The following is a 224,310-nucleotide window of genomic DNA, read 5'->3' on the forward strand; positions in this document are numbered from 1 at the left end:
CCCAGCCATTGTCCTCCCTAGGTTTAACAGCGTTAGCAGGGCTCACCTCAGCTTGCTTTATTGCTCTGCTTCAGGCCTCACCTGGCACTGCTGTGAGCAGCCAGTGCAGACTGGGGCTGGACTCCTTCTGCTTGTTCCTCATTTGGAAAGGCACTGCATTCAGATCAGGAGAGCTGGCACTGATTATTATTAAATTACCATTTTCAGAGGTTGGCAGGAAGAAGGCAGGAGCTGGGGCTGCCTGGGGCTGAGTCAGAGCCCTGCCAGCCAGCAGTGATGTTGCACAGCAGCAACGCCAAAGGGACCCAGGTCTTTTCTTCACCTCCAGGCATCTCAGGCTGTTTCGCTTCCTTTGTTTGAAGAGGTGTGAGCTTTCTTTGACCACCCCACGGAGAGAGGCTGTTCCCAGTTTGAGAAAAGCTTGCAAAAGCTCTTAGAGTGGCTCCCAGCAGCTCCTGAGCTGCATTTCTGCTTACTGCCCAGACCCCCCATCCCAGCTGCCAGCTTCAGTGCTCTCTGCAGCAGAAGGAAGAAAAAAACACCGTTTTCCTTCTGCAGCCAACCAGCATCAAAGAGGCAACCAGTGGTGTGACTGCTGTGCCTGGCATCCTGCATGCTCCAGGAGAGCATCTCTTTAGCCTACCCTGCTCTTGAAAAGCCTGTGGAAATACGGTAGGGTCAGCTGGTGGGTTTTTTTCCTGATAAACTTTAATCTTAGTTCAATTCATTCCCATCTTTTTGCCTTCTCCACACAAAGCTGAGTGAGAGCAGTCCAGACCCTTTTATCATCCTCAAGAGCTTTCCTAGAGGGAAATGTTTACCCTTTTGATTCAGCTCTGTGATTAAGTCTTGGGTTGATGGAAGGACTCCAGGCTTGAGAGAGATGATGTTCCAGTGTCACTGCTGCTTTCCAGCTTGCAGCGATGTGTTCAGAGACCTGTGCTGGCTGCTGGGGCAGCAAAATAATGACTTCCCATCAGATGTCATTTGTGGAGTGCAAGACTGTGGTTTGCACAGGCTTTGAGTTTTTAAATGCTGAGGTGTTCCAGGGATGTCACTTTTCTTGGAGGGAGAGAAAAAAGCAGTTCCTACCCCACCACACATCCCATCTCCCCAGCCAAGGGAGCCCCAGACTAGGACATTTGAGAGGGCACTAGAGGCTTAGAAAAAGAGAAAACAGAAGGGTTGGGAATTGCTTAATTAGAAGCAGTTTTCTCTGTTAATGTTCTGCAATTACTTTGAGGTCAGTAGAATTATTAGTATTATTAATCACTGAATTTCCAGAGAACTAAACTTAATAGTACCATAATTGGGACATTCCACACAGCAGTAATTGCTGAGTGCCAGAAGGCAGCTAATTAAGTCTTCCAGCCCTTCTCTCAAGGCAGATTTGTGTTCATGGCAGTCTGCATCATGGAAGACTTGTCAATGAGGGTTAAAATTTGGGGTAAGGTCAGCAGCAACTGCAGACTGGCAAGGCTGAGGCGTTCAGCCCTCCCGGTGACATCTCAGGCAGGAAGGAGAGGTGCTGCTTGCGTGAGGTCCTCCGCAGGCCGAGGTGCTGATGTTTTGGATCTGGACAGTCTTGGAAGAAGATTTTCTGTCCAGACTTGCTGCTGAAGGAGGTGGTTATCGCTCTACCAATGCAGGATGAAAGGATTTAGATAGTGAAGTATCACCACGATCTAGCAAAGAAGGAAGAAAGGCACTCTTTGCCCTTCCAGGTGGGATCCTGTTGAGCCCCATGCCCATGTTGTTCCAACATCTTTTACCCTGTCCTGGGCTCCCTCTTGGTGCCACAGGCTCTTGCCAGCCATAGCAAACCAAGACCCATTAGGCCCAAACAGGCCTTCTAGAATCCCTCAGCAGGCCTGAGAGTAGGCCAAAGCTAAGCTGCCCTCCCCAGCTCAGGCCCAGAAGGCCTCAGCAGGCTGCATGCCTCAGGTCACAGTTCCCTGCCAGGCAGGAGCCAGCTTCTGCACACAGCCCGTGCAGGGAGGGACGTGCTCTGCCCAAAGAAAAGAAGGGAAGGGAGAAGAGGCAGGCAGGAGAAGGGAGTGATGCCAGCCAGACACTGCCTTGTGAGCTATGGCACTGGAAAGTGAGGTAAAATAACGATATCACAATGCCCTGGGGTGCCCCAGTCTGCCCCCCTGGGAGGGGCCTCTGTCCCTATAGGTTTTCTTAAGGGGACCTGAGACCCCCCTCAAACCACCACAGTGGGGCATCTGCCACCTCTCTGGGCAACCTGGCACAGGGTCTCACCACTCTCAGCATAAAAAATGTCTCCCTTAGATCTAGTCTGAATCTCCTTCTTTTGGTTTAAACCTGTTGCCCCTCGTTCTGTCACAAGCCCTGCTAAAATGTCCCACTTCATCTTTCTTAGCAGCCCCTTTAAGTAGTGAAGGACCACAAGAAGGTCTCCCTGGAGACCTTTTGGAACGTAGCATTTATTCCAAAGAGCTTCAAGCACAGCACCAGCCAAAGTTTAGCAGCAGCATTTGGGCTTGCAGAGGTATTTCCACCCTCAGCCCAGCCCAGCCCAGCTGTGAGATGCCTACAGCAGGAAACAGAAGCTGCCTGCTGATTTCCATGGAAGTCAGTGCTTTTAAAAATTGGTGCTTCATGCTCCACAAACGCCCTCATTTATCATCTGTACCCCCATCAGCATCCTTCCCATGCTGCAGGCTAGATTCTGGTGCTGGTGACCAGCAGCCCTCTCAGCGCAGGCAATAAACACATGGGTTAAGAAAACGCAGCCCAGAGGGTGGAGGTGTATCAAGGCAACTGTGGTCTCAAAAACTTGCTGAGACCCTTATAAAATTAATTTGTGTTTCTGGGAACAACTGGTGCCTGGTTGGGTTCCACCCAGCTGCAAAACGGGGGTGTGGTGAAGGCACGTAAGGCGGTGCTGCCCCAGGAGAGCAGCCCCGGGCTCTGCTGGAAGAGCAAGCAGCGGAGCGGCTGCTGGCAGGGTCTCTCGGAGGCCTCTAGATGGCGATCGCTCGCAGCGCTGGGAGAGCCGCCGCTTGCGGAGCCGCAGCCCGCTTGGCAGCGACCCTGTCCGGGGAGCAGTCGCCGAGTTCGCTGTTGGTTTTCATGGAGGCATAAAATGCGAATTCCCGCTTCAGCGATGGGAGATGGGGAGAAGCAGGAGTCACCTCCCAGCTCTGTTTCTGCATGCTCACACTCATTCACAGGCAATTCTACTCTCCACTTCCCGTCTCTGCGGGTTACTGAGCTGCTGCAGGAGCTGGCAGAAAGGCAGATGGCTACCACGTGAAGACCCCCAAATTGCTGCTGTCGCTGCATCCTGCCTCCAGCTAAGGAGAAGGCTTGGCTCATCCCGCAGCACTGGTTCATCCGGCTGCCCTGGCTCATCCCACATTCCTAACTCATCCTGCATCATCGACTGATTTTGCAGTCCTAGCCCAACCTTCTGTCCACCCTCCAGCTTCAGTTCCCAGGTAACAGCTTTTCTCAAATACAGGTTCAGGTTTTCCAGTGAAGGTGCTTGGGCTCTTTCTGCTCCATCCCTTTTCATCCCCACGAGAACCATTTGCAGGTGAAGGTGTGGCAGCTGTGGTCAGGGTAGGAAGCAGCAAGAGCCCCAGAAGGGCAGTCCAATGTGATCACCTAGTATGAATGAGCACAATCACTAATTTTCCTCTCACCCCTAAAAAAGAGGCTGTTCATTCACTCTGGGTCAGAAACAGGATCCCAGCACTCCAGCATGGTGGGGTTGGAAAGGACTTCTGGAAGACCATCTAGTCCATCCTCCCTGCTGACCTAAGGCAGGTTGCCCAGGATTGTGTCCAGGTAGATATGGAATCTCTCCAGAGAAGGATGACCTACCGGGCACCATAGGGCTTTCCCAGTATCTGTGGAGGACTTGTTTTACCTGGTGAGGTATTTCACTGCGACTGGAAGTTCACTTGGCACTAAGAATGAAGAGCCACAGAGGGCAGCAAATAGAAAATTATGAACCATTATAGAAAATGAGAAATCATTAGAATAATAAATAATGCAGGAAGGGTAATTAATTCTCTCTGTTTATGCTGTGCTGCCTAGTTATGGATTTAGATGTGCTTCCAGACTATGAAGCCCTGAATCCTTCAGAACTTCATCTGCTTTTTTTCCATCCTCCCTTTGTCAAACCTCACTGTGTGGTGGGGTTATGCAGGACTTGTGCTCTCCTGGACCAGGAACTACTCCCAGGTTTTCCTGGCACAGCCCATCCTACACCAGCACTGGGCAGTTTGGTGTCTGTCCACACAGACATGTCCATGAGTATAAGATCAGACTATGTAAACAGAAAAATAACCTATGTCTGAGCCTTGGGAAGAGCAGCATGGATGTGGTTGCATCCTGTCCCTTGGTGTAGTGATGTCAGAGACAGCAGATGTCTCCGTTACTGCCCAATTTAACGGTGCCTAATGAGGTCACTTCCATAAAAGAGGCGATTATTTCCTGGGAGCCATTTGCTAATGTAATTAAATCTGCTTTTATGCCTTGATTTAGTGACTGGCTGAGAACAGGGCTCTCGTGGAGAGCAGCACAAGGAGGGACCGATTCAGCCATCACCACTGTGATATGTCCATCCAAGACAGGAGTTTTTTGATTTCTCTTTCCCAGAAATGGGTCAGATTGGCTCCAGCTGGATCCAACCATCGAGCCTCTTTATTAGGAGTTGTGTTTCCCAAGCAGCTGGAGCAGTGAAGTCAGGAGTCCCCACTAGCCGTGTCCAGGAGTGCAGCATGTGGAGCAGCCTCACCTGAGGTACTTGCTCAGCTCAGTCATAAGCAGGAACATGAGATGTGGAGCAGACTCTCATGTAGTACCCTTGATCATATCCAGATGCATGGGATGTGGAGCATCCAGTCCAACTACAAGCATTTTCTGGGACAGAGCAACCTGGGAGGCAACAGCTCCAGCCCTTCCTGCTCAAGTACAGCTTTAATTAAGAAATAAACTGTCCGACGCTATCAAAAATTCCAATGCCTCGAACATCCATCTGCAAGCCTTCTGTAGAAACTGGGTGAGTCAGAGTGGCTGCTGCTCCCTGCCTGCCCTCACAAGGCTTTATGTCCCCACACAGATCCCATTGCTGTCACCTGATGTTGTCCCTCAGTGGGGTGACGTGTGGGAAGCATCCCCACCTTCTGAGGTGGCTGTCAGCAAGAAAGAGGGGGACCTGAGCCCTTGCTGTAATCTCTCCGAGGTGCTTATAGTGCTTTCATTTAACTTTACATGGATTTTTCAGCTCCGCATGAAGCAGTGAGAAGGCGTTTTGTGACTGTACAGCAGGGCCAGTGCAGGAGGAGCTGCCACCACACCAGGGAGCAAATGGGACAACAGGTAATGGGTGACAAGATTGGTCCCACTCTGTTGGGACTCTGTTGTGGCAGTCACAGTGATGGGGACAGCCACAGAGGACCTGTTCATCTTGCTCTTAGAGCATTGCTTCTTTTCCCACACCAGTAACTGGGGCAGTTTATGGCTGGTCTGCAAAGGGAAGGGTTTAGGAAAGGACAGTGCTGCTTTCCTGCCAGGCCAAAACTGAATTATTCATCCTCTTCTGAAAAATCAGGCTGGTGTCTGCTCTGGAAGGATGTTCCCCAAGCTCTGCCTGAAGCCTTGGTCTCTACTTTTGCAGAGCGTTTTTACATCCATCTGCTGTTCGGTCTTGCTGGTGCTGCTGAAGGCAGACATCTCCTTGGCCAGCACACCGGACTTGATAAAACGAGCTCAGCTCCCACACGTGCTGCTGCTCTGCTGTGAATATTCCTGTTAATTGCTTCCTTTGCAGCAGAATCCAGATGTGAAGCTGCCAGCTCTGAACGTTTCTTGGCTTTTGCCCTTGCATCTGCAGCTGCTGGCTTTGCAGGCTCCTCTCGGAGCACCAGCTCCCTGTGCCTTTGCCCAGGAGGACAAATGGCAATGCCACAAGGCTTCTCACTGCCAGCACTCTGAGACATGGCCATGTTCCTGCTGTGATAACTTAGAGATGCCCTGAAGTCTCCCCTGCAGCAGCTTCCAAAATGTTGTTTCAAAGAATTTCCCCTCCTAGCAGCTTGTTGGATATTTGGGTATTGGACATGCAAGATGCAGGGCTGGAAGCTGTGGCTGAGTACCAAACCTCATCGCATCTGCCCTGAGGTGATGGGGTGCTCTGTCCCTGGGCAGCTCCCAGTGCCATTGTCCAGGAGGAAAAATGGCAATGCTACAAAGCACTTCACTGATAGTGCTCTGAGATGTGGCCATCTTCTGCTGATCTTAAAGGTCTCTTCTGATCAAAACATGTCCAAATGGCCCCTGCCCAGGGCAGGGAGGCAGGAGGTGCTTTTCTCTTTTTTTTTTTTTTTTTTTTTTTTCCTCTCCTCTCTATCAGTTCAAGATGAACCTGAATAGGCACAATGAGGGCTTTTTGCTTTCCATCCATAGCCAGCTTCTGTAACCCTTCCCAGTGATTTACAGGGGAATACTGGTGATTGTGAAGTGAAAAATGTGAATTCCTGAAAAGTTGTCATCTCCACACACAGCTCTGCCAAAACACTAACTTGTGTGTTAGTGCAGATCCACCTCCCAGCACAACAACAAGGTGCTTGGCACCAGCAGGGAGGGTGGCACCAAGGCAGCTCACCCCAGTGGGATGAGGAGCGAGGTTTGGGCAGAGAGCTGGGATGCTCTCAGTGCCCAAGTCCTCCCCTCATGCATTTATCCAGGGCTGGGTACTCAGATCCTCACTGGCACCAGTGATGTTCCATCAGCCTTTATCAGCACATGAAAGCCTTCATCCAGCCACCTCCCAGCTCCAGCTGTGGTGAGACACACCAAGTGTTTCTTGGCTGGCTTCTGCCTATAACAGGGTTGAGCATCACACAGCAACAGCTCCTTGGGGTTCCCTCTTCTCCAGCTGAGGCACTGGCACAGAGCTCCAGCAGCACAAATTAGGTCTTTACCCCAGGGAGATGGCCTATGTGGCTTGCAGAGCAGGCATTTGCTGGCAGAGATGCATTTGGAGAGCTCTCTCTACTATTCCCCCCCTCTCAATTTCATGCCCTTGCATTACATTTTATAACACAATTTCTGGAAGCAGCAGTGAAGAGCATCTGCTGACAAACACTTTCCATGGCCACCAGAACTGTCAAGCAGCACTTGAACCCAGGGCAGCAGCTGATCTGCTGCATGGAGCTGGACAACTTTCCATGGCTCATGCTTCCTGACTATGCTCTGTGCAAAGGAAGGGAAGAGGGAGAGGCAGTGGCTGTGTCTGCATCATGGTCTGTCATGGAGCAACATTTATCACCACCATCTGGGGTCCCTGCTGCTGACGTGCCACTCTTTACAGACCCAGAAAAGACTAAAAGATGGATTTGGGTGCTGCTGTTTGGCATATTCCTCTTGTAGTGCTTAACGCTCATCTTGCCCTGCAAAATGAGACTTATGCCTTATTTCATGAGGCCTTCTCAAGTTTTCATGTCACCTGATTGATTACAGTGACCTTTGGGAGGAGCAGGAGCAGAAGCACCCCAGATGCACCCATGAGATGCCATGGAGAAAGGCAAAAGCTGAGTACCCACCGTGGTAGGATCATCTAGTTCCAGTTCAATCCCTGCCATGAGCAGGGGCACCCTGCCTTAGATCAGGCTGCCCAGAGCCTCATCCAGACTGGCCTTAAACACTTCCAGGGATGGGGCCTCAAACACTTCCCTGGGCAACCCATTCCAGCCTCTCACCACTCTCATGGTGCATGGTGAAGAACTTCCTCCTCATGTCCAGTCTGAATCTCCCCACCTCCAGCTTTGCTTCGTTCCCCCTAGTCCTGTCATTACCTGATAGCCTAAAAAAACTGCCTCCCCAGCTTTTTGTAGGCCCCCTTCAGATACTGGAAGGCCACAAAAAGGTCATCTCAAAGCCTCCTCTTCTTTAGACTGAACAGTCCCAACTCTTTTTGTCTGTCCTCATAGCAGAGCTGCTCCAGCCCTCTGATCATCCTCATGGCCATTCTCTGGACATGTAATAGGGGCTCCAGAGCTGGATGCACTACTCCAGGTGGGGTCTCACCAGAGCAGAGTAGAGGGGGAGAATCATCCCCCTCGACCTGGTGACCACACTAAGATCACTTGCCTGAGCCTCTCAGAGAGGTTCTGCACAAGGCCACACCTCCAGGGAAACTTTGTGTTCCCTTCTCAGTGTGTTGTGGCTGCTCTGGACAGACCTAGCTCTCTCAGGATCTAGGTTTTGCCTTTTGTGTTGGGTTGAATCACAGAGTAACATAATGCTTTGGGTTGGAAAGGACCATTAAAGCTCATCTAGTCCACCCCCCTGTAGTCAGCAGGGACATCTCAACTAGAGCAGGTTGGTCGGAGTCCCAGACAATCTGACCTGCAATGGTTCTGGAAATGGAGCATCTACCACCTCTCTAGAGGGGCAGCCTGGGCCAAAGTCTCACTACCCTTAGTGCAAAAATGCCTTATATCTAGTCTGAATCCCCCTCTTTTAGTTCAAAACATCACCCCTTGTCCCATCACAACAGGCACTGCTCAAAAACCTGTCCCCAGCTTTTTCACTGTCCTCTTTAGGTGCTGAAGGACCACAAGAAAGTCTCCCTAGAACCTTCCCTTCTTCAGGCTGAATAACTCCAACTCTGTCAGCCTGTCTTCACAGCAGGGGGGTTCCAGCCCTCCCATCATTGCTGGGGCCTCCTCTGGCTCCTCTTCCTCTTCTGTGCTGAGGACTCCAGAGATGGACCTGGCCCTGCAGACAGGGTCTCACAGATAGTTGCAGTGGTCAGGTGAGCCCTTAAAGCTGTTTTGGTGCCCAAGTTACTGTGTTCATGATCCTTTCCAGCTGGGCTGTCCTTGCTAGAGGCTGACAACAGCATCTGGTCCTTTGGTTTGGGACCTACTGGTTAAAACAGTTCCCAACAGGAGCTGAAGGTGAATGTGGAGCTGTGCAGCAGTTTGTAAACTGAATTATGAGGTCAAAGTCTGTGCTATTTTCCTGCAATTTAAAGGGCACATCCAGCAACCCACCCCAGTGCCAGCCCACAAGAGCAACCTGAGTCAGGCATAGCAGCAGCACCACCTCACCCTGCATCTGTCCCTTATGCCCCTGCTTTTTCCAGGTACATCCCGTGTGGATGCTCCCTCTGCAGTGGTGCTCCCAAGCAAATTGCCATGGAAACAGAGAGCCAAGGCAAACAAAATCTGCCTCCGAACAGCCACAGAGGGGGTCTTGGCAGGAGATGGACTATGTTCATCACTGCTGCCTTCAGACTCCATCCCAGGGCATACAACTACAGAAATAACAGGGGCAAGGCAAGGAAACCTCATCCTAGAGCATCCTGGACATGTTGTGCCCTTCCCTGGTCTGCTGAGGGTTAATAATTCCCTATTTCCATGACCTGGAAGGAGTCTGCAGCAATTTTGGCGTGTGCATCAGACTGATGCTATGTTTGGCTGCTGTGCTGGTGGGGACCAGCTGCTGGACAGAGCTGATGAATGAAAGATCATTAAACCATGGGGTCTAACTGCTTGGGCACCCTCTGAAGAACAAATTACTACCTGCTAATTTGCTCATAAACTGTTGCACAGGCATAGGCATGAGTGTAGTTAGAACTGAGATCTGGTCTCAGTTTCCTTTCCAAGTGACACTGATGAGTGGCTGAAGTCTCCTATCACAGATGCCTCATGTTCTGCTCTACACCACTTTGGCTGTTGGAAGCCTGCTGAAGCCTTTGCTTTGCTTACTCTAGGTTTGTGGCCAGGAGACAAGAAAGAGCTGCTACCAGGTGAGAAACAAGGTATCTATATTAGCATTTAATAAATCTAATGTCCTGTTGCCCAAAGCCTTAGCAGATTCAAGTTGCATCTCTCTTCTCTGAGGACATAGAGAGACCTGAGGCTGGAGAAGAGCAGACTGAGAGGGGATCTTCTCAATGTTCATCAATAGCTAAAGGTCATGAGGATGGGGCCAGTCTCTTGTCAGTATTGCCTGGTGATAGGTCAAGGAACAACTGGCACAAACTAGAACACAGGAGGTTTTGTTTGAACTTATGGAGACAGTTCTTTGTTGTGGGGGTGTCAGAGCCCTGGAGCAGGCTGCCTAGAGATGTAGTGGAGTATTGTGTTGGTTTAGGAATTACCTGCCCCCCTGCCCCCGGCAAGGAATTTACTCAGACTAGACTCAGTCAGCTTTCTATTTACAGATAAGCAAAATTTACAAGCATATATATATACACACACATATATGCACAGATCTTTTCAGAGATATACAAATTAAAAGTAATACAGAAATAAAAGATCCCTCCTGAAACAGACTGCCCAGAAGGCTCCTGCTCAACCTCGAGCCCCCTCCCCTTCTTTCCCCCCCAGAAATAACCAGATAAATTTCCATGTAGCTCACAATGGAGCTCAGATCTCACTGGAGAGATCTGAGACGAGATGCCAAACAGACAACAAGGAGGTTAGAGGAAAAGGTTAGATCAGATTACACAGATTTCATGCAAAAGAAACAGACCACCAGGTCGGAAGAACTGAGAACTAAGAAGTGTGTGACAAGGGAGTGCCTTATCTATGTTTTGGCTACTTGCATCTCTCGGCAGAAGAATGAGCAATATAGGTCAGTGTTACTTTCTTTCAAAACCAAGGATTTAATTTCTTTGGTTAAAATATTCTGATTAGCCTCAAACTAACACAAGTATCCTTCTCTAAAGAGATTCCAAACCTGCCTGGACATTGTGATCTTGGGCAACCTGCTGGTGGGTGACCCTGCTTTAGCAGGGGGTGTTGGACTGGTTGATATCCAGAGATCCCTTCCAGCCTGTACCATTCAGTTGCTCTAAGGGACCCATCCCACAGAGCATAGGCAGCCCCAAAGAGGAGATGTGCTATGAGCGGAGGGCTGAGCGGGGACCAACAAGGTGCCTCCCACTGCTTTTCAGCAGAACTTTTCCTCCACCTAAAGGTGCCCCGAAGATTTCCAAACCATCAGTGTCTGTTGAAGAAGGAATTCCACTGGAATACTCTCCTGGAGTCCTAGATAGCCGCGGTTGCAGGGCAGAAGGAAGGCGCGAAAGGGCTGCGCTGCCCTGCCCCGCCCTGCCCCGCGGGCGTGAGGGGGCAGAGCGCGCTGCGGCGCGAGGGGTGCCCGCGCCGGGCTGGGCTGGCTGCGCCCTTCCCGCCCAGGCGGTGTGGCTCGGCCCTTCGCGGGGACTGCTCGCCCCGGGCTTGCCGCCTCACAGTGCCCCCCCGCCCGCTGCTTCCTGCAGAGAGTGCCCTGGCGCTGGGAAGGGAAGCTCCTGAGGGACCGGCCCGGCCCTGCCTTGGCCGGCTCCCCGCCTTCAGCACCCTTTGCGCCAGTTGAATAGGCCTAGCGACCCTCTGATGCCTTTTGAAAGGGAGAAAGCTGAGAAGCGTCTGGGCCGCCCTTTCTCTCCGCCAGCCTCGCTCCCCTGTAAGTACCGAGCTTTCGGCTCGGGCTGATCCATACTGGGAAAGCTGTGTTTGCAGCTTAGGCTTTTCCATTTCCTGACTTACAAAACAGCCAAACGTATCTGTAGTGTTCTTTGTAAGATATTCTCAATGGAACCGAGTCTGTATGTAGTTTTGGGGCAGGGCTTCAGGACAATAAAATAACTCTGTTTTTATATCTATCCCTGACTCCCTGCCTCCACAACAGATAGGCCTCTCCTTGCCTGCACTGGGTTTCCAGCCCAGTTAGGGTGCAGTCAGGCAGCTGGCTTTCCTCTCTGCTGCAGAGCTAACTTTGCCTTCCAGGCACTTAGGTATAAATAATCTTTTACTATATTAATTACTTTGCACAGAATGGTGAGACATAAATTATAACCCAACGGGTGTTAATTGCATGTTCTTAACACGTGTGCTTCCTTACTAATTATCCCCCTTCTCCCAAGCAGCTTCAGAAGCAGAAGCATCAAATTTTGTCTTTCAGAGAATAAATCTCCTGAGGAGGTAGAGTGAGTCCTGTATGGCAACCAGAATGGGGTGAAATACTGATGAAAATACAAAAATTGTCCCTTCTCCCTCAAATTAATTCTTCTGGGTTGGAAATGTTTCCTCCCCTGACACAGCTTAAGGCTGTCCTCTTTTCCTACTGCTTGTTCCTTGGGAGAGGAGACCAATCCCCTGTCTTGCTCCAACCTCTTTTCAGGGAGATATAGACAGGGAGAAAGTCTCCCCTCAGCCTCCTCTCCTGCAGGCTAAACAACCCCAGTTCCCTCACACACCCAGACCCTTCACCAGCTTTGTTCCCATTCTCTTGACTGGCTCCAGCATCAAAATGTCCTTGGAGTGAGGGCCCCAAAACTGAACCCTGCATTTGAAGTGTGGTCTCACCAGTGCCTAGTACAGGGAGGCAACCTCTGCCTACTCCTGCTGGCCACATTATTGCTGGGTCAGGGTGCTGTTTGCATTCTTGGCTACCTGTGCACACGCTGGCACATCTTCAGCCATCTGACCAACACCCCTAGGATCCTTTTCTGCTGGGCAGCTTTGCAGCTACTCTGCCCCAAGCCTGGAGCTGTTGTTGAATTAGGGAATGGAAGGCAGGAGAATCCTGCAGGCTCAGGACAATGCACTTCCCAAAGCTGCAGTGCACGTCTGAGCCTCCACCCAAGGACTTTCACACTCTCAGCCAAGATCCCACTATAAAAATAGTCACAAGTGTTGACTGCAGGCAGCAACAGTTCAGCAGGCTCCTACACAAACCTCAGCTAAACTTGGGAGTTAGCAGTTAAAGTATGATCCCAGCACAGCTTGAGAGAAGCCTTGGATTACATTGAGAGGGACAGATAGGTGGGAGAGCAGGGAGCACTTTGTTTCTGCTCTTTTCACAGCAGGAGTCATAGAATCACAGAATCGTTAAGGTTGGAAAAGACCTCCAATATTGTCATGTCCAACCATCAACAGTGCATTTGCAGGGCTGTCTTTCTCTGAGTGCCAAATTTCCACTTCACTTATCACCTGTGTGCTGCTAACAGTGTTGTATGTTTTTTTCTCAACAGAGTTTATTTTTTAGGACATGTTCCATTGTATATTTGACATATCACTTCACAAACGTGATGTGAGAGGCACTGCCAGCCTCAACAAGAAGCTGCCCCATCCTAGGCTCATCCCACTCTCACTGTAATCTGCTTTTGTTACCAGCACAACTCTAGCGAGCCTGGAGAAATCATATTTAGTCAGTTGGAGAAAGCATTTACACAGCCCGTAAAAATCACCACCTGACATTAATGACACACATCCAGCCTGATTGTAGGAAATCAGAGTATATTTTTTTCCCCCTGAATTTCTGCAGGGGTGAGTAGCACAGGGAGCAGCCCCAGCCCTGGCTCACTGCTCTGCATGTGGACAATGCTGCTGCAAAGTAGGCTTAAAAATGATGATATTCTACATTACAGGTTTTAAGACATGAGTAACCATGTCTAAGCTTGTAGAGATATTTTTATGATACCATGGTTATCTCTTGAACAGAATGCTACAGGTGGAGCTGAGGAGCAGAAGGAGGATTTTCCATCCCTGGGGCAGCTTCCCTACCTTGGGCAAAGGTAAGCAGAGCCAGGCTCATAGAGACTTTCATCCTTCTCCTTCAGTCACAAAGGGGCAGAATTCCCATGGGCATTGGGGTGGTTGTGGGGTAGCAGAGATGATTACCCAAAGCCTTCCCATCAGGTGGGTTTTGGAGAAGGTGTCTGTGTCTGAGTCTTACAAGTACATAATGATTTCAGATAATTACTCTTTGGATTAAAATAGATAATTTGCTGTCATGTCTCCAGACCTCAGCAGGGATAAATCCCTCTAGAACAGAGCTGGCACAGGGACAGGAGGTTAATACCCACCTGAGATAGGGCAGGGGGGCTTATGTCTCCCAGCCCCATGAACTTTTGATGTCATTCCTATATCAGATATAAACCATGGGACTGGGGCCAGTTTGAGGAATTTCTGAGTTTTCTGGGGATTTCTGCATTTTCTGGAGATTTTTGAGATCTTTGTCATATTTTGGCTCTGGTGACCCTGTCCATGCTCAGTGTGTACCTTCCCTTCTTCCTGTGCTGCTCCTGGCCCCTGCTTGCCACTCAAAGCTGTATCCAGCATCCCATTGCCTTTGCATGGTAAATGGAAGAGAGCATCAGCAGGTGCCTAATCTCCTACTTTGAATGTGAATCCAAAAAAATGGCATCATTTGCCATGGCTAATAAAAATCCCTTTCCATTCTGTGATTTTAATTTTTCTTTTTTAATATTTGAAGAGAAAACAAGGTGAAGAGATTGCAATGTCCTGCACCAGTGGCAGTAAAGCCACCGTGCTGCTTTAGCCCTGCAAAAAAACAGAAGGCATTAGCATACCCAAATTCATCACAAGTTCAGTAAAATCCTTCAGGATGAGGGAAAGCTTTGTCATTTAACTTGTAGAACTGCCTGAGAGGAAAGGTTAACTAACCTATGAGTGATTTACACTGGCTGAAGGTATCTTGTCAAAATGAACCCAAATTTTATGTGGCTCTCGTCTCTTGAGAAGAACATGTTATACATTTTTCACAGCCTGGTAATTTAATAAAGCAACTTTTTCTTTTGGAAAGTGCAGACGAGGTAATTTTGCTGGCCTCCGGGCTGGCAGAATTGCTGCTGAGATCAGCCGCGGCTCGATCCATCATCCCAATGGACATCCCAAGCAGGCACTGGGCCTGTTAAATGCCTCTCCGCTGGCCTTGGGCTATCCATGTGCCAGGGACCAGCAATGGGTCAGGGGCTCTGTGCACACCAGTTAGGAATCTTTTGGCTTCTTTCCCTTCCTCTGCCCTCCCTCTGCCTCCAGCTACGTCCTCACCTTGTTGCAAGATGAACATTGAGGTGCTGGAGCATGTCCAAGGAAGAGTTATGAAGCTGGTGAAGGATCTAGAGAACAGGTTTTGTAAGGAGCGTCTGAGGGAACTGGGATTGTTTAGTCTGGAGGAAGGAAGGCTGAGAGAAGGCCTCTAGCTCTACAACTACCTGAAAGGAGGTTGGATTCAAGTGGGGGTTGCTCTATTCTCCCAAGGAACAGGCAATAAGGATAGAGTAAATGTCCTCAAGTTGCACCAGGGGAGGTTTAGGTTGCATATTAGGAACAATTTTTTCTGGAACAATTTTTTTGCTGAAAGGACTGTGAAGCCCTGGACCAGGCTGCCCAGGGCAGTGGTGGAGTCCCCATGCCTAGAGGGATTTAAAAGTTGCATAGGTGTGGTGCTGAGTGAGATGGTTTAGTGGTCGTCTGGCACTGATGGGTGAACAGTTGAACTTAAAGGTCTTAAATGATTTTATGATGCTATGAGAGAAGTGGCTGTCTCCTTGCTCCAAGAGGAGGCTAGGAGCATTCTCAAGCTGAGGGTGCCCAGCTCCATACATTCCCAGGAATTTCTTGCCCTGTCACAGGAATGATTTTCCTCTTCATAGACCCTGAAAACAACAGAAAGCAGAGCAATGTGCCATCAACGAGGTCACCTGCTAAATGTGAGTGTTTTAAAAGCACCATTTCTGCATGAGGACATGAAAACAGCACAGAAACCATTTGAGGAGGTGGCGTGTGCATAGCTGACTCCTAAAGAGGGGAAAATGAAACATAAAAGCCACCAAAGAAAATATTCTCTCAGGGTCTTTCACTTGTACAAAGCTTTGCAAGGGCCAGGGCAACAGCTCCAGTCTCTCCTCCTCAGAAACACTCCACATCTCATTTTTCCATGCACATACTTGAGACAAGCCACTCAATTATTCTCAGCTTAACCTTCTGCCCTTTCACTGATCCCATTTCCACAAAGCACTGCAGTAATTTTTTCTGACCTCAGCTCCCAGAATCACTCCACTGACTTGATTTGATTCCACTCGATATTTTCCTGGTGCCCAGTGGGACATGAGGCAGCAAATCTACATCTGCCTGTGTGGGGTTCCCCACTGGCTGGGGTCCCACAAAAGTCTTCCTTCAGGTCTATAGATTATGGAAACACAGAATACTGGAATCATGGCATGTCCTGGTTGGAAAAGACTTAGATCACTAAGTCCAACCATAATCTAACACATCCCTGTACACAACTGTTAGATCATGCCCCTAAGCTCCTCATTCAAATGTCTTTAGAACCCCTCCAGGATGGTGACTCCATCACTTCTCTGGGTATCCAGTTCCAGTGTCCAGAGATCCTTTCTGTAAAGAATTTTTTTCCTAATATCTAATATTAACCTCCCCTGGTGCAGCATGAGATGTCCCCAAGGAAACAAAGTCTCCCTCTTCTCTGCCCTGGTGAGACCTCATCTTGAATACTGTGTTCAGTTTTGCACTCCCCAGTTTAAGAGGGACAGGGATCTGCTGGAGAGGGTCCAGTGGAGGGCTATGAGGACGATTAGGGGACTGGAGGGCATGGCTTATGAGGAGAGGCTGAGGGACCTGGGGCTGTTTAATCTGGAGAAAGAAAGACTTAGAGGGGATTTGATAAATGTTTATAAGTATCTAAAGGCTGGCCAGGAGTCGGGGGACAGGCTCTGCTCACTTGCTCCTTGTGATAGGACAAGGAGCAATGGGTGTAAATTGCAGCACAAGAGGTTCCTCCTCAACACAAGGCAGAACTTCTTTACTGTAAGGGTCACAGAGCACTGAAATAGGCTTCCCAGAGAGGTTGTGGAGTCTCCTTCCCTGGAGACTTTCAAGGCCTGTCTGGATGTGTTCTTGTGTGACCTGAGGTAGATTGTATGGTCCTGCTATGGCAGGGGGGTTGGACTTGATGATCTCCTTGGATCCCTTCCAACCACTAACATCCTGTGATCCTATGATGGTGGCACTTCTATATCCCAGGCCATGGAATCTGCCAGGACTTGGCAGTGTCTGTGATGCTGCCAGTACCCTACTTCCCAAGGAACAGCCACCTGAAGTGACGCATTACCTTTTGAGCAGCTGAGGTAGGCAAAAGGCACATTTTCTGCAGTGAAAAAGGTTTCTGTTCACTGACTGTGGCCATTTGCCTGATCCTCTAATACTGTGAATCCCCACATTTCCCACCTCTTGCCTATACTGCTGATGCTGATCAGCAGCTCCATCCCTTCACCTGCCTAAGTGGGGATTTATCTTTTATTCATCCCTGCACAGCCAGTGTCTGCCAAGCTGCTAAAGCTGTCCCTGGCTTCTGCACAGCTTTGGCTTTGTCCAGGGTCTGGCTGTTTGAAGGATGTGGCAGGAGCCTCGTCTGAGCTGACACCACATCTGGGGACAGTGTCCAGCTGAAACCTAGGCTCCAAATTCCCTAACTATCAAAGAATTGTCTAGAGAGTGAATCTGTGTGAGACCAGCATAACAGCCCTTGATGTGTTGCTGCTGCCAACTAAAGCAGGGTTTTATTGCAATTTCTTCATTTCAATTCTCTTGTTTTTAGGAGAAGTCTTTGCAATTGTGGATTTGGGGAAGTGAAACTGGGATTTGCTTGCTTGTAGTAAAGCAGAAGCTCCTGCAAAGACCCACGTGTGTGTGGAGCCCCTGGGAAGGCTGAACAGGGTCTTTGCCTTCAGCTGCTGTCTGTGGACCTGCTCGCATGTGACAGGAGGTCCCGGTCATCTCCTCTCTGACTGTTCCCCTTCTACTCCTGGGATATAGGGTCAGGAGGGGACCAGGGGGGTGCTGGGGGCAACCTGATTGAGCCAGAGACTCTTGTGCCTGGGGTGCTCAGTACGGTGCTTTCAGTAGGAAAACTTCCTTTCTTTGTTCTTCCAAGGCAAACGATGTATTGGGATTTACTAAGGTTGCTGTGGTTAGATAATAGCTATTGATTCCTACAAACACCTGTGCAGGGCACAGTAACTCCTCACATGTGCTCTCAGCTGGCATGGTGCTGCTTTCATGTGCAAACTGGTAATTTCAGCACAGCTATTGATTTCTCACCAGCCTCATCTCATTCCCCAGCACCCCAGGTAACACCTCCAGGGTGGCATGGAGCTGGCCACAGCATTCTCCTGGGATTTCCCACTACTCTGCCTGGCTTCCAAAAGCTTTGGTGGGCTCACAATTCCTCCCACACATGGTGAGACCTTGCCATGCCTGGAAGTGGGTGAATTTTTCCTGGGGCTTTTCCCTGAGTCAAGAACTCAGCTTAGGAGCAAATGACTCCAGGTGTGGTGCTTGCAATGGAGAGGGAGTGAACACATGGCAGAGCTCAACAGCACCACCTGACAAAGTTCTGCCTCTTCACCCATCTATATATTTTACTGGTGAGGTGTAAAATACTTGCTTTTGTGTTTAAGAACTCAAAGGATGATCCTTGGGTGAGAGGAGATGGTAGGTCTTGCTTAGCTGCCTCTCCATCAAAGGGAGATGGGAGGTGGTTGATTCCATGATGGCACAGGGATGACAGCTGCAATGATCCCAAAGTTATGCTCCAAACTGCAAGCTGTCATTAAGACTTCCAGTGAGGTTTCCCAGAAAGGAGACAGAAGAAAAGCCAGATCCTCCTAAACAACAGTGTCCAGGGTGATGCAGTATTGGGGTTGTTCAGCCTGGAGAAGGCTGCAGGAACACCTTCTTGGAGCCACTTAAAGGGGCCAATAAGAAACCTAAGGACAGACTTATTAGCAGGACTGGTGACAGGACAAGTGGTGATGGATTTAAAGAAGAAGAGTTAGAGTAGATCTAAGGAAGTGCTGAGACAGGTGGCTGCCAGAGCTGCCCAGAGCTTTCCTCATTGCCTTGGCATTGCTAGGTTTGGGCTTGGACCTGGTGAACTTGGGGGTCTCATTCAAACAAGAGGAGACCCTCGAAGGCTTCACCCTCACTGGACTTCCAAACTCCCAAGTACTGGATGGGTTGCTTTGATTCAGCCCTCAGGTGCCTTTCTGGCATGACCCATGTGTTCACTGAAGATACAGGGAACATCAGGCCATGCTTTTCTGGAGTGGTGTGGTAAGGCTGCAACCATGAAGCAGCCCTCCTTCTCCTACAGCCTCCCTCTTTCTTGTCAGTCTCTGGTCCTTTCTCCCCCACCTTCCTTGGCACTGGCAGACTTCTGCCCCAAGCCCTGCTCAGGATAATCCCGCTTTTTAGCACTGTCAGCATCTTTCAAAGCCCTTTTAGAAGTCCCTCTGTTAGATCTGGTAGCACTGAGCAGCACCATTTTCATTCCAGTAGTTGCTGCAGCAGCATCTTGGGGCATAAAGCTTATGGCTTTCCAAGGGTGCACTTTCTCATGGCTCTCACAGACACCCTTATAATTCATCACTTGTGCAGGCATGATTTCTCAGGAGCAAGTTCCATTAAGCTGCATGTGAGGTTTAATTAATTTTTAATGTTAACAACCTTTTCTTTCTATCACATGGTGGTTCATCAAGCTCTGGAGGGGTGAAAAAGCCCACCTTCTGCTGGCAGCCACTCGGCTCTGTGCTGAGCATGTCTTCTAGCAATTACATAGCTGAACCTCATTTTCTCTGCCTTAGAGCCCTGCCCTGTAATCTAGGGAAAGTGGCATTTTCCAGCGCACAATACACGTCAGGCTCTCCTTCTGATGGCATTGCCTTTGCCAAGAGACTTTGTCCCAGTGGCATGTGGCACGCAGTGTTACATCTGCTCCCATTTCCAAGAGATCTTCCACCCTTTGTTGAATTTTTACAAATGCTATCAGTCTAAATAATCCAGAAGGCTGCTATGGCAACAAAACAAGACCACGGTTTCTCTCTCTTCTCTTTTTATTTTCCTTTTTTTTAACCCTGGAGTACAAGGGAGAAGGACACAGGCTGTGTCTTCCAGCAGCCGGCAGTGATGCTGGTGATACCTTGGTTTGGATTCCAGTCAATCTCCACTGCCCTCCCACAGTTGAGATTGGATATTAAGAAAACTTTCTTCACCAAAAGGGTTGTCAAGCCCTGGACCAGACTGCCAAGGGCAGTGGTGGAGTCCCCATCCCTGGAGGGATTTAAGAGCTGTGTAGATGTGGTGCTGAGAGACATGGTTTAGTGGTGACCTGGCAGTGCTGGGTTAAGGGTTGGACTTAAAGATCTTAAAAACCTCTTCCAACATAAATGATTTTCTGACTGCATAGGGAAGAGCAAATTACCAAATTACCTCTTTATATGGTTCACATCACAGGTTTGGGAACTAGATGTGCACTTCCCAGTACTGAGCATTCCTGAGTAGGTAAATGAACGTTGCTTCTGACTGGCTGCCAGATAATTGCTTTATCTCACCCAAGCATCCCAGAGTGTCCCACTCCAGGGGGGCACAGGAAGCATCTGTTCTAGAGAAGAAGAAACTTCCACCTATTGAGGGAAAATCAGAATCTCTGCAGACACGATAACTTCTGTGAAAGAGTCCACAAGGAATCTCTGAGACTGAAACCCTTTGAATAACTTTTTCTCTCCTTCTTCCCTAGATCTCTAATTGCACTGTTAACTGCATCATGCTCTGGTCATAGCATTACCTTCCTTGCTATCTGTTTTGAGCATTTTAATCCCTATTTCTGAGCTGCTTCCATGACTAGGTGGCTTTTTCCATCCACAGCAATGGCAGTGCAGGCTTTCATCTAATCCTCCAGGGCTGAAGGCAAAAAATTGTGCCAGCAGTTTGGATGTGGAGCTGTCAGCTGGAGATAAAAATTACAGAATGAATCAAATTAGCCAGCAGCTTGTGGAGGAGTTAAAAATCATAGAATCACAGCATTGTTTCAATTGGAAAAGGCTTCTAGGATTATGGAGTCCAACCATCAGTCTGACACCCCCCTGGCCATTAAAGCATGTCTCCAATCAATGAGGGACAGAGCAGATAAGGTCTGCAAGAGACTTTTCAAGACTCTCTCCATTCACAAGAAGCTGTTTCCAGCTTGTGGCCTCTTAAAACAGACACAGAATATCACTTTAATTTCTGCTAGGAAAAGCAGCCAGAGGTACAACCTCCCATTAGCCAGGACCTGGTTTGGATGGTTGGCATGGGAGTGGGATTTTAAGGAGACTCCTGATGCTCCCAAGCACAGCCTTTGAGAGTCTGACCTTGCCTGTGGAGTGATGAACCTTTGTAATGTCACTGTGGATGAGAAACTGAACAAGTCACTGAGCAAGTGCCAGATCAGGCAGTTAAAGAGCTTGAAGCAGAGCACGAACAAATCAGATAAAACAGACTTTGACAGAGCCACCAAAATGATCCATCAAGATGTGTGTTAATCTGTGATTCTCCTGCTAGCTCAGCTCCACTGTGCACTCAGCCAGGGAAGCAGAGGAAGGAGAAGGTATGAGGTTTCTGGGTTAAATATTTATACCCGTGCTGTTAATGACTACTTTTAAATCCATGCCTGCGTTTCTCATGAACACAGGGATGATGAGTTAGAGGTAAGACTGGCTTTGCTGCTTTTCTCCATTTTTGTTAGTGGAACTCCAGAAGATCACAGAATCACAGAATGGTAGGGGTTGGAAGGGACCTCTGGAGATCATTTAGTCCAACCCCGCTACAGTCAGCAGGGACATCTGCAACTAGAGCAGGTTGCTCAGTGCCCCAGACAACCTGGTCTGCAACTGTTTCAGGGATGGTGCATCTACCACTGCTCTGGGCAGCCTGGGACAGGGTCTTACCACTCACATTGTCAAAAATTTCTCCCTTCTCTCCAGTCTGAATTTCCTTCTTGTAGTTCAAAACCATCGTCCCTTGTCCTGTCACAACAGGCACTGCTCAAAACTCTCTCCCCAGTTTTCTGATCAACCCCCTGAAGTCCTGAGAGGCCACCAGAAGGGCTCCCTGGAGCATTCTCTTCTCCAGGCTGAACAACTTCACCTTCCTCATCCTGGCCTCACAGCAGTTTCCAGCCCTCCCATTATGGTTGTGGTCTCCAACAGCTTCGTGTCTCTGCATGCTAAGGACTCCAGAGGAGGCCTGAGCACTGCAGGTGGGATCTGAGCAGAGCAAAGCAGAGGGGCAGAATCCTATCTTTCAGCCAGCTTGCCTAGGAGATGGTTGGCTTTCTGGGCTGTGAACACACATTACCTTCACGGCGAAACAAGTGGCAATCTATTCAAAGATGTGTGCCTTTTTTAAAGACAAACGTAGCTTGCATTGTCATTTCCAAGGTGGCTCTTTTATTCTGAATCACAAGTTCAGAAGCATTTGGAGGCAGGCTGGCTGGCATGTAGGAGAGCTCATTCCTCCTCCACCTTGGCTTGGTGTAGCTGCTCTCCAGCAGAGAGGTTTGGCCTGTGAAGTGTAGGTGCACTAACATCTGCTGAGATCTGAGCAGGTTTTAGTGCTGCTCCTCCTTTATGGTAGCATTTGGCTGGCTGCTACAGGAGCAGCTCTGGCCACTTTGTCTATTTGCTGCGTAGGTAGTTGGCATGTGGGAAGGGGTCAGGATATGCAACATTTCCTCCAGCAGCACTGCAGGAGGTTGTAAAATATTTATAGCAGCAGCAAACCATGCAGGACCTGAGCTGTCATGACACAGGCATTTGTCTTTTCCAAACAGAGGATTTACACACTGCAGAGCCTGCTAAGGACAGCTGTCAGGGTGAGGTGCTATCAGGCAAATGCTGCCAAACTTCAGGCCTTATCCACATCTTTATAATCGCCCTAAATATTGTTTGGAGGTGGTGGCTTGTTTTCAAGCCATGTCATTGATCTCTCAGAAGCCATCAGGAATGATCACATTGGTCCTGAATATCCATCTTATGTCCCATATCCATCAGTGTGGTAGTCTGGGGGGAACTTAGGTTCCCTTAAGAAAACTACAAAGTCCTGTCCCAGGGGACAGACCAGGTCATCCCAGGATATTGTAACACTGTTACTCTATTCTACTTCCGATATCACAGCTTATAAGGCAGTGCCTGAGTGATGGCTCTCTTCTCCCTTCACTTCTCTGTGGGCAGAGCATGTCCCTCCTTATCTCCTGGGCTGTGTGTGGGAGATGGCTCCTGGCTGGCAGGGGATTTTGAGCTGTGTCATGTGGCCTGGTGAGGGCTTGTAGGCCTAAGCTGGGGAGGGCAGTTTTGGCCTACTCTCAGGTCTGCTGAGGGTGGAAGGATTCTAGAAGGTTTTAGTCCAATAGATTTGGGCTGGCCTGTGGATGTATTCATTCTACCTGATTGCCTTTTGCATATATGCACCTCCAAATAGAATCTCCCTTTAAACTTCCGATCAGTGTGCAGTATCTTCATTCTTACTCTTCAAAAGGAGTAAGTGGCATTTCTGTCCTTCAGTCCCAGGTAGCTCATGGCCCCAAACTAGGACAATCAGCTTTTCTCCTACATGAGACCAAAGACTCGTTTCCTCCCCTCTCTAGAACACACTGGGATTGTAACAAAGAAATCATCACTGTCTAGAAGGAGCTGCTGCAGGGACACAGGACCTTGGCAACTCCGTTGCCACCATGTCACCAGCAAGGTTGTGGCCTATGGGTGTTCCTCATGGACTGCCTGATGCTAACCCAAAAGTACTGTCCCTGTGGTTCTCTCTGTAAGATAATGCATTTTTCTCTTTGCAGATGAGCAGCGTTGGGAGCTGTGCAGGACCTGTGCTGGACACCCCAAATGGCTGTTTTGTGCCATGATTCCTGAGACAGCTTCTGGACCATGTCATTGCTTCCCTGAGAGGTACTCAGTTTGGGAAAAGTTTTGAGTTTCCTATGGTCATAAAAGAGACCTTTAAGATTAAAAAGTCAAACCATTATCCTAGGACAGTTGGGTCATCACTAAATCATGTCCCTCAGCACCACATCTAAATGACATTTGAAACCCTCCAGGGAGGGGGCTTCACCACCACCCTAGGCAGTCTGTTTCTCGCCTTAATAACCCTTTGGTAAAGAATTTTTTTCCCAATATTGAACCTAAACCTCTTCTGGTGCCACCTGAGGCTCTTACCTCTTGTTCCTTGGGAGAAGAGACCAAACCCCACCTGGCTCCAATGTCCTTTCAAGGAGTTGTAGAGAGTGAGAAGATCTCCCTTCAACCTTCCTTTTACCTAGACTAAATAAAGCTGGAGCCATCCCCTCCAGCAGACCAGGTAATTCACTGTCTTTGAAATACAATAAATTTAGATATGGACTGTCTTGTAGTTATAGATCTAACAAAGAGGTTTGGGAGGATAATTTATAAAGGGTGGTAATAAACCTGACTGCAGAGCTTAGATCTTAATAAAACCAGAACGTCTGGTGTCTGACTTTATAGACAATCTTTATTAACTGAATACCTTGCTATCAGAAAGATCTGACAGGTTTTTATGGCTCAGGGATCTCCTGAGCAGGTGTGTGTGTTTCAAAGAGGATCAGAAGCATTTAGTGCCCAGCAGTGGGAGATCATAAGCCCCTTGCAAATCTGTCCTCCTCCCACGGGTCAGGGCTAGGATGAAGCTGTGGGAAGAGGAGCTGTGCCAGAAGTGTTGCTCTCCATCCCTGGCTGCCAGCCAGCCACCAGCAAAGCCTGGCATCCTGTGTGTGGGACAGCTGGGGCCTGGAAGCACTTGTAATTAGAAACAGTTCGCTAACAAATTTCATTCCAGCAGGTGGAGTGAGGGGATTCTACCCCTTTTCTCTGCTGTGCTGAGCCCCCACCTGCAGTGCTGAGGCCAACTTTGGAATCCTCAGCACAAGAGAGGCACGGACCTGTTAGAGCAGGGCCAGAGGAGGCTACAGAAATGATGGGAGGGCTGGAAACTGTCTGCTGTGAGGCCAGGCTGAGGGAGTTGAAGGTGTTCAGCTTGGAGAAGAGAAAGCTTCAGGGAGGCCTTCTGGTGGACTTCCAGAACTTAAAGGGGCTGATCAGAAAGCTGGGGACAGAATTTTGAGCAGTGGCTGTTGTGACAGGACAAGGGGTAATGGTTTGAACTAAAAGCAGGAGATTTGGACTAGAGAGACAGATGCAAATGTTGAGACCCTGTTCCAGGTTGCTCAGAGAGGTGATAGATGCCCCATCCCTGGAACCATCCTGTGTCACATTGTCTGGGGCTTCAAGAAACCTGCTCTGGTTGCAGATGTCCCTGCTGACTGCAGTGGGGTTGGACTAAATGATCTCCAGAGGTCCCTTCCAATGGAAATCATTCTATAATTCTAAGTTCTTGATCACAGCACTGGCCAGGTAGTGGGGTCTGTGTGTTATATCTGCTTTCACTCAGCCACAATCCATGGAAGATCTGTCACCAAGCTGCCACAGGTGAACTCTGAATTAATGAAACTTCATTGTTTGAGATGTCATTAACTTCCTGCATCATTCACGCAATGTCCTGTCCTGCATGCACCACTTGCAAACCAAGGCATGAGCAGGGGCACGTGCGAGCTCAGGGGATTTCACAAAGGGGCACTGAGTACAAAATAGTGTTCTTTGGACAGCAAAAGAAGAGTTTCAAGCCCAAGATACCTATGTGTTTATGTATATATACATAAAAAGGAGATTTTTTGGACCACCTGGCTCCACTCTACTGATTAATCCACCCCACCTGCAGAGTACCAGATAGCTCTGACTGCTGGTCACTGTCTCAGATGGATGTAATCTGCCCAGAGGAGACAGCAATTAATCATTTTTTCCATTAAACCCCAGTTTTTCTTGAAGGTTACAGCACAATCTAATCACAGACCTTTACTCCTTCAACAAGGAGCATCTGATGGGGTGAGACATGGCAGCAGATCTCCCGCTTGGACTAAGATTTTGAAATCATCTCCTTGCAGAGGTACATTTTTGGGTGGGATTTGGGATGACCTCACACTCGGTGTGAGCTTGAAGCAACTAAGTTGAGGTCCTCCATCCCCAGTGACACCCAAAAAGGTGTTAGAGGTGTTTAAGGAAGAAACGTGGCTCTCCCAAAGCCTCCTAAGCATTGTTTATCTATGCTTTCTTTGGGACTTCAGTCACAAGGGTCCACTGTGTACAACAATAAATGGCATCAGTACTCAAATCCAGAAGTCCCACAAATTGGAGAGACATGAGGTGTAGCCCTGTATGATTTCTCCATACAAATTTTGCCTCCCTTTGCCAGATTTTCACTCATTGCAAGATCCAAAAATATAACTGTCCTACTGTGAACTTTTGCATAAATGTTTGAAAACCTGCTTGTCGTGCACAGAAGCCAGGCTGATAACACTAGTTCTCTACAAGGACAAAATCAATTGAGTTCTCACAGCCTGGTGCAAACACTGAGTCATCCTCCAGCCTCTGGAGCTGCTCAGGATCCCAGTTAACCACTTGCTCATTCCACAGCAGCAGCAAAGGGGCAAATTCATGAGTAACACCTCCAGCACTCCTCTAAATGGGGATTTGAGCTGCCACATCATCTCAGTGGCATGGGCTGTCCTCCTGTGTCATTGCTAATAATAAATGTGGACCATGAGAAAGGACCACGCTGAGCACATGGGAACATTCTACTTGTTAAACACCAGCCTCATCTTGCACCACTGCACCCAAATCATCATGTTTCAACAGACCGATTTCCCCCCATCCCACCTCTGCCCATGTCTCCATGCTGCTTGATCTTCCCTGAAGAAATCTGTGTTTTTTTCTTCAAAGGACCTGTTGCATCTGCCAATGGGCAAAGCTCATCCTTGACTATCCCATAGGGAACAAAAATTGGATTTGTTCAACCTCCTTGTGAGGTGTTGTCTTTGGGGCTCTGGTTGATACTTGAGTTAACAGCAGGCTCTTCTGTTGATGGACTCCCCATTTCTAAGCAGCAATAGTAAAAAAAATGAAAGAAGAGATGCTGAGAGCTCGAGGAGAGGTGCACCAGCTGTGTGCAGGCACCAGCACCACAAGTGAGGTTTTGCAGCTGCAGAAACAGCTGGTTAGATAGAGCCATAGAACCTTTATGTTTGAAAAGCCTTTAAGACCACGAGGTCCAACCATTAACCCAGCATCGCCATTTCACCACAAAACCATTTCTCCCAGGACCGCATCTATACAGCTCTGAAATCCGTCCAGGGATGGGGACTCCACCACTGCCCTGGGCAGCTTTGTTCAGTGTTTGTCAACTCTTTTGGGAAAGAATTTTCCTCATGTCCAACTTAAATCTCCTCTGGTGCAATTTGAAGCCATATCCTCTTGTCTCATCACTCATTCCTTAGGAGAGATAGTTGATCTTCACCTTGCTCCAACATACTTTCAGGGAGTCATAGAGAGAAATAAAATTTCTTCTGAGCCTCTTTTTGTCCAGGTTAAACAGCTCTATTTCCTTCAGCTGCTCCTCATATGACTTGTTCTCTAGACCCTAGATGCTCTTTGCTCATGGTAATATGAAAAGATCATTCATCCAGTGCCTGTCTGGTATCTGAGTGTAAGAACAAGCATCCCACTTGCTCATGGCATGATCACATTGCTGCAGTCAGGGGTTTCTGGATCCATCCCAGCACTGGAGCTGACTCCCTGCACCCATGGTCCCAACTACAACAGCCAACATCTCACTGACACTGTGCGTTGTATGAAAACAATTCAGCATGTCACAGGAAACAAGGATGTGTCAGGTCTCCATCTGCTGAGCATGCCCACCTCACACCAGGACATAATTTACAGTTCAAAATACAATTCATAATTGCATGCTGGGGTTGGGTTGATGGTTGGACTTGATGAACCTAGAGGTCTTTTCCTACCACAATGATTCTATGGTTTGTCTGAGTTGTAACTGAATATCCAGTGCTCCCGGCTTGGTTTTGCTTTTTCACACTACTTCTGAAATGCCAGAGGCACTTTTCATTCCATACTCTCTAAAAAGGCAGGATTTCTGCCCAACTCTGATCTTTATAGCTTCATCATGAGAAATACACCCCATGTCAGCTGGAGCACCTCCAGCCCCACAGGTCCCAGCCAGGGGTGGTTGACAGCTGTCACCAGTAAAGAGGCAATTTCTGCAATATTAGGCAACAAAAAATAAAGAAAAGGGGGAAAAGGAAGAAGAAGAAAGCAACAGCATCCTTAATTGTGTTTGCTCAGAAGGACTTCTTTGATGTTTGGTTTTGGTCTGGAAGGCAGCTGCCATGTGATAACTCATCTGATCACACTTCTTTTGCTCATTTTAGCTTTTTTCCCTTACATACTAGTTTCTGTAGTTTTTTTGCTTTGGGTTTTACATCTGGTTTCTGATACCACAGTCATGCAGGTATCATCATAGATAACACCCTTGGGGCTGAGCTTGCTCACGAATCTGAGGAGACAGAGTTGGGCTCTGTTAAGCTGAGAACACTCAGCCAGGGGAACCACCTGGATCATTTGGATTGTTTTGCTAAAATCAGAGACAACTTCAAATGAAAAAGCACTGGCAAAGGAGCTGGTGAGCATTCAGTCTCCTCCAGCACCACCATATCCAGGAACCACTACTCACATAACTGCTTCAACAGCTGCAAGGTGTAAATCCTACCAGCACCTTCCCCTCCATATGTAGGACTGGAAGGTGCAGTTGTTGTTCCTGGGTGTAGCAGCATCTGTATGAGCTGAAGCTGTAAATACCATCCCAGAGATATAAGACAGGCTCAGGAGCCATGGCTGAGAAAGGGAAGTGAGATGGGAAAATAATGATAACGATAAATAATCATTTTTCCTGAATTATTCTATTTCTCTCAGTGTGACTTGGAGTTTTTTTTCATTTCTTCTCTTCTGATTTTCCCATTTCTTAAAATGCAGAAAGGTCAGGGCAGTGATGTCTGTCACAGCAGTTCAGAGGAAGAAATTCGTTGCAGGAATTTTTCAAAGACACAAAAGGATGGCTCTTCTCAAAAAAAGAAACCAAAAGACCCAGAAAAAAATATGCTTGGCAATAAAAAAAAGTCACCTTAAAGCAAGTGACCTCCCCAGAAGATTCTATCGACAACATTTGACAACAGTAGCAGTGAGTGTCTGTGAAGAAGCGCGACTGTTGGTGGCAGGGGACGAGGAGCGAACAATGGGGCAGATAGGGAGCACTTGTTTGGCTTGGATATTTTGGGAAACAGGGAAAATGTGTCTTGCTCAGACAGCAAGGATGAAAAGAGATCTGTTTCTTGGTCAAAATCCTGATAAGAACAAAAAGCTTTATCAGCATTATGGAGGACATGCCCCTGTGCAAAACCCAACTGAGGGAGGAGAGCAGATGTAAAGTTTCTGTGGATTTATGTTGCTAAGCTGGGAAAAAGATGGTGATAAGCTTCAAACCTGGTGGCATGGGCCAGGGGATTTGTTGGGCTTTGTCCTGGCTAATCTCTGATGTGAGAAATGTGAGCCACAGCCAACTTAAGATCAAATTTTCAACTTGTCTGATTGTTTACTTATGTTGAAAGACTGCACAAGGGTCAAAAAGGAAGGAACTTTGTCCTGCCCCTGGAGATAACAGCTGGGGTGGAATGGAGCTCTCTTGACCTGGGCTGGCAGGGTCATAGAATCACAGAACTGCTTTAGTTGGAAAAGACCTCTAAGATCATTGAGTCCAACCATCGAGCAAAAATCATCATGGCTATTAAGTGCCTTGTCTACATGTTTTTCGGTCATCTCCAGGGATAGTGACTGTACCACCTCCCTTGGCAACCTGTCCAACACCTGACCACTCTTACAGTAAAGACATTTTTGCAAATATCCAATCTAAACCCCCTATGCTGAAACCTGAGACGATTTCTTCTCACTGAGCAGAGGAGCTTCCCCATCTGAGACAGATAGAATCATAGAATTGTTTTGGTTGGAAAAGATCTTTAAGATCACTAGATCCAACCATTATCTAACTACCAGGTCTGGTGCTAAAACATGACTGAGTTGGTGGTCCCTCCCTACAGACACCCCATCTTCTGGGCATTTTACAAGTGCCATTTGTTTCAATTCTGCTGTTTCATGCCCCTGTGGCAGGGATGATGTGGGGCAATGAAAATACAGAGCTCTGAAAATGCAGTTCTGGATTAAAAATAACTGTTAACCCAGCACAGCCAGGTCATTGCTACATTATGTCCTTCTGCACCATGTCCACATGGCTTTTAAACACCTCCATGAATGTGGACTCCACCACTGCCCTGGGCAGCCTGGTCCAGGCCTTGGCTGTCCTTTTGGGAAACGATCTGTTCCTTGTGTTCAGTCTAAACCTCCCCTGGTGCAACTTCAGGCCATTTCCTCTTGCCCTGTTGCTTGTTCCTTGGGAGAAGAGATTAGTCTCTATCTGGCTCCAATCCTCCTTTCAGCAAGCTGTAGAAAGTGAGAAGGTCACCCCTCAGCCTCCTTTTCTCCAGACCAAACACCCGCAGCTGAGAGTTTCAAGCATCTGCTTTTAGAGCCTGATGCGGGGAGTCAGGCTTATCCTCTCCATTAGCACTTTATTCCTTGCATATTTACAGTCGTGTGGGGCTGGGCTTAAAATCTCCTCCTCATTTTCCCTGGCTCCTGCTGGGGCTGGTGAGATCGTTTCCAGGACTATAATTTGGAAATAATGTTTGTCAAGAGACTAAAGAACAGCGGGATCAGATTGGTGTCACTCTTCCCCCAGGCTATGAGAGAGTGGAAAGCAGCACCGGTGGGGGCTGTGTGAAAGGACGGATGAGGGGTGAGGTGTGCCAGCCACTCCTGCCAGAGCTGACACCAAAATATTGCAGATAGCCATTGTTTTCCATTGGGTGGTTTGTGATATTTCTGTCACTCTGCACCCTGCACCGTTCTGAGTGGGAGGGAGAGGCTGGCAGGTCTGTCTGCAGTGCTCAAGTTCTTCATCGCACCTTTTCCTGACCCAAAATCACACCCTGGGAAGGTTTTCACAACCCAAAAGAGAGCTGAGCCTCCTCTGTCAGGCTGATTTCTAGGCAGCTTAGCCTCAGCTCATCTTAAACCACCTGATACCTCAATTAGAAAATCCCTGCAGGAGTAAGTGTTTGTGCTGCATTTCTGTTGCACTGACAGAAAAAACAAATAAAAGAGCTTTCCTCCCCAACAAATCAAGCTTTGACACCAGGAAAGATATTTTCCAGCAGAGCTAGCAGAGGGCATGGTCCCCAGCCAAAAAAGGCCAGTGCCCAGTGAGAGCTGAGAGCATGGCGAGAGCTGTAGGTGCTGTTGTGGGTTACATCCATGTGCACAGTTTCCACTGCAGGAGCAGTTGCCAGGTCTGTGCAAAGCAGCCTCTTTACAAAGAAGCATTTTATTTTAGCTGCAGGTATGAGTAAGAGCATGGATGCGACTGCCTGCAACGCAGGACATCAAACAAGGAGGAGGCAGAGAGTTTAATGAGACCTCAGGCGAGGAACAAAATGTGATTTTTGAAGGATGCGGCTCTGGGGGTTGCTGGATTTCCTCATTCAAAACACTTGCCTATGCCTGGAAGTAAAATCTGAATCTGCACGGCCCTCCCTGCCTGCTGGGAAAGAGAGGAGGGAAGGAAAGGAAAAGCTTCTTGTGCTGATCTCGTTGGAGAGAGAGAAAGGAGAGGAGAGAAAAGAGAGATGGAGAGGAGATTTTAAAAAAAAAGAGAAAAGAGAGGAGTGAAGAAAGAGACTAGAGGAAGGCTCCACACCCTGACCCACTTGCAAAGAAAGAGCAAGTGAGAAGTAGTGGTCTGATCTTAAATACAGGGGAGGGGCAGAAGAAACCATCCAGGAGGAGGTGACACTTCAGACACTTGTCAGTCAGCAGTTATTGACTAGGCTGATTTGTTCCTAAAAGCTGCAATAAAATGATTCCCAGAATAGTGCAGCTGCATGATTAGAGGGAAAGTAATAATTCAATCTTATTTATTGTGTTTCATATGTATGCACATAGATGTGTGTGCAATGTTAGATATTGTTGAGGTAGGAATGTGAAGCACCCAGAAATCTTGAAAACCATCTTCAGGCCTTGGCTTTGTTGCTGTCATTGCTGGGAGCAGGGTCTGGGAGCAGTATTTGGCTTTAAATAATTTACCCTGCAGCACTGCTTTTCTTCAGATCTCCAAGTGCTTTGCAAACACTAACACACAGAATAATAGAACTACAGAGTCATTTGGGGTGGAAGAGACCTTTACAGATTGTCTAGTCCAACCCCCGTGCAGTAAGCAGGGACATCTTTAACTAGATCAGGTGACACATTGAACCACCAAGCCTGACCTTGAATGTCAGCAGGAATGGAGCCATAAAAACTAATTGGTAATAGATACCTTGTGGACCTCTTTTCTCCTGCCCCACTGATTAAAATAGTACTCAGGATGGGGGAGGGAAAGACAGGAAAAAGCTTTTGCTGTTCTTCTCCAAACAATTTAATCTTACCAGCTGTCACCTAATGCAAACTGTGCCCCAGGCTGCTTTGGGGTACCCAGGCTCTTCTGCTTCCCTTCTGACCTCTGGCGTTTGATAGCATCTCTGTAGAGATCCCTCTTGTTTGTGTAGTGCTGCTTTAGAGGGGAGTAATGTGCCAGCTACTAATATCAAATTACTCCTCATTCCAGAAAAAGTACATCTCCTCCATGACAGTGATGGATCCACTGCAGAACTGGGTGGTTGGGAGTGTTGGAAACCTGAACCAAAGCCTGACCTGGTTTATTGATTTGATAGGTCAGTTTGAGCTCTTGGCCTCATCAAAGCAGGGGGCAGGCTGGGCTGCCAAACACCCAAACCAGACAAGCAACTTTGCTGTGGAAGTTGACAGTGTTATCAAAGGCATTGGGGATCCAGGTCCCTGGTTATACATCAGGCTTCATTTGAGCATTATGCCTCATAAACTATTTTAATTCAACAATATTTGAGTCAGAATCACAGAAGGGAGGGGACCATTAAAGTTCACCTAGTCCAACCACCTTGCAGACAGCAGGGGCTACAGCAGATTGCTCTGAGCCCCACACAGCCTGACCTAGAATGGCTCCAGCGATGGGGCTTCTCCCATCTCTCTGGGCAATATGGGCCAAAATCTCACCAGCCTCAGTGCAAAACATATGTTACATCTAGCCTGAAATTCCAAGAGATATGTTGCCAACAAAAAACACTCTTAATTATAATAGTCTCATAGCGAGAGAATCAAAGAATCAGTCACAGAATTGTTTAGGCTAGAAAATAACTTTAAGATCATCAAGTCCAACTATTATCTGATTCTACCATGTCTTTCAGCACCACATCTCTGCCTCTTTTCAAGATCTCCAGGGATGGGGATTCAGCCATCTCCTTAGGGAGCCTGTTTCAATGTTTGAGAACCCTCTCAGTGAAGAAGTTTCTTCTAATGTTCAACCTAAACCTCCCTTGATGCAATTTGAGGACGTTTCCTCTTGGCTTATCACTTGTTACTAATCACTTGACCGACGTTTTCAGACATGCTATGGCATTACACTGCTTAAAGAAGAGAAAAGAAAAGAAACTAAATGAAATAAGAGGCTTTAACTTTCTTTTTTCCCCTTGACTCAGAATAAATGATACCACAAAACAAATGACACCACTTCATGACTTGGTGTTCTTTAAGAAATCATTAAGTCCACAACTGTTAGTGCTGCCTCCTGGGAGCAAACCTGGGAATGCCATTAATATTAAAGTCCAAGTCACCTGTCAGGGTAAATGCCATCTCTTTCCACCTCTTTATTTGTGAGTTGAAAATATTTTCTGCAGTCAGTATGTATTTGAGTCACATTTGTAGGAGAGTGAAAAATATCTCCTGGTTTATGGGTGTCAAGATGCTCTGCTGGAGATCAGTGCTGAAATAAAGGATATTTAGCTGTGAAGGAAAATTAAATTGTATTCACTGTGCCCCATAGGCAGTTACTTTTAAAGAAATTAGAGTACCAATAGTTGTAATTTGGAGTCTCTTACATGCATAACACAAAGCAATGAAAAATCAGACGTGCTCAAGTCTGCTCAATGCCCAGAGAAAATGTACTTTAAATTATTCGGAGGCAGTTTGTCTCACATGCTATGCATGAACCCCCTTTCTTAATCCCCAGCTCTCAGGAGCTGAAGGTGGAAGAAGACAGCTGTAGGAAGGAGGAGGGCTGTGAGCACACCTTGGTGCTTTTTGGCTCTGCCTTGCTGTGACATGGGGTGAAACCTTGTCCAGCTCTGGAGTCCCTGGTGTGTGAAAGACATAGACCTATTGAAGTGGGTGGTCTAGAGGAGACAATTATGGGAGGGCTGAAACTGCTCTGCTATGGGGGTGAGAGAGTTGGGATTGTTCAACTTGGAGAAGAGAAGGCTCCAGGGAGACCTCCTGGTGGTCTTTCAGTACTCAGAAGGGGCTACAGGAATGATAGGGACAGACCTTTTATCAAAGAGTCCAATGATGGAATAAGGGGTGATGGTTTCAATCTGAAAGAAGAGGATTTAAACTTTCTTAACACTGAGGGCAGTGTTAAGAAACCTGAGCCCAGGTTTCCCAGAGAGGTGATGAATATCTTACCTCTGGAAGTGTTCAAAGCCAAGTTGGATAGGGATTTGAGCAACCTGGTCTGGTGGAAGGTGTCCCTGACCATGACTAAAGTTTGGAACTAGATGATCATCAATGTCCCTTCCAACCCAAACCAGTCTGTGATCCTACAAAACTCCTCTGCCCTCCATGGGGTGCTGTGCTGCAATGTTGTGCTGAGATACCCCTCTCCATCTCCTGGAGCTCTTTTTCAGAAGAGTGGCGCCTTCAGTAGCAGCCGAGTATGTGTGACTTGGAGCTTTGAGCACACACAGTGGTAAAAAACCCTCCCTTCTTCCTTTTCCCTGGAAGTTTACAGACTGCAGCCTGGAGGGCAGCACCACACAGCTATCTGTAGGGCTCCAACTTGAGACCTCTGTCCTCTCTACCAGCATCTTCCATCTCTCAGCTGCAGCTGTGCTTACCTTCCTTTCCCATTGACTTCCACAGATGGCACTGGGCACGGAGAAAGCTCTGGAACTGTTAGCAAAGAGCCCTGGGGCACAAAGCCTGGGAGTTTTGATGGAGGAATGCAAGCAAAGGTGAGTAAAAACCATTTGAAAAGTAAGTTGTGGACACAGGATTGCTTGGGTTTCTGGTCTATACCTACCAACAGCAACAAGAATTTTACTTCTAATATGTTCAGACCTGAGGCCATTGTGAACCCTTTTTGTTACAATATTTGGTTCTGAATTCACCCTGGCAGCCCTTCAAGGAGATGCTTCCAGCACAAAGAAACAAGAGGTCTCACAGTGATTGATGGAAATATAGTAATACTTGGAAACATTAACAGCAGGGTCAGACCACAGTGGAAACTCAGTGAAGGAGAGATCCAGATCAGTAGTTTAAGTGGAACCAGCTTATTAAGATTTCCTAAAATAGAGCTGGGTTGGTAACCCTGCCCCAAGCCTCCACTGTCCAATGTAACAGTAAAGTTTTTCACTAGGATTTCTGGCAAAATTTGTCTGCGAGTCAAACCTTTACAGAAATCTCCCTGGGACTGGCAGTGCCTGGGCTTGGTCTGCAATGTGACACCAGAAACAGGGTTTTGATCGAGCCTCAGGACTCAAGTGTGGCCCTGGCCACCCTCTTGGTGTGACCCCGAAAGGGTCCTTGAGGAATGAAAGCAATCTGGTAACCTTTCTGCTTCTCACCCCTTGCCACTTGAGCAAAGAAACTCATCCTTCAGAGTAGCAATAGGAACTTATTATGCAGCTAGTACAACTAGGCAGGTAAAGCTGCCATCCTGTGAAACAGCTTATGACATATTGTAGACAGGGCAAAATCTCTCACATGGCAGAGTAAGACACTCCCTTACTAATGCCATTCAATAGCCAGCTTATCATATGGCATGAAATAAAAGCCAATCTAGATGTGATTGAGAGGGTCCAGAGAAGGGCCGTATCGGATCAGAGGGGTAGACACCTCTCCTAAGACAATTGGGGTTGTACAGCCTGGAGAAGAGGAGGATCCAGGGAGACCTTATAGTGGTTTTCCAGTACTTGAAGAGGGCTGTATAAGAGTACAAGAAAGCTGGGGAGGAACTTTTTACAAGGACATATAGCACAAGGACAAATGACAATGGTTTTAACCTAGGGCAGAGTAGAACTAAATTGGATGTTAGGGAAAAATTATTTACTATGAGGGTGGTGGAACACTGGAAGAGGCTGCCCACAGGAGGTAGTGGAGGCCCCATTCCTGGAGACATTTAAAGTCAGGCTGATGGGACTCCACATTTCCTAAAAGATCCTATGATTCTACTGTTTGAAGATGCAGATGGGACAAAGGTTCATTTTATAAGCCTGGTGACCTCTAGAAGAGGCTGAGTGTGAAGATGGGGCAGGATGTATTTTGACTTTTCATGGTACAAGAAATATGTAGACATGGTACTTTGGGACACGGTTTAATGGCCATGGTTGACAGCTGGACTCAATGATCTTATATGTCTTTTCCAAATGAAACAATTCTATGATTCTATGAAAATGTGCTAATCTCACCCTTTCAAAGGAATACTGAGACATCCTTGGCATCACCAAGCCTTTCCCAGGTTGGGCAGGGTGCTGCTGAGGACATGTGGGCTTCTACTACTGTGCCCCCCTGTATTGCAAGCACAGATCCTAGATAACTCTGTTTAGAAACTGAGAAGATACTAATAAATATTCTCCTCCCAGTGAAATCTACTTAGTTGGTTAGGACGAGTGATGTGTTCCATCTCCTCTCTGGGCATTTTTCAGACCATGTAGAGTAGCTGTAAAACCAGTTTTTATGATCTTTGATGAAATAATGAAATGAAATCCCCGACGTTCAATGTACCAGGCACTATAATTCATGGGTGAAACAAGAACATGCATTTTGGGGCACAGCCCAGGACAGAAGGCAGGTTCTTTTTATTAGATTTAAGGGATTTTTTTTCTACTGTGCTTTATTTCCTTGCCTAACCTCTCACACCATATCCATCATTAATTCATGGGGCATTATTTGGAGTTTACAATGTAAAACCAGTGAGGTGTGAGCTGGATGAGCGTTTTATGTCTGCGCACAATTACTGTGCTGAATCAGTTTTATCAGCTTTCAAGTGCCTCTTTGTCATATATCCCAATGTTTTAAACAACAGCTTTATTAGGGTGTTTAGGATTTAAGTGGGTAAACTCTTCTGAGTGATGCTTTCTGGGGATCTCTGGCACTTAAAAAATTAAAGCAGTGTAGCTGAGGCTGTCTTTAACTCTCTGAGCTCTTTAGTATGTGTTACGTGACTCAAATGCCAAATTTGAGGCTCTCTGTGTTCTCTTTGGTCACACAACCAAAGCAGTTAGAAGAATTTGGATGGATTGCAGGAGTGATAGATCAGAGACCTTGGAATCTCTCAGAGTGGCTGAGGTCAGTGTCACCCCACAGCAGAGCAGCACGGTAGGGGAGAAACACGGCATAAGGATGACTTCTTTCTCTCTCAAGGCACAACAGAGATGGTACAAAAGCAATTGGCACCAAAACAGCATTTCAAGCAATAAAAATGAAGTTGTGTCTGTGCTCAAGGCAGCAAATTACCTGGCTGAGTCGTTGTGTGTGACAGCCAGCATCCATAACACCATCACACAGTGGGATTTGTGGCTACTGCCTCTACTTTTCCAAAGCACTCATTATTTGTTCAACCATTTGTACATTCTTCTCACTCTTTTAAGGGAGACTTTTCCATGATCTACTCATCAAAGAGTGCTCATCTCTGTATGGACTTGTATAAACCTGCTCTGATCAGAAAGGAGACAAGCCTTGCAAGAACCACAATCCCCCTGATTCCTCCTGTTTGGATTTTCAGGGTAGCAAAAATGGGCTGAAGAGGAGTGAGACACAGCAGTGAGAGGGGAAGGATGGTCTTGGGAGTCTGGTTTGGGCACTGACTCACCAGCCTCACCCTCAGTACTCTTCCAGTCTTTCTTTCCTATCTGGTACTTATTCCTGCTCCCTGGGGAATGGAACACATCACCTGGGGCTACCATCAATTCAGGGATCTCCATGTCCCACCAGGAGCTGCCATTGTGCCAGGGCTCTGTGTGTCTGCCCTGGAGCTGCCATAACTCCTACGTTCTGCTTGTCCCACCTGGAGCTACCATTGCTCCAGGGCTCTTTATATCACTTCTGGAGCTGCAATCACTCTGGGGCTCTATGTGTTCCTCCTGGGGCTCCATCTCTCAACAAATTATGCTTTTAGCCACTTCAGTCCATACTGATTGGTGGGACATGAGCAGCTTTGCCCCACTCCTGCAGAGCCCGTTGCAGGTGGGGGACAAAAGCCAACTAAGAGCCCTACTTGCTCTATTAAACACTAAACTGCTGCAGTGACATGTGAGAGCAGTGACAAATCTTGCCATTAGTTCCTGCCTCTGGGACATGAGTGAAGAGCTGGGATCCCTTGCAGCCCCACTGCCAGAGACAGGGATATGCAGAGAAAAGCTCCCTGGAGCCTCCATCCCCAGGAATTAATTTGCAGTCTTGCAGTGGGAGTGATGCACTCAGCATCTCTGTACCTGTCTCTGTGCTTCTGCTCCCCTCATCACCAGATGCTTCTGCCTGTTGTGTTTTACATCATCCTTCAGCTCGTGAAAAGCTGTCTGAAACAGAGTTTATTCTTGCCTAGTGTGTTATCAGGTTTTTCAACTGTATTACAGCATCTGCCATAGGGTGTGTCTGCTCTTAATGCTTTGGAAATTATTGTATATCTTTGTGTTCTTAATTACCTGCATCTTCATCTATACGGACCAAAGATGCTGCAGTTAGGATCATAGAGACGCAGAATCATTTTAATGAAGATCATCAAGTCCAACCATTCATTCAGCACTGCCAGGTCACCACTAAGCCGTGTCCCTCAGCACCATGTCTATTCAGCTTTTCAATGCCTCCAATGATGAGGACTCCACCACTGCCCTGGGCAGCCTATTTCAGGGCTTGACAAACCTTTCAGGGGAGAAATTTCGCTTCATGTCCAAGTTAAACCTTTTTTGGCACAACTTGAGGCCATTTCCTCTTGTTGTAGCACTTGTTGCTTGAGAGAACAGACCAACCCCTACAGACTAACCCCTACTCCGCTCCAACATCCTTTCAATTATGCAGAATAAGAAGATCTCCCCTCAGGCTACTTTTCTTTGTACTAAACAATCCCAGTTCCCTCAGATGCTCCTCACTAGACCTGTTCTCCAGACCCTTCACCAGCTTTGGTGCCCTTCTCTGGACCTGCTCCAATACCTCAATGTCCTTCTTGGAGAGTGGGGTTCAAAACATGAACACAGTTCAGCAGTGATAGTGTCGTTTTAAAGGAGAAAAAGGACATTTTATAAAAACAGGAACTTAAAACTGAAATTACTTCTATGGTTTATATAATTTTATCTCCATGAAGTAGATAAACATGGAAAACTGCAGCTTTCTAATTGAGGGTAGTCAAGCATACCATGTACTTGGACAGAGTCACAGCTGAAACCTGGGAAAGATAGATGTGTTTTAGGCACCTGCCTAATGACCACAGTGGGGGGGGATTTGAGTGGCAGTCATGGTACAAGGCAGATATCAGTCAGTTTGAGGACAAATGTGACTTCTGGAAATAATGGTGGGCTCAGGAACTCAGTCTCCCCCACACCCTACAGGATTGGAGCTTTGTCTGCCCTGGGTGGGACACAAGCAAATGTCTTGAAAGCCTCAAAATCCATTTAAAGATCCAATTTGGCAAAGACTGTATACTGGTGGGATGCTTCATCCCTGTTCATTGAGTACTTAAGCCACTTTGCAGATGTATTTATCTGTAAGCACAGCCACAAATCCATGGGATTCATCTCATGTTCATCCAGCTAAGCACATGCTTAAGTGCTTTGCTGAACAAGATCCTCAGAAGCTTGAATAGGTGGTGTATCTGTGATGCTACAAGAAGGATGAGCCCTTTTGTTCGGATTGACTAATCTGACTTCAAACTGTGGCAAACCCACTACTTGTCTGATACCTAAGAGTCCTGTTTCCAACACATCTGTCAGCTGTGACAACAAATCCAAAAAGATGTCTGGAGTTTGTAGGCTGAATGCCTATAAAAAATACATGTGTACAAGAAAAAGCACAATTGTGGGTTGTGCAGCTCAGGACAGGATGAACAAGCTCCCCTTCCCAGTATTTGGAGTGGTGGAATCCAGCACTGAACCAGAGAGTCACAGAATTGCAGAAGTGCCTAGACTGGAAAAGACCTTTAAAATCATTGAGTCAAATCTTTAACCTAACACTGAAAAGTCCTCAGCTAAACCATATCCCTAATCACTACAGCTACACTCTCCTAAACACCTCCATGGATGGGGACTTCACCACTGCACTGGGCGACCTCTTCCAATGCTTGAGAATCCTTTCAGTGAAAACAAATCTTTCCGCTATCCAGCCCAAACGTTGCTTGGCACAGCTTGAGTCTATTTCCTCTTGTCCTGGCATAATCAAGACTTCCTGCCCTGGGGACATGGGCTGTGGCACTGACTCCACATGATGGTACTTGAGGCCAGACTCCTCCAAAGACATATTCCAATGGATGCTACATGGGGTGCATTAAATTCAAGGCAGAATCTGGTCTGTCGTACAAGCCAGAGGTTTTCTTCCTTTCCCTGTAAATCATCTGAATTTCCATGCTTCCTGCCCATCCATGATACGATGCTTTGAAGACAGGAGGAAAAAAAGTGATGGATGAATGTGGTTGCAGAGGGCAGATGTCAGACTGGAAAGTTTTGATAGATACTGAAAACCCATCTAGGTTTTCAGCCAACTATAAATTCATTTTGCGGCAGACAGATTGTTAAGGGGATGAGAAAGAAACAAAAAAGACCAAACCACTCTTCTGGTACAGATAAGGGAATTTGTCACATCACTTGGAAACTTCTAGGCATGGTAGAGGATGATTCACATGGCCACTGAGATTGCCAACATCTGCTTTGTGGGGAATAACTGTTTCCCATAGCAAGCACATAGAGCACGGCAGCTAAACCCTATTAATCCTTGTTTAACCTTCTAACCAGATTGTCAGATCTTCTTCCTATACTAATAACTGTTACTGTTTTACTTTACGTTGTGCCTTGCCTGCACCTTGGAGTTGGTGAATCCACATTTATCTCTGTGCCAGCTGAGCTCAAGGTGAAGCCATGTTCAGGCAGTGCCAGTGAGTTGCTTGAGGTTTCTCCTTGCTTGGGAGCTCACAACTAAACACCAGCAGGATCATCTAGATGCCTGAGGAAGGCAGAGATAGGAGTGAGGCAGGAACAATCCTTCAGATCCACAGATTCCGTTGCCCTCTTCCCCCAAGCCATGAGCAGCTGCCACACCCCAGTGCACTGACCAAAGAGCTCAGCCATATTCTTCCAGATCATGCCTTGATCTTGTGTTTAGAGACCAGTGACGACTTTCAATAATGCACTGTCAGCAGATTAACAAATGTACAAACCCAAGACAGACACAGTGATAAATCTACTCAGAGAATCATAGAATTACAAAATCCTAGAAGCAATAAGGTTGGAAAAGACCTCTAAGATCATCAAGTCCAACCATCAACCCAGCACTACTATGCCTACTAAACCTTGCCCTGAAGTACCATGTCTACACATTTTTTGGAGCACCTCCAGGGATGGTGACTCCACCAACTCCCTGGGCAGTTTCCACTCCTGACCACTCTCCATAAAGACAGTTTTCCTAATACCCAACCTAAACCTCCCCTAGCCCAGCTTGAGGCCACTCCTCAAATCCATGTCTCAATCAAACCGTGATGATACACCATTTTTCCTCCCCTTATTTATCATTTCTGAGTTGTCTTTAACTATATATCTCATTTCGGGCAAACCAAGTCACAGTTAGATTAGATTACAGCAATGAAATAGGATTATTTTAAGTAGATAATATAAAACATGGCTATGGAAACTCCATGCTAATTGCATTATCTTTGGTACATTGTGAGAGAATTATCTGTATTGTATTAGGTGGTGGAAAGATGCCAAAGTGCCATTTAAAATGTGAGTGGGTTATAACGAGGAGCCAGTCATTGGTGGCAAATAAATTAAAAGGCAGGAGATGTTTGCATTTGTCATTTCTGACTTTCATTTTGCCCCCCGGCTCTTAAGGCTGTGGCTGTGGAGAGCAACCACAGGCTGATGGCTTAAACACCAAGGTGAAGCTCCTGTGATCATATCTGCCATCAGACAGCCCTTCCAACTCCAGTCCTTGCTGCTGGGAAGATATCAGAGATGGCTCTAACGATCGCTGAGAGCAAGTGCCAGCAAGCGTCACTTGTAGTCAATGGTTCTATTTTCATGAAACATTAATGTTTCCATCATAATTTGTCCAATCTGGAGTGAATGCCAGTGACAAAATTTGTAATGATTTTTTATTTCTCCTGCTGACAACTGGCTGGGAATAACACAGGCGGCTGTCAGCAGTGTTGTGGTGTGCATGGAGCTGGAACCCAACCAAGTGTCATCAGCAGGATCGGAGATAATTTATTTGACAGGCTTCTAATGAACCTAAATATGACGACAAAAATTACTTTCTCAACTACCTGAGAATTTGGAAACTGAAAAACCTGATCAGACCTTTGTTCCAGGGGTCACACTGCCCTTAGCTCCACAGCTTCACAATTGCTGAAGATTCAGAAGAAAATGGAAAAAATTACTGATTCACCAACAGTTTGGCTGAGAGAGCCAAGAGTCAGGCTGTGCACCTGGCAGCCCAGGTCCCTCATCTGTTGCCGTCTCAGCCAAGCCTCACCTTGCAGCCCTGGACAACTGACCTCCATTTTCTCCGGGGGTGTATAGCAGCTATTTCTGCCTTGGCAAAGTTCTGTTGGAACACACAATCTTCTTGTTGCAGCAGGAGATTGCACATTGCAGTAAGAGTGGGGGAGTGAGGGTCCCATCTCTTACTCCAAAAGTGCATTTTTATCCCTGCCTCATCATTCCCTTCACTCTCATAATTTTCCAGTTCTTTGGAAAATCACAGCATCACAGAACAGTTTGGTTTGGAAGGGACAGCTGCACCTGGAGCAGGTTGCTTGGAGCCCCAGACAACCTGACCTGGAATGGTTCCAGGAATGGGGCATCCAGCATCTCTCTGGGGAAACTGGAACACTGTCTCACTACCCACAGCATAAAAAAATTCTCATCCTCCTATCTAGTCTAGATCTCCTTGGTTTTGTTTAAGCCCATCTCCTCTTGTCCTGTCACGACACATTCTGCTAAAGTCTGTCCCCTTTAAGTCGTGAAAGGCCATTGTAAGGCCTCCTGGGAGTCTTCTCCAGGACGAACAACTCCAACTCTCTTTCCCCACGGCAGAGGGCTTCCAGTCCTCACATCATTGTGGCCTCTGCCTCCACTCCAACAGGTCCATGCCTCTTCTGTGCTGAGGACTTCAGAGTTGGACCCAGCTCTTTAGGTGAGAGCTCATAGACAGTGACAGTGGTAGCCCTTACAGCTTGTGTTGGTGTCCCATACACACTGGAGCAGAGGAACACAATGTTCTCACTGTGACTCCCACCAGCAGCTCGCACAGCCATGGAGCTCTTGCTGAACTTCTTATCACAGAATCATAGAAATACAGAATCACACAACCATTTTGGTTGGAAAATACCCTTAACGTCATTGAGTCCAACCATCAGCAAATGCACCTAGCCAATGCTTCATGCCCAAGCAAAAGCTAAAGCCCAGCTCCCTGCCAGGAACATATTTGGGACCGTTTACTCGTAAGATGCCCTTTGGGAGTTGATTTCTGTTCCAGTGTAGCTGCAGAGATTCTGAAACATAAGGACTGAAGGCTGAACCTTCCCTGCATCTGAAGAAACCTGTGCAAGGAAACACAATATTCTCTGCATATCACAATACACTCCAGCCTTCTGCTTCCCTTTGATATTTTGAATGCTCCAGAGACTTACAGAGCAAACACAGTGTAGGCAGGGCAATGAGAGATCTCTTCCCAAGGGCTCCAACAATGTGCTTCAGGAGGTTCAAGACAACCTTGTCTCCATGTCTCTGAGCCTTTAGTTTTCATAAGCAGCTACTGTACTATAGTATCATGTCTGTACTGGTGTAACTATCTGAAGGCATTGACTTCAGCTCATTTAATTTCTTCCAATGGTCTCACTGAGAGCCAGGAGAGTTCTGAAGGTGAGTTTAGAATCATAGAATCATTAAGGTTGGAAAAGACTTCTAATATCATCAAGTCCAACTGTCAACCCAACACCACTGTAACCACTAAACCATAAGATTATAGAATGGTTTGGGTTGGAAGGGATATTAAAGATCATCTAGTTGCAACCCCCCCCGGGTGGACAGGGACACCAGCAATGTCTCAAAATGCCACATCTGCATGTTTTTTGAACACTTTCAGGTGTTCTGACACACAGATCAGAAGACTCACGTTGGTGAATTTCATTCAAACACATCTAATAAATGGGCTTGGAGGAAGGGAGATGGGGAATTACATTTTTAAAACCCTCAGGATTTTCATTAAGAAAATCACATTGTTCTACAGAAAATAGTGTGGTTTGCAAAAGGCTGAAGAAAGCAACATCAGCTTTTCTCTTTAAGACTGTGGAAGTACCTCGGGTCATTATTTTCTTCATGCTTTAAAGCCTCACACCATACAGACACTTTCACCATCTCACCTCAGTTTTCAGCTTGGCTGCCAAAGCAGAGAAGTTGGAACCCTTTGGGGATCCTCATGAGAGAGAAATCTACCAAATGTTCTCCAAAGCAACATGAAAAAGCCCAGAACATCAAAGCAACTCAGCAAACCATCCCCTTTTTCCTCCAAAGCAGTCACTGTGGCGGTGATTCCCTGGGAGAGAGCTGGTGGGCACAATTAAACCTGGCGGGCAATGGAATTTTTACAATTGCTACCCATGCTGCTCTCAGGCCTCATATATTAATTATTCCTCTTTCCAGGCTCTTCAGCCTGGTATGAGAAGAAAAAAGGCAAAATTAAAAGCACATTCCCCTGATTAAACTCCCTCTCAGGCTGGCCTCTATCACTTCCTGAGGCTGAAAACCCTCATTTTGCTGAATTCTGCTGCTGAGCTGCCAATGTCTGTCTCAGAGAGAGGAGGAAAGGATGGATATTCAGTGCTTGGGCTCTTCTGGACTCCTGTCAACCCTGTGGAGAAGCCCCAGCATTCAGCAAGACAGGATGGTCCACCAAAAGAAGATGGGAGAGATCAGTACTGCCTGTTGAGGCTTAGCCTAGGAAGGTATTTTAAGCAAGGAAAGAGGACTTCTCTGCCGTTTGCTACTTCTTTCCCATTTTGCTCACATGGCAGTTCACCTGCCTCTGCTTCACTCAATGGAACACAAGCTGTTGTGGCTTGCTGTGTTGTCATTCAGTGAGATCTGGCGAAGCTAGAGATCTGGGTGCAGAGGAGTTCAGCAAGGCCAAGTGCAGAGTCCTGCACCTGGGAGGAACGAGCCCTTGCACCAATACAGGCGAGGGAGTGACCTGCTGGAAAGTGGATTCATAGAGAAGGATCTGAAAGTGCTGGAGGCCAAGAAGTTCACCATAAGTCATCAATATGCTTTCGTGGACAAGAAGGCAAATTATTTCCTGGGGTACATTCAGAAAAGTGTGACCAGCAGGTGGAGGGAGGTTCTCCTCCCCATCTAGTCTGCCCTGGTGAGGCTGAATCTGGAGCACTGTGCCCAGTTCTGGGTTCCCCAGTTGAAGAGAGACAGGAAACTACTGGAGAGAGTGTCTAGCAGAGGCTACAAAGATGCTGAGGGGCCTGGAGCATCTCTGTGAGGAGGAAAGGCTGAGAGACCTGGGGCTGCTGATCTTGGAGAAGAGCAGTGCGAGAGGGAATCTATTCAGTGTTCAGCAAGAACTAAAGGGCAGGGGCAAGAGGCAGGGGTCAGAGGATGTGGCCAGGTTCTTTTCAATGATGCCCAGTGACAGGACAAGGGCCAAGAGGCACAAACTAGAATCCAGCAAGTTCCACCTGAATATGAGGGAAAACCTCTTGACTTCAAGGGTCCTGGAGCCCTGGAGCAGGCTGCCCATGAGGCTGTGGAGCCTCTTTCTCTGGAGAGATTCCATACACACCTGGATCACACATTGTGATCCTGGGCAAACTCTTGTTTCAGCAGTGGGGTTGGATTAGATGATTCCCAGAGCTTCCTACCAGCCCACACCATGTGGGCTTCTGGGATTCTGGAACTGAGAGCTTACATGTTTTTTTCTTTCCTCAGTTTCCAAGCACATTGCTCCAGGGCACAGTAGCCAGCAGGGATGTATGGGAGTCACATGTAGGTTGCTCCAACATATGCCAATATAGCGTTCACAGCACATGAGGCACTTGCTGGGAGGATACAGGAAATCTGTTGCAGAGAAAGGATTTGAGAGTTGTTTGTGCCAGCTTACAAACTTTTCTTGGCAAGCAGGCATTTTGTACTCTGCCACCTGTGAAACAGGCATCTCAGGGAGCAGCAAATTGCTAGTGCTGGGCTCTGTGGGGAATATAAACCACAGCTCAGCTGGTTTTATTCGCAGATCCTATGTTGCTATTTAAGCAGTCAATTAGAGAGTCATGTGCTAAACTGTATGTGTCAAGCACCTCTGCCAACCATACTACTATGTAGCTTAGTAGGTCAATGCTCCCAGCTTCTTCTCCAGGTTCCTCACCTCTGCTGCTTTTGAAAGACACCTTTCAGAGAAATGTGTCCTTCCCATCCAGAGTAAAATGGACATGTCATTTAAATTCAGCTTGGGTGATGTTCTGCCCAAAGCCATTGGTAGATTTCAGATCTTATTTTGTAGCTCATTAGATTTAGGAGCAGGAACATCCACAGTTTGATACAGAAATGTTGTCATTGAGGTCCATCTAGTCTTAGATGACAACAAAATACAAGATTTGATGATAATGACATTCCATGACAGCTACTTGTAGAAGTTTTCTGGGGCTTAATATCAATCTGCATCTCTGGTAGATGCTCTGCTCAGCAGAATTTACTGCAATGCCCTTGCCTTGCAGGAGAAATAATGAAAGAAATAGCCCTTAACTCAGCAAAACATTTCTGAGTAAGAGATTTTGGTAGGGTAACTGGCTGCAAATTAACTACCTTTTTTTTTCCCCATGAAAAGCTTGTTGTTTTGAAGATAAGCTTTCAAAGACAGTTTTCTATTAGACAACTTACATGAAACAACATCTCCATTTTCTGTGTCATTATTAATAATACCAGTCTATGAGCAGTGGAATTAAGATACTCATCAAGCACCTTCCTATCTACATATGAACTATCCAGTAATGTAGACATGATTCTTTTAAAATCTTGGGTTTCAATGAGAAGATGTCATCCCTGGTAAATGAAGATAAAGTCCATTATTTTCCTTTAGCTGTACATGTGGCTTAAAACATTAAAAGCATTTTCAAAATGTTATTGATTTTCCCATAAATGTGACAACTCCAACAAATGATACCTTCAGCTTATATATCACTACAGGCATTCCGGGTAGTGACCCTATTAAAAATATATAATGCCAGCATGCATAGAAAGCATTATCAAGCCCATATTCCACCCACCCCTGATAAATTATGGGCAAGTCACATGCATTTGCTGAGCCAGAAATCCTCTGGCTTCCTTCCACTGAATTCAATGGAGCTGAATGATGAAGATTTTGGCTTGACAAACTGCAGGATTGGATAAATGGCATATTTTGAAGGTGCACCAGTGGTGTTCTGGGCTCTGCCCACAGCTCCATCCAGCCCAGTGACAGGACAAGAGGTAATGGGCACAAACGTGAGCACAGGACACCACAGAAAAGAATCTGGCCCTGTCCTCTTGACTCCCATCATTTAGCTGTTGATCAGCATTGAGAAAATCCCTTGGCAGTCTGATCTTCTTCAGGCTAAACATCCCAGGTCTCTCAGCCTTTCCCCCTCACAGAGATGCTCTAGGCCCATCATCATCTTCATGCCTGCAGCACCCAGAGGTGCTGGGCACCTTCTAACACCCTTATCCCAGTGCCACCCACTGCTCCCTGAGGTAGCTGTGGTACATCTTAAACCACAAGCAAATTAGAAATTGCAGCCCATCTGCAGCAATCCAGGCTGTAGAAATCTCCAGTTGTTCACACCAGCTCTTTGCCTTTGCCTGTCTCACAAGCCCACAGCTCTTCCTGTCATCCTCAGGATTTCTGTTGATTAATGCACAGCAGGAGCATCCTGAAAACCTTAGATGAAAGAAACTGCAGTAAATGGGTGGTTTTTGTAAATGATAGTGAAAATGCCATTTTGTCCATCATGAATATGTCAGGTGGCTCTGGACCCACCCTGGCACAGGCAGAATGGGGACACTTTTATTGGGGGGGCACTTTTCTGAGAGATATTTGAGGCTTTCAGAGGACAGAGATGATCCCAAGGTATCCCATTATTAATTCCTTATGTTTTGCTAGGAGATATCTGAAGGTGGAACAGTTAAGTCATCCTTTCTTCTCCACCTTATTCCACCTGTAGTGCTTTATTGCAATTGCTTGAACTGCAGCTGGACTCAGCTACAGAGAGCAGGTGGATTGGGACAGCCAAGACAAAAAATGTACTTTACATTCAGCTTTTAAGCAAGTGCAGTAACTCTGTGCATTTCAAATGATGTCTACCAAGAAATTGGGCTGTTAAGTGTGTTTAATTAATTTGAAAAATAGGCTTTTGCTTTTCTGTGTTATTATCCTTTTAATATCACTCTGCCTTCCCCCAGTTAAATATATGTCAAGAGCTGCAGCTATTTTGCTGGGAGAAAAAAAACAAACCAACACCCTGTTTCCTTCCCAGTTTCTGTTGTTGTTCTGTATACAACACTGAGAACACGAGACACCACAGAGGTACAGTTCTGTAACAGCATTCAGATGCTGACAGACCCAAGTATATATAAATGTATATATACACATATGTGTGTGTATATGCACATATATATAATCACAGAATCATAGAATCATTAAGGCTGGAAAACATCTCTATGATCTTTGAAGCCAACTGTTAGCCCAACACCACCATGCTCACTAAACCATATCCCAAAGGGCCATGTCTAAACTTTTTTTGAACACCTCCAGGGACAGTGGCTCCACCATCTCCCTGGGCAGCCTATTTCAATGCAGCAAAGACATCTTTTTTCTAATAGCCAATCTAAATCCCCCCTGGCACAACTTGAGGCCACTCCTCTAAGTTCAGTGTCTCAATCAAAACACAATGATACATATATATATATAACTATGGTGTTGGTGTTGGGTGGGTTTTGCCACAGACACCCTCTGGGCTCCTAAGATCTTTAGAGGCATACTTCCCAAGTCCTGTCCATGGAAGATAGCTGTCTCCAGGCAGATGGAGCTAATTACTCAGAAAAAATGAATAATTTAATTTATCTCCTCCAGAGCCTACTTTTTGCTACTTCTAGCTATGCACAGGAGGTAGGACCCGTCCTAGGCAGAGAAATGAACAACTCCTAGTCCTGAGATGGGTTTCTAGCTGTTGTAGGCCTCACTCACCCTCTTCTGACAACCTTTTGGCTCAAGAGCACACATCCTCTCCTGGTCTCTCAAAACACCCCAGTTACACCAATATCCCTTGCTATCACTTACGCTTTCTTGGTCGACTTATGAAATGATAACGATTTCTGTCTTCGGTTCAGGAGCAGCTCTCACTGAATGGGTGCAAAGCTCTGATTCAGGGGAAGCTTCTGCTGCCATTTACATTTAGCCTTATGTTACCCACAATTTAATATGAGATGAAATTGGAAATAAATCCTCCTGCCTTTACCAGTAAGCCAACTTTTGCCTTTCTCCACTTGACAGCTCCAAAGCTTTGATGGGTTCAGTTCCCTTGAGAATTCTCAGCTGTTGTTTGCATTCCCTGTGCCATACAAACGAGCTGTAGCAGGAAGGCAGCTTTGGTGGATATATCGGGGATGACAAAGACTGTAAGAATGCAAACCAGGGTAGTTTGCTCTTTGTGTAAATATGGGCTAGAGACACATCGTGCTCTAGTTTCGTAGCAGGGTTGAGCAACAATTACAGGACGAATGAATATACATTTGTGTATACATAGAGACATACAGAACCAGGGAGAACTTTTTATCACACGCTGTATCTGCAATGTGATAGCAGATATGAGCTCCTACACTTAGGAAGCATGTGTAATATCAGCATCCTCTGTTCTACCCAGCCCACAGCCTTAGGGACTGTCAAGGGTCAGGGCTGGGCTGGCCACTAGACAAGGGACTGAGGCTTTCTTTCTATCTCTCTGCCTTCCCAAAGGGAAAAGGGGAAAGAGACTTGTAGATTGGAAAAAAAAAACCACTAAAACAGCTTTATTGCAACAGTGACAATAAAATGAAATAGACACAAAACCAATATCAAACCCAACACTTGATGACAATGATGTCACCATTACCACTGATGCTGGGGCCAGACACTGGGAAAATCTCAGAATGTGCTCTGCAACAGACAGGAACCTGATTCAGGAGCTTGATTCTGGAACTGGATTCAGGAACATATGGATCAGCATCAAAGTCAGAACAGACATTCTCCTACTCAGATGTCAGCCACTGAAGAAAAGGCTTGACCCTGGTGATCCCTGAGCTTATAGTGAAGATGACATCCATGGAATGAAATCCCTTGCTGGTCAGTTTAGGGTCACCTGTCCTGTCTGCTTCTTCTACAGCTGCCACTTCTGACTTTCTGCACCCCAATGTGGCACATGAGATTTTGCAGTGACCTTGATCTGCACAGGAACAAGTATAGGAAGAGCCTTTCTGCACCCCAACCCTTGGTAGTAGCTATAAACATCGAGTGCTGTCACTTCTGGAAGCAGACACTGAATGCAGAAATGTGCTGTTAACTTCAGAAAGTGCTGTTGCTTAGAAGAGATTTGGCTGAAAAGTAAAATCACTGAACAGAAGTAGTTCTGTTCAAACTCAAACCAGGACAGAGATGTATGGGATCTGGTGAAATTCAGAGATCACCATGCAGAGATGAGATCCAAATTTGGAATTTTTTCCTGGTTCTTTCTGTTACTACATGGGAAATAATTTTCCAAATGGCAGCAAAAATCACTGGTCTGACTTCATCACTGTGTCTATCACCATCTTATCGCTGGAGCCCAGGAAACGCACTAATATGATAATGACTCCTTCAGTCCCTGGCTGATTAGGTGTGAACAATGAGTGACTACTTTTGTATCATTAGGGATTTTCTTTCCCTCCCCTCTCTTCTCCCCAGTTGAGAACATCAGGGGAAATGTTTGCTAAGCAAGAAGCAGCACCCTGCCTTTTCCTTGATTAAAAGCCTCAGCCCCACCAAAAAAAAAAACAACCAAAAACCCAAAAACAAAAGAGAGAGAATCTAAATTTGGCATTTATATATAAAGACATAAAGAGCTGGTGCCACATGCGTTGTACGATAACTCGCCACCCCACAAGGCAAAGAGCTTGCCAGTGGGGAACGTGCCAGTGCCAAACACCCACCACTTGTCACTCTCCTGCTGCGCACAAAGCTCAGCAATCAAGATGCTTCTCTGCTGTTACCTCCGGGGGTTACGTTGACATACTTTATGTCCTTTAATAGCACCTGCTGTTAAATACAAAATGACAGTGATATCTTGTAGAGCTTACCAAAAAAAAATCATGGAGGGCTTTCATGCCAGGAGGCAGCTCTAAAGCTGGCTGTGGCTTTTACACACACGTGGGAAATGCATATGAAGACAAACTTCTCTTTTCTTAACTGAACTTGGTTATTAAGAGACACTCAAAACAAAACGAGAAGGGAGTGTCCTGAATTCCAATGGCTAATGCAGAATCGAAGACATGACGAGCAATTGCATGGCAAAAGTGAAGTTAATTTCAAAGAGGTGAATCTTCTCAACAAAAGCTAAAAAAATACATGGTTGACACTCATTTAAATTGCACTCATGAAAAGGACTGGGCTTTATGTATCTGCCTGACGGTTGGGCCTGATGATCTTAGAAGTCTCTTCCAACCAAAACAATTCTATGATGCTGTGCTTGTCTTCTGAATTGACACTGCTGGATCCAGAGCTGAAATTTTGCTCAGACTTATCTCAGAGAATTAAAAAAAAAATACATGTCCATTATGGATTATTTTCCAGTGTATTGTAAATTCAATGGACACAGAACTCTCTTAAAGGCTTGAGGACTTCTATGTGCCACTTTGGATGAAGAATTGCATCTCAGAAATTCACAGAGAACTTGATTTGTGGTTAAGAGACAACACTTTGCAGGGAGAATTTAGCCCTGGGGCTGAGAGGGGTCACCATCCCTGGAGGTGTTCAAGAAACATTCAGGCATGGCACTTCAGGACATGGTTTAATGGCCATGGTGTTTTTAGTTGAAGGTGGGACTTGATGATCTTAGAGGTCTTTTCCAACTAAAACAATTCTATGTCTTTTCTTCTTCTCCCTCACTGCACCTTCTGAGAGGTGCAGAAACCTTTGGATTAGTCCAAGACAGTCTATGCTGAATGAAGACATTGGTAAACTGAGAGCATGCACATCAAAAATGCTACTAAACTTAAGAGCAGGCAGGTTTAGAGAGGAAGAGTGCTTACACATGTTTTGGGATACAGAGTACTGCCTGTGAAGCAGTACTTGATGCTCCAAGAGGAGAAGCAGTCTGCCACAGCTGCTCATTGCAGCAGCTCCATGCTTCAAATTAAGGTGTCCATTGAGGACTTCTGGCCAGAGAGGGGCTTACAACACAAATAGATGAATCATTAGCATATCTCAGAAGTGAAGAGGTGACTGAGCATCACAGACATCTGTTATTCCGAGTTTTGTCCCCAGTTTGGCGGCAAACAACTTGCACTTGTGAAAGATGCTGTTTTATGGAGAGGTGAAGCTGTCACAGCACTATTTGAGTCTTAAATAGAGGCCACCAACTTTCACTGCCTTGGTATGCTGGTATGGGAGGGAGTTACACCAAACGCTGAAACTCCTTTCCCTCCCTGGTATCCTATCAGGGTCAACATCAGCCTGTGAAGGCAATTCGAGAGCTGACAGATCATTATTACTTACACAACTGAAAGCAGAGATAACCATGTTGGAAAAAGAGCTCCTTCAGCAGCACATTCCTGGATGAATTTGCAGTGGCTCTTAAGCAGGGGAGGCATTGTGAGAGCAAATGCTCCTGGCAAAGTTCATCAGGACCCTGCAGTTTGCACAGGCTTATCTCAGCACAGAGACCACTTTTGCATCAGCAAAAGGTGCACATGTTCATTGAGACACCAGGGACCAAGAGGAGAATTGAAATCAAACGTTCAGCTCGTACTTGACTGCAGGGAGCAGAACCTCACTTGCTTCTCTTCACGCTGTTTCCAAGGACTGAGTAACAAGAGCATTACAATTACTGAACAGAATTAATTCATTCTTAATTCAGTCTTTAATTTCAGTGCTTTCCAAGGGGAATGTCCCTGAGATTTCAGACTTGAAAGCAGAGTACAATGCACAAAAAATGCGAACACCTTCAATGTAACAAATGATGCAGACAACTTCCTCCCACTGAAATTATATTATATACGGGTGCTTATTCCATCTTCTGTCAGCGGGAGCAGATTATAAATTCTGTTTACTAGAGCAGCCCAAGACAAAACGTTTGCATTTCCTAACATGGAGGAGTCTGGCAGACTCCCTCACGCTGTTCACAGCTCGCTTTTATGCTCTACTGTGTGCTTCTAGTCGTATGCAGTGATGGCTTCAAAAGGGTAAGAAGCACTGGACTCTAAGAAATCCCTGTATAAACCTGCCCTAGCTGGCAGAAAAATATCATCTTCCCTCATTTTCTTTCATATATAGGAACTAAATGAATGAGATAATAGAAATTACAGGCCAAAGAAGACAGTGATTTGGAGGAAGACTTTTTGCCACTGTTTTTGAGCAGCGTAAGCATGAAAAAATGGATCAGATCAGAGACACCAGTCCAGAAAGGATCGAGATTAATTTTCCTTTTTTTTCCCCCAACATGATGCTAACCTTCAGGCACAGATTCCTGGTTGTACTGGAAAGCATCACCAAATGCATGCTGAGGAAATTAGGCTGAGTAGAAGCAGCAATAAAAAGGAGATAGCAGAGGAGTGGGAGTGCACGTGTGTGTGTCTCTGCTCCCTGCTCCAACTTCTGCTCCAATTGCAGCCCCAGCTTAGCTGCTTTTGTGTAAAGGATGAGGTAGAAAAATTGTCCCCGTGTGTTAACCTTGATTTGAGCTAGGGGAAGGCTTGAAAAGAGAGGGGTTATGCTCTCACTCTTCCAGGTATGATGGATAGACAGCACTGGAGCAAGTTTTGTGTTAAAGTCCAAGCTACAAGTTCAGTCTTTCTCAAGGAGTAAGGTCAGAGCACCACACTTGAAACTCTCCCCTACAACCCTGACCATTACTGAAAATACTTCTCAAGCAGCAGCTATGGTCCTGGTTAGCAGCAGGAGGTCTAGAGGTCAGCAAGTCCTTCTGGTATTCTGAGAGAGAGAAGATTTGATCTGCCCAAGATACAGATGGTTAAAAACTTCCTTCTTCACCAGTAATTGCCTCCAGAAAACAACAAACCAAACCAAACCAAAACAGTAAGAACATCCCAATCAGACTAATTACTTTGTTTGCTGCAGGCAGACTGGCTGAAGCTGCAGGTGTTTGGGATGTGGTGGGAGCCCTGTGCATATTCCCTGCCCTGGGCAGGAATAACTATCCAAAATTTCCCAAAGAGGGTCCCAGAGAGCCTGTTCCTACTCACACTTTGGAGACCACCCACATGGATGCCAGATGAGTATCTTCCTGAGCATAGAGGTGTCTGGAAGGTATTTAAAGCACTGGCACTACACACTGACTGTAATTTCAACTTAAAGTGGTTTTATACTGCGTGAGATATGAGAGTCTGTGCTGGTAAGGAAAATGTGCAGGAAGAGTCTCATCTCTCTGTATTCCTTGTGCTCATCTTTCAGTCAAGTGACGACAGAGTAAGACTGCACAGAGAATATATCTACAGAGAAAATGATAACAGCAACATCCTTAGGAAAGCTCCACATGGACTGAGGCGAACGGAGGGAAATAAAACAGGGGAGATGGGAGATGGAGACCAGGAGGTGCTCTCTCCCCAAGGGTCATGAGCAGCAGGGCTTCCACCACTGTCCATGTGGCTTGCTTTTGTTACATTATTTTCACTTGAGCTGACAGAACTGGTTGTGCTGTACACACCAGATGTGTTTGCTGTGACCGATGCCACTGCTGGTCCTACAGACGTGTGATTTGTCCTTGCCAGCACTGTGGGATGTTGTCCAACCTGAGCCCAGGACCACAGCTTTCTTGGGCTGCAGAAAACAGGGCTGAGCTACCATGTGTGTGTAAATATAACAGAATACTACATACACACCAATGGAGGAACACACATTTGATCCCTTAGAGAGGTAAACCACGATGCCTTCACTCTGCAAAGGTGCAACTTGCTCAGGTTTCTGCTGTCGTAAAGTCTTTAGATATGGGAGGGCATTGTGAGAATAGGAGAAAATTTATGTCTGCTAGGCCACGTATATATCTACATATATTTTTGTGTCCAGTTCCAGGCTCTCCCATTCAAGAGAGATAAGGAACTATTAAGAGAGAGTCCAGCAGAGGCTAGAAAGATGCTGAGGGGACTGGAGCATCTCTGTGAGGAAGAAAGGCTGAAAGACCTGGGGCTGTGTAGTCTGGAGAAGGACAGATTGAGAGGGGATTTTCTCTATGCTGATCAACAGCTAAATGGTGAGGGCAAGGACACAGACACAGACTCTTTTCAGTGATACCCAGTTACAGGACAAGGGGCAATGGGCACAAACTAGAACACAGGAGGTTTTGTTTGAACTTCAGGAGACACTTGTTTGTTGTGAGACTGTCAGAGCTCTGGAGCAGGCTGCTCAGAGAGGTTATGGAGTATCCTTCTCTGGAGAGATTCTAAACCTGCCTGGATGTTGTGATCCTGGGAAACACGCTGAGTGTGACCCTGCAGGTGAGGCTGGACTAGATGGTCTCCAGAGGTCCTGTTCCAGCCTCTGCCATTCTGTGATTCTGTAGTGTTTAAGAGGCTTTAATGATTTTTATTTCGGGGCACAGATACTGAAGGCTTTTGAAAGCATCACTGTGCTCTTTGGTGTTACCAACCTCACTGCTCAGGCAAGTCTGCTCCTTTGAGAACTCTACTGCAGCCACAGAATCTCACCATCTTCTGGGTTATTAGAGCGGCTGGCCAAACTATACTAAACTGTCTCCTTGTTTCCATAGTGACATTTCTGACTATATGAGTAATTTTGGGCTCTTCCTTGTCACACTCAGAATCACAAGGCGATAAGGAAATATAACAAGCAACAAAACTACTGTGCAGCAAGCAGATGTGCCAGCTAGGTCCAGTGGAGTTGCACCATACAGACCTGTCCAGGGCAGGGCAACCACATAAATTTCTGTCACACATTTTCTGGAGTATGAATACTCCAAGTAGAAAACAATCTTCAGCTTTGGTTTTGAGCTTGCTAATGGTACCTGCTCAAAGGATGGACAATGTAATGTCTTCAGATATCTAAACTGATCTCAAAGTACAGTGCCTGGTAGGTTGGATGCAGACCAGCATGAGAGCAGTGGTGGTGCTCTGGAGTCCATCCAGATGTGACTCTAAACCTCACTGATTCTTAGTCCTTCAAATGGGAAAAACCATTTCAGAGAAAATGACTGCAACTCTTCTGACCTCTGCTCTTAGGGATAGGTGCTAACAAGCTTAAATTTGAGGTTACAAGATGAAGAGGTGATTCAGTCTCCAGCACTGGTTGTCTGGTGTCTCATATCTACAGTGTGGTCAGTGTTGTGCTCCTCTGCTCTTCCCAGCTGAATGGGAGCTGTAGTTGCATCATTATACTAATGATGCAAGTTAATGAAAAAAACATTGACTTGTGGTTACATGTTCTACCAAATTCACACTCTCTGATTACAAGAGACTCCATGGTCTGGAGAATAAAAGACCAGGGTCTGGTGATCAACATGATAAATTTGGCCATGTGTGCTCTGTTTATTCAGAGGAGTACAGTTGTCAAATAATACATTTCCAGCCTCTGTGAGGCAAATTAATTTTGTATCCTTTAATCAAAAAACCCTTATATTTTTCAAAACAATACCCTCTTTTCCTTCCCTGAGGGCCCTGCAGAGCATAAAGCAACACACACAAAGCAGAGAAATGGATGGAGAAAATAAACCTAATGACAACATGACAAATCTTTATAATCTGATAGAAATGTCTTTTTTCTTTTCTTTTTTCCTTTCTTTTTTCTTTTTTAATTGTTGCATGAATCTAAGCATGGAGTTCTGTTGTCTGCTGTGGTAAATAGGGATGAATTAATGTGAAGAGGAAAAAAAAAGTATTTAATGTATGAATATTCTACCAGGGCCATAGTATATTTTTCAGTGGTGCCCAGTGATAGGACAAAGGTTAACAGGCACAAACTGGAACAGAGGAAGTTCCATTGTAACATAACGAAAAAATTCCTTCCTGTGAAGGTGCCAGAACACTGCATCAGGCTGCCCAGAGAGATTTTGGAATCACAGTTCCTAGAGAGATTTAAAAACTGTGTAGGTGTGGTGCTGAGGGACATGGTTTAGTGGTGACATAGCAATGCTGGGTTAATGGTTGGACTTGATGATCATAAAGGTCTCTTCCAACTAAAATGAGTCTTTCTTCTATGCTTCTGTGATTCCATCATCCATAACCACCAAGGAATACTTAATAAAAAGCAGCTATAATAATACTTGCAGAAACCCCCATATTGATTGTGAGTGTTTGAAAATACATCTCTGGACCTTTGCCAAAGGTCCCTCCCTCAACCACCTGCAAGGTCAGACGGCTACTAACTAAGATCCCTCTGCCCCTGCAGGCATTGAATCAGGTCTGCCATCCACAAATGGTACAGAAGAACTGGGAGTGCCAGCTGGTGCCAGTCCATTTCCCTCTGGCAAAGTGAACTCAGTGTGGAGAGAGCTTCATTTTGAGAGCTGCGAGGAGGACCCTACAACTTGGGAGAAAGGAAGATGTCAGAATAGTGAGTTATTACTTATTGCAATTATGTTTATGCTTAAAAATATGGATTAAAACCTACCCATGAAGTCTACAAAGAAAAACAGATAAATTCCATCTATGCTATGCTTTAATTTTTTCAGATAAATGTTTCTTTTTATACCAAGCATATGGTGCACTAGATTTCAAGTCCCATTGATAAAGACTCTAATCTCAGTAGTCTCTTCATTATATTCTTTTCCATTTTCTGCTGAGTTGGAAAAAGATATTGTATGCCATCTGTCAGCAGCATCATGGTGCAATTTGCAGAACTTTCAGACCAGTGCAGCATTAGCAGCAACTTGCTGCTCTCCTCCAGGCCTGGGTTCTTATGGAAGCAATATAGCCCTATTAAGCAGCTAGTTCACAAACAAAAACTCATTTGTGCAGCATGCTAATGACAATAATGCAAATGAACCTGTCATGTTTGTAGCTACTATCCCTAACCACCCTCTTCATGAATATATGGTAATTAAGCTATTACTGCAAATGTAACTGTGTCAGCACTACTAAATTAAGGGCTGTACTGTAAATAAAAATGGGGTCATAAAAAGGAAAGGAGGCAGTAAAAGATAATGGATAGAAATACTAAAGGTAAGGTAATGGAGGCTTTGCACAAGCAAAGGCATTTATTTTAAAGGCTCCTACTAAAGGATCTATTTTGATGCCATAGCTTGAAATAGCCAATAGATGTTGATACATAAACAAACAGTTCTTTTTGTCCTCAAATGTGGTACTAAATCTCATGACACTGGCAAGTTTGAGACAAAACTGGTAAGTGCTAATCACCTTATTACCCCTCCCCTGTGGCTCCATCTCTGAGCACATTAATAACTGTGTAAGGCAGAGAAAGATGATTCAACAAACCCCCTTTGTAAAAGGCTGCAACAGGAAACTGAGAGGTTTCTATTCCCAAAGTGTAATTTGTAGTCTGAACTATGCAAAATCAGGAGTTTTCTTATTTGGTAAACTCAACCCCACTCTGTGCTTTCTGCTCTCTTGTATTGTCCCCAGTGCAGCCAGTTTTAAAAGCCAAACAAAATTATTGCTGCATGAAGAAGCCTATTTCCATTAAACAGAAGAGAAATTGGATATTTGTAGCAGAAACAGTTTTGTTGCACAAATGCAAATCATGAGAAACACCGCTGAAATCAATATTTTGCTTAGGCTCAACCTGCACAGAAATGAAATCAGAGTCTGGCTGTAGGGACCAGCTCCAGGGATACACCATCAGTCTTGCTGGTGAGACACAGACAACCTGTTTCAGTTGGAAAGACTTGAGGCTTGAAGAGATTAAAAGAAGTCCTGTATTAAAATATATGTTCTTACTGAGGGGGAGAGAGGAAAGATGGCAAAGATTCGGTCTGGGGAGGTGATACACAGATGCACAGAAAGAAGGGTAGACAGTTATGAGCTATATAGTGCATATTCTTCATTTTCAGATTGTCCTGAGTCCAGGACTTTCATACAACATAAAACGGAAGAGCAAAATGATCAAAACTGCAGGACACCGCCTGCAGAAGAAGACACTGTCTGCAATTAGTCTGGGAGATGCATAGCAGGCAAATAACACTGAAGCTGGCACAGAGTGAGATTTATCTGTGAAGTGGGAGTTTTCTCCACTGTATTAGACAGTGGAAGTTTATCTTTTCTAAGGAATATAATCCCTCCTGCTTCAGCACAGAAGCCGATTGCCAGCAGGATTGGAAGATGTCTTTTCCCCAGGCTGTTCATTCCACTTGCATCCACACTTTGTTTTCCTGCCTTTTTTCCTCTAACACAACTAAAACAGAGCCCTGACAAGGACAAGTGACTGGATTTGATGTCCCACTATGCAAATCCTAATTAAATATAGGCAGGGATATGCTGCATCAGTTTGCTGGTAAGCTCCCTGGAGATTGATTTATACAGGGACATGCACAGGGTACAGCCAAGTGGCTCAGCGCTATTTGGAGATACTGTCTGGGAAGCAGCAGACTGGCTGAATTCTCAGACCTGCATCAGCCTGCAGCCACCATCCGTAGCTGATCCCCTTCAAAATACCCCTGCTTGGACAGTGCAGGGGATCTGAACCGGAACCAGCTGTGGATTTTACAAAATGCCCACTTTGTTTCTAAAGCCCTGGACACAGACCAGCCAGTATAGAAGTGATCACCTTCCCAGTTGGCATTTCAAGCAGTTTGTGCCCCAAATCCTCACTCCTTTCTTGCCTCGGTGGGCCCTCCTAGGGCTGTGGATAGGGAACACGATGCTGAGGGTGCTGCAGCTGCTGAAGGTAGAACTGATAGCAACCTCTTCCCACTGCCCTCTCAAGCACCATTTGACAGTACTTGCTTCAGCCTTGCTGGCACAGGATGAAAGAAATTACTTTGCCAATAAGGTTCCAGTTCTATCCAGAGATTTGGTGGTTTTCTTGAAATGCAGGATGGCTCAGTGGTGCTGGGGAAAGGAAGCTTGTGAACCAAGGACAAAAAAATGGACCAATGATAATGTAATGAAATGTAAAATAGTTTCAGTCACTTAACACAAAATCAACCATCACTAGCTCAGGAGTAATTTTGAAAACTCTTTGTTCTGGAGCACTCCAAATTCCTTTCTTCTCCCCCCCACCCCAGGTTTGAATGGAGAGGAGAAGAAGGTGTGAAAAACTGCTTCCCCCACCTCGCCCTGCAGGCTTGGAGAGGGAACCGCAAAAGGCACCTTTCCACACGTGTATTGACCCGCGTGGAAGCTCACGCTGGGTTTTTGCGCCCAGTATAAAATGGCAAATGAACACTTTGTCTAGAAAAGCACAAACAGAGCAAGGGAGAAAGTGTGAGGTGGTTCCTGCCCTGAAAGAGTTCCCACCTTGACCGAGCGCCCAACAGGACAGGTTCCTGCTGGGACAGAATTCTCATTTTGGGCTGTCCCTGCTTTTGGACGGCTCCTACCTTTTGCACAGCTCTCGCTTTCACACCATCCCTGTTTTTTGACGGTTCTCCCTACTTTTGCACCATTCTGTGCAAACTTGCAAGCTTGGCAAGTCCTGGGACCCTTTAGAGAGAGCTGCCAGTGGCACCCACACATGGCTACTCTTGGAGCATATTCCAGCCAACTTCCTGGCTGCCATTCCGAGCTGGGGAGACCCTAGCAGTTTGGCTCTTCCCTGATGCTGCTGAGGGAGTGTCGCTTCCATGAATCCCTGTCTTGTGGCAGCTGTGTCTTGAGACATTTCTGAGTTTGGCGGCTTTGCCACTCGCCTTGGGCTTCTGCCGTGTGGATCCAGACTATTGGATATTGCTTGCAGCATCAGAAGGCAGTAGAGCAGCAGAGAAACCCAGCAAGGGATCATTGTTGAATACCTATCTTACCTCTGTGAGTAAAGCCTGCTGTTCCCTTAATTCTTTGGTCAGCCTCATTGATAGCGGGGTAAAGCTGTGTTTATAGCTTAGTCTTTTCCATCTCCTGCCTTCCTACATCTAAATTTGTCCATAACATCCTTTTGAAGAACTCCCAATTGAATTAGAATCTGTAAATAAACCTAGACCAGTCTTGTATGTAGTCTGGGGGCAGGGTTCTCAGGGAAAAAAACTTCCCTTTTTTTTTAATTCCCTGCCTCCATGACACTCTTTAAGAAAGAACTAGGAATTGCATCCTGTGGAAAAGATCATGTTTGAAGACAGATATCCAGATCAGAGCAAGAGAGCATAAAGGCAGAGTTTCAGAGGTATTCATTGTAAAGGCTAAAATTAGAGGTGAATTGTGAGAAGATAGAAATGAAACTGCTTTGGTCTTGTACAAGTGCCTGCAAATAGTATCACGTGCTCAAGTGCCCCAGCTGCCAAGCCCTCTGCAGCTCCCCAAGGCTGTGTGTGGTTACACCACACTTTCCTCATGATATTTATTGCCAGGTCAAGGCCTTTGCTTCCTTTCTGACAATTCAAGTATGCACTAAACCCCACATCTGTGTCTACAGGAGGAATTGCCAGGGTATTTCTGTGAACAAAGTATCAGAAGCATGAACTCTGCCAGCAGGTGCTGGGAAGCCTTGCTGGGGCCAGCCTGCCCTGCAGAGCTGCACACACTGCTACATGCATGGGGAGTGCCAGGGGGGCTCAGCAAATACATCACAACCAGTGTTTGCAGGGAGCAAGAGGCTCATGCACAAGAGGAACAAATGGCATTAAGTTAATGAGCAGCAATCTATTACACAGAGGAGTGACTGCTGCTTGCAGTCATCTATCTTTTCCTGGCTATCTTGGTTAGCACTTGGGAAACAATGTGCTCATGTAACAGAGTCAAAGCTGGTATGTCTTATGCTGAAAGACTGAAGAAGGGAATAACTCATTTTAAGGCTATCTTTAGAGGGATAATTCTGGTCATTTCACCTGCCATAGAGCTCAGTGTGATCCTTGCCAGAAAATAACTGTCCTGTTGTGAACCACCAGCCAGATGCCATGGGCAGCCTGTTCTAATGCCTCACCACTCTTTCGGTAAAGAAATCTACATCTCTTGTTTGCTTTCGCCCTCTTACTAGTTACTTGGTAGAAGAGCTCAACACCAGCCTCACCACAATGTCCTTTCAGATAATTATAGAGAGCAATAAGATCTCTCCTTAGCCTTCTGTTCTCAAGACCATACAACTCTGGTTTCCTCAGCCACTCAAGGTATGACATGTCCTCCAAACCCCTCAACAGCCTCATTGCTCTTCTCTGGACACTCTCCAGGACCTCAATGTCTTTCTTATACTGTATAGCCCAGAACTGAACACAGTACTTAAGCTGTGTTCTCACCAGGGCTGCATACAGGGACACGATCACATCCCTACACTGTTTTAGGTATGCAAGTTGATGCTGTGCCATCAACATGAACCACACTGTCCTGAGTATGCACCAGCAAAGCAGCTGGCCTGGAATGTTCACTCAGTATGCATTCGCTGGAGAAAAAAAGACAGGATAAAAAATAACGATGAGAAAGTTAAACCAAAGAAAAATTACATCTCCTGATGAGGAGGCAAAGAAGCCTCTTGCTTTGCTCATGTCTGCATCATGAGCTACAGCCTTGAACATTTTGTCGAGCGATGTTTCATCGAGCTGCACCACTTCTTCTGAAGAGAAGGCAAATGGCAGCCCTGCAGGGATTACCTGTTGCCCATTTAACAGAGAGGAGATTTGGAAGCGTGGAAAGTTAAAAAGAAAAAAAGATTTCCAGTTTCCTAGTTTAATTTCCATGTTCCAATGACCTGAAGTCAGTGATTAAAAAAAAAATCTATGGCATTTTCTTAGGGGATGAATTATTTTTAGGCATGGAGATTTAAAGCTGTCTCTAAGTTACTGAACTTTTGGAACTTTTCTTCACAGAGGAACTTGATGGCAAAGCAAATTCTCTTTTTCACAACTTTTCAACTGATCTAATTAAAATATGCAAAATCTCCTTTTCTGCACAATGAAGGAATATACTTTCTTTTTTTCCACAGCAAGATAAAAGACCTTTTCCAAAGGCTTTATTTCTAAGAATAATTACTCCCCTTTCTGTTTTAGGGCTCTGCTACTCTCTTGCTTCATTCTGTAGTGGCGAAATGGGAAATAAACAATCTTGTCCATTTCACTTGCTTTTGTTCTCAAGGTTACAGGCATTAGACAGCTTTTGTGAGACAAAATTGGCTGTCAGTGAATCACCGGACTTGATTCTGACTGACAGTGGTACCACCACACACTGGACATATTGGTGTAAATGGCATTTTGGTCTTTTATGTGTTAATTCAGTTCAGATAGCTCCAGAGAAATTACTTTCCAAATGACATTTAAATATATCAACTTTTAAAATAGAGTTTAGGTTAGTATCATGTTTCACAAATTACAGAATCACAGAATGGTGGGGGTTGTAAGAGATCTCTGGAGATCATCCAGTTCAATCCCCTGCTAAAGCAGGGTCATGCACAGCAGGTTTCCCAGGACCACAAAGTCAGGAGAGTTTGGAATCTTCTCCAGATAAGGAGTCTCCAAATGTCTCAGGGCAGTCTGGTCCAGGGCTCTGGCACACTCATAGTAAAGAAGTTTCTCTTTCTATTCAGACGGAACCTCACATTTTCCAGTCTGTGCCCATTTCTCCGTGTCCTGTTGCTGTGCATCACAGAAAAGAGTCTGGCCCCATCTTTTTGTCCTCCACTATCTAGCTGTTGATCAGATAAAGAGATTCCCTCCCAGTCTGCTCTTCTCCACGGTAAACAATCCCAGGTGTCTCAGCCTTTCCTTCCTACAGAGATGCTTCAGGCCCCCCAGCATCTGCTTGACTCTCTCCAGTAGTTGTCTGTCCCTCCTGAACTGTGGCCTGGCTAGCACAGAGCAGAAGGAGAGGGGAGCCCCCCTCAGCCTGCTGGATGTGACACTGCTTTGTAATCACTTGTTTTATGAGATTCTTTAGAGGTATTTTCCATTGCTTTTTGAGCAAAGCTCCCCTCTGCCAAGGTCCCATTACAGACAGGGGATGGAGGCAGTGTTGGCTGCTGCCTTGCTCCACTTCCCTGCTTGCAGTGCAGTGGTCTACTGGCACTGACTGTCCACATCTCCAACATATGGAGCTTCAACAGCTACAAAGCTTTTCCTATCATCCCTTGAGGTGGCATTGCACCCTTGTTCTATGTGCAGAAATCAACCCTCTGCTCTTCCAGACTGCAGTCACTTTACAGGATGTGCTGGCTGGGCAGAACCCAGGGCCAGGATCTGATGTAAAATGCAGGAGAAAAAACCCTATAGAGAATATAGAGAAGAAAATTAATTGAACTACTCAAGAGAGATTGATAAAGAATCCTGGACCTGCATTGTCACTGTGAAACCACTTGAGATTTTGCTTCATACTTGCATTTTTTTTTCCCTTTCTCAATCAAACTATTTTCTCTCCATAATCTGAACCCAATCTTGGCTGCTAACGGGACTCTTTCCTTGGGCTCAAGGCCATTCCCTGGCAATAAATTCAGTTCATCCCGCTGGAACAGGGACAAATGGATGTCATTTACAAAGCCAACTGTACCCACTCAGCACATACACGTATATACAGCACAGCAAAACCCCTGCAGCAAGGCATCACGTGTCCCAGTCCTTGGCTTTCAAACCCAGACAAACTCTTAAGCATGGGTTGACTGAATCTGAGCAGGAGGAAAATAATTTTGTGTTCTTAGACTGACACAAAATGCAGGCAGAAGTTTTGAATAAAAGATTTGCTCTGAATCATTTACTCAGTGCTTCTCAGTACTCCGAGGACAAGGAGGGCTTCGGAACATTTGCAGTGATAAAATATTGAGTCAACTCCAGAACTGTTTTGCAGGGAAGAAGTTTTCATCCTGATACTCTGACCAGCTTAGCTTGCAGCTGCCTGCAGAATGCAGCACTTGGAGCTACAGAATCCTTTGTTGTCTGCACAGTGTTGTTGTGCCCCATTAAAGCTGTTGTGTTTCACCTTAGAGGTGGATGCTTCTCGGTGACAGATAAAGTGGTCTTTATGCACAGACTGTAGCTTGCAAATTGCTTTCTTATGAGAAGTGCCAGCAACATAAAGTAAATTCAGACTCTTAGAGTGCATTATTCACCTTTTAATAATATTGCAGCAAAACGTAGGGGAGTATGGCAACAATTTTGATCATTAAAGAGGACAGGATATGGATTCGACATGTCTATAAGGCAAATTACAAACTTCTCTTGAGCATCAAGTCTTGGTTTCAAGTGTAAAGTTCTGAGAAGGGCTCATTGTAGCAATTATGGTACTTGCAAAGGAAAAGCAATTTAATGCCAGGATTTTGTGCCCGTGACAGAACCACAGGAGATTAGTGTAGGGAGCAGAGTAAGAAACTCATTATGCTCTCACATGGGTTCTTTTGGAATGGGACGATCTTCCCTATGACAGCTCTGGGCGTGGACAACATCACAGCATGATAGTGAAAGCAGGGTTGGCATGAATGGGGTATAAAGATGCTGAGGGAACTGGAACATCTCTGTGAGGAAGAAAGGCTGAGAAACTTAGGGCTGTTGAGCCTGCAGAAGAGCAGACTGGGAAGGGATCTAATCAATGCTCAGCAAGAGCTAAAGTGTGAGGAAGTCAAGAGGGTCAGACCAGACTCTATTCAGTAGTACCCAGTGACAGAACAAGGGGCAATGTGCATAAGCTAGAACACAGGATGTTCTATCTGAGCATGAAGGAAAACTTATTTCCTGTGAGAATGCCAGAGCATCAGAACCAACTGCTCAGAGAGATTGTGGAATCTCCTTCTCTGGAGTGATTCCAAACCCACCTGGATACTCTGATCCTAGGCAGCCTGCTGAGTGTAACCCTGCTTTAACAGGGGAGTTGGACTAGTTGATGTCCAGAGTTCCCTTCTGACCCCCAGCATGCTGGGATTCTGTGGTCCTGTGAATGCACCTCTTGGAGCTTCTCTCTTCTGGTGGAAATGCTGCACTTAGATTAAAAATGTGGAAAGATGGAAAAAGTTACCCCCAGTGTAACCAGTGATGCTTGAGAGGGTTAGTGAGAAAGGAAGGAAAGACAGGAGAAAGAAAAGACCTCTTGATGACCAGTGGGAAGCTTTCCTGGCCAGGGAAGAGATAAGAACTGGATTTCACTGGATTCAATCTATTAGTAAATGAGTTCTCAGATTTTTCTCAGCTATCAAATAGATTTAGAGACCCAGATGTCTAAGTGTCTGGAAAACAAAGAGATCTGAACTCAGAGCCCCAAAATGGATGGGAAATTCAAGTGATCTTATCACTGAGCTGGGTGTCACTCAGTCATGTGCTGATAGGTACTGACAGCGTGGTTGGGACTTCAGCTGGATGTGGTCAAGGCAGATAGGAGGTGTGTCCCAGGGTGCCCAAGGTGCTAGACATCCACACTTGCTTGCCTCTCCTATGGCACTCACAATCCCAGGAGTGGTCATATGGAGAGTATCCCTCAATCTCACTAAAGAACCAGTCAAGAGAGGGGCCAGCATGGTGCCTCGGTGCTGAGGGTGTGAAGGAGCAGGGGGGGGTGAGTTGGTGGAGTGGTGTAGGTGAGCGGGTGGATGTGCGTGTAGATGTGGGAATGTATAGGAGTGTGGGGTGAATGAGAGTGTGTGGCGGACGCATGTGCAGATGTGCATGTGTGGGTGGGTGAGGGAAAGTGGGTGTAGGGTGTGTGGGTTGACGTGTGGGGCAGGGTGGTCGGAGGTATGTGAATTTTTGGGCCTGGGGGTGTGAGGGTGTGTCTGTGGAAGTGTGCATGGAAGTGTGTGAGAGGAGTCTGTATCCGTTCGTGCGTGTCAGAGAGAAGGCAGCAGTGTGTGTGTGAAGGGAGGGATGTGGATGGTGAGGGGAGGTGTGCACGTGTATCCCTCTGCGCGCGGGTCCTGCGCCTGAGGGCAGCTGTGCGAGTGAGCCCGCGGGCCAGCAGAGGTGTGTGAGTGTGCCCCTGTGTGCGAGCAGAGCCGTGTGAGTGTGCTCCTGTGTGCGAGCAGAGGTGTTTGTGCTCCTGTGTGCGAGCAGAGGTGTTTGTGCCCCTGTGTGCGAGCAGAGGTGTGTGAGTGTGCCCCTGTGTGCGAGCAGAGGTGTGTGTTTGTGCCCCTGTGTGCGAGCAGAGGTGTGTGAGTGTGCCCCTGTGTGCGAGCAGAGGTGTGTGTTTGTGCCCCTGTGTGTGAGCAGAGGTGTGTTTGTGCCCCTGTGTGTGAGCAGAGGTGTGCGAGTGAGCCCGCGGGTGAGCAGAGGTGTGTGAGTGTGCCCCTGCGTGCGAGCAGAGGTGTGTGAGTGTGCTCCTGTGTGCGAGCAGCGGTGTGTGAGTGTGCCCCTGTGTGTGAGCAGAGGTGTGTGAGTGTGCCCCTGTGCGCGAGCAGAGGTGTGTGAGTGTGCCCGTGTGCGAGCAGAGGTGTGTGTTTGTGCCCCTGTGTGTGAGCAGAGGTGTGTGATTGTGCTGCTCTGTGAGGGGAGCCGTGTGTGTCCCTGTGTGTGAGCAGAGGTGTGTGTTTGTGCCCCTGTATGCGAGAGGAGCCGTGTGAGTGTGCCCCTGTGTGTGAGGGGAGGCGTGTGAGTGTGCCCGTGCGTGAGGGGAGGCGTGTGAGTGTAGGCGTGCGTTTGTGCCCCTCTCTGTGAGGGGAGGCGTGTGAGTGTGCCCCTCTGTGTGAGGGGAGGTATGTGTATAGCCCTGTGTATGCAGCCTTGGAGGAGAAGGTGTATCCGTGCAAGCGAGGGGCGGCGTGTGCCCGTGCGGGAGTGCGAGGGGCGCTGCGTGTGCCTAGGCGCGACGCTCCGCTCCTGATCGGGCTCAGCTGCCGCTAAGGGGAGCGTTCAGAGGCGGCGGGGGCGGCGAGAAGCACCGCTGAGACTCGGCTTCATTTTTCTGAAGACAGCTTGAAGCCCTGCCCGGCGCCTGCCCGCTGTTGGGGCGAGGAGCGCGATGTCGCGCCCGCCCTGCCCTGCCTGCCGCCGGTCCCGCGGCTCCGCGCCGCCGGCAGCGGCGTAGGGCTCTTGCTTGGGGCTGGGCAGCGACTGGGCGGCGCGGCAATGGGGGCTGCCGCCCCCCGCGGCAATCGGCGCGGAGCGGATTACAGATGAGCGTCGCGGCCCGGCGCCCCGGGCCCGCGGGCACCCCGGCATGTAGAGCCTGACGGAGCGGCGCGGAGGTGAGCGGCCCCCCAGGAGGGAAGCGGGCGGCGGGTGGACGCGCGCCGTACGCGGGAAGCGACCTCTCAGCGGCGGGGCTAGGTAGGAGGACGAGGCTCGAACCGTCCTCGGTCCCCGCTTGGCGCTGCCCCGAACTTGGAGCCGCGGCTATTAATTAATCCCTTCACCCAGTGTCCTCGGCCGCTTGTGGCGGGGATGCATCTATATCTCACCCCCAGCAGGTACATGCATCCCCCAACCCTAGATCGGAGGGCTTCTCCCACGGTGTTGCAGAGCTGGGCCCCCAGGGCAGGCGGTGGGACCAAAGCTACTGGGCAGGAGCTGTCGGCACTGCCGGGACCCGCAGCCTGGGTGGACAGTACTGCCCTTGCACTGAATGACAGCGCGTACCGTATCAGCCATCTGCACCCTCACGTGTGCGGGTTAAACACCTGCCTTAATTGGTATTAATTAGGGCGTTCTTTGACCCGCTTGTGAGTCGTTTGGCTGATCCACGAGCCCCCAGAATGGGAAAGGTGCCGGTGATATGGGAGGGGATGTTCTCTGCTGTGGTGCTCGTAGAAGAAATGCCTCATGTATCATCCCCTCGGTCCCCAGACCACTGGACATCTTGCAGTTTGTAGCTGATCAAATTCCGCAGCCGGAAAAAAGGAAAAAAAAAGTCAGGGCCCGATTTTCAAGACTCTTTCTAAGTTCATTTGTTTACTATGGAACTGTGACTTCAGTGATCTCTTTGGTATAGAAACATTCTGTTTGTGTGATATTTTTGGTGACTGACAACAGATTGGTTAGTCATGGTTGTGAATATGATAATGTGCAAGTCTTCCATTAAATTTTACATGCTGTAGGTAACATGGTTGAACAGTCATGTGTGAAGTCTTATGTTCTGGCTGCTGCTGCTGCTGCTGCAAAGAGAGCAGCATCACTCTGAACTTCCATTCTGGCTGATCACTTCCTCTTAACTTTTCCACTCTATTAATTATTTACAATATTCTACTTCCCAGCTGATCAGATATAAACCCCAAGTTTTGTGGTACACCTCCTTCTAAGTAAGCTTATGTAATGCTGCGCCCTATGCAGGATGCAAGGGGAGGTGGAAGAAAAGGTTTTTTGGGAGGAGAATGGTGTTGTGGTTACAGTGCCTCTGTCTGTGTGTCCCCGTGGGAGAAGAGCGAAGGAGGATTATTTACTTCTGTGGACGTTCTGCCTGATCCTGAGCAAGTCTCAATCTTTGGTAGTGCTTGCTTCTCCAAAAAACATAGCTTGTCCTGCGTTAGTGTATCTTTGGGCTGCCTGAAGCTCCTCAGAAGCCCTTGGAAACACTTTCCGGACAGGGAGGTACTGTGTGAATGCAAATTACTATATTGCTGTTTTAAAATGATTTTTGGAAGTTAAAAAGGTATCTTTAGACAATGTATTAAAACTGTGGCCAAATGTCTTTCAGACAGCTCCAAAGCAGACTAAAGGAACTATTTTGAGTAATACTCCCTTGTAAAGAAATGTAGTGTCATTTCTGAAGAAAAAAAGATATCACATTTGAGTGTTATCAGACATGTCACTCTCTGTTCTGCCCATGAATATTTACCCCCAGTTTCTTAGCATGTAACTTGGCAGTACTTATTAGCTGGAGGAGCACTTCAGTCCTAGGCCGTTTGAGCTGTTAAGTTGTGGATCAAGACACCAAAGACCTTACCCCTGACCATGACACAAACTGTTCCACTGTGTGACCATAGGTCTCTGTTTGCTGTTACGTCTTGTACTTTTGTTTTGATCAAAACTCTGTACTAGCTACAAGCAAGACTTCCCAGGCAGGGACTATACTACTACAGGGCACATTCTAGCATTAAAAGATCCAGGTTCTGGCTTTCTTGGTTGGGTTTTTTTTTAGATTGTGAAAAGAAACTAGATGGAGAAGGGCTTGAGTTTGACACTGACTGCTGATCGTCTTTAATGTGTCTTACAAGTATATAGAACATTAACAGAATTTCTTATTTTCACTGCTGGATTCTGATGGAATTATTTATATTTTTGTGTGTATTGCTGCTTTCTAGCATTTTGAACTCTTACTGCCTTTGTAACATGTTTTTTAAAGTGGATTGTTAATTTTCTTCTCCAACTTCTGCTTTGGTAGAATCTCTGAATAGTTTCTACTCAGAATTGCATTTGCAAGACACAGAATTCTTTGATTAGCTTGATATTTTTTTCTGCAAGGATTTATTTTCAGACAACCTCAAAGAAATATTTAGAATGTCAGTTCTGAGGTCTTTTCATGTTGTGGATTTAGCAGACAAGGTACTGTCAGCTGAGTCTTGAGTCTGGCTAATAATATGATTATGTTGCTTTGTTGAGGAATACTGTTCTTGAAAACATACCTCAGTGGAGAAAATTTACAAAAGCTATGTGCAAATAATATTTTTTTCTACAACAGATGGAAGAGCTCGATAATCACAACTCAAGGGTGGCTAAAATTAGTTTCAAACAGAAAAGATTATTCCTACAAGTACAGTAGCATAATTTGTACAAAATGAGCTAAATCCTACTAACTGTTACACTGGTGTAAATATAGAGTAATCCCTTTGCCTGGAGTTTCTTCTTCTTTATGAGGTATAGTAGCACAGGGGGTTATGATGCTGCTGAATTTTGACATGTTCATAGCAAAGGTTAGATCTTCTTGCAACCCAGTGGCAGAATATGGCCCAGAATTTAGCTTCTGTTCACAGTATTTGCTCACCAAGACTACAATTCAGAATTTGCTGTAATATGATTGTGGGTACAGGGTTACTGAATGACTCAGATGAATGTAGCTCAGAGTAAACAAACATGTAAATCATTTCTGGGGAGAGACAAAGAGGAAAACATGAGAGAGCAGAAAAAAGACAAACTCAAAGATGAGACATGTATTATGACATGATGAGCTAGGGTCACCCAGTTCAGGAGAATTCAACCATCAAAAACTCAGAACTGGATTTGCCACCGTGTTTTAACTTCAGTGATGAGAGGAACCCGTATGAAGTGAGTGCCTAACTGCAAGTACTAGAAGCAATCAGAGTTTTCCAGTTGATTGGGCTGATGGTCTGGTACAATGATGAGCAGGATCACATGAAAACCTGTATTTAGGCTCATTTTAATCACCCACTGTGAGAGTTGGGAACCAGATATACCTATCTGATGCCTCAGAGAGGCAGGATGCTGCCCATGACTGATTGTTAGTCTCTATAGTGCTCAGTTCAGGAAAAATACAAACTAGCAATGGATTCATGGAAGTTTCTGAATACTAAATCCTGGATAACAATGTGTTGTTGATATGTGTAACTGCAGAAAGATTTTGACCCAGCTCTTGGTTTATATGAAGACGTACCAGACCATACTAGTGGTTTTGAAACAACTGAAGGTTTCTTCTTAGCTAGGAGAGTCTCTAGAGCAGTTAGAGCAAAGCTAGTTGCATTTGTTTTTCCAGCTGAAGAAGATGACCATTAAGCACAAATCACTGCAACAGAGCATCTTCTTAGGCTGTCTTTTGAATGTCCAGGTCCAGTGTAGTTAAAAGACATGATGGCGTGATGGAGCTGTTTGGATGTGGGAGACTGCAATCACTGGAGCACAATTTTTATCTCTTTCAGCTGCTCGAGCTCTTACGCTTCAGTGTGTTTTCAGAGTAAGTTAGGTTAAGTTCTCTCTTGGGGAAGCAAGAAATGTGCTGGTATGCAGGGTTGAAACAAGGAGAGCTGGGGCTGGTCCCATTCTGCTGTGCAAGGATGAGTTCCCCAGAGCTCTGCTGGCTATCCTGCCTCCTGTTTTGGCCACTTTAATCAAAATGGTAAGGGGAAGATACTGCGGTGTTGTGTGGAGTTGTTCAGCATAAAACCTGAGCTCTTCCTGAGATTTCCTGTCTTGGAAAGCAAAGAGGAGTCTTTAGAGTGAAGTGTGGCCATAGTTGTGGCATCCTTGCGGTGTGTTTTGTGAGATGATGGCTGTCAAGAGTAGGAACTGGACAGACAAGGTGTATTTCTCTGAGTAGTGGGCAGACCTCAGTCCTCAATTCTGCATTTTTTGTTTTAATTACATCAAGGTTTATATAGTGCGGGTCACAGTGTCTGTGATATGTGACTTGACATAAGGCACTGGGATAATTTTTGCTGATAGGAACTACAGGTGTTTCTGTTAGATTATCAGACACATATTAGTATTTATTCTCAGCTCAGTCTCTGGATTGAAGCCAAGAAGCTACTCTGTCTTTATTCCCTTCTCCCTTCTATCAACCTGTCCCCCTCTTCATATGCAGTGAACATGTTCCAGTGAGACTGAAGCAATTTCCTGGACTCTCATGAGTCCTGCATCCCTTTTGCATCCTTAGAGACAAATCTGATTCACTGTTTGGGAAGGCCTGACTTAAGCATCTGAATAGAGTCAGATATGTTTCCTATCATGTCTGCTAATTAAATTGTAATGCTCATTACCACAGGATGTGGTAGAGGACAAAAGCATAAACAGGTTGAAAAGATGAGTTCACAGCAAACAGTGGATATGAAACATGATGGTCTGTATGTAACCTCTGTCCCTCTGTACTGTGCAGGGAACAGTTACTGTAGAAGCAATGGACACAGGCTGTTGCCCATCACCAGAGATAACGTGCTGGGATAGAAGAACCATGGGTCTAAATCTGTTCTTGTGCTCTCTCCCACCACCGACACGCACAGCTTACTAAAGCAGCAGTTCACTTTCTTCCCAGTAAAATAGAGAGGAAAACAGAGGTTATGGAATAGTGTTTATTGAGTATTTTGGTTCCAGAATAATAACCAGAGTAGAGATTTCAGACTGCTCTCATAGGTATTAATGGATTAACATAGGAAGCTGCAAGAATTTCATTGTGTGAAGCCTTATTGGCAAAGGAGCGTGAGAGGATGAAGCCATTTGGGGCTTAGGGCTCTGACTGGGACAAGAAGATGAAATAATTCTACTCACTCATTCAGTTTTGTGCCCTGTTTTTTCTGGGTTTTGCTGCATTGTGAAATGGAGGTGCTGATCTCTCACTTAGCCTGGAGCTGCAGTTAATGGAAATATCTGTGTTATGTGTATTGGGGTATTTGAAAGTTTCCATGTGGTAAGACCTCCACGTTTATAGAATTGATCCAGTAGCCTAAAATTATTCCTACCAGGAACAAGAGGAATAAAGATTCCTAGAATGCCCATGCCTCTTCACTCACTCTTCAGTTATTTATCTTGAGAGGTTGAGTTAGATCAAGGGATGTGGTCACTAAATAAATGGGCAAGGGGATGTAAAAGACACATCTAGGAAGGTTATTTTGAAGAGAAACACCTGCTACGAAAGAGGGTTTCTTAACAGTGGAGAATAGGTTACATTGGCAAAAGGAGTAAAGCCTGACCTGGGGAAGAGGGCAGGAGAGCTTGTTCGAACAAAAGATGTTTAGTCCCTGCAATGTATTGGAGGCTACAGTGAAAGTCCTTTACTTTTTCTTCCCTGTGTAACACCATCAGGGGATCCTTGTTTGGAAAGAGCAGACTGAGTCTCTGAAGAAGCATAAAAGCCTTCCAAAGTTTGCTTCTCCCGCAATATCATGTTTCTTTAGCAAGAAAACAAAGACTAACCTCCCTCCTGGGAGAGTCTGTGATGGCAGTATCTGGAGCTGACTGTGCCCAGTGGCTCCACAGGGGTAGATGGAGAGAACAGAGCTGCCCAGCCAGTAGCCTTGTTCTCAACCAGCCTTCTGCTTCCTCATCAGAGAGAGCAGCTCCCACGACATCTTGGCTGACACCTCATCACCAGCTCCCGCTGTCAGGGGCGTGCACAGCAGGAGGTAGATGCAGCATGGCCACATCACTGTTCCTTTCTGACACTGCATTCCCTCACTGTGCTGTAGATATATGAGGAACAAGCTGAACCCAGACCAGGCATGTGCTCTATAGGTGGGAAAAGGGCTTCAGGCTTCTCAAGCTTACGGTCTAAAACAAGTGTAGACCTTAAAATGCACATCTTTGTTTAATTCTGGAGCTCTCTGTTTACAGAATATTAGGGCAAATGGTCTGACATTTGTCTGTGGGTTTCTATTGATCCTGAAATCATGCCAAGTTTGAAATGGCATCATTCAGCTCTCCTTCTTCCATCACCATATACAGGGATTGGTGCTGGTGTGTACACTGCACACCACCAAGATTACACAAAAAGTTGGTGATGAGGAGTGATACATTATGGTCCTGCAAGCACACACACACACACACAAAATGGCTTCACTTCCACATTATCTCCTGCAGTTTTCCCTGCACTCTGTCAGTAACCTAATCTAACAGGCAGAGCAGCTGGTGAGTGGGCGCCTTGCCTGTCAAAGACATGGGCATGAATATCAGCAGTCAACAAGCCATCACATTAGCTATTGGCACAAAATGTAATTAGTGAGAGTAGACACTCCCCTGAGAAATAAACCCATTGCTCTCCACAGAAGCCACGTGACCCTCTGATTGATTGAAAGAGTTCGGGAAAGAAAAAGTTGAAGAGTGGCTTGTTTGAAAGGAATATATGGAGGATGCCACAATGGATGAAAAGAAGAGGTGTTTAAGATGTCTTTTAGTTCCTCATGAAAAGTCCTCTTACCAATCTCCAGTCAAAAATAATTCTTCTATGTTGGCTGTATATCATATGGAATGAGTCGGGTGGCACAAATACTAGCAGAACGTTCTGGACTCTTTTTGCTAAAGATTTGAATGTACCAATGAATGGAGCAAGACAGAAAATGTTTGGTTTTTTTTTCTACAAAAATCTTACAGAATCCCAAATCGTTGCTCCAGCCTACAAACATACCAGTCAGTAAGCCCCAAAAGTTTGTAATTATTTATGCAAAATGCAGCATCTAGAGAAGCCAAGAGCCTGGCACTTACATCACAGCAGAGGGCCAGGGAAAGAAAAGAAAAGGCTGGGATTCAGGCCACCAGCACAAGGGTGGGCCTGGCCCAAAGTCTGTTTCAAGTCTCTTGTATGGAAGAAAGATTATATTTGCCAGAGCTACTAATTTTATTTGCTCCCTGCTCAGATACATTTCCAGTCCAAGGTTAAGCTCAGTTCTCAGAATTTCAAACTCTTGCCTGGCTGAAAGCAAATGTGGCTCTAATCAGCGAGTCCTAGGACTGGTCATGAGTTGAACTTTTGGTGAAATCTGAAAGGACCCTATGGACCTATGAGGTCAACACAGAAGCAAGAGTGGGAAATGGAAAATTTCCTACTGACTTTACTGAGCTTTGGAAGAACTGTGTTTTATTTCACATGTTCTCACTGTCCTCTGAATGGCTTCATTTAATTATTTTCTATGACCCAGTAACTAGTGGCACCAAAATTCAGGGTGAAATTTAAAACATAGCTCCCTCTGCTGTGGCACTGACCTGTGCAGAGGGAGCTGGGTCAGGACTGTTTTGTGTGATTGCTCTTTTGGGGTCAGAGCCTTTCTTTCGTCCTGCATTCAGACCTTCCCCTGAGTGACCATAAGCATGTATGTGGAGCAGGGACACCTGCCTTCACCAGCATGGCAGGTAACTTGTGAAGGTGACCTTTTCAGAAGCATCTTTTTGTCCCTCCCAGAATGGGGGCTGACTCAGGCTGGGATCTGGGGCTTGTGTCAGGCTCAGCCTTGGTTAGCAGTCAGAAGTGGCTGGGTAAAAGCTCAGTCTGTAGCTTCAGATGGTGACAGTCTGAGGTGACAGGAACCAAGGAGATGCTCCAGACAGAATCGCAAAGATGTGATTCCTGCAGTCCTGCCATATAACCCTTGTCATGGCAGTGCTCTTTTAGAGTCTTTTAATCTGGTTATTCTGCTTGGCTGAAGGCCTTTAGCCACCAAACTTGCATCTCTGAGGCTGTGGTTCTGTGAGAGAAGTTCTGTGCCTGATTGTTCCTACATTTGAACTGAGATAAGACCACAGACACCTATCAAATCTCTGCTACTGTCAGATTTTTTTCAGCAACTATATTGCTGGGTGGATTTTGTTGGTGTTTATAGACATTTCAGAACCCGATCCAGGTTCTGTAAATGGCTTTGCTATTCCTGGATGTTTGGTCAAACATGTTTTTGCCGGCAGTGGCTTATAGACTTTCTGTGATACCTGTTGGACAATTTGGGCAGCCACAAAATGTGACTTTTCTTGATCCAGATGCTGATGCTTGAGCCTGAGAGCCTGCTCTGTTCAAATGCCCTCCAGTGGTCCTGGCAAGCTGGGCGCTGTTGCACAACACTTACAGCATGGGGCTTCCTCCTTTTTTGAGTGATAACTGTGCGTGAGTGGGTACATGCTGGGGCATATGGCAGCGTGCAGTCACAGAGCAGTGTGGCCTGGTTTGTGGTGTGTTTCATTGCCTAAATGTTGAAGTGTTATAGAGAGAATGCAGAGTTCAAAAGAGATTGAATTAAGCCTTTAGTTCTTGTTCATTTCTGGAAAATCTGAAGTACGTTAAATGGTATTAGCTCTGTGCACATATTGCAGTTGCTGTTTAAATCGGCTTTATGGATGCAGCTTCTTAACATGGAGCTGGGAAAGATTAGCAGCATTCTCACCCATTTTACAGATGAGGCAAGAGACACACAGCAGCATACCCATGAACAGGCAAGATCGAGATGTCAAAGCTAGGTTTTTTGCTTCCTTGATGCCATGCCACACTAAACTGTCACCGTGTTCAGTGTATTAATTCAAAAGCAGAGGAACAGTGTGCTACTAATAATGTGCTTACGTGAGGAATACCAGCATTTTGTCTAGATTTTCTGATGGATAGATTCTCGTTTTAATAATTCTTTATAGGCACAACATATACAATACTCCCTTGTGAGTATTTCATAAAGAATTGAGACTTCAGACAGGGGCACAAAGCCCAGCCCGTATGCCACAAAGAGACTGTTAGCAGTGATGCAGTTGTATGTACACACACCGTGTCGTTATGACCAATTTAAATTCAACATTGAACATGCCCAGTGCTAAAATGGGACTGGCAGTTGGGAAGAAAGGAATGTAAAGTAGGATATTTGTGAAATAATTATGAAGTACTCCTAGATGGAGGATCTAGGCAAGAGACTTTGTAGAAGGAACTCCCGTAGATATTTCTAGAAGTTTCTGTAGAATTTTCTAGAAGAAGCTCCTGTAGATGTTTGTAGAAGAAAGTTGCCTGTTGATTCTTTGTCCGTGTCTTGCTGCATGATAGGGACATGGGGCATTCTTTTCTTTTTCATTACATAGATGTCCATCTTCTTGTTGCTAAGGCCAGCCAAAAGGAGGAGTAAATGGCTGAAGATATAAAAAGTGAAGAACATGAGCAGTAGAAATGAAGTATTTTATAGGAAAGATCATTTATAAATATCATGGATAAGTGGTGCTATTCAAAAGTACTGGTTTGTTTCCAAATTAACCAATACAGAAGTAGACCTACTCTTACTTAAACACATTCTTTTTTTATCTTGGTTTCAATCCAGAGACCTGATCTACTGTTTTTTTTATCCAGCTCTTATGTTGAATCCATATGGATCAATTATTGGTTAGTCCTCAAGAGAACCTCACGCACCTGAAAAATGAACCCTGGAAGCAGTCTCGTCAGACTGCAGAATTTTTCTAGCCTAGATGAACTATCTCTGTGCAGTGGGGATGCTGGAGACACAAAGGGGTGCTGGGATACCAAAAGGATTTTTGTTTGACCATCTCTGTTTTCACGGATGTTTGTAGAATGACTGTACTTTGCGCAAATGTCCCGAGTCCACGGGGACTGATGAACACTCTGAATTAATGAATTGCTCCTAGTGGAAACCTAGTTATCTGTTTCCATTAGACCAGCCTAGGGCATGTTTCTAGCACTGCTGAGAGCACCTTTTGTGTTTGGGCAAATGGGGATCCTTTAAGGGGCAGAGAGACTTAGATTTACTCCATAGGAAATATTAAAACCCATCCACATATGATCATTTCAATAAAGAGTCCTGTTTGTATTTGTTACAGCCCGGAACACACCAAGACCTGAACACATTCTTTGCTCTCCTTGATGAATGCATGACTATTGGTAGTCTTTGCAGAGCAGCTTTCAATGTTTCCTCTTACCAAGACACTCTCTTTCTGCATACAGATACAGAAGGTACCAGGAGACGCATATTTGTGCCTTATTTGGACCTAAATCTCCCCTTCCGCTCACATCAAATCTTAGCAAAGCATTGTTGGACAGGTAGAGACATATTCCTGAAGTGGCTCTTGTTCTCTTCTCTTACTTTTTTTCTGGGAGTGCTGAGTAGGAAAGATAGAGCCCAAAAGTGAGAGTAAAAACAGACTAACTCAAAGTGTAGCAGGCTTTGGGGCTGGGGAAGTTCAGTAGCAGCATGTGGCAGACTACAGCAGTGGTACATGAAACAAGAAGCAAAGCATGGAGGTACTTTGATGTGCTACCAAAGCTTTGCAATACCTTCCCTGCTGAGTCAGAGAAGAGTTTTAATTTGGTGAGTCTAGTCAACAGATCAGCCCAGTGCAACAAAGCAAGGAGAAGTCTGGAAGAGTGGCTTCTCTTTTTAATTTTACCTGTGCAATCAGAAGTTATATCACTGAAGTCAGTAAGACAAGTGGATCTTCATAAGCAGAATGAAATTGAGAGTCTGTAAGATGCATTTAAAACCATTTGTTTCTGCTTTGGTTGAAGTACTGTGAAGGAAGACTGTAGTAAATTAGTAACTAACACTAGAGAGGAAAATAGGAAAGTAAGTTAAAGGAGAGCTCTAAGTGTTTTCTTGCTCTGAGATGACATATAAATATATACAGACTTAATTAGGAGAAGGTTACTTGGAACCTTAGAGCTAGCTATCAGCTTCTCACTTTCTCGCAATGTTTTGTTACAGCCTACTATAAAAAATGCACTTAATTAGAACAGATTTATTCATCCAATCACACAGGCATTGCAGTGAGACACTTTCCATAACTCTGTCTTTTTGTTTAATTTCATGGAAAGTAATGTTATCACAGAAAAGGTATCTCCCATGTTAACAGGCACTGTTCATCCCACTCACCTTAGCCTTGCTTTATTTTCTTTGCCCTGAGCCTAGCTGACTGCAAACACATGATGAGATTTTGTCCCACTTATTATGTGTCTAAAGGGAGAATTTTCCCCAAGATGTTTTTGATTGCAGTGCTGTAGTTGCTTCTTAGGCTTCTCCGTGTGCCCTAAGGATTTGCAGCCCTATGCTAATGTAATACATAAAGTAGAGTCACCTTGACTTCACATTTATCAGCTTATGCAAGTGCTAACCTTTTACTGCACTGCAACAGAAATGCCATTCCCATTCAGCCTTCAGGTGACAAACAAACAGCTTCATTGTCAATAACAGATTTAGGAGGCTGGCTGGCTCTGTGGCTGGTGCAGTGGCTTTGGGACTGTGGTTGTTGTTGAACACCACACAAACCAGAGTGGGCAATTTGTTTTTTTTTTCTCCTCAGGGAGGGATGGTGCATGTTTATTTGTTTGAGTGGTTTCACCTTTTTCAGGCTGTGAGGGGGACATACTTGAGGTATACCGAACATTTGATGCCAGCTTTCCACTCAACTCTCTGTGGCATTTTCTGCTGCAGTGTTTGCATTTGTTTTGAGGCAGCTGGAACTGCAGAATCTTTGACAGGAATGCTGTATCCCTAGATCTATTCTTGCCCCTCATTTTCTTTTGTAGGAAGTTGAAGTCAGAAGGAACTTTGGGAAACATATGGGTAGTATTTGACTTTTCAACCTGAAATGTCAGCCAGATATCATTTGTGGAACCAGTATAGGTAGACATCAGCCAATAGTGACTGTGTGACAGTCTGGACTGCCTTGCTGAGGATTTACCAGTAGTTCATCTGAAATATAGAGGAATTCTTAGAATTACGGAATTGTTTTGGTTGGAAAAGACCTTCAAGATAATAGAGATCAACTACTCATCTAATGCTGCCAAATCATCACTAAACCATGTCCTACCACATTTACACATCTTTTAAGTCACTTCAGGGAAGGTGACGTTTCCACTTCCCTGGACAGCCTATTTTAGTGCTTGACAGCCCCTTAAATGAAGAAATGTTTCCTGGTATTCAGCTGAAACCTCTGCTGGAGTCCAGCTTCTTTTACCCAAGCCCATCACTCCTGTGTCCCCCTTGAAGGCAATCCATGGTATCTTGGCTGAGTCAGCAGAGGTTTAGAACTGGTATTAGCATGAAGTGTTGAGCAGATTTGTTAGCTTCAGAGGGTTTCTTACTAACCAAGTGGAACACTGCTTGCTTTATCTGTCCTAGCAAATTCAGAGTGGGCTTGAGCATTGCTGTCATTAAAAGTACCACAGAAAACTCAGAGCACAAATAAAGGGATGCTGGGCATAATCCTCATGGAAAAAAAACAAACCCAAACAAACCACAAACAAACAAGAAAAAAACAAAACAAAGTCCAAACCAACCAAAGAAAACCAACAACCCACAAACAAAGAAACCAAACCCTATTTCTAGACCCAGAATATACTCTTAGCAAAACATTTAGATTTTGCCAAGGAAAATAACTCATCCATGGCTGAGTGAGAGTGGACTGTTCTGTGACACCTCAGGGATTAAATAAATCCAGAGTGCTAGGAAGAAAAAGAAACACTTGAGGTAGAAAAGCAACTGCAACTTGGAATCCCTCCAAACTGCATATTCTCAATAAATGGTACTTGGAGCCTCAAAATCTGCCTCTGGGATGAGGTCCAAGGACTGTGGTACCTTTTTTCCCCATTGCAGAAACTTGTGAGCAGGAGGCAAGCAGGCATCATGGAGGTGAAGGGAACATTAGTGACATGGCATGTTCAACATATGATGCACAACGGTAGGCCAGGCTCAGTCAGGTCAGTAGCAAGCAAAAGCAAGGAAGAGGGACGAGCTGTAGTCACCCTGGTAACATGGACAGAGTCCAGGGCTTACAGCTCTCCTCCTCTTCGTTGTTCATTCTCTCCATGCAAATAGAGGCAACTACTGGGGAGAAAACCCACAATCTTTGTGTTGAAGTGAGTGATTTCTAACAAACACAGAAGTGCTTGGATTCATCCAGAGGGGACAGTTACTAAGCTGATGTGGAATGAATTAATTGCAGAAGACTTTGAGTGTGTCTTTTAGGAGACAGGAGAAAATCATGAGTGCTGGTAGTGAGGTCTAAACTATTGTATTTTGATCAGAAATCAGTGAAGATGGACCTGAACTGCTTTAGTTCTCACAGGTCTTGAAGGAAGGAGTCAGACCTGTTGAGACAAAGGTATGCAAACAAAGTGAATGGCAAGCAACTGGCTTCATGCATTTTAGACAAAATTGAGGTCTTCCCTGACAGCAAAATCCACATAAAGGAGAATGCAGGGTTTCCTCAGATGCTGGAGGGGACAGGAAAGTTGGTGCTGAATGGAGCTTTCTACTTGAGAGCTGTTTTCTGCAAAGGTATTTGATGGACAGGGGATAAAAAGCTCAAGAGAAACAGAGACTTAAGAACCTGAGGAGAAACAGATAGGCTACAAGTGCTGTGCCATTTAACAGATAGTTCTGGTCCATTGTGATATTTCAGAGCACGGGGTCTAGGAAATGTAACCTCAGTACATTGAGAAGAATTTGGCTTTAGTTCATTTGTGCAAAAAGTTTATTGTTTTACTTACTTTTTTCATGCATGTGCTAGCTGAAACTAGCTACTAAATACCAGGAAAAAAAATCTTTTATAGTTACAGAAAGAGAGCTGAAAAATGAGAAGGTCTTGAGAAAATCTGGGACCTGAATACTTTCAGTGAAGCCACATTAAGTTCTGCATGTAATTAAAGCAGTAGGGAGGCAGGGTTAGTCTAAAAAGTCAAAGAATTAATTTTAGATTTGTGACAGCATACCCCCAAGGAAAATCAGGCTCAGGAAAGCCCTAGTTTGCCCTCTCGGTGATGCGTGTAACATATCATGTCTTCTGTGGATACTCTTTTTGCAGTCATTTTTGCTATTATGTTATGAGAACTTGATTGTGGGTAATAAAATTTAATGGGCAGTGTTCAAGAATGCTAACAGCTAATTAGGTGGATTAAAAAATGTGTAAAACTAACCATAGAGCTTGAAATTATAGAACTGGGCATGGTCATTATGTCCATGCCCATTGAAAGTGTAAAAAAATCCCCAGGTCTTAATTTAATATCTTTGCCGGTTGTTTGTTACACAAGCTGGGTTTAGCCTTTTGGATCAGTTTTTTAATCAGAAACTTTATCTGCTTTACATGTCTGGGAAGAGCTATGCTGACACTATCTCGAAAATGAGAGCTGTACAGTAAGAGGAAGGTACTGAAACTGGGAGGAAGGCAAAAAATAAATTCTGGAAACAGAATACTTTCCTGTCACCAGGGCTTCTTGGTGTCCCTACTTGTGGCTACCAGTGATGCCATACACTCCAAAACCAAACACGAGGCAAAGAGAAGTGCAAATCTCTAAAACTATGTGCCCAGTGGTGCACCAGAAGGGCAGTGGAAGAATCCCCAGTTTGCCCTGTCACTGGGATGTGGCTGTCAGGCAGATCAAACACCACTATTAAGAGTTCCGGCTAGACTCCTGATTCCTTGATTGCAGGCACCTTAAGGATTTTATCCACCCTTCATTTTGCATCGTTTGATGGAGTATATAAGAGGCAGACCTGGTTTTGTTGGGAACCACAAGACCCTTTGCATAACTGACAGGAGAAACCAAAATGAGAGAGGAGCTGGGGACTGATCCCATTTCCCACACGTTAATTCTGCTTGTTTTGCTATAGACTTGATGGTCTGCTGACATGGTTACACCATTTTCACAGATATCCCTGAGGTCATCCCCAGCCCTCCTGACAGCTTTGAAGGTTTGCAGAAAGCTAAACCTCAGGTAGCTAGACAGTGGAAATCTGTGCTTGATACTCATTTCTCCAGTCAATGTCAAAAGACTTGCTGCTCTGGAAATAACTCTCAGAAGGGAGGATTACATTTTCAACACTATATTCACAGCAGGAGGTAGTTCAGAGTCCAGGACTGGGGTCAAACTGAGCAAACAAAAGGTGAAAGTGCCTCTCCAATCTCTACTCATTAGGGTAACATGCCAGATGAAATGAGTGATGTCTGACATCTACAATGATCCCTCCAGCAGGTTGTGTAGTCGTTTAAATTCTATCTCTCTGCGTTTCCTGTGTTTCAATGAAAATTTGAGCAGAACTCCCTTTCTGTTCTCTTGTACAAATTTTGTGCATGCAACCCCTTTTAAGTGGGACATAATAGGTGAAGATGTCTTCAAATGTCACCCAAGCATGGCTGTAGGAAGGATAAATAGTGCAAAACAGTAACTTTCCATCTTTTTTTTTGTATAAGGACTGGAATTGCAATCAAGATTGATACCTTATTGATTGTGCCCCAAAATTAGCCCTTCACTGAGACAGATGGGACTGTTTAAACCTTTCTGAGCCTTTTGCTCTTTTCCTAGGTTTTCTGCTAACTTCTGTAGCTCCTGAAGTATCAGATACATTTTCAGATTTTCTTCACAGACATCATAGATGGAAGCTTTCAGATAAGAAATCAAAGGGACAAAAAGCAAAAGAAAATGAGGATTTGAGAGGACAGTGCCTGGCAGAAGAGACTAGCAGTGCAGCATCACCATACATCTGCTGCTCCGGTGCCTTTTCCTGGTGAAAATATTGGCCGGGAAAACAGCTGTGCTGACCTGAAGCCTTCTACTCATCTGCAGTCTTCCACAGCTCATCCATCAGTCAGTGGTTAAGGTGCAAGTCTGGGGTGGAATGAGGTTCTTTAGTGGCCCTGAGCTTGCTCTTAAAATTTGGTCATGCCTCCTGCTTTTCTTTACTTAAAAAAAGATGATGCTTTCTGTTTTGCAGGGGGCCCTACCTAGACATGCTAGTAAGCAAGGATTTAGAGGAGGAGGGCTCTTAGGGTTGAGGGATTTAAAGAAAAAGGAAAGAAGTGTGAAAATTGTGCCTGGATGGTGATAGGCACACTGATTGCAGTTCTGCCTATAGCCACAGTTCTGACTGTGCTTAAGTAAAATTGTCTAGTGTGTAACTTACTTTCTCAGTGGGTTTTAAGCTCTGCGTGCAATAATAGAAGCATCTTGGAGCAGAGAAGCTTCAGCAGGCCTTGGCTGTAAGTAGGCATGTACAGAAATGCACTTCTCTTCTGCCAAAAGTGGTGTTAAATTGGTGACTGTTTTATAAGACTGAGTCAAAGGGATCCTCTCATGCTAGATGTGAACAAGGGTGGATGATATCTAGCTGGCATGACTTAATAGACTCACAAAATTGTCTTCATGGAGAATACCCAGCAGTGCTTCTGTACTGTGAGCACTAAGTGCTACCACCATTTTAGTTTTATAAATAGCAGAGCAGGCAGTCCTCAAAGTGTGCGGGTGTGAGTCAGTGTGCAAAGTGCCCTCATGGTCCTGAGCTGCTTGGTACCAGAGCAGAGCACAGTGACATCCCTTGCTGCATGCACCATGCTGTTATTTTTCCATCTGAGAAAGAGTTTGCAGAGAAGGTGGTGCGTGCACAGGTCAGCATGCCTGAATCAAGCAGACATAGTACTGCCAGGTCCATGGGCTCCAAAGCACCATTTCTCCTCTCTTTGCCCCTCAGATCTACAAACTTTGGCTTAAAGTTGATGCGATTTTTGAACTCTTGAGTTTGGGGTACTTTCTGTCTGGTTTCTGCATCAATGAAGTTCACTCAGTGACTCACACTCTTTACTTCACACCCCAGAGGCTAGAAACTTCTTTTTTTTTTTTTTAATTCTCAGAAGAACACATTCTCATGTAATTATTGAACTCTCAAAGCTCAGGGCTGAAAATAAACCCCAGTAAATGTGGCTAGACTCCCAAGGAAGTGACAAGCATGGCATGGCATGACTGTGATCTAGTGTAGTCTAGTCATGCAGACTGCAAACGGTTATGGAGAGCACATAACCCTTGGGAAAACTGCTCTCCTGGGATGAAACAGCTCCTTGATGTGCTGCTAAGAGTGATACTGCTTACCTGGCCTTCTGGAGGCCTGTTCAGCCCTGACTGCGTAGAATGGTTTATCCTCAATCTCGGTCTTAATGCCAAAACACTTCCTTTCAGAGTCACTTTACAGATAGTATATTGCTGCTCCATTGGCAGAGATCAGTATCTTGTAAGCCATCTGTACTGTAAGAAACAATGCTGTCTTGTCAGGGAGATGGTGAGAATGATATTCTACATGTTGTCTAGCTGTGATTTAGCGACTCTGCATAGAGATACCCAGGGAAGGCAGGCACATAAAAAGCACAGCTAAAGGTGCAGCAGGAATGCACATAGAGAAAGAAACCAAGACAAAGACGTTTTGCAGGTAGATGTTGAGTAAATTAAGCAATTAGTTACCTTTCTTCTTTTCAAGTTCAGTTCTCAATTTTCCTTTCATGTTCAGTAAGTCACTTATCTTGACCTATGTCTATCATGATCTGACCTATATTTCATGTAAAAGCCAGGAAAACATAAACCAGTACTGCAAAGTGATGTTTAGGGAAAGCAGAAGGTAAGTGCATGAAAACTGTAAGTACACAGGGAGAGAGGCCACAGCTGTGTCATAGCAGGGACTGCATCTTGTCTTATGCCTCATTCCTTTGCCAGAAATATAATTGTCCAGCCTGTCAGAGTTAACTGAAAGGTGCCCAAATGATTAGAGGGGCACCCTCCTGGGTCTCTGCACCACAGTAACTCCCATCAGATTCTAGAGGTGAGTTGTGAGGGTTAGCTGAAAGAGAGCAGGAGCAAAGAGCTTTTATGGAGCCTCGGAGAGGAGATCAATATCAAGAGAGAAAGAGAAAACTAGCAGAGACAGCTGTGGTAATTACCACTTCGGGGATGATTTCCATTAACTTGCAAGATCTTCCTCAGCAGAGATCAGACAGAAAAGGGGAAAGTGAAGCTGAGTCCGAAAGAGATCTGAGAGGAAGAGAAAAGGACCACTGGGAGAGAAAAAGTAATGTCCTGGACTGGTCTGTGAATCCAACAGTAAAGAGAGACCCAGGGGCAAGTTATTTGTTCACTGTTTTGTTTTTAAAGTGTACAAAACATTAATATTTTAAATAGTTTCTTCTTCATTAACATAATTAAGAATACACAAGTCTAAACTCACTGAAAACAGAATTAACAAATTAGCAGGTGCGGGGATCTGGAAGCAAGAGGTTTGGGAAAACAGAGCTCGCAAATGTCGGCATTAAGTAGAGCACTAAAATTGTGCCAAGCCTTATTTATGGATTTGTGCATTTCCTTTGCATAGGCCCACTCTTGCAGCCAGAGGAATACAGCTCAATTTAAACATGAACCCCCTGCAGTTACGCTGTAGCTCAGCCTAAAACTGAGAGCATACAAAATAAGTCTCTTCTGAAGAAAAATTGACAAGCCTCACCTCAGATGTCTCTTGAAAGCCGCGACATCTTGAATGAACACTTAACTGAAAAGGGAAGCAAGCTGCAAAATTAAATCCAAAAGAAAATGGGAGATCAGTTTAGAATAGTTTCTCAAAGAGAGGAAAAAAAACCCAAAACCAAAAAACACAACAGTGACTTTAAGTTTTACTACAGACAAGATCTTGGAGAGGAAGGAAAAAACATTCTATGGTCATGTGAGAGGTTCCCCTTAGGAAGACCAAAGGCTGATTTCCACTATAATGTCCTGCAGACTTTTCAGTATGTGACAAGAGGAACCCTGTGGAATATTTGAAATGAAGTATTTCCCTAGTGAAGTGCCACTTCCATTTTTTATCGTTACTTCTTGTGCAGCGTTTCATGGGACAGTACTACTGCTCCCCATGAGTGCATGGCCCTCAGAAGGGGAAAGTCACTGACATAAGTTGGGAAGTACCTGCCAGAAGGCTTCCTCTGCAGGAGTGTGGGACAGGACATAGGCAGATTTCAGATGTGAGTCCAAGGCAGAGGGACTGCAGTACTTCTGTTAACCGCAGTGGTTGTAAGGTGAGGAGCAGGCATAAGCAAAGGCAATGATACTTCTTGGCCCTCTCTATACAGAAGACAGCAACAGAGCAGAGGAGGAGCATTTCACATCCCTCTGAAGGGGCTCAGGGACTCGGCTTCCTGATTCTCTGGCATTGTGCTTGTCTCAGGAGACACCAAAGGATCTGTTATAATTATTAAGCTCTATATATGTGCGTGTATTTCTGGGCAATCATCACTTGCTGTCATGAATGGATAAAGCAAGTTACTTCCCTTCTGTTTGCTGTGGATTTCCTGTCCATAGGAGAGGATGAATGCTGTCTGCTCTTTAAAAAGTACTTTGTGAGATCTGTGGCTGAAAAGCCACATAAGAGATGGATGTTACTGCTTTTGGTAGCCGATGGGCACAATGTAAAGATGATATGTATTGCATAGACAAAGAAATAACACGGTTATTCCAACCAATCTCTGACTTTGTAAGAATGATGTGGTAGTTGAATAGGCAAGTTTTATACTGGAGGTGTTACTCAGGAACCTTATTAGGGCATTAATAGAAGCAAATATCTGTCTCCTATGCATTTCTTTACTTATAAGCAATATAATAGTGTTATTCATGTGTCATTTTATGTCTGTGTAGCTTATTTTTGTATCTTTTAGATTCACATGCTTAATTCTCTTGAAAACAACATTTTTCCGTTTAAAAGGAATGCATTTTTATCTCCCCCAGCCTTTCTGTGGGTCTTCAAAAACTGTCCATTTTGCAGTTTTAGGCTCTTTCCTGAGCTACCTTTATGAACTAGGGTTTGGCTTTGCTTCTTTATCTGCAGAGTACTCTGTTCATTATCACTGTCAGGGGAAGCCCCTTCCCACTTTTTCTATGAAGACTTCTCTTGTATTTTTAGTGTGTGGCATTTACAGCTCCCCATAAAACACCCTGCTTTACAGCACTGCCAAGGCAATCATTTTTGTCAAGAGTCTGTCTCAACACAAGTGTCAGTGAAGGATGCTAGGACCAGGTCTGACTTGTGCAAAACCATGACCGAGATAAACTGTGATTGCAGTGCCATTGCAGTCTGTAATGCCTGCTCTCCATCATTTTGAAATAGTACATTCAGCAAGACCTTTTGCTTGTAAAAATGTTTCTGTTTCTCAGCTCTACAACCATTCTAGTGGCTCAGGCTACAGGATTTATTGGCTTACTTTCTTCTGTTTTAGGAAGGAGAGCTATTCCCTGCCCACAGAGTGCAGGTACACAAGCCTCTCTGCCAGGCCAAATCATCCTAAGTGGAGAAGCCACTCCTTGCCCATTGAGATCTCTCTTTTTTTGGTCCCTTTTGTGCAAATGCCCGTGAAATGCAAGTGATGTGCTCACTGCCCTTGGGACACAACTTCCTTGTGTTTCTGTCTCCACTGTTCTGTATCTGCAGGGAGTTTGGCTTTTAGTCATTCTGTGATTACTGTAGTTTGGAAATCAACTCTGGGAAGTTGTTACAAGGTGGGCATCATCTCTTCTCCCAAGGAACAAGTGAAAGGATGAGGAAATGACCTCAAGTTGCAATAGAGGTTGAGACTGGATAATAGGAAAAACTTCTTCCATGAAAGAGTTCTGAATTCCTGGAACAGGCTGCCCAGGGAAGTGATTAGTCCCCATCTCTGGAGATATTTGAAAGCTGTGAAGATGTAGCATGGAGTGACATGGTTTAGTGGTGACCTGGCATTAATGGCTTAATGATTGGACTCAATGATCTTAAAAGTCTTTTCCAATCTAAACAAGTCAGTGATTCATGAGCCTTTTTCATCTCCTGGAAGTGCTGCAGGTGAACACAGCAATATGTAAACCAGCATTTCTTTGAAATTGAGAAACACTTTGCTAAGAATTGAACAAGAACCTTCAGTCAGGTTTGAATGACAAATTTAGGAACAAAACAAAAATGGAGACAGCTGGAATTAGTCTTGCACAGTAACTCCAGAGATAATCAGCACAGAGGGATGAAGGTGATGGCTGCTGTGTATGCTGGGTTGCTACTGTATTTTTACATGAGTGCCAATGAAAACAGTTCCATCAGAGCAGAGTGGTAACTGAGAACCACTAATAAATCCACCCATTACTGAGATAGGAAACAGAGCCTGACCTGTCCTTGTTAGTTGTTTATGGCTTGCTGCAACTGCCCTTTCCCTACCACGGCAGCTGTGCCATAACCTTGTCTTTTCCTTTTGCAACTGGGCTGTTTAGTTGTGTTTTCAGCCAGGTTTGACAGCCCACACTGCCTCCAGCGCTCCTAAGGATGATGTTCACAGATTATCTTGTTGATTGAAGAAATTACTACAACACTCATTGAGCAAGAGTGGGAACAGGCAAAATAAATCTCTTCTTCCATGGCTACAACAGACAGATTACAAGCAGCAGGTGCAGAACCAGTGGACACAGAGTGGGGGGGATAATGATGCTATGCTATGTTAGTGCTGTGTTAGCAGATAAGACAAAGGGGTGGCTTGCTTGATGCTGTTTCTCAGTTCAGCTGACATCTCCTTTTTGTTAGTAAATGTGGGAAAATTCATTAGATAACCCATCTTAAAAGGGTAGGAGAAAGGGCAATGACATGAGATGGACAAAAGAAGCTTTCTGTTCTGTCTACATTTGCAGAGATACATACTATGAATATATTCCAGGGCTTCTTGAGGTTTTTTTAAGCTACTCACAACGGCATATTTTTTTTTATTCACCCCTGTGTGATGGCTGTGTGGAAAGAAGTGGGAGGCTTACAAACTGTAAATACTTTATTGTTATAATGGCTAAAAGCATGTGCTGCAGCCATTCCATCACCAGGAAGTCATTTTAGTCATTTTAATAGCCCAGACTGATTTTTGCTGAGGTAATGTTGAAATATTTCAGGGATGGGTCCATACACTCCTTCTCTCTGCATCCTAAATAGGAACCTTACGATTGTTAATGTTTTCCATTAAGATGTGCTGGACAGGTGAAAGCAACAACAAGCTACCAGCTAGCTGGCTTTGATTCCAGAGATACAGTGAGGTGGAGCCTTGCATCTACAACCCCCCCTGTAAAAACCATGCAATGTTTCTGTTCTGTAGAGTTTAGCCTGACACCAAGGCCAGTTTCATCGTATTCTTCTCTGTGAGTTCTTCTGCTGTAGTTATGACCAGAGCTTGGGAGAACCTTTCTACTCTTCACCAAGGCTACATGATTCACATCTATTACATGGTCTTTAGGCTCTCCCCTTGGGGTTAAGCATGTGTGTGTCATTTATTATTTTCTTCTGGCATACTTGAGTAGCTCTGCTCCTCTCCTTGAGAAGGTCAGATCAAGTGCTTTATGCATCGAATGGAATGTGATACATTTTGCAGTGCTCCATACTTCCTGCTCAAGTTTGTGCTAGAAAGTCATACTGGCTCTCAGTAAGGCTGTATTCAGCAGGGAGATTATTCATCTAGTAGAGGATTCACCTGTGCCAAGATTTCCATCCGTCAGCTTTGTTGGTGTCTTGGAGCAACATGATTGAGCACCTTAAAGCTAGAAGACTGAGAACTGAGTTTGATTGCTGAGTTTTAGTTAGGATCACTCACTGCTCAGAGAGGAACAGGTATTTTCCTGCTCAGTGGCACCATTGATTCCATGCATACTATATATGTGATATCTTTCATAGTGGTATTTTTACATATAGATCTAGATATATTTATGCATCCATATGCAGTTGGTCATGACTCATCAATTGATTATGCAGCGGAAGGGAATTATACCAAGGAGTTGGCCTTTCCAATTCAAACATATATATCTTTGATAATTGTCACCCTCCTCAGGAAGTTAAGAATTGCAGCTGGGACTTGAGTCAAATTCTGACATTTTGAATTACTGGCAAAGAATTTTCTTTTGGCTTCTGTAAATTTATAATCTGAAGTTTGAGGTTGTCTTTTACAAACACTTCTGGGATGAGAAGGTTACATCCAGGGCCTCAGTCAGTGTTATGTTCTTAACTACACCTGAAGTGATGATGAGTGAAAAGTGCTATAAAAAGAGTTCTTCTCTAAATCTTCTAAGGACATATCCTCCTGCATTTTTATCAGAAATTCCATTAGTGCTCTCCCTTTCACTCATTTTGGGCAGTGAAACTATAGATTACTCATCTCCAATTTTATTAGCTGTCAGTTTCTCAGTTTTTGTGTTGTACTGCAGCCCTGCAAGGTGTGGAAAGCATTTATTTTAGGTCAGTGATATATCTTCTATAACTTAAAAGTTGATTATGAACTTTCTGAGATCGTGGGGCCAGAGGAGACTATTAAAGTGATCTGAGGGCTGAAGCACCTCTCCTATAAGGAGAGGCTGAGAGAGTTGGCATTGTTCAGCGAGGAGAAGAGAAGAATCTGGAGAGACCTTCTTGTGGTATTTCTAAAGGTGGCCTATAAGCAGGATGAGGACAGGTTTTTTTAGCAGGTCCTGCTGTGAGAGGACAAGGGGTGATGGTTTTAAGCTAAAAGAGGAAAATTTAGGCTAGATAAAAGGAAGAAGATGCTTTTTCAGCTAAGAGTGGTGAGACACTGGCCTGGGTTGCCCAGAGAAGTGGTAGATGCCTCATCCCTGGAACCATTCCAGGCCAGGTTGCTTGGGGTTCTGGTTGAAGATGTCCTTGCTTACTGCTGGGGAGTTGGACTAGATGACTTTTAAAGGTCTCTTCCAACCCAAATTATTCTCTGATTCTGTGACTATATGAGTCCCCTGCTAAAGGGAATTTACACAGTCATATACACCAGAAGGTCACTACAAATTTATATTTTAAAAATGCTTTTGAGGTAAAATTTTCATTACTTGCTCTTTCTACATTTAAAGGCATCAGGAAAAAAAATCTGCTGCTGACCAAAAAGATAGTATGATTCAAAGACATCCTGAGAATCCAACTTAGGGGTGCAATCTGTTTCTCACTGAACTCCATGGTAAAAGCCATTTTCTGGAACAAGAGGATATCTTTGTGGAAGAAAGGAAATTGCAGGATGTTACAAAGTGAGTTTTATTTCCTTAAACTGGGAAGGTATAAGCTCAGTTAGCCATTGTTAGTAAATAAGATCTAGAGCACTTACAAGAGGAATCCAGTCACCAATTCAATTGGTCCATTAAGTTCATGTAATATTATTTACCTAAGTGGCCTTTCTGGAATATTTCATAAGTCAGGTTTATAACCTTCTTTAAAAAGATCCATATTACTCAGCACACAGCCTCTGAGCATGAGGAAAGAGTCAGGCTGTTTCAGCAGTTATGGTCCATGATTTCAAGACCTGAAGTCCAGATCAGAATTGCAAAATGAGGAAAATACTGTCCCTGAAATACTAAAAAGGAAAAAACCCAGTCTTGGAGAGAAGGATGGAGTGAAGCAGTGAAGCAAGATGCATTGCAAGAGATCAGTTCTTTCATTGGGCTGATAGAACTAGAAAATGCAGGCAGGCTTTCCAGCACATAAACCCCTCAGCAGATCCCAGACAGAAGAAGTAGTGACATTTAAAGCTACGCACTGAGTTTTGCCAGTGTGTCAGTGTGAAACTCTGGTAGGAGGGGACACCAACAGCTATATTTGCAACTTGGCAGATGAGTGTTTTGTTCTCTGCTCTAATGTGTACTGTGAGTTGGCTGCTTGTGCTGAGACCCATCATGTGGGAAAGGTAGCTCCTGTCTACTGATCTTGTGTTTGAGATCCAGTGTTTGATTTGTTCCTCAGGTAGCCAGATGCATACATCACTTGGGAGTGATGAGCTCTGATACCTAAATTCAATAACCCTACAAGCCTCTGCTGCTTCTCATTAAACAGGGAGTTCAGATATCAGGAATGGTAGTTTTCCACCTCTTAATCAGCATCATGAAAAGTCAAATGATGATAAAAGCAAATAAAAGCCAAGAAGGTTCTATTTTATAATGGGCCTAGTGACTCCAAGGATGTACACTGGCACTGGCTCCCACCCCTTCAGTTGTACCCATCCTGTTCTGATTCTTGCAAGACAGTGGCATGTGGGTGTGTGTTGTGCATGTAAAGTGGGACATGAGGGAGGGTCCAGCTCTAACAGATCCTAAAAACTATGGTAGTGAAAACTGATGACATTTTTAGTGGCAAAAGGCAGTGCTGCTGAATGACGTTTGCCTGTCTGTCTTCATTAACCCCATCTCTAACTAGTGGCTATGGTTCAGTGTTGCTTCAGTGCTCTTCTTTCTCCTTGCCCACTCCTCACTGCTTCTTATGCATCACTCAGGATGTCTCTCGTGCCTTTCCCTTTTCCCCATCACTCTTGACTTTGTACAGTCTTTGTGATATTTTCTCTCCAACAAGAAACATTGGAAAGGAAATCTAATATTTATGTTTCTGTTGTCTGTTCCCTCTTGGTGCTGAAGCCACCTCTTGTTCACCAGGGCGTGATACATCAGTGTGATGAACTGATGATCATTCAGTATCAAGTCATGATCCAGGTTGTTGAGGACGGTTCAATATCTGTAGAGAGTGCTGACTGTAGATTTTGTACAGATGGTGACGTGTAAAACCAGCTCTTATTTTTCAACAGAAGCCATTTTCAGCCCTCAACTGAAGTAATACCATTCCCTTGTGACTGTAATATGTCCATCCCAAGATTTCATCCTGAATGCAGGCAGCACAAGATCCTGAGGCAGCTGTGATGCCACTTCACGCTTCAGAGTGAATAAAATGACCCTGTTGATACATTTGAACTGAGTGGTAGAAGATGCAGAAAGATTTTTTTTTTCAGAGAGAGAAAACCCATTTTGTGTTACTAGACAGTGCAATGTGACTGGAAACCTTCCTTCCCCAAGCCAAACAAGCTGGTTTTGCCAGGCATGGCTACTTTTCAGGGGGCTAATACTCACATTTCTGTGACAGGCGACATAGAAAGGGTGTCAGATAAAGATTGCTTGATGATTTGAACTAATAGTTCAGGGAGAAAGGCAACCCAACTGGAGAGAGGTGATAAAGTCCAAGCCTGAGTGGTGAGTCCAATTCCCCTTATCCTGGGTAGTTTAAGTGTTTCTCTTAGTTTTTGTAGACCTGCTTGTGCCACAGGTATCACCACTGCTTTAGCCAGTCACTGGCTATCACCTGATGCATCTGCAGTCAGGCATACACTAGAAACATGTTTCCTTGCTCCAAATGTTGAGTCAAGTAGCAGAAAATGCCTCTTTCTGTAGAGAATTCACATGGAACATGTATGCTTTCAGGCTGTCTGCACAGATTCCAATTTTTTCATGTTTGTATTTTCCATACATTTCAAGTACTTCATTGTTTCATCTCTCTAGGTACCTAACACTCAAGCACCCTTTTTCTTACCTGGCTTTCAGCAGTATTTTTGTCTTCTTTTCCTTCTGGGATAGACAAGCAATCTGGGTTCTACCAGCATTGCCTCTATTTCTTTCATCAGTAGTTGCTGTCTCCAGGAGATTGGTGACATTGGGAAGTGACAGCTAGAGATGAGTGCTCTTTGGGTTCATTTGTTTCATCCTCATGTTAAACTGATGCTCTTTTAGCAAAGTTTAGAAGAGAAAGACATTGGGTTTGGAAGGACCGTGAGTGATTGTGCTGGGTCTCAGGCTGAGGAGCTGTTCAATGTCTAAAGGCTTTGCTGAAATCTTCAGTGTAATGCAGGCTGACATCTATTTGTTTTGGTAATGCCATGCTGTCACTTGTGCATGTACTCTTGGGCCAAGAAGGCCAATGGTCTCCTAGGTGAGGAGTGTGGCCAGCATGTCGAGGGAGGTTCTCTTTTCCCTCTACTTTGCCCTAGGCAGGCCACACTTAGAGTATTGAGGCCAGTTTGGGGCTCCCCAATTTAAAAGAGACAAGAAACTACTGCAGAGTCCAGTGAAGTGCTGCAAAGATGAGGGGCCCAGAGCACCAATGCAAGGAGGAAGGGCTGAGAGACCTGGGACTGTTTAGTCTGAAGAAGAGCAGCTTGGGAGGGGATCTTGTCCATGCTCAGCAAGAACTAAATGAACTTGAGGGTCAAGAGGATGAGGCCAGACTCTTCTTAGTGGTGCCAGGTGATAGGACAAGGGGTAATGGGCACAAACTGGAACCCAGGAAGTTCCATCTGAATGTGAAGGAAAACTGCTTTGGTGTGAGGGTGCTGGAGCCCCCAGACAGGCTGCCCAGAGAAGTTGTGGAGTCTCCTTCTCTGGATAGATTCCAAACCTGCCTGGGCACTGCGATCTCGGGCAATGTGCTGTGGCTGACTCTGCTGTAGCAGGGACTTGGACTAGATGATTTCCATCCCATCTAACTCCCAACATTCTGGCAAATCCAGTCAGCAGTGTGCTTGTTAGTGCAGATCATGTCATGAAAAGAATTTGAGGCAAATAACTCATTTTGTGAGCCTTTCCTCTTTGCTTTTATTGCAGCTTCTTCTTATGTGCTTGAAGTATTAGCAAAATGCTGTCTCGGACTGGGGCTGCACTGGGAGGTGAGATCTCACTGCGAAGTTAAGATATCTGAAGCATTCTTTCCTTTCTGCAGAATTGTTGGAAAGGAAAAGGATCCAATTCTGGCATAGTGTTTCATAAGGTGACATTTGTTATAAATCATTGCAAATGTTACTCACCATCTACAGAACATTCAATTAAACTGTAGAGCAGTGAAAAATAGCCAGCTCCACTTTAGTAGCTACACTTGTAACCAGAATCTTTTTTTTTTTTTGGTGACCTCCACATGGAGGCTAGCATCCTCTGCCACCAGTCCCACCAGCTGGTATTCCCTGCTCATGTGAGCTGGGTTATCACATGACAACAGAATTTCTCTTCCTCTTTGGGCTTATTCTTACTTTTCCAAAGATCTCTTTAGTCCTTACTTGTTATCAGACCTCTTCTGCATCCTTTTGTGTCAGTATTTCAGTGGGAATTGTTTGGACCCCAGAGGGATAACACTGTCAAAAGAAAAACTTGAAAATGACCTGTGACCCTTAGTCAGAGCAGTTGGTTACACTTGTAGCTTATTAAGATTTGAAGCTCCAAAGTCACTTGAGATTGTTCCTTAGTTCTAAAAACTTTAGTGGCGTAGCATGTCCATAGAAAATAAGCCAATATGTTTACAGTGGTTCCTACTCAGACTATAGGTGTTTTGCCTCTAATATGTTCATGTGTGTCTTCAGATTGAATCATACCTGGAAATGTAACCATGAACAACTTTTCTGGTGCTTATAGGAAAGCAAGATACTAAGAGAGCACATATTATAAGATGCCAAACTCGTTGCTACAGATCTCTGTCTCCCCAGGAAATTCACAGATGTAACTTGGCTATGTGCTACACCCACCCACTATTTTGCAGTGTCAGCTGGGCTGGAGCTCAGATCCACCTACGCCCACTGCACTGGGCCTTATCCCCTGGAGCCAAAGACAAAATGCATATGGGCTCTGCTGAATGCAGTTGCCTTATGGCATGCAGTGGGATGGTGAAAACAGAACCTGTGGTGTCTCACTTGCAGTTCAACACACCTGAATCACAAGATCCTCATCATTTCTTTGTCAGAACCTCCTCTTTCCCCTGGCTTGGGCACTAAAATAGGATAAAACTCTGTCTGATTTGCTGCAGGAAGTCCTTGAGCTTTGGGCAAGGAGATGGAGTAAATTGTATGAGTTATAGCTGCTAGTGTCCCCCTAATCCTGAGCTGGTGTGGTTTATTGGTGCCAAACAGGTAGATAAGCATAGGTGCTTTTCTCCTTTCATGCGAATGCCTGTCCAGCCCATGTTTCCTACATCAGTCACCTGCAGACTCTTTGAGCTGTGAAGGGAGCAGTAATTCATTCACTTTGCTACACTTGTTCCAGGGCTGAATTTACTTCTCATTTTCCTAGACTACAGACAATGTCACTACTTCTGGAGAGCAAAGGCGGTGGCTTTTTACTTCAGCCTGTCTTTAGTTCTATTTGTAAATGAAGGAGAGGGAGAAAATAAGTTTAAAAACATGCAAGCTTTAAAAATAAAATGGTGGCCTAGTCAAAGAATAAATGTTAGGGAAAAATAAAAACCTGTTTTAAGAGATGGAAGCTGAGGAGAAGCAGAAAACTAATAAAAATAAATCTTTTTACTGTAAATAGGAGGGTGTAAATCAGCAGCTCCCATCACTGACAGTTCAAAGATGCTGAGGCTCAGCAGTGGAAGAGGAAAATGAAAAAGCCGATTGAGCAGGAAATAAAGCAAAGATGAGAAATGCACCTATTTGCACATGCCATAGATTATCCATAAACCACAAGATATGCCTCTGGCCAGATAAGAGAAATCAATGGCACAGTGCTTAAACCAAATTTCAAAATGTACTGAGTGTCTGCCAGTCTGTGCCTCTTCTGAGCAATAGTGTAACCAGTTTTTCAGGGAGCCTTTGGAGGCAGTGAGGTAATAACGTGTGTCCAAAGAAGAGCAACAAAGATGGTGAAGGATCAGGAGAACAGGTCTTGCAGGAGCGGTTGAGAAAACTGGAGTTATTCAGCCTGGAGAAAAGGAGACAGAGGGGAGACTTTGTGGCTCTCTACAGCTCCCTAAAAGGAACTTGTAGAGAGGTGAGGGTTGGTCTGTTCAACCAAGTGATATAATGAGAGGAAATGGACTCATGTTGTACCATGGGAAGTTTATATTGGATATCAGGAATAATTTCTTCACTGAAAGGTTTATCAGGCATTGAAACAACTTGCCCGGGAAAGTGGTGGAGTCCTCATCCCTGGAGGTATTTCAAGAGTCACATAGATGTGGTTCTTGGAGATATGGTTTAGTTGAGTTGTTAGTGTTGGGCTAATGATTGGACTCGGTGATCTTAAAGGTCTTTTCCAATCTGGGCAATGAGTTCTGTGGTTCTTTGAATGTGGGGTTATTTAGAGTCAATGCATTGAGGATAAAACGGAGCAGAAAGGGATCAGAAGCTTTTACTGCAATTGATTTTTGGAAGTTTGTCCCCTGTGAGGAACAGACAGGAGTTGCTTAGTTGTTTTGTCACACATTCCTCTTCTTGTTCCACAGGTTGCCCAGTCACTATGAACCATGGCCCAGCTATACTACAAAAAGGTAAACTACTCACCGTACCGAGACCGGATCCCGTTACAGATCGTGCGAGCAGAGGCAGAGCTCTCAGTTGAAGAGAAGGCCTACCTCAGCGCTGTGGAGAAGGGGGACTATGCCAGTGTGAAACATGCCTTGCAAGAGGCAGAGATCTACTACAACATCAACATTAACTGTATGGATCCTCTTGGTCGCAGTGCCCTTTTAATAGCCATAGAGAATGAAAACCTGGAGATCATGGAGCTGCTTTTGAGCCACAGTGTGTATGTGGGAGATGCTCTGCTGTATGCAATACGGAAAGAGGTGGTGGGAGCCGTGGAGCTGCTGCTGAACTACAGGAAGCCGAGTGGTGAAAAACAGGTTAGTTAAGTGTTCCAGGGCACTTTTATTATCCTGCATTAAGAGTGTGGTGCTGAGCAGGAGTCATAAAACAAAGTCTTTAATGTACATCCATTGCTTTAAATGCCCAGAGCAGATGTAAGCAGCCCTGTTTGGGTGATGACTTTCCAGTCTGACTTAAATACTAAGCATTTTCAGTTTCACTCAGTGTTCTTTTCAGTCTTACAGTGTTTGTGAACATACTGATTTATAGGGTGATTTATAGACATGCACTTTGTACAGGAATTTGGGGCTGTCTGAAATTATATTACAATCTAGAAGTATGAACTATTGCCACGCTGTTGTACTGGTATTAAGTGGAATTGCTTTTCATAAGTAAATCCTGAAAACACCCAAGCTTATAAATAACTGTAAACAAGCAAACAGTCTGCTTGGTTTCACTACTTAGCCATAGGACAGATGTTTCATCTTGGTTTCCATCTCCAGAGAGCTCTAGATCAGAAGTGCTGAGGCAGTGTGTAATGGTACAGCATGAGCTAAGCTGCTGTATATCTGAGCAATGACCAGCTATGCCTTGTAGGAAAGGTCCTTAGCTACAAAGCCATAAGGATCTTTGTGAAAAAAAAACACAGCCTGAATCCTGTCGCTTCAAGTGTCACATTTCACACTGTCCCAAACTTTTTTTTTTGCTTCTTCTCATTTGCAAGAGCTGCTGCCAGTAACCAGAATAGTTCATAGGCATTATTGACCCTTGACTATTTCTGCCTGTTCTCTGCTTAGAAAGGAACATTCAAGTCTTGGATAATCCTTATATATGAAGCCTTGTTTTGAAGTCTATTTGAACATATCATTCCATATGTAAAAGAAGAAAATTATTAATTCAAAACAATCATAGAAGAAAATGTTTTTGATTACTTGATTACTACTGAAAAAGTATAGACTATGAAAGTTCTATAGGCAAAGCAAACAAAAAAGATCAACCCTGACAAGAGTGCTCAGCCTAATGCTTAAAAGTGACAGCATTCTACATGCTGTAGCAATGGGATTCCATCATGTGGTTTAAGCACTAGAGAGGTGAAGAATCTAACTAATGCAGAATCTAATGTATCAGAACTAAACCCTGAAATGTTGGTACGAGGTTTTAGCCTCACAAAAATTAAGTAGCTAAATATGGACCACACATCGAGAATGAGCTTTTCTTTTTCCTCAGTATTCTAGAATGTTTGACTATGCTGTAGGCTAACAGGATAGAAAGTAGAATAGGAGAAGAGGGTTTTTTTTTCAGCAGCATGAGGAACTGCCAGTAATTATTGCAGGTTAATGACAAGTTTCTTCTGCAATGTCATGGAAAGCAAGTGATGGGATTCATGTAGATTTCTGTAAGATCTTTCGAATGCCAAAACTTGTCCCCTCTCAAATTCACAGCCTTGCTGGCTTAACTACGTAAAAATAAGAGGTCCCTGAAGAAAGGTTGATTTACTGCAGCTGAAATTCAGCTCCAGCATCTCTAGTTGTGATACATTTCATAGTAGGCTTGTTTTATTTTCCTTTATGCCAGTGTGCTGCTCTCTTTCTGTAGCTAGGTCTTTTATCTGCTGAAGAATTTACAACTTAAAGGAGAACGCATTTGAGAGAAGGGAGGCAGTGCCAGCTTCGGCTTTATTTACAGGGTTTGTTGCAAGACCAGATTTCATCCGCAGGTTTTAGGCTAGTCCTGGCTTGATGCAGGATCCTATGTACAAACTAGGACTAACTTCTCTGGCTGAGGTTCAGGCTCTTCTGTAAACTGCAGGAAGTGTTTGCTGGTAAGAGGGCTGCAGGATTGGACTTTGATTTCAGCAGTTTCGCTGACCATGCAGTAATGGTAATTAACACTTAGTTCATGTATAGTGACATAACATTAAATGGAAAGAAGTGCCTAGTTAAGCAGAGTTGGGACAGAGTTGGTCAGCTTGTCAAATTACAAAGCTAATGCAGGAAGAGTTTCTGAACACAGGTTTCTAATGCTAATTCTGCAGCAATATGTTCAGTAATTAGCTTCGCTGGACCCTTTCTCAGAAAGTTCTTTAGGAATCCCACACCTAGTTGCTTTCACAAGAGCTCCTCATCAGATTAGGGCACTTTTGTCCTAATTAGCTAATATGTTCTAAAGCATGGAGTAAACCTGATTTTTTGGTGGAGTAGTAACAAAACTTCACATTTCATGGAATAGTTTCTGTCTGGCTGAGAAATGCATAAGATGGCACTGCAGCACTTACATGAAAGGTTGAGTAGAATCTGTTCATTAAATGTGCACAAGGTTAAGTTTGCCTGAGCAAATCTGAGTGAAGGCAGCTCCTTGACTTTTGTGGCAGCCTGTTTCCAGTTAGGAACTGTTTGTCTTTGCTGCAATCTGGGCAAAAGTACAAAAGCAGCATCTTCTGATTGCTCTCTTAAATGTTCAATACATTACCTTCATTTGTCTGATTCCTGGGTCTCTGAAAACCTGTTAGTTCCCATTTTCCTGCTGCCTGCCTCTCAGAGGTTATTATTTGACTGTACCAAAGTCTCGTTTCTCTTAACTGCCAGGCAGGAAGAGCTCTTCCTATTTGCGTCTGTTCACGTCAGCTCAGTTAATTGTTGTCTTTGCATCTCAAAAGCAGCTGAGCAGCATCATTCAGCATGATCCATTTTATGGGCATGTATTTTCACTTATTCCCACAACCTTATCATCTTTCCACAGTCCTGACCACAAATGTTACAGGTTGCACTGTGCCAGTGTCTTGTCTTGTGGGGTTATAGTGACTGTGTTCAGCAAAAGATACCCAAAACGATGTAGAAAACCCATGGCCTCTTACAGACTTGACCTGCAAAACAGTTCTGCTCTCCAGCCACAGAGTCTTTAAAAGGTGATGTGTCCTGGATGCTCCATACCTGTCTCTTGAGAGCTGCCCAAGGGGAAGAGCTCTGCTTTTCTCCTCTATGATGACCTTTTCAGAGAGCTGAAGTAAAAAAGGATTCAAAGATAAGAAGTGACCTTTATTGTCTTTCTTATGTAAGAGACTCAGGCTCTCATTTATGATGTAAGGAACAGGGAGAAATGGATGAAGAGACTGGGCAGCAGAGATGCTTGTGCCCTGTTATTAAGTGAAGGCAGGCAGTCATTATTTTTCAGACCTTTGCTAAACTGCTGTTTAAGCCCCATTTACTGAAAATACCATGATAATGGCAGGGGTAAGTCATAGCCAGTAACTATAACAACACGCTGCTCCTGCACTGCAGCCCTGTGTGTAAGGGGTGTCTCTAGAGAAGAAGAAATTACTCTGTCTACATGTGAAGCGTATGAAAGCCAGGAGCATGAGCCACCTCTCTCTAAAGGCTGCTACAAAGCACATGATAGATGAGTGTGCTGAACATTGATGTGTTAGAGTAGATATATTTCCTTTTAGGTTTACCTCCAAGCAAAGTTCAGGGGCTATTTTAAGAACTTAACATGACTCCTCAACTCTCTTCTGCCCAGCCCTGACAACTTACAGCCATGGTTTTGGGTGGTGCTCTTTAAGTCTTAGATAAAGCTGGGGTGAAGACTTCACCAGTTACAGCCTGAATAACTCTATGGCTAATAAAGTTATAGCTCTTTGAAAGATACTGTCACCTGTAGCAGATTTTGGGTCCAGTGCAGAAGTCATCATAGAAGTGTTTTGGTTGGAAGAGACTTTTAAGATCATAACATCCGATCACTAACCCATCACTGACAAGTCATGATGCCAGCACCTTATTTTTATTACCATGATAAGACCATAGAAGTGTTCTGGTGTGCCTCATGCCCAGCAAAGAGTAAAGCCCAGGATTTAAAAGGTCCATGTTCTTCTTCAGAGATAATCTCTCACCACACTCTGAGGTGTGCTCTTACTTTTTTGACTCTTGCTATGCAAATATGGTCCAGAGTGCAAATGAAGACAGACTGTGATGGCCCTGCCCACTCACAGCAGCACAGTGAGAACTTTGCTGACCTCAGTGGGACATAATGTGAACCTAACACAGCACCAAGAGCTGAATTCTGGGGGAAATAAAGGAAAAATCAATTATGTACTTAAAATAGATTAACAGAAGAGCTTTTCTAGTTCTGTGATTGTTACAAGTTCACTTGTTATTTCCAAGTATTACATAATCCTTCAAGTGTTTTTTTAAACCATAGTTCATGTTGACCAGTCATTTTGAAATGCTTACTGGTCACTTAAATCCTAGGCTAGGTTTTTTTTTTCTCCTCAAATAGAAGCAAGCAGCTTATTCATGAATATTAAGAGGAACAATAAACCAAACTTGGAAGCTGGAGGGTATGCAAGTGTTGCTTTTCCTGTGGTTGCTTGTAGTCAGTGAATATGTAATCTCCAGGAAGGAAAAGTGAGCTGAATATGGTGCTTTGATAGTTATTGTTTGCTTTTCAGGACAGTGAAGAGGCTGATATTGTATTGCATGGTGGCAGAAGAGCATGAAACATGCACTGCAGATGCTTGGCATGGCAGTCTATATCCAGGGCTTCATGTTATTTAAATATGAGGGCAAACCACTGAATGAATTGAGAAAGAGTGGGGCTAGGTTAGAAAGAGTGAAAATCAGCATGAATAGATTGAGTATTGATTTTGGCCCAGACTTACTGAATCAGGTGGTTTGTCTCTATCAGGATAGGATGTCCAACTGCAAAGTCGTCTGGTCAGAGGGCAAGTCTGATACCTACAATGGCAGAACAAGACTTTTTGTACTATTCTGTATTTTCACCAGAGATCTAGCTGGGGTCCTATGGACTGGAATTAACAGGGAACTTGAAATGACTTCATATCTTTGATTCAGTGCTACTGTAGGAGCAAATGAGTGTATATGAAGCCTGTTGAACAAATTACCTTCTCCAGTAAAATATTCTGTCTCCCAACCTATTCCAAACCTATTTGATCTTAGAGCTGTGGGTTGTTTTTTTTTGTTTGTTTGGTTGTTTTTTTTGTTTGTTTGGTTTTGGGTTTTCTTGCTTTCTTTTGTTTTACTCTTTCAAAAACCATTTTAGAGTGTCAGGTTGTTTGGGTTTTTTTTAACTATACAGAATTCTGGAATGGTGGGAGTTGGAAGGGACCTCTGGGTATCATAGTCCAAAATCCTTGCTAAAGCAGGGTCACCCAGAGCAGGTTACCCAGGATTGCAATGTCCAGTCAGGTTTGGAATCTCTCCAGAGCAGGAGACTCACAGGAAAGAAGATTTTTCCTTATTATCAATAGAGTGGGTTATGCTTTCAGCCAGACTGGAGTCTGCACCTGAATTGTACCAGTGAAGTACAGGAAATACGTCTGAAGATGAAGATTTTCCTATATAAGTAATTCACTTTTGATTTATAATTACTAATAGTTGTGTTTCCAGACATTTTGAAGCCCACTGAAATCAATATACTTTTTCAGTGTGACTTAGACGAGGTCTCCAGGAGCATATTTTTAATAGCCTCTGATGTCAATCCGGTGGAGGGGGTCCTAGTTCTTCACCAATATCACAGCTCTCAGGCTAATGCTCTCAGTTCACACAGATTCTGCATCTTTATTTGCCTTGCTACAGTGGACATGTTTGCAGTGCACCAGATACAATGTGTGCTGGCTGTTGAGTCCTCCTTCCGTTCTTGGAGAAGCTGTTACCAGTCATCTGAGTAACTCCCAAGTCCATCGTGTAACCATAAGTACCTTTATGGGTATCTGTTTTCTGCACAACAATCAGAGCTGACATCAAATGTTTACATAAGAATGATACTAGCATCTCTCTGGTATCTGCCAAAATTAGCAATTTGCTCATGGCAGATGGCTCCAAATTAATCTGGTTCACAGATGGGACTACAAATGCAGTTCCTCAATAATGAGAATAAAAAGAAAAGGGATCTCTGTATTTATGAGTGTGATTCAGTTTGTTTCACTGGTCCAAAGACCTTCTGAATCAACGAGATCTCAACAGATCCACGTGTCTTTCAAAAGGAGCTTTACAGAAATAAAGCCTGGAAGAATATGGTTGTGAAGAGGAAACTACAGAAAATAAAAGGCAAGTTTTCAATCTCAGTTGCTAATTCTCAGCTGCTGGTGGGAAAGTTTCTGCATTCATTAGTATTAGCAAACTCATAATTTGACCTCAAAAGTCCTCTTTGACATGAGATGATGAGTGAAAACGTGTCTTAATCGTTGTGTAAATATTGTAGATCAACAGCCTAGAGACAATCTTTTGTGACCCAGAAGTTAGGTGCTGCATTAAACCAGTTAATTCTTGCCCCAGTTCAGTAACTTTCTTGATACAATGTGGTTTAGCTTCGTTTTCTACTTGCATCAAATTTTGTCCTTTATGCAGAATTCAGTGCAGTGTTTGGCTCTTAATGCCACCATCTCTTGATTTCTGCAGCCTTGCTGGTAATTTATAGATGTACAAACTGATTATCAGCCCTGTGCTATCACTAACAGGACTTTTGAAGTCAAAAGAAGATCAGTTGTCAGATTTCTCATGGCACAAAAGCTAGATTCTGCAGGCAGTTACAAAGATAAGTTCAGAGAAGAGTTTTATGGGAAGCTTCTGATCCTCATGTCCTGGTTGAAGTGGTTACTGTAGGTCTCTCAATTGCAAGCAAAGTGCAGAGGGGCTCTGCAGGAGGACTTCAGCATCTGGGGTACATAGCTGATGGAAATGTATCCTGTTTCTTTCAACCTATGCTTCTTCTAGAGTTGAAGGAGAGACTTGTGGACTTCCTAGCTAGGATTGCTAAGTCCTGCAGCATTAGCTCCTAACTCATAAGCTGAGGATGGATGTGGAGAGTCTTGCTTTTCTGGTGGTAATCAATGTCCTGGGTGCATGCCCTGTCTTTTTCTGGAACATCTTAGAACCATTAAGGTTGGAAAAGATCTCTGAGATCATCAAGTCCAACTGTCAACCCATCACTACTATGGCCACTAAACCGTGTCCCAAAGCTGGAGTGTTAAAAAAAGCATGCAGCACAGCAAAGTGGTCAGAGAAAGCCCAAGAGCAAGCAGATCTTCTGTGGTGTTAACCACTGCATATCAGCAGTATTTCTGCTTTTCCTTGAGTTTAAGAAGTTAAGCTAATTCATGAAGGAAACCTGAGCATCAAGGAAGTCCACAGGCATGACCTGCAATCACCAAGTTGTTTCTGTTGAGCACTGTAATGGAGAAGGTAACAGGCTGATTGGTATGACTCAGCACAGCTACTGTGCCCTTTAGTATGACTCAAACCAAACATTTCCATGTTAGTATGAGAGGTCCAAAGTGAAAATGGAGGGTGGAACCTGGTTAGATATACTCTGAGCAAGAGCAGGTTCTAAAGAATAGAAGCAGTTGAGAGAAAACTGGCCACAAGTTCTCAGTATGAAAATATTTGAAAGGCACAATAAGGAAGAAAGACTGTGTCTGAAAATAGAAAACTAGTTGTTACTGCTCCAAAGCCTAACGTCTCTGCTAACATCCAAACTTTTCATTATTTTTATTGATGTAGTAATAATTCACAGCTCTAGTTAACATGCCTTTGACACTGGCGGCTGCCTTCGAAATGAATTCCATCTAATTAAACTAAACAACAGAGAAATCAAAGACCACTTCAGTTAATGATTACATTTCACTGGGAATGTCTTTCCTCCCTCCCCACTGCCTTCCTCCCCAAACAATTTTGAATCTGTGTGAAGGAGGTGAGAGGCAATATGAAGAACCTAACAAGAAGCACTGGAGGTAGGGCTTGCAGGCTGCAGTGTCAGCTACCAGGCATCTGACAGTGGCGTCTGACAGTCACTGTCTCCTTCTCCTGGACCAACATAAAGCCTGTTATTAATTCATTAGAGGGTTGATGGGGTCAGGGTAAGAACTGCATCACAGCATGCACAAACATATTGTGCTTATAATTTAACATATAAACATGTGGAGAAGTCAGGAATCATAGAACCGTTCAAGTTAGACAAGGCTCTTAAGGTCATAAAGTCCAATGCTGCTAAACCATGCCTCTCAGCACCACATCTCCACAGCTTTTGAATCCCTCCAGGGATGATGACTCCACCACTTCCCTGGGCAGCCTGCTCTACAGCTTGACAACCCTTTTGGGGAAGAAATTGTTCCTCATGCCCAATCAAAACCTCCCCTGGCACGACTTGAGGCCATTTCCTCTTGTCCTATTGCTTGTTACTTGGCAGAATATGCTGTTACACAAGATGCTTCCCAGAGAATGATCCTTTTTAATTTGTGGGAGTGATATTAGAACTTGCCTCTGGCATGCCATGTGGTCCATTTCCAGTAAGGAGTGGTGGGATTCATCTGGGTGGACTGCCTGAAGTAAATGGTTTGTAAGGGAAAAAATCCTGTTTGAATTTTTGCAAAAGCAAATTTGTAGTCTCTATAGGCCTGTTGATTAAGGTGTTAAGTTTCAAAACCCCACATTTCATTCCCTACCCAGCATTCATCAGCATGCCTAGTTTACTCCCCACTCACTGCTTGTAAGCCCCAGTTACAGCAATCACACAACACATCTTCATCTTTGGTCTGCTTCTGAGACCCTGAAGCAGCTTTTGCCATGGCTGTCTAGATTCACTGGTGCAGCCTGGTTGCAACACATTTTCAAGAGAAACTTTTGTGTATGAGGAAAATGAATATAAATTCCAGGCTCCTCCAAAACAAAGCTCTAAGCTCTATAAAGAACTGCAGGAGGGTATGGTAGGAGTCCACTACTCCTTCTCTGGCCGTTGAGTAGAGCAGTACTTGGGTTTGCCAAGTAGAACGGTATCGTTATAGCTTGTTTGTCGCTGTGGTGGACAGTCTTTCAGGGGCAACAAGGTGGGGGAAATCAAAAGGGTGTTAACTGTGAACAGTGTTCTCCCTAGTCATCTCTGCATGGTTTCAGCATGTGAATGCTGTGATCCAAGGTCTGTGCTCTGTCATTGCCTTAGGACAACACGTTGGAAAGCTGCTCAAGCCTTGGAGAGGCTCAGTCACGTGCGTTGTTGGTACTTAATTCAAGGCAGTGTGAGAGGACTCGTGTGCTCCACTTAAACACTCTTCAGGCAGACAGATGATGTGTTAGATGCAGTCTCTGAAGCATGAGGAGCATATCATTAGCTGGATGTTTTGAACTACCTAACGTTAGAAGTAACAAAGGAGGGCACTGCCTAAGTGGTAATGCAGGAAGATTGCAACCATGCAAATTTTCTTCTCATGTGAGACCCTGCCATCCCTCTGGATGGTCACTTTGCTATCTCAAACTCTGGGGTCTTTTCAGAAGCCACAGTACCTTCTTGGTCAGTGTAACATCAATGCCAAAAGCACAGGCTCCTGTTTGTCAGCATCAAGCTGTTGTTTTGTGCAACATCCGGCAGCGCCGGGCTGGCACCAGATGCAGGGACTCGCTCCTCTCTGATGTTGTCTAATGATTCTGATTCTTCTCTCTCTCTCTCTCTCTCTCTCTTTTTTTAAAGGAATGTGGTTGAATAGAAGCACAACCCCACCTCTCCCAAGCAAAAAGCCCTCCCTTTTCAGGCCCTGTTAGCAATATATTACCTCATCTAAACTTAATGAAACATCTTTCCTCTGCGCACAGCAATAAATTACAGGAAATAAGGGCATTTTATGTACAAAGATGACATAAAAGGCTATAGATAGCAGGATTATTAGCCTGTATTAGCACATCTTGTCCTTGTAACCACTAAGAATAGAAAATAGATACCAGATAACATGAATTAAAAAGCAGGACAATTCTTCTTTCCCAGAATAAATCCTAGAAAATGTGAACAAGAGAGTAGCCAAGATTACCTTGAAGACAGAGCCTGCAAATTTCCAGCTAACCATGAGCTGTCTTTGTTTCAGCATGCTTAGGGTCCATAAAATGAAAAAGATGTCTAAAGTGCAGTGATGTTCCAAGGCTTTTAGTGTAGTTGGGAAATGTACAGGTCTGGATTAACTAAGCTCTTTAACAAAATTAATTTCCAAACTTAAGAGTAAAAATTGTTAGAGTTTAGTCTTTGTTTTTACCCAAACCAGCTGCTCCTATCAGAGAGTGACTTGTAAAATGGCAATGAAAGCGGAAAAAATGAACAAACAGCATTTTATGTTCCCAAATGGGGAGAAAACCAGCTTCAGGCATATATGAACTGGTCTGTCTATCCAAACTTCAGGAGACAATTTATTGTACTCTCATGTCAGCAATACTAGACTTAGACCTGAGCTGGTATCGGAGGATCTCAAGAAACAGCTCTAGGAGGCAGCCAGGGCATCTCTGTGTTTTGGCAAGTCTTTGGTAGATTCATAACATGCTGCAAGCTAGGTTCTGATTTCACTTAGGCCATTTTTTCTCTAGCAGCTTCATTAATGGCCAGATTTGTAACAGTCCTGAACTCTTGCCCCTTGTTTGCTTTAACTGGACAAGCGTCATTACTCAGCCAGCCCCAGGCTGCCTAAGCATACGTTACAGCCAAGATCTGTTTTATAGTTAGCCATCTCATGGTGTGACATAACATGTTAGTGATAACTATGATGAACTCCTCAACCATTCCTATACGGAGGAAAAGACATAACCAGGAGAGGGTGCAATTGCTCATGGCACAACTCTGGTCTGATGTCTCTGAAGAGCAGTGAGCACTTACTAGCCCCTCTTCATCCTGGATTCAGCAGTTCTTAGCTGGAGCAAGAGCAGAATTCAGGGCAAAACAGACTTCAGAACTGCATTGCATTTACATACAAGATGTTCAAACGTAAGCTAAGTCTTTAATAGTGTCCCTCTGTGACTTGGATAATAAACTCCACGCCGACTGCACTCCATTTCATCATCAAGTGCCTCATCATATTTCTCCCACCCATATCAGAAGGGGAGAGTGGCTTAGAAGAAAGAGTGCTCTGTCTGTAATAAATAGCCATAGGCCATTTAAATGCATACTTGCAAAATCCTTTCCTTCTGAAAGCTTCTCTCTGGGTTCTTTTTTAATCCCCAATAAAAGGGAAGTTATTATGGAGAATCAACCACAAATGGTGACATCTTTTGACAATCTTCCTGGCTGTGCTGCATTTCCTAAACACATGGCTGAGCACAACAAGCTCTGCTGCAGTTCTGCCACTGTCACATGCAATAGGTTTCAGTGTAGCTCTGCAAACTAACCCCTTGGCTCTACCTCCACTTTTAAACATGTAAGAAGCCAAATTAAAACCTGAAGAATTGAGAGCAAATACATCAATATTTTACTTTTGTTATTAAAAAAACACTTGGCTATACAGAGATCACAGCTATCAGCCAGTATTTTAGTAGCAATGCATTATATCATGCTATACTTGATTCAAAGATGTCTATTTCAGTGTTAATATTTACCATCTGGTAACCTTGTTTAAGCATTTGTTGTGCTACGAAGCACTAAAAGGTACCAAATTTCTCTGTTTTGCAGCATCAGTCTGAGGGGCAGAGACTTTATTTGGCTTTAGAGATGTGTAAGTCACTGAGCAGATTTTAGACCAGGAGCCTTTTCATCACCTGGATGTTCTGGGACTGCTATATTGAAATCACTGGAATACTTGAATTGCAACAGCAGAGCTTCTCCAAAAGTACTTCTACAGCCATATGTGCTTTATGCAGGAGTTAACAAACTTCATAGCCAGTACAAAGCTCTTAAAGCACATGACTTTTGTTATCAGCTTGTGCTGTTCATTATCTGTCATTAGACAAATTGCATAATTTCAGTCAATGAATTGCTTTTTAGAGGGAAAACAACCTCCCTACTGAAATAGACATTGTCATCACTCTGATAGAAGATGTCTCTCAGGGCAACTCTGATTAAGATATTCAGGTATTTAAACCTGCACCACCTAAAATGGATGCTTAAATATATAGAAGCATGCAACTTTTTTCCAAGGTCCCACATGAGGAATCAAATGCCCATTCTGACAGTCACAATATGTATTTTTTTCAAGATCCTTTTGCTAGTAACATGGCTGATCTGCAGTGTAGTAATACTGTCTCTCATACTCTATTTATAGAGCTGCAGCTAGAAGTAGCACAGGACTGTGATTCTGAACAAAATCACACTCACTGCTAAAGCTCCTTCTGACCACTGAGCCTCACACTGAATTGATGTAGTATGAAATCTTTTTAGAATGGCAGAAACTGTCTCTGCCTGTTACTGGTGTGTGCACTTCCCCATAGGGCTGCATGCAGAAAAACAAAGTAGAAATAGGAAATTCTTGCTCAGTAAATTACCCAGGCATCCATTTTCACAAGTGTTGCATTTGAAGTTTGCCATTGAAGTTGCATGAGTTTGTTCTGTTTGGTTAAATACTGTCTGCCTACTGCAAAAATCTGTTGTAACATAGTCATATCAGAAAGTTGTGGAAGCAGAAAATAATGCAAGATGATAATAATAATATACAGTTTATCATGGTTGTGCTTACAATTTATTACTCAGGTTCAAGTGTGGTGCTAGTTTATGGAATGGAGATGGCTTGAAAATGGGGTGATTGCACTTGGAATAGGTAAAATTAGCATTAGTTCTTTCCAAGCAAAAGTGGCAGCATTCTCAATGCCAGACAGGATGCACGTTTAGACTGCCTTTGACCCAAGAAATTTACAAGTAGATTAAGAAAACCAAGAAAGGAAGGGACCTTGTGGTTTGGGTTTGCCTTACTGTATAGATACTATTTTTTCAGTTTGGGTCTGAAGCACCGAAGGCTTATCTGGGGAGGCTGCAGCTAAGAGCACCAGTAAAAGTGAACACTGGCAAGAACATGAAGGGAGGTTACTGTCTGGTAGGGTACCCAGACCATAGTTAGAAGGACTGTCAATATAGAGGTGCAGAAAAGCATAAGATGCAGAGTTAGAAAGAGAAAACCATCCCAGGATAGTTGTGAACCAGAACTCTTTACTCAGAGTTCAAGATTTTGCTGCAGAACAGCTTTTTGTCATCTAGCTGTCCTTTTTCCTTTGATACACATAGATAGACAAGATAGATGCTGTAGAAACCTGATAGCTTGCTTTGAAATCTTCCAGTGTTTAAACCTGCATATGAGTTTCCAGATAAAAGGCAAAAGATGCATTCATAGCAGTCTGAGGTTGGTTGGAGAGCACACATGCATTTAAGCTGTAGCTCCTCAACCATCTGCTGTGCTTTGGTTCCCATTACTAAGCAGCCTCGAAGCACTTGGACTGTGTTGCTTTTACACAGCACTAAACCAGAAGATGTGCTGCAGAGGCACTGAGATAGCAGACTAGATCAAATCCAAAATAAAACTCCTGAAAGACCTACAAGGTCGTTGAGTCTTCAGTGGCAGGGTTTTTTCCCTCAGTAATTCTGCTGTTCTTACACTGTACTAGTTATTAACAAAGCAGAGATTCCTGCGCTTACTGTCTAAAGCTTCTTTCCAGCAGCACACTATTTACTGGAAAACTTGTTCGGAGGAGAGCTTAGCTTTACTGAACAGTGCTTTTATGTGAGGTAATTCTCCGTTTTCTTCTCCTCTAACAAATTAAGCTTGTTTCTCCCCTTCATTTTTCCCTCTTTCACTGACTGCAGCATGGCTCAGAGAAGCAGCAGCACAGTGCTAAGCAGCCTGTCTTTTTAAGGATTAAGTCTAGAAAGATAGTAACTGGCGCTCAGTCGCTTGTTGTTAATGGTAGCCTTAATTTCTTAAGCGAGCTTTCCCAGGATGAAATACAGGCAAGGCATCGTGCTCCGGTGCAAGTGTGACAATAAGGTTCTGAAGGATTCAGCTTAACAGCTTGTGTCAGGTGATGAGGTTAATGGGAAAGAATTTGTTATTCAGGTCACTTAATGAAAATAACCTTGGGAGAGCTTAGCAGAGCCCTTGGGGTAGAATAATTTATTCCTTTTCTGCTTCCATCACTGTAAGTTAACCCAAGATGCAGGAGAAGCTGATCTAAACATAAACTCAGCCGTCAGAGTAGTGCAGGAGGAATATCAGCAATTACAAAGCGTTGCTGTAATCTCTGCTGCCCCTCCAGTGCTAACACGCAGAGCACAGCCTTCGGAGCGAAGGCTGACTTTGCATAGCCCCGGCTTTAAAACAAGACAGCTTGTTTGTTAGGATGCAGGACATCAAAGCACTGTGCAAGAAGACAAACCAAAATACTCACCACGAGATGTACAGTTTTTAGCCAGTCCTGGGATCAGGCAGGCATGGGAAAGAGGCTTCAGCAGCCATCATTCACGCTGTTTCTGTCCTGTGTTCTGATGTTTGTTTTGCTGCTCAGCTATAATCAGAAGTAAGCTTTGGCTCCTGCTATTCGAGGCCTCACGCTAATCTGCTCTCAGACCCCAGGGAGACGCTATGTCTCTGCACCACCGTTTCATTTCTTATCCTTTAATTAAAAGTGCCAGGAAAATACACCCTCCACACAGCAGCTGCCTGAGACCGATGAAATACTGCCTCGTTTTTGGGGTATGAGACAGAATAGATACCACAATTTGATCTCAAATCTTGGGACAACCATTTTGAGAGCCCTAGATCCTGATTTAGAAGTCCTTAGGAGTAGAGAAGATTAGCACTATCCCCACCTGTAATGTTACCACCTTCTCTGCAAGCACCCATTTCATATTCTGAGCAACATGAAGACCTCATCTGTGTAAAGCTCAAAATCCTTTTCACAGCCCTGGGTACAATAACTTTCATACAGGAAAACAAGATTAAACTTGACAGTAATAGGAGTGATAGAGAGGGGAAGCATTCTTCCTTTGAGGCAGAGGCTCTGCATATAGCAGCCAGTGACTGAAAACAGTGAAGGGAAAAGATAAATGCAATTATTCAAGCATCAGGGCTTAAAAAATGTTTCTAAGAGAGAGAGAGAGAGAGAGAAGAAAAAAACCCCTCACACCCTTCTCTTGACGTTCAACAAAGTCCCTAAATGAGCTAAGCAAAGGAAGAGGAAGAAAGTCAAAGACCTTACAAAGAGCTGCTTTCAGCTGTATGTTACTAGATACCTTCAAATACATTTATCCAACCTTCCTGAGAGACACCAAGCCCTCCATGACCCGCAGCAAACCCTTACTACGAGCATCTCCTCCCCAGGAGCCATATTTATAGGCTCCCTCCTGGCTGTCTCTTTGAGGAGCACCTGGGTTAGCAAAGCACTCCTGCGTCTGTGGGCTGCCAGTGATTTAACTCCTCGTGTGCTGCAGACTTGTATTATTCCCCAAAATACCTTCTGCCACCCGGGGATGCCCTGCTCTGATACATGACCCAGAATCTCATTGTAGTGCCAGCCCTCAGCAGAGCATTGTGTGTTATGAACAGGCTGTCCTACTGTCACACATAGGTTATGTAGAGATTTGTCAGTCAGCTGCAGCCCAGAAGGCTTCAGCAATTTAGTGCTATAGAGGCACTTAACTCTCGGGAGCTCACTACATTCTGTGGTGCTTTCAGTGCTTGAAGTGGCCTATAAGAGATGGGGAGGGACGTTTTAGCAGGGCCTGTTGTGATAGAATAAGGGACAATGGGTTTAAACTAAAAGAGGGAGATTCGGACTAGATGGAAAAGTCCTTTTTTATGAAAAGGAGATTTTTTTTTTTATGCTGAGGATGGTGAGACACTGTCCCAGGTTGCCCAGAGATGGTAGGTGCCCCATCATTGGAACCATTCCAGGTCAGGTTGTCTGAGGCTCTGAATGACCTGCTGTATTTGCAGATGTCCCTTCTGGCTGCAGAGGGGCAGAATGAGGTGACCTATAAAGGTTATACTTGTGATTCTCTAACCAGCCTTAGGTATGTCCTGTAGAAGGATTTCTAGCAGTTACTTCATTCCACTTTATCTCTGCTTTACTTTTGGATTGTTACAGACTGAGTAATGTTTCCTGTCATTAGGAGTCTTTAACAATAGTTCCTCTGAAATGCCTTTGACATTTGCAAGGGGAAACAGACCTACTGTTCACCAAAACCAGCAATCACCCCTTGAGCAGCAGGATGCCAACTGCCAGGGCAGGAGTGGTGGGCACGCGAAGTACAGTATGCTTGAGTAGTGATTAACACACAACAAAGAGAGCTGCCTGTGCTGCAAATGGAAACACACTGTGTGCTTGGGATGTAAGAGCATTTTGGTCTAATTTTGCACTCTGCATATAGTAATAAGACACAACAGGGTGTGCATTAAGCTCATCTTTTGAGAAGTGCAACAGTAGCTGAATAATGCACACCCTGGAGTGTCTTATTTGTAGTGGACTATGGCTCATTAATTTTACATTCAAATTGTTTCAAACCCATTAAAAAAAACCCAGATCTGTTCTGAGGGCAGTTATGTAATACATCTTTCCACTGAAAAGTGGAAATATTTTCAAATAAAAACAGTAGGGAAAAGGTGAGGAAGAGCTTTGCTCCTCTGCAGACCAGGGTTGGGTTTGGCTTGGTTTGTTATAGTTTGGTTTGGTTTGGTTTGTGTGGGGCCTGCTAGGAGCAGGTTCTTGGCTTGCTAATGTAGGCCTATAATGCAAATTTGAGCTATGGAAATCTGTTCAGTGTTTACTCTCTTCTAGACTTGCCTTTCTTTTTGTATAATTACCTGTGCCTTTTGTCTTCCTTTTTTCCCTTTTGAAAGTCTCCGTGGTACATGAACATTAGTTCATTTCAGAACAGGCCTGTATTGGAATCATTCAGACAGAGATGTGATTGATTTTTACCTCAGACCGGGAAATGAATGGTCACAGATTGCTGCTTCTAGGGACCTAGAGGCATGGCTTGGGGGAAGATGGTTTTACCAAATATCAGTGTCTGTGTGAGTGAATACAACACAATTTAGAGAACAGAGAGTGTTAAAACCCTGTTTTGCTATGGCATCACTTGGGAAGTGGAAAGGAGAGAACACTGTTTTTTGCTATTCCACCTGAAATCTGACTATGGTTTATCTCTTTATATAGGTTCCAACCTTGATGATGGACACTCAGTTTTCAGAATTCACTCCAGATATCACCCCAATAATGCTGGCGGCTCACACCAACAACTATGAAATCATCAAACTGCTTGTCCAAAGACGGGTAACGATTCCACGCCCACACCAGATCAGATGCAACTGTGTGGAATGTGTTTCCAGTTCAGAGGTGGACAGCCTGAGGCATTCCAGGTCAAGGCTGAACATCTACAAAGCCTTAGCCAGCCCTTCGTTGATTGCCTTATCAAGTGAGGACCCCATCTTGACGGCCTTCCGACTGGGCTGGGAGCTGAAGGAGCTCAGCAAAGTGGAAAATGAGTTCAAGGCTGAATATGAAGAACTTTCGCAGCAGTGCAAGCGTTTTGCTAAGGACCTTTTGGATCAAGCACGGAGTTCTCGAGAATTGGAGATCATTCTCAACCACAGAGATGATCAAAGTGAAGAGCTGGATCCTCAAAAATGTCATGACTTGGCAAAGTTAAAGGTAGCAATAAAGTATCACCAGAAAGAGGTAAGAGTCATCTAAATGCAAAGGTGTGCAAAGGCTTCATGTGTTTGGTATAATGGTTCATTTCTCTAGTCTCCGTGGGTTTGTTCAGGGTTTCCAGCTGAGACCCAGCATGGTTGAGTTTGGATTGAGTGGAGAACCATGTGCAAGTGGGTTAGTCACAAATCAGGAGGTGACATGTACCATGGTGACAACATGAATCTGATGACAGTGGAGGGCACAGGACTGGGACTTGCTGCAGTGGGTTATAGCTTATATAGCACTGACTTTGATTCAAAGATACTTGAATGCCATTTCATGGTAGCCTATCCCCCTGCAAAGAACAGCCTTCAGAGCTTTCCAGTTTTGTTAGCTCCAAAAGCTTTTCACAGTAGCTGCTTTTACACAGGAATCAAAAGCTAGAAGCAATTGCCTGGCTCATGAAGGTCTTGACTGCAGGAAATAATATAACATACAAATTGCTTCCTTTAGCCACCGAACACTTCCTAGCACCCATTCAAGACTGACTCATAAGGGCCAAAGAAATAACAGCAGCAGAAGAGAGCAGGAGAGATCAAAAGCACTCTCACTCTCCCAAGTCTCCATGCTACCAGTAGTTTTGTTAGGTGAAAATGCTCATGTGATTCTAGGTAGTGGATCATACCATGCAAATACTTCTCCACCTCTGAGACATTTCAGGTGGATTCTTGCATCCCTGACTGAGAAGCAATCTCCACAAATTCAACCTCCTGCCTATAGTACCAGAAAGGAAAGACATACTGCAGCTATAGGACACAGAGCCTTTCAGGAGTCCAGAGATTTATAAGCTGATTCAATAAAGGCCGTGAACCCAAGGAGAATGCTGACAACAGTTTCAGTCCTGAAGCTCCTTCTATTTTAAAGTAACACATTTTTAATCTTTGCTTGCTTGTTGGACAATTTTTATCTCTTTTTTTTAGGCACATTTGACTGAATTCCAAGCATATGGCCAAATTCCGTGTTTTGTGACATATTCATGACAGTTCCAGCATATAAGTGATAGCAAATGTGCCCTGTGTTGTCAGCTGAAGTCAGTGCTGTTTCCAGGTAGAACACTGGTGGGCAGGGACAGAACAAATGAGTTTGGGAAAACAGCACTGCTGAACTCCTTCAACCTACCTGGTTGTTCATAAATACCCAGTGTATTCTGCAGGATGGTGTTTGTATGCAACTAAATATTACAGTGGTTTTCTTTTCTTGGTAGTTAGTCCAATACAAAACACAAAGCAGGATGCAAACACCATTGCCAGCTTCTGAAAAAAAAATGAGTGGGAGCAGAGAGACACTGAGAAATGCCTTTTAATCTTGATTGAAGAGTATCAGACTGAGAGAATTTTATTGGGGCCAGGAAGGAAAATAGAAGCAAGTTTGGTTTGGTGAAAGACAGTTCTGCAGAGAGAAACAGCAGACTCTAAAAAGTAGATCATCTTGTTCTACTGCAGCTTTTTATGTCTTAATATTAAATGGGGTTGGATAATAAAGCTTTTTATGTCTTAGTGTTGACAAAGGTAACAACTTAAATCTATGGTAGCCTGATAGAAAAATCCAGAGTGGACCTAAGTTATTTTCTAGGTCTGAAAATTGTTACCACAGTTGTTGGTTCTTTATATGCAACATCAAGAATGTGTGATCTCATTGATTTTAGACTAATTGCTAGACAAATTTCCTGCAGGGTTGGTTTATTTTGTTGGTTTTTTTTTGGGGGGGAGGGTCCGTGAAATAAAGCTACAAAATCTCCCTAAATAGGAAATTATTCCATTTCAGCTCAGTCAGACAGGTACATTCAAGTCTCTTCCCTGAGAAGTTGTTGAGAAGGACTCAGTAAAGAGATCATTGCCTGTGGATGGAGGGGATGCACTGGGTGTTTTGGGGAAAGAGTAGATATTAAAACTTTCTTTTTACCAGCCTGAGTGATATGAAAATTCAAGAGTGGTCTTTGCCAGACCCATCATTCAGGATTTTTCTCTCCCAGGCATTTCAGATGAACCCACTGTGCTCTCCTATACCATCATTCAGGATTTTTCTCTCCCAAGCATTTCAATGCTGGTTTGTTCCAGGTACAGAAGAGTAACAGCCTTCAATTTTGTAGTGCAGGTTGATAATCTCTGGCAGTACACATAAAGGACTGAAAAAAGTACCAGTGGGAAAAGCTAGATATCGATGGCTAGTTCTTGCTCCAGACTGGGTCCTTGGAGGAGGGACTTTTAGAGGTAGTTAGGCTCCTAAATCTGCAGGTAAGTAGGCAAGAAGTTTTTAAACAGAGTATAATCTGGTTAAGTGCCTAAATCTTGTTGAAGATTGGGCACTTCTCTTGCTGAGGCATTTTGAAATTCCACTGCTAAGTGAGCTACATCTTTTGGCACCTACCTGCTGGAAAAAAATCTGATCTCAGGGAGTTAATTTTTGGCAAACAATTAAAAGTCACTGGAACAGTTTGCCAAGGCAGTTGTGGATGCTCCCTCCCTGGAGGTGTTCAAGGCCAGGCTGGATGAGACCTTGAGCAACCTGTTCTAGTAGGAGGTGTGCATGCCTATGGCAGAGGGTTGGAACTGGATGATCCTTGAGGTTCCTTCCAACCTAAACCATTCTATGATTCTGTGAAATCATGTCATGGATCTCAGTTCTCTGTGCTGAATCTGGTAAACATATTCCTGGTATACACAACTCCATCTTTGACCTGGCCTGGGTGCATCAGTTTTCACACTGAGCAGCCTGGGTGAGGGCTGGATTCAGGAGGAGAACCACCTCAGTTCAGTCCTACCTCCAGAGGAATATCCATAACAAAGGCTCCACCTCAGCCTGTGTTCCCTGGTAAATGCCACTGCCAGTATGTTGGTGCCTGACACTGCAGATACAAGTTTTGTCTTTACAAGGGTAGAAAAATCTCCCATTGTTTTTATTTTTTTTTCAAGAGAAAGCCTAGGAGCTACAAATTTTGATTACTCCCAGATATTACATGTGTTAAGTATTCTATAAACTGACACATATGTTGCTCATGAGGAAGAGGACCTTTGGAGGAGGGCCAAAACAACGGAGAAGAAACGTCTTACTTCTCATGATTGTTTTCTATAAGCCTCTATATCCTAGAAGGTAAATTACTGTTCGCACAGAAGGGAAATTTTCAATTACACAGGAAAGATTGAAGGGTGCCCTAAGGTAGCTTTGTATTGTATTTTATAGTAGTAAATGTTAGAACTATGCTGTGCAATGTTCACAAGCTCCCTCTCCATCTCCTCTCAAGTGTAGAAATGGTTGTGCCCTGAGTTTCTAATTGCAAAAGAGATCCTTTCTTTAGAAGGTGGGTAGGGCTTCACAGTGTGATGGCTGTTTGCAAGACGGTCACAAAATACTAGAAACAAATGAAGACAGCTCTAGCACACTGCAAATCGTGATGAGCACAGACAAGTTCATTTCTGAGAGGAATTATTTTTCTAGGATCATGGGAATTCATTGCTTTTCATAAGTGCTCTGTAGTATGTGACATTTGTCTTCATATTACTGCTTTTCAGATTTCTTTTATTCATGACTAATTTTGGAAGGAGAAAGGTTCTGAAGACTTAATACCAAAAGACACAGCTCAGCTGTTGAGCATCAATCTTCACTATGCTCTTCTGGCACCAAGTTAGCTCTGCATTTGTTAATTTGTTTGTATTTCTAAGAAAAGATGGGAAAAATCACCTCTTAGCATCTTGCCAGTCTCATAAAGCCCAGTTGTATGTACAGTGTCTTGTGGTTGTATTGGAGTATCAGAGCACAGGCGGCGTGCAAATACAATTCTTAGATCCTGTAAGGTTTTTTCTACACTGCCAAAAGAATGTAAAGTAACTGCAGCATAGCGATGAGTCTGCTCTAAAAGGGCATATTTCTGCTTGTGCATCACATTCCACTAAGCCACAAGAAATGTACATTCAGCCTACTTCTGCTTTTCTCCATCACAGGTCATTCACATCTTCAGAATGAAGGGAAGCATCACGCTAGTGGGGTTTTAGTGGTTTGCATTTTTTTCTGGTGCTGGTAGTTGCAAGTGGCTGTGCAGGTTTATTTATGTCTGTAAGGAACACACACAATGCAAGGCACTCAGAAGAAAATGTGTTTTACTTATGACTAGTTTGCTTAACACTTCCACTGAATTAGATCAAAGCAGTGCATAAAATTCCTCTCAGAAACCTTAACCTTTGTCTCTCTTACTCACTGTACTCTAAGCAATGACAGGAAAGGAGAGAATTGTTTACTTTTCTAATACAAAACCAGTTCTCTTTGCTGGTTTCTCTTCAGGATGAAACCTCAGAAGTCTTAGCTCTATTTTTTTTCTGAGGCATTAACATAGACAAGTACCTCCTGAGATACAGAACTGGAGTGAATGAATAATCATTCCACAAGCCACATATTTTTCAGCTCGGTCTTGGCTCTTGTCAATTGTGTGGCTTCAGTTTGAAGCACAGCATCATTCTCTAGGGAGCATGCATAAACCTGGCAAATTTCTAAGGGCACTTCAGTTACTGTATAAAAAGAGCTTTTAAAAATATCAGAGATGCAGGAAAAATGAAGTAAGAGGTCTGTGAAAATCAAAGCTCATCTGCTACACCTGTTTTGAAAGCCAGCCAGGTACCTTGATGGATAGCCACAGACCTTTCTTTCCTTACAAAAGCAGTGTTAAGTTATTCCCCCCGTGGTTTTGTCTGCTTTCTTGTCACAGTACCTGGAGGTGTAACAGTACAGGACAGAAAATTTGTATTGTGCACAATAAATACCAGCATTTTGGTGAGCCTGCACAGCTCAGAAGATGAATAAACAGGCTTTTACTTCTGGTTTCTACAATGAAATCATATCCTGCTGTGAAGAGACCTCTGTTAGGACTAGATGGGGGAAGCAGAGCTGCTCCTTGTGGAAGCTTTTTTCCTTTCTAGTGACCTGGAACATATGTGTCATATCCCTTAGGGTATGAGATGGTGGGGATGGTGTGGTTATGCTGTGTCCAGATCTGTCCTAGATCGCAGAACTGAATACAATTTTAGGGATTTGAGAGGACTGGATGTCCAGATTTCACCTTTCATTTTCCAACTGCATTCATTCATACTGTATGCAGTGAAGTTACCATCTGATGTGTGAACAGTGGCCTGTGCTAAATGAAACTAGTTTTTCTCAGACTCAGTCCCAACAGGCAGGTGACCACATAGCCAAAGCTTCCATGCATGTAGTACTAGCTGAGCTGTTACCGGCAGTCTCAACAGCAGGCCTTTGGGATGGCAAATGGGGAGACTGATCTGCATTTACATCCATGAACCAGTCTTCTTTCCTCATGATCACTGGTGGTGAGTAGAGTGATTGGTGCCCATCCTCGAGTCCCCAAGTGGATGGGTTTGTGCGGTTGCCAGATCTGTTTGATCAGCCTTGGAAATCAGCACGAAAATCTAACCTCTACAGCTGCATTGTGCTGGAAAAATAAGGCAGTAGTGGCACTTAAGTGTCAATTCTCTGCGGATGTGGAATAATAAGAAGAAAAATTCAGACAACGAAGAGTTCCACATGTTAACAAAGTAGCCTTGAATATTTATCTGAGGAAACAGCATTATTTGGTTTATCGTTCATGTAGCACCAAAATGTTGTAACTTGATGAAGGTTAGCCACATGTCACAGCTGTCAGAGAAGAGAGCTGCAGAAGACTAGCTTTTGACAGCAAAATCATCTCTGAGTAATCCTTGAAAAAACTTGAAACAGCAACAGCGTAAAACCAGCATGTCAGTCAAGGGCAAGGACTCTGCTTGTGGTAGTGTAACATGTAGCAGACAGCAAATGCCTGGATCATTCTTTAAGTCATTTTGGTGTCTCGTGCCTCTGACTTCAGTGATCTCTTGGACAAAGATAGGAAATATGTTGAAAGCTAAAGAGATTGCCACTGTTTTAAGGACATTTAAGAATTATTTAGTGAGTTTGTCTGTTCCCTTAACTTCATGTACCCCATCAGTCTTCTTGCCAGCAAGAGAAGAGGCCTGGGAAGCCAAAGCTGAAGTAAGGGACATGATTGATTGGTTTTCTGTAGACTACAGAAACTGGAAAGAAGATGTGACACCTTGTGTGTTGTATAAGCCAAGTGTTCAATCTTGCTGCGTCTGAAGGTCTAGTGTGCCTTTCAGAGTCAGCTTTACGTCAGTAGTGAAGAGTATATCATGTTATTCCATACTTCACTTTGAGTGATAGCCTGAAATAATAAACTCCATGGCAAAATTATTGCTATGGATTCTGCCTTTGGATATAGAAGTGGTCATTGTCATTTATCTGATTTCTGTTGCTTAGTGAAGAGTGGCATGAAGATACAGAAAACTGAGATTCCCCTCCTCTTACACCTCTTATGTATACACCAGATCCATCATCATCCAGACAAGTCATTTAGGTGGCTCATGATTGAGAACACGGTTTCCTCATAGTTCTTCACTCCAAGAAAAGTGAGATGGATAGATGTGTTAATCATACCCTCCCTTCACTGAGATCCTGGGCAGAGTAGCGTTTAAAAGCTGTGACTGCAGGTTTCTTATTCCTTCTTTACAAACCCTAGCTGGCTGTGTAAACATCCTTCAGCAAAAGCTCATTCCCTCCTTAGTGTACAACAGCGATATCCCTCAGAAGCAGAGGTAGCCTTTAGAGGTTGCTGAGAATGTAAGAAGTGTTTATAGTATCTGGGTCTGTTCTTTCCTGGATATTGGAACAAATTTACTCATCCAGGAGAAGGTAAGGTAGAAAGAAAAAAGCCCAAATTAAATAGTTTCAGCCTAAATATTTCTCAGATTAGAAAGGAAACAAATGAAAAGTAGCAAGTGCAGTTGTGGGCTTCTCAGTTCAAGAGAGACAGGAGACCACTGGAGAGAGTCCTAAATTCCCTGTGAGGGTGTCAGAGCCAGGGAGCAGGCTGCCCAGAGAGGTTGTGTAGTCTCTTACTCTGGAGAGATTCCAGACCCAGATGCATATTGTGAACTTAGGCAACCTGCTGTGGGTGACTCTGTTTTAGTTGGGGGGGACTGGATGATCTCCAGAGGTCCCTTCCAACCCTCCATCCATTCTGTGATTCTGTGAAAAATGTTTATAGAGCTTTTTAGTAACGCTAATAAGGTAAAGTAGGTGTGTGTTTTAAACTACTTGTGAATTACTTCTAATATTCCTGTATTTGCTTTACTTACCACTTAGTTAATGTAAATGTTAGAAATTCACTAAGGAGGATAAACCCAAGCTTTTACCTAAAAGTCAGTACCTTCTCCACTTCAGATAAAGCCTGGGAGAGCTCCCGGTATTCATTTGCAAGTTCTGTATACTCCTGAAGTACTGCCTGCGAGAGGACTTTGCAAACACTGCAAGATATGTCTCTAAACAGTTTTTAGCTTGTGTTTTATTTTAGAGCTTCTGCAGGATGTGTCAAATATTCCCTGTTCAGCTCTTGGAACCCAGTCAGTGTGTTGTGAATTATCTGACTCCGTCTGACTCCGTCTTAGGTGTATTCCTATACTCGGAGTTTTGCTTGTACTGCAGCACTCTGCCTGCGGAAACCCAGTCTGTATTTGCTTGGTCTTTGTAAGAGAACTGTATCCTGGAATGTTTGCTGAAACATATCCTACAGGAATTTAATAATCAGCTGCAGTCTGCTGTCTGCTAAAATAAATGCTGTAAGCTTTTGCTTATGCTTGGACTTACACTCAGGGTCTGACCTGGGTGTTTGCTAACAGAGGTTGGTCTCCAGAAGCACTGTTCAGCAGCTTGCCTTTATTCAATGCAGGATTTATACCTGCACTTAAATCCTGCTGACACAGGCCATAAATACAAATGTATAGCTAAGCACACATTTAAGCACTCTGAGGGGAGATAGGTTTCATTTCTAGCTTAAATATTTGTTAACTCCTGTGGGTAGGTACTGAGGATTTGCAAGCTTCTGCCTTTGTCCTAGAATATCTGAGACCTCTTCTGTTTAAATATTTAAGCCAATCCAATATATATTTGTGAAAACTATGAATTCTGATGGAACTGTAGCAGCCTTTCAGAGGTCATTCAGTCTTTCCTTTTGTCAGCATTCACATCACTAGTGAAATTCCAGTTGCTGCTGCTTCAGCTGAATTCATGTCTACTACCTCCAAGAGATGTGTTATGGATAGAGACCTTTAGTTAAGATTCATGTGTCATCATCACTTAGAATGTCTTAAAAACAGATTAGACAAAATTCTGTATAATTGGAGGCCATATGTTCATCTGTGGAGGATCTGGAGTTTGTTTGATTCACTAGCAGAAGGATGGAACAATTTGGGTAGTACCTGGTTTTCTCAAAGGCCTCCTCCAGCTCAGCTGGCAATCTTCTTAATAGCAGGAATGGCTGCCATTTGGATTTGCAGCAGTGCTTCACTGTCACTACTGACAGGCATGTGAGTAGCAGCAGTGGTGTGGATAGGATATTCATCCTTGCAAAATACTGTTGTCTCTTGGAAGTACCTGGTGAGGAATGTTGTAGGCCTTTTTCCCTGAGGTATGCAGCCTCCCTCCAACTTTGGTGTCTCATTTCTTCCTTTTTTCCCTGTTGCAGAGAGTACTTAATTAGCAGGATGAACAACCATTAGGTGTTTACCCTCTGCAACTCACACTTCAGCAGTGGAATGTAAATAACTTTGCAGTTATTAACAAGGTTGAACTTTAAAAATAAATGTGCTACAAAAGGGATTTTCTTGTTCATCTCACTGTTTGCAGCACTGCAGGCTGTCATTTCTTATGTGGAGTATCTGATCTCACAGGGCTTACTGGCTCTCTGCAGCACACATCAAATTAGGCCACAAATAGTTTCTTTCTATGTTGGGCTAATTTAGAAATGCAGCTCTTTGAATATTGCCCACTGGAATTTTCTTCAAGAGCAATGAAACTAATACAACTGTATTTCCTTTCTTCCTCAGAAGATCTTGTTCTTGGTATGAGGTGGAACAGAGTGCCTGCTACACTGGAAGTCTGTTGTGCCTCTTGGTTATGAGCAGGAGCTTCTGTAGGATTTTGGGGTGCAGAAAGAAGATGGATTTTTAGTGTTCAATGCCATATCATGTTCCTGAAGTTGAAGAAGTCACTGCTTTGCACAGAGTGATCCGTACACATGCTGACATGTCAAGTGTTAGAGCACATTTGGGCTGTTGGGCAGGGTGTGTTAAGCTTTGTGGGTTGGCACAGTAAGACTTGGCATTGATTGATAAACTCAAGCTCGTGACAGGACTGGCAGTGTAGAGTCTCCTATATCTTCATGGGAGGCAAGAAATTCTAGCCAATTGATTCTGGAAACTCAAGTGCAAAAGTCTGTGCTCTTCCCGGTCCATCTGCAGTTGTACTGACGTGTGTGGGGTGGGTGTTTCTGTGCCTGGGTCACTGCTGCTGGTGACCTGGAATGAAGAGGGACAGAGACCTGCTGCTCCCAGCCCTGCCTGGTCATACATGTGTCCTCAGACATTTCCCTTCAATCTACCAGAGAGAGAGTGCGAGGTAGTACCTCTGCAGAGAGAGACAGGGCTTTCTGCTGAGTGTGGGGTAGCAATGGCATTTATGTTTTCATGGTAGAACAGGATTCACAGGAAATCTACTTTCTTTAACATCTAGCTAAAATACACTTTTGCTACTGCATCAGACACTGCATTTGCTTAATTGTCACATGGACTGCAAAGTCTAGTTCAGTTCATGTGAGGCTTTGCCTTTGCGAAGCCAGAGTTGCTTTAATTGTAGAGGGCAGCAGCATATAATAATACCCCAAAATACAGTAACCTTGCAGGGATTCAGCTGCCATGTTTGAGATGCTGTGGGACACAGTGCTGTTGGTGAGATCTAACCTACTGAAATGAGTGTCAGAGAGGGGAACTAAAGTTAATTTCATGGCTCCTATGCCACATTTGACTCTCAGTGGTAACCTCAGTGGGAGCTGATGTAGCTGACTGATAGAAGAGCTTGGTCCTGCTTATTAACACAGGGATCTGCAGTTACAAATTAGTGCTTATTCATCTATGAAGAGCAGTCACTACCACCATCCACAGCAAGAGTACAGAAAAGAACTCCCAACAAACTCCAGCAGAAGAGCCTGTTGGCAGCTGTCACGATAATCAGAATAACTGCAGAGAGATACTGTGCTCAGTCCCTGTGATGTCTATCAAGGAGCTATTTCAGTTGCTCCCTGAGGCATTCACATTTCAGCCCATCTGTGTCTGATCCTAAATTACTTATGACTTTGAGAGATAAGGGATTTCCCCATAGATATGGGGTGTGTGTGTGTAACATAATTTCTGTGTTTGATATTTATATTAATGGCACAGCATGCAGAAAGCATTTAATTCCCCAGAAGTAGAATCTAGGTGACATAAAAATTTCAGTAAAGATTAGATAGTAAGAAAAAGACACTCCACCCGGCAGCTGTTTTTTTTTCCCCTTGGTAGAGAATCAGGTGACAGTGAATATGATGAACATTGAAAATTAAATTCTCTAATAGCACAAGCCAGCTGCAAGCCAAATGTTACACAAAGACCCTGGCAAGGCCAAAAGAAGAAAGAGAGAACATAAAAGACTTTGTACTGCAGTAGTCTTTGCTCTCAAAATGCTTCCCAACCATGACTGAAGTTTCTGATCTCACTTCTGGGAAAGGCAGGGTTACTCATTCCTATTTTCAGAAGCCAGGAGCCTGAGCACCTTGCCCACTAGTCAGTGGCACAGTAGTATTGTCCTCACGAGGTACACTGAGCCTCATCTGACCTCCTTGTCCTTAAGTGAAATGTATCTTCAGCTAGGGACAACTTCTGCTTAACAGGTAACAGAGAAGGAGCTTGCTCTTTGGATTGGTTCCCCCAGAAATGCTTCGAGAGGCTTTGTCTGAGGTAGGGACAATCCTGGACAATGCTATGCCAGCATAAACACCACCTTTTGAAAGCATTCATTTTAATTAATGCAGTTGTCAAGCTGTTGTCCATTGTGTCTGTGGGATGATGTCTTGTGCTGCTTTTTGTAGCAGAGGCTTCTATAATGGAGCAGAGCTTGAGAAAATGCCTGATACCTGCTTGTTATATATTGAAGAAGTTCACTGTCTGCAAGTCATTTGCTCCTCTTCTTAAACAAATACAGAGCTTCTGTACAGTACATCTCTCTCTGATTCCAAATCATCTACAAAACTAGGACAACATGCAGTTTTTTTAATCATCAGAGTCTCTCCTTTTTGTTGTGCAGAAACTTTAACTTGATACCAAATCCTGTCACATAAGCAATGTCCCTGTGAAATGATGAAAGTCTCTGATAGACACATGTACTATTTCTAGCTATGGCAAATCAAAAGCTTTCAAAAAGGAAAACAAACATATCTGGGGCCTTGCTTACATGGAAACTGAACTTATATTCAGGAAAGGTCTTAGTGTAAATAGCATTGCAGAATCACATAATCACTGAATCACAGAATGGTAAAGCTTGGAAGGGACCTCTGAGGTCATCAGGTACAAACTCCCTGCCAAGGCAGGTTTACCTAGAGAAGGTCACACAGCAACACACCCAGGTGGGTTTTGAATATATCCAGAGACAGAAGCTCCACCACCTCTCTGGGGAGCCTGTTCCAGTGCTCTGTCACCTTTAATGTTCCTCTTCGTGTTTAGATGGAACTTCCTGTCTTCGAGTTCGTGCCTGTTATCCCTTGTTCCATCACTGGGCACCACTGCAGAAACCTTTGTCCCATCCTCCTGACAGTCAGCTTTTAAGTATTGATCAGCATGAATAAGATCCTCCCTTGGTCTTCACTTTTCCAGACTAAAACCCCCCAATTCTCTCAGTCATTCCTCATTAGTGAGATGTTCCAGTCCCCTCATCATCTTTGTAGCCCTTTTCTCTACCCTATCCACCAAGTTCCTGTGTTTGAACAGGGGAACCAACAGGGAGCTGGTCAAGTTGCTTTTCCAGATCCGTAAGCAAAGACAAAATATGACTGGTTTCTTAACTTCATGAAGAAATGTGAAAATATGGATGATAACAAAAGTTCTGTGATACTACTTCAGGCTACCTCCCACTTAAGAGGGCTAAAGCTGGGCTTTTACTTGGTTTTGTCTTTTATGTGCATTTGTTTAACAGTCTGAATCTTTAGAGCTGAGCATTCAGTGGTTTAGTCTAAATGAATTTGGTGCTTTACTTTAAGGAGCAACACCTAGAAGCAAAGATGAGGCCAATATTCACAGAGCTATTTGGGGAAGTACCTAATTTCTGTGTTCTTTCAAGTTAACACAAAGTTAGTGAAGAGCAATTGCTTCTCTAGGCTGCACACCAAAGGCTTAGTTGGCTTCATTATAATGCAAAGTTCCAGTGTTTCTGCACACTGGAAATTCTGGGTTTCAGCCTGCTGCAGTCCTTGCACTACTGCAGTGCTGACTGTTTTTAAATCTGTGGTTAATAAGTTGAACTAATACAAGTTAGTAAATCCTGCACTGGGAAGTGCTTAGCCTTTCCTTTAATAAGGACAGATTTTGATGACTTGTGATATTAGGGAGAGCTCCTTTCTTTCTGTGGTGTGCTTTAATTTCCCTTAGGCTGTTTCCAGTGAGGTTGGGATGGGCTTGATTGGAAAATTTAATGGCTTTTCCCATTTCCATTCCCTTTTGCCAAGCTGGTCTTTAAAGTTGCTCTTTCATGATGTGTGAATTTGTCTCCATTTGAAGAACTAACATCAGATACAGCACAGAAAGCAGATTTTAGAAATGAGCTATTAGGCTGCAAAGAGGCACTTTTAAGATGCTTGGAAGTTGCACAGCAACCAGAGGAACATACAGTCATTCGATTTCTCAGATGACTTTGACTCAAGGGAAAAACAGTTTTATTCTTCCCTTAGAGCTTTCTATCATATGTGATAAAGAGAAAATGTGTTTATTCATTTTCACCATAAAAAAAACCAGTGAGTTGTGCCTGATCTCAGAGAAACAGCAGCATCTATTACTGTGTAAATTACCCTAGAACACACCTGGTCACAGCACCTGTGTGTGATCTTAAATGTGAAAATACAGCAGTGTAACCTTCTATTTCTTCTAGCTTTTAGGCATAACATGCTGACCCTTCCTGAAATCATCGATTCAAAACCAGCCAACCAACTGAGAACAGTGCTTGATGTTTTCTCTGTTTCTGTAGAATTGTTTCTTTCATCACTGTCCTCAGACTTGGAATTTTACAATGACATTTTCTCATCACTACAGGCAACAGGTTTGTTCAGTGGCTGAGAGAAATGGGGTTGTTTAGTCTGGAGAAAAGGAGGCTGAGGGCAGACGTTTTCACTCTCTACAACTCCCTGAAAGGTTGGAGACAGGTGAGGGTCAGTCTTGTCTCCCTGGTAACAAGTGATAGGACAAGAGGAAATGGCCTCAAATTTTGCCAGGGCAGGTTTAAGCTGAATGGGAGGAAAAATTTCTTCCCTTGAAAGGGTTGTTGAACCCCGCAATAGACTGCCCAGAACAGTGGAGGGGTTTAGAAGCTTTGTCTGTGTGGTGCTTTGGGACATGGTTTATCAGCGGACTTGGTAGAGTTAGGTAATGGTTGGGCTCAATGATCAGACAATCCTGCCTTGGCAGAGGGGTTGGACTTTGACAATCTCAAAAGGTTGCTTCCAACCCCTACCATTCTGTCAGGGTGTTTTCCAATCAAAGTGATTCTGTGATCAGTTGCTGTCTGCTTTCTGCTATGTGCATGCATAGGTTGGATCCAAATTAAATGCATTAGTGATTTCCTTTACTGATGCCCTCTGGACTGTGGTGTCATTTGTATGTTAAATGCAGCAGTCCTGTTTATTATAGTAATAAGACATAAACATCCAGCTTCATAAATGCCAGATATTTCACTTGGAGATCTTCTTTTCCATACTAATTTAGGCCAGACCATATGTTTGAATGACCCAGTCCAAAAATGGGGTGATTCTGATATAAACAGTCCGTTACAGCTTATGAAATAGATTCACAAAATCTAAAATGGCCTACAAAATTAATGGCTTTCTGAGCAAATTATTTTTCCTTTCTCTTGACCTCAGTTTAGTAATTTTGAACATGGCAGTGATAGTGCTCAGCTTGTACAGAGCTATGCAAGAACTGCACATAAAAAATCCTCCCAGTACTGGGCAGGTTTGACAGTGAACAAATACTTAAAAGTGTGGTTGTCTGCTAAAGCTGTTATTAAGAAATTGTCTCTTTCACACTGAGTCTGGTCTCCTGGTGACTTAGGATCTATGGGAGTCCTATCTATCTTCAGCCATGGTGAGGAGAGCCTTGTAACTGTCTCATAATGCATATGTGTTGGCTGATTCGGGTCATGTCTATGCTGAATACAGTAGTGTTGACATAGGGACTGTTGCTGGGGTTGAAAAATTATTCCAGTTTGGGATGGCAACAGAACTCAGAAGCTCTTTGCTACCATGACATAGTCCTTCCAAGAGACAGTTTAAACTGTAGTGCTGAAAGAGTGTTCTGTCTGATGAAATCTCCCCTAAGGGGCAGGAAGAGCATGGTAGCACCAGTCTAGGCTGGGAGGTGATCTGCTGGAGAGCAGCCCTGTGGAGAGGGACCTGGGAGTGCTGGTGGATAATAAGTTATCCATGGGACATCAATGTGTCCTTGTGGCCAAGAAGGCCAGTGGGATCCAGGGGTACACCCAGTGTGTCGAGCAGATCAAGGGAGGTTCTCCTCTCCCTCTACTCTGCCCTGGTGATACCTCTTGAATACTGCATTCAGTTTTGGGCTCCCCACTTGAAGAGAGACAGGGATCTGCTGGAGAGGGTCCAGTGGAGGGCTATGAGGATGATTAGGGGACTGAAACACTGCCTTATGAGGAGAGGCTGAGGGACCTGGGGATCTAATAAATGTCTATAAACACTGGAGGACTGAGTGTCAGCAGGGGTGGACAGGCTCTGCTCACTGCTCCCTGGGATAGGACAAGGAGCAATGGGTGTAAGCTGCAGCACAGGAGGTTCCACCTCAACACAAGGGGGAACTTCTTTACTGTGAGGGTCACAGAGCACTGGAATAGGCTCCCCAAGGGGGTTGTGGAGTCTCCTCTGGAGGCTGTCAAGGCCTGTCTAGATGCATTCCTCTGTGACCTGAGCTAGATTGTATGGTCCTGCTCTGGCCCGGGGGTTAGACTCGATGATCTCTTTGGGTCCCTTCCAGCTCTGACATCCTGTGATCCTGTAAGCTGCGTCCATGCTAGGACATTTTTTCTGATTTAATTACAGCAAAGTAAATGCAACAACATCCTCAGAACAATAGTTGAGGTTTTCTTTTGAACTTGGAGAGCTCAGAGAGAAATCTGAATTTAGTAAATCAGAGGTGTGACTTCATCAAGATGGATTAGAAATTAAATACATAAAGAAAAATAAAGTTGTGCTAGTCTTGCAGACATCTCTAATTAGCTGTGGGTCTGAAAGGTTTTGAAAGCCATAGAGCCATCCAGGTATAATCAGGATCATAAAACCTGGCATAGACCAGAAATACTGTGGCTTGAGCCTGACATTCCAAAGGCTGCTAGGCATTAGAGAAGGCTGAGGCAGCTGCAGCACGTCTGGAATGGAGTCACTGAGCTGCAATAAATCTCCATCATAATGCTATTTTTTACAGAGTGAAAGTAAACTTTCAAGTGTTGCTTTTGGTGCTGTGATCAAAGGTTTCTCTTGCCTCTGCTTAATCTCTCACACTTTACAACTGCTCTCTCCCTTACTAGTAAGACACGTTTAGAAATGTGCTGTCCTCCTTCCCAACAGATGTCACCTGGCTGAGCTTTACATTACTGCACACTGTCTCATGCCCAGCCCATCCCACACACACATATGCTGGCCTCCCTGCACAAAACCATGTGCAGCACCCCACACAATTCTGGAGATACTCTCCCTCTCTTATACACACACTGTCTCAGAGGTTTACTCCTTTTCCCTCCTGCTTCATCTTTTAGTCACTCCTTAAAGATGCTGCCAATGATTTCTTTGAGGCAGTTAAACCCTGAACCATTCTGAAAAGAAACGTGCTGGGAGGAAAACACATGGGAGGAGAAAAAACTTGTAGTGATTCTCATTGCATCACTTTTGCATGAGGTTTTATGTGTGGTGAGTGATCTACATAAGGAAGCTTCTCATAGAAAAAAACAAACCACCAAACATAGAAGGAGTCTTAATAGGAAAATAAGAGCAAAATCTCCCTTTTTTCTTCACTCTGTCTCCAAAATGTGCTTTTCCACCCCCTAGCCAGCCCCAAACTTAAGATGAGGGTCTGTGTGGCCTCCAATACATACATGATGGGGAGTGCACGTGAAGTACCAGTCACTAATGATCATCTTTCCTTTTCCTTCCTCCTCAGTTTGTTGCTCAGCCAAACTGCCAGCAGCTACTAGCAACACTTTGGTACGATGGTTTTCCAGGATGGAGGCGGAAGCACTGGGCAGTAAAACTCTTGACCTGTGTCACCATTGGGCTACTATTTCCTGTGCTATCTGTGGCGTATCTGATTGCACCGAAGAGCAGGCTGGGACTGTTCATTAAAAAGCCATTTATAAAGTTTATCTGCCACACCGGCTCTTACCTGACCTTCCTCTTCATGCTCCTGCTGGCATCGCAGCACATTGTCAGGACTGACCTTCATATGCAGGGACCACCTCCCACCATCGTGGAGTGGATGATCCTGCCCTGGGTTCTAGGTAAGTCAGAAACGCAGAACTGCCTGAACCACAGGTGCCTGACTCACACCCATGGCAACTGTGGAGACTCATTCCTGATCTCAGCTTCATCAGCATGTAAAGAGATTTGGCAGCCAGCTTCAGTAACTGCATGAAACAGCTGGGCTCCTTCTGGAACAACAGATCTTGTTGGCCTAGGGCTCTTCGGCTGTTCACATTGCCATATGACATGCCTTTAGACATGACCCTGAGTAAAGCACAGCAGATGCAGCTTTCTGCCTGCTTCTCCCATGCTCGGTGTGAGGAGCAGGTTAGGAATGAGCTTCTGGGTCACACTAGTAACAAATTGTGGCACTTCTCATGCTGGCTTAGTCCTGCTGGCTGGTACATAGTGGAAGGCAGTGCCAAGAACCTATCTCTGCCTTTGCCTTCTCATTTTCTGCTGCTGGAGTCAGTGCACAGGTACCAGCCCTATTTATTCCTGGGCTCCCAGAATCCCCAATAGCCTACAGGAAGGCAGAAAAGAGAGGATAAATCTCACTCTGCTGTATGCCTCTGTGCTGATAAACTGGATCAATATCAAAAACTAATATAAGTAGAAGAAGGAGGGAGTGCTTACTTGTTCTATCATCATAAGGCTAAGTGTGAAGCTTTTGTTCCAGTCTAGCTAGGGCAACCACATCCGTGAAGATAAGAAAGTGTCCCTGTTCTTGAGGGCAGGACATAGGTGAGGTAGTTGAGATGGCAGAAGGCAGGTAGAGTCACTGAGGGAGGAGATCAGAGGAGCATGACTGAATATAGCCTTGAAGAGAAGTATTTACCCTTTCAAACTGGACAATAGCAAGTGAAAACCTGTGGTCTCCATTAGAAGCATGATCTCTCCTCTAATGAAACTCCTGTCGGCCTTGCTGTACCACTAACCGTGATCTGGAGTGTTACAAGGAGGCCGACTCATGGACAATGGTTTCCATACTTTTATAGTTCCCCTCCAGCCTCTGTACAGCCCAAGCCGGTTTGGTGCAAAACCCCAGAGGTCAGGTAGCAGTGAATGGTATCTGTCTAATAGGCAGGTCTGGTAGCCTGGAAAGCCAAGCTGATGCTTTCTGAGGACATGTCTCACAAACCTTGATTTCTGGAGCTCTCTCTATGGCTCCTCTCTTCTCCTGGCAACACCAGACCCCAGCTCCTTGCTTCTGCGGTGGCTCTGGATCAGGCTGGTTCTGTGGTGAGTGAATCCAGCTGTTACCCATGCCAAACCTAAAACTGCTGATGGAAAGGAAGGAAAGAATGTCAGAGTTGCAAACATTCACGTATCACAAATCATGACCCAGGGCACTTTGCTCCTTGCGTAGCTCTGCCACATGGTAACTCAAGCTTGATTATCTTATTAAGCTGATGCGTGTGTTGGTAGAGACTTCAGAATAAGCTTAGAAGGTTAAATGTCTTTTCTGAGCTTAAGTGGTCTCTTTACTTTATCCTTAACTTTATGGTTAAAATTGAGGGAAATGGTAGGCATTTCATCAAAATTGATTGCAGATGAAAGAAAATCCATTTAAAAAACCCAACAACTTTCAAAATCACCTCTTACAGCTGTCTGCTCTTCTTCTTGAGTGCTTTTGTTTCAGATGAATAGAGATATTGTGGGACTGTTTATGAAATGGAGAAATCAGGGCAGTTTTACTAGATTAAAGGTTATTGTTTAAGAAATATTTTCCACTATAAAAGGAGAGAGAGAGAACAGTCACACAGAGCATTGCTGTAACTATAGTAACCAGCAGTGATAACTCACTATAAATATATGTGCGAGTTCTTCAACAGGCTCCTTTCCATTGATTAATTTTATTGTCTACTTTTGTGTTCATGTGAAGATTTGGAGTAAGCTCTAATAAAATCACCTTATTAGTCTTGACATTGTGCCTGCCTGACCATTGACCTGCTGGCTGATAGCCAAAGAGTCCAGACTGATATCTGGATGTTTGCAGCGGTTCATTTCACTATAATCTGCTCTTCAGGTCCTAAAACTTGAGTGGCTTGAGTGGCAAGTAGCATTACTGTGACCAAGACAGTATCGTCTGACTGGTACGAGCAGTAGTTTGGGTCACTGTGTTGGTAATGCACCTGGAGGTGTACTTTGCTGTTGGTTTTGGTTTTCTTTTCACGTTTCAGGTCTTCATTCAAGGATAATGTTGTAAACTGAGTAATTCAAATATCTGGAAGCTTTAAAGACATCCTGAGCAGCATGTAAGCGATGAAGGACTCTTAACAGCCTTCCACTTTTAAACAGAACTTAGGCTCAAAATTAAAATCATGGAACTATATAAAAGGCTGGAAAAGACCCTTAAGATCATGAAGTCCACGCATTAACTACCAAGTGTGCTGCTAAACCATGTCTCTCAGCACCATGTCTACACAGCTTTTAAAGCCCTCCAGGGATGATGATTATACCACTGCCCTGGCCAGCCTGTTCCAGGGCTTGGTAACCCTTCCAAGGGAGGAATTTTTTCCTCATGTCCAACCTAAACCTCCCCTGGCACAACTTAGGGTGTTTCCTCTCATTCTGTCACTTGTTCCTTTGGAGAGGAGATTGGCCTCCAACCTCCTTTCAGGCAGCTGTAAAGACTGAGAAGATCTTCCCTCAGCCTCCTTTTCTCCAGTCTGAACAACCCCAATTCTCTGAGCTGCCTCTCACCAGACCTGTTCTCCAGACCTGTCACCAGCATTGTTGCCTTCCTCTGGAGCTGCTCCAGAACTGTCCTTCCTGTAGTGAGGGCCCCAAAACTGAACACAGTATTCAAGGTGTGGTCTCACCCCAGTGCTGCATACTGGGTACAACCACTGCCCTACTCCTGCTGGCCACACTATTGCTGATACATGCCAGGATGCCATAGGCCTTCTCACCTACCTGGGCACATGCTGGCTTATACTTAAAAGTTCTACAAAACAGGACAGTCTAAATTAGTTAGAATTACATGTCAGGTGAGTTTAGCAGTCTGGTCATGAAGTTCAGAAGCTGCCCCTCACCCCTACAGCAGCAAGGAGGTTTAGTGAAGGTTTTCAAGTGCCAAAAACACATTCCCAGAGGCATTTCAGAGTTGAGGTGATGGGCTGTGGCCCATCTGGGAACAGACATTCACCTTGCAAAACCTGTAGCCACATTTGATAAGAGGTGAATCATTGCTGAGCTGTGGTGCCTGGCTGCAGTGATGTTGAGTGCCCTTCCTTCTGCTGAGTCCTGGCTTATTTCACAAACAGTCCCAATGGGCTTGTTGTGCAGCAAAATGCATAAATCCAGTGATTGAGATAGAGAACAAGTTCATGTTTTCTTTCTATGGTGTGGTATTTCCAGGTCAGGGAGGAAATGTCAGTGCATGTGGGAGCTGGTACTAGTGTTGCATGTTCTGCAGAGACAGCTAGAAAAAGTCAGTACTGTCAAGCTGAGCAATTAACTACTTACAGTTTCTATGAGAGCAAACAGTCTATTAGAAGCTATACTGTTGCTGATATAGTTTATTCATGTAGACTCAATTTCCTGTGAGCCAATCCACTCACACCCCTCATGTATGTCTGGAGCCCTGGATAGGAAAGCTAGGTCTTTTCAGTATCTCTTTAGACTCCATTCCCCACAGAGATGGGAAATGTCTCATAATCGTCAGTATTATACTTTGTAGAAGACAGGAGGGATGAGACATTTTTTCCAAGCTGTTAATTTAGAATTGTCTTTCATTGCATCAGATACACACAGTGCTTTAATGGCAAGTAATACCCTGTCATGGCAGTAAACTCTCTTTCTTTCTACAGGTTTTATCTGGGGAGAAATCAAGGAAATGTGGGACGGTGGATTCAATGAGTATGTACATGACTGGTGGAATCTGATGGATTTTGCAATGAACTCCCTCTATCTTGCAACTATCTCCCTTAAAATTGTTGCCTATGTCAAGGTACAGTAACTTGGGACAGAGAATATTAGCTTGCTTGTGAGAACTCTACAGAGAGTAGAAACTGTCAATATCAGAATTACAGATCAAAAGGAGTATCTGCTTTACAAGCAGCCCAGTTTTGAAAGTTCACCTGGAAAGGTTATTAATTTATCTGGAGAGTGATGGTCTTTCTTATCCTAACCCTTTGATTAAGACCAAAGAGGGTAATTTGGGTACTGGGTAGAAGTTTCCCCACTTGCTGTGCATTTTGTAGCTACTTGGTTGCGAAAGATGCGTTTTGTTCATACTGACGCTGGACCTCTTTCAACAGCGCTAGACACAGTGAAAACATGATTGTTAAATAAAACAGCAAAAGAAAGACAAGGGTTATCTGAAAAGATCTACAGCCAAGATTTAAGATCTGTAGATTACTACTGAGAAGTTTGTGAAAAGCCTACTAAGAAAAGCAAGCCTGCTAGTAGGGGGTTTCCATCTGATAGAAAGGAGTCTCAGTGTATATGGATGGAAAAGTATGCTCACAAGAGTCCCCTTCTGAACTCTGTCATGTAGAGGTTGCAGTATGCTCTGAAGCATGAGTATTTATAATTTTGATAATGGCTCCAAAATATTTTCCAATATGACTTGTAAGGTATAAATTAATTCTTTTCAGTATATGGTTTAAGACTAGACAGGAAGGCAGCAAAGGAACGTGGTGGAGCTTTAACACCATGTAGATTCTTCACTGTCATATTCCATTTCTGGGAAGAATGCAGATTAGAGCTCATCCTCAACCACCTTTCACATTTATATTGTGAAATCAGGATGTCCTGAAGCCCTTTCCTTCTGTCTACTTTTCAAAGACACAGACAAGACACTACACTAATGGTCTCCTGCAAACTTATGCAGTGGCTCTCTTTGACTTCAGTTGGAGCTGCATGCTTGGACTGATCCTTGCGTTGGTATGAATCAGCAGTCATTTCACTACACTTAGTGGAATTACACAGGTGTAAATCAAGTAACTGACTGAAGTCTGCTCCTTGGCCACTTAATACTCTTTCAGGTTTTGTTGTGCTATGTTTTGCCCTGATAGAAGAGGATAAAATTTCCCAGAGCTCCTCGACTCCAAAACAGCAGGGCTTTTGTCAAAACCTCTCCAGCAAGCAGTGCTGCAAAAGGGCGGTTCTACATCACCGCTGCGTAGTGGTGAGTTTTTCAAAGGGAAAAGCTTTAAGACTACTCTGTAACAGCATCAAAGGAGGACAGGATTACATCTTTTTTTTCTCTCTGCATTCAGAACCAGTGAGGAAATTGGACTTGAAAGGTTGGTCTTTAAACTGAGAGCAATACAAAAAATGCTGGAAATTATAAGATCCAGGAGCGCATCTTAAAATGTTAACAATCTCATTCTTTCTCACACACTAAACACTAGAAGAGCTGAGCATCCACAGATTTATACAGTCATGTGCTGAGATTTGAACTCACAGCCAAACAACACATACAGAGGAAGTACAGCTTTGTTTATATACTCTGTGACAACTATAGAAACTTAAGTCCTAACTACAGAGACCTATATGCCAGCAGACAAAAGAATGCTCGCAGGAATATATCTGTCTACAGGTCAGGGCCACTTGGATTCAATCTAGCTGATCTCAGGTCTGCTTCTGATGAGGACCAGTGTCAGACAATTCTGAGAAGTGCATAAAGTTTTATGTAGGAGTAGTTCTGAAACAGCATGCTCACAGAAGTCCCCTCCTGCCCTCTGTCATGTAGGGTTGCAGTATGCTCTGAAAGATGAGGATTTATGATGTTGATAATGGCTTCAAAACCTCTCGCAGTGTGACTTGTAAGGAGTTTTGTTATTTATAGAACAGCCCCAAGGTGCAAAAGGCTGCTATGTATGCCAGTATACCATAGTCTAACACTTCTGAGGACTTCAAAGGATTACATGGACATTTAGCTTTCTGCCAGGTAGCAGAAAAATAAATTGCACTCTGACACTAATGTTTTCCATCTTTAGATGGAGACTTTTTTTTTCCTCTTGATTTGACTGATTCCAAGACTGCCCCCTAATATTGTCCAATACCATTTAAATCTTCAGGCTAATTTTAGGGTCAAAATACTTTCTTAATCTGTTTTAATTTGCTGCATTGTATTATCATGTAATGAAGAAGGGTAAATGTGACTGCCTGGTGTAACTTACTTGTATTGTTCTGTGAACATCTTTGTTGTGTTTCATCTTTTGATGCCTGACCCAAATAACTTCAGCCTTCCCACATACCTAACTTCATTAGATACCTCTGAAGTCTTGTTTCTGTTTCCTAGGCTAGGCTGCTCTGAAGAGACTACTATTTTCCAAGCATGGATATATATGGCAAGCATCACTTCATAAAGAGCCAAAATATAAGCCTAACTGGTTCTTTCAAAAATAGATGAGAGATGAAAACCTTTTCCCATACCTTAGATATTTAGTCTATGCCAAACCTTAGGAGAGAGCCCCTGGGCTGCTGTGTCCAGCCAAGATGCTGAAGAGAACTGGAAACAGCAGTGCAAACCTGCTGGCCAGGCAGAGGAGATTTTCAGATCACAGCCATCCACCCCTGCTGCTGGGTACTGGCAAAAATTGCTACGTCTGCCTGTTTGTAAACATTTTGAGACCCATCTTCAAATCCAATTAGCAGACTTGGACCATGATGTTCATGTAATAAAGAACAGTTTGGAAATGTCAGAAGCGATCAGAGGTCATGCTGAAATGCTCATGTATCATGTCTCAGCTCTTTCATACAGAGGAATGGACTGAAATATCAACTTCGTTTAGCTCTGCCCTTGGTAAAAAAATGAGCCTTAAGATTTAAATAGAAATTTGTCTGTCAGTATGATATTGATACCATTTCCTTTTAAAAGATATAAAAAGTATTTTAGGAGCCTTGAACATGCTGGCTACACTATTAGCTGTATTGTTCTAAGGACATCTCTTCCTTTTTATGTGTGTTAAATGAGCAGAGACAAATGTTAAAAGGACAATTATTCCTTAATGTTAAAATGCCTTTGACTCCATTCTGTTGTGGCAGTGTGGTTAAGCAGAGTAGTTACATTTAGCTCTTTCGTGTTACCTTCTTCTGTTTCTGCTTCTACAGTTACATTATGAACCAAGTTAATGTTATAATTGATGCACTCAAATGTATCCAGTGTTTCAGCTGTAATTATGACCTCTGCTTTAGCAATTCTCCTAAAATTGCCATGACAAATTAAGTAATAAGAAAATTAATATGAAGAAAGCATTTTGGTTCTGGGCTGTTGGCACGTTTTGGAGATTACTAGGGAGGGAAAGCATCCACTTCTTATGCTCAGTAGTTCATTCCTTCTTCCCTCCTTTCTTCCCTGGCTTTCTTCCTGGAATATGCAGTGGTTTGAATGTGCAGCCATATTTAGGAGGAGATAGGAAGAAAAGGTAATTGGAAATTTCTGACCTGCAAATGCTAAAGGGAAGTCTGAATCCCTTTATATATTGAAGGAGGAGGTGGTGTATGAACATGTGAATGTGAAGATCTCACAAACAGTAAACTCAAAGGCCTGTTTTCTAAATTCAGACTAAGAACAGACAACTTACCAGAAGCCTTTAAAGAAAAGATCATCTCACAACTGTCCATATCAGGGAGTCATAATCTAGTAGGGAGGGATTGTAAGAAGGCATCAATAAACACAAGTCAGCTTCAATCCTAAATATTAGTGTGACAGTAGCTGAGACTAAGGAGTTTAAAAGTGCTTCTTGTGTTATCAGTACCTGGGTGGTACTTAAATGTGAAGTATTAGCAGGTTTGTATTAGCAGATGTGACTTTTTGAGTTGTCTCAGAGTCATTCCAACACAATTCACTTGTACCCCTCTGTTGTCTCTTTCAGTATAACGGTTCTCGTCCGAGGGAGGAATGGGAAATGTGGCACCCAACTCTCATTGCAGAAGCCCTCTTTGCAATATCCAACATTTTGAGTTCTTTGCGTCTCATATCCCTGTTTACAGCAAATTCACACCTGGGACCCTTGCAGATTTCTCTGGGACGCATGCTGCTAGACATCCTTAAGTTCCTTTTTATCTACTGTCTGGTGCTGCTGGCTTTTGCCAATGGACTGAACCAGCTTTATTTTTATTACGAGACCAGTGCCTCGGAGGAACCCAACAACTGCAAGGGGATCCGATGTGAGAAACAGAACAATGCTTTCTCCACGTAAGATGACCTTTCCTTTCTGTTCTTATGGTTGACTTCCACTGTCCCCTGTCTAAGCTGCCTTTGCCTGTTGTCTGTCACTAAACTGAAAATGCCTTCATTTATTCATTTGCAACTGCCAGGTGAGCTAGTTGACTGTGCAGGAAAGGTGTGAGTTAACTGGAGCAGACATTCTGCTGAGCTTTGCTGTTAGAAAGACTCTTAGCTCTGGAAATGGGAGACAATCATTTTAGTTCTGGACCAAAGAGTCTCCCTATGTGATCCCACAAATGACATTTTATTATGGCTGTGTTCAGTATCAGTATATTCAAGAAAACAAGTTTCTTTCTGCTGTAAGAATAGTTTTGTCTGATTGCAGAGGAAGGGAGGGGATGCAAAACAAAATGTAGAAAGCAAGGAATAAACCTGTAAGAGAGAGTACTGATAAATAACGTGAGACAGCAACAGCAACAATCTCACCTAGGCCATTTTTATACATACACGATGTCGCACGCTACTCTGATTTCTTTGCAGTGGGGTAAGACTGAAATCCCAGCAAAATCCTTTTTGCTGGAAAAGCTGCTACTTTCCTGAGATGTTGGCATGAAAATTGCTATGATGACAGATGGCTGGGCTGAAAGAGATAGCACATGCTGAAAAATAACATGAATTGTCTTTCTGATGTATTTGTTTTAATTGCTAATAGTGGAAATAATTATAATAATCAGCCCCCACCCAATTGTTCTCACTGCTTGCACAGTACTTAAAACACAAAGGGAGGAGAAATAAATAAAGCAGGGTCTAGAGAAAGGCCCGCGCCCTGCAAGCAAGCAAAACAAAACTGTTGCCCACTACTTTATGCTAAATTAAATAAAACGTCATCATGCCCAGTAACTCTCTGCCCTTCCTCAGCTGAAGGCTTGAGCTTAAGGAAGGATTTGTTGACACGTTTGCACTGGTGGCAGAAGCAGATGATGGCTGAGGCCATATGACTAGATTGAAAGAGGAAAGACTCCGATGCAGTCGTGCGAGCTCCCTCCTTAAAAGAAGTGGGGGATTTTTGTGGGATGACTTCAGCCTTACAAGAGCATCTTGACCTGGTAGACCAGCCGTGCTGCTGTTTACCACTGCAGAGCAGGAACACCATAGGCTTGATTAATTTTCTCATTAAACCCATCTATATCTGGAGGAAGTGAGTGGAACTGCACTGTGCTAATGAAAAACAGAATTAAAGACCTCAGTCTTTTTTTCTTTTTTAATTGCTCCACATGCCCCAGAAATGTGTTGTGCTGCTCTTGCAGAAGAATTAAATAACAAATACTATTCCTTGATCTGTGTCCATATTGCTGCAGCAGCCAGAAGGAGAAATGTTTGGCAAGCACAGCATTTGCTAAGTGGCAACTTGTAGCTCAGGAAGGGTCAAACCCGCAAAGTTCAGGGCTAGAGCCTGCTTTTCCCTGGAGCTATGGTGAACAGATGTATTAAGTTCTGCCTTGTGGTTTGGACCTGTCACCAGTGCAAACCAGTTATTGTGCAGATTTCACTGCCAGCAGGTGAGTGGCAAAAACAGCAGCAGGATTTGACTGAAGACAAAGAAGGTTGGGTCAGCAGGAAGGAAACAAAGTTCCTGAAGTCTGTAAGAAGGTGTAATATCTGGGGAACTAGAAATGATACAGAACCACTTAACAGAAAGAGTGCAGATCAGCTTAAATACAGACCACGATTTCTCCCACCCAACATTCAGCTTAAACCTCCTGCCACTGAGAATGTAGCACAGAAAGGAAATTGAGGGGGCTCAGCCTTTATGGCAGAGGTTTGTTTAAAACAAAATCACAGTGGGAGGGGATCCATTAGGATTGAGGTCTCCTGGCAGGGGACAGTACACTCTGCAGTTACTTTTTGTTTGAGACTTGCTTAAGAAATTTATTTAACGTGTTCTTAGAAGTTTAAATACTTGTTATTAACACCCTCAGTGCAAGCTGACATTTGGCCCTTGAACAGATGCACAGCATGAGTGAGTGACTGGCTAAGAATGAGCAACCTGCAACACAGAAAATTATATCACTGGGCTGAGGAGTGCAAGCGTGGCTGGACTGAATTCCAGTCAGGGCTGCTGTTACCTCAAGTTTGCTCATAGCTCACCTTAATGAAAGAATAAATGTAAAAGAGCTTTCAATCAGTCTCCTTTGCTTCCCACCAGCATTTCTAGACAGTCATACAATAAGATCTAATTTTGTAAGACGAGGAGAAGCAGGATGCCACTTGTGTTTGTACAGCTTGTTGAAAATGTGACACCTATTTACTGGTGCATTATTTCCTATTACTCCCAAAGGATGGGTTTAATATTTTCTGGGTGAGGAAATTTTCTGCATTGCAAACACAGATCATGGAAAAGTAATATTCCTTTGTGACAGCAACGAGGTGAAGTCATTAATAATTTAAGGTTTTATGCTTTAGCCTCACCATCCCTTCCAGAGCAGAGTGGCTTCAGCAGACAACTGGAAAAGATGTTTATTGCTGTGATTCTGGCAACTGGAGGAGGAAGGAGAGGAGGAAAGGATGGAGGAAGTCACACCTTGTTGGCTGCTGTGTCATTCTCACTGGAGCTGATCGAAATATCCTGGGGGGACATTTGTCCAGTGAGTGCAGGAAGTTCCTGTGGCAGAGAGGGGCACCTGCTTTGTTTGCACAGCCCTGGAGAGTGGTGGAACTTTGAGATCTCTCCTGTTGCTTAAGATCCAAAATATCCTCTGCAGGTGGGAATGGTCTCTCAATCACAGTTTCCACCATTCTTCTATTAAAGCTACTTCTCTGCAGTGGTGTGAGCCTCACCTGAAACACTTGAAAAGAGCCTGTGGTTCTGGCCTGTTGTTGAAGCCTGAGAAAAGAATAACTAAGCCTTGAAGTTACAGAAACCAGTTGCTGTCTCTTTCATAGACTGCATAGAATCATAGGATTGTCAGGGTTGGAAGTGACCTCAAGGATCATCTACTTCCAACCTCCCCTGCCATTGGCAGGGACACCTCACACTAGATCAAGTTGCTCAGAGCCCCATCCAGCCTGGCCTTAAAAACTTCCAGGGATGGGGCTTCTACCACCTTCCTGGGCAACCTGTTCCAGTGCTTCACCATGGTGAAGAACTTTATCCTAACATCCAATCTGAATCTAAGCACTTCTAGTTTTGCTCCAATCCACCTAGTCCTATCACTACCTGACATCCTAAAAAGTCCCTCAGCAGCTTTCTTGTAAGTCCCCTTCAGATACTGGAAGGCCACAATAAAGTCTCCTTGGAGCTGTCTCTTCTCAGGCTGGATAACCCAAAGTCTCTCAGTGTGTCTCCACAGGAGAGGTGCTCCAGCCATCTCTGGATCATCCTCATGGCCCTTCTCTGGACATGCTCCAGCATGTCCATATCCTTCTTGTAACAGGGGCTCCAGAACTGGACACAGTACTCCAGGTGGGGTCTCACCAGAGTGGAGTAGAGGAGGAGAATCACCTCCCTTGACCTGCTGGCCACACCTCTCTTGATGCAGCCCTGGATATGGTTTGCTGTCTGTGCTGCATCCATCAGCACACATGTTCACCTGTAAAAAAAAATGCCTTACTCTGGGCCCAAGTTATATTCCTGCATAAGACTCTGAGTTCAGAGCAAAGCACTGATCATTTCTATGACTGATTTCAGTTTCATTACAGAACCCTGCATCTCCCCTGAGCCTACAGCCTAATAAGTAAATCTATTGCTAATAGATAAGCTAAGGTATAAGATAGCTAGCACTCCAGCATTTCCAGTAGAGGAATGCTTAGCAGTCTTTGGTTAACCCTCATTTTACTGCTTCACTTACTAAATAAATCTAACAAACAGCCTGACTTTTGGCAGAAAGATTTTTTGCTTTAAGGAATCTTTGTAAGTTTGACCTGTGAAAACCATAAGATACATCCACAAAATATAAAGAAAGTAGATCTCCATATAAAGCATGGAGCTACCTATGGAGCAGATGCCCAGAGAAGCCAGGAGAACAGATTCCTGGTATGTCAAAATATCTGAATTATTTGTATTGTTTTTTTTCTAGCAGGAGTATTTGAAAATACCTACTGACCTCAGGTCAAAATGGGAACTCTTAAACAGGCATATAAATGTCATTTTTTTATGATACACATGATGTATTTTGGAAAGCCCAAGCAAAGATGCCCAAATAGAGCAATTATTTAGATTGCTGATTATGTATTTGACGTGACTGCAAAAGGGCACTTGTCTCTGGCTGAAGCAAATAGAGACCTGGGATGATCTCATCAGCTGTAAAACACAGTGAAGTCAGGTCTAGTTTATCTATAGAAGGAAGATTTCTAAAGAAGAGAAACTCTCAAGCTGAATTAATGGAATGACTCTCTTTCATCTGAGTCATCACCGATCAGTGGTTGCAGTGCTGCTGAGGTCACTACACTGTGGTGGGTGGGAGCTGCTGCACTAACAAGCCATACAGACCAGCAGTTTGGCCATGAGCCTTGCTCGTGGATGCGGTCTTGGCACTCTGGCCTGGTTCTCTTCCAGCTGAAGTAATTGCAATCTCTCAGCCTATATTAGAGCAGAAGGTGCAAGTGGACTTGGTTTCTCACATCTTCATGGTGCCTCACTGCTGTGCACTACATAACATCTAGTCATGCTGTGCTTCACAACAGGTTCCCTGAATGTTTGTATCACAGACACACTAATGGTTCAGGCACTGATTAGACAGGAGAGTTTACCACAGAGTCACAGAATGGTTTGGGTTAGAAGGGACCTTTAAAGCTCATCTAGTCAACTCTCCTGCAGTCAGCAGTCTCTGCTGACCCATCTTCAGCTGTCTACACTGTAGCAGACGTATCTATCTATCTATCTATCCACTGTAGATAATCCCAGCATGGCAATGTTAATTAGAGAGTTGGTCTGTGCATTTGTTAGAGTGGGAGAGGGAACTTTGGGTCTCTTCAGGGCAGTTAGGCTTGTTGCATCTCAAAAGAATGTGGAGAGGGCTCTCAGATAGGTGGCAGATATTGCTGTGACACAACTCTTACATGCACTGGCCAGTGGGTCACTGCAGCTGGAGTGTGGGCTGCCTCCTGGGGAGAATCATAGAATGGTTTAGGTTGGAAAAGACCTCAAAGATCATCCAGGTCCACCCCCCCCACCATAGGCAGGGACACCTCCCACTAGAACAGGTCACTCGTGGTCTCCTACCTGGCACTGAACACCTCCAGAGAGGGAGCATCCACAGCTTCCCTGAGCAACCTGAATCAGTGCCTGTACTGAGCAGCTGCTCTGCACTGCTCAAGGCTCTTGATGTTTATGTGTTCTCCACCGGAACATGGCCTGAAGCAGTCATTGTTCTCCATTCTCCAGAGTAAGGTAGCCAAGTAAAAATCTGGTTTTGTTTTCAGACTTTTCGAGACCCTTCAGTCACTCTTCTGGTCTGTGTTTGGGCTGCTGAATCTCTACGTCACCAACGTGAAAGCCAGACATGAGTTCACAGAATTTGTTGGGGCCACTATGTTTGGGACCTACAACGTCATCTCTCTTGTTGTGCTGCTGAACATGCTCATAGCCATGATGAACAACTCCTACCAGCTCATTGCTGTAAGTTACCTCATTCTCTCTCTGCTCTTTTTTTTTTTCCCCGTGTGCCTCATCTGTTTGTCTTACAGCAAATGTGTATCTTCTGGGATGCTGGAGACTGCTGCCCCCAGTTTTTGACAGCAGGTAGTTGGGACTTCTACTCAATAGCCTGAATCATGCATGCGGAGGAGTTTTTGCTCTGTTTATAATGCTTCTTAGCTAGAAAAAGCTGATCAGCTGTGATCTGCCCAGAGTAACCTCACTGGTCACAGGGCCATTTGCAGCTCATTTACTTGGTAGCAGAGAGGGTCTGTGGAGGGGAACCTTCCCACTGTTTCCTGATGTTAGCTTTTACCTCGAGGGGCGGGTGTTGTATATTGTTTTTTAATTCTCTCCTATTACTAATTTCTCGTGTGAAACCGTGTGTGTCAGGAGCTCAGTCCTGTAATTTCTTACTGCACAGCCTTCCCACTGCAATGAGATCATTCCCATCTGTAACAGCAGCCAGCCTCCTGGCAGCTGGCTATGTAGACGCTTAGATCCCAGAGTAACCTCCGTGTGGGATGGGGCTCAGCTGAGGCAGCTCAGGGCTGACAGTTGGCTGTGGAGCCAGTTTCAAACTTCATATGAATGTTCATAACTGATTGCTCTTCTGTAATCTCATTGTGTGTGCCTAAGAGCCAACCCGAATGCTGATGATTAAATTTGTCAACAGGTTGGAAACTAAAGCAGCATGGCTCTGCATTTTAAGGCTCTTGTGGAAGGAAACTAAGTCTTGTGTGGGCAGTACTTGAGGTAAACGAGTGGGCTCTCACTTTGCAGTACTGATGCCTAACAGCACAGGTTGTGAGGTGATGAAGCGTTAAATCATCTGTGAATGGAGATGGCAGTTAGGAAAGTAATTTGTGTCCTTAGCTGGTCACTCAGAAGTACAAGCAGAGCAGAGACTTCCTTCTCTGCTTTGGATGACTCTTGGACTTAGTCTCAAAGATAGAGAATAAAACAGAGTGAAGAACAACCAGCACGAGCTCTCTTACTATTTCTATTCCCAGCATCCCGGGGGGATCTCTGGGTGAACTCCTTTCCTGGCTAAAGCACACAAAGTATTGGATTGTTTGCTTGAACAGGTTCCACAAGTGCTGCTGGTCATCGGCCAATTCAAGTGGCTCCTAAGTTAGTTAACTAGTCAAACTGACTACAGACCAAATCAAATTAGTGCTACTCTTTTTTTTGAACATCTGATCTTCATCACGTTAAAAAGTATGAGAAAAACTGGACCGTCGACTTTCCAAATGAGCAGAAAAGCAGCTTCTCACAAAGGCATTGCTGCTTTATCAGTCCCTTTCAGTGCTCTAAGTGCTTTCTCTTTGTTCAGCGCTACTCCTCACATTCCAGGGAGACTGGAATGAGGGGCAGAAAACAAAGATACTCTCCTTGGCCATTTTCTCGCATTCCCCTTCCTTTATTGTCATCAAATAGGCTTGTCACTGACACAAAGCCCAAACCTAAGATGGGCATAAGAATAGCAGTGTTTGCTATTCTCTGGGGTACAAACCGCTCGGCATTCTTTTCCCTGAATAATTTGAGTGATGCAATGGCACATTACAAACAGTCCCACACGACTTCCAGACCCATCATAACAATTAACTGGAGTGAATGGTGCAGAGCAGGCTGTTGTATGAATGCCTTTGTGTATAGAACAGTTGGGAACAGTGAATTGCTCTGCCAGAAAGTTGCTTGTGAGAGAACTTGAGGGTAAAGGGCTGAACTCGCCAGATAACTGAGGTGTAACAGAGTTCAGCGTGCGGCATAAGCCCCCTGCTCAGAAGAACGACAGTGAAAATGCTACAGGATACGTCTCGCTTAAGCTGTCATATCGCAATTGCTCCTGAGAGCAGTGACATTTGCTGGGAAGACAGGAGGCAGGCACTTCCAGCCTTTTCTTGTGCAGTGCATGCAGCTTGTTTTTTTAAGCTCGTATTCCTATATTCCTGCATGCCCACAGCATTCTCTCAGGGACAAGTTTTATTTATGTCTTCTATGGGCAAACATCGATTAATCTCTTCCCTGAATAAAAGATCTCATTAATAAATATTGATCTTTACAACGGAGGGTCGTTTTTTAGCCTCCTGTAATCATGTTGATCCCTTTCTGAATCACAGTGGACTGGTTGCTAGACTGGGCATTTCTTCCTCCTGATACTACATTGAACACTCCTGGAATAACAGCATTCCGGGGAGGGAGGAGGAGAGGGGACCAAGAAGCCCTTAGAGTGAAGGTCTTCTTGAATACATCAGTAGGAATTCTCGTGCTATGTGCAGGACTCTGCAGGGAAAGAAAATGAGCTATACATCAGGGATGAGAGTGCATCTCTGATGGTTGATTTCTCTGCAGTGGAGTGGTCAGGACATCTTAATTAATTCCGCTTGTTAATGAGCCAGTGGCACTGCTGCAATGCGAACAGTCTTTCTTCTCTCCATTCTTCCAATGTGCTAATGCGTTTGTAGCAGTTACTCTTCGAGTTAGCTCTTCTCCATTGTCTCGTGTAGATACGAATTTCTGCTTTGAGGTTACAAAAAAGAGAATCTCTTTGGTTTTTTTTGTCCTAGCTCTTGTGTCTCCCCAGTATGGGCATCAGGGCCTAGTAGTTAATTAAACACTGTAGGCACACAACATAAAGTCACAGGGTGTCCATGGAAGACAGAACAAGGCAAGGAAAGAGTAAAACTTCCACACAGCTTTGAGTGATTCCTGACTCACAGAAGGAAGAATTTTTCTACCATATTTTTTTTACAAAGCTATTTCAGACTTCAATAAATACATTTTCCTAGGGGTAGCCTGAAGCAGTTTCAATATTGATTTTTTTTTTTCATACAGCCCATTTTTCTCTTTTGCCAAGCCACTGTCAAGAGCTGGTTATGGGAGACAGTGTTTCACTGGCAAAGCAAACAAAGCCCAAATGCACACCAGAATTTCCATCCACGTTGTGCTGTTTCAGTAAGGGAAGGTCAGAGTGTTCTCTACAAGCAGCACAGAATGCAACTGGACGTTACACGCTGCCAGGTCTCTCCTCTCAAAACCTTCCAAGACGTGACAGAAATACCACAGCCTGGTGCATGGAAGAGGAATATGTCATGATGACAAGAGGAAGGACAGTGGAACTTATCTGAGAGTAGCCAGGTGGCTCTACCATTTTTAAGTGGCAGAAAGTAGCAGAGTGGGTAATGAGGACACATGATGTGACAGGCTGTTTCTCATAGGATTGCCACTTGGCTGCCCTCTGAAGTGACACCATCCTGCCAGTCTGTCATTTTTTTAAAAAACATGGGGCTCCTGAAGCCCAGATCCATTTTGGCCTTTGGTGCCCCAGAGCATAGGTGCATTTTTTACCTCTCTGGTGGCCCATGGTGCAGGTAGATTTTGAAAGGAATTCACCATCTACATGTGTTTTCTGAAAGCGTGTTCCTTGTGCCCACATCCATGATGTTCTGGGACATCATGCAGGAATTAGTCACTGGAGCTGTAACAACGGTTCTGACTCTGCAGCCACAAGGAGCAATGGGAAGCAGAATTGAATGGAAAACTCATAATCCACATTCTAGGTGAGTTGGAGCAGTAAATGGCACACACAGCACTGCAGCATCAGGCACCTGCTGACTTATCAAGGGGAGATGTTAAGCTCTTGCAGCTTTCAGGTGTTTTAGTAAAACTAAACTACTTAACTACTGTGCATGAAAGTGAAGGTGGTACAGCTTCAAGTGTGCAGACCGTGGTGTATGTGTGACGTTGGAGTAGTGTGTTTGCTCTAGCAAGTATCTATGAGCTTATGAAATGGGTTTGTATATTGATTTTGTATCCTCCTGTTGGTTTCTCTGTCTATTACTTCAAGCTCATTCATCTCTGACAGCTGTTGCTACAAATAAAAACCAGCTGCATGTTTTTTTTTTTAATAGAATCATAAAATTGTTTTGGTTGGAAAAGATCTTTAATATAATTTTCTACCTCTAGCAAGTCTGGTGCTAAAGCCTGGCCCTCAGAACTACTTCTCTGCATCTTTTGAATACCTCCAGGAATGGGGATTCAGCCACCTCTCTAGGGAGCCTGTTGAGAAGGAGTTTGAGAACCCTTTCAATGAAGAAGTTTCTTCTAATATCCAACCTAAACTTCCCCTGGTGCAACTTGAGGCCATCCCCTTTTGTCCTATCACTTGCTACTAGGGAGAAGAGACTGACCTACACCTCCTTTCAGGGAGTTGTAGAGAGCCAGAAGCTCTCCTCAGTCTTTTTTCTTGAGGCTAAATCACCCCAGTTCTCTCAGCCACTCCTCAGCAGACCTGCTCTCCAGAGCCTCCACCAGCTTCGATGCCCTTCTCAGGACCTTAAGCATATGAACAAATCGAAACATAGATGCCAATGTTGGGACTGGAGAAGTATGGATATTGGACACCAAACCAGGAGTGCAGTTTTAAATGGTGTCATGAAATAGAGTGATAAGCACATATTGTGAAGGACAACAGTGAGAATGATCAGTATTTCACATAGCAAACCAGAAGTTGGACAGTAACAGTAACAGTTGGCATGTGCAGCTAAGAATGAGTGATCACTTTCAGGAAATTTTGATTCTTAAGTGTATGCCCTGGTTTGGCAGATTGAATGGAATCCTCAGCTTGCCGTGGTTTGCAGGCCATTAGCAGCTTCTAATTAACCAGGACATTAAGCTGGGAGGAGCAGAAGCTGGGGCAGCTGCCTCAAGCTTGCTTCAGGTGTATTCCAGGCTATAAACGTCATGCTTATTGTAAACAGAGGAGTTTGCAAAGGCTGAGGCTCCCTCTGCCTCACTTTTTCCATCTCTTCCTGCTTCTCCCCATCCCTGGAGTGGCTTGCTGATCGTCCTGCTCTGATGGACTGCACTTTCCTGTTGCTGTGACTGCTGTACATCTGCTGGGCTGAGTATAATTTCGTTTACTTCATATTGGCATTGGAGTTAGTTTTGCTGTTTTGTGAAACTTGCTTTCATTTCAACCCAGGGGTCTCCTCACCTTTTCCCAGTCCCCCTTCACAGCTGGGGAGGGATCATCAGGTGGTAGAACAGTTGCTGTAAGCCCTGGGTATGGGTTAAATGGAGAGAGTGTAGAGATCTTGCACATGGATTTTCCTCCACTTGTGTGGAGTAAAGAGCTTAAAGATTAAAGCACAGAGGAATATAGAGATTTTTCAGGTCCTTGTTATATTGTTTCCAAGATGACTTTGGATTTCCCCCAGGCAGTGGTGTCAAACTTTTCTTGATCTACAAAGAACATGAATTCCTCTGGTGTTCTGCACTGGCTGAACTCCCTCGGCACCATGGCAGTAATTGCTACCCAGTTTAATTCACAGCAGTGCAGAAATTCTCTTCCCCGCCATGATCTGTGACCCTTAGGCCTGTGGAAAAAAAAAGTTGCACCTGATCTGCTTGCATGATCTGCACAATTATCTGCAAAACTTGGTGGTTTTGCTGAGATTTTTTTACTGGTAAATAAACTTAGTTCAAGATACAGAACTGTGATATGTTTGGGATTAGTAAATTGTTCCCTCCTACAGGTAAGGTTGGCTCTGAAGTCACCTCTAAGTTATTTTAAAGCATCAGAAAGTTTTCATCTCACAAGCCCTATTTCAGGACCATTAGTTTTAATTTCTTCAGAGAAATTGAGATGTGTTTGTTTTTTAACTCTGTCATACAGCAGGAAATTAAATTATGCTCTTGTTATACTCTTGTTGCCAATATGGGCTGGGATTAATGTCTCTAGGAGCTTTTTGTGGTGTAGCAAAACCACTGGGTTCTAGAAAGGGGATTAAATGACTCTTATTTGTTTTGCTGTCTGAGTTTAATATAAGTTTGTCCCCCAGTTTTATAGCCTTCAGGGGCTCTGGCTCATCGCTGTCCTGCTGGTCATTGCCCCACGCAGCCCCTGGGCACGGGTAACACACTCCAGTCTCTTCTTCATTCTGCAATGCAACTGCAATTACCCAAATCCCAGTTACTGCGCTCCCAAAACTCATTTGTGTCATCCGTAATAATGGATTGAAATAGCAAAATCTCCTGAACTCTGTGCCTTCTGTGACATTTGGACAGGCAGATTGTGTTACAGGTCCCCATGGAGTGTGATATGTGTGATGCTGGAGCCCTGCTCTCAGCTTCCCTCCTGGGCAGCTGGAGTGCGTCTTCAGAGGAGTGGGGTTGATTTCCAAGACTGGGTGCTCTCTCTGGAGCTCCTGACCTGGGGGGGCTCCCAGCAGATTTGTGTTTGAAAGTGAAGGGGAAGTGGCGTGTGGTGATGCTGCTATGCAGCAAGAGGCCCTGGAGCCTTGCTCCAGACTGGCAGGCAGCTTAATTGCTTTTTGTTAGCAAGCTAAAGTATTCATTTGAAGGTGTAGAACTGTTTGTCTTTTTGCTGGCTTTGGCCTAATTACATGTAACCCATGGACTTGAATCAAGTTGTTAATATTCATCTGGTGTTTGCAGAGTCTCTAAATGGAAGCACTCGATGTGCTCTGATTTCACATGCTGCATCTTCCTTCTGTTGTTAGACTAGACAAAGCTAGTCCTCCATCCCAGGGCCCAATCCTGCAATCCCTTGCTTATACCAGGATTGTCAGCAGAATCAGGTTAATTCTTTCTGTTGCCTTTAATCTTTGAAAATCCATATACTGCTCTGACTCTTCAAAGCACCACCTTGGCCAAACCACTACAGGGCTTATTCAGAGGATCAGAAACATTACATTGATTTCAGCCTAAGCTATTTTATGTTTTAAGTAAAAAAATCCTACATAAGCTACAATCTGTGGATGATTTAAGATATTGTAGGGAATTTGAGTTGTGTTTTCTTGGTGTAGCTAACACACCAGTGCCCAACATGACAGGTCAATAATTCTCTGCCCATTACGTGCAAAGCAGTGCAGCAAGGTTTGCTCCTGATACACGATAGAAGTTGAAGTATCCAGATGGAGCCACATAGGTTGCAGCCCCTTACATTATTCCATCTTTTATTCAGGCCTGACAAGCTCAATTAGCATTATCTTGTGCTTCTGCATTGAGGGGACATGGGTTAAAAAGGCAGAAGAGGAGAAGTGGAAAATAGACGAACAATATTCCCGAGGAAAACACAGTGAAAAACAAAAAAGGATTTATCTGGGAAGAGCTTTCACCTGGTACTGAGCAATAGGAACAGCTATATTAAGAATCCTCTGAAACATGACTTTTTAGGTGCCAGAATTTCACAGATCTGCTTTTCACTATGCTGCAGGCTAGCAAGTTGATGCTGATGGCACAGGTGAAACAGGTTACATATGACTCCATCCAGCTAAAGAGGAAGATATCTATTAACCCAGATGCTGTGCGGTGGCCCCTCATCTGCATTTCTGCTTTCTGCTCCCCACAGCACTTCTGCTGCAGACCCTGCTTTCAGGGTCTGGGGAGAAAAGAGTGGCTTCCTCTCCAAGTCAGTGCTGTCAGCACAGCTGGAGATTCACTTAGACCCGAGTGATCTCATACATTTATAATGCTTCCCTTTCTTGTGGCTCAAGGATATATTTAAATGAGGGAAATGTTTAGGATTCTTCATTTTTGAGCAGTTTTTCAGGTTTTGGCAGCTAAATTGACACACTGCATTTGAGTGACTGTGCAAGCAGGCTGGCTTACAGAAGTGCTGGGCACCTGCTTCTCCCACTGGTGATGTGACCTTCACAGGGTCAGTAGAAGACACAGCTCGGCTCCACACCTTTGCTGAGGAAAAGCAGTTCATGACCAGTCTTCAAAGAGCAAATGTACCAAAGCGTTTGGTATCTGGATACCTGTAGATGGCTTCATTGTCTAACTCTGGAGGCTTGAGAATGATTATTTTTGGTTGAGAAAGGGATAGAAGGGCCGCATATGTGTATGCATAAAGAGATTGAAAAGCTGAAGCAGATAACAGTGAGGCTCAGAGCTTTGCTTCAGAGAAATGCCAGCAACGCATGAAACCAGCTCCCAGGGTCAGACCCGTGTTGAATGTACTGTGTGTACTGTGACTGGACAGTCTGCTGAAAGTTTTGGTAGAATAGGAGTCTGGTAAAAAACCATCAAACGTGCTTTAAGATGATTCCTAATGAGAGATCAGATCTAAAAGGTACAAATAGTCCTGTTAAATAAACTGTTAGACCTTTCAATACCTTTGTCACAGCTGACCTCATATCTTTATAAAGGCAGAGACTGGATCCTGGCATCTGAAATTCACATGTGGATGCAAACTGGGTTTTGTTTTTTTTTCTTTTGTGGACTAATTTCTCTCGAGGGGGGAAAAAAAAAGAAACGATGGATAAAAGGGTACGGAGAATTACCTGATTCTCCTTTTTATCTAGCTCCCAACAGTCCAGCACTAATTTTCAAGGCATTTCTTCTTCCTCAGAAGAGTCAAATCCCAGGCTGACCAGCTATGCAGAAAAAGATCAAAGGGGTTTTTTTCTGGAAATAGTACAAGTAAGTAATGAGGCAAAGTTCTCTTTTCTGGTGTCATCGACACTCAAGCACTGTAGGTTAACCATCCCTTCTCAGCCCAGCATTTCTCTGCAGGCATGTCTGAATTAGTTAATTTTGACCTGGCTGGAGGCAGTTAACATTATCAACAGAGATGCACCTTATCTTTCTGAGTTTCAGCATGAAAAGAGGCTCTTATCAGGTGATAATGAAGGAGAGGGAATGGATGGCTGGAAGGACAAAGCCTCAGTGATATCTTTCTCATTGTTTCTTTCTGCTGAGGCTTTTTTGGAGAACTACTTGTCTGCATGACCTCCCTACTGCTCTGCTTTATTTGACTATTAAAATAAAAGCTGAATTTTGTAATATGACTGAAGAGGAAAAAATACCCAAAAGGTGTCACTTTAGATAATTTAACTGCACTAAACCCAGCACAATTAACACTTGGCTGTGTTTTCTCTGAGAGAATATTCCCCACCCTTCTCATTTGTTGTCATTGCTTCCAGCCAGTACGCTGGAAGATGAAAGGTAATTGATCTGTAGATAACCCAGCTGCGGTGTGGAAGTAACAGTTGTCATTGTGAATGTGTTCTTGGCGTGGAAGATCTAAACAGCAAAGCAGTTTCCCAAGTGGGAACCAGTTCCCCAGATCTGGGAAAACCAGGCGGCTCCCCGCGTGGGTGTGCGTGCTGTGGGCAGGACGGCCAGGGCAGCAGCACATCTGACTGGTCTGCTGTGGTGTCCCTCAGCAGGGAACACCCATGCTCTTTGCTGGATCTTGTGTGTTCAGAAGCCATTTATGTTTGGGTTTTTTCCCGTTGCAGCCACTGACCTGCCCCATTTCCATGACTCCCAAGCCTCTTTTTCTGCACTCCGAAGATGCAGTCTTCTGTCCATCTGGTTAGGAAAGAGTCCTATGTTCTATGTCTTGTGGATGCTGAACAGGGCGTTCCTGTGACCCGTTTGAAGTAACGGACCTTGGACACTGCAAAATTAAGGACGCTTTTCCTAACTTATCTGTTAACAGTGTCTTCTTTTATGGACTCGGCCATAGCTGGGTTCTTCATCCAGCTTTCAGGTTTTCAAGGTTTGTAATCCTACTGATGGCATCTGAAACATTGGCTCTATAGAAATTGAGATTTTGGGGGGTTTCTCCCTTGTGCTCTGATTTCCTCACCTGACAGTTTTGCTGCTTTTCACCAGATAAGGATAGCTCTTTAATGAAATCAAGTCTTCACCTGCACCCTGGCACAAGAATTCTATTTTCTTGTATCTCAGTGCTGATGTTTATTTATGAGTATTTCTTCAGGAGCTGTCTGTGCTTTATGAACATCCATTTCTCTGCTGGAGCCTGAAAGCATCCCCATATCTCCAGCTGAGCTGCTGCCCAAGAGCAGCTCTCCCTTCCCACCCGGGCTTTGCCTGTTTGCCTGCATTGTGTGCTGGTGCCTGGGGTATACTATGCAGCTCCTGGGCATGTTGTCCCTTGCATCTGTGCGCTCCTACACTTTGTATCTGTGCTTTGTCTGCCCTGGGCTTGTTCTCCCCAGGGCATCACCACAGGCTCCTCTTCAAAGCGGTGCGTGGTTGGCATGGGGCCACTGCAGCTTCCCTGGTGCGAAGGTCTGGTTGCTGGTCAAGACTCCTCTTGTTTTACCTGGTGGAGTGCGAAGGTTTTGTGCTAGCTAGTACTTTGATCTCTTCTCTGGTTGTTTCATTCTCTAACTGTTCTAATTGCTTTATCTAATGCTAGGCTGTCCTGCTTTAGTAATTTTTCTTGTATTATTTCTGAGATTTGATCCTATTAAGTTCTTATCCTTCAGTTCTTCATCCCAAGCTTTGAAAGGGAAGTTGTCCGCTGCAGCCGAATTCCCTTTGCATTAATTGTCTTTGTAGGGCTCTGATTTTTCTCAGCCTTTTTTTTCCTGTTCTATGACATATTTTTTCTTTGAAAAATAATCAGCATTTACGTCAAACAGCCTGCCTGGATTTTGCTGCTTGCTTCTCTGAGCTTGTCATTAAACCCCCAAGCTCGGCTGATGTTATTACCAGTTTGCCCCACACGTATTACAAAATTAACCACTTGAAAGCTGCACAGGAGTTGTCTGTGTTGGCTTCTGCAAGGATTAACTTTCTTCTGCCCCTTCTTCTGCAGTGCTTTCTGTTCAGGACATGCAAGGGTGTATTTCTGCTTGAAAGCCATCGCTGATAGATTTTCTGTGCTGCTTCCTGCTCTGGGCTTAGCAAAGAGCAATAAAGAGGCACGTGAGATAGAAATATAATAAATAGAGTTTAATGGCTTCTAGCACAGCTAATTACGCAGCAAAAAAGCACTTTTGAAGTTCATGTGCCTCTTGGGCAATGAGCCTGCCTTACTCAGTAGGTTGCAAATCAGGTATGTCAGCGAGAACCTTTTAAAGGTGAATCTGCATCTCCTTCCTTCCTAGAAGAGACTACAGCCTGGGTACTTCCTAATATTGTGGGGCTGCTGCTGGCACCTTCTAGGACAGCAGCAGACAGCAGCCCTGATACTCCTGATGCAGATATCAGGCTAGGTTTTGCCAGCATTTTTGGCACAGGGAAAGAGCTTCCTGTGCTTCTTTCCAAGGTACCCAGCCACAGCCGGATAGCCTGGTCTTGAGGGCGTTGTCACAGCCATCTCTAGCTGCAGCTGACAGGCAACAGCCTGATTTCCATCTTAGCCCAGTGACTGTTGTAATAATAAACCACAGGAAAGACATGTGCATCCCTTTTGGTGCCAGCTAGAAAGACATGAGATGGCCTTTTATGTTATCCCAAATGGGTGCAGAGAGGGTTTGCATCCTGGGAAAACAGGTCTCGAAGGGGCACCTTGTGCACCTCTATGCAGCATAGAGGAGCTTAAGTAACTGATTCTCTTGTGATTGCTTTCAGTGGCAAGGATCTCAGGGTGCCTCTCTGGCTGCTGTTGTTTCTTAGACAAGTGTTTGTACTATGGCCCTACTGGAGTCTAATCACAGTGTGCAACAACAGAGTGTAGGCAGCTGCTATAACCCATTTTAGTCCATCAGCCCTGAGCTGATACTGATACTTTGAGAGATGCTAATTCAGGAGGCCAGATCAAGCTCCTCTGCCCTGGTGTGCTGCAGGGGTCCCACAAGAAAGCCCTGTGCTTTAGCTCTTGCATGCTGAAAATAACAGTATCTTCCTCTATCAGCTTTCCAGCCATAGTGGAGCTGAAATATTGAACACTTGGAAGAGGCTGAGGAATCAAGAGGCTGTGGCAGTGGCAGCCATCTCATACAGAGAACTGGAACAGCCTGCCCTTGCTGGGGTCTGTTGGCTGGGTCATCACCAGCTGAGAAGCTGGCTGTTACTTGGCAATATATGATCTAAACCATATGGCCCAGCAAGGAGATGGTGATGGAAATCTTTATGGATAACACTTCACAAAATGTAAACAACAGATTTTTCTACACAGAGATAAAGATGGAGATGAATACTTGAATTATCCTGGATAATTAGTGTAGCAGGTAATTATTTAAAATCTGGCACATCTGTGAATATATCACTTTGACTGAATTAGAAAAATCCTCACAACTGCCACAGTAAGATGGCTTCAGCGATCCTACAGGGAAATCTTTATGGGAGATTAATTCTCACTTCAAATGGCAGAGATTTGCAAGAGGATTATGTGGCCAGTATGACACATTTGCATTGTGGCAGTAAATGTGGCAGGGTGGTTTTTTTCCTCACAGAGAAGTGAGAGCTGGTTTCTTTGAGTCTGTGTGTTCCTTGAGCTTGAGGGCTTGGCCCTCTTAAGTAGAGTGTTTTATAACTGAAATGATAAGCAGCGCTTGAAAGGAAATGGTGACAAGAACAAGGGCAAGAGCAACAGAAGCTCAAAGATGACAGTGAAATCCAAACTGGGATTTAAATTCTTAAAGCAACAAGGTCACACTTGCAAAGAGTGGATGTGTTTCTTTAGCTTATTATAAATGTTACCAAAATTTTGTCATCTAAGAGCATTGTGTGATACAGCACAGCTCTGTGAGGATCTTGTTCTCACTGCACAGCCTCTCTGCTTGGGGCTACTTGCCATGGCAGAGTGCTGCAGGGTACATCTTGTGCAGCTCCCCTCCCCTTGGTGCCCTCTGCCAGAGCACCCATCCGCTCTCTTAAAAAACTCACTTCTACTGAATCTCTCATGGTTATGTCCTTGCTGGCTGTCCCTGGGAACGGGCTTCAGGATGCCACCTCCTGTGATCCATCTCGTAAATCAGGAGTTAGTGCAGAACAGAATGTTCCAGCAGGAGTTCTGGGCTTGTCCATCGCTGTGTAGCTTTGTGGAGGGTGTGGTGGCCAGGCCCAGGCTGAGCAAGGAAAAGGGACCCGTAGGTTGGACTCTCACTGTATTGGTATTTGAGTGTTCCCCCACATTACAGTCTTCACAACAGCTTTGCTGAGCAGCCCTGGGCTTGGGTAGCTCTCAAAAGTATTGGTATTGCCCAGTGGCTTGCAGTCACTGGGGAGATACACCAAAAACCTGGAGCATGTCTGGTGTCCGCTGGGCCACGTTCATGGCAATGATTGAGGAGCTGGCTGTAGCTCATGAGTGCTTCACGTTTGAGTTGGGTATTGAGTGACTGCTGGAGGATGGTACCAGGAGGGGAGTGCTGCTTATACACTAAAAAGCTCTTCCAAGAAAATGGTGGTTTCCTGGCACACAAAGGTGTTCTCCATAAAACAGAAACATCTCTTTGTGATTTATTTCTGTGGCCATTTGAGATGACTTCTAGCTCAGACGTTAAAAAAACTTTAGAACAGAGAAACTTAGAAGTGGAAGCTCTAAGTGGAGAGGTGAATATTCTAGGGCTAGACCATATAATGGCAACAATGGATAAATTAATATAATTTCATTGGCGCATCAAGAGTTTCATGTCTGGAAGCACAGCTTGTACCTTCCACTTGCTGCTTCTGCTGCACCTGATGCTATCTTTCCCCACCGCTGTTTTGGCTGCTGCTGCTGTTGCTGCTTTGCCACTGCTTGACCTCTTCCCCATCTTCCTTATTCTATTTCTACAGTAGGTAATTCTCCTTATACTGTTACATTTAAACTATAAGAAATACACTGTACATTTTTTCCATGTTGTGGTGTGAATTTACTCTACTGGGGAAAGGTTCCACTCTAACCCAGGACATTAATTTTGGCATGTTTCCAAACGTGGGGCATGATCTTGGTTTGGTTTTTTTGATTGATAATCAGGATAAGGAAGTCGAGGAAAAGTGAATCTGTTTGGTATATTTTGGCCCATTATTGCTTCGATTTTGACTTTATTGGTTCAGCAGTGCTTTACTACCATAGTGCAGTATCATGTGTGTGCCTTTTTCACTAAGATGGTTTGGAACTGGGTAAAAGGTGTGTTAAGAAAGCTTGGAAACTTTGTTATGGATGTTTTAGGGGTTAGGAATGTAGCTGAGGGTATGCTGTATGTTATGCTTGTGTCAGAGACTAGGAGTTATTGGGAGAGCTGAGTTATCCAGTGGCTTGCCTAGTATGTTTGAATTTGATGTTTCTGGCTGCTATTGTAGGTCTGTAGTTTGGAGAAGAGAGAAATGCAGGAATAAACAGGCTACAAGTGAGGTCTTTACCTTCGCTGGAGGCAGTGGCAGGGAGATAGAGTTTAAAGATGGAGTCTGCAACAGAAGCGGAGGAGGGAAGGCCACGACACCGGGCAGATGGATTGCTCACAGAGCAGCAAAACATCCTGCCTTGGATCCTTTGAAAGAAGAAAAAGTAGATGGACATGGCCTGTACCCCACTGACCCTGAAGCGTGGAGCCAGGAAGCTGGCTGGTTCCCGTCAGTGCCGAATAGAACGGAGGAAAGTAAGGGTAGAAGTGGTGGAACCCCTGCGGGGGTGCAGTCACAGAGGGCTGTGGCACCACGCTGCAAACGATGTGGGCTATGGCAAAGTCTCTCAGATGGATAAAGTTGAGGAGCTCGTTTGCGGAGCCCTTCTAATTAACTAAACCATGGCACTAAGTGCCTCATCCAGCCTCCTTTTAAATACCTCCAGGGATGATGACTCCACCACCTCCCCAGGCAGCCCATTCCAATGCCAATCACTCTTTCCATGAATAATTTCTTCCTAATGTCCAGCCTAAACCTGCCTTAGCACAGTTTGAGACTGTGTCCTCTTGTTCTATCACTGGGCACCTGGGAGAAGAGACAAACCACCCACCTGGCTACAATCTCCTTTCAGGTAGCTGTTGACATAATGACGTCTCCCCTGAGCCTCCTCTTCTCCAGGCTGAACGACCCAAGCTCCCTCAGCCACTCCTCATAGGGCATGAGGAACAATTTTCCCCCAAAAGGTTTGTCAAGCCCTACAACAGGCTTCCCATGCCAGTGGTGGAATCATCATCTCTGGAGGGGTTTAAAAGCTATGTAGAGGTGGTGCTGAGGGGAATGCTTTAGCAGTAAACTTAGCAGTATTGGCTTACTGGTTGGACTTAATGATATTAAAGATCTTTTCTAGCCTAACCAAGTCTCTGATTCTCCTTTGTTTTTCTGGCTATGGTCAGGGTTTCTGAAGAACCTGGCAATTTTTAACTTGAAAACTAGCACAAAACAGCATGAGTTTTGAGTAGCTGAATCCAGGCTTTACCCAGGTTGCTGTCTCATACCTGAGTATGGAGTTTGTTAGTGGTCAGAAGAGTCTGTTGACTCCACAAACCATACCGCAAATAGCTTGATGTGGAGGTCACCATTTTGCAGTTTATAAGGTCTGCCTTGCATAGCCTGAGTGTTCCTTTCCTGGTGGATTGTGTGCCTATCTGTGCAGCTGTAGAATGATGCTATTAGCTTTCTACCTTTGCTTTGAGATGAAAAATGAGAGCACAGCAAGCTGGCATGGCTATAACATAAATGAAAACAAGCCCCCCCAAACCCAAACAGTGAAATGTCTCCTGTTTGGTGTAGGGCTAATGCTGAGGCAAGATTTAAAATACAGCACTCATAAAGTATGGCACTTCCTCATGAGAGCTGAGTTAATGGATGCTATAAAACCCCAACAAATCAAAAACCACTATGAAAGATCTTTTTGCAGGGAAGAATGTGAGAATTCATTGGATTTGGACATGAGAAACAATGGTAATAAAAGTGCTAGCAAAAAGCAAAGCAAGAAATGTGTTTTCTTGCTTCTTGTATTGGTGAATTAATAAGCACAGCCTCTGAAGGATAAAGCTGGGCTTTAGCATGGGAGATTCTTTTTGCTGAACACTGCTGTCATCTCATTGCTCAGTGGCTGGTATTTTTACTCTAACTACATTTCATACGGATCTTAAGTACACCCCAGCAAGAGAGATGGAAGAAGTGATTCTGTTTGCCTGCAGCTGGAGAAATCCTTTACTGCTCACATGTCATCTCCTCTGACATTGACATTTGGTCCAGGAAAGCCTATCTGAAGCTCTTTATATTCTCTTTCCTTCTCTTACAGGACCATGCAGATATTGAGTGGAAGTTTGCACGAACGAAGCTCTGGATGAGTTATTTTGATGAAGGTGCCACTCTGCCCCCTCCTTTTAACATTGTCCCCAGTCCGAAGTCAGTCTGGTACCTTTGCAAGTGGATTCACAATCAGCTGTGCCCTGGCAACGATTCTTACAACGAACAGAAGAGGCATGAAAACCTTAAAACATTCACAGTAAGCAGCTGCGTGGTTTCACAGTTCATTTTTTGAGGGTGCATGTGCATGCTTGGGATCACAAGGGCCACTGCTCTGCAGTGCAGTAGAAGACTGCTGGATCATAACTTGCTAAGAGCTGGCAGGAGCTCCAAAGAGAAGACTACACAGGTAACACACATATGCCTTTCTCTTTCCAGGAGCGGCACGCTGACAACCTGATTCAGAATCAACATTACCAGGTAAACGCTTGAGCACAAGGTTTTTCCTTACTGTTTCTTCTTCTTGATCATTTTCTAATACCTACATTCTTGCTTGCTTCTCAAATATAATTTGATAAGGAGGATTTTGCTTATCATGGTTTATACATATCCTCACTAGAGGCAGACTGGTTCAGTAAATCATTCCTACCTTTGCAACCCTTGTGAAGCAGTAGAGAACTTGTCCAGCTATCAGTCTGGCTGCTGACATGGCCATTGCCATCAGAGGCACCAGGCTGTCACACCATCCTGATCAAAATAATTTCTGCAGCATTTTACATGCTCTCAAATTGGTCCTCTTCTGCTCTTTTTAAAGCATCCCTAACTCAAACAGTGGTTGGTATTTTGTTTTGGATGGCTCAGGATGGAGGACTGGTTCCTTCGCTAAATGTTGCTGGGTTTGTTTATTCTCAGCCTGTCTGTTAACAAGAGCTTGCTGAAGTCAACCCACAAAAGGATGAAACTGCTTAAAAACATCAGCTTTAGTGCCTGAATTCCATGCGAGGTATTTATTATGTTAACATACTGGAAGGCAAAAATTTCTCCAGGATGTTAGGTGGCAGGTTGGCCTATACTGTCAAAAGCCATTAGTGATTTGTCTTACTTAAGATATCTCCTGCCTTTTGAAGACTATTTTTATCTGGAGTTAATGTTTAATGTAATTAGTCACTTTTGACAACAGACAGTTGGTACTTTCTGACCTCACAACACAGCTTATGGGTACTAGCAGTGGGATCTCTTAAAAACCCTCCTGGTAGAACCTCTGTGCAGAGCCCATCATCATGCCCAGTGTGACTCAGACCTCTTTTTCATACTCTTAATGAAATGGGGGAAGTGAAGGGGAGGTTTGGAGTAGCCTTTTCTGTACACGGAGGTCAAAACAGACAAATGCACAAGCTCAAATACCAGTTTGCTTGTGTAAAGCCAGCAAGGAGGTACGTGAACACAGAGCAAAAAGGATCTCATCCTACCAACAGCTGTACTGCAATGAAGAGCCCAGGCAACACAGACAACACAGGCACTGGGATAGCGATTCAATCCTTCCAGCACTGCCCACAGGCACTGCAGCAGTCTTGAAAGGAGTTTTTAACCTGTCTAGGCAGCAGGCAGCTCTGCATTGCCCCATGGGATCTTGGCTGTTCTTCAGACTGTGTATTGTCAACATACCCTCCATGATTTTAAACACTCAACATGGCAAGCTTTAGCCTATCAGGATACAGAGCATATACACATGAGATAGGTAATCTGAAAGTCCAGCAGTGGAAGCAATGGCTTAGGGACATTTAAGAACATCAAGAAGCTTTTCTCCACAACTCTCACATATACAAAGTGAAACACTTCTGCTCGCTGCAGTTAACAAGGGAGCATGCAAAATGGGAGCTACAGAACCCTGTACAAAGATTTGTTCTGTTTAAAATAAACTGTTCTGGTTCTAAGGGCAAGTGATTTTCTTTTTAGACAGCAGAGTCAGGACAGCCACAGTTGATAAGAACTCAGTAAGAAGCACTCACAACAGTTTGGTCAGCAGCTGAATCCCTCCTGTTGTTTCCTCTTCCAGGAAGTGATAAGAAATCTTGTGAAAAGGTATGTCGCAGCAATGATAAGAACCTCCAAAACCAACGAAGGTTTAACTGAAGAAAATTTCAAGGTAACTTATTATTCCTTAATAATAATTCATTATAAAAGTAATGATTTGCAGGTTTCACACTAATGTAAGATGATTTGTAGCCTGCAGTAGCTTATTGGGGCTGGGACTGCTTATGAGGTACACATGAGGGTTTGTGGAGCAGAGGGCATTACTGGCCAAGTGTCTTCTCATGATCAGCTCCCAGATTTTAGTTTGCAATATTATGTAGACTAAAGTGTTAGAAAATGATAGTATCTGAGTCAACATCACATTCCTAATCCAGACTCAGAGCCAAAGAATGAGTCTGAGTTCACACATACAAAGAACACTTATCAGCAAAGTTAATGTTGGGGTTCTTACCCAAACAGGATTCCCCCGGAGGTGGTGGAGTTGCTGTCCCTGGAGGTGTTCAAAAAAAGACTGGATGAGGCATTTAGTGCCATGGTCTGGTTGACTGGACAGGGCTGGGTGCTAGGTTGGACTGGATGATCTTGGAGGTCTCTTCCAACCTGGATGATTCTGTGATTTTATGATTCTTGCCATATTGTGAAATTGCAGCAGTTTTCCCTCTTCTTTAACTGTCTTTAACAATTTCTTCTGGGGCATAGGGCAGGGTGGGCAGAGAAGGTTAGTCAGGAGGGCTGGTCCCATAGCCTTTAGAGCCAAAGGTCCTATGAGGTCTTCAGTTCTCAGGATCACCAGTACATTTTTTGGTGTCACTGCATCCTTGTACGTGTGATCTGGTGTCAGGCATTTGTATGACTGAAGAGCTCTCCCAAGGGAATGTGATCCTTGTTTCGTGTCACAGATAAAGCTGCTGACTGCAACTCTCCTCTCTTCTTGCCCTAGGAGTTAAAACAGGATATCTCAAGTTTTCGCTATGAAGTTCTTGATCTCTTAGGAAATAGAAAGCCCCAGAGGAGAAGTTATTCCACCAGCAGCACAGAGGTGTCACAAAAGGATGAAGCAAATGAGGAAGGTGCTGGGGAAAAATCTAAAGCCAAGAGTGTGTCTTTCAATGTAGCCAACAAAAAAAAGGACTTCAATGTATCTGCTCTGATTAAAACCATGTCTGGGATCGATATGGTGGAGCAGAAGCCAAAAAGCAATGGGATTGGTAAGCGCTCCTTTGTCCGGAATGGAAATAGAGTCCAGAGACTTTCCAGCTCCAAGAAGGAGTCCTTTAAGAGACTGGGCCTGCTTTTCTCCAAGATGAATGGACATGTACCTGAACCAAATTCAGAACCCATGTACACTATTTCAGATGGAATTATTCAGCCACATTACATGTGGAAAGACATTAAATATTCTCAAATTGATAAAGAGAAAGAAGAGAATTGTTCCAAAAGTGAAATTAACCTCAATGAGGTGGGCTACAGTGGGAACACAAGACTTACAGGACAGAGCAAGGAGTGCCCTGTGGTTTGTACCAGCTCCCTTCACTGTGCTTCCAGTATTTGTTCCTCTAATTCCAAACTTATAGACTCGTCTGAGGATGTGTTTGATTCATGGGGAGAGGCTTGTGACTTGTTTATAAACCAGTGGAAAGATGGGCAAGAGGACCATGTTACCACTCGGCTATAAGCAGAGCTATATTCACACAGCTAACTGTTTCTCATTGTTTGCTCTCATCCCATTCAGCCTTTCTGTTTCCTTTCTGTCCACGGGTGCAAAAGTGTAAAACTCTGTTAATCAGTTTTCCAGCTATCTGCACCTTTTAGAATTTACTTTCTTTTTTACACTCAAATGCTAAACTAAATGTTTCACCATTTACAAGCTTGCTGTAAGCCACAGGAATCCCTTCAGATGCACTTGGTTGTCAGACCCCACAGACTTCAGACATGCTGGTGGCCGAGTGAAGGATTTCTCCAGTGCTCTCATCATACCACTGCCACTCTCCAACATCATCAGCTCTGCCTCCTACTCGGCTTTCCTCGTCAACACAACCAGCTGGTGAGCAGTGGTTTAGCAGGGAACTGCAAATCCTATTTAAATAAGTCTTTTTAGAAAAGTTTTTTTGTTAAGCAATACGACCTTCAATCCTTTGGTTGTGTGTTGTTTTACAGGTTGTTATATTAATACTGTAAATTGTTACTAAATAAGAGAACATTTTGGCCATCCAGCTAGAACATGCTACGGTTTCCTTGTTTACCTAATTCCCATAAGAAGTGCCCCCTGTAGTGAGCAGAATGACTTTCCAGTTAGGCTGACAGTGGAAGCCAACACCTGGCCTTGCCCCCAACTTCTGCATACGTGAACTGACCCCAAGCCAGCTATGGCAGCTTGAAACAAACCTCAGTGTGGTTCTTCTATTGCTAGCAGGCTGAACTAGACCCCAGCACCCAGCCTTGCCCTTACACCTCACAAGCTGTGTCTGGTTTTTGAAACTCCTAATCTTCCACTGCTACATTGCCTTTTTGCTGCCTCTTGGATGGATGTCAGGCTTTAGGAGAAAACCACCCTCTTGGTAAATGCTAAGGAAGATCATCCTCCCTGGGCTTGAGATGCAGTGCTGAAAAGCAACCTAAGCAAGAGCAGCTCAAACTGCATCTGGCAGCCCAGAAAGTCTCTGCAGTCCATTTTTTAAAGTGCAGCAAAAGGCAGTAGGGCAGTAACTGTTAGCTTTGATTTCCCCAGTTGTAGTGGCAGGACAGGGCCCAGCAATGGCTGTGTTGTTGAGGAGCAAAAAGAGTAGAAGACAACCCTTTTGAGTGCAAAAAGGTTGTATTAATAGTAGTGTATTTTACTTAACAGTGTGATACTTGAACTTATTTCTGTTTCTGAGCAACGCCACAGAAGGGATTTGCACTCACCCATACTTCAGAGCTGTCATTAGCTGCTTTCTTGAAGGAAGCAAGTGGTGACCAGGGGCGAAGGTTCATAACTGTACTCCTGTGGTCAGGCTGAAGATGTTGCTCCTAGGGGAGATAATGGTGGCTGCTAAAAATCAACTCTTCTGCAGAGTTCTGAGTTGCATTTGTAAGAGCATAATGCTGGAAAATCCACACATCCCATTGGTACTGGTCAGGTTTCACCAGCAAGGGGCAAGAACAGCTCACCTGGCAGCATGAAGGGGTTGGAGGAGTATCTCACTACAGCAGTCTCCCACAAAAGAGGTGCTGGGACACCTGCAGCAGCCTAAATTGTAAACCTTTCTCTCTCCTCTTGTGCTAAGAAAAAACACTTTGTTGGGGTTTCTCTTTGGGCACCTATAACAGGATTACCTGAAAGGTAATGGAACACATCTACACCAGAGGAAAACACAAACTGTGCAAGCCAGCTCCTGTAGGAGAGTTGCACAGCAGGTTACCAGGAATTTTTCAGTACAGACCTCATGGAGACCATGGCTGTAGGCCAGCTCTGGTGCCAACATAAATCAGCAATGAGGAGCACAGACACAGAAATGTTTCTGTCTTCCTTGCTTATAAACAACACTAGTCTTGCCACCAGCATGCAGTGTAAAGTCCAAAACATTTAAGCCCCTGGATGTGTTAAGGCATTTTTGGATCAAAAGATTTGAGGCTTTCATACTAATTGCAGGGTTAGAGATGTGGAAAGCTGCCCCTCCTGGTTATGAAAGGCTGAGCAAACTGACATTGGCACTCCACAAGGAGACTTGCAAAATATGATGGTCAAAAGCAGCTCACTGCTTATCATAAAAAAACCCTTCCCCCCTCTTATCTTTGCAGGGCCAGCGCTGCAGTCAGCCAGCTGCACCCAATTCTTAAAGCAGCTCACAAGAAAAGACTAAACCAAACTGAGCAGGTTTGCAGAAAGACAAAAGGTAGCAAGAGCTGGTACAGGGGGATGAAGGAGTGCAGTTGAATTGTTTTAGACCTCACCTACCCAGACTGCAGTTCCTGACCTCTGCTTTACGTGGGGCCAGCAAATCTTTGTGGCGTTTCCTGCGTAAAGGGTAAGAATGAAAACAATTCAAGTATGGTTACACAGATTACATCAGCTGCCTTTGAGACTGGGGCAGAAGCAGGGTTTGGGTGCTTGGACAGTAGAAAGTTTTCTGCAAGTGCAAGCACACTGGTGGTGATGATACTGCATCGTTCAAACATAGCACTGTATTGACAAGTAACAAAATGAAATGCAATTAATTCTGCTGTGGTGTCCCCCAAAAAATGACACAAGGCAGCACAAATACCTTCTGAGCAAACTGCAAGATCTGTTCCCCTGCTGCATCCTGAAAGTGGGAGTAGGAATGGCCATGTTGGAATGTCCTGATGGATAATGCAGGAATCTTCCGGTAATGTTGGTAAAGGCAAGAGGTACAGCTCATGGCTGCTTGGCTGGGGCTCCCCTGGGATTTGCTTCATGACTCAGTTTCTAGCTCCCAGCTGTGAGCGAGCTTGAGCTGCCTGGAATTTAACGCCAATATTTGATTTGGCTGTGATTAATACTTGTGTCCAGGAGTTTGCAAAGCTGTCAGATTGAGCCCCCAAAAGGCAAAATGCTGTTTGATTGTATCTATGCATCCCCTTTAGTAGCAATAGACATTAGAGCAGCTGGTGAATTATTACTCTACAACAGGAGCTTCAGGGAAGGGAAATTAAAATATCTTGTGAAAAATACATTTGATAAGCAAAATTGTGGGGTTTAAAAAAATTCACTTGCAGTCACAGTATTTGGGTTTTCACTGGCATTCTTCCATTTTCAGTTGCTCAGGAAGAAAACAGGTTTTAGTGAAAATTACTCTTTCTTTCAGAGAAATAAATGAACTACCCCTGTGCTGTCTGTGCAGGCAGACCAGGGAGGAAGCTGATGGGACACTTGGAGCTCCTGTGAGGAGTCAAAACCTTCCCTTAGCTTGGGTTGAGGATGTACATCTGTGGTCCAACTGGTGCACACCTAGCCTGTATTCCCTGGGCTTCAGTAATAAGCCTGATACATGTGCAAGGAATTAGGAATAGAGATCTCAACCACTTTACCTTTCTTTAAGTTTCTTGCTCTTGAAGTTGTTTTATTTCTCTTCTCCCATCCCTCATATCATTTTCACCTGGCTTTTTCAAGCAGCACCCCACAAATGATCACCAGTCAAGAAGCTGAAAAATAGGCAGGGTTAAGAATCTCCAACAGAGCTAGATGGTGTTTGTACTCAGGTCAGAGATTAAAGAAGTTGCTTCAGAAACAAGAAATCAACTGACATAGCTGCAGATAATTTGGATAACTGCATTTGTGTATTTCTCACTGACTGGTATATATGTAAATACTGCTGTACCAGTATACGTGGCCCCTCCAGAGGAAGCATGCAGAGCAGCTGGAGCACAGGATTAGCCAACAGCACTTCTCAGCTCTGCGCCCACCTCTGCCACTGACTCACCTGTGACCTTGGGCAAGTCACTGAGCCTCCAATGCCTCAGTTTCCTCATCTGTAAAATACGGATAATACTACTTACCTACCTCGTAGGGGGGGTTAGTTTATTAGTTAGAAGCACTTTCAGATCTTCAAATTAAAGGCGCTATATACAGTGAGTAGTTAATACTGGTAGCAGTAGTGTAGGTACTTTTATTTTCTTACAAGTACTTCAGGTTAGGATTTAACCTGTAACCATTAGAATAGTTTTCCATGTAAAAAACCAGCATGCATTCCTGCAGAGGGACTTTAGGAGATGTCTACAGTAGAGAAAGAGCAGCAGTGGTGTATCCTGGAAGCCTGAACTCTTAAAACCCTTGCTTTTGTGATTTATGTCTCACTCTTAATGTCACCTTACTGTATTTGTGTTTCATCTTTTTTCTGATGGTACATGTGAAATAATTTCTAGCAGAAACAGCCACTGTAAATAGTAAGAGTATTTAAATAAATATATTAATGTATAAATATACAACCTTACCTTTTCTAGAGGAGCAAATTGGCTGATGTGACAGACTTCTAAGCATGGGGAGGTTCCACAGGCAGCCCAGCACTGATGCACACAGCAGGATACTGGAATAGGGCTATAGAGAAGTTTCACCACAGGTCATCGTCTCCTTTGTATTCCCTTTTCATAGAATCACAGAATGTTTTGGGTTGGAAAGGACCTTCAAAGGTCATCTAGTCCAACCACCCCATCCCTGGCAAGGGCAGCCAGACATGCAGATGACCATGTGTCACAGGGGGGTAGGCAAAGGGAGGCTGTTGCTCTGCTGCCAATTTTGCCCCCAGACATGCAGATGACCATGTGTCACAGGGGGATAGGCAAAGGGAGGCTGTTGCTCTGCTGCCAATTTTGCCCCCAGCAGCAAGGTGAGAAGCTTCCAGATATACACCCTGGGGACTGACCTGTCACCAGCACCGTGGGTACTGGAGGCACCTTTTCTGGACAGTAGGAAACTCTCTCCTGTGTCCCTGTGAGGTGGCTTTTTGCCCTGATTTCCCTGTAGGCACAATTAATTTCTCTTTACTGCTTACTAAGGATAAAAAGGTCGTTGGGTTAAGAAACAGGAGCTCTAACATTTACCTTGCAGTGGGGCACTATGAGCATTCTGAGCTCCCTTCTAGGAACGTGAATAGTTCCAGGGTCTCTTCACCAGATTCTTGGACAGCCACTAACAGTGTAAGTAGTTAACTGCAGGGTTTTCTAACAGAAAACTACAGCAGCACCTGCTCTTTCACACCAGTTAGTGTATATCCCACTTCCCCTGGAGGCTTCTCAAGTTTTGATTTCACATTTCTGTTTTCCTTTCTGAAAGGCCAAAATGCCCAGAGAAAAGCATATTTCATTAACCAGAAAGAGGTTTTGGTTTTGGCTGAGTTCCCTTTTAACCAGAGAACCTGCTCTGCAGCATGCTCTCCCTGTCCCACAGACATGTCCATGAGAAGCTCTATGCTGCCTCAAAGCCTGATTTCCACAGAAACAGGATCACATTCCCACCTTTGTTGCAACTCCACAGTCATACAGGATGGAGCTCTCATAGGATGGATGGAGTGGAGGAGCTCGTTGGTCCTTCAGCCTCATCTGAGGCAGGTGACGTGGCTGGTAGCAGCTTGCCCAGGAAGCACTGGTGACTCTCATTTCTGTAATGGTTAAAAAAAATCAGAAGCAGTGAGACTACAGTGAATAATAAATCAGCTTACTGGAGAAGCAGCTGACATAAACTAGTTCCAAAATAACTTGTACATTTCAGAGAAGGTGTAACCTGAAAACTAACTACTATAAAAATCCCACACTGGGTGTTTTTGTGGAGGAGGCAGGGAGCACTCTGGGCTAGGCACATTAGCGTATCTCCCAAACATTTGTAATTGGATTCAATTTCATTTTCACACCACTTCTTTCCCTATTCCAGGCCATTACACTTCTACAAACAAGTCATTTATATATTATTCACATAATTTCCTTCACCCAGAACATCTAAAGCTCTGCAGCAAATGCACAATCAAGGATTCTTTGTAAAAGAGAAAGTGCTTCACCTAAGTATTTTAAAGGTAGAAGTGTCCAATCCCTTACCTTCTCAATGTTGCACAGTGCTTTATACTTCAAGGAAACACTTTTATCTGCAAAACAAAACAAACAAACCCTCACCCAGCTCAAGCCACCCACCACTTGAAAAGCCAGACTGACCTTGCAGTGCTTGCTTTATACACAGACCCTGCAGGCAGGCAGTGGCTCTCCAAAGGCAGACAGCACAGCCCAGTCCTCCTGGCTAGTGTGTCCTCCTTTAGCATAGTTCATTTGGGGGATTTTTACCTCCCCTCTCCCATCTAACACATTTCCATATCAACAGCAATTCCTGAGCCAGAAGAAATTATGTGCTTGGGACAAGATGTGATAAATCAAGGAGCTGGCCTTCTAGCATGTGAGCCAGCAGAACACTGTGATACCTTTAGCAAACAGAGCAAAATGCCTTTTGACTATAAATAGCTGTTTTTGAGCAAGGGGGCACTTTTTGGTCTGGGTATTTTTTGGGTATTGTACAGTCTTACTTTAACCTACTGAATGTGTTTATAAGTGGGTGCAGGAACTAGAGGGCTAGGACTCTTTGAGAAGTGGAGGATAGTAGCAGATGCATGAGTACTCTATTTTCTATATGCCAAGCCCTAGAGAGCTGGGCTTATGCTGCAAACAGTTGTTTTTAGCAATCAAACTTTAATGTGAAATTGAATCTTCATTTAAAAGAGCTACTACAGGAACAGCATCACACCTGAGCATATTTTAGAATATTATTTTACTTCATGAGATAAAAAGATGAGGCTTTTTTCCCCCCTCATCCTTATTCCTTCTGTTTTGGTTAAAAATTTGATGGCCTTTCCCAGGCAAAAGAGCTTTTAGAGAAAGTTGTAAGGATGTTTTGTACATAAAGATAAGAGTGGGGACCTCAGCATCTGCCAGTTGAGTAGCAAAAGCCACCCCTAGAGAAAATGGGGAGAAGGAGAAGAGCTAAAACAAATGCTTAGTTGTATGTACTTTTCTACTTGCATCCCTTCTGTCCGTAGCACAGACTTCATGTCACACCCTCACATAAGATGTAAAAAGGAACTGATGTACAGAATAAATAAAATTATTTATTTTATGTGCATTTTTAGCTTAACTGTAAACTGGAAAAAAAGAAAGAAAAAATAAAAAGCATTTAATTTTTTCCCAACAAATGTAAGCCTATTGAATTTCAAGGTGTTTCTACCTTTTCAGATGTAACATTTCCAGCTGCCTATTGATAATAAACATTTATGAACAGCAACAGATTTGATATTTCATAGTTTTGTTACATTATGTTCAGCACGGATCTCTCAAGGGCTGTCAGTGGTCAGAGGAGCACTTAAGAGCTCCAATTCTATAAAGACTTATTTTGGTACTTACATAAAAAGAGACATGGCATAGTCTTGCTTACCTCTACTGAAGCAAATAGAGCAAATGTTCATAGGCAGGAGCTGAACAATACCTGGCTGGGTTAAAAAAAACACCAAAACAACAACCCCAAATTATTCATTGTGTCCTCTTTGTAACAGAAACTAGCAATAAATAATATGAACCACACACATGCACTTCCTTCTGTGCAATGAAGCCTAAATAATCAAAGAATCATTACAGTTGGAAAAGACTTCCAAGATCATCAAGTCCAACCTTCTACCCAACACATCCATGACCACTAGACCATGTCACCAAATGCTGTATCTGCTTTTTTAACACCTGCAGGCACGATGACTCCATCACTTAATTCCATTTTAACTTGGCAGCTAAAGATACCCTTAGACCAGCTCAAGTTCATCAGCCCCACTGGGATACAGAGCAATAGCGTTAATAGTGTAAGAGGTCATTAAGGAACAACACGTACACTCACTGTGTTCACACAAAGCAGTCCTCCAAGCAAAGCTCACTGAAGTACTGGGCACATGCAGATACATTTCAAAAGGTTTCCATCAGCTACCAGAAGTTCTTGGTCAAGTCTCCAGCAAAACAAGGAGTTTCCTGAAGTTCGTTTTCCTCGAAATGTAGAAGAGCCCTGCACAAGGGAAACAACAGAGAAATAAACACAGCCCATGCCAGAATCTGCAGTAAAGCCCAGGCCACAATGATCCACGGTTCCAGAATTTTAAATATCCACATAAAAAACTTTAAATACCCCACAAAAAAGAGACTACTTTTCTTTTTTCTAAACAACAGAACATTCAAAAGCTGGACGTGCACATTCCCACTCACATGAGAAAGCTCAGTGCTAAGACAACCTGGATTCCCAGCTGTGCTTCCTAATCCAAAATCTGGAAACAGACTACACCTGAAAATGGCTTCCATGCCCTCGGCTGTCCCTGCAGCGGCAGAGAGATGTGCTGCAACAGGAAATGGCACATCTGGCCAGGGAGAAAGGAGAATTTTGGCAGCGCATTTACCTCCTCTTCCTCGTACTTCCTGAGAAGTAATACAAATCAGGCATTCACATAATCATCATCACAACCATTAAAGCAAACATTTTTTGCATTGAATGATGATCTATTAAGAGAATGCTAGTTTAAAAAGGGTCAGAAACCACAACTTTAGATTTGATGGGGAAATGTAAACAGGCAGAGCAGGGAACAGGAGAAATACATAAAGGAGAGGGAAGAGGGAGTTAGATGGCCCATTAATTTCATCATTAGAAGATATTTTACTTTCTCTTGCAAGACATTAAAGTTCTTGTTTTCTCTAACACAACAAAGTCAAGAAGTTGTTACAGCTCTGAAAACAGAACAACACTTGAGAGTGAACCCTAGGACCCCAAAGCTAGCAGCAAAATGTTCACCTGCTCCAGGGATGGCAAAATTGAGCACCTGAAATTAAAATCTTGCCATAAAATGAGCCTAACATGTGAAAACAGCCTACCAGGATGCAGGTACACGTTCCTGTTGATGCAGATCACCACCCTTGTGGAGATGACCAAAATGCAGTGACTGCTGTTGCATGTGCCCTCAGCCTGTGGCTCAGCCATCTCCTACTTGCCACAGCTCAGCTAACAGTGAAATCTGGTAAGCAGCAGTAACTTGATCATGCATAGGAGTTTCTAGATACAGGCTTGCCCTGCAAGTTGAGATTCTGATCTTGTTTCAAAACTATACACTCCTGATCCACGGGTTTTGTTTTCCTCTCTTACAATAGTTTCTTAAAAAGGCAATTACTTGGTAAATGGGGGTCTGGGCTTCTGTGTTGAGTATCTTCTGTATATTGCACAGTCTTTGACGGTGTAATTGTATAAAGGAGAAAGGCATCCAGCAGCATCGCATAGAGAACTGGAAGCTAGAAGTAAAACAACCGAACTAGGAAAACAACTTGCTGCAGGTATTAATTTGGTGCCCTTATGTAACCAAGGGGAAAGCAGAGCACAGGAGCAACAGGCAGCGCTAGATGCTAGCAGGCAGGATTACCCTGGGTTTCCTCTTCGGTATTTATGATCATTATCTTCAATAGCAGATGGATTTTACAACTCAGGAGAATTCAGAAAGATTTGTGCCCATGGCACATCCACACAATGGATGTTAAGGGACATGGACTATTGCTTCAGCTGTGGAAGACTGGAGGGTGTGGGACAGGGGAGAGGAGGGCGGCACAATCAGGAGTGCCGCACTTGCAGATTGACTACAACAGGGCACAGGTTTGGCATGTCCCTTCATGCAAAACTGAAGCACCTCTGCCCAAAGAACCATGCAGATCCCAATCACCAAAAAACACCTCACTCAAACGAAACCACAGTGAGGTTGGTGAAACACTGGAATGGGTTGCCCAGAGAGGTTGTGGATGCTCCTTCCCTGGAGGTGTTCAAGGCCAGGTTAGATGAGGCCTTAAGCAACCTGTTCTAGTGGGAGGTGTCCCTGGCTATGGCAGGGGGTTGGAACTAGATGATCTCCGAGGTCCCTTCCAACCTAAACCACTCTAGGAGTCTATGAATTCTGTGTAATTTGGATGTGAATTATCTTACAGTCTCTGCTTGCCAGCAGATAGCCACTGGAACATTTAACCAGAGAACTAGGAGAGTGGCGAGAGCAGTGATGCTGCAGCCAGACTGCTCTAGCTGAGGACATGGCTGAAGTCTAAAGCAGATCAGATGTGGTCACTTAGAACTGTGGCTTTCTTCCTTGCCTTCAAGAGCTGTAAGTGCACTCCTGAAAGCATGGGTGTGATTTGGCTGTGACACTGACCACAGACAGTGAAATACTAAAAATAACCCAAACACTGACAGAAATGCCAATGCATTAATACCTTGCTGAAACTGCATCTCCATTTGGAATAAGTTTGGGGATACTTTTTAAGTCTGATTTTGTTCTTCAATTGTTTATGCAAATCTGTGCAAAACAAGCACTAGAGCGGAATGAAACAGCTGCTTCAGAACAGTGATAACAGTACAAAGGAAGAGCTGGGAGTCTGCAGTGACAAACTGCTACTGGAAACACTGATCTTTGTGGAATGCTGCAACAGAATTCAGTACAGTATGAGACCAGTTTGTTTCTATTTCTCTTTAAGATGCCTAGAAATCAAGTTAGTCTCCAGTGAAAGAGAACACCTTAGGAAGGAACAACTAAGACAAAAAAATGTTAACCACTCCATGTCATGGTAGGCCTGAATAGGCTAAAATAGGCTTGTACATGTCCTGGCTTTCCCAGGCATGTTTTTCTGCTCTCCCTCCTCCTGCTGTGGGGAGAAACAACCGCAGGGAAAGAGGACTCTGGCTTGCCCAGACTTGTTTCGCTACTGTTTGCATCCTGTGATAAACAAGGTATATACACTTACACACTTGGCTTGTGCCTGCCTTGTGCAAGGCCTATGTTTTTTCCCAAATTTGGGTAAAGCAAGCCTATGGCTTCACCTAACATGGTCAAGCTCAGCTAACTGCCACTCTGATTGGCTGATTTGTGTCCAAAGCCCCATTAGTCTCAGACTGTATTGATAAAAAGAGATGAGCAGGTAACACAATGTGCTCCGCCATTGTGTATTTGTGCCTGCTGCTGCCGGCATTGCTCACTGCCTCTGGCAGTGAATCTGCCATTACCTTCTGCAGCATTATGCTAAGTTATAAGCTAGCTCTCCTGAACTGCCTGGAAACTGCTTGCTTCAAGTTTACCAGAAACAGGCTTTAAAGGCCTCCATAGCCAGCATGACATCCTGCCTACACCTGCCAAGGTAAGGAGCCCTGGAAGGGGGACACAGATCATCCAAAGAAACCAGAGCCAGGTCAGAGATAATCTGCCTCCTTTCCCCAGCATCCTGTGAAGCATCAGAAGCCTGAGCAGCTGACAAGGCATCGACAGGAGTCCCTGAAAGTGTCTGGGTGCTGTCTGAAGCCATAGCTAGCCCTGTGAGTCACGAGATATTTTTGTGAACAAATATTCAAAGCCTCTAAGAAATTCTGTACCTAGATTCTATTGTGCCTTTCTGCCTAAGTAGCAGAAAGGAGCCTTTCAAATCCCCCAGTGGGCAAGAGGTATAATTGAAACTAAGAACCTCTTTCCAGTGTAATGCTTGTGTTTGCTAGTTATTTCTTAAAATGTTCTAGTTTTGCCTGTTCCCTGTGTGTATCCAAAATGTGTGTTTTGAACCTTGTGAAAAAGTTTTCTGGCAAGATTTAATGTTAATAAACAGTTTTCATATTAAGAATATTTGCTGGGATCTCAAAATGAATATCAATTATTAATTTTGCATAGTTTGTAACACTCTGACATGAAAATACAAAGATCATGATGACTATTGATAAAAATCTCATCTTGCAATGCATCAGGACAAAAACTAGGGTAATATTTTGACTGTATCGATGGGAAGCTCTGGTCAGTCCCAAACACTACTGCAGCCTCTGGAACACAGGAATACCAAGAAATCTTTTAATCATCAGCCAAATGTCTCTTGACACAACTTAAGGCTGCCTCCTTTTCCATCACTTGTTACCTGGGAGAACAGACTGATCCCCACATTGGTACAATTGCCTTTCAGGGAGCTGTAAAGACTGATAAAGTCTCCCCTAAGCCTCCTCTTCTCAGCTAAGCCTGTTAATAAACACGTTCCATGTTAATAAACACACCTGATAAGCTCTACTGGAAAAAAAAAGGGCAGCCAAGAAACAATGAAAAATGCAACAAAAGCAGACCAGTAATGCTAAAAGCACAAGGCAGCTTTCTCTCCCAAGTCCAGGACTTCAGTCTCTTGACAAGTCACATTCCCAATTCAAACACCAAGCCTGAGTATCTTTAGCAAAGTGCACAGAAGCTGAGGTCCAGTGCAGCCACTCAGTTTCCTCAACACCACTCCACAGCAGCTGGATTTCTTAACTTAAAAGCATGTATGCATTACAGTACAGCAGTGTGACAATATAAAAGCTCCAATTCCTGATTAACTACCAACCTTGAAATCCTTACAGAGTTCTACAGTCTGTGCCAAGGACACAGCCAGTATTCTGGAGTGACTCAGCTAAAGACCTCCAGGCAGGGACTGAAGAGTTTTTAATTCCACTCCTCATCCTTGTCAGTTCACTTAACACCCAGTTCTTTAAGTGCTGAAAGCCTCAGTTAAGGGCATTCTGCTAAAGCTGAAAATCATATACTGAGGTGGGCAGTCTCATCTAGAGTGATGCTAATGCACCAGAGAAGTGGAAAACGGAATAGTCAAGATTAACAAAACTAGGCACTGAGAGCATCTGGGAGAGCAGTTACTGCAGAGCACATCAGCAGTACCTATGAAGACATCAGGTCTGTGAGCAGATAGCCCACAGTACCTGGAACTTAGCCTTCTTACAGATCAGCTGCTGACAAGACAAACACGTTACATCGTAAATGCAACGGAACAAATCCATAGCATTTCAGTCCAAAGCGATTCTGCAGCCTCCCAGATGATACCTACACTTCAAGCAGCTACAAGAGCAGCTCTTCATCTTATCTGAAATGAGCCCTCTAAGGTTAGGACACCGATGAAAACCTCAGTCGGACCACAGAACTGCATTAGATGGCAATACCTTGAAATCAAGCACGAAAACAATTTGCATTACTAAATTATTTTGTGCTCCATCTTCAGGTAATAGGCCATGAAATAAAAAAAGAACAACCCAAAACATTACATCCAATTTAATAAAACTACAACTGCCATAAACCTGAAGTCAGGCAGGCAGGAGAGCAGTTATCCAGAACCACACACAACCAACAACCATACTCAGTGTCACAACACAGCAGTGGCACACTTACAGCACCACCACCTCCCCCCGACAGAGAAACCAAGTTACATGGCCGAACAGCCAAGAGTACCCATGTTCCTGTAGCTGAGAGGCACTTAGTTTGTAGGACAGCTGACAGCTTCATCTTTGGGTTGTTAAACAAATCTCTCAACTACAGGCTCTATTTTCATTCTTTTTTTCTAAATCAGTTATCAGAAAAGTTATTTCTCCAGCAAGAAGCAGCACAACACAGGCCAAACACTCCTGCCCTTGGTATTTGTTTCTCTCAGATGCTGTCTAAAGACACAGCAATCACAAATTTCAAACAAATACAAACTTGCTGCTCAGAACAGAGAATTAACATATTTTTAGCAGAAACAGCCATCATATTATTTCTCACTCCCCACAAGCTGCAAAGAGCCATTTCTGCTCACTACAGGTGGTCTCTCAAGTTTCTATGGAGAACGCAAGTTAGGAGCATGCCCAAGAGCAGCAGCAGGAAAAGGACAAAACAGTGGCATTACCTCGGGGCAGATCACTTCGACTGGGTTCACAAGACGAAGGCGGAAGAGTGGCACCAGCTTCTCCCACCTCACCGACTGGAGAAAGAGGAGCTGAGTAAACTGGGAATGAGACCGAAGAAACTGCTACAATTAGAAGGAAACAAAAGTCAACAGCACCTCACATAAGCAAGATGCTATGGTACACAATGACGCCTGCAATTCTTTGTCATCTCAGTGCTAACTACAAGCTTTGTCACAATTCTCTTTAGGCATCTCTTTAAGACGTCCACAAGAAAGTCTGAAAGCAGATGGGAAGGTTCCAGTCTCACTGGGAGCTAAGTAAGCGTCATAAAAATGAATCACAGCAAGTGACCGTTGCAAGAGATAATAAAGCTTAAGGATCAGCATCTCAATTCAAGAGGAAAATGAACTTCAGGAAACAAAGGAGAACTTCTGCCTTATCAAAAGAACTGTCTAGAGAAACACTTGTCACTGATGGCTAAAGTTGGTGTAGGAGGAATCCAAAGTAGACACCTCCAATTCAGGGGCAACTGTCCCCTTCAAAAGATAAACACAGGCCAGCAGTAAAGTTATAACAGCTACTATGGCACTGTTAACTGTGTAAGCCAAAGAAAGTGATAGGGTTATTATTTAAAAAAGAAAACAGTTAAACAGAATAAACCAAAACACAAAACCAAAACACCTTTTATTGGTTGTCTTGGATAGGTAGGGAAAAATAATAAATAAGGGAAGGATGCAATAAAAAACATTGACATCCAAGTCCACAGGCACAATGCATACACTCTACCTGGCCTCCCTATAGTAAAAGGAGATACTATGGCTGGCTGTCTGGGGAGGGAACTGCTGTTGTGGCATTGGCTAGAGGCAGAAGAATTTGAGAAGAACCCTGCAGCTGGAGCAGCATAAATACCTGTTGAGGTTGAGACTGCTGCACAATTCACCAGCACCTGAAGAGTCAAGGTTTGCTAGAGTGCCTCTACAAAGAAGCAAAAGATTCCTTCAACAAGTGTCTTTGCAAGTTTTCAGGGCCTCCAGCACTGAGCCAACATAACCTGCCCTTGTGCCCATCTGCTACACCAAACAGGGCTGTGCCATCATTGTATTCCCAGGGCTGCACATAAGGCCCAGCTCACACCCCCTTCTTGTTCATTTTGCACAGACTGCAAACATATTTAAGGACAGGGCCTATGCAGACTGTCAGTTAAGAGTTGCAGTTCACACGCACAGACTATTCAACGTTTCCTTTCTAAATTTATCACCATGAACACAGCCACAGCTCTCCATTGCACTTCATTCTCATGCTGAAAGCTTCTGCTACTTTCCTCACAGAAGGCTGGAGCAGCCTCATCCCTCACAAGACAACTGTGATTCTTCAGTCCAGGCTGTTGGACAACTGTCAGGAATGTAACCTGCAGCGATAAATGACCACACATTTTCATGTGTTCAATGCCTTTATTTTGTGCTATCAGTGCAAAAAAAACCAAAAACCACCAAGCCTGCCACCATTTGTGCTACAGCTTTCACAAAACAAATCTTACAAATATACACCAGATCAGAACAGGATTCTTATACTTTCAGAGGTCATGAACCCTGTGCACAATGACAGTAGTAACACAGCTATTACAAAAGTGTGACCACTAGAGGCAAAGAAGTTTTAAAGTCCGAGTAAGCAATTTCCATCCTCTTAACAGCCCTGTGCGCAGTTTTAACCCTAGTTCTAACAGCTACCTATTTCAGTGCTTAAACAAGAACCAGGTGTCTGTGTTTCAGTGCAACCCCACCCCCTCCCAGAGGTACATGATGTGACATTCCTTTAGTGACAACGAAATGTTTTGGCACATACTTTATGAAGTCAAACTGAAGCTTTGTGTTCCCTACAGTAGTTTGTGTACCCTCCTCTCCTGTGCGTTCCTACATAATTGACTGAATCAACACCTTAAACCTACAGGAGAAACATGAAATTTGATTGCAGTTGAATCAAACAATCTGACCCAAGAAGACAGGGTAACATTAACAATATTAATATATAGCTGACTAAGAAGAAGCAAGAGAAACCAAGGGCAAGAAGTGAGCAAGGATTTACATTCCTTGAGGCATGTCATGAGGTGCAGGGTTAGGTGAGGCAATGTAGCTGACTTGGGGCAGTGGTCCAGAACTTACAGCATTAGCAGTCTGGGGAGAATTTCCATATGGTGGGTTTATTGTGTGCCAGGTACTAACATAGCGATAAGCAGGTACTAAAGAATCCATCCCAGGAACAGACTGCTGGCTGAAGGGATCTGACACCACTGGGTAATAGACTGGCCCGTAGGACAGAGGTGGAGGCTCCATATTTTGAAAGTTACCTTAAAGAAAACCAAAACAAACAGAACAACACATGCTTAACATATTTTACCATAGCTTTTTTAATGCAGACCTTCACAAACACAGAATTACTTTGATGGCTAAAAGGGAAAACCCATTTAGATGGCAACTCTATGCCCATACATGTTCCTTCTGACAGAGGGAGCAAAATAATCTTGTGTCTTAAGTTAGACTACAGGACAACTTGCTGCTCATTGCACTAAAGCCTGTTCAAGAATTGCTTAGCAGCACTCCGCTTCAGAGTAGCGCCAAGTCCCTCTTGAAAAGAACCACTATGTTCTACCCCTATTTGACCTCTGACAATATAGCACTCACCTATGCAGAAAATCCACCAGCAGAGCAATAAGCCTGTATGCTTCTGAGCAGCAGTTGTTATGCTCTGCTCTTTTGCAAGAGTTTGCCATGTTCCACTGATTTTAATGAGCAGGCATCTGACCTTTTGACATAGTTTTTCTCATTTAATACAATCTTTCTATTCACTGCCAAGAGTATCTCCAAGCTTGTTACAAAGCTACTAGGGGAAACTTGAGTTTTGCTGCAAATGTTTTGAGCAATAAGAGATGCAGCTAGCAGCAGGGCCTAGTCAAGAGCTAACAGTTCAGTATACTAAGCCTGAAACTAAGGTCTACAAGATCTTCCTTTTGAAAAATTCCTGTGAAGCACTCATGCTTGTCAAAACTCATTTGCCTCCTTTACATTAAATAGGCATTCTGTTTTGATGCCATGACTAAATAGTTATGACTAAATGGCTTAATCAGTTAGCAAAGAGGTTTCTTCAGTTTTAAAAAAAGTTCTCACAATTTAGTATACCTACTACAGACCTAGAAAAGATTACTACTTCCTTTCCACGACTTTAAGAAGCCCTTGACTTGTTGCTGGCTACACCGGTGACTCTGACATACTTCAAATAGTACCACAGACAGCAGACCTTGTCATAACTCCTTACCTGGCTTACTCTATGTCCTCTCATCCTCATGCTTCAACAGCTGCAGGCAAGAAATTCCTGTGGAGCAGCCATGCTATTCCCCCACCTCTCTGTAGCTATGTGCTCATAAATACTAACCATTTGCAGATGCTTCCAAGGGAACTTGGTGGACTTCAGTTCGCCCAGCATCACCATAAAGCTGAGGTACTGACTGATCTAGGACAGGAGCCGGCTCAGCATATCCTGGATAAACTTCCACAGGTGAAGGTGGCAGCACTGGCTGTATGTACACCATGGAAGGCCAGTAGCTCTGATGACAACACTTTGAGAGAAGGGATAACATTGGGTCAAGCAAACAACCACACAGCCTTTATCTCTCTTCACCTCTCCTTAGAAAGGAGTGATTTTTTTTCCTTCCTAGTCCCTTAAGATACTACACACACACAAAGAAATCTCCAATACAGCCTATCAGAAAAGATGTTGCAATACCTGCACCAGCAGCCACTTTGAGTTCCACAATACTGTTGTGTCAGAAATCTACAGAGAAGATTCCTACCTACTGACTTTGTCACATCCAAAAAGATTTTTTCCTATTTCTTTTGCTGAGGAAGCTGACATTATTTTTACTTCCCTGAGCTAAGCAGCAGCACTGATGCTACCCATGACTGCTAGTGCAGACAATTCTTCAGCAGAACAAGAGTTCCCAGAACACAGAGAAATGGTGTTAAGCAGTCTGAACACAGCTGTGCAAGTCCTAGAAGACTCAAATCACACAGCTGTAAGTAGTGTTTGATGTCTTGGCTACGTGCACACATTTTCTTACTGTCTTATAGATTCCTTTCCATACCTTCACACTCTCTGCAAAAACAAAATAAAAAGAACCACCACAACCCAAAGTAAAATAACTAAGTATCTGTGCTAGTTTGAAGCTAGCTGGAATATTTTGGTGAGAAGAATTAGATTATAGGCTGTGAAATGGAAACAACAGTGATGTCTACTTCACTCACAGGCTTGCTGAGATGTATAAAAACAAGAACACAAACATAGATAATGCAGTTGCTCTCTGGCTCTGTCTGCCTGTGCTTTTCTCCCTAATCTGCTGTCTAACTAATCCTGCTTTCGAACCCCTCTGGCCAGTTCTCCAAACTCACCTTGAACGTAAGGCAAAGTCTGGAATAAGGCAGAGGGGTCGAAGGGAGGTGGGAGGGTGGTTAAGAGCCCATCCTGGGGACTCTGGTTTTGGTAGGGGTGTTGTGTTTCTGTATTACTTTTTAACTTGTATATAGCTATTGTAAATATCTGCTTTTCTATTGCGCTAAGCTGTAAATATAAAGCTTCATCTTAATTTTCATCTCGGCCGAGTCTAGTCTGGGTGATTTCAGAAGGGGTGGGTAATACCCAAATCATCACAATATCCAAACTAGCGTGCTTCACATTTTGAGTCAGAATTTCATATCCCAGGCTGTACTTCAATCTCCACCAAGCCTACACATATTAATAGTCCTGTCCACAGGATGCGCATTTAGCACACTTGGAAGTCTTCAATACGCCAGCCCATTTGTCAGGAAAACCATCAGGGTTTACAGGCAATTTACTACATACATTTTAAAAGCACTTACTTGCAATCCCAGATTAAAATAATACCGCAAGACTTTTGTATCTGAAATTAAAGGACACGACATTGAAGAGCAGACAAGCATAAAACAGGAAGCAAAAAAAATTTACACACATTAAGAGCATCTAACCTTAAGTTACTCTTAATGTACTCTGACAGTTCTTTAACAATACTTTCTTTACAGTTTTGAGGGTTAAGAATGGAACTTAAAATATACGTAAAACTAGTTTAAATAAATATCCAGTTAGATATCTGTGCAACAGGAGAACATTTGTCTGACTGAACTTCAACAATTAAATTAGTTTTAACTTTGGTTTATTTACCTTGGTAACTTATTTGTCAATCCTATGAGTTTCTGCTACCTAAGCAACTAGGTCTTAAGCAATTCTGGCTTCCTAACAAGGCTTAGTTTTCAGAGGAAAAAAGTATTTAATCAAATAACATTTTAAGTGCCTAAACTAAGTTGACTACTAAAAGCACAGCAGCAGCCTTCTCATACAGTAGTGACCAGACCACACCTTGAGTACTGTGTTCAGTTCTGGGCCCCCCAGTTTAGGAAGGACACTGAGATGCTTGAGCGTGTCCAGAGAAGGGCGACGAGGCTGGTGAGAGGCCTCGAGCACAAGCCCTATGAGGAGAGGCTGAGGGAGCTGGGATTGTTTAGCCTGGAGAAGAGGAGGCTCAGGGGTGACCTTATTGCTGTCTACAACTACCTGAAGGGTGGTTGTGGCCAGGAGGAGGTTGCTCTCTTCTCTCAGGTGGCCAGCACCAGAACGAGAGGACACAGCCTCAGGCTGCGCCAGGGGAAATTTAGGCTGGAGGTGAGGAGAAAGTTCTTCACTGAGAGAGTCATTGGACACTGGAATGGGCTGCCTGGGGAGGTGGTGGAGTCGCCGTCCCTGGGGCAGTTCAAGGCAAGGTTGGACGTGGCACTTGGTGCCATGGTCTAGCCTTGAGCTCTGTGGTAAAGGGTTGGACTTGATGATCTGTGAGGTCTCTTCCAACCTTGGTGATACTGTGACAACTCACTTCCAAAGTACACACATTACGTACATGCTGTGTATACTCATACTGGGCTGACACATGAGACAACAGGCCAACTCCATAGAGGCCCCAGCTTTACAATGCTACTGCTCACTGTGAAGTCTACATCTGCCTCTATCTCCATCTCCAGAGCTTTGCTGAGCAATGATCATAGCGACAGATCAATAGGGACAACATATGCTCCTATACCAAGAACTTCTCATGTAGTTCTGGGGATCTCCTAAATTGTTATATCAATTCAGAAAATGGAGGCAGAGAGAAAAATAAGGAATATACTCCTTCCTTCCCCTTTCTCACAAGGGTACTCAGTTGCTTCCTTTCTTGCAAGTAGTCTTTACTTCTGCCTTCCATATACTGAATAATTTGCCCCCAGACAAATACAGTGAGAACCAATCCAAGACGTGGGGAAGAATTTTAAAACCACTCCCCCACAACAACATGATTTTGAAATTTCAAGTGCATCTCCAACTGTCCAAAAAAGAGTGAAGTTGTTTTAAAATGTAAAGTTGACTGAAAGGATGAAAACCAGAATATTTAAACCCTAATACAATTCTAGAAAAGTGCATGAGAAAAACTGTTGGTTTCTTAGATTCAAATACAGAATTGTTTTAGAGGCTGAGGAAGAGCAAGTCACCTCTTCCACAGCAGTAGGTTTGTGTGTATGTGTATAAACAAGCATATTGATTTTGCTGTACTACTACTGGGAGCTAAAAAGGAAAGCAAAATTTTTAAAGAGAGTGAACTTATGAGGGCTTCAAGTTAGCAACAATTCCAAAGCTACCATCTAAACCATCTCCTTACCAGCTACCCACTTCCCCCCAGATCTGAGTCTTGACTCCACATAGCTTCCCTGCTCACCCATATACCACATGTGCCTCAGCTCATCAAGTGTATCTCATTTTGCTGCAGACAAGCACAACATCAGAAACACAAAACCAGTCCTAGAACGTGCAAGGACTTGAGAATTGGCATCTGCAGCAGAACGCTTTTACTGGTCAGTGTGTTTGATCAAGGCAACAATCTACACAGATATTCTGGGTAGTGCATGCAGATTCTTCCACCCTCCTCTGCATCCAACAGCTGTAAGCTCACTCCTGAAAGCATGGGTGTGATTTGGCTGTGACACTGACCACAGACAGTGAAACACTAAAAATAACCCAAACACTGACAGAAATGCCAATGCGTTAGTAACTCACTGAAACTGCATCTCCATTTGGAATAAGTTTGGGGATATTTTTTTAAGTCTGATTTTGTTCATCAATTGTTTATGCAAATCAATACAAAACAAGCACAAGAGCTGAATGAAACAGCTGCTTCACAGCAATCATAACAGTAAAAAGAAGGGCTGACAGACTGAAGTGAGAAAATGATACTGGAAACACTGATTTTTGTGGAATGCTGCAACAGAATCCGGTACAGTAGGAGACCGGTTTGCTTCTATTTCTCCCTAAGATGTCTAGAAATCAAGTCAGTCTTCAGTGAAAGAAGACTATTTTAGGAAGTAAAGAGGCCAAGTTACATGGCCGAACAGCCAAGAGTACCCATGTTCCTGTAGCTGAGAGGCACTTAGTTTGTAGGACAGCTGACAGCTTCATCTTTGGGTTGTTAAACAAATCTCTCAACTACAGGCTCTATTTTCATTCTTTTTTTCTAAATCAGTTATCAGAAAAGTTATTTCTCCAGCAAGAAGCAGCACAACACAGGCCAAACACTCCTGCCCTTGGTATTTGTTTCTCTCAGATGCTGTCTAAAGACACAGCAATCACAAATTTCAAACAAATACAAACTTGCTGCTCAGAACAGAGAATTAACATATTTTTAGCAGAAACAGCCATCATATTATTTCTCACTCCCCACAAGCTGCAAAGAGCCATTTCTGTTCACCACAGGTGTTCTCTCAAGTTTCTGTGGAGAACGCAAATTAGGAGCATGCCCAAGAGCAGCAGCAGGAAAAGGACAAAACAGTGGCATTACCTCGGGGCAGATCACTGCCACTGGGGTCACAAGAGTAAGGCGGAAGAGTGGCACCAGCTTCTCCCACCTCACCGACTGGAGAAAGAGGAGCTGAGTAAACTGGGATTGGCACCGAAGAAACTGCTACAATTAGAAGGAAACAAAAGTCAACAGCACCCACATGAGCAAGATGCTATGGTACACAATGACGCCTGCAATTCCTTGTCATCTCAGTGCTAACTACAAGCTTTGTCACAGTTCTCTTTAGGCATCTCTTTAAGACGTCCACAAGAAAGTTTGAAAGCAGATGGGAAGGTTCCAGTCTCTCAAGTCTTAGCTACATCTCTATCTGCAAACTTCATATGCCAGTTAAGCATAAACATCCTTTTCAGTCATTTGTCAGTACTAGAAAGCTGGGCTTCCCTTACATAATTGCCCTAGAGCAACAGGGAACAGACTGATTGCTTAAAAGTCACTAGAAACGTGACTTAAGTCCACAAAAACAAGCGAAGATTCAAGACTCATCAGAACAGAATTATTTGGAACTACTATTAATTGTCATTAGTTGCCCCAAATCTCTGTGAGTGATCCCTAATAGCATCAGTGAGTAGACAGCTTAGAGAAGTATGCTATCATCAGACTGGAAAAAAACAAACTGAACTTAGAAGATGGAGAAAAGGGAGACAGAACTGAGCAAAGGAAAATGAGCTGTAGGAAACAAGAGGGAGAAAAGAGCTGCCACGAACTTTCTAGCAAAACACTTGTCAGTTAAATGCTAAAGGTGAAATGGAACCCAAAGCAGACCTCCAGCTACAATTCAAATTGAGGGGCAACATAAGTTGCCTTCAACACACAAAAACAACAAGTCAGCAGCACAGTTACAACAACTATTAAGTCATAGTAAGCCAGAGAAAGTGACTGGGGTTTTGTAAAACAAACAAACAAACCCCACCTCAAAAAACAGCCAATCAACGACAAAACAAACAAGCAGACAAAACAAACAAACAAAAAAAATCAACTACCACCACAACAACAAAAAACAAAACCAACCCAAACCTTTTAACATTTACCTTGGATAAGTGAGAGGGGAAAAAAAGTAGAGAAAGATGTAACCAAAACCATTCACATCTAAGTCCACAGGCATGGCGCATACACTCTACCTGGCCTCCCTATGGAAAGGGGAGATATTATGACTGGCTGGACTGCTGTTTGGGGTGGAACTGCTGTTGTGACACTGGCTGGAGTGGAGGTAACAGAATTTGAGAAACCTGCCGCTGGAGCAGCATAAACACCTGTTGAGGCTGAGACTGATGCCGAGTTCATCGCCTGAAAAAGAGTCACAGTATTCAGTACACTGTCTCTGACAAAGACTATGGAAACATCATACAGTTCAAAAATTGTGACTTCATGTAAATAAATTTTGGAAACTGCCTTTATGGATAGATCAAATTACCCAATTCTCTAAAACCTGGTTTGAAAATACCAGTTCGGAGTCAAAGACACCACCTGCATGGCATCTTTTCACCCTTCTAATTTGCTTATACTTATATGGAATTATATTCTTTGCTGTAAGATATTCTAAGTGGCACAGAGAGGGACCCCAAAAACTGACAGTAACCAAGCAGAGTGGTTGCCTCTCTACAGGGCTACCACAATAAAAAACTACCTTCTGTGGATAGCCGTAGGAAGCCACTCCATCTTGAGGTGACACAGAGACCAACCCTTCCTCCTGAAGGGATTCCAAAGCAAAGCATAGTCCACTTAAGAGGCAAAGAAGTCACAATATACACACTCTACATTCTCAAGTTATTTTTATTTATGGACTACAGAGAGATGGAGGATCTTTTGTAAATCACGTAGAAGCAGTTCATTCTGACACGTACAGGGCTGGCTTTCACACCCAGCGCAGACCAGTATGTGATTCAATATTTGGTTTCTAGATTAAAAAGTTAAAATAGTCCAAAAATCAGTTCTAGCAGATGTGACATGCCTCCAGTCCCACAGTTAAGAAGTAAGATGACTTGGAAGAGTAAGATTTGAAGAATAGCATGAAGAAACACAAGTGCTGTCTGGAACAGAAAAAGAAATAAACATCACCCAAACACAGGTCTCCTCTTTGCACAGGGGAAGGTGGAAAATGACTAAAATATCTGGTACAACTCAGAATGTACTCGCAGCCTGAGACAAAAAACTCCCCACTTCATGAAGAAAAGGGAGTGAATAAGTAGCCTCTGACTGACTCTGTTGATCCTACATCCAAGCACAGTTTCTATGAGGAATACCACCCACTTCAAGAGTTCCTAATCTGAACAGACAGTGACTGCATCTTACCAAGTTGGTTGTAGGTTCTGCTGAATTAAACACTGCTGCGCTTTCACAGTCAGGATCTGGAAGGTATAGGCAGGCAAAATTTATGGAAAGGAAAAAAGCAGCAGCATTAAATCTAATTCTTCCAAATCTAGAAGAAAAGGTCCTGAGTGCATTGCACTCATCAAGTCTTCAATCAGTAAAGGCTGAAGTTTTACTTACCTGGAGGTGCATAGATAAATTCTTCACGAAATTTCCCTACAAGGGGGAGAACAGGAAGCTTTGAGATTTGGGAGGAAAAAGTCAACTTAAAAGCTGAAGTTACCAGAATTACATTTTGGGTGCTTTCAGTATCATTCTGTTCGTGCAGAAAAAGTAGAGGAACAGTCAAGATACACATATTTTGTAATTCCACCAAGTGTCAAGGTTGCCATTACCAAACTGACACCATGTATTTTGAAGCATCGACTTGGCTTGCTACAGATCTACAGAATGGCAAGGGTGATGGTGTGGCAAGCTTAAACAGAAGTGACGCATTTCTATGAAATGAGGAAGGAAAACACTCTCAAAGGCACATTCAAAGCTCACAATGAGCAGGCATTTAGGAGATACAAGGAATCTAATTTGGCAATCAAACACATACTACGTCTACAGTTAAAAGGCATCTCTAATGCATTATGAATTGCTCTGGTCAGCCAGTATCACCTCTGCAGCTCAGTGCAAGTTTAAGTCCTAAAAAAAAAAATAATCATACTAATAGTATGAGATGAGACACTGGATCTAACTTTGTGTGTACACCCACTAATACTTAAGGAACTCACCATTTTCACTTGTTTCTTCTTCCTCCTCTGAGGAATTCAGGGTCTGCTTGTTAGGTGGAACAGAGTTTGGGCCTCTCCTTGCTACCCAAAATCCTGCTGGACCATGGACGATAGGAGGGTTACCCTGGCTCTAAATACACAGTAGAAATAGACTGTTAACCAAGCTCACTGCAACCAAAATTTCCTAGAATTACCACCTGTGTGTCTGTTCCTATGCACCTTGATGCATAGGAATAGACACACAAGCAGCAAAACGACAGCAGACAATTCTTCCTTCACCTTTCCCTCTGATCAGCATACTTAAGGTAACTGATTTCTGAGGACCCACCACTGATCCTCACTAGAACTTTGGCAGCTTTATCGCAAGTACAAACAAGGCTGAAACAGAGAAAGCAGATCCCAGAACAGCTACCCAGCAACAAACTCCATTCTACATCCTACAGTATCACCACCACATCACCAGCAGACCAGTTCATCCAAATACTTCAATTATAATGAAAAAAAGATTCTCTTTAGTCACAACTGGTGAAACCCACAGGCAACTGCTGGCATAGAAATCACCATCCACATTAACTGAATCTTTCACATCACACATCGATGTTTCCAACAGGACCCCTTTAACACTTCTCTTGCCCTTTGTCTTTCCACTCAAGTCAGTCCTTAGTTGCGCTACAATTTAAAATACAGAGTTGTCGGAAACAGAAACACAGGATTGAGATGCTTGAGTAAAAGAAGTTGATTCACTCTCTTTTTGTATCTAGTGACACTCAAAATTCTCCTCAGAAGGCACGGTGACTATGACATGGATAAAGAGCTCAGAGGAGCCTGAGACAAATGTGATAAGTCAGAAGATTACAGTATCACAGTATCAACAAGGTTGGAAGAGACCTCACAGATCATCAAGTCCAACCCTTTACCACAATTCTCAAGGCTTTACCATGGCACCAAGTGCCACATCCAATCCTGCCTTGAACTGCCCCAGGGATGGCGACTCCACCACCTCCCCAGGCAGCCCATTCCAGTGTCCAATGACTCCCTCAGTGAAGAACTTTCTCCTCACCTCCAGCCTAAATTTCCCCTGATGTAGCTTGAGGCTGTGTCCTCTCGTTCTGGTGCTGGCCACCTGAGAGAAGACAGCGACCTCCCCCTGGCCACAACCACCCTTCAGGTAGTTGTAGACTACAATAAGGTCACCCCTGAGCCTCCTCTTCTCCAGGCTAAACAATCCCAGCTCCCTCAGCCTCTCCTCGTAGGGCTTGTGCTCAAGGCCTCTCACCAGCCTCGTCACCCTTCTCTGGACACGCTCAAGCATTTCGATGTCCTTCCTAAACTGGGGGGCCCAGAACTGAACACAGTACTCAAGGTGTGGTCTAACCAGTGCAGAGTACAGGGGCAGAATGACCTCCCTGCTCCTGCTGACCACACCATTCCTGATGCAGGCCAGGATGCCATTGGCTCTCTTGGCCACCTGGGCACACTGCTGGCTCATGTTCAGGTGGGTATCAATCAGTACCCCCAGATCCCTCTCTGTCTGGCTGCTCTCCAGCCACTCTGACCCCAGCCTGTATCTCTGCGTGGGGTTGTTGTGGCCAAAGTGCAGCACCCTGCACTTGGAGCTATTGAACGCCATCCCACTGGACTCTGCCCATCTGTCCAGGCGGTCAAGGTCCCGCTGCAGAGCCCTTCTGCCCTCCAACCCAGCCACATCTGCCCCCAGCTTAGTGTCATCTGCAAACTTGCTGATGACTGACTTGATGATTGTCCCACCAGACCTCTAGAAGAATGGCAGAGTTTTCTATGGGATGCATCTTTCCCCAGGAAATGTTATATTCCTTTACTAAAGACAAGGAAGAGACAGAGAAGGGGCTTTGGCATTGACAATAACAAAGTAACTGAATGAACATGAAGAACAATTCATTAGGAGCTTCAAGGTACAGACCAACAAAGGGGATGAAATGCTGGTAAGCTGCACTGATTTCACACTGTAACAAAAAATTGCAGGATAATGCATCATTATTCTTTGACATTCTTGGAGAAAGAATGAGAGCAAAGATTGCAGATTTAGCATGAGGGCAATTTTGAAATGGCTACTGCTCAAACAGCACTGAGCAGGTTCCTCACCTTCCACATAAATACAATTCTAACATTTGTTTACAGCAGTAAGAAATTCCAACCTACCAAAGTGGTTGCAGAAAAAGTCTGCTCTCCTATTCCGGTACCTAAACATAAATGGACTTTTTGCAGCATATCCAGCTTTGTACTAGGCTCAGAGTACAAATAAAACAAATTACTTCTGAGTTTATTCTTAAACTGTGCCACTTCACCTACAACCTAACAGTAAGGCTGCTTCAGAAGTCTGTATCTGTAGTTTTCTCCTGTTTCTGTAGCAGAAGAAATATATCCGAGGAACATGCTAGTCCAAAACATCACAACTACAACGTCCTAGGAACAATTCAGACTGTTACTACACAGTTTCTCAATCCAGTTACACAATCAGCTAGCTTCTCACTTGTTTGCCACACTTTCTCCTACAATACTGAGAGCTAGAGACATTCATACCAGGGAGATTTTGAATTTTGTTTTCAAACTGCAATAGTAAGAAGAAATGTAACTCTACTTTTATTAGAATAAACTGAATAGAAAACAAGTGCTGCCAGGGATGGGAGGGAGAAAGATGAGCAACTTTAGGCCTAAAGTTTTACACAATCTATGCTCATTTCTGTCCTCCCTTCTCAAAACCACATTCAGAGTTGAAGTTCATTGAAAAAAAGGCAAGCTGCTACACATGTAAGAAGTGCTGTACATCTTTACAGTGTCTCCCTACTCTTTAAGCGGTTTTAACATATCAGTTGCTGCTAACTTACTGGTAAAGTAGGAAAAGCAGCATCATCGCCTCCTTCAATTTCATAGAAAGCTGCAGCTTCTTCTGGTGCTTGCAGGTCCTCTCCATTCCCTGGTACAAACCCATACCGACATTCCTTATTTACATACTGCATATGACGGCGGCTCCGGCTGTATAAGCTTTAAAAGACAAGCAAGGAGGTTAAGAATCGCCACCCTCTGGAATTTCATCTTGGTTTCATTGCTCGATTTTAACTTTGCTCTTTTTCGAGCGACACTTCAAGCTTCTTGTTTTATACTGTGCCACTAACAGCTCAGACTTCTTCACCTTTCTCACACCATCTTCCCTAATTATGCCAGAGTGACACTTTGTAAAAAGGTTCACATTCACTTACCAGAACCCGTAGCTAGCTCTGATAGCACCTCTTTTCTGGACTGGGGTAGAATGTTATTTGAGGGCAAACCATGCTGCGCCTGTTTATAAATCGGGCAGATCCCCTAAGTTTAGAGGGCAAAATGTTTAACTACTAGGAAGTGTCTCTGAGATGGAACTAATGTGTAGCGTTACCTACTACTAACCAGCACAAACTCTCTCTTAACTACTCTGCAGTAAAAATGAAGAGATTACAAGTGATGATCTCAGACATTCAAGGCTCATACCTTGGCATCCCAAATCCATGGCTGTGTCTCTGAGGAGGGTGCTGAGGGTGATAAGGTTCGTAAGGTGACATGTTTCCACCACCTTGTGACAGATGAACTGGAGAGCGCCCAGAAGGAATGTTGTGCTGTAGACGAGGTGGAAGGACTGGCTGACCCCTGCTGTAAGCCACAGCCATAAAGAGTTCCTTCCCACGAATTTTCTTCAGCATTCTTTTTCTTGTTTTCATATCCATTTCTGCAGTTTCAGTTGAGGATAGGAAAAAAAAGGACAGCCGTACATCTTTAACAGCTGACTCCAGAGCTATGTTCTCTTTATCACTTGTGAAAAGGCAATAATTGGACACATGAGAAATAGTGAGCTAATGCTCTGTCCCAGGAAAAGTGCATTTTAAAGTATGCACACTTCATACCTTTATTTTGAAAGTTAAAGCAAGTGTTCTAAACTAAGAGTAGAATGCAGACATCTCACTTGTGAATACCTTCCCAGTTTCAGCTTATCAAACTAGTACTCTGTGTTAAAGATCTCTTTATGAAGGCTGCATTTAAAAGAATTAAAAAAAAAAAATCCAAACAAATATCTGTATTTAAATGACATCTCTTGTAAGGTCAAGTTAGACAAGGTTTTTAGCTCAAAGACTTGGTCTTTACATATGGTTCTCTAATGACAAATTCCTTCGTAATTTTGAGCAGTGTCAACTTTGTAATGCATTTTTTTCTCTTTTGCAAAATCAAGTTCATCCCTCTCCTTGAAGACCAATCTACATCAAACCCTGGCAGACACCAAGTTTATACCACAAACTGAATTAAGTCACTTCCAGTATCTGAAGACTGCTACTGTTACAATCTCCCCAGATCCCCTCCACCAGCCCCATGGGAACAAAAGCTTGTGGAAATCATCTACAAACCTAATGCTGAGAAGTATCCACCTGTCATCTTCTGATAGGTTCCTCCCTTTCGACTGGGAACCATATTCCAAGCAAGGACAGGGGTTACCTGGGTCACTGGTTTTAAGTCTGCCAAAGGAACTGTATGCCTGCACAAAGAACACTGATGTCAGCAGCACCACAAGAATACACTGCATAATTACACAACAAAAGCTGAAACAACACTAAGATAGAAAAAAAAGGCAACACAAACTTAAGAGTGTAGTGAGCTTGTGGAAATAATCTGTTTCTCTGACACCAAGTACATATTACTGTTACTTGTTTCATAAAGGAGACAAGCCAGGATTAAGCCTCAACAGTATTGATTTCACGGGTCAAGTCTTTCTTCCCTGCACTGTGGTTGATTCAGAGGTATATCTGAGAGCATGTGATAACACTGTCATTAAGCTCAATTTTAGGTTTACAGAAGAGGAAATGCTCTGAATAGCAAGGTGGAAAAAGTAATCTGACTCACCAAAAGTGCTAATGAGTTAGTAGTTTGAGTACAACATAAAACTCGAGAGAAATCAACAGCAGAGGGTAATGTGCTATTCGTGAATTAAGCCCAAACTGCAAAGGTTCACTTTGATGTTCCAGAGGAAGAGCATTTCACAGAAATTTCACAGAAAAATTCCAGTAATGACTTCCTTCATTAGAAATTCAAGAGAAAAATATCTCCTACAACATCTTACTTGAAAAGCAATAGCCAAAAAGGAAGCAAAGCCTCACTCTATATTTGAAAGCCTAGGTGATAATTTTAAAGTATCTTAACAATTCTCTTTTAAGCACCTGTGAATACACAAACTCAAGCAGAAAGAGCTAAAATAGGAAGTTTTCACTAAACTGCTTACTTTTCTGCCAGCTCCTCAACGAATACAGTCAACGTGCTGCCATCCTGCCCAACCTCCTGGATATGAGCATTGTAATACTTACCTCCAGGCTCCAGTCGTACCTGGAGAGAGAACAAGGGAAGCTCTGAAAAAGCCAAATTGCATGAGATTCAGAACACAAACCGATAATAGTAAAGGCTGCTCCTAGCTGCTCCTGTATTGCTGAGTTGGCCCACTTCAAAATAAAGAGCACTGTACTAACATCAGGGAGGAAGGGGAAAAAAAATAAATCTTGTGAGTGACTGAGAGGCAAGAAGATGCCCACATTCGAACTTCAGTTTTTATATACAGTGCCAAGCAGGTAAGCACCAACAGAGATTGCTACCTAGGAACTTGAAAAGAACAGAAGATAAAACTGGAAAGCTCTACTCAGCTAGAAACAACTCACTGTGTGAATCATCAGTGCTATCTCAGTGATTAAAAAACACCACCTCACTACATACAATATCAGAATACAAAGAAAGCTGACCTTCCTTTCAGCATCTCCTAGCCAGACCATGTTGCTCCTCCTTGATTAGCTTTTCCCTTTCTACTTCATATGCATATTTGTTACATTACTTTCAGAACTGTTAGACTGTCCAGGCTTGTTGCTGATCCCCAGTGCAAAAACCTAACAGACAACACTTGTGCATTTTGAGCCGTCACAAACTTTCACACTCATACAGAATGTGTATCACTGGTCCACGATTAACTTCCTTCATCCTACCCAATGCTTAAAGGTATATTCTTCAAGAGAAATTAAATTGAACAGAAAAACAGATTAATAGCTACAAGAAAGAGAATGAGAAAAGTCTTGGGAAACTAGGAAGTCAAACGATTTGATGATGGCTTCCCATACTCCATTTAAAGCAGTTTTAATAGTTTATCATAACTGAGTCTCCTTTTGAGTACTAACCTGACACTTGTCTCCTACATAGTACTGTCTCCCAGCAAACACCATGTAGTCAGTTTTTTGAAGCTCTAAAAATAAACGAATAAATAAATAAAAAAGGAAAAGCCTTTAAACTACTGTTCTTTCTTCATGTATCCTACAAGTACTTCATGACAGCATCCAACTACAAATTATAGGCCACTGGAATTAAATATTTCCTATGTATATCTGAACATTTCCCAGAGTAACAGTGAAGTAATTCTAGATGTTCTTGTAACAAACCATAACCAGGCTAACTCACAGCAGTGCAGTAATATCCAGCTAATGCACTAAGTGGAACTACTACCACAATACTACAACATCTTTTGTGATGGCACTGAGTTAAACCTATATTCAATACCAGTCCTGGTGTTAAGTATGTTGAATGTGTTCTGTCCTGCCAAATGGCACTTGGCAAAAACTAGATGTTATGAAAAACTAACATTGCTTAAAGTCTCCTTGCTGCTGAATTTCAGAAGGTTTGTCTTCATCCCTTGTCTGGATTCTCTGCAGGTCAGTACTCTACAAATGTAATTAGTTGCTATGACCTGTTCCAAGAATTGTAATGACACTTGTTTCTCCTTAGGAAGTTGTAAAATTTTGGAGCTCTCCAGTATGCAAAGCACATGGGATCAGACATCCAACACCACTTCAAAACTTTTCTTAGTAACTTCTTGCTTTATAGGTCAGCCACAGTATACACTAAAAAGCAGCAACATAACCCAAGCCATGAAGATCAGGAAATCTCACCAGAATGTTCAAAGCCCAGGACTGCTGGGAAGCAAGAGAAAACCACCTCATTTCACAGGTCTCAATGCTAAATCTGATATTATCATTGTAATACAACTCTGAAGTGAAAAACTGTGGTTTAAAAAGAAGTCCTTGCATACATAGAATGATTCAGGTTGGAAGTGCCCTCAAAGATCATCTTGTTCCAGCCCCCCCACCATAGGCAGGGACACCTCCCACCAGAACAGGTTGCTCAAGGCCTCATCCAGCCTGCCCTTGAACACCTTCAGGAAGGAAGCATCCAATGCCTCCCTGGGCAACCTGTTCCAGTGTCTCACCACCGCCACTGTAAAGAGCTTCTTCCTAACATCTATCTTAAATCTCCCATCTTCCAGTTTAAACCCATTACGCTTCCTTATGTCATTACAAAACCTTGTAAAATAGTCCCTCCCCAGCTCTCTTGTAGGCCCCCTTCGGATACTGGAAGGCTACTACAAGGTCTCCTCTAAGCCTTCATTACTCCAGGCTGAAGACCCCAACTATCATAGCCTGTCCTCACAGGAGAGGTGCTCCAGCCCTCTGATCATCTTCATGGCCCTCCTCTAGACTCACTCAAACCCTTTGATGTCCTTCCTGTGTTGGGGTCTCCAGAACTGTACACAGTATTCTCCGGAGAGCAGAGTAAAGGGGAAGAATCACCTCCCTTGACCTGCTGGCCACGCTTCTCTTGATGCAGCCCAGAATGCAGTCTGCGGTCTGGGCTGTGTGTGCACATTGCTGGCTCACGTTGAGCTTTCCATCAACCAAGACCCCCAGGTCCTTTTCCTCTGGGCTGCTCTCCAGTCATTTGCCACATGCTGCAACTAAAAAAAACCTCTCAAATTGGAATAATTTCTGTTGTATTAGAAGGGTAACAGAGACCTGTAATCTGTGTGGAGTCCTTCTATTTCCTATGCCACAGGTAACAAGTAAAAGAAGTCAGAATTTTAGCAACCTCATCACCCTTATGCAGTGTATAAGTGTATTCCATACTTTGAAACTAAGCCAAGAGACCAGCTACTGGCAGGAAGACAAACTACCTACAAGTATCTGTTGGGTTAACCAGTTTCCTTCACACCTCAGCTGTGAAGAACAGGTGACACGAGACTCAAATTTAGCACTGAGTCTAGTTCAGAAAGTGGTGTTTTTCCCTTTTTAGAGATACCTTTTCTGCTGTCCAGCCAAACATCAAACTCCACATTTCGATAGATCTCAGAGTCCAGTGCCTTCAGCACTTTATAAGGAACGGGCATCTTTGGATTTTCTGGAGGCTAAAAAAAGAGAGTTGAAATGAAGCGTTAACAAGTGCATTTCATGTGCTCAGCAGAGTCTCTCATTCTACCAGTGCCTGTTGACCACTTTAAGATGTATACACACTACTCTCCACAATTTTCACCTGCACTATATTTGCCTAAGAACTAATGCTCAAGAATATGAAACACATTTCAGATGTTCAGAAGCTGGACGAACAGACTTTGGAAAGGTTAGAAAGGCTCAAGAGTAACATTTGGTATGTTTTCTACTAAAAAAAAAAATCCAAAAGGAGGTTAACCATACCAATGAAGGCATGGTTTCAAAGGCTGGTGGAAAATGTCAGTTATTGTATCTGAAAACAGGTTTCTACATAGTTTCCACACTTGTTTCAAGTGACTTATACTGTGTACTGATTTAAACCATTTCTGGGAAAAATGAACAGTAGACCAGGAAACATTTGCTAAACTCCACAGGGAGGGGATGAAGGGGAGCTGGAAATTACCTAGAGAAGAAAAGGGATTATCAGGATTGCCCCATTTCATAGAAACTCAAGAGCAAACTCCAAAGACAAGCAGATAGATCGTTTTTTTAAAGTGAAAAAGAAGGTTTAGCCCTAACAAGGGTGACATCACACAACAACAAAGAAAACCCACCATCGGGAACTCTTCCCCAACTGACAAACCTTTTCTTCTTCAATCCCTTGTTTGAACTTATCTTCCTGTGGATTGTCAGTCTCATTTCCTTCCCACTTGTCTGCTCTAAGACATTGAAAATAAGATTACAAAAGACAATGCGTCATTTCGAGACAGGATTAAAATCAATCAATTGTTCCTAGAGTCTTAAAAAGCACCATGGTGCCATCAAGTGGTATATTTTGCCTTAAACACCAGCTATGGCTGTGACGTTATATAGGACAACCCTTCTAGCTCCAGGAGAATAATTTTCACTTGTTCCAACATCCACCCCCAACTTGCACAAGGAAAGGATGAAGCTGATTCCACTGACTGATTAGTCACTTGTACAGTCAAGTATAAGAAAACCTGTTGCAAGTCCTATCCTACCAGTGTCAGCTATAAGCATCCAGTAATGGCCAGAAGCATTCCTCAAGCCTTTCTAGAGACTTGAACAAGGGTTTCTACAGGTCTGTCTTTTCCCTCATCCTCAGTGATTCAAAAGACTTGAATAATGCTACCATTTATTTGCCTGCTTGGGCTAGGATGCCATTAAGAAAGGACAACCAAGAGAATAACGCAGAATTAATTTACTCAATACACGATCGCCTCTGCAGAGCTATAAAGGTTTAGAATAGTAACAGTTATTCACTATGAAAATATTTTGACGTAATAATAATTTAATTTACAAATAAGCTATTATTTTACAGAGTAATGTGCAACCACAACGTAGCCAGCAGCAAAGGATGGTCAATTATGTGATACCTTCCAGCTGCAAGGCAAGCACTCTCTCTTCCACAATATGCTCCAGCTATCCAGGAAAGAGAGTTAACATCCCGTGAGCATCCAAAGGAACTTGGAAAAGTTGCCCCTTGCAAGGTTTTTAATGGTTTGGGACTTTTTTATTTCCCTTTTACCACATCCCCTTCACAGAATAATACCTCTTTTCTGATGAATTTCTGGATACTTTTTCATGAAGACAATCAAAGTTTGCATCCTCACTTCCTGCAGAGCCACTGTTTCTGTTCTTCTTGGACCCACTTCGAAACAGCTCAACTGCAGACCTTAATTCTTCTTCATCCATGCCAAACACATCTTTGTACAGAATCTCATATAGTACAGCTGAATAAATCAAAACAAAGCTCAAACCAAATTAAAATACTACCAGATCCACTAGAACTGCTGCAGTTTGAGGTAAGCATATCTTCAGATATCTACTATTACAAGGCACTAGTTATAATAAATTTTATTAGAGAGGATCATAAGCAATTCAGGTAATTAATTTGATCTAATATCCCACTTAAAAAGAGTGAGTCTATGTATATATTAACATACAAGAAATGAGCTTCCATCTCTCTCCTCCCCACTCCTGAAATCCAAAGCAAACACTGCCTAAAAAACATATGAGAACACAATTCTCCTCTATAGAAAAATTATTTCAAGTTCACCCTGGCAAATGGCAGCATCTTCCTGGAATTGTTTTGTGTACACCGAGTCATAATGGCTGTTGCTGGAACAACACAGTAAAATCTGGGAAAACAAAACAACAAAAAAGGCTGTAAGGTTGGAATGATGTAAACCCAAACTTCTATTTGATATTGCAGCTCAAGACTACACTATTCTTTCATTCTACAATTACCATCAACTCATCAAGAAAACCATAAATATCAAAAATAACCGGAACAAGTTGGAGAAACAGCTTAGAAATTAATCCCAGGTAAAATTCTATACATGGTGCTGTGTTAAATGAGAAATAAGTTTGTTTCCAGCTTACATCTGAAATCACCAATTGCTCAAAAAGTAAAATATCTACAAGCCATTAAGTACAGTACACTCAAGATACAGTGCCCAGAAATCAGAGGCAAATTTTACTCTTCCCTACAAAAGGAGCTACAAGTGCATCTACCTCTCTAGCCCTCAACAACATCTTGCTCTTAATAAGCAATTTTATGCTGCCTTCTGAAAAGGCCTAAGTTTTCGGCAACTTATGTATTGATGTACCAAGTAAATATATTCCATCAAACCCCACCTTGGCATGGGACCACAGCAACTGCACCTGGCAGTGGCCTTTCAGCAGCTGTCAGCACACTGCCAGCAAGGATGCTTCCCAGGGATTCAGGGGGAGCTGAGATGCCAAGGCTCTTAATTCCTCTGCCAGCACAAGCTCTCATCTTACGGTGAGAATGAGCAACACCAGAAAGAGTTGCTGCCTGTCCATGCAATCTAATGACAGGCAGCTGCCAGCACTTAATGAGAGCTCTAGTGGAAAAGCCTTTGAGGACAAACACCCATACAGACCATACTGCTTGATTTTTAAATTCAGCTCCTTTTGGAATCTGACTAGGCTACACAGAAAAAGAAGTCACATAAACCAAGACAGTAATCCTAACAGGGAAGAGCAGCTGCAGCAGCACAGATTTCAGAGCAGACCAGCCACTTCCAACAAATGAATAGTCCATACAGCAATCCATACCACAGAACTTCCCTGGCATCGTGCCTGAGGTAGCCACATAACATAGGCACACTTACATAACTGCAAAAAACACAAGAGGGGACAGAGGGAGGTAACGCAGAGCATTTCTCTTTTATTTTCCCTTTTTCTGCCCCCGGCAATAATTTCTGTGTAGATAAGCTGTACTACTAACTCCCATTCTTAGCTGGGTTCTAATTGCACATCATAGAAATGAATCAATTTGTTAGATTAATCCATTTCCATTAATTTAATGTCTTCCAGAAGAAAAACTGCATGCCTCACCTGACTTCAGGAAAACAGGCACTGAAAGTAGGGAGAACATCTTCTCTCGGCCAAGATGATAACTCTATCTTGTTTTGCTCTTCAACTCAATCCAGGTATTTCATTCTATCCAGTCAGCTCAAATACCCACTGGGAAGTGCATTTACTCAGACATTTCAGAAACATGAAAGAATATTCTGAAATATTCTTCCTGCTAAAGTAATTGTTTCAACAACGAGATGGAGAAGCGCGAGAGATCGTCAGGGGAACTGCACACAATGCATCCCTCAAGAGGGAAGCAAAGCTTCTCTGCGTTAACTGTTGTGCAAAAATTGTGCTTTTTTCCTGAAGTCAGCTTTGGGGTTTTGTTGAAGTATGCATGAGCACCAGAGCAACGGAAGCTCATTTCCAGCAGTGAAGTTTTACTACTAAACAGGATTGGATGCACATAGGATTGCAGGTAGGAAATCTTGTGGCATCTCCTACCTTGTCTTCAAAACCACTGTCTGTAGCATAGGTGGGTGGCTTTCCAGGGTATCGATATAGAATGAAGTCTCGCCTAGGAAGTGGAGGAAAATAAAGACTTGAAAGAGCAGAACTATGTTACGAAGAAGTTTGCAGGGAGCAGTTTGGAGAATCCACTGTGGGTTTATAGAATGATCCAGATGAATGCTCTTCCTGATAAATTCACACAAGAGCTACATAAGCAAACACCAGCTCGTCTTAGTGGAAAATTATCTGGGAAGACCATTATATTTTATCACAGATTAGGTCAAGTAATTATGTCTACAACTGGATGCACAAACCCCAACTAAGTGATTTAGTCATCCTGCAAAAGGATTAAAGCCTCAGTACAGGGAACTGGTAACTGCTGTTAAAAACGTCAATGTGTTCCTTTAGTACTGGAACAGTATAAAACCTCCAGAGGGCGGGTTCTTCATTCTTGCACTGGAAAGTCAGGCTGCTTGCTACAGAACAGCAGCATTTTCAGCAAGAGACCAGCACGTATGCAGTCTTACGTTACCTCTGAAATGAATATCAGAGCGTACACACCAAGCAAGCACTCCTTACTACTGGAGCTTTCAAGAACACCTACGTGAGTTTTAGTCATACTTCTTCCACTACACACAGCTCCTTGGGTTTTCCATCCTTCACCCACTAGAAAGAAACAGTCGACTATGACATTAGCAATCAGATAAAACAGTGCTGGAAACCGACCCTCCCTTTAATCCCCAGCATAAGAATGTGAGCTGTGATGGCACCGTTAGCATGTTAGTTTAAGTAACCTCATTAGCATAGCATTTCTCACTATGTTTCACATCTTAGCATCTCAGCAACAAACAAATAAAAGGTTCTGAGACCAGAATCCTAACACCACCAAGTCCAAATCAAAGTGAAATTTAAGAGACACTTACTTGTACATCACTGACAAAGCACTCATTTCCAGTTGTCCAGCACTTTCCTGCGCAAGATTACATGAGATACCAGTGTGTGAGAACTCTAGTTCTATGTAATATTACTCATCATTTTGTTAACGTATTGAGAGTTCAGGTATTAGGACTTCCAGGAAAAATAAAAAGTCTGCAAGGTAGGATCACCATGATTACCAAAATGGAGCAAGTTCCAGCAACAACTTAATAAAAATTGTCTCTCAAGTGATGCATTTAAAGTCTAAAGAAAACAGAAGTTTGAACTCTAGTATAAAACCTGGGGGTAAAAGGGACTGCAAAGCCTCATAATCATTTGATGATGTGAGCTACGCTCCATGTATTTTGCTTTTTACTTCTTCGAGAACAATTGCAATCATGAAAACGGCCCATGAGACACCTCAATTTTTACTGTCCAGTATGCACAGACTTCTCCTTTGTGCTAACACAAATTCCCAGCTGAAAGTATATGGCTTATCCATATTTAGTAAAACCCCCAAGTTATTACTTAATCAAATGAGACCTCAGGATTGATGTCTACCAAAAAAACCCAAACAACTCCAGACTACCACATTTTAAACTGTCACCTAATTACCATTCTGTTCTAGTCTTTTCTAATGTTAATCCCTTGGCAAACATTAGATCAGTCTTACCTTTGGATCTCCTAGGCGTTCAAGGTATTTCTCATATGATCCTTCCACATACTTTCAACAAAAGAAAGAAAACAAATATACAAACTTAACCAGCCGGAAAGCAAAGCCAAACCTAAACACTAGGCCAGCTGTTATTGAACAGGCAGGACAGGGGCTGGGGGCAAGACATCAAATTTGGGACTAGTCTGACAATTCCTGCCATTTTGGGGTTCTAAAGGGCTGTAGTCTGACTGGGGTTCTGACTTCAGCTCTTTCCCGCCTTAGAAGATCAGAATGATTTGTGGTACTACCATCTCCCTCCTTGACTGAGCACTTGACTGTGATTAGAGGGACAAACAAACAAATAAAACAAATAATAATAATTAATTAAAAAAAAAAAACACAAAAAAAAACCCCAAACCCCAACACCATACAAGCTTATACTGTTCACTCATTCACAGAAGTTGCCACATGCAAAATCAACCAACTAAAAAACTCCCCAAAAATTACTTTATGCAATAGTTAAACACATTTGGTACTTTCCCCAGTATTTTCTGATGTTTGTTTCTTACTCCAAAATTCCTACCTCTTTCCTACCCACTAAATTCTGCCATGGTTGCTCCACAGGGAGTATGCTACACAAATAACTATCTTCCAACTGGCTACCTGGGTACTAGCAACTTGTTCAATTTCAGGAACTTCAGAAATATGAATCCAAATAAAACTTGCACGATTGCAATTAAAATACAATAAACAAGCAATCATACTCCACTTCTCTTCTCCTACATACATCAGGCCTGTCAAAGCATGACATGTCTCCAGTGCATATGATCATGTGGCTTACAGCTAAACCACTTCCTAATTATAAATGGTTAAGTACCTGACACAGATGTTACTTACAGAAGCGAACTTATACTGGTGTTGCCTCATAAACAAGACACAAGCTTTCCTAACTTGCATGTGATGAATTTGAGATGAAAACAGCTGAAAAAAAAAAGGTTATTTTTTTAAAAAAAAGTGAAAACTGACGAGCTGAATTTATGCTTCAAATTAGGCTTGGTCTACTTATAGTTACAAAGACTAACAACACCTCAAAGCGCTTCACAACACAAGAAGACGAGACACTGCAGAGGGCCACAGGCTCCTGAGGGATGAAGCTGAGGAAAGCGCAAGTGACCCGGGAGCCTACCTGCCTGAGAACCCAGGGCTGATCGCACACATCCCCACACCCATCTCACTTCGAGCACTCAGAAGTCGTCTCTAGGAGCAATCCCTACCCAACTCCAACCGCGAGCCTGAAGCGGACGCGAGCTTGGAGCGGGCATCGGCCTGCGGCGCCACAGCTCCCATCGCACACAAACCCCTGCTGCCCCACAGCCCACCTGTTCCGAAACGGCTCGGAAGAGGCAGGAGGCGTCCTTGGCCGTCATCTTACGGTACAGCCCCAGTCTGCCCAGATACTCGTCCATGGCCACCTCGCTGAAGGATTTCTGCCCGAAGTACTTCTTCCAGCCCTTCTGCATCTTCCCTGGGGCAGGGGCGGCAGTGCCGGAGGCAGCAACGGCAGAGGCGGGAAACAGCAGCTCCGCGCCGGGCGCGAGGCGCTGCGGGGCGCGGGGCAGCCAGGCGCGCGGCAGCCGGGCGCAGATGGCTGCTAATGAGGGCCCGCGCCCAACGCGCCCACCTGCGCCGGGCGGCTCGGCCCGACCCCCGGCATCTCCCTTCCCCTTCCGCACCCACGGAGCCTGCCGCGCTGCCGCAGCTGGGGCCGCTTCCCCGCGCCCACGAGCTGCCCAAAAGCCAGCTGCGAGCAGTGCTCTCCCGCTGAGCCCGCGGGCCGCTCTTAGGAGCTGTCTATTGCACCAGCTACAGTACGACGTCCGTGAAGACCTCCGATACCTGCCTAACGAGTTGCAAGGGCTGTCGGAGAGCCTTGAGGGTCTTTTTGCCTCCAGCCCCTCGGTCCTCTAGGTGTGGGTGTGTACGGCAAACCGCAGTAAGCCCCCGCAGATGGGGTTTCCTCCTGGCCAGAGAAGGGAGTCTTGGCTAACTCCTTCCACCTTGCTTTATGTGCCTGTGACTGCAAATCAGTCCTGGAGAAGTCAGTTAAATGGTGTTTGAGACTCTCCTGTGACATTGCTGCGTGGTCTTGGATAAGCTGCTAAACTTGAAATAACAGCAGCACTATAAAAAGTGTTAAGGAAATGAAAATCTTAATTGCTTCTAAGGATTTTGGAAAACTTTGGACATCAGAGAGATCACTCCTGCACAACTGTGCAGCATGATTTACTCTGCACATAACCATTGTTCCTGAGAATGCCTCTTCTAACTCGATAGCAAAAATTGCATTCATACATCCAATGAGTGGTTCAGGAGTTTCTTTTTCCTGTTTTAAGCAACAGCACCACCAACAAAAACTCTCCAACTTAATGAACCTCCGGGAAGGACAATTAGCATCAGCTGTGCACTTAGACAAAGTTAGAGTATTACAGACTATAGTATGAATGTTTTTTTTCCCCAGAATATTATATTGGTGGTATCATCAGCAGTTTCTGTACTGTAAATGGAGAGTGCTAATCAGCATCAAATAGGAAACACTGCACTTTACTGTAGTCCAAACTAAGTAATGATGGGATAACACTGTAAATGTATCAGTTGTATAGTCAACACTTTTCCTTTTCTATTGGCCATATTTTACTTCCAGAGTAAAGTCTAAGGGAGACAGTTGAGGATACTGTGGCAATAGGTTTGCAGCTCTTGACTTCCCTTACCCAGATTTACTAGATGCAGTTTTCCCTTTAAAGAGGTTTAATATCACACTTAAAATCTCTTTTCAGTGCTTCTGTAAACACAAGGAATAACGGCATCTGCTTATTCGCAGAACATGACAGAATGCCAGCAAGAACAACTTACTTCTACTAGCATTAGGCAAATATCATGGTCAAGAAACCACCATATATATGCCATGCTTGTTAAGAAGTAATTTAGGATGTCCTTGTTGGCATTAACAACTCAATGCAGATTTTGTGATGTTAAATATCTGTCTGTCCAAGAAACTAGACAGTTCATACTTTGCCCCCACCCTTTGTTGGCACTGTACTTTTTTAAGCATAAATCTAGATTACTTTGAACTGTCACTAAATAGAAAAACATCTAATGGCAGTTAATATCAACAGACTTCTTTTTTTTTTTTAAAGGTGTGTCCCAGCTGGTGGACTCTTAAGTATGGAAGCCTCAACAGGAAGAGAGAAAGCTTTTATTCTGACATTGTTTATTGAAACCCAAAAACATTATCCAAAAATAAAGCAAACTTTTCTGGCTGTCCAGGAGGAAAAGGTTTCAAAGTTGACAAATCCATGGACTGCAGTGTCTCCACAAGAGTGCTGTAAAAACAGACCAAAAACAAAGATTACCACAAAAAAAATATCCATCCCAAAGGAAAACTCCACCCTCAATTTTCTATTTGTACACGTACAATCTTTTAAAAGGAAAACAAAAATAAGGGCATGTATTGAAAGGAAGAGACAAAAAAACCCCAGCAGGCTCCAGCCATTACTGGCTCCCAGGCAACATCACTGAGAACACTTTGAGCTCTACCACAGCTTTGACAGACAACCTTAGCTCTAACTCATTGATGTTCTGTGGGAGACTGAACAAGGTCTCAGGATTTTCATCATAAACTCTACCAGTAAATTAATCCTTTTTGCTCCACTTAATCCATAGCCAGAAATAACAGGTAGATCAATCTGTTATCTTGCTGTTATCAGAATGCAAGCAAGGCTCAAATGCTAGGGCACTGCTCCATGAAACAAATTTATTCCGTCTCAAACTTTCAGGAGCAGTAAGTTTTAAGAACCTTGACCAGTAAAAACAACAGACCTGTTTTTCTTTCAGAAGGTTCTTTTGAAACATACAAAATCCTATTTGTAGGGCAAAGGAAAAAGTTGCAGACTAAATAAAGGTAGTTACATTTCCTCTCCCTTCAATTTAGAGGTCATCTGTTAGTTACAGTGTGCAACTAATCATAAATACAGTAAGATATAGTGAAATCAAGACAGTAAATTAAGAGGTGCCACGATGAACACAAACAAAAGGAGATGAGATTTTGCTGTTGGGATTTTTTTTGGGGGGTGGGTGGGATGTTGTTTTGTCGTAGGGTTGGCTGGGTTTGTTTTCCGCTGAAGTGACATGCAGTATACCTGTGAATCACCTTGTGGTGGACTAGGGAAGTTTCCTTAGAAGTGCAGCTTAAGTACTTGGAAGACAGAGGTATCTAAAGTTACTAACCAGATAGCATCCGATTTAAAAATCCTCTTGAATCAAAGTACTTAAAAGCGTTAGAATGCAAGTAATACAAGTACTGCATGGTTTTGCTGTATGATTCTGCTTTTGGCTGGGCATCTGTATATGACCATTGCTAAGAGGATACTGAGCTATTTGGACTCCAGATCCACATCAGTAAGGCCATTCTTATGTTCTGTTTTAAAGACTCTAGATACCTTTAATTGCATTGTGTCAGTACACCTATACAGTCAACATTAATGCAAACATTCATATAGCAAAATGATGAAATGGAGTCCAAAGTCTGCAGTTTATTATTTATTGCTCATGGTTACAAGCTGATGGTCTGGGTTGAAGAGACAAGGTGTCAGGTACCTTTAGGATGCTACCCAACTGTTCCAAATTCAACCACTCTGTTTAGTTTAAATTGATCTTTCACCTGAATATATGTGCCCTCTGAAAAGAAAATGGGGGGGAAAAGGATTTAAAAGGAGTAACAATAAAAAAGCTTGCTAAGTTTGGTAAATTAACATCTAATGCTAATCTATCCACTGTGGAAAATCTATCTTGCAAAGAAAGGTTTGTACCAGAGAAGGATGTAATTTCTTTGCTACATTCTTGATACTGTAATAACACACGGAGTGATGGTGCCGAACACTACTTGTTCAGTCAGGACAGTCACAGCAGCTCCATACCTGCAATTACAGCAGAAGACATGGCCACCTCTGTGGAGTCGTTTTGCCAGTTCAAGCTGATGGTTGTCCATCAGCTTTTCATTTATTACTACTACTAGTGGTTTTCCTTCTTCTAGTGTCTCCAGACAGCTACCTGCACCTATAGAGGAAACAGAAAACTATTATAATAGAGTTTTTGCACTGACAGGTGAGATCTCATTATACTTGCTCTTGAAATACGTGAGACTCCTGGAAGTGAACATTTGGACTAGATGATCTTCAGAGGTCTCTTCCAACCCCTACCGTTCTGAGATTGTGATTTAACCGCTGAGCTCTAGCTGTGGACATGTACATTCACTGCCATCCCACCTCTGAGATGTAAAGAAACTGACTTCACCCGCCCGACTTCCATTTCTGCCCCCAGGAGAACAAGCTCGGCACAGCCGTGGCTCTACCTGCGTGGCTGATGACCAGGTCTGCTCTCCGCACGTCCTCGGCCAGCGAGTCCTTGAAGCGGAAGATTTCCACCGCCAAGGGCGGGCTGCTGGGCAGCACCGGGTTCAGCTCGCCCCGCCCGACCTGCAGCACCAGCTTCTCGTAGCCGCGGCTCTGCAGCACCTGCGGCGAACAGTAGGGGGCTGGGGTGCGCATGCGCGCAGCTGGACACGGGGAAGCCTAGCGCTGCTGCCGGTTACCCCGGCACACGGGTTGCTGCCATTCACCGCTTCACATCGCCCTTCGCTCCCCTCCTCCTACACCACCAGCGCTTCTCGCCACTCTCCCCAGCTCCCCGACAACCAGACGAGGTATCCCCAGTACCCCCGCGCCTCCCGCTCCCTCACACGCCCACGATGGCCGCAAGCGGAGATGAGGCAGGGAAAAAGGCGGGACAGCACCCACCGCGCAAGCGCCTGCTTGCAGAGTTCTGTGCAGGCCACGGAAGGAAGGTCCAGGACGGATGCCCGCGGATCCGGGCCTCACCTGCAGGGTCACCGGGGAGCAGATGGTCGCGATCAGGTCGTCAAAGCTGGTGGTGCCCACGGTGACGAAAACACATTTCATGGCCCCCTCACAGCAGCTCTGCGAGAGGGGAACCAGCAGAGGGCGCCGCACACCGCCGGCTCGCTCCTGTGCCCCTAAAATGGCCGCCGGTCTGAGGGGCCGGGCCACACCGCTGCCTCCGCCCAGACGAGGGCCGGGCCGGGGCCGGGCCAAACGGGTCCCGGTGACGCGGATTAACGTGTCCAGCTGCGGTACTCGCTACACTGCGCTTGGGCGGCTCAGGCCGCGTGTGTCGTGGTTACTCGCCGACAGCGTTCAGTGAGCTCCGTGAGGTAGCCACATGGGTTAACTCAGTTCAACCCAACCCTCGCACAGCAGTCCCAGATGGATGGTAGCAAATTAGCAGTCGGTCATCCTCAAGGTGAGAAGAAACAGCCTCAAGTTGCACTAAGCGAGATTTAAGTTGGACTTAGGAAAAACTTCCCCAAAAAGGTCGTCGTGCCCTGAGGTGGCCTGTCTCGGGCAGTGGTACCATTACTGGAGCTGTGCAGATGTGGTGCTGAGAGACATGGTATAGCAGCAGCCTGGGTAGTGTTTGGTTAAGGGCTGCACTATATGATATCAAAGGTCTTAGCCAGCCTAAAGGATTCCATGATTGTACTCTGCACTTTGAAGGAAAGGTTGACGTTTCAAACAACTGTCGTCTAAAGCAGTGTTTCCCTGAATCCTGTGGCAGCCCAAGAGATGGTCTGAGAGCCCCTGGAACACTGGGTCACACTCCTGCATGCACTTGTATTCAGAGCATCACCTGAGGAAATAGCATAGCACTGCAGAGCAAGTGTATGGGATACAAGCCTACCTTCAAATGGCTGAAGGCAAACCATTCTGGCAGTGGGTGAGCTTAGCTAGTTTTGCCATGTGGATATCTTGCACTGTCACAACAGAAACCAGAGAAAATACTAGACTGGAGGAAATGAGACAACTATACTTCCAACTCCACATTCTGTGTTTTGTTTAGAAAGCTTTAATTATTCTGGCTAGGTATGTGCAATCTATCCAGTCCACCCCAAATCCCAGAAACTGTCTATTGACTCTTAACTGCTCTAAGAAAGTCAGGCATAAAATTTAGTTGGTCTAAATAGATGAACCTGTCCCAGGAGTTGAGGTTGCAACTCAAGGAAAACCCTGAAAGTGAGACTGAAATCTAAGCTAGGAGTTGTATCCTGATGGTTCCTTTTTCTCACTTTGTCACTGACCAGTGGTAGTACATTGGGGAGGCATTTATCTTTTTTCCTTGCCCACCCGCAAGACAGTGTTTAGCAATTTATCCCATCTAAAGCTTTCTGTGGAGGTGACCGTATTAATGTGCAGTAAACTGAGTCTTTTAGAAGTAGTCACTGTTGCGAGTAGTTTTTTTACCTACCTTCTTCTTGGCCTTTTGAAAGACACATTCTCACTATCACTGAATACAGGTAGATTTCCCCCTCCTCTGTATTATCCTTTCTCTGAATACAGGTAGATTTCCCCCTCCTCTGTATTATCCTTTCTCTAAGCACACATCTTTCTGATGCTGTTTCAGGATAGTTTTACTACCTTCTCACAAAGACTGAGCAAAAGTATTCCCTTGAGCAAGGACATGCCACCTCCCTGTGGAATGTTATCCTGAGTTACAAGGGATTGGATATCAGGCAGGAGATGAAGGCACTCTGAAAAACAAAAATGCTGTTCAGTACTAAACCATGTTACATCAATTGCAAAGATGAAGTCACCAGTGAACTAATTATTTCAGGTACATTTCCCCTTTGTGATAAAAACCCAGAGGGAGATAGAATGACAACATTTTAGTTTCTAAAAAAAAAAAAATCCAAGCATGAAATCTGTTAAGACAGTCTTGTCCACTGAAGGCTAAGAGTAACCCCTTAGCAGCTGCACAAAGTGAACTAATTTGTATTCTTAATTGCAAGTGTAACACAAATTATAATTCTACAAAAAAGAAACTACTTAAAATAGACAGCTAAATCTATTTATTCCCTGAATTAAATTTAATAGATGAGATCACATCTATATATGCTGCTGAGAGTTCCAAGACAGATGCAGAAAAGACTTAGATATCTTGAGAATACTTCTGATTGCCATGTTAATGGCTCATTCACAATGCTCATTAGCCCCCTGTTGCCTCTATTTAGCATAATGAGCTACACCGAAATGCATTTATTTTTTGATTAAAGCAAACGGTGCTGACAGCAGACATGGCCAGGGGGAGGGTGGCACTTTATCTTGGGAAACATAGTATGGAGAAAACAATATCAGCGTCCTGAGTGCATAGGGCCTTAGTGGCTCTGGCCATACTCACTCATTTCTTGCTGATCTCCCCCAGGACAAGGAAGCCAAAAGCTGAAGGTGACCATAACAGAAGCAAGGCAAAGATCTCAACAACAGGGCACAGTGTGACCACACCAGAAAAAAAAAAAAAGGTAAGCGGAATAGTGGCAGCAACAGATCCAGTGACCATCAGACCACACAAGGTAACAAGCCTTTTTCAAGGTCGATCCAGGAAACCCAAACAGCAACTCGGGAGCAGAACTAGCAGCAAGGATGCTGACAACTCACCAGCCTAAGAAACACAGATTTAGAGAAGGGACACAAAGATTATCAGCAGGCTGGAGCACTTTTGCTATGAGGACAACTGAAATCGTTTGGGTTCTTCAAACTGGAGAAGAGAAGGCTCCAGGAAGACCTTATTAAGGTATTTAAAAGGGGCCTATAAGAAAGATGGGGAGGGGCTCTCTTAGTAGGTATAGTGATAGAACAAGGAGCAGTGGTTTTAAACTAAAAGAGGGGAAATTCAGATTAGTTATGATGAAGAAATTCTTTAGTGTAAGGGGAGTGAGGTATCAGAAGAGGTTGTTCATCCCAAGAAGTGTTAAAGGCCAGGTAGAATGGGGCATTGAGCAACCTCACCCAAAGGGGAAAAAAAAAAATCCCTGTACACATCAGGCTTGAAGCAGCTAATTCTTATAATCCCTTCCAGCCCAAGCCATTCTTTGATTCTGTTTAAAGCCCGAGTTTAAATGAAGTCCCCATCAGAGAGTGTGGGTGTTAAACTTCAGCTGAGGCTAGTCAGGGCAGTTAAGACCTATTAGTGCAATCAAAACCCTGACAGCTGATGGAGAGGGAGTCAGGCTTTGGAATGAAAGGAAAAATTATGACTCTTTAAGGTGTGTCAGAGATGAGGGTCAGCACAGGTGTACATCCTTTTTAGGAAAGGTAAGGACAATTACATGATAGTTTGTTTTGTTTTTTAAAGAAGATATAAGGACATTTGACTGTTTTTCTGTTTATGTCTTTATTTTATATTATTTTAATTACTGTAGGTTAGGAAATTACTGCTCATTTGTAATTAAAGCACTGTAACTCAACATGTGCAACTCACCATCATAAATCCACCAGTTCATTCTGCAGTTAGAATAGGTCTGTAGTGGTTGTTGTTGTACCTCAGCTGTGATCTTGCTTTCAGCCATTCATCCATAACTTAAAGTTCCTGTAAAGTGAAGTACTGTCAAGAAAATACCTCATGCACGAGCAGCAGCTTGTTCATAGTCTCACTATTTGCTCCCTCAAAGTTCAGTAGTGTTAGAAAAATGAAGACACTTTGAATAACACTGGTCTTCCTAACTCTCAAGTGAGAGTGCAGTCCACATAGCATTGTGTGGTAAATTCCTGAATCTAGGTTTACTCTGGCTATTAATGTGTGCATATGGAAAAGCTTCTTATCCTTCCAGTCAGTAGGCGCCTATTTGATAGTATTTTCTAAACTCTGTTCAATTGTTCTCATCTGCACTTCAGGGCATTCACAAGTTAAATTAAATGTGGAGTGTTTTAGGAGAATACCATAGAGTCATAGAATGCTTTAGGTTGGAAGGGACCTTTAAAGCTCGTCTAGTCCAACCCCTTTCAGGGACATTATGTTTCAGTACCTTTTGTACGTTAATGAATGTGCAAAATGAGTAAAGATACTCCTACTTTTATTTCTAGTTGGCCTTATATAAATTTGAACTGAAAAAATGTCTATTTCCATCTCCTCTCTCGTTTAGATGCTAGTACTGTACCTATGAGGGATAATTGTTTCTCTTACTCTAGGGAACTGTGAAAATTAGATGGAGAGTGTTTTGGGGAATGATTCATGCATATTACCATGATTCAGAAATACTTGATCTGGGAAAATAACAGAGGAATATTTGTTGGGCAAATTTAAGCAGTATGCTTTGAAATAGAATCATAGAATCAACCAGGTTGCCCATGAGCAAGTCACCTCTAGACTGGGATCTTAGCACACACTGTGTGTCAGTCTGTATTACAAGGAGTGTGCCTTAACTGGTTTGTACCAACTGTTGAACTGGACCTTTACCAATGCTTGATGCCTCTCCTAGGTTTCTTCTAAGGGGAAAAAATCAAATAATGAGTTTCATATAAAATAAAATTTCTCAAAGCTGGTTATTTCCAGTAAGTGTTTGGGATATCTGGGAGATTGTAAAGGAAATAATCTGAAGAATGGTTACAGACCAGATCAGTATGCAGACATAGAAGGGAATCTGAGGTTTGTGGCAAGGAGGGTTATCCTGGCTGTGAAGGCTTGCTATGGTGATGTCTCCTGGATACTGTTCCCTTTAGCTCCCTAGGGACCCTTCTCCTATGACAGCCTGGCACTCTTTGCTGTCTGTGGAAACCACAAGCTACTATTCCTGCCTAATAGCTACCAGCAAACACCTCCACAGCGATGTGCTGTGTGAATGCCCTGCCATTTCATATTTCTGCATAATCCCTCTGACAACTAAATCTATTAAAAATTCATTTTCATCCAGGCAAATCAGACTCACCAAATCAATTGAGCTTTGTTCTCTGAAGGCAGCCTGTGCTAGTGCACGTGTAATCAAATCCTGAGGTGCCTTCCATGCATTTTTGCAAGCACTGAGATAGATCTCATGTTTCAATTATTCTTTTTGGTGTGCATTTTAAAAATAAATTAGAATAATATGCTCTAGTAAACCAACTGTTTTGGCTGTTTAGGTGGGAGCTCTAAGTAAACAATCAGCCCTAACTGTACAAGTACATACAAATATCTCTCTGCCAGGCAGCATAAAATTAGGTGAAAGGAGGTGAAGCCTGTGAAACCAGTCTAAATTTCAACAATGTCAATTTGCCTATTGTTTTCTAGTAGCTGGCTCTCAGTTTATGTAGACAAATTGCTCTTTATAAGTCTTCAGGGACGCCTAAGTGAGTCCACTGATTAAGTGAATGAATTTTGGAAGCATGTGGACTGGCTGAATATGCTCTACAATTAGTGAAAAGCTAATTCTGCCAGAAGAGAACACAGAAGAGAATGAATATTGGGCAAACACTGTCTGTCGTGTTCACACCAGTAGAGGGCTGCCGGCATTCGCTGATCAAGGGGAGCAAAAGCGATCAAGCTTGCAGGCTTCTCTTTGCTCTGTCTTTTCAAGGTAGTATTAGCTTCCTTACAGTTACAACGTCTGTTTTTTCTTGTCGAGATGGTTCTCAGAACCAAAATGAATAGCGAAGGCGCATGAGATTCGCTTCCCAGCCAGTCAGCAGAGGTGGCAGACACAGGTTGGTGCAAGGTCTGAAAGGCCAAACGGCGTTTCATGTACCGAGCCTGGCTATGTCCAGCAAGCGTTCAGAGGAACTGTGGTCTCTGAATCGTTCCCAAGCCTCTGCAACAGCAGTAGGGGTCCTAATAGCAGTGAAAGTTGTGATTTGTTTCTCTTTCTTTTATGATTGTACTGATAAGATGATAGTCAGTTTGTTATTTACAAGCAGTCTAGTTTCCAGTAGACATTAGAGATCAAAGTAGCCACTAGATACTTGCCCAAACCACTGAGCTGAACTTGGGGATTCTTTAATTCTATGTAGGCCACCAATTTTTGCATGTTTCTATAGCAGTGGATCATATTGAGCACAATCAATGCCAGAAACATCTTTGTTTGAACACATATCCTGTTTATGGCTGCCTTTTTTACCACCAGAAATTCTAGGAATATTTTATGCATTAACCAGAAGGTTAATGTAATGTGAATTTCACAAAGATGTCAAGATAAAAAATAGTGGCCTTTATTTTTCAGTGTCCTATGGATGTGAGCAGAGGGATACAAAAGAGAAACATATAATCATGTTTACAAATGGGAAAATGTTTTTAATGTGTGTGCCTGTGCACTTTACAGATATATACTCTTATTTAAGTGTCAGTATCTAATGATGAATCTTCTCTCAGGATTTCTGGCATCATGATTCCAGGAGAATATTAATCTCTTAAAACTAAATAATCTTTCTAGAACTTGCTCACAAATATTGGACCAGATTCATCCCAGCTGTAATGTAGTTGATTTAGATCTAAACCAGAGCTCAGTGTGGGGCAGGCACTGGGAAGTCCCAGACTGGACTCAGTGGCAGACAGAAACTGGATTCAGGATCTGGGTTCTGGAAATGGATTATGGAACACATGGGTTAGGACTGAAGACAGAATGGACAGTTGTCTTTGGACACCAGCCATTGAAGAACTTGATCCTCATAATCCCTTAGCTTTACACCGAGTGTGACATCCATGGGAAGGAATTCCGTGTCGGTCAGTTGAGGGTCACGTGCGCTCCCTGCTCCTCCTGCAGGCATAACCTTTTACTCGGCACCCCTAGAGAGCCTACAGGATTTAGCAGTGACCTTGGTCTGCAGCCCAACCTTGCTACTAAGTTTCCCTATCAGCATTCTCACTACTAAGCAGCCACTGTCTGTGCAAACATGTCCTGAGCTTCACAAACTGCCTCACTGAGCAGAGACTGAGCTGAGAAGTCAAATCACTGAACAGAATTAATTCTGTTCCAGTTCAAATCAGGACACATTTCCCTTTCCCTGGTGAAACATAGAGATGTTCAGATGCTAAATGTGACTGTTCATTTACACAAGGCTTTGTGTACCAGTGTTTCCTGTTAGCAGCACACTGTGAAGCACTGTTCTTGTCACCATGCCATATACAAATGGTGATTCATGGTTAGATCAGTTCAAATGAAGGGCCTTGGGTTTGGCTCGTTTGCTTTTTAAGCCTATCACATATTGGGCTGAGATCTGAGGGCAGACTGAGATCTTTAATCCAAAAGTGAGGTGAAGCATACTTGGCAGGCATACAGAAGGTCAGCTTTCCTTTGCCTTGCTTGAGAGGTGGAACTACGAAGGCTGAGAAAATTCTCCGTGCTTCACAGCACAGTCCATTTCTAATCCTATTGGTAACAGCTCTGAGCTTTCAGTGGAGATATGGGCAGTTGGCCATCAAAAATTAGACTGAAGACACTTGCAGGCTGCTGATCAACCATTGTGTACTGCAGCATCAGGTTGCTGTTAGACTGTTGAACTTGACCTGATGCTTTTGCCATGAAACAAATAATGCTGCATTTCTGTCCCTTATCAAAAGGAGGTAATTGCCCAGCAGCACCCGCAGTTGATATGATGACACTTCCGGCATAAGTGCGAAAATAAATGATTTTTTCTGAATGTAATGAGCTTTGATATTGAAGAAATGATTCATGTGTAAGATCAAAAGGAATTGTCTTCTGAAGCAGCCAGTGTCCCATTCTCCTCCAGGGCCTTGGATTTCTGTCATGACAGACAAAATAATTTCCTTTGGTTTCTCTGAACCTGGAATTTTATTTTTTATTCTGTGAAACAGTGACTTAGTGAGGATTCAAGAGAAGGCCTTTCTGGTTCTGAGACAGGTATTACACAAGGTACTGCAGGTCCCTTACTGTTTTCTGTTTATGAACAGCTTACCCCAAGGTGCTCATTAGCTGGAAGAATTGCATAGACACAGAGTACTATTTTTGTTCCTTCACAAAAATACATTTATGATTGAGGTAGATTTAATTGTGAGCATCCTGGATTTTGGAAATCAGTGAGGTAATAGGAGAAATTTGTGAGACTGGTATTTTTCATCTGAAAACTTGTTACAAATACTTGGTAATTCTTAGTATCACCCATCCTCATTCTAGATTTGTTAGATGCAATAAACCCATTTAAACGTTTTTATTTGTTTTTCCAAAAAGTCTGTCCACAGACTTCTGGTACTCAGTGAGATCTGTCTTTGATGGTTGGTACCTCTGTTCTGCCATTGTAATCAGCTATTTTCATGGCTTATGTACCATGAAGGCTGGAAGAAATTCTTTTGTGCATCTTACTTTAGCATACAGATATGATTTGTGCCAGGTCGAGTGTTTATTTTCTGAGTTCAGGGATGCTTGAAGAAGGGATTTAAGGCTGGCTGTAATCTGTTGCTTCTGAGAGTAACCAGTGCAGATACCACTGATATTTAATTTTCTTTGAGTCATTTTATCTTTCTAAGAGAAGGTTCACATCAGACTTCGTATATGGGTGAAGTCCTGAGGATGCTTGTGGGCACTACATAATAATGACACATCAGTTTTAAATTCAACACTGTGTTTCAGAAGTGGCTGCCATAGGAGGAATCAGCATGATCTCCGTGGGTCTGTGTAACAAAAATGAACACCAATTACAGTGCATTTTTTCCACTGGGACTTAGCCCATCATTTTGTCTAATTATGGTATGAATCCCACAATGGAGAAAACCCTTCTTCTGCAAAGAACTAATTCCCTGTAGAAATGCTAAAAGTCCTAAAGAACTCTAATTATAATACATTTCTCAATAGATAAAGAGAGCCAGAGAGAGCTTGTGCCAGCCACTTACCACAGTAAAAAAAAAAAAAAAAAAAAAAGAGAGAGAGAAAGATGAAGAACTGTCCTGAGAGACAAAGAGGGAATGTAAAGTGGTTTGTATATACTCCTCTCGTCCTTCATCTAGGCTCATACTGAATGTAATGACTGATCTGTGTCTAAAAGCATTACTGTCAGTGGAGAGTTGATAGATTTATTGATATATACTCAAGGAGTAAGTATGGACTAGAGATATTGAACTAGAGAGATTTGGGAAGAAAATGGCTGAAGACAAATTCTGTTACACTTCTAAGGAGTTCTGAGACACTCGAAACTGGTGTGGGTACTCAGATTAATCAGGCATACAGTTGGCTTTCTGCACTGTAGCTTCTGTCACTGGGCATGTCATGTCATACAACGGGTTGCCTGTGATCAAAAAAGGAAGAATCTCTGATTTCCTCACTCCCAGCCCTATTCAGACCAAATTACAACACAACCAAATTCCACAAGCCTGAGATGCTTAAGTTGTGAAGCTCTGCTGAGGATTGTTCATAAACTGTTGAATGGCAAAAAGTCAGCAGAGAGTTGCTGCAAGGCTTCCTCAGCACACCAGAGTATGTTTGTAGATGAGAATGATGAACAGGCTGCGATGACTTAGGGATGAGATAACTATGTGTGACCACAACACTAGGCACTAATTTATTTTGCTTGATGTTCTATAATGAGTTTTAAACCTGCAGTATAAAATAAAGAGGCAGTTTTTAATGTTGAAATATGTCTCCTCCAGCTGCCTGGTGCAACTGAGCCCAAAGTTTTATTTTTATTCATTGGAATGAATGGTAACACTGAACAAACAACCTTCCAGACTCACACAAAAGAATAAACAGCTTTCCCAAGAGGAGGGCTTCATGTTGCATTTATTTACAGACCAGTCTGCTTAAAAAAAAACAAACACAAATTATAATTACTGCTGAAAGATGATACCTTGGGAAGCGAAGCCCTGGTATAGCTGAATCTAATCACCTGAGAGACAGACAACTCTCACTGCTTCTCAGCTGCAGAGATTTATGTTTGCTGCATTTGTCTTTCCTTGAAGGAAACAACTTAATTTCCTTTTGTTTCCTTAAGGACAAAATCTCCAGAAAACAGACAAAACCTGGCAAAGGCTTCTTCAAGTCTTTAAGTGGTAATAGTGAAAACAAATGTAAAGGTGTTGTTTACAGGCATTATGCCTGAACTGTCACTTGCTTGTGGATAAGGAAGGCAGCTTTTTAGAGAAAGGCCTTCAAGACAGCATCTGGTCCACCCCACTACCACACAGCATGATAAACTCTTCCTAGATTCTTTGTTATTGCTGTTATCCAGCATGGACACTGAAGACTCTGAATTTCCACTTAAGCAGTATCCATTTGGAGATGCTTTAAGAATTCTAAGCCAGGCACAATTATTTGGGAAAGTACAAATAGGACAAAATCTCACCCAAGCTCAGTCCACCAGCGTGTCCTTCCCAGATTGCTTTGCAGCAAATTCTCATTCAACATCATGCCAGCAAAGCTGGTGCTGAGCAGTCTGAGTGTGGGGCAGTGGTATGTGTGGTAGTGAACTGGTGCATAGCTGAAAGCACCAGTCAAACAAAGGCAGAGCAGCTTCAACCTTCTCATCCCAATGGTGTCTTTCTCCCAAGAGTAGCTTACAGATGTGCATATGGAGAGTGTTGCTGCACTGTAGTTGTCAGCTGTCCCTTTCAGTGTTGGTTATGCTCTATAACAATGAACAGTTTTGACATTTAGCACAACATTAGCCAAAACTGAGTGCATCCAGAATGCTCTTCTTTTTCCTCTCTCTCTTTTGTGGATGTATTCAACAACAGCATGTCACATTTCTTCCTCACTAGGTGCCAACATGAAGTAAATGCAAACTGGTGTGGTGTTATCACCGGGAGCCCACATGCTGACAGAGTTAGTGCCAAAAGGGCTCTTCAGAGCTTTCCTAATCTGTGGAAGCATGAAAAATTTGTGAACAACAGCAAAGCCACATCAGTTTGTTTCTGCTGTGACAATCTGTAAGATTTGCCTGTGATTGTATTGCAGCAGACTCATGCTGGCCCAGATGTGAACTTCTTGGGGCATATTGTGCTAGTCATGCACAGCTATTTGAACAGGTTCTGAGTAAACTAATGATTATGGACTAATTGGAAGTGCTGCTTGTGAACTGCCATGAACACGAATTAGTTTGAATTATGATTGCTAAAGCATATGGAGGGAAGGGGAGAACTTTCTTGTAATTTTTGCTTCAGCAGGTGGATCCAGGTTTGTGTCTTTCCAGCTAATAATATAGGTTTATGTAGCCATGGCTCCCTCTCCCTCCCCCCAGCTGCTCTGTGCACCACAGCACTGGAAATACCTACTTGTGACATCTGGGCCAAGGACAGGTTCCTGATAGGGGAAGAAGTTTAAGGGACATGCAAAGACTAGAGGAAAGGTGCTAGAGGATGGTGAACCCTGTGATACATTTAAGTCAAGCTCATGGGTTTGCATTGTCCTGTGCCTCAGTTCAGCACCTCGTTGCCCATGCAGTTCAGTGGGTACACCAAGCACAGTTTGCTTCTGAGTCTCTTCTGCACTTTAAGGAAGAGCTTGTCTGCCTAATACTTGCACAAGTGTGTGGGGTACATGCAACTATCCCAGGCTGGTGCGCTGTGATCCCTCAGTATTGCCAGGAGCTATGTGTCTTTTTCTAAAACTACATGAATAAACACCAGCCAGTAGGTATTGTGGTGCAAATATTTCAGGAGTTTTAAGAGAAACTAGGTTCAGGACAACAAGCCACATTAAATAACTTTCTTGCTTACAGAGAAGAACATAGTTCAAGTATCAAAGAATGCTGCTGAGCTCTCATTTGACTTGCACCTTCCTGTAATACTTTAATCGATTGCTATTAAATGGAACTGTAAGTGTAAGAGTATGACCATGAAGACAGAATTAATGCAGAGAGTCAGTTTAGAATTTATCAAATTGTACTTCTTAAATGGCTTAATAAATCTAGAGGAGGAGGAAGGGAGGGGAGGTCTTCTGAATTATTCACCATTTGTTTCCCAGCTGGCAAGTTTGCATAGACATGAAATCCAGGTGGGAGGAAGGGGAATGGATTATTTATTAGTTACATATTAATTGGATGAACCTTTCTCTGTTGTGTCCAGATCTGCTTACACAACTGAGCATTGCCTACAGCTGCACAGCTGTTTTTTGCTTTCAGCTGAAGAAATCCTAGAGTACCTAGAAAAAGTACAATCCATTAAAAATTCATATTCAGTTTAGGATTGATTATTTTTCCACACATAACATCGGCTGTCCTAGGACATAATTCATCTGTTTTCTTTTATGAAAGGACTGAGGAGGAAAATGTCCTATACTGCATTCCAGAGAGCAAGTGTGCAAAGGACAGACTTATCATTGTGGTTTTTCAAGCTTTGTTTTAATATCTGTGCCTGCAGAATGAACATCAGGAATTGAAGACTGCTTTTATTCATGCTAGAACTTCACAACCTTGTGTAAAAGCCTGAGGATAGTGAAAGTCTCGGAGGGCTTTATGGGTTTAGGCTTTTGGTAGATGGAATGTATAACATGCAGTTCCTTTTTGTGAACAAATGTGAAATTTGTGTCAGGAACAGTGACTGAAAGAATTTATTTCCCAATACACAAGGATGTAGTCTTAAATATTTCCTTGTAGATCACATTTGTTTATAGAATTATGTGCTTGGGTGCTTTTTGCTACACATTCTGTGCAGTCATTTTTAAGGCCACTGCATCTACCAAGCAGATTTCACCATCCGTGCAATGAACCAATTATTACTAAAATTAGTGGTTCAGGGGGAGGGGGGGTGCAAGACTCTTGGATATCAAAATTAATAAACAATATTAATTTTGGGAAAGTATCATCTCACATTAATTCCTTACCCCCTCCATTACAGGTTGGAGTGATGTGGGGATTGGTCTGTTCTCCCAAGTGAGAGAGTGAGAGAAAACTACCTCAAATTGTGCCAGGGGTTGTTTAGTTTAGACAGGAGGAACAATTATTTCACTGAAAGGGTTGCCAAGCCCTGGAAGAGGCTGCTCAGGGAGTTAGAGGAGCTCCTATCTCTGAAGTGTTTAAAAGCTGTGTAGACATGGTGCTGAGGGACATGGCTTAGCACTGGACTTGTTAGTGTTGGGTTGATAGTTGGACTTGATGATCTTAAAGGTCTTTTCCAGCCTAAACCATGGACAAAGTTTCTGTCCATACTGGAATGAAGCTGAAGTATAGACACACCATAAAGATATATATATATTTTTAAAAGTCACAAAAATCATCCCACAGTCTCACCTAGCTTGCTACCTAATCTGTAGCAAATAAGTTGACTTGTAGTATTTACTGTCAGCAGAGGATAAGTGGCAGGAGGAGCTGGCTGCATCTTTCCTCATCTGCAAACCTGCTTTAAAGCCACAGCTGTCTGTACATACTAGGATGTTACCTCCTAAGTTGTTACCACATTAGTGACTGCAGAATAAGGATATTTCTTTTCCCAGTGAAGATAAGGCACACTAGTAAGTTTTCATTAATGCTAACAGCTGAATGGATGTGTGACATCACATGATCTATGAGTTTCTAACATTTTTCATTTATTTTTCAAGTAAAATAAAAAAAGATCCTTCAGGGAGCTCAAGGTTGATCTGCTGAGTTACAAAGTTTGCAAAATTATCGTCTCTGCAGCCCGGTGAGGATGTGAAAATATGCCTTTGTGTTCATATATTCTGACACAGAGAAGAAACATATTTTACATATCAACCTTTTCTGCTCAAAACTTAAGAGTTTGTTAACACAAAAAATTCGTGGGCATGCATGGAAATCATGCAGATGAGATTACCCAGGCATAAATCCTGTAAAACGTAAGTGGTTTGTGGAGTTACACCATATTTAAATCCTGCCACCTCCTAGAGTGAATACCCTGCAAGATTTGGGATTGATGGATGATGATGAGCAATCATTTTGCTGCTCCTTCAGAGCAACAGGTGGCTGTTGTCCCCCACAAGCAGGGACTGGAGGAGGTGATACATTTACTAAAGAGTCATTTTTGTTTCCAGTGTCTAAGTAAACTTAAATTAGTATTA

At 43.9% G+C, this 224,310-nt stretch overlaps 2 protein-coding genes and 2 long non-coding RNA genes across 8 annotated transcripts; 2 read left to right on the plus strand and 2 right to left on the minus strand.

Annotated features, from left to right (window-relative positions):
• The first annotated feature begins 11,171 nt into the window (after positions 1 to 11,171).
• Positions 11,172 to 34,795, plus strand: LOC135183691 (uncharacterized). Its single transcript, XR_010305656.1, has 4 exons — positions 11,172 to 11,460; positions 13,500 to 13,573; positions 23,485 to 23,593; positions 34,721 to 34,795. It is a non-coding gene; the product is annotated as an uncharacterized LOC135183691 (long non-coding RNA).
• Positions 34,796 to 68,053: 33,258 nt separating this feature from the next.
• Positions 68,054 to 170,467, plus strand: TRPC5 (transient receptor potential cation channel subfamily C member 5). 5 transcript variants are annotated; one of them, XR_010305806.1, is made up of 12 exons: positions 68,071 to 68,482; positions 98,438 to 98,836; positions 115,694 to 116,215; positions 132,568 to 132,904; positions 136,682 to 136,821; positions 140,699 to 141,021; positions 146,416 to 146,611; positions 162,561 to 162,767; positions 162,947 to 162,988; positions 164,565 to 164,654; positions 165,483 to 166,586; positions 168,323 to 170,467. XR_010305806.1 is itself a non-coding variant. In XM_064159398.1 (11 exons), the coding sequence occupies exons 2-11, from the start codon at positions 98,459 to 98,461 to the stop codon at positions 166,215 to 166,217; spliced, it is 2,970 nt and encodes a 989-aa protein (XP_064015468.1). In that variant the 5' UTR covers positions 68,071 to 68,482; positions 98,438 to 98,458; the 3' UTR covers positions 166,218 to 166,867. The 5 variants fall into 5 exon arrangements, 4 of the variants coding, with proteins under 4 accessions (XP_064015472.1, XP_064015468.1, XP_064015470.1 ...); XM_064159398.1 differs by lacking the exon at positions 168,323 to 170,467 and having other exon boundaries at positions 165,483 to 166,867; XM_064159400.1 differs by lacking the exons at positions 68,071 to 68,482; positions 168,323 to 170,467 and adding an exon at positions 68,976 to 69,821 and having other exon boundaries at positions 165,483 to 166,867.
• Positions 106,736 to 113,564, minus strand: LOC135183990 (uncharacterized). Its single transcript, XR_010305807.1, has 2 exons — positions 112,925 to 113,564; positions 106,736 to 107,890 (listed from the first exon to the last, which is right to left on the minus strand). It is a non-coding gene; the product is annotated as an uncharacterized LOC135183990 (long non-coding RNA).
• Positions 170,468 to 181,169: 10,702 nt separating the features above from the next.
• On the minus strand, positions 181,170 to 212,119 carry ALG13 (ALG13 UDP-N-acetylglucosaminyltransferase subunit). The gene is made up of 28 exons (XM_064159739.1): positions 212,027 to 212,119; positions 210,413 to 211,241; positions 209,887 to 210,049; positions 209,453 to 209,591; positions 207,751 to 207,859; positions 205,859 to 206,443; positions 205,377 to 205,460; positions 204,498 to 204,548; positions 203,833 to 203,879; positions 202,904 to 202,976; positions 201,132 to 201,213; positions 200,625 to 200,805; positions 199,695 to 199,770; positions 198,924 to 199,029; positions 196,976 to 197,040; positions 196,042 to 196,142; positions 195,173 to 195,300; positions 194,268 to 194,502; positions 193,631 to 193,787; positions 190,767 to 190,896; positions 190,168 to 190,203; positions 189,970 to 190,025; positions 189,305 to 189,367; positions 188,799 to 188,964; positions 187,660 to 187,782; positions 184,646 to 184,686; positions 183,165 to 183,348; positions 181,170 to 182,082 (listed from the first exon to the last, which is right to left on the minus strand). Exons 2-28 carry the CDS (start codon positions 210,491 to 210,493, stop codon positions 181,817 to 181,819), a joined length of 3,528 nt encoding a protein of 1,175 aa, XP_064015809.1. The 5' UTR covers positions 210,494 to 211,241; positions 212,027 to 212,119; the 3' UTR covers positions 181,170 to 181,816.
• Between the last annotated feature and the right edge of the window lie 12,191 nt (positions 212,120 to 224,310).

The sequence above is a fragment of the Pogoniulus pusillus genome, chromosome 19 (assembly GCF_015220805.1).
Source record: "Pogoniulus pusillus isolate bPogPus1 chromosome 19, bPogPus1.pri, whole genome shotgun sequence".
Lineage (NCBI taxonomy): Eukaryota > Metazoa > Chordata > Aves > Piciformes > Lybiidae > Pogoniulus > Pogoniulus pusillus.

What these genes read in the sequence shown, in the direction of transcription:
- TRPC5 (XM_064159398.1), top strand. Translation starts at nt 98,459, where the DNA reads ATGGCCCAGCTATACTACAAAAAGGTAAACTACTCACCGTACCGAGAC. An exon ending in AGCCGAGTGGTGAAAAACAG is followed by an intron (nt 98,837 to 115,693) that starts GTTAGTTAAGTG and finishes CTCTTTATATAG; the next exon opens with GTTCCAACCTTGATGATGGA. An exon ending in ACTCCTACCAGCTCATTGCT is followed by an intron (nt 146,612 to 162,560) that starts GTAAGTTACCTC and finishes CTTCTCTTACAG; the next exon opens with GACCATGCAGATATTGAGTG.
- ALG13 (XM_064159739.1), bottom strand. Translation starts at nt 210,493, where the DNA reads ATGAAATGTGTTTTCGTCACCGTGGGCACCACCAGCTTTGACGACCTG. An exon ending in AGATGCTGCCATTTGCCAGG is followed by an intron (nt 200,806 to 201,131) that starts GTGAACTTGAAA and finishes TGATTTATTCAG; the next exon opens with CTGTACTATATGAGATTCTG. An exon ending in AAGGGATTGAAGAAGAAAAG is followed by an intron (nt 199,030 to 199,694) that starts GTTTGTCAGTTG and finishes CTCTTTTTTTAG; the next exon opens with CCTCCAGAAAATCCAAAGAT.